This window comes from Pipistrellus kuhlii, unplaced genomic scaffold (genome assembly GCF_014108245.1).
Source record: "Pipistrellus kuhlii isolate mPipKuh1 unplaced genomic scaffold, mPipKuh1.p scaffold_m20_p_2, whole genome shotgun sequence".
Taxonomy (NCBI): domain Eukaryota; kingdom Metazoa; phylum Chordata; class Mammalia; order Chiroptera; family Vespertilionidae; genus Pipistrellus; species Pipistrellus kuhlii.
This window is the reverse complement of record NW_023425515.1, coordinates 177,374,347-177,656,846: the sequence shown is the minus strand read 5'-3', so window position 1 is coordinate 177,656,846 and position 282,500 is coordinate 177,374,347. Positions and strand designations below refer to the sequence as shown.

General features: G+C 47.4%; 7 protein-coding genes, 2 non-coding genes and 1 pseudogene across 15 annotated transcripts; 6 read left to right on the top strand and 4 right to left on the bottom strand.

Annotated features, from left to right (window-relative positions):
* Window positions 1–11,517: 11,517 nt before the first annotated feature.
* LOC118725187 lies at window positions 11,518–11,621 on the bottom strand. The gene has a single exon (XR_004989914.1). It is a non-coding gene; the product is annotated as a small nucleolar RNA U13 (small nucleolar RNA).
* Window positions 11,622–69,353: 57,732 nt separating this feature from the next.
* On the bottom strand, window positions 69,354–109,017 carry NKAIN1 (sodium/potassium transporting ATPase interacting 1). 2 transcript variants are annotated; one of them, XM_036446761.2, is made up of 8 exons: window positions 108,559–109,017; window positions 98,062–98,233; window positions 76,556–76,693; window positions 74,884–74,964; window positions 72,386–72,583; window positions 71,926–71,986; window positions 71,410–71,491; window positions 69,354–71,258 (listed from the first exon to the last, which is right to left on the bottom strand). In XM_036446761.2, exons 2-8 carry the CDS (start codon window positions 98,209–98,211, stop codon window positions 71,249–71,251), a joined length of 720 nt encoding a protein of 239 aa, XP_036302654.1. In that variant the 5' UTR covers window positions 98,212–98,233; window positions 108,559–109,017; the 3' UTR covers window positions 69,354–71,248. The 2 variants fall into 2 exon arrangements, with proteins under 2 accessions (XP_036302654.1, XP_036302653.1); XM_036446760.2 differs by lacking the exon at window positions 98,062–98,233 and having other exon boundaries at window positions 108,559–108,759.
* On the top strand, window positions 98,434–101,649 carry LOC118724832 (annotated as a pseudogene).
* Window positions 109,018–123,632: 14,615 nt separating the features above from the next.
* Window positions 123,633–146,808, bottom strand: SNRNP40 (small nuclear ribonucleoprotein U5 subunit 40). 3 transcript variants are annotated; one of them, XM_036445254.1, is made up of 11 exons: window positions 146,607–146,745; window positions 145,644–145,863; window positions 143,852–143,981; window positions 142,117–142,210; window positions 140,508–140,673; window positions 134,937–135,059; window positions 132,347–132,467; window positions 130,296–130,378; window positions 129,026–129,087; window positions 124,695–124,798; window positions 123,633–124,108 (listed from the first exon to the last, which is right to left on the bottom strand). In XM_036445254.1, exons 3-11 carry the CDS (start codon window positions 143,943–143,945, stop codon window positions 124,059–124,061), a joined length of 897 nt encoding a protein of 298 aa, XP_036301147.1. In that variant the 5' UTR covers window positions 143,946–143,981; window positions 145,644–145,863; window positions 146,607–146,745; the 3' UTR covers window positions 123,633–124,058. The 3 variants fall into 3 exon arrangements, with proteins under 3 accessions (XP_036301147.1, XP_036301145.1, XP_036301146.1); XM_036445252.2 differs by lacking the exon at window positions 145,644–145,863 and having other exon boundaries at window positions 146,607–146,807; XM_036445253.2 differs by lacking the exons at window positions 124,695–124,798; window positions 145,644–145,863 and having other exon boundaries at window positions 146,607–146,808.
* Window positions 146,809–146,943: 135 nt separating this feature from the next.
* On the top strand, window positions 146,944–188,928 carry ZCCHC17 (zinc finger CCHC-type containing 17). Of its 4 annotated transcripts, none has more exons than XM_036445256.2 (8): window positions 146,944–147,043; window positions 153,721–153,841; window positions 161,316–161,373; window positions 166,020–166,120; window positions 167,340–167,431; window positions 171,561–171,661; window positions 173,697–173,839; window positions 188,031–188,928. In XM_036445256.2, exons 2-8 carry the CDS (start codon window positions 153,776–153,778, stop codon window positions 188,190–188,192), a joined length of 723 nt encoding a protein of 240 aa, XP_036301149.1. In that variant the 5' UTR covers window positions 146,944–147,043; window positions 153,721–153,775; the 3' UTR covers window positions 188,193–188,928. The 4 variants fall into 4 exon arrangements, with proteins under 4 accessions (XP_036301149.1, XP_036301151.2, XP_036301150.1 ...); XM_036445257.2 differs by lacking the exon at window positions 146,944–147,043 and adding an exon at window positions 153,508–153,526; XM_036445258.2 differs by lacking the exon at window positions 153,721–153,841 and having other exon boundaries at window positions 147,021–147,043.
* Window positions 188,929–189,585: 657 nt separating this feature from the next.
* On the bottom strand, window positions 189,586–196,447 carry FABP3 (fatty acid binding protein 3). Its single transcript, XM_036445261.2, has 4 exons — window positions 196,270–196,447; window positions 193,010–193,182; window positions 191,143–191,244; window positions 189,586–189,897 (listed from the first exon to the last, which is right to left on the bottom strand). Exons 1-4 carry the CDS (start codon window positions 196,340–196,342, stop codon window positions 189,844–189,846), a joined length of 402 nt encoding a protein of 133 aa, XP_036301154.1. The 5' UTR covers window positions 196,343–196,447; the 3' UTR covers window positions 189,586–189,843.
* Window positions 196,448–210,666: 14,219 nt separating this feature from the next.
* On the top strand, window positions 210,667–210,739 carry TRNAV-CAC. Its single transcript has one exon. It is a non-coding gene; the product is annotated as a tRNA-Val (tRNA).
* A 14,835-nt stretch (window positions 210,740–225,574) lies between these two features.
* On the top strand, window positions 225,575–245,874 carry SERINC2 (serine incorporator 2). The gene is made up of 10 exons (XM_036445248.2): window positions 225,575–225,736; window positions 235,563–235,724; window positions 237,001–237,191; window positions 237,610–237,689; window positions 238,102–238,239; window positions 239,153–239,322; window positions 240,908–240,998; window positions 241,312–241,453; window positions 244,235–244,441; window positions 245,314–245,874. Exons 1-10 carry the CDS (start codon window positions 225,698–225,700, stop codon window positions 245,447–245,449), a joined length of 1,356 nt encoding a protein of 451 aa, XP_036301141.1. The 5' UTR covers window positions 225,575–225,697; the 3' UTR covers window positions 245,450–245,874.
* A 5,499-nt stretch (window positions 245,875–251,373) lies between these two features.
* On the top strand, window positions 251,374–253,060 carry LOC118723181 (cyclin-dependent kinases regulatory subunit 2-like). Its single transcript, XM_036445262.2, has one exon. The coding sequence runs from the start codon at window positions 252,536–252,538 to the stop codon at window positions 252,773–252,775; it is 240 nt and encodes a 79-aa protein (XP_036301155.1). The 5' UTR covers window positions 251,374–252,535; the 3' UTR covers window positions 252,776–253,060.
* Window positions 253,061–263,771: 10,711 nt separating this feature from the next.
* On the top strand, window positions 263,772–275,213 carry LOC118723172 (antizyme inhibitor 2-like). Its single transcript, XM_036445246.1, is given in 13 exon segments — window positions 263,772–263,938; window positions 264,142–264,222; window positions 264,856–265,039; window positions 265,452–265,625; window positions 266,344–266,516; window positions 267,435–267,471; window positions 267,473–267,570; window positions 268,517–268,682; window positions 269,273–269,420; window positions 272,026–272,126; window positions 272,935–273,152; window positions 273,609–273,671; window positions 274,852–275,213. Coding segments are annotated over 12 exon segments (1,557 nt in total). The 5' UTR covers window positions 263,772–263,786; the 3' UTR covers window positions 273,634–273,671; window positions 274,852–275,213.
* Window positions 275,214–282,500: the final 7,287 nt, after the last annotated feature.

Here is a 282,500-nt window from a genome sequence, read left to right as displayed (position 1 = left end):
CTCCGGGGAAGCGGCAAAAGGAGGTCCCGGAGGCACGCACACTGCGCGCAGAGAAGGGCCGGCCGGCTGTGCCGCGGGATTGCCCTGACGGGAAGGAGACAGGGGCTCCAGACTGCTCTGAACGCCACCTCCAATCCCACTACCAACTGAACTGAACCCCAATACCGGACTCATTGGGGGAGAGCATAAACAGTTTGGCAGCAGGCGAAAATCGAGGGCACCTTTCTCTCAGAGGCGCTCGCAACAAATACTGAAGGACCCTGAGTCTCAGGAGTCGCATAGGGCGGGGCTGACGGAAGCCAAGGCTGTAGGCTCCACCCTGAAACCCTGCCCCATCAAGAAAGCTGCCTGCGAAAATGCCTAAACCAAATAGATCATAAACGAAAGAAATGGAGGACAAAAAGCGACTAGATATAGAGTTCAAAACCACACTTATAAGGTTGTTCAAGAATCTCCTAGAAAAGGCCAATAAAATAAACAAGACCTATGAGGATATGAAAAGGGATCAACTAGAAATAATAAGGGATCAACAAGAAATAAAGAATACATTGTCTGAAATAAAAAATATTTTATGGAGTCCTAAAAACAGAATGGAAGATCACAAGAATCAAGTCAAAGATTTGGAACATAAAGAGCCAGAAGACACTCCTCCGCAGACGCAAGAAGGCCAGAGAATCCAGAAAGTTGAAGATAATGTAAGAAACCTCTGGGACAACTTCAAGCGAACCAACATCAGAATTATGGGGGTCCCAGAAGATGAGAGAGAGCAAGATATCGAAAACATACTGAAAGAAATAGTGACAGAAAACTTCCCCCACCTGGTGAAAGAATTAGACTTACAAGTCCAGGAAGCGCACAGAACTCCAAACAAAAGGAATCCAAAGAGGACCACACCAAGACAAATCATAATTAAGATTCCAAGAGCAAAAGACAAAGAGAGAATATTAAAAGAAGCAAGAGCAAAGAAGGTATTGTAGTTACCTATAAAGGAGCACCTATACGATTGTCAGCTGATTTCTCAACAGAAACCATGCAGGCCAGACGGGAATGGCAAGAAATATTCAAGGTGATGAATAGCAAGAACCTATAGCCAAAAATACTCTACCCAGCAAAGCTATCACTCAGAATCGAAGGTCAGATAAAGAGCTTCACTAATAAAAAAAAGCTAATGGAGTTCATCACCACCAAACCAGAATTATATGAATTGCTGAAGGGGGTTCTTTCAGAAGAGAAAGTAAATAAAGATAAAAATTATGAACAACAAATACGTAACTATCAACAAGTAAATCTAAAAACCAAGGAAACTAAAAAAAAAAAAAAATCTGAGGAACAATATTAACTGTTGAATATAATAGAATCAGAGGTATGGAAGGGGAGTGAACTGTTTATTCGTGGGGAAAAGGGGAGAGGGGGATGTGGGAAGAGACTGAACATAAACTGTGCACCTATGGATGAGGACAATGGGGGGTGGGGAAAGGGCAGAGGGTGGGGTGAGAAGGGGGGGGAAAGGAACATTTGTAATAATATGAACAATAAAAATTTATTTTAAAAAAAATTTAGAAACATGTCACAATGACAACAAAATCTTATTGTATTTAAGAACTAACCAAGAATATGCAGATATCTACTGAGAAAACTTTAAGACCAGGGTATTAGAGATAAAAGATAATCTGTTTTTGGATATAGATGTTAATCTGAAAAATGAAAAAAACATGCCTCAGAGGAAATAACTCAAAATTTATATAGGTGACAACTCTCCCCAATGGTCTACAAATTAATTGCAACCTCAATAATAATTCCAAATTAGAGTTCCACAGAGAAAGGTCTACCTTGAGAAGACTGAGTAAAGAAAGGACACTAGCCTTGTCTGTTATTAAGACACAATCTGACCCTAACCAGTTTGGTTCTGTGGATGGAGCGTCGGCCTGCGGACTGAAGGGTCCCCGCTTTAATTCCGGTCAAGGGCATGTACCTTGGTTGCGGACACATCTCCAGTGGGGGGTGTGCAAGAGGTAGCTGATTGATGTTTCTCTCTCATCGATGTTTCTCTCTCATAGATGTTTCTAACTCTCTATCCATCTCCCTTCCTCTCTGTAAAAAATCAATAAAATATATATATTTTAAAAAGACACTCTGAAACCATAGGAATGACATGTATTGTAGCATGGTTCAAGAACAAACAGATAGCCCAATGAAATAAAATAGAAAGCTTATGCCCTAGCTGGCTTGGCGCAATGGATGGAGTGTCAGCCTGAGAACTGAAGGGTCCCAGGTTTGATTTCGGTCAAGGACACATGCCCAGGTTGTGGGCTCGATCCCCAGTGGGGGACTTGCAGGAGGCAGCTGATCCATGATTCTCTCTCATCATGGATGTTTCTATCTCTCTCTCCCTTTTCCTTCCTCTCTGAAATCAATAAAATATATATATATAAAAAATAGAAAGCTTAGAGGAAAATCCATGCATATAGGAGAATTTAAAATACAGGAAAGGTGGCACCGCAATCAGTGTGGAATGAATGACTTATTTAGTAGGTGGCTCACAGTAACATGCTAATGACTTGATACTGCAGGCAAAAGAAGACCCAAATGGCGTAAAGACCTAAATGTGAAGGGCAAAGTCTCAAGTCAACAGGGAAATATATATGTGACTTAGGAATGAGTATTTCTTTTTAAAAATATATGTGTATATATATATTATGGATTTCAGAGAGGAAGGGAAAGGGAGAGAGATGGAAACATCAATGAGAAAGAATCATTGATAAACTATCTCTTGCCACCTCACACTGGGGATTGAATCCAGGCATGTGGATTTGAATCCATTGTATGTGGATATGCTCAACCATTGAGCCACGCCAGCAGGGCTAAGTATTTCTTAAGTGAAACTTTAAAAACATAAACTGTTTTGCCCTAACTGGTTTGTCTCAGTGGATAGAGCGGCAGCATGCAGACTCAAGGGTCCCAGGTTCGATTCCAGTCAAGGGCATGTACCTTGGTTGCGGGCACATCCCCAGTAGGGGGTGTGCAGGAGGCAGCTAATCAATGTTTTTCTCTCATCAATGTTTCTAACTCTCTCTCCCTCTCCTTTCCTCTCCGTAAAAAATCAATCAAAAGTATTTTTTAAAATAATAAAAACAAACTATTTTAATCACATTAAAATGAAGGAATTCTATTCAAAGCATGATTCAATAGACAAAGTTAAAAGACAGAAGACTGGCATGGCCCTGTAGCTAAGTTGGTTGGAGTGTCTTCCAATTGGCCAAGGTTTTGGGTTTGATCTCTGGTCAAGGCACAAGTAAGATTCAACCAACGAATGTATAAATAAGTGGAACAACAAATAGATCTCTCTCTCTCTCTCTCTCTCTCTCTCTCTCTCTCTCTCTCTCTTGTTCTCTCTTTTTCTCTCTCATCAATAAAAGATAAAAAAATAAAAAGACAGAAGACAGTGGAAGAAGATATTTACAATGACTGGAAATGACTAGAACTGATAATGACTCAAAAAACAAAGGATTCCTGCCAATCAACATTGGCAACAGATATATAAGCAGGCAATTTACAGAAAAGGAAAAGCAAAAAGCAAACAAGCATATGAAGAGATGCTCAAGCATATTAGTCATCTGAAAAAAATGCAAATTAGAACCATGGTGAGATACCACTTCATACTATTATAGTAGCAAAAAGTAAAAAGCCAAATAATTTGAATGTTGTCAAGGAGAGAGGCATATAGGATCCCTCAGGCCCTAAGCCATTTTAAGGATCAACGTATCTAAATTTGATAAGATTAAGGATAAGCCCATCCTATGATACAGCAATTCAACCTCCTATCTTAGATTCCAAAGAAATGTTTACAAGGGTCCATACTTCATAGGAGGATGCTAATCATGGCTTTGTTTGTGGCTACAGAGACCATTAGCCAGCAGGTGTCCAACACTTGGGGAGTGAAAAGATGAAATTGGGTGAATGCACTCAGCAGAGTACTGTGCTTCAGTACACAAGGCACCATGAATGAATATTTATTTATTCTTAATTTAGTTTATTCTTTATTTAATTTATTGGGGTTATCTATACTAATAAAAAGGTAATATGCTAATTAGACTGGATGTCCTTTTGGACAAAGCCACAGTGGTGGGGGCTGAAGCAGAGGTGGCTAGGGGCGACCAAGCCAGCAGGGGAGAGCAGTTAGGGGCAATCAGGCCCCCAGGCAGGTGAGCGGTTAGGAGGCAGTGGTCCCAGATTGCCAGGAGTCCTGGGTTGGAGAAGTTGCAGGCCAGGCTGAGGGGACCCGCCCCCCTACTATTGGTCATAAAATTACATAGGTTAAAAATATTCAATTGTGGCCTAGCCAGCACGGCTCAGTGATTGAGCATTGACCTATAAACCAGGAAGTCACAGTTTGATTCCCCATTAGGGTACATGCCTGGGTTATGGGCTCAGTCCAACCTGTAGGAGGCAGCCAATCAATCATTCCTTCTCATCATTGATGTATCTCTCTCTCTCTTCCTTTCTCTTCTTCTCTGAATCAATAAAAATATATATTTTTAAATAACACTCTGGCTATTGTGTCAGAAATAGACTGAGTGGGGCAAGGATAGAAGCATAGACACCTCCTTGGTGGCTGTTTACAGTAAACCTGAAAAAGTGAAAATGGGGGCTCAGACAGAAGTATCAGGAGGCGTCTATGAAGGTGGTAAGAAGAGGCTGGATTCTGGATTTTTTTTTAAGTATATTTTTATTGATTTCAGAGAGGAAAAAAGAAATAGAAATATCAATGATGAGAAAGAATTATTGATTGGCTGTCTCCTGCAGGCCCTGATAAAGCCAGAAACCCGGAGTGGTAATCGAACCACAACCTCCTGCTTAATAGATCATTGCTCAACCACTGAGCCACATTAACCCGGCTGGATTCTGGGCTATTTTTTAAAGGTGGAGCTAATAAGATTTACTGAATAAAAGAATGGGGTGGGTAGGAGCCAGTGAAAGAAAAGGGAGGAATGAAAGAAGATAACAGACCGAGTTGTTGCTCGTGGTAATAAGATATGTCTCTTTGGGTTAGGCAATAAAGAGTCAATAGCTGAAGCCGGTTTGGCTCAGTGGTAGAGCGTTGGTCTGCGGACTGAAAGGTCCCAGGTTCGATTCCAGTCAAGGGCATGTACATTGGCTGAGGGCACATCCCCGGTGTGGGGTGTGCAAGAGGCAGCTGGTCGATGTTTCTCTCTCATCGACGCTTCTAACTCTCTCTCCCTCTCCCTTCCTCTATGTAAAAAATCAATAAAATATATTTAAAAAATAAAAATAAAAAAATAAAGAGTCAATAAAAAGTAAGAAATCACATGTCTTATCTGTAGAGAATTTTTAAGTCATAATAAAAAGGATTAATGCTGCTCTGCTGTTTATTATTATTTGCAGTAGCAATTTTTAATATTATCTAAAAAGATATTATCCCTTCCCACTGCCTGTTCCACCAGCCAACCCCAACCTTGGTTTACAACTTAGAGGACTTGAGGATTTGGAGGCCCGAGTACTGGAAAGTTGTCCTCATTTTTCTTTAAAAATACTTTTTATTGATTTTTTTACAGAGAGGAAGAGAGAGGGATAGAGAGTTAGAAACATCGATGAGAAAGCATCATTGATCAGCTGCCTCCTGCACACCACCCACCAGGGATGTGTCCACAACCAAGGTACATGCCCTTGACCGGAATCGAACCTGGGACCTTCCAGTCCTCAGGCCGACGCTCTATCCACTGAGCCGAACAGGTTTCGGCAGTTGTCCTCATGTTATTGCAGAAGGCTATAGATGAGGAAGTGGGGGGATGGCGAGGGGAGAGATTAGGAGTTCAGTTTCAATTTTAAATTTGAGATGTTGACTCATCATTCTAGCAGATTCATGCATATAGGTGACTAGACAGAGAAGTTAAATCTGGAGCTCAAGGAAGAGGTCTGGGCTAGAAATATAAATTTGGAAGTTGCTTGCATGCAAGTGATATTTAAATGATGCGATTGGATGAGATTAAGAAGGTAGTAAACACAGACAGAGAAGAAAGTAGAACAAACTTAAGCCTCAGAGCATTCCTACAGGAAGAGGTCTGAGAGAAGGGAAGGACCCACAAGATGGCAGGTGGACGATGAGGGATCTGGAAACCAAGAGAAGAAAGTGTATCAAGGAGGAGGCGGGGGCATGGGTGACACACGAACAATGCAAAGTAGCCATGAAATTTAACCACGTTGAGGTCATCGGTGACCTTCACCAGAGCAGTTTCAGTGGAATGCCAGGGACAAAAATCAGATTAGGGGAGGGTTAAAACAGAGTGAGAGGAGAGAAGTTAGAGGTAGTGGACGGACACAACTCTTTGGAGGAGACTGGCTTCGAGGAAGCTGTGACTGGCGGAAAGTTTGTCTTAAGAGGGGAGAAGTAGCCGGATGTGAGCCGGGGAGAATGACCCAGGAGTGAGCACAGGTTGGTGATGCAGGAGGGAGAGGAAGAACCCTGGAGTGATGTCCTTGGCAATGTCATGGCTCAGGAAATGTCTAACGATCCAATACGATCCATTGAACATCACACCCAGGACTTTCGCTGGAACTGCTGAGGGAGTCTGTGTTCTTCCTATGCGCTTTGCTAGGCTGTGAGGAAGAGCCTTCCAGAGAAGAACAGGAAAATGAAGCCAAGGTATGGCGACCTGAGGCTCTGAGGCCGTGGTTCTAGCCATACCCCAAAGCCAGTCTTCCGGAGCCAAGAAATTCTTTCTGCTCTGTTTGTGCTTACGTCAGTTCTCTTTAGTTTTCTATAATTTAGAACTGAAAGAATTTTAGACTATATAGCCTGGATTTTTCATGTTGCTGTTGTTCATGTTTTTAATCTTGGATTCTCTTTTCTTTTCTTCTTTTTTTTGTTTAATATATTTTATTGATTTTTTACAGAGAGGAAGGGAGAGGGATAGAGAGTTAGAAACATCAATCAGCTGCCTCCTGCACATTCCCTACTGGGTATGTGCCCACAACCAAGGCACATGCCCTTGACTGGAATCGAACCTGGGACCCCTGAGTCTGCAGGCCGACGCTCCATCCACTGAGCCAAACCGGTTAGGGCGGATTCTCTTTTTCTTTATCAGTTTTCTTTATCAGTTTTCGGTGATTCTATTTATGCAGCTATAACTTATATGCTAATTATGCTCAAATTTAAATGGTTAGTACAGATGTCTCTCATAGTCACCAAATGCTTATTAGACTCTTCCACATGGATATCCCAAAGATAATGAAAATCCACTTTGCATGGGCCTTTAGTTATCATCTCAGTCCTCCTCCCCAAACCGACTGTGTATCCCCATGTCTGTAAGTGGCATCAAAATTTATCCAGTTGCCAAGAAAAAGTGTACTAGACTTCTCTCTGACTCATCCCATCAGTCCAGAAACCTCAGGTCATTGAACCTCCTTTACCCACATTCTTTCCTCCAACCCACTATTGCGTTTGTGGCAGGTATTAAATGAGCTAACCTATGTAAAGTATTTAGAACGTGGTCCGAAATATTGTAAATCCACCTGCCTGAGTCTTCCTTTCGGCCCAGAGACCAGAGACTATCCTTGGTCCATCTTCAAACCTCCAGTGTCTAGCACCTGGTATGCTTATTGAATGAATGAATGAATGAATGACAAGACAGTATAGGGAGAAAGACTAGAAAAGCAATCCAACAGGTTGTCATTATACCTTTGGATTATGGTCTTGAGGAAAGTAGAAGAAAAGCAACTTCAAAGCTTTTAGAGAGAACAGATAAACCAAGAGGGTGCTGCCATTTCAAAAACCTCAGGCAGGCCTAACCGGTTTGGCTCAATGGATAGAGCATCGGCTGAAAGGTCCCAGGTTCGATTCCGGACAAGGGCATGTACCTTGGTTGTGGGCACATCCCCATTAGGAAGTGTGCAGGAGGCAGCTGATTGATGTTTCTCTCTCATCGATGTTTTTAGCTCTCTATCCCTCTCCCTTCCTCTCTGTAAAAAATCAATAAAACATATTTAAAAACAAAACCTCAGGCAGGAGGAGTAAGCTTGAGTGAAGACCAGGTTGCTTAAAGGGCCCAGTTCTTCAAGTCAAGAAAATGAGAGTAGAGAGGCTCTGTCTGAAGCCCTCTTCTCATCTCTTCCTCAATCTCTCCTGGCAGTAATTGTCATTGGATTGGGGTAAAATAGTGCCTATTATCTGGGCTTGGTGTCCTCTCCCCGGGCATTAATCACCATCTCCATCTGATCACCTGCATAGCAGAGCTTCTGTTTGTTGTAGTGAAGGTTGAACACTATATAACACCACCCTATCTATAAGGGGATGTCATTCAAATAGTAGATATCTTTGCTATTTTAAAAAATATATTTTTTAAATTAATTTCAGAGAGGAAAGGAGAGGGGGAAAGAGATAGAAACATCAATGATGAGAATCATTGATCAGCTGCCTCCTGCACATCCCGCCCTGGGGATCCAGCACAACCCGGGCATGTGCCCTGAGCAGGAATCCAATCCTTACCCCTTGGTTCATAGGTCAATGCTCAACCACTGAGCCACACCAGCCAGGCAATATCTTTGCTATTTAAACAATTTTACAATGTTTTGTTATAATTTTCCTGATTCTATAGTTATTTGTATTGCAACAATGTTTAAGTTTATATATATATATATATTTTTTAAACATATTTTATCGATTTTTTACAGAGAGGAAGGGAAAGAGCTAGAGAGCCAGAAACATCGATGAGAGAGAAACATCGACCAGCCGCCTCTTGCACACCCCCCACCGGGGATGTGCCCGCAACCAATGCACATGCCCTTGACCGGAATCGAACCTGGGACCCTTCAGTCCGCAGACCGACGCTCCACCGCTGAGCCAAACCGGCTTCCGCTGTATAAGTATATATTAAAGCAGCGTTTTTCAACCGCTGTTCCGCGCAGATGTTGCCTGGTGTGCCGTAGGTGCAGACAAGACAAGAATTTTATAATTTTTCACTATTTTGTTTACTTAATATTTCATAATAAAGTAATTATAAAATACTTTCTTTGTGTTTATTTGATTCCTATTCAAGAGAATTACTTTATATATAGTCAATATAGGCACAGAGTTAAATTTTTTAACATTTTCTAATGGTGGTGTGCCTCGTGATTTTTTTCATGAAACAAGTGTGCCTTTGCCCAAAAAAGGTTGAAAAACACTGTATTAAAGTATCTTTTTCTAAGCTCTGGACAGGTAGCTCAGTTGTTTAGAGCATCATCCCTATATGTCAAGGTTGTGGGTTCAATCTCCAGTCAGGCACATATAAAAATTAACCAATGAATGCATAAATAAGTGGAACAACAAACCTCTCTTTCTCTTCCTCTATCTCTAAAAATCAACAAATGAAATAAATAAAAGAATCAATAAACAAAATTTAAAATAATAATAAGAATGTCTTTTTCTAACAAAGTCAATCTACATCATTTCACTTTAACAATAATAAAAAAATCTTGTCACTCTAATATTGTCCAAGATAATTTAAATACACAAAAGGAAAAAAAAGGAAAAAACGTAAACAACAGCTGCTTTTTTTTTTTATTACACTATTGATCAGTAATAATTAAAGGAAAAAAACAAACAAAAACAAGAATCCCATTGGTATTATTGGCCTGGCCAAATGTGACATATTTTAACTTACAATTCACACCATCTGCCGTTTCTGTACAATGAGGTTATTGTTGAGTTTCTAATTAAATTTACTAGTACGTCCATTATGACATAAATTACTGTGTAATAGCCAGCGAGAATCTCCCATTAAAAATCTACAAAAGGCTCCCTCTCCCTCTCAGGGGCATGCTCCCGCCTTTCCCGTCAGCCACGCCTTCTTCTCCACCTGGGTTGCCTTTGCCTTTCTCTCTCCCACGCTCCAAGGACCCTTCTTTTGCTTCTGTAACTTGTTTTCTGAGCTACGCAGCTGAGCTGGCTCACTTCTACTACCTCTGTAACTTTCTAAATAAACTGTCTCTTATAATTAAAAAAAAAATCCACAACGAATTATACAGATATAACTTAAAGATTATTATATAATGATCTGCTAATTATATTATATTATAGCAATTGTTTATGCTCTATCCACTGAGCCAAACTGGTTTCGGCTACTTTAATCTATCTTAAAGGAGATTTTGCCTCATTGTAATGTCTAGACAAAAAAAAAAAAAAAAAATCAAATCAACTCAACACTAGAATGAGAATGAAAGCAAAGATTGGCAGCATTTACTGCATATTTCTTACAAACATAAAAAAAAAGTGACATGTACACCAACCACACTGAAATCTAATTCCAAAAATATATCCATGTGAAAATGAGAAAAAATGCTGGGTGCTCTTTTGAACATCTGATACTTATGATTTAGTTTTTGGTGAGGGACTAGCTAAGCTCATCCAAGAAAGTTAATGAGTATGATAATGGAAAATGTTTTTTATTTGGCAGGAATCCTAGCAAAATTTGATACCATTATTTTAGAACATTTATGCAACATATAAATACTGACCCCAAATAATATTACACATTGTTTAGGGAATAAAAGACAACATTAAATAATTGAAATTATAGATACAATGAATAAGATCCTGTTAAGTAAGAAAGGTTAGACATTACTGAGTTATTTTAAATACAACGCCAGGAGTAAGCTATGTTGAAGACATAGCAATTCTTTTAGATTTGTTGATTTCCAAAATGCAAATATATCTATATGTGAACATCTTGGGGCAATTTGTTTAGCAGATGACTCGACTAGGGAAGGATTTTACATTCTCAGTAGACTACTTACAGAAACTAAATCTAGACAAAAATAACCCAAGGGGCCAGAAATATGACAACGCAACAAAAATGCCTGGGAAACTATAATGAGTTGTAACAAAAGATCTTTGAAAAATAATTCTGGGGAAATCTTTCTTCTTTGTTTTTTGTATTCTTTCAACTTGATAGTGAACTTCATTGTAAAAAGGTTTTTTTAGATCAGTGAATTTAAAATATGGTCCAGGAACTATAGAACAAAATTTCAGTCAATTTTATCGTTGTTGTTAATCCTCACCACAGGATATTTTCCCCATTAATTTTGAGAGAGAGTGGAAGGAAGGAGGAGAGACACAGAGAGAGAAACATCCATGTGAGAGAGACACTTTGATTGGTTACCTGCTGCACCCGCCCTAACAGGGGAGGGAATCAAGCCTGCAACCACGCTGCATGCCCTTGACCAGAATTGAATCCATAACCCTCAGTCCAAGGACTGACACTCTAACCACTGAGAAAACTATCCAGGGCTTGAGCATATATTTTTAAATACAAATTTTCAAATGAGAAAGTCAAGTGGATGAAATGTCACTAAAAACCCAAAAGGCAGAGGCAAGGCCCTTTTCAGGAACTCTTAATTATATTAATAAAAAAACCTGATTCTACAATGCCAACTACACAGGCAAATTTCAGCTTTTATTTTTATTTATTTATTTATTTATTTATTTTTTATTTATTTATTTTTTTTTATTTTTTTTTTTCACGTCAGACGGGTCATGTGCCAAAGGCGTAACAAGGTTAATGGGCGGCACACCTCACACAGCCGCGTGAACACCCAATCATCACGCTTATGAACTCCGAAAGGATCAACAAATTTCAGCTTTTAAATGTATTTGCTCATTGCTGAAACCGGTTTGGCTCAGTGGTAGAGCATCGGTCTGCGGACTGAAACAGGTCCCGGGTTCGATTCCGGTCAAGGGCATGTACCTTGGTTGCAGGCACATCCCCGGTAGGGGGTGTGCAAGAGGCAGCTGGTCGATGTTTCTCTCTCATCGAAGTTTCTAGCTCTCTATCTCTCTCCCTTCCTCTCTGTAAAATATCAATAAAATATATTTTTAATAAATAAATAAATAAATAAATGTATTTGCTCATCATTAATATGAAATGGTATTTAGGTAAGATCTTGTAAGTAAATCATATAGGAACCAAATTTAATATATGTAATGCCCTTGAAGACAGTGACAACCTAAAGGTGTCCTTTGTTTTAAAAAGGAAGCAAGATTTATGAAAAATAGGTTATTGATGCCTAATGACATTTCAACATTGCTGCTATTGCTCATGAAGACAATTCTAAAAAAAAGGAGGAAGAATCATTCTTTTGTGATTTCTAAAACCCCAAACTAAATTTCAAAATTACTTTATTTTGCTATCCTAGACCCACTAATAACATCTTTAAAAGATTTATGATATTGAAAGAATATGGCCTTTTTAAAGTGTTCTAATCCAGATAATAAATCTAATTTGAAGAATTATAAAAAATATGGTATACTACAATTCTGTAAAAATTTATGATTGAGCCCTAGCTGGTTTGGCCCAGTGGATAGAGCGTTAGCCTGTGGACTGAAGGGTCCCAGGTTCCATTCCAGTCAAGGGCACATGTCTAGGTCGCAGGCTCTACCCCAGGAGGGGGCATGCAGGAGGCCACGGATCAATGATTCTCTCTCATCATTGATTTTCTATTTCTCTCTCCCTCTACCTTGTCTCTGAAATAAATAAAAACATATTTTAAAAAATTTATGACAAATTTGAGATGAGATGTTGCTGGCATGCAAATGGTATTAAAATCATGCGATTGGATGAGATTTGGAAGAGTTAACATAAATAGAGAAGAAAATAGAACAAACTTAATTAAGCCTTGGAGCATTCCTATATAGAAGGAAGTGATTTTGATGGGACATTAATGTATTAAGACTCTCAAATCTTGGCTGAATGAGACTTCAGGTGGTGCATACAATGCAATATATAGATGATGTATCGTAGAAATTGTATACTTGAAACCTATATAATCTTAACTCCAATAAATTTAATTAAAAAAAAAAGACTCCCAAATCTTGTGATTTTTCTAAAATCAAATAGTGAGTATGAGTCCCACACTGCTCTCTCCCCTGAGAATTTTAATCTTGAGTGAATATGCATAGTAATGCTGAACCGATTGCTATGGGTGTCGGCTTATAGAGTAGGGCTTCAGGTGTGAGCTCAGGAGTCATACCGCTGATTATAGATTTGAATTTCAGCTCCACCACTCACTAAACTGTGTGACTTTGGGCAAGTCACCTAACTGGGCCTGGGTGCCTTCACTTGTGCAATGGGTGTCAGAATGACAGGTCACACTTACTAAGGCCTCATTACTTGAGGATTAAATAGGCTCATTCCTGTGAAGGGCTCAGAGCAAAGCTTGGCCCAGGGAGGGATCCCATAAAGAAAGCTGTCCTTAGTCCTAGAGAGCTAGCACACAAATTCCTGTGGCCATGACCCCTCTTCCTCTCCCCTCGGCCTGGTTATTTGTCCTTCAGCTCTCTTTAAGAGAGACTTTTGCTCAGCTGGTGTGACTCAGTGATTGAACATCGACCTGTGCACGAATTTTGTGTACCAGACCTCTAGAGTGTGTGTGTGTGTGTGTGTGTGTGTGTGTGTGTGTATAAAATGATTTTTAGAAAGAGAAAAGGAGAGAGAGAGAAACCCTAATCCTAATCACTGACCAGGGATTGGATCTACAACCTGGGTATGTGCCTGGACAGGGAATTGAACCCACCACCTTTCGGTGTACAGGACTACACTCCAATCAACTGAGCTACACAGGCCAGGGCATTGTCTTTACTTTTCCCTCCTCCCCAGCAAGCTGACAGCTTTTGGAAGGCCCTGGACTGTGGCTCCGCACCTCAGAGGCCCCAGAACCTGGCAGGGTGGGACCAGTTCATGTCTTTTTTTAAAAAATATATATATTTTATTGATTTTTTACAGAGAGGAAGGGAGAGAGAGAGAGAGAGCTAGAAACATTGATGAGAGAGAAACATCGACCAGCTGCCTCCTGCACACCCCCCACCGAGGATGTGCCCGCAACCAACGTACATGCCCCTGACTGGAATCGAACCTGGGACCTTTCAGTCCACAGACCGACGCTCTACCACTGAGCCAAACCGGTTTTGGCAGGGACCAGTTCATGTCTAACAAGTGGGAGAATAAGTGCATTTTAAAGGAACGGAAAGAAAAGGGGGTCTTTCCACTGAGTCAAGGAGCCCAGATGAAATCTGGTCAACTTCTTGTTCCCTTTAGCAGAGCCACAAACTGACACTGGTCATGGCTCAGTCCTGAGCTCCAGCCACTGGGGTGAACCCTCCCAGACTTGACATTAACTCCAAGGCTCTCTCGACCCGGAGGGAGGGAGGGAGGGAGGGAGGGAGGGAGGGGTAGAAAGGGGAGCTTTTTTACACAAGTGCGCAGTGACAATGACAGGTGGGCTGTCTACCCAGCCCGAGGGGTAAATAAACAGCACAGGTGCCCTGTAAGCGAAGGAGAAGAAGCAGGCTGTTCACAACAAGGCTGGCTGGCTCCTGGCGTGCTGAGTAGCTACATTTTCATTCTGTTTTTTTCCAGTTCATGCTGTTTAGAGCATGCATTACCTTTTGAAGCAAAAGCAAAACCTGAATAAAATATCGCTTTCAGAGACCGGTTTGGCTCAGTGGTAGAGCGTCGGTCTGTGGACTGAAAGGTCCCGGGTTCGATTCTGGACAAGGGCATGTACCTTGGTTGTGGGCACATCCCCAGTAGAGGGTGTGCAAAAGGCAGCTGATCAATGTTTCTCTCTCATCAATGTTTCTAACTCTCTATCCCTCTCTCTTCCTCTCTGTAAAAAATCAATAAAATCAGCCGAGACCGGTTTGGCTCAATGGATAGAGTGTCGGCTTGGGAACTGAAGGGACCCGGGTTCGATTCCGGTCAAGGGGGGTGTGCAAGAGGCAGCTGATCGATGACTCTCTCTCATCAATGTTTCTAGCTCTCTATCTCTCTCCCTTCCTCTCTGTACAAAATCAATAAAATATATTTTTAAAAAAATCAATAAAATCAATAGTAAAATAAATAAATAAAACACATAAAAAAAACCACATTGCTTTCAAAGCCGTCTTTTTTATTTTTTGATCCTCGCTGGAGGATATATTTTCACTAGAGGCCTGGTGCACAGATTTGTGCACTGGCAGGGGTGGGGTGGGGCGTTCCCTCAGCCCAGCCTGTGCCCTCTCTCAGTCCGGATGCCTTGGGGGATGTCTACCTGAAGTGGAGGTGGGAGAAGCTCCTGCTGTCAACGCTGTGCTCATCAGCCATGAGCCTGGCTTCTGGCTGAGTGGCGCTCCTTCTGTGAGAGTGCACTGACCTCCTGTGTTGAGCATCTGCCCCTTGGTGGTCAGTGGGTGTCATAGCGACTGGTCATTCTACCATTGGGTCAATTTGCATGTTAGGGTTTTATTATTTAGGATTGAATTTTTACAGAAAGCGAAAGAGAGAAAGATGAGACATGGATCAATTGCTTCCCCAAAGTCCATCCACCAGGGATCAACCAGAAACCTGAGTATGTGCCCTGACTGGGAATTGAACCCTTAACCCAACCAACCGAGTCACACCAAAAAGAACTGTGGCTGATTATTCTTTATTTTCAATGGAGTAGATGCCAGACTCCTTCCCCCAGATTCTGCACACATACAAACCCCAAACCCCAGGAATTAAATCATTATCATTATCATTATACAAAATTACAAGGAAGAAGAAGAGGTGGTGGGGGAGGAGCCAGGTCCTGGAAAGGTCCGGGTGTGAAAAGGCCTTTGGGTAAAAACAGGAGCAGATCCAGTTTAACCAGATGGCCCGCAGCCTCTTACCTCACTGCAGGCCTTACCCCCAGGCTCCAGAGCTCCCGCACACCTGGTGAGGGGGTGGGCAGAGGAGGCGTGGAGGAGTGAGGGGGTGGGGCAGCACGTGTAGGGGCAGCACAAAGAATGTCTTGGACTTTGCCACATTCCCTCTGCGACGGCACTTAAAAAGAAGAAAAAGAAATGAATTTCCATCTGCTCTTTTGCTATAAGCATCTAATAACATGTTTCTGAGGCAAAAACAATGACAACATTTTAAAAACACGATTTTCAAAGCAGTTTTTCGAAAGGAGCTCTCCTTCGCTTCTTTGCCTCTGGGCCAGGCCATCCTGCAGGGCCGGTTGGTGGGTGGAGAGGCTGGCCAGGCCCTGACCTGCGGGGTCCCGGCCATGCCCGCCTCCCCTTGCTGCCATCTTAGCAGAAAGAGCCGCATGCAGATCCTCAGGCCCAGATGGGAATGAGTCCCCCACAAAAACGCACGACCCCGAGACCCTCCTAGGTCTTGCACAAGTGAATTTTACAACCGGCACAAAAACTCTGAGGATGTTGGAGTGTGGAGGATCCACTTCCGGTTTTCCTAAGACTGTCTTCTGCTTAATTAAGGAAACCACTGAGGTGCTCACAGCTGAAGAAACGCAGGAAGGACCAGGAAGGGAACTTCTCCCAGCTCCACCTCCCAGGTTGCCCCAGCATCCAAGCCAAGGGTGGACTCCCAAAATAGGGCTGGGGGTTGGGAGTGGGAGGGCAGGGGGGGAGGTGTCAGGCTTTGAGCGCTCAGGCTCTGGAGCCAGGCCAATGGACCTGGGCTTGGGTCCCTGGGGCCTACCTTCGTTTCCTCGTTTATAAAACTGAGCCAGGGCGGTTGTGTGGGGCCCACCTGCGTGTGGTGCTCCCGCGGCCGGCCGTCCTGGCCAGTTTTTCAATAAATCCTTTTTTAAATAATAATAATAATAAATAATAAAAATAAATAAAACTGATCCAGGCACTGCCCTACAGGCCTGATGCATATTAGTTCATTTCATCCTGCCCACCACCCTAGGAGGGAGTTGCTATGATTATCATTTTACAGAGAAAAAGGTTAAGGAAGTTACTCAAGTCACACAGCTAAGTGCATGGCAGAGTGAGAGTCTCTGGTCCGGTAGCTCAGTTGGTTAGAGCATTGTCCTGATGGGCCAAGGTTGTGGGTTTGATCCCAGGTGAGGGTACATACAAGAAACATACCAGAAGCAATCAATGAATGCATAAGTAAGTGGAATAGCAAGTGGATGCATCTCTCCCTCTCTTTTTCTCTCTTGCCCTCTCCCACTAAGTCAATCAATCAATCAATCAATCAAATCGCAGAGTTGGGATTTGAACTCAAGCAGTTTGCTGCCACTAAGTTCTAGGGCCCCTCACTGCACAAACATGGTAAAGTCCTTCCTAATGAGCTTTAAAAAAAAGTAAAAAAAAAAATAATAATGGAGCCAGCCAGTATTATTAAAAAAATGATAGCGGCTTAGTAGTTGAGCATCAATCTATGAACCACTAGGTCACAGTTCCATGTGAGCCTGATCCCCAGTTTGGGGCATGCAGGAGGCAGCAGATGAGTGATTCTCTCTCATCATTGATGTTTCTATCTCTCTCTCCCTGTCCCTTTCTCTTTAAAACCAATAAAAATATTTTTTTAAAATAATAACAGTGGATTTAAAAGTAAGAAGAAGAATAGAAAAAACAAAGGAGAGAATGGAGAAGAGAAAAATCAAACAAAAAACAGAAAGCAGACCTTGGTGATATAGGCAGCTGCTAAAATTTCCTCTTTAGTGCTTTTATTTTAAAACTAGAGGCCTGGTGCATGAAAATTCATGCACTCAGGCGGGTCCCTCAGCCCTGGCCTGCACTCTCTCGCAGTCCAGGACCTTTCAGGAGATGTCCATCTGCTGGCCTAGGCCCACTCCCCAGGGGATCAGGCCTAATCTGTCAGTTAGACATTCCTCTGGCAGCCTGGAGCCCTCAGGGGATGTCCAACTGACAGCTTAGGCCTGCTCCCTGGGGTGGAGTGGACCTAAGCTGCAGTTTGACATCCTTAGCACTGCTGAAGAGGTGGGAGAGACTCCCGCCACCACCGCTGGGCTCACAGCCTTCAGCCCAACTATGGCAGAGCAGAGCTCCCCCTATGGGAGAGCACTGACCACCAGGGGGCAACTCCTGCATTGAGCGTATGCCCCTGGTGGTCAGTGCGTATCATAGCAACCAGTTGTTTCCCAGTTAGGGTCAATTTGCATATTACCCTTTTATTATATAGGATAACATTTATGCTTTTTAAATTCTTTTTTAAAGTTATAATTCTAATATGTGCTCATAAATATTTCAAACAAAATTTTAAAAACTCACCATTGCCTGGCACCTGTGGCTCAATGATGGAGCAACAATGTATGAACCAGGAGGTCATGGTTTGATTCCCAGTCAGGGCACATGCCCAGGGTGTGGGCTCTATCCCCAGGGAAGGGCATCCATGATTCTCTCTCATCATGGATGTTTCGCCTCTCTCTTCCTCTCCTTCCTCTCTCTCTAAAATCAATAAAAGATATATTAAAAATAAAGTCACCATCATTATAAAAAAAAACAGTATGGAGATTCCTCAAAAAAATTAAAAAAATAGTACTTCCAGATGATCCAGCAATCCCACTTCTGGGTACTTATCCAGAGGAAATGAAAACAAGACCTCAGAGATATTTGCACTCCCATGTTCTATGGAGCATCATTCTCAATAGCCAAGATATGGAAACAGCCCAAGTGACCGCTGACAGATGAATGGATGTTCTTCAGCTATGAGTAAGAAGGAATTCTGCCATTTGTGACAATATGGATGACTCTGGAGGACATTATGCTATATGCTAAATGAAATAAGCCAGACAGAGAAAGACAAATATTATAGCAGGATCTCACTTCTAGGGGGAGATTTTAATTGAATTAAGTTTAGAGGTCTAATGTATTGGCATAATGACTGACTATACTTAATAATAATACTGTATTGATCACTAAAATACGCTAAGAGCCCTGGAATGTTTGCTCAGTGGTTAGAGCATCAGCTCAAGGACCAAGGGGTTGAAGGTTCACCTCTCAGTCAAGGGCGAGTACCTGGGTTGCAGATTCCCTGCCCTGGTTGGGGGTGTGCAGGGAGGCAACCTATCAATGTGTCTCTCTCACATGGATGTTTTTCTCTCTCTCCCCCTTCTTCCCTCCCTTCCACTCTCTCTAAAAATCAATGGGGAAAAAATATATCCTTGGGTGAGTGTATATATATATATATATATATATATATATATATATGTTAAGGGAATAGATTTCAGGTACACGCATCACACACAAAAAGAGTGGTAACTACATGAGGAGATTATGTTAACTGGCTTGACTATAATAATTACTTCACAATGAATATGTATATCAAATCATCATATTGTACAAAAATACATAATTTTTATTTAAACATATATAGATAAGTGTATTCTTTCATTGGATTTTTCATCACTTTGCACAGCAGGGGTTCTAAATATCTTTTTATGTTCCTCAGCCATTTCTTTTGTATGTGTGTTTTAGTTTTTCATTTATTAGTCACACGCTTTCTGGAACAGACTGTTTCTTAAACAAACTAAATATAAAACATCCATTCAAAACACTTTTGAAATCCAAATAATTTTTTTTTTTTTTTGGTAAATAATGATTTACAAATGAAGTCATTCCTTTCCCCTTAACATTTTGACAGGTTATTAATTAATTTTTTATTGTTTAAAGTATTACATATAGTATTACATATGTCTCCTTTTCCCCCTATTAACTACCCCACTCCTCAGCCATTTCTCTTGTGAATTGCCTATTTATTTTATTATTTAAAAAATATTTTTATTGACTTTTTACAGAGAGGAAGAGAGAGGGATAGAGAGTCAGAAACATCGATGAGAGAGAATCATCGATCAGCTGCCTCTTGCACATGCCCTACTGGGGTTGTGCCTGCAACCAAGGTACATGCCCTTGACTGGAATCAAACCTGGGACCTTTCAGTCTGAAGGACGACGCTTTATCCACTGAGCAAAACCAGTTTCGGCTATTTCTTTATTTTTTATTGTCATTTGTTTTTAGGTGAGCTGTCCTTATACTGTGTATATCACATGTATTTTATAAATAGTTACTCCCAATATGTCATTTTTTAAAAAACAGATATATTTTTATTGATTTTAGTGAGGAAGGGAGAGGAGAGGAGAGAGAGAGAGAGAGAGAAACATCAATGATGAGAGAGACTCATTGATTGGTTGCCTTCTGCATGCCCCCTTACCGAGGATCGAGCCCACAAACCAGGCATGTGCCCTTGACCAGAACCAAACTCGGGACCCTTCAGTCTGTAGGCCAATGCTCTATGCACTGAGCCAGACCAGCTAGGGCCCAATATGTCATTTTTAAAACTTAGTTTTGGACGCTTGCAATATATACGTTTAATTTTCCCCCCTCATTACACGAGTCAATCTTGTACATCATGGCTCTGGTTTGGTGTTTGTTAGGAACACTTTCCTGAGCCCACATTAGAAACGTGTTCAGGTGTTTTCTTCCTGAATTTTGGTGACTTTAGGTTTAACATTTAAATCTGTAAGGGAGCTCCACTCTGCCTGGGCCACAGTCCAGCCTCTCTGAGAGTTGTTCCTCCCAAGCACAGTGACTCGCTGGGGCTTAAATATTATGGCCTGACTTTCCTGCTAGAGAGGTTGTCACACAGTGAGCCATCCTCAAACAAAGAGCTCTTTTCCTTCTAATCCTGCAAAAAAATCAGCTCGATGTGGGAAACTACCTTCCCCGTCTGCCCTCCGGCAAGCCCCACTAATCCACAAAATCTGCTCTTTGTTCTGGGTATCTGCTTCCCTCTGGGTCTCCATCACCTTCACCTGACAATTAGAGGCTCGCACTCCCCTACTGGCCCTGCCACCTGCACACGGCACTTCATCCCCCTCACCCAGTGAGTCACACTGGAACTTCTGCAGGGCTCACAGCCCAGGTACTCATTCCATAGCTAGAGCCTGCCAGACAGGAGGTGCTCCCTACATGTTTGTTGACTAAATACAGTATATGAACAAACAAGTAAATTGAGTGCTTACTCTATGCACTCTTAGACTATTCATCTCTACATACTTTCCTACCTACAAAGTAATTTATTATAAAATACTAGAGGCCCAGTGCTCGAAATCACGCGAGACCCAGGCCTGCCGTGCTGCTGGGACCCCAGACCCATCACCGGGAGCCACAAGCCCCACCACGCCCTGTGAGCTGTGAATCCCCACCCTGCTGCTGCAAGCAGCTCGTGGGCTGGGGGGTAGGGACCCTGAGGTGCTCCATGCACCTCCTAGTGACCAGTTGTTTTGTCGTTCCAGCCACTGGCCTTTCATAATATAGATTCTCAATGATAGGAGTCTATAAAACGTACCTGTCCCCCATAATCCTGTCCCTATGGTAACCACTGAGAACAGCTTGACATACACATATTATTTTGGCCCTAGCTGGTTTGGCTCAGTGGGTAGAGTGTCAGCCTGAGGACCGGTCAAGGGCACGTACCTCGGTTACAGGCTCCTCCCCGACGTGGGCCCTGATCAGGGCACATGCAGGAGGTAACCAATCCATGTTTCTCTCACATGGATATTTCTCCCTGTCTTTCCTTTCCTCTTCCATTCTCTCTAAAAAATCTATGGAAACATATCCTCGGTAAGGATTTAAAAAGCAAACAAATACTATTTTCCATTCTTCCAACAGCTGTTAAGATAGGTATTGTTATCCTATTTTTCAGTTAAGGGAAGTAAGACCCAGAAAGGTGCAGCCGCTTGATCAGGGTCATAGAGCTGGTAAGTGGTTGAGTCAGGATTGACAGGAGTAGTCTTCGCTCCTGTCACTAAGACTTACTGTTACACCCACAGATGAGTACGTGAAAGGTCCTGAAGTCTTTTTGTGGAATTAAATGGGAGCAGCCAGCAATGCCCGAACTGAGAGGAATATTGGAAATAGGAGGATCCCCTGATGGTGTCTCTTGGTTCTCCAAGGCTCTAACATTCGGGGATTTGATGCATAACCCAGGATCACACGTGGTGTTCCATACAGGGTCAGGCCCTGGATAACGTGTTCACCCGCAGAGGAGGTCACAGACCTGGACGGAGCCTGAAGGACATTGTGATGGGGGATGCACCCTAGACAAAGTTCAGGAGACTGGAGCCCTAATCCTGGCTGTGCCATATACCTGCTGTGTGAATTTGGGCAAATCACCTCAGCTCTCTGAGTGTTCACTTTGGGTTTGTAGAATAGAGAGATGATAAAACCTGCTCTCACCGAGTCACCGCAGTCATGGGGAGGTAATGGGCATGAAACTGGAAGTGTTGGGGGACCTCTTGCTCCCTAAGTCTCTTGTGCTTTCCTCTCGCTTTGTACTTAGTACTCCGCATTGGAAATACCTTTTTACGAGTCTGGCATCACTGAGCAGAGAAAGGGAAGAAATCATACAATACATATAAGTGTATATATGGTAAGTGCCAAGTCCTCCTTGTGCATTAGGCTTGTTGGACAACACGGAGTTAAGCTTACAAACTCCAGAAACAACTGCCTGGGTTCAAATTTCTAGCTCCACCAATTCAAATTGTGGGAATTGGGGCAACTTACTTAACCTTCCTAGGATTCAGTTTCCTCATCTAAAGCAAGGATAAGGACAGCACACACTTCATCCTATTTATAATAAGATTAATTGAGCCATTTATGACACTTAATGGGTTTGGGACAGGGGTCAGCCAATTTCATCCCACAGGCCAAATCTGGCCTGCTGTGGATTTTTATGCAGCTCATTAGCTGAAAACAGTGTTCACATTTATAATCCCATTAAAAAACTGAGTGGAAATTTCCTTTCTCTTACGTTATATAAGTACCTACACGATAGCTTCCATTTTGGCTCTTTGCCTATAAATCTTAAAATCTTTACTGTCTGGCCCTTCACAGAAAAAGTTTGCCAACCCCAGGTTTCGTATAATTTCTTACCCCTAGGAAGAGCCCAGGGACTGTTAACTATTTATTGAAATGGTACGAGATATGTATTTTTGTCTGTATTTTTAAAGATGGTAAGATTAAAGTTGAGAGACGGTTAGTGACCATGGTCACACTTATAATTCTGGCAGCATTGATCAGGAATGAGTCTGTGAGGGTGCCAGGGCCCACCTACACAGATGAGTCCTCGGTCCTCACCAGTCCACCGCTCAGGTGCCTGGTCCGGGAGAGGCCTAGAGGAATCCTGCCCTCAGCACAGGAGGTGAGGCACCAGTTCCCTTCACTGTGGATCGCTCCATGGAATCCTCCATCTGAGGTTTTCAGCAGCCCAGCCTCATCCACCCAGCATACCTTCATAAAACAAGTGTTTATGGAGACGCTCTGGGCTTCACTGTTTCCCTGCTCAGTCTGAGGGTGGGACCGCCAGGCAGCGGATGGGCTCCTGCCCAGGGCCTCACTGCTGCAGCTCAGAAAGCCTTGCCAGAGGATGAGTGGGGGAGGAGGCCCAGAACGGCTGCAAGGACAAGAGACATGGCTGAGTGCTGACCCCGGATCAGAGGGAGCCCATGAAGGAAGGCTCCCTCGGTGAACTGGGCATCGTAAATTTGTATGGATTAAAAGCTCAGGGTTTGGAATCCCCGCTCCAGCCACTATTTATGTGGCCTTGAGCCAGCCACTTCCTCTTCCTGTCTAGAGAGGCAGAAGTGACCTTAACAACCACCCAGGCACAGGCCTTCATTTTGCAGTTAAGAAACTGCTATGGGCTAAATTGTGTCCTCCTAAAATTCATATGTTGAAAATATAACCCCCAGTACCTCAGAATGTGACCTTCTTTACAGAGGTAATCATAAAATGAGATCATTAGGAAAATTTGGAGACAGGTGTGCAAATAGGAGAGCACCATAGGAAATGAAGAAAAGATTGGGGTGTGGACTCCATAAGCCAAGTATCATTAAAGATGGCCTGCAAACCACCAGGAGCCAGGGAGGAGGCACAGACAAACTCCTTCCTAGTAGCCCTAAGAAGGAACCAACCCTATTTGACACCGTAATCTCAGACTTCTGGTTTCCAAAACTCTTAGATGATGCATTTGTGTTATTTAAAACAACTGCTTTGTGGTATTTTGTTATGGCAGCGCTAGCAAACAGTTACAAAAATTGAGTCCAGGAGACCTGAATTCTTGCCCCAATTAGATTTAGCTTTGTAACAACCCTTAATCTTGTCTTTAAAAAAATTATAAGAGAGAAAGCAGGATATCGGCATAAACACCTAAACTGCTGCCTCACACAACAATTTCAAAACTACAACTAAAAGACAAAACGGACACCATCCAGAACCACAGGAAGGCTGGCTGAGTGGAAATTCTAGAACTAGAAGGAAAGAGAAAAGCACACTGTGACCCAGAGGAACTGCAGAAAGCAGAGGTATGGAGGCGGGTGCGCTCCAGGAGAGTTGGCAACTGAGTGGCTAGCTTTCTCAATCGGGAAGGAGACAAAAGCTCCTGACGGCTCTGAACTCCAGTTCTGGGTGATAATCTGGAGACCCAGACCCATTTGGAGAGAAACGGGACTGTCTGGCAGTGGGCAAAACTCAAGGGCAGCTTTCTCTCAGAGATGCTTGCAGCGATTACCGTGGGACACTGAAACCAAGGGGCTTCTTAGGGCAGGGCTGACAGGAAGCCATTGCTGTTTGCTTTGCCCTGGGACTTCGCCCCATCCAAGCTGAACACAGAGGCTTTTGCAAGTCTTGTCTCATAAGGGTGTCCCCAGCACGGAAGTTCTCCCAGTGTAGACACAGCTGATTCTCACAGCCAATTGGCCTGGGGGTCAATTCCTCCCAGTGATACCAACAACAATCAATGCTTAACTACAACAAGACTGTGCACACATCCCACAAAGGGGTGCACCAAGAGTGTCCACCTCAGGTAACTGGGGAGGCTGAGCCACTGGGCTCTATAGGACACCTAGCACACAAAGCCACTCTATCAACTCAGGGAAGCAGCCAAAATGCGGAGTCAAAGAAACAGGTCACAAATGAAAAAAATGGGGGAAAGCAAACTACTGAATATAGAGTTCCAAAACCACGATTATAAGGTTTTGCAAGAATTTTCTAGAAAAGGCCAATCAATTTAGTGAGTCACTCGAGGATATGAAAAAGGACCAACTAGAAATTAAGCATACACTGACTGAAATAAAAAACATTATGTAGAGATCCAACAGCAGCCTAGAGGACAGCAAGAATCAAGTCAAAGATCTGAAATATGAAGAAGCAAAAAACACCCAACTGGAAAAGCAAAAAGAATCCAAAAATATGAAGATAGTGTAAGAAGCCTCTGGGACAACTTCAAGTGTACCAACATCCGAATTATGGGAGTGCCAGAAAAAGAGAGCGAGCAAGATACTGAAAACCTATTTGAAGAAATAATGACAGAAAACTTCCCCCACCTGGTGAAAGAAATAGACTGATAGCCCCGAGGGGTCATGGTTCCTATTCAAACCAGAACCTGTTTCAAAAGCACAGAAAACCCCAAACAAAAGGAATCCAGAGAGGACCACACCAAGACACATCATGAGTAAAATGCCAAGAGCAAAAGACAAAGAGAGAATATTAAAAGCAGCAAGAGAAAAATAGGGAGCACCTATATGATTGTCAGCTGATTTCTCAACAGAAACTATGCAGGCAGGAAGGGAGTGGCAAGAAATATTCAAAGTGATGAATAGCAAGAACTCTAAAGCTATCATTGAGAATTGAAGGTCAGATAAAGAGCTTCACAGATAAGAAAAAGCTAAAGGAGTTCATCACCCCCAAACCAGTGTCATATGAAATGCTAAAATGTATTCTTTAAGAAGAGGAGAAAGAAGAAAAAGGTAAAGATAAAAATTATGAATAACAAATACATGTCTATCAACAAGTGAGTCTAAAACTCAAGTGAATAAAAAATCTGATGAACAGAATAATCTGGTGAATATAATAGAATCAGGGACATAGAAAGGGAATGACTGACAGTTCTGGGAGGGAAAGGGATGTGTGGGGTGTGGGAAGAGACTGGATAAAAAAACACAGTAATTGGAGAACCTCCAGATAGGAGCAACTCCAGGCTTGTGAACTCTGCTGTTTCACGAGACCCCATCTTCAGAAGGGCCCCAGGCTTGGTTCAGTGCTCTGCTGTTGCCCCTTTGAAATTCTTAATAATTTCGTCTTTGAACTTGTGTTTTGTATAAGAAATCTGAGAGGATGATGGAGCCTGTGCATGAGCAGAGTAGATAAGCACCATGTGACGGCCATTCCTTGCTACCCTCATTTGCAAATACATACAGTATTCAGGAGACTGTGAGCACAGAATTCTAGTGGACTCACTGCAAGAGAAAGAAAGTGAGCCACATCTACGCCTGGGTAAGTGTGAGCTCTGATAGTCCCTAGGGGTCATGGTTCCTATTCAATCCAGAACCTGTTTCAAAAGCAGGAAGAGGACAGTGGCATTCTCAGAGTCTGGGGAACCTGCTCCCATCACTTCTTACTCATGTTACTTTCCTGTATTAACCGAACACTGGTCTGAGATAGGGCAACTCAAAATTCACCTCATTCCTTATTCATCCGTAATTATTTCATATGGTGAATTATTAGCAGCGGTGGTTATTAAGATTAACATTATTATATGTAGTAGTAACTCTTGTTTTATTTCTTTCGTTATTCATCAGTAAACCATGCTGATAGAATGTGTGCATAACAGAAGTGAAATAAAAGCAGCTGAGTCTGGTACAGCATTACCATTGTTCTGGTGAACATGTATGGTTGTATGTATGTTTGGCCAAGCTATGGAACACAAATTGTGTAAATTGGGTGATTCTGCCCAAGAGTTAAATGCTCTTATAGTTGGATTTGAAACCAGAATTTTATTTAGAATATATAACATTAAGAACAAAGTTATTATGTTTGAAAGGACTGAGAAAACTTCAGAGCCAAGAATGTAAGACAAAGTGAGAGAGGTGTAGGGAGCTGGCCGGTAAAGTGTCTTTTTTCCTTTTTTTTTTTAATATTTTTATTGATTTTTTACAGATAGGAAGAGAGAGGGATAAAGAGTTAGAAACATCGAAAAGAGAGAATCATAGAAACATTGAAAAGAGAGAATCATCGATTAGCTGCCTCTTGTACACTCCCTACTGCGGATGTGTCCGCAACTAAGGTTCATGCCCTTGACCGGAATTGAACCTGGGACCTTTTAGTCTGAAGGCCGATGCTCTATCCACTGAGCCAAACCGGTTTCGGCGGGTAAAGTGTCTTAATAGTCCTGGCTGTTAAGTAGCTCGGTGGCTTAAAGAGTCATTCTGAGTCACCAAGATTTCAGGTTCGATCCCTGGTCAGAACACATACAAGAATCAACCAATGAATGCATAAATAAGTGGAATGACAGATCGATGTGTTTAACAAACAAACAAACAAATAAAAATTGTATTGTCCTCCAAATGAACTAAGGAATCTTAACTTTGATTTTTTTCCTTGTTTAAAGTGTTACATGTCTCCTTCCCTCCTACTCCCCGATTAATCTCCCTCCAGCCACTCCCACCCCTGAGGACAAGCCCCCACCACCCCGGTGTCTGGTCCATTGGTCATGCTAATATGCATGCATACAAGTACTTTGGTTGATCTCTAACCGCCCTCCCCCGCCTCCCCACCAATGCTTTCTCCCCGAGGTTGGATGGTTTGCTCAGTGCCACCTTGTCTCAGGATCCATTTTTGTTCATCATTTTATGTTGATTATTATATCCCACAAATGCGTGAGATCATGTGGTATTTATCTTTCTCCTACTGGCTTATATCGCTTAGCATAATGCTCTCCAGTCCCCTCCATGCTGTTGCAATATGGTAAAAGTTCCTTCTTTTTATAGCAGTGTGGTAGTCCATTGTGTGGATGTACCACATTTTTTTAACCCACTCATCTGTTGATGGGCACTTAGGCTGTTTCCAAAAATTAGCCATTGTAAATTGCACTGCTATGAACATAGGGGAGCATATATCCTTTCTGATGGGTGTTTCTGGTTTCTTAAGATAAAGTTCTAGAAGTGGGATTATTGGGTCAAATGGGAGTTCCGTTTTTAACTTTTTTTTTTTAAATATATTTTATTGATTTTACACAGAGAGGAATTGAGAGGAACAGAGAGTTAGAAACGTCAATGAGAGAGAAATATCGACCAGCTGCCTCCTGCACACCCGCCACTGGGGATGTGCCCGCAACCAAGGTACATGCCCTTGACCGGAATTGAACCCGGGACCCTTCAGTCCGCAGGCCGACGCTCTATCCACTGAGCCAAACCGGTCCCGGCCCGTTTTTAACTTTTTAAGGAAACACCATACTGTCTTCCACAGTGGCTGCACCTGTCTGCATTCCCACCACAGTGCATGAAGGTTCCATTTTCCCCACATCCTCAATAGCACTGGTCCTTTGTTGATTTGTTGATGATAGTCATTCTGACAGGTGTGAGATGGTATCACATTTTTTTAATTTGCATCTACTTTGAGCATGTTTTCATGCTTCTTGGCCCTTAACTTTGATTTTTATCAAACAAAAAGTCATGAAAATATTTAAGGTTTTCAGAGCTGCATTTCAAAAGGTTCCATTTTGCTGCATAGACACCCTCACCTATAAAATGGAAAAGCAATGCCCTAGCTGGCATGGCTTATTTGATTGGGCATTGTCAGTGCACCAAGGAGTTGCCAGTTAAGTTCCTGGTGGTGGTGCATGTGGTAGGCAGCCAAATAGTGTTTCTCTCTCACTCTATGTTTCTCTCTCTCCCTTCCTATCTGTCTAGAATCTATGAAGAATGTATCATCGGGTGAGGATTAAAAATTACATATCAGCATTAAAAAAAGGGGTGGCCGAAACGGTTTGGCTCAGTGGATAGAGCGCGGCCTGCGGACTGAAGGTCCCAGGTTCGATTCCGGTCAAGGGCATGTATCTTGGTTGTGGGCACATCCCCAGTAGGGGGTGTGCAGGAGGCAGCTGATTGATGATTTTCTCTCATCGATGTTTCTTCTTTTTCTTTTTCTTTTTTTTAAAATATATTTTATTGATTTTTTACAGAGAGGAAGAGAGAGAGAGATAGAGAGCTAGAAACGGAAGAGAAAGAATCTATTTTCCCCCACAGAATTCTCAGATGATCCTGACGGGGAAATGAGAATGCGATAAAGGGCTGGAGTCAGAGACGGGCTGTGAACGCAGGTTCCATGTCCCTCCCAGACGCCTTTCCATCACACAGAAGGGCAGGCTCTGGTGGGAGCGCTCCTCTCTGAAGCAATTAAGCCAACTCCGCGGAGACAGTGAGCACAGGGAGGGCGGAAGCTCCTGCCCAACACAAATCCCTCCTCGAGCTCGGCTGGCACTAGGACAGCCCTCCCTCTCCAGACTGAAAACCCCCAGCGAGTCCTCACAAGTCCCCGAGGGCCTTTGCGATGCCTCCTTCTTAGCCATGCACACCCAGCCAGGCTCGCCACATCAAAGCAGAGGACCAAGATATACAAGCAGGAAAAAAGGCCTTGGAGGTAAAAAAAGATAATTTAATGGGCCCAGTTGGTGTCCTCAGAGAAATCTGAAGTTATTGCAATCCATTAAACAACACTAGCATGCTTGTTGAAGTGAACGGAGAAAGACTTATTGGCATTCATAATGATTGCTTGTGGTTTTTTTAAACTGCATTTGGAGAATTTTAATAAAAGGTGATAAAATTTCCCAGAATGTAGGAGACAGGCAGAGACCTGACCCAAAAATAACTATGCAATTTGAATCCCCAATCATCAAAAAGAGATCGGAAAGTGGTTAAAGTTCTATTATTATTACTATTATGAAATATGTTTTTATTGATATTTTTGAGAGAAAGGAAGAGAGAAAGGGTGGGGGGGAGAGACATCGATGGAAAGAGAAACATCTATCAGCTGCTTTCTGCATGCCCCATACCAGAGATTGAGCCCGAAGCCTGACCAGTAATCAAACTAGTGACCTATTGGTACGTAGGATGATGCTTAGCCCACTGAGCACACCAGTCAAGGCAAAGCTTTATTAATTTTTTAAAAGTATGAGATCAGATGTTTCATGAGGAACAGAATATTTAAGTGACATACACACACACACACACACACACACACACACGAACACACCCCGTATTTTCCAGCATATAAGACGACCCCTTAATTTTACAGTTAAAACATAGGTTTAGGCCTATATTCGCTGTATAAGACTATCCCCCACTTCCAAGGCAACACCAGTTCTTTTTTAAATAGACCGCCTCTCTGACTCTGGCCAATCTGAGCAGGCTTTTTACTAGAACACAGTGTCATCTTATATGCCAGAAAATACGGTATATATAATGTCCCAAAAATATTTATTACAAATGGGAAAAATGGTCACCCTGGCCAGTTGCTCAGTGGTTAAAGCCTCAGTCTGAGGATCAAGGGTCTTGGGTTTGGTTCCTGGCCAAGCCATGTACTTTGGTTATTGGTTTAATCCTGATCCTTGTCTAGGCGCATGCTGGAGGCATCCAATTGATGTGTCTTTCACACATCGATGTTTTTCTCTCTTTCTTCCCCTCCTCCTAACTCTCTACTCTCTTTAAAAATATCAATGGAAAAAATGTCCTCAGCCAAGTAGGATGTGGCTCAGTGGTTGAGCATCAACCTTGGGGTTTGCTGAAACCGGTTTGGCTCAGTGGTAGAGTGTCGGTCTGCAGACTGAAAGGTCCCAGGTTCGATTCCGGTCAGGAGCATGTATGTTGGTTGTGGGCACATCCCCATTAGGGGGTGTGCAAGAGGCAGCTGGTCGATGTTTCTCTCTCATTGATGTTTCTAGCTCTCTATGTCTCTCTCTTCCTCTCTGTAAAAAAATCAATAAAATATATTTTAAAACAAAAACAAACAAACAAACAAAACCTTAGGGTTTGATTCCTGGTCAAAGCATATGCCTGGGTGGTGGGCACAATCCCCAGTGAGGGGATGTGCAGGAAATAGCCAATCAATGATTCTCATCATTGATGTTTCTCTCTCCCCCTCTCTCTTCCTCTCTGAAATCAATTAAAAAATATATATTTTTAAAATGTCTTCAAGCGACGATTTTAAAAAATAATTTTTAAAATGCTAACTTTGCAGTGAAGAAACTAGGAGGACTCCAACTTAACTGAATAGTCAAAGTTAACTCACCATGATTGGGATAGCTGACAGTTTATTAGGTATAGTACTAAGTATTGAGAAGGACACACCTCACTTCTGTGATGCTCCTGCTAAAAATGCCCAATCTGAGCTCAACCATGAGGAAACATTAGGCAAGTTCATCTGAGGGACATTCACCGTATTTCCCCGAAAATAAGACATCCTCCGAAAATAAGACCTACTTACAGATTTCCTTCTGAGTGAAATATAGGCATCCCCCCAAAAATAAGGCCCCCCCTCCTAGGCTAAACATGAGAGATTTGGTACACTGATTCTGAAAGAAATGGAGTCACAAGAAATTCACCAGGAAATTCAGGAATTGGATTGTTATGATGATGTTCCAGAAGATGATGACATGATTGTCATTGAATAAATGAGTAAATTCTTGAGACTGTAGGATTCACAGTTTGTCTGGTTTGTGTTGACAACTACCGTACTACCGTACTGTATACAGGTAATAAATTTCCTTTATTTTCATTTAACAATAAATGTGTACCGTATTCTTCTTCATGGAAAAATAAGACATCCCCTGAAAATAAGACCTAGCGCATCTTTGGGAGCAAAAATTAATATAAAACACTGTCTTATTTTCGGGGGAACAGGGTACAAGATAACAGCCTGGACTCTTCCAAAATGCCAAGGTTGGAAAAACAAATTAAGGCTGAGGGACTATTCCAGATTAAAGGAGGGTTTTAAAAGGACAATTAAACGCAGTTTATGATGTTGAGTTAGATCCTGGGCTGGGGGGTAGAGGAGGGGAAGAGGGGCGGGCAAAAGATACTTTTAAGTGGCATCACTACAATAATTACTGATAATTGGATATGGGTTGTATATAGGTAATAATAATACCCTAATATTAAAGTTCCTGATTTTTATCATTGTTTTTCAGTTATAAAGGAGAGTGTCTTTGTTTTAATTTGAAGAAAGACTTAGAGAGAGAGAAAGGGAGAACTATAATTATGTAAGGCAAAATGTAAACAATAATTGTATGTGAAATACCTTTTACTGTACTGTTCTTAATTTTTTTTCTGTAAGTCTAAGATTATATCAAAATAATTTTCAGCCCTAACCGGTTTGCTCAGTGGTTAGAGTGTTGGCCTGCAAACTGAAAGGTCCCAGGTTCAATTTCAGTCAAGGGCATGTACCTTGGTTGCAGGTACATCCCCAATAGGAGGGTTTGCAGGAGGCAGCTGATCAATGTTTCTCTCTCATTGATGTTTCTAACTCTCTATCCCTCTCTCTTCTTCTCTGTAAAAAAAAAAAAATCAATAAAATATATATAAAAAATAATTTTCAAAAGCTCTGATGGTGTGGGTCAGTGGTTGAGTGTAGATCTATGAACCAGTTGATCACTTCCTCCTCCCAGACACCTTTGTTCATTTAGCTTCTGAGACACCATACTCTTAATTATTCTACTTCTCTGGCTTCTCTTCCTTAGCACTCTTTGACAAAGCCTCCCTCCTTTTCTAACCTCTAAATGTTGGAGCTCCCCATGACACAGTCCTTGGACCTCTTCTTAGCTACCGTCTCTTCTTACATGATTTCATCCAGTTTCATGAGTTTAAATTCCAATTCCTATGCTGACAACCACAGATTTATATCACCAGCTCTGACCTCTTCCCTGACCTCCAGACAAGGAATTCCATTATTGGGCAAACTTTTTCACTTGGCAGTTCAAACAGGCATCTCAAACTTAACCTAATCAAAATGATACCTTGATTTTTCTTTGCTAAGCCTGCTCCTCTCCCAATTTTCTCCATCTCATCAGTGACAGCTCCATTCATCTAGTTGTTCAGGTAAAAAATATTGCATTCATCTTGATTCCTCTCCTCCTGTGTCTCTATTCTCCAATCCATCAGAATGCTATCAGCTCTGTCTTCAAAATGTATTTCTAACCCAGCTAGTATAGCTCAGTGGTTAAGCATTAACCCATGAACCAAGAAGTCACTGGTTCGATTCCCCATCAGGGTACATGCTAGGGTGGTGGACTCTATCCCTGGTGGGGAGGTATGCAGGAAGCAGCCTATCAAAAATGTTTCTCTCTCATCAATGTTTCTTTCTATCCTTCTCACTTCCTCTCTCCCTGAAGATCAATAAAAACATATTTATTATTTTTTAAAAATATATATTTTATTGGAGAGAAACCAAGATGGCGGCATAGGGTAGACACCCGAATGCAGCCTACCACAACAAATTTGAATTTAGAACTGAAAAACAGGGGAGGCATTGCCCTGAAGCGCCAGACGGCTAGCTGAGAGGAGGCTCTGCCATCTGGGAAGGAGAGAGAAGGCACGCTGAACCTCAGGAACTGTGAAGGTACGGAGAACTGTGTGCGCGAAAAGGCGCTGGCTTAATCCCGGTGCGGAGAGGAGGTGCCGGACTGAGATTGCTGCTGGTTTACTCCCTGCACACAGAGAGGGCGGGCCGGGCTGAGTTCGCTACTGGCTTACTCCTGGCGCGGAGAGGGCAAACAGCTAACGCGGCTGGCTTTCTTGTTCTAGAGGAAAACAGAATCACCCTATTGCTCTGATAAATGGCCCCAGACAGGGAGAGGCCAGACTGACAGGCAGCGGCCAGAGATCTCTTGGAGGTGTGTGAAGCCAGAGGCCATTACTGCAGGACTTGGGGAGGAGCCAAAGGGAAAACAAAGTTTGTCTGCACCAACCCGAGACTCCGCCCTACCTGTGGCTGAGCACAGAAGCTCTCCCAGAGGCTGGCTTTCTCTAAGGAGGGACTTGCAGGAATCCAAAGCTTGTCTGCGCCTTTACCAAAGAGGTTTGCACGCCTGCAACCAATCTTCCAAAACTCTCCAAGAGCAGGACTTTTCTAAGGTGAGACTGACAGGGAACCAAAGATTGTCTGCGCCACCCCGAGACCCCGCCCTATTCAAGCAGAGTACGGAAACCCTCCTAGCTGAGACACTGCTGATCCTCACAGCCAATTGGCTTGGAGATCAACGCTTCCCAGTGATACCAACAATAAGCAAGGCTTAACAACAAGACTGCACTCACAGCCCACAAAGGGCTACACCAAGACTGTCCACCACAGGTAACTGGGAAGGCTGTGCTACTGGGCTCTACCAGAACACCTAGCACACAAAGCTATTCCATCAAATCAGGGAAACAACTAAAATGCAGACAAGAAGAAGAACACAAAGGAAGGAGATGGAGGAAAAGAAAAGATTGGACATTGAGTTCAAAACTACAGTTATAAGGTTATTCAACAATATCCTAAAAAAGGCCGATAAAATAAATGAGACCTATGAGGATATAAAAAGGGAGCAACTAGAAATAATAAGGGATCAACAAGAAATGAAGAAAACATTGTCTGAAATAAAAAATATTATACAAAGTCCTAAAAACAGACTGGAAGATCGCAAGAATCAAGACAAAGATTTAGAACACAAAGAGCCAGAGGACACTCCTCTGCAGAAGGGAGAAGATAAGAGAATCCAGAAAGTTGAAGATAGTGTAAGAAACCTCTGGGACAATTTCAAGCGAACCAACATCAGAATTACGGGGATTCCAGAAGAAAGAGAGAGCAAGATACCGAAAGAGTACTAGAAGAAATAGTGACAGAAAACTTCCCCCACCTGGGGAAAGAAATAGACTTACAAGTCCAGGAAGCCCGCAGAACCCCAAACAAAAGGAATCCAAGGAGGACCACACCAAGACATATCATAATTAAAATTCCAAGAGCAAAAGACAAAGAGAGAATATTAAAAGCAGCAAGAGAAAAGCAGGTAGTGACCTATAAAGGAGCACCCATAAGATTGTCAGCTGATTTCTCAACAGAAACCATGCAGGCCAGACGGGAATGGCAAGAAATATTCAAGGTGATGAATAGCAAGAACCTACAGCCAAAAATAATCTACCCAGCAAAGCTATCACTCAGAATCAAAGGACAGATAAAGAGCTTCACAAATAAAAAAAAGCTAAAAGAGTTCATCACCGCCAAACCAGAATTATATAAATTGCTGAAGGAGGTTATTTAGGAAGAGGAAGAAGATAAAGATAAAAATTATGATCAACAAATATGTAGCTATCAACAAGTGAATCTAAAAACCAAGGGAATTAAAAAATCTGATGAACAATATTAACTGGTGAATATAATAGAATCAGAGGTATGGAAGGGGAGTGGACTGACGATTCTCAGGGAAAAGGGGAGTGGGGGTGCGGGAAGAGACTGAACAAAAACTGTGCACCTATGGATGAGGACAATGGGGGATGGGGAAAGGACAGAGGGTGGGGTGGGAACCTGGTGAAGGGGAGCAATTGAGGGGGGGGAAGAGGATCACATTTATAATAATCTGAACAATAAAGATTTATTTAAAAAAATAAAAAATATCAATAAAACTTTATTGATATACAAAAAAAGAAATCAATAAAATATATTTTAAAAAATCATATATAAAATTATGTTTTCATTTTGAAGTTCTCACATGATTCCTAATTTACCAACACACTTTGCCTAATGGTTTTAACTTTGTGCTATAAATGCTCAAATATATTCATATCTTAAGTGTTAATTAACATTCACTCTCACCTATTTGCTTTCTACAACAATTCTTAAAATTGTAGCATTCATTGACAAATTCTTTCAAGTTTTTAAAATTTTTCAAATACTTTCCTTTAGCCCTCTAAAATAAAAATGAACTTGCCAGAAAAAAAAAAAAAAAAAATATATATATATATATATATATATATATATATATATATATATTTTATTGATTTTTTACAGAGAGAAAGGGAGAGAGATAGAGAGCCAGAAACATCAATGAGAGAGAAACATCGACCAGCTGCCTCCTGCACACCCCCTACCGGGGATGTGCCCGCAACCAAGGTACATGCCCTTGACCGGAATCTAACCCGGGACCTTTCAGTCCGCAGACCAACGCTCTACCGCTGAGCCAAACCAGTTTTGGCAATAAAAACATATTTAAAATATATCTCTAAAAAATATCCTATCTAATAAAATAGAAATATGCAGATTGACTATATCTGCTACACCCACAAGCCACACCCATCATCAAATCAGGATTGAGTAGGCAAATTAACACACCCTAGATGGTGGTTAATTTGCATATCCAGACACAGAGTTAAGACTGAAGACAGTAGAGAAGGAAGCCAAGCTCTGCAGAAGGGAGCAAAGCTGCGGAGAAGCAAGCAAGCAAGCAAGCAAGCAGGGCGGAGGAGAAGGGAGGAAAGCAGGTGGGGCAGCAGAGATCACTGCAGGAATCTTCCTGCAAAGGGCCTCTAGTATATTTTTATATCTCTCTACTTTGGATACTTCTTACACCCCCATAGCCACCACATCAATGCAAGCCACCATCATCTTTCTCCTGGATTATTTTTTTGGCTCCAAGTGTTTCCACCTTTGCCCTGCCCCATAGTCTATTCTCCACTCAGCACTCAGAGCAATACTTTAAAAACTTGTCATTTTTCGCCGAAACCAGTTTAGCTCAATGGATAGAACGTCGGCTTGGGGACTGAAGGGACCTGGGTTCGATTCCGGTCAAGGGCGTGTGCCTTGGTTGCGGGCATATCCCCAGTGGGGGGGGTGCAAGAGGCAGCTGATCGATGGCTCTCTCTCATCGATGTTTCTAACTCTCTATCTCTCTCCCTTCCTCTCTGTACAAAATCAATAAAATATATATTTTTTAAAATAAATAAAATAAATAAAAACTTGTCATTTTTCTACTTAACTCTTTTTAAAAATATAGGTACATGCCCTTGACCAGAATCGAACCTGCGACCCTTCAGTCTGCAGGCAGACGCTCTATCCACTGAGCCAAACTGTTTCGGCTCTACTTAACTCTTTATCCCCATAACACGACAAGCTCACGTTGGGACCTTTACCTCTGCCAAGAATGTCCTTCAGGTGATTCGCACGATCAAATCATTTCTCAGTGTCAACTGATCACAGGGGCCTTTCGCAAGCAATGAATCTAAAATAGCACTTTTGGCCCAGCTGGTGTTGTTCAGTGGTTTGAGCATTGACCTATAAACCAGGAAGTCACAGTTCGATTCCCAGTCAGGGAACATGCCTGGGTTGTGGAACATCCAGGAGGGGGTTTGCAGGGGGCAGCCATTTGATGATTCTCTCATCATTGATGTTTCTATCTCTCTCTCCTTTCTCTCTGAAATCAGTAGATATATCTTAAAATAGCCTTTCTAGTTACTCTCTACCCCTCAGCTTGCTTTATTTTTCTTATAGAAGTTATTGTCCCTCGATATATTTTGTATTTATTTCTTGTGATTATCTCCTCACTGGAACGTACTGGTAAGCTCTAAAAAGTCAAGGATTTTTCTATCTTTTGTTTATTAATGTGTTCCTACCACCATTAGTAGTCCTTGGCCTATAGGAGTTGTTCAATAAATATCTGTTGAATTAATGAATGCTGAATGATGTTTTTGTTTATTTAGGAAAACCCAATAACTCTAGTAGAAGAAGAAGAAAAAAAAAACCCACATCAAACTTCCTGTAGTAGGTTGAACAGTAGCTCCTGAAAAAGATATGTCCGCCTCTTGGGACCTGGGAATTTGAGCTTATTTGGGCAAAGAGTCTTTGCAAATGTAATTAAGTTAAAGATATTGAGATAAGATTGTCCTGGATTATCTGGATAGGCCCTAAATCCAATGACAAATGTCCTTATAAGAGACACATAGAGCAGAGATGGCCAGAGAAGAGGAAAAGGCCATGTGAAGATACAGACAGAGATTGGAGTGATGCGGCCACAAACCAAGGAACACCTGGAGCCACCAGAAGCTGGAGGAGGCAGGATGGACCACCCCCGACAGCAGTGGTTCTCAACCTCTCTAATGCCTCGACCCTTTCATACGGTTCCTCATGTTGTGTGAACCCAACCATAAAATTATTTTTGCTGCTACTTCATAACTGTAATTTTGCTACTGTTATGAATCGCAATGTAAATATCTGTGTTTTCCGATGGTCTTAGGCTCTACAGCAACAGTTCAGTGGAGTGACCCTGCCACTGGAGTTTGGACTTCTAGCCTCCAGAACTCTGGGAGAGAAAATTTGTTTTAAGCCACCAGGTTAGTCATGGCTACCAGACTAACAAGAGAACTTGGTAAGGAGATGGCTACAAGATAAATAGGACAACATCAATTGTTTTTCTTTGTACTCTCAAGAAGTAATTAGAAAAGATCATTTAAGAGAGCCTGTATTTTCTAATTTTTCTGAATTAACTTCCAATCTCAGCGGAAAAAGAGAGAGAGGAGTTCAGAAGAACAACAGCTAACTACTAGGGATTTCAGGAAGGGAACAGACCTCTGGAGAGAGTCTAATAACTCTGACCCTCGGAGGGAAGGGATCGGGATCCTAATCTGATCATTCCCAGAATGCAAATTTCCTCACCTCCTCCAGTCTCCATCCGGGTTCCAATTTAGAGAGGCAGCCCATGACAGGCCACCAAGAGCACAATCACACACTCACACACACACTCACACACACACACACTCACTCACACTCACACACACACACACACACTCACTCACACTCACACACACACACACACTCACACACACACACTCACACACACACACACTCACACATACACACACTCACACACACACACACTCACTCACACTCACACACACACACACACACACACACACTAACACCCACACATACACACACACACACACACACACACTCACACACACACACACTCACACACACACACACACACACACTCACACACACAGCAGGCAAACCAGCCCTACATTTCCATAACTAATACGTGTCACTCCAGGAACCCTTCCCTGGACAGCTCTGCCCCTAAATGACTTTCTGTGTCCGTCTAGGCTGGGAAGCAATCAGCCGTTTAAAAATAGCAGCTTCTCTAGCCAAACCAAAAATTAGGCTCTGTCTCACCAGGCAGCTTTCTACATTATTAACAGCGAAGAGACCATTAAAACCTGCCTGGGCCTGCCCCACAGCCTGGAAGCATCAGAAAGCCCCAGCTAGAGGCGCTCTCAGGACCCTAACCTGATACGCTTCAGCTTGCCTCTCTGCTTATTTATGGCGACTGAGCAATGAGCTCATTGCTCAAGGTCGCTCATCCAGGGGACTGCCAAACTCAGGTAACACCCTCATCTCCCAGGCCTTTTTCATTCGGCTGTTTAAGCGGGTTTATCTGACTGCATGGCTCTGTGTAGAGAAGAGGGGCTCAGCATGACGGAAGTCACCAGGGGGTGCTGGTCATTGTCCAACCACCAGGTACTGCGTGAACAGGCAGCTCTGGTTTGTGGTGTTCGTTGATTTCCTCGGTGTGAACACTCTCCCTGTGACTGATTTCTAGTTCATTTCCAACTCAACAGCAACCTGAAAACAGTGTGCAGTCAGGAGCAGAGGTGAGCAGACTCTACCACCCAGGGTAAACTTGGGCCCTTCTAAGGACATGCTACCAGGGTTCTGACACCTTGTAGGCCAACTCTTGCCTCTGTCACACCTTGGCATTTAAAAAAGTGTCACTGGTAGGGAATTATATTGAGGCAACATGAGCAGAATGGGACAGACACTTGGGAGATTTATAGTCTGGGTTCTCAGTAGCAATCCCACCATTTACGACCCAAATTACCTATTCAACTGCTTCACCAATCTGGGCCTCAGTGATCTCATCTGTAAAATGGGGATATTGATACCTGACGAGGTGACTGTGAGAAATAAGATAATGTCCATGTACTTGCCAATCAGTTGATATGACTTTCTTCCCTACATTACCATGAGCAATTGCTTATGATTTGTGTGCAAAAATCAAACTCGCCTATGATTTATTAATGGGGAAGTACTGATTGAGTGTGATGGAGGCAGGGAGATTGACAGGGAAGGGAAAGAGGGACATTTCAAAGATGATGTAAATATTTTTTACCGTGAGATGGTTACGCGAGTATGCCTTTGTCAAAACTCATCTTGCCCTAGCTGATTTGGCTCAGTGGATAGAGCATCAGCCTGTGGTTCACGGGTTCGATTCCAGTCAAGGGCATATAACTGGGTTGTAGGCTCGATCCCCAGTGAGGGGCATGCAGGAAGCAGCCAATCCAATCAATGATTCTCATCATTTCTATCTCTTCCTCTCTCTTCCTCTCTGAAATCAATAAAAATATATTTTAAAAAACAACAAACTCATCTAAGTGGAATGCCCTCAAAGGTCCCGGATCTTTTTAAAAAAATATATTTTTATTGATTTCAGAGAGGAAGTGAGAGGGAGAGACAGAAACATCAATGATGAGAGAGCCATTGATTGGCTGCCTCCTGCACGCCCCACACTGAGGATTGAGCCCACAACCCAGGCATGTGCCCTGACTGGGAATCGAGCTGTGACCTCCTGGTTCACAGGTCGACCTCAACCAGCAGGGCCCACATCTATCTCTTGCTTCAGCTGCTGACCACCCTCTAATGTCTTTTCCAGTCACCACTTTTGGAACCACTTTAGCCATCCTCAGCTTCCGAGACCAGCCAACACCATTTATGGTTGTTTCTTAAAAACAAACAAACAAACAAACAAACACTTAACTTCTTATTGCCAAGCAACCAGGGGAGGTGGAGGCTGCCGTCAACCGCCTGGCCAGCCTGCATCTGCGGGCCCCCACACCTACCTCTCTCTGGGCTTCTCTATCAACCGGGAAAATGTGGCTCCGGAGGGCGTGACCGCTTCTTCTGGGAGTTGGCAGAGAAGTGCGAGGGCACTGAGCAGCTTAAAGATGGAAAACCAGAGCGGTGGCCGCATCTCCAGGACGAGCTGAAGCCTCCCTAGACGAGTGGGCACAACTCAGGACCCGAGGCAGCCGCCCTGGCCTTGGAGAGGAGCCTGGCCCAGGCCCGGGGAGCAGCCGCCCTGGGCTCTGCCGCAGGCTCCCATCCCAGCACCTTCCCGGAGAACCACTTCCGGGCGAGGAGGTGAAACCCATGGTGAAGGTGGGCGACACCTGACTCCCCTCCGCAGGCTGGCCGGCCCCCAGCTGGGCTGGGCGAGCGTCTCTTCTGGAAGCTTCCCCCTCAAGCACCACGAGGAGCCTTTGGAGCCCAGAGGCCCTTGAGGGGCTCCTCTGCTTCCCCTGGCGCCTGGCTTAAGCCTGAGCCTCTTCCTGAAACCACTAGCCATTCTTTTAATATATTTTATTGATTTTTCACAGAGAGGAAGAGAGAGGGATAGAGAGCTAGAAACATCGATCAGCTGCCTCCTGCACACCCCCCACTGGGGATGTGCCCGCAACCAAGGTACATGCCCTTGACCGGAATCGAACCCGGGACCCTTGAGTCCGCAGACCAACGCTCTATCCACTGAGCCAAACCCGTCAGGGCACCATTAGACATTCTTTTCACCACCATGAAGCCCGCTCCCGTGCATGGGACCAAGCGAAACAATAAAACTTTTTGCAGGAAAAAACCAAAAAAAAACCAAACCCACAAAAACTCATATAACTTAGAGCTGTGGATGCCTCTATTAAAAATGAAAAAAAAAAAAAAAAAGTGGTGGAAGGAGCATGATAATATATTACAAGCGACTTTGAAAAGCGTACACATTAAAAAGCGTACTCGTGGATACGAGGCTAAGAGAAAGAGTTAGATGAGCAGGCTCAGCAGGCCAGGCTAAAACCCCCCTCTGGCCTTGCCTGGAGGTGGCCTGAGCCCTCTCTCTAACATGGAAGTGTCCAGGCAGCTGCTGATCACAGCGACCACGGGGGGCCTGAGCTTGGGCAAGGGAGCTATGTTGTCCGGCATCATCACACACAGGGAGCTATGTTGTCGAACATCTTCCCAGCAGGCAGTGCTCCAAGACCCCCTGCCGAGGGAACCAGACAGGGAAGTCAGAGTTCAGTCAGGCTTTCATTGCACCAGGGATACTGAAACCAGGCCACGTGACTCGGCTGGAATAGCTCACCCTGTAGAGCTGGCTGTTGGACCACGTTTATCCAGCGGACATGGTAATCAACCCAAGCATGCCTTTGAAGTCTATTCAGCAATGCCTTCCTGCTTCCTGGATTCCTGCCGCCAGTGCCCTGTGCGCTGTGCTGAATCTGGCCCTCTCCAGCCCATTGGCGTCTGTGATCCGACTCAAACTGTTGCCAAGATACCAAAGGCGTATGAAGCCTAAAGGAAACCTGTCCTGCATATTAACAGAAGAAGAAGCAAAAAAGAATGTTCAGAAAGGCCTCTCAAACAGAAACCTGTAAGATCTGGTTTCTTTTATATCCTTTCCTACCCCCCAAAATGTGCCATGTACTAACGAGGAGAGAAAAGGCAGCAGTTGCTTCAACATGGAATATGAGTCATTAGTAAGATGAGCAGAACTTCCCTTTCCTGTCATACTTGGCATAAGACCTTAGCAGATATACATTCTTGTATGCTGTGTTTCCATTCCATTTCTATGACTTTTAATCTGAATTCCAAAAGATGGGCAACAGAGTTCAATATTAAGATTTAGCTTTTGAGCCCTAGCTGGTTTGGCTCAGTGGATAGAGTCATGTAGGCCTGTGGACGAAAGGAACCCATGTTCAGTTATGGTCAAGGGCATGTACCTTGGTTGCAGGCCCCTCCCAAGCACAGGCCCTGGTTGGGGCTTCTGTAGGAGGCAACCTGGTTGGGGCTCCTGTAGGTTGCCTCCAATCGATGTGTTTCGCTCACATTGATGTTTCTCTTGTCTTTCCCTCTTTTCTACTCTCCCTAAAAAATATAAATTAAATAAAAAATAAAGATTTAGCTTTTAAAAGACGCCAATGCGGTTTTCACTTAGTTGTCTCCTGTGGGTGAGCAAATCTACAATGATAAAAGCTTAATATGCTAATTAGACTGGACAGCCGAATGACTTTCCGGATGTCATTCTGGACAAAGCTGCAGTGGTGGGGGGCTGAGGCAGAAGTGGTTAGGGGTGATCAGGTAGGCAGGCGAGCAGTTAGGGGCAATCAGGCAGGCAGATGAGCGGTTAGGAGTCAGTGGTACGGGATTGTGAAAGGGATGTCCAACTGATGGTTTAGGCCCAATTCCACCAAACCAGCAGTCAGACATCCCCCTGAAGGGTCCCAGATTGCAAATTCGGGCAGGCCCAGGCTGAGGGACAATCCCCTCTGTGCATGAATTTTGTGTACCAGGCCTCTAGTAATATAGAAATGTCTAACCATCTAATTATACTGAATTTAAAAAATGTTTTACAATAAAGAATAAAAGAGTAATTGAATGTTATCTCTTTTTATTTATAAGAATAATGTGTTTATAGTGTCTCCCTATTTTTCTGGGAAAGTAATTTGAAAATCACATAACATTAATTTGTGAAAAGTATCTTAACAGGACTTTGGGACAGACTGATGCCAGAATAACACATTTCTTACTCCAGTACACAATTTGTGGTGTTCTATGTAAACAAAATGCAACTCTGAATAAAAACAACTTGCCTGGCAGATTGGTTTCTTCAGAATAAAAATTAATTACTGCCTCTAAAATAAGAAACTTATAAACAAGTTGGCCACATAGACTGATTTAGTTTTGTGGATGAACACACTTTCAGTTTATCTGCTTCAAAAATAACCCAGCTAAAATTTTCTTTATTTTTAAATCATTTTTTTACTGATGAGAGAGAGAAAGAGAGAGAGAGAGAGAGAGAGAGAGAGAGAGAGAGAGAGAGAGAGAACGATTTGTTGTTCCACTTATTTATGCTTTCATTGGTTGCTTTTTGTATGTGCCCTGACCAGGGAGCAAACCTACAACAGAGTCCATTTCTTTTGTCTTTCAAGATTTAACATCACAACCAGACTGTGTGTGTGTGTGTGTGTGTGTGTGTGTGTATGTTTGGGTGTGTGTGTGACTATGGAAAGCTTGTTTTTCTCTTTGGAACCTTGTAACTTTATCTTTTTGTCCCTATTGTTCTGAAATTTCCTGCTATGTAACTTGGCATGGGCCAACTTTCATTTAATTTTCTGGGGACTTAGTGGACCTCACTAAGATAATAAAAGTTCTTCAGAGTTTTTTGTTGTTTTTTGTTTTGTTTTGTTTTTCTCTTGAGGATTTCCTTTCCTGTTTTCTCTGTTCTTCTTGCAATTCCTGAAACTCAGGTCCTAGACAGGCCCTCTAGTTTTCTGATAATTTCTCTCCTGTTTTCCATCTCTTTGTCATTCTGCTCTACTTTCCGTGATGTTCCCATTACTTTATATCCAACTCTTCTGTTCCAAGTTCTATTATTGTAACTTTAACTTCACGAGCTGCCTCATAGGTGTGTAAAACACCATTTGACACAGGAAAACGATCTGAACTTCCAAAAGCATCCCCATGTCAAAGCCAAGGACAAAGGTCTTTTTATGAGATTGGTTTTCACAGTATCGGGTCCAGCTCAAGGAGCTGCTTTTCAATTTCACATAATTAATGGCTAAAACCAAGGCCCTTCCTGGGTAGCTCAGATGGTTACAGCATCATCCCGATACACCAACGTTGTGGGTTCAATTCCCAATCAGGGTACATACAAGAAGCAACCAATGAATACATAAATAACTGAGTGGGACAACAAGTTGCTGTCTATCTCTCTCAAATCCATAAGAAAAACACAAACAACCAACACACCTTTGTGCAATTGCCCAAGTGTTGATATTACTGGCTTGGTACATGGAGCTATTCAACACTGCATTTTGGACCAAAAGAAATACCATGTTTGGAAGCAGTGGAAATGGGAAGGGTGCCAACTTAGACTAACGCTGTACCATTGGTAGAAATGTCAGGTGATTTAACTTTAATCTAGAAAATTTATATACAACTAGAGGCCTGATGCACGCAATTCATGGAAGACTAGGCCTTCCTTCCCCTGGCTGCCAGCACCAGCTTCCCTCTGGCACCCGGGACCCGGGCTTGCTTCCCTCAGCCCCAGCTTTGTCTAGAAGGAAGTCCGGAATGACATCTGTTCTAATTAGCATATTACCCTTTTATTATTATAGATAAAGCTTTTATTGTAGAGCGGTGACCTTACAGCCCTGAGTATTGGTCGGAATCCCCAAAGAGAAACGTCTTCAACAACAACAGAAGTTCCAAGACAATCTACTAGGGGTGCAATATTTAAAGTGTTAGCGAATACTTTGAAACACAAGAGGCATTTTGGAAACGTGTAAGTCTGAGGATGAGGGCCCAGACAGGAAGGTGTGTAGCTTTACGTCAAGAGTTCCTTCTAGAGCCAAAATTGGTTTGGCTCAGTGGATAGAGCCAAACCAATTTTGTCAGTCTGCGGACTGAAAGGTCCCAGGTTCGATTCCGGTCAAGGGCATGTACTTTGCTTGCAGGCACATCCCCTATAGGGGGTGTGCAGGAGGTGGCTGATCGATGTCTCTCTCTCATCAATGTTTCTAACTCTCTATCTCTCTCCCTTCCTCTCTGTAAAAAATCAATTATATATATATATATATATATATATATATATATATATATATATATATATTTTTTTTTTTTTTTTTTTTTTTTTTTTAAAGAATTCCTTCTAGAGCCAAAACTGGTTTGGCTCAATGGATAGAGCGTTGGTCTGTGTACTGAAAGGTCCCAGGTTAGATTCCGGTTAAGGGCATGTACATTGGTTGCGGGCACATCCCTGGTGGGAGGTGTGCAGGAGGAAGCTGGTCGATGTTTCTCTCTCATCGATGTTTCTAGCTCTCTATACCTCTCCCTTCCTCTCTGTAAAAAATTCAATGAAATAAATATTTTTTTTTAAAGTAAAAGAAAGAATTCCTTCTAGGAAACTGAAGAGTCAGGAAATACTTGTCTTATTTGTACAAAAAGCTTCCCCATGAAAGCATGTAGATGTTTGCCTGTCGGTCTGAATTCCACATAAGTGAGGTTATCAAAAATGATGACTCTAAGTGCTACAAGCTGGGACAGCCTCTTCTGTTTAAGATAAGAATACCACATCTGATATTTCGCATTAAAGTACATGGGCTCCCTAGGGACAAGTTTATGGTTAAATAAATAAGGCTTATCTATAATTCTTACTCTCCTGACTTGTTGAAGGTTATTCTTGTCTTTTAGGAAGGTTTTATTCATTTTACATTTTTTTATTTCTTGATGCATTTTTGAGAGGAAGGGAGAGAGCAAGTGAGAGACTTATTCCCCTTATTTGTACATTCATTGGTTGATTCTTGTATGCGCCCTGACCTGGAATCAAACCCACAATCTTGCTGTGTAGCTCTACCCCCTGAGCTACCTAGCCAGGGCTATCTATACCTGGCGGGCTTTAGAATCCCCTCAATCACCTTTCTTCTCATTTTGGTGATAAGGAACACTTATTTAAGCAGGAGTACACTCTGTCATTCATATTTAACTAGAAATAAAAAGTGATTCTCCCCCCAAAAAAACTCTTTTAAACCAGAGAAACATTTTTCCCCTCCCTAGTGGGAAACCACTTGGAAGTCCCATATATTAAAGAGAAAAAGTGGAGTTGCTTGGATTGGGGTGGGAATGAGGTGCTCTCCACATGGGTTGTGTTCTATTTCTGAGTCCATTAAAGTTTCACTTGACTCTATTTGTCTCAATTAAATGGCAGCAATAACGTGCTTTCTCTCAGCCTGGCCTTGTGCTACTTCCTGAGAAGGCAGCTGTGGACAGCAAAGCCCCTGCCTTCAGGGAGTTCACGGTCCAGCGGCAGAGACAGACATGCATAGAGAGAATTATGAGGTTTCAGGACACTGGGATGAGAGCGGGAGAGGGGACCAGCAGGGACCGTCTTTCCGTCGCTCCCAATAGACACCATTCAGACTGGCTTCAGCGGAAAGCGGAGGAGTGAGAGCGCTGCTAGAGGAAAAGGGCATGTGATGAGCTCCCAGGGCAAGACATGCAGCCAGGAGGCCTGGACCCCGAGACCAGCAAAGCCACCCCTCTGTCCTTCGGCAGTGAGGTGGGCCCGCCTTCTCTGCTAGTCACTCTTGGAGTCATTCTTTTTTATATATTTTATTGATTTCAGAGAGGAAGGGACAGAGAGAGAGATAGAAACATCAATGACGAGAGAGAATCATTGATCGGCTCCTCCTGCACACCTTATGGAGCCAGCAACCCAGGCATGTGCCCTGAGGGGAATCAACCTCCTGATTCATAGATCAACGCTCAACCTCAGAACCGGCCAGGCTGGAGCCATCCTTTTTATAAAGTTTTATTAATTTCAGGGAGGAAGAGAGAGGGGAGAGATAGACACATCAACGATGAAAGAGAATCATTGATTGGCTGCCTCCTGCACGCCCCGCACTGGGGATCGAGCCTGCAGCCTGAGCACGTGCCCCTGACCAGAATCAAACACAGGATCTTTCAGTCCTCCGGTCAACACTCTATCCACTGAGCCAAACCAGCTGGGGCGTGAGTCATTCCTTTTTTTAATCAGCAATTCATACACTTTATTTATTTATTATTTATTTATTTAACCCTCACCCAAGGGTATTTTTCTATTGATTTTTAGAGAGAGGGAAAGGCGGAGAAATATCAATGTGAGAGAGCCACATCGATTGGTTGCCTTTTGCACGGGCCAGGAAGGAGCCTGCAACTGAGGTTTATACCTTTGACTGGAATCGAGCCCAGAACTCTCTGGTCCGCAGGCTGACGCTCTCCACTGAGCCGAATCAGCTAAGGCTGGAGTCTTTCTTGACTCTTGTCTTCTACACCTATTTGCAATCTGTTAGTAAGTTCTATTGTTTTTATCTTCAAAATATAACCTGTCCAGTGTGGCTCAGTGGTTGAGCATCAACCTTTAAACCAGGAAGTCATGGTTAGATTTCAGGTCAGGGCACATGCCCAGGTTGCAAGCTGGATCCCCAGTGTGGAGCATGTGGGAGGCAGTCCATCAATGATTCTCTTTCATCATTAATGTTTTTATCTCTCTTTCTCTCTTCCTCTCTGAAACCACTATATATATCCAGAATCTGACTCTTACCAACTCCACCATCACTCATGGCCTTCTTTTTTATTCTTTTTTTATTAAATCTTTATTGTTCAAATTATTACAGTTGTTCCTCTTTCTTTCCCCATAAGTCCCCTCCATCCAGTTCCCACTCAGCCCTCTGCCCTTACCCACCCTCCCGTCCTCATCCACAGATGTATGATTTTTATCCAGTCTTTTCCCACATCCCCCAAACCCCTTTCCCCCCAAGGATTGTCAGTCTACTCCCTTTCTATGTCCCTGATTCTATTATATTTACCAGATTATTCTGTTCGTCAGATTTTTTTATTCACTTGAGTTTTAGATTCACTTGTTGATATGTATTTGTTGTTCATATTTTTTATCTTTACCTTTTTCTTTTTCTTCCTCTTCTTAAAGAATACCTTTCAGTATTTCATATAATTCTGGTTTGGCAGTGATGAAATCCTTTAGTTTTATCTTATCTGTGAAGTTCTTTATCTGACCTTCAATTCTCAATGATAGCTTTGCTGGGTAGAATAATCTTGGTTGCAGGTTCTTGCTATTCATCACTTTGAATATTTCTTGCCACTCCCTTCTGGCCTGCATAGTTTCTGTTGAGAAATCAGCTGACAATAGGATGGGTGCTCCCTTGTAGATAACTTTTTCTCTTGCTGCTTTTAGTATTCTCTTGTTGTCTTTGCTCTTGGCATTTTAATTATAATGTCCTCTTTAGATTCTTTTTGTTTGGGGTTCTCTGCACTTCCTGGACTTGTAAGTCTATTTCTTTCACCAGGTGGGGGAAGTTTTCTGTCATTATTTCTTCAAATAGGTTTTCAGTATCTTGCTCTCTCTTTTCTCTGGCACCCTCATAATTCAGATGTTGGTACACTTGAAGTTGTCCCAGAGGCTCCTTACACTCTCTTCATATTTTTGGATTCTTTTTTCTTTTTGCTTTTCCAGTTGGGTGTTTTTTGCTTCTTCATATTTCAAATCTTTGACTTGATTATTGCAATCCTTTAGTCTGCTGTTGGCTCTCAATATATTATTCTTTATTTCGGTCAGTGTATGCTTAATTTCTAGTTGGTCCTTTTTCGTATCCTTGAGGGTTTCACTAAATTTATTGGCCTTTTCTAAAAAAGTTCTTGAAAAACCTTATACCCATGGTTTTGAACTCTATATCCAGTCATTTGCTTTTCTCCATTTCTTTCTTTTGTGACCTGTTTCTTTGTCTCCGCATTTTGGCTGCTTCCCTGTGTTGATAGAGTGGCTTTGTGTGCTAGGTAGTAGGGTCCAGTGGCTCAGCCTTCCCAGTTATCTGAGGTGGACACTCTTGAAGTACCCCTTTGTGGGCTGTGTGTACAGTCTTGTTGTAGTTAAGCCTTGATTGTTGTTGGTATCACTGGGAGAAATTGACTTCCAGGCCAATTGGCTGTGAGGATCAGCTATGTCTACGATGGGAGAACTTCTGTGCTGAAGACACCCTTAAGAGGCAAGACTTGCTTCAGTGGGACTTTGATGCTCACTGAGTCTGCCCCCTGAGTTTGTCCTTTATAGATCTGAGGAGTTGTAATCTGGATGGTCCTACTCTGACCCTGGATACACTGGCTCTTGGATCTCCAAGGAGGTGCTAATTTAGCCTCTGCCTGAGGCCACCCAGTAGGAGCTAAGGAGAGATCTGCAGATTCCTCTTCTTTGTTTGGGGTTTGGAGGTGCCCAGATGAGGCCCAGCTGTGAAGCAATGCAAGCTTCTTTGGGGCCTTGGGCATTCTTTTGGATGTTCTGGGTCTCACTAACTCAGCTGCAGTTTGTTAGGTAAGTTTAGATTTCAAAGGACCAGGCCATTCATACGCAAATGCCTCTGCACACAGCTTGGATGGGGTGGAGTCTCAGGGCAGAGCAAACAGCAATGGCTTCCCGTCAGTCTGGCCCTAAGAGGCCTCCGGGTCTCAGTATCCTGTGGTAATCGCTGTAAGCACCCTCACGTTCCGCCCGCTGCCAAACAGTCTAGTTTCTCCTCCTATGAGTCTGGGTCCCCAGAGTCTCGCCCAAAACTGGAGTTCAGAGCAGTTAGGAGCTTGTGTCTCTCTGCGGCTTGAACAGGACAGCTGTCTACTCATATGCCAGTCCTCTCTGTGCACGCTATCTCTGCCTTTACTTCCTCAGCTCCTCTGATTCTCAGTGTGCTTTTCTCTTCCCTTCTAGTTGTAGAATTTCCACTCAGCCAGCCTTCCTGAGGTTCTGGATGATGTCCGTTTTGTCTTTTAGTTGTAGTTTTGAAGTGGTTGTGCGAGGCAGCAAGTTCAGGTGTTTACCTATGCCGCCATCTTGGTTTCTTCCATTTATTGAGCCTCTTCTTTGCTCAAACAGTGCTAGTTACTAGGGATGTGGATGAACAAAACAGAAGATAAACTTTTCTTGTGGAGCTTGCAATCCAGTAGGAGAGAGAAACACAAAATGATAGTCACGTGGGTACTTAATCTATTAATTAGAAGCATAGTTACACAAGATGAATTTGTTATTTACAAGTGTCCCAAATACAGTGTGCTCTAAAGAAATATGACATGGCCGAAACCAATTTGGTTCAGTGGATGGAGCATTGGTCTACGGACTGAGGGGTCCCAGGTTCAATTCTGGTCAAGGGCATGTACCTTGGTTGCGGGCACATCCCCAGTTGGGGTTGTGCAGGAGGTGGCTGGTCGATGTTTCTCTCTCATTGATGTTTCTGGCTCTTTGTCCCTCTCCCTTCCTCTCTGTAAAAAATTAATAAAAAAAAAATATTTTTTTTTTTTAAAAAAGGAAGAAGTATGGCATGGACATCACTCTGCCTGGGGCCTCAAAAGGGCTTTTCTGCTGGGACTTCAGAGGCAAGTAGGAGTTAGCTAGGCAAAGAGAGGGAGGGGTGGGGGGTGGGGAGAATATTCTGCAAGAAGAAATGAGTTATGTAAAGACCCTGAGACAATTAAGAGTATGGTACATTCAAGTGACTAAGGGAGTCCAGTGTGGCTGGAGTGGGCTGTGCAAGAGATGAATGTGAGATGAGACAGAGGTGAGGGTGGGGCCAAGTCAGGCTATGCCTGAAGCTGTGGTAAGGGACTTGGATTTTATTTGAATTTTTTAAAGTGGAAGCATTTCTGCAAGGGCCCTAAGCAGGGGAGCAGCGTGATGTCATAGGCAGCTTAGGAAGGTCACCCTGGAGGCAGGTCTAGATGTGCTGACATGGAAAAACATTCAAGACAGAAGCTTAAAGAAAAAAGGCAGGTTGCCAAGTGAAACACAGAGCTATCTCAGTTATGAAAAAACAAGCAAAAAAAACCCATAAGTCTGAGTGAGAACATAGTTGGAGGTCTGAAAGGACACCATGTAGCCGGGACCGGTTTGGCTCAATGGATAGAGCGTCGGCTTGGGGACTGAAGGGACCCGGGTTCGATTCCGGTCAAGGGCATGTACCTTGGTTGCGGGCATATCCCCAGTAGGGGGTGTGCAAGAGGCAGCTGATCGATGACTCTCTCTCATCGATGTTTCTAACTCTCTATCTCCCTCCCTTCCTCTCTGTATAAAATCAATAAAAAAAAAAAAATATATTAAAAAAAAAAAAAAAGAAAGGACACCATGTAATTAATGGCATAGTTTGTCCTCTTAGGGAGCAGAGGACTTGAGATTGGTGAATTTAAACATGGCTTTGTGCTCAGTTTTTTGTGTTTTTTTGTTTTGTTTTGTTTTGTTTTAAATTTATAGCGATGGAAAGTGAATGTATTGCCTAATTAAACAAATGACCAAAAAATCAATAGCCCTGGCCAGTTTGGCTCAGTGGTTGGAGCATCAGCTGGGAGACTGAAGGGTCTCGGATTCAATTCCTGGTCAAGGGCACGTACCTTGATAGCAGGTTTGAGCCCTGGCCCCAGATGAGGCACCAGCAGGAAGCAACCAATCAATGTGTCTCTCTCATATCTATGTTTCTCTCTCTCTCCCATCCCCCCTCCCTTGCACTTTCTCTTTAAATCAATGGAAAATAATACAGTCAGGTGAGAATAAAAACAAAAACAAACAAACAAACAAGTCCTGTTTCAATAAAAGTAAATACCCATAGACACAGACAACAATGTGGTGATGGCCAGAGGGAAGTGGGGGTGGGGGAGACTGGGTAAAATGGGGACATCTGTAAGTGTCAACAATAAAAAATCAAAATCAAAATCAAAATCAGGTAAACAAATAGGTTGGTCTTTCCAGAAGCAGACCTCAAGATGAAGCCTCACGTACAGGTGATTTATTACGAAGGCTCGCAGGAGGCACGGGGAAGGGCGTGGGGGAAGGACAGGAAAGGGCAAACAAGAATGTGATTTCAGATAGGATCCTGAGAGGGAGCAGCAACTGCCTGAATTCCGGAGTGGAAATACTGAGCTGTCTGATGTCTGAGGCCAGAGAGCTGGGCTTCCATTCCATTCTGACCAGTCACTGGCGAAAGCGTGCCCACAGGGAGGGGGTGGGGTGGGGTGTGGGCAAGAGCTGGAACTTAAGTTCCAGGTTCTTTCAGCTCTCCGGAGGGCAGAGCAGGGCTGGGCCATTGCTAAGCTAAATCACAGAAACAGAGAAGCGCACACAGAAATGCCCTGGGGGTCGAAGAGAATCTGGATTGAGCAACAACGAAGTCCATTATGACATTTTAAAAAATGTGTTCTGTACAATGTGCTATAAAGTATGACCTGGGATATCACCGAGCACACCTGGGCAGGTCCGTCTCTCTCACATCAATGATTCTCTCTGCCGCAACCCCTCCCTTCCATCCTTTCTACAGGTCAAGGGAGGGAATATCCTCGGGTGAGGATTAACAACACAAACGAACACAAAATTTTAGTAAGTAATACCTGCACGTGGTCGAAGAAAATACTTAGGACAAAACTGTGTAGTCTGTCCCTGCATATTTTTGCTTGGCCTTAGAACTGTTTCCAGAGATTTTCTGGGCACATACAAGCATGACTACCTTCTTTTAAAAAAGGAGAAATGAAACAAATAGCAGCATCTTATTTCTCGCTTTTCTTATGTCACATCTTGGAGATGGTACCATGGCGGTACATTTAGACATGCTCATTATTTTCAGTGATGTTGAAGAGACCTTATTGGGGGACCTTTAGATTTTATACCTACTCTTGTCTACAGCACATGAACAAAACTTCAATGCATATTCTTTGCATATGTCTTGTGTGTATATGTGGAAGTCAGATTTGTAGAACTGTCTTTTTTATTTATTAATTAAGGTATTACATATTATTTATTACAATAAATAAAATACATTTAATTTATTGATTGATTTTTTCTTTCTTTTTTTCTTAATATATTTTATTGATTTTTTACAGAGAGGAAGGGAGAGGGATAGAAAGCCAGAAATATTGATGAGAGAGAAATATCGATCAGCTGTCTCCTGCACGTACCCCACTGGGGATGTGCCCGCAACCAAGGTACATGCCATTGACCAGAATCAAACCCGGGACCTTTCAGTTCATAGGCCGACACTCTATTCACTGAGCCAAACTGGTTTTGGCTGATTTTTTTTCTTTATTGATTAAGGTGTGTGCTTATCGCCCCATTGCCCCCCCCCACCCCCTCCTCCTTGTGGAACTGTTTGATCCAAGGTTATATGCAGTTAAATTTTTAAAAAATAGATATTAGCAAATTGTCTTCCATAGGCCTGATACTGAATTAGACTCCTCCCAAAAATCCTGAAGATTTTGACAATTTATTTAACTCAGTTAAGGGCACCTTCCACAGAAGTCTTCAGTTGGTGCATTTATCTTTCTGGGCATTGGAACAAAAAGCAGATTATGGTCCTGGCCCATGTCGCTCAATGGTTAAGGCGTGGGCCTACGCACTGGAGGGTCTCGGATCCCATTCCCAAACAAGGGCATGTACCTGGGCTGCAGGTCCCACCCCTGACCAGGTTGGGGCACACACTGCATCTTAGGGAGGCAACCAATTGATGTGTCTCTCCCACATTTCTCTCTCTCTGTCATTTCCCCTTTCTTCCTCCCTTCCACTATCTTTAAAAATCAATGGAAAAAAATACCTTTGGGTGAGGATTAACACAAAAAAAACTTATTTTTAAAAAAGCAGATTATAGCCGAGGCCGGTTTGGCTCAGTGGATAGAGCGTTGGCCCGAGGACTGAAAGGTCCCAGGTTCAATTCCAGTCAAGGGCATGTACCTTGGTTGTGGGCACACCCTCTGTAGGAGGTGTGCAGGAGGCAGCTGATCGATGTTTCTCTCTCATCGATGTTTCTGACTCTATCCCTCTCCTTTCTTCTCTATAAGAAATGAATAAAAAAATTTTTTTTAAAAAAAAGCAGATTATAGTTTATGAAAAGAAAAAAAAAACACAATTTTAGGAATATTTACTGGGCTTTTATCAGCATTGGAGAGGAGCTTACCACAGCTGTGAATACCTAGGTGGTCCTTCTCCCTCTGGGCTTATATTCTAGGAGAAAAATTATAGTAAAAGAGAAAATGAACACACTAGCCACTCATAAGAGCTGATACTTTCTAGGGAGAAAAATTGAGTGGCCTGGGCCATTTCTTTATTGAATAATCTTTTGTATCTTTAGAATTGTGTACTTCTACCAGAAGTAATCATTTTTTGAAAAATGTTGATTCATTATTTTAAAAGTAATGCCATATGGAGATGCACTACACCCATTAGACTGGCTAACATAAAAAGATTGGCAGTGCCCAAAGCTCAGGAGGCTGTGGCACTGCTGGAATTCTCAGACATAGCTGGGGAGAACGTAAAATGGCATGACCGCTTCAGAGAGCTCTTTGGCAGTTTATTTTCTTTCCTTTTTTTTATTTTTATTTTTAAATATCTTTTATAAGAAGGGAGAGGGAGAGAGAGATAGAAACATCAATGATAAGAGATAATCACTGATCAACTGTCTCCTGCATGCCCCCTACTGGGGATGGAGCCCCGCACCCTGTGGATATGCCTCTGGCTGGAATCAAACCTGGGATCCCAATGCTCTATCCACTGAGCCGAACTGGCTAGAGTTTGGCAGTTTATTATAAAACTAAAGGCCTGGTGCACAGATTCATGCACCAGTGGGGTCTCTCGGTGTGGCCTCCCGGGATCGGGCTGAACCTGCAGTCCTACATCCCCCAAGGTATGCAGTAGTGCACGAAGCGGAAGGCCTGGCTCCCGCTCATCCGGTCCCCGCTGCACCTGCCCCCGGGGCCACTCAGTAAGCTCGCTGCTAGTCCGCTGTGGTTTCCCGTGCCTGTCCTAGGTGATACCAGCGCACCCATGACTGAGAAGCTCACACCCAGCCAGTCCCGGTCCCAGTCCGATAGGGGAGGGGTGTGCAGGGGGAGTGTCCGTGGAATAGCCTCGTGCTGTTGCAGCTGTGCTGGCCAGCCATGAGCCCGGCGGTTGGTGCCCATTGGTCAGCTGAGCGGCGCTCCTGCTGTGGGAGGGCACTGACCACCAGGGGGCAGCTCCTGCATTGAGTGTCTTCCCCCTAGTGGTCAGTGCACATCATAGCGACCGGTCGAACAGTTGCTTAGGCTTTTATATATAGAGAGAGAGATTAAACAAAGAACTACCCTATGGCCCAGCAATCCCACTCCTTTACCCAAGAGAAATAAAAACTCATGTCCACAAAATAATTTGTGTGAGGATGTTCATAACTTAATACTAGCCCCACTGAAAACAACCCAAATGTCCATCAGCAAAAAAATGGATAAACATGCTACGGTATCCTATATAATAAAAGGCTAATGTGCAAATAGACTGAGCAGTGGAATGAACAGTCACTATGACATGCACTGACCACCAGTGGGCAGAAGCGCAATACAGGGCCTGCCCCCTGGTGGCCAGTGTGCTCCACAGGCAGAAGCCAGGATTGTGGGGTGTGGGCCTAAGTCAGCAGTCGGACATCCCCAAGAGGGCACCGGCCGGGCTGAGGGCCTCTAGTAATTGAAAGGGCAGGGCAGGGCGAGGATGAGCTCCCAACTCCGCCCCGTAGGGCGGAGTTATCCCTAGCCCTCAAAACGCCTGGACCTGGAGAAATTCGCTCTCTTCCGCCATGCTGCCGGCATGAGTGGGAGGAGCCCATTGCTAGCATGGTGAAGGCTCTTTTGTTTATTGCATCGGACTCGGCTCCCTGGTGGTCCTTGGGGATCACGAAGTCTGGGCATAACAGTAATTATATAATGAAATACTACTCAATTATTGATTGATTGATTAAGGTATCACATATTTGTCCTCAAGCCCCCATTCCACTCCCCCACCCATCCCCACTCATGCCCCAACCCCCCTTATTGTCCTTGACCACTGGTTAGGCTCATATGTGTGCACATAAGTCCTTTGGTTGATCTCTACCTTTTATCCCCATCCTTCTTGTGAGGTTCAACAGTCTGACCCATGGCTCCTTATCTCTGTTCTTGTTCATCTGTCTATGTTGTTCACCATTTCCCCTAGACTACTCAATTTTTTAAATTGCTAATACACACAACAATGTGGATGAATCGCAAGACGCTTATGCTGAATGAAAGAAGCCAGACTTAAAAAATGAAAGTAGCCAAAACCGGTTTGGCTGAGTGGAGAGAGCAGCAGGAACTCCGTGAACTTTCTGTGCCCCTGGAAATGTTCTAAGTCTGGTAGAGGTGTGAGTTACAGGGGTGTTTTCGTCTGTCAAAACTCATGGAACTGCACGTTCAAGTTCTGTCTATGCATTTCGTTGAATGAAAATTATACCTTAAGTTTTTTAAAAAGGAGTATTTGAACAGGGAGAAGGACTGCATACTATGTAAATGTGCGACAGGATACCTCCACGGGGCGGGACGTGGGTGTGCAGAGAGAGCAGGAGGTGAGGGCTCGGTCTTTATGGGATGGTGGAGGAGGGCGCACTAACGTTCACACCCTGCAGCTTTTATTTGTGTTTTTGCATCTAGTGTCACAATCTCAGCATGTTGGCTCCCATTTTACAGGTGAGGAAACGGAGATTCAGGGAGGTCAGAGGGCTTGCTTAAGACCAAGGACTAGGACGTGGCAGGAGCCAGGTTAGAGGGCTGCATAGTTAGTGTAGGTTTCCTGACCCAGAACCTGAAACCAGCCCGCAGCCTCCTCAGGGTGGGAGGGCTGGAGCACAGGAATGTTCGGAACAAAGACGGGCCGGGCTGGAAAGTCGCACCTCCCGCCCCCCAGACGCCAGCCTCCGGCCTCCGGAGAGAGGGGGCGGGGGAGGCGCCGAGGTCTGGCTCCACGGGGCTGACTCAGCGGCTCCCGGGTGGCCGGCGGGTCGGCTCCAGAACAAAGAGTCCGCGGGGCTGGGGGGCGGGTCCGATGGGGCGGGGCTCAGGCCGTGATGGGGCGGGGCGAAGGGCGGGCCGATCCCCAGGACACAGTGGGTCCCCCCCCCTCCCCATACCCAAAGCCGGGGAGAGAACGGGAAGGGGTGGGGTGAAGGCGGGCCTGAGTTCCTGAAGAGAAGGGCGGGAGCGGCGGGTTCGAGAGGAATTCTATTGGGGAAACAGAGAGGCTGGAGGGGCCGAGCTGGGGAACGAGGCGGGGAGTGAGCGGGCGGGGTGCAGGGGACGGGGCACAGGGTTCGGGGTGCAGGGGGCGGGGCGCAGGGGGCGGGGTGCAGGGGGCGGGACGCAAGGGAGGGGCACAGAGGGAGGGGCGCAGTGCAGGGGGCGGGGCGCAGGGGGGTGCAGGGGGAGGGAGAGGTGCAGGGGGAGGAGTGCAGCGGGCGGGGCGTGAGATGGGGTCGCAGAGTTTGCAGTGAGCAGCTCGCTCCGCAGCCCCGCGTGCCGGCTCGGGCAGCCCTGGAGCCAGGCTTTCCCCTGCCTGGTCACTGTCCTGTTCTGTGAAATAGTAAGGTGACCAGATGTCCCGCTTTTGGCGGGACAGTCCCGATTTTTAACAATTTGTCTTGGATCGCAGGGTCATTGGAGAGGGGGTTGAGAGAATGGAAACGAAGAGGAAGTCTCGTCGTGCCCTTCTGCCTTTTGTACTTGCTGGGAAGAACTGTCTTCATACACACATTTCCGTTTAATCCACAAAACAACCCACAGAGAGAGGTCATACTGTCATCCCCATGTTACAGCTGAGGACACTGAGGCCTAGGAGCCTTTTATAGAATGTTCTATTAACAAGTTGGTACCTGTCAGAAACTTAAATCTGAAAACTTAAATCTGAAACCAGGGGTCCGGCTGTGCTCAGTCGTGTTGTGGATGCTACGGAGGCACCAGGCATGGGAATGGACTCTCCCCCAGACTTGCCATCCACTAAGCACTGCCAAGAGACCTCCTCCCCACCCCCACCCCCACCCCAAATGGAGCAAAACGCCCCAGCTGAGCCCTGCCTGAAATCCTGATGCACAAAAGTGTGAGATGTATTAAAATGCTTTCACCTACTGAGTTCCCTATTGCAGCAATAGAAAACCGAAACAGAGGGAACAAGTCCCTGGGGAGCCAGACTCAGGGTGCTGGCTGGGCAGCCACGGGGACTCCGGAGGGCAGGCGAGGGAGCGGTACTCTGGTGGGAAAGGAAAACCGTGAGAGCCTTATTGCACCCTGCAGGGCTGTGGCTGGAGGGACAGGCTGCCCACCTCTCCCTGGCTGGCCACCTCACAGAGAAGATGGTGACTTACCTCACTCGGCTGGCCTGGGACGGAAAGGGCACACAAAATGGAGCTCAGTGACTCATGGCTCTTTAAAATCCCCATGCAGGCTGAAACCGGTTTGGCTCAATGGGTAGAGCGTCAGCTTGGGGACTGAAGGATCCTGGGTTCGATTCTGGTCAAGGGCATGTACCTTGATTGCGGGCATATCCCCAGTAGGGGATGTGCAAGAGGCAGCTGATGGATGATTCTCTCTCATCGATGTTTCTAACTCTTTATCTCTCTCCCTTCCTTTCTGTACAAAATTAATAAAATATATTAAAAATAAAATAAAAATAAAAATAAAATCTTCGTGCAGCTCTGGCGGCTTTGGCTCAGTGGATAGAGTGTTGGCCTGTGGACTGAAGGGTCCCAGATCCAGATTCGATTCCCATAAAGGGCACATACCCAGGTTGTGGGCTCAATCCCCAATGGGGAGCATGAATGAGGCAGCTGATCAATGATTCTCTCTCATCATTGATGTTTCTACCTTTCTCTTCCTCTCTCTTCCTCTCTGAAATCAATAAAAATGTATTTAAAAAAATCCCTGTGCAACACACACACCTGGATAGTGGGTCTGCATGTTAAACAGGTAAAACTGAGGCTTAGAGAGAGAAAGTGATTTGCCCTTGAGGCAAACAAAGCTCCAGCTATGGAGGTGTGGCCTGGCCAAGTCAGAGGGTTCAGAGGCATGTCATGGTGGTGGTGACCCCCTGGGGCTGAGTGCCCTGGGGGAGGGACTTAGATGCTCCCTGCCTGGAGGAGGGCTTGTATACCTGTCCCAGGAAGAAGAGGATGGGGAGAAATGGGGAGTCCAGGTCCCCTAAAACCCAGGGAATTAGCCAATGTTCTTGCTATGCCCATGAAGGGCATGGCATGCTGCAAGACCTGGGGAAAGAAGCTAAAGAAGCAGAATCTGCAGCCAGGACCCTCCCTGGGCATAAGGCCAGGATACCAAGAAGGTGGACACAGACGCATACAGGGGTGTCCACCTGAGAGAGTTAGGAAGTCAGTGTTCTTGGAAGGTGATATCATTGTTTGAAACTCAGTTTCCCTGTCTATGAAACAGTGACAGTACCCGTGAATGAGCCAGCGGCTGATGGGAAACTCCTAGCCCAGTGCCTAGCACCATAGCCACAGTACTTGTGGTGCTGGTATTGAGGGCTCGAGAGTCCCTGCTCTCTCCATAAATCACCCAAAGTTTGTGGTTCTTTTGTGTGTGTGTTAATCCTTGCCCAAAGATAGTTTTCCATTGATTTTTTGAGCGTGGGAGAGGGAGAGACAGAGAGAAACATCGATGTGAGAGGGACACCTCAATTGGTTGCCTCTTGCACACACTCCAACCAGGGCCAGAAACGGTGCAACCAAGGTACATATCCTTGACCAGAGTGGAACCTGGGACCCTTCAGTCTGCGGGTTGACACTGTATCCACTGAGCCAAACTGGCTAGGGCTGTTTGTGATTCTTAATCTGATATTTGGGAGTTTCCGATGGCAGAATGAGGTCCTTGTGCTGCTGTGATATTTCTGAAAGCCAGAGGGCCGTCCCCTGTGTAAGCGGGGAGAGGTTGCACAAGCTGACAGAAAAATCTCTGTTCTGGGCCGGGATCGCCAGCTCTCCAGAAGGTCACGTGGCGAGTCCTGCCCCACGCAGCTGGGACAGCTGTCTTGGCAAATAGGAAACAAATTAATAATTAATCAGTGCTCTGCTTTCTGAGATGGAACCCGGGTGAGGGTGGTAATCTTAAAAGCGGTGAGCCACAGGTCTGGTTTGATTCCTCTTCACCCCAATGCCGTTGGATGGGCAGTGAACACGAAGGCCCCAGTTTGGAGCCACCAGATCACAGTGTTGGAAGTGACCATGGTTTGGTGAGACCAGGGCTAGGGGCTGTCATTCCTGTATTTCTCCATAAAGGAGCTAACATCCATTGGGGCCTCCTATGTGTCAGGCACTTCACAGGGATTCCCATTAATGATCACAATAACACCTTGAAATGCTGTGCCATTTTACAGGTGAGAGATGCTTTACCCTCATCCAATTTGATGACTTCACTTACTTAGCTGCCTCTGTGTAGAACAGTGATTCTCACTGGGGGTGATGTTGCTCCTCAGGGACATTTGGCAATGCCTGGAGACATTTTATTTTTTAATATTTGTATGGATTTCAGAGAGGAAGCGAGAGGGAGGGAGAGATGATAGAAACATCAGTGATGAGAGAGCATCATTGATTGGCTGCCTCCTGCACACCTCTTACTGTGAACTGAGCCCACAACCCAGGCATATGCCCTTGATCGGAATCTAACCTGGGACCCTTCAGTCTGCAGGCTGCCGCTCTATCCACTGAGCCAAACCAGCCAGGGCTGGAGACATTTCCGGTTGTCACTTCTGGAGGTGGGGCACATCTTGTGGGTAGAGCCCGGGGATGCTGCTACAAACAGGACAGCCCCCCACACACAAAGAATTATCCAATGCAAAACGGAATGATGCTGTTGGAGAAACTCTGTTCCAGAAAGCTCCATGCTTGCCCTCTGGGCCACTCCAAGAGGCCTGCCCTGAGGCCCCTCCTGGGAGAGGTGCTCCTCCTGGTGGCCCCTCCAGCCACCATCTGTCCTAACAGGTTACGGATCACTGATGTGCTGCTGCACCAGAGCCGTTTGGGCAAAGGGCATTGGATTGATACTCAGTGCCTGTTGGTTTGAAACACAAGGCCATGCCCATCTTTCTATGGACGCCTTGCTTTCATTAGGCTGGTGGCTCCTTCAGGTCTGGAGCGTGTGTGACACAACCCACAGCTCTGTTCTTGCCAGAGAGGTGGTGTGTGCAGTGTCACTTATGCAAGTGGACAATCTGATAATCCACCCATATTGCTTAGCACAGGGCCTGGCAGGTGGCAGCATCCTGAGAAAGTTGGTCATCACTATTATTAGGTGCTGCAAGCAGCAATGCAGTTTCCATGAAACAATAGCGAGGTTCCTTCTAAACACGAAACCCCGCAAACATGGTAGTCTCTGTCATACTTCCATGCTCTTGAGCAAGCTGCTTTCTGTTGTTGTTTTCATTACTTTTTTTTTCTTGCTTAGAATGCTGTTCTCTCTGCACATGTCTCCTGACACACTCCTCTTTATTCTTCAAGTCTCAGTTCAAGTGCCCCCTCCTCTCTGAAGCCTCCCTTGTTTTTCCTCTTCTCTTCTGCATCCACCATGATTCTCCACCTCATCCTGAGACCACACTACCATTAGAGTATCTATTCTATCATTAAAAACGTTTGTGTTAGCCCTAGCTGGTTTGCTCAGTGGAGAGAGCATGCAGACTAAAGAGTCCTGGGTTCGATTCTGGTCAAAAGCACATGTCTGGGCCTCAGGTTCAATCCCCGTGGGGGGGGGGGGGGGAGGTTGCAGGAAGAGCCGATAAATAATCCTCTATCATCATCAATGTTTCTCTCTCTCCTTCCCTTCCTTTCTAAAATCTATAAAAAATATGTCAAGAAAAAAAGTTTGTATTAAATTTCTTCCTATGCAGTCTGAGTCCTTCTCCCATCCTCTCCTCCCTGCCTCCCTGGGTCAGATCCGTCTTTGCAGCCCAGCACCAGAACACTGACACGTGGAAGCAGCAATAAACTTCCATGGAATGAGGCTGGTCTGATTATGTGAAGCCCTCCAGCAGGCTTCTTCCACAGATCTTTACCAAGGCACTGCCCTCCGCCAATGAGAGCATCAGGTCTGCTTTATCCGGTGCTCAGGTTTCGAGCCTTTGAATCCAGAAGGTCATAAGGAAGAGTGGGGGGAAGGAAACTGACATTTCTTCTGAAAACCTGTTTGATTTCTTTAAAATAACATGAGTAGCTGGAACCAGTTTGGCTCAGTGGACAGAGCGTTGGTCTGCGGACTGAGGAGTCCCAGGTTCGATTCCGGTCAGGGGCATGTACATTGGTTGCGGGCACATCCCCGGTAGGGGGTGTGCAAGAGGCAGCTGGTCGATGTTTCTCTCACATCGATGTTTCTAGCTCTCTATCCCTCTCCCTTCAGCTCTGTAAAATATCAATAAAATATATATTTTTAAAAAATAAAATAAATGAGTATTGCCCTGGTGTGGCTCAGCAGTTGAGCGTCAACCCAGAAACCAAGAGGTCCTTGGTTCAATTCCCAGTCACGGCATATGCTGGGGTTGCAAACTTGATTCCCCAGTAGGGGCGTGTAGGAGGCAGCTGATTGATGATGTTCCTCTCTCATCGATGTTTTTTTCTTTCTTTCTTTTTAAAAAAAATATATTTTATTGATTTTTTACAGAGAGGAGGAGAAAGGGATAGAAAGCTAGAAATGTCGATGAGAGAGAAACATCGACCAGCTGCCTCTTGCACACCCCCTACCAGGGATGTGCCCGCAACCAATGTACATGCCCTTGACGGGAATTGAATCTGGGACATTTCAGTCCGCAGACCGATGCTCTGTCACTGAGCCAAACCAGTTTCGGCTCTCTCATTGATGTTTCTATCTCTCTCTCCCTCATCCTCTCTCTCTTTCTCTAAAAATCAATTAAAAAATGCATTTTAAAAAATAAATAACATGCCGGGACCGGTTTGGCTCAGTGGATAGAGCGTCAGCCTGCGGACCAAAAGGTCCCGGGTTTGATTCCGGTCAAGGGCATGTACCTTGGTTGTGGGCACATCCCCAGTAGGGGGTGTGCAAGAGGCAGCTGATCGATGATTCTCTCTCATCGATGTTTCTAACTCTCTATCCCTCTCTCTTCCTCTCTGTGAAAAATCAATAAAATACTGCTGAGACCGGTTTGGCTCAATGGATAGAGCGTCGGCTTGGGGACTGAAGGGTCCCCGGTTCGATTCCGGTCAAGGGCATGTACCTTGGTTGCGGGCATATCCCCAGTAGGGGGTGTGCAAGAGGCAGCTGGTCGATGACTCTCTCTCATCGATGTTTCTAACTCTCTGTCTCTCTCTCTTCCTCTCTGTACAAAATCAATAAAATATATTTTAAAAAATCAATAAAATATATTTAAAAAATAATAAAAATAAATAAATGAGTATTAGAGTAATACTCTAATAACAACAATCAGAGTCCCTACAGGGGTTTTAAAGTGTGTCCACAAATTCTTTGACAATCCTCCCTTTCATAGTGAGAGATGAAGTGCTAACCCTTTCAGCGTGGATTGGACTGAGTGACTCACTCCTAACCAACAGGTGGTGGAAGTGAGGTGTGTGGCTTCTGAGACTCGGTCTTTCTAGTCTTCCTCTCCCTCCCTCTCTCCCATCACTTGGTCTGGGGCAGGCTGGCTACCATGTTACGAATCTAGCCAAGCACCCCAGCGGGAAGATCTATGCATAGAGGACCCCAGGCTTCCTTTCGGCAGCCATTTGCTGGCGCAATGGTGGAAGTGGCATCTCCAGCCCAGCCAAGCCTCTGTCTGTCTGCAGCCCGGGCAAGCTCCTGGGGGACCCTGGCCAGCACCACCCAGCTGAGCTGTTCCCAAATGTCTGCCCCACAGAAACGGATACGATATTTGCTGATTTTGTTTCAGAGGCTAAGTTTTATGGTCGTTTGTTATGTGGCAAGAAAATGAATAGAGAGTTGCCCAAGTCCTCCAGCCGTGGTTCTGTCTTGGCTGGGCACAGGCGTTTCCAGGAGGCGGTGTGCCCAGTGGCTGGAGGACGAGCCCGGGGTCAGAGTGGCTGGGCTGAAACACGACTGCTGCTCACCAGCCGTGCGGCTCTGGATAAATGACAACCTCCCAGCGTTAGTGGCTCCCGCGGTTGTCATCCCAGCTTTGCGGGCAGCTCCACCCTTCTACGCTCTCAGGCCAAAAAGCTTGGGGGCAGGGGGGGGGTTGGGGGGGAGTGTTTGCTTTGGTTCTTTTCTTTCACTCACATCCCACATCCAATCTACCAGAAAGCCCCATCGGCCCTACCCATAAGATAGATCGGAGTCTTGCTATTCCTCACCACCTCCACTGCTGCCACCCTGCCTGAACCATTGGCATCTCTCATCTGGATTTCTTGGTGGCATCTGGCCTGGTCTCTCTCCTTCCGTCAGCTTGGATTTCCTACAGTCTGTTCTCCACACAGTATCCAAAGGGGTTTTCCCCGGCACCGGGTCACATTCCTCCTTTTAGTCTTTCAGAGGAAAAGCTAAAGCCCTTATGAAGTCCTTTAAGGACAATAGAGTCTGACGTGCCTCCCGCTCCTCACCTCTAACCTTCTCTCTTACCTCTCTGCCCTCTCCACACGGGCACGCGCCCACCTCAGGGCCGGTGCACTTGCTGCTCCATGTGCTTCCTACCTAACCTTTAGGTCTTTTACCAAAAATTCTTCCCCAGGAGCCCTTCCTGACCTGGAGTCCAAGTGAAAACTGGAATAAATTCTTATCCGACACTCCCTTCCCTGCCCTGTTTTGCTCGCTGACACTGAGCTTGACATATCAGAGGTTTTGCTGGTTTATTTGTTTCCTCCCAATAGCTCTCCTCCTGAGAGTAGGGATTACCTTCTGTCTTGTTCATTGTTGTATCCCAATTCTTGGGGCATAGTAGGTGCTTCATAAATATTTGAAGGATTAATTCAGGTGCTTGGGTCCCAATGAATTAGAACCTGGTATGTGCATGTGGCCCAGGAATCTGTATTTCAAAGAGATACCCCCAAGTACATTAGGGTTGAGAGGCCTTTTCTCAAAATGTCAGTCGGAAAGAAGTCATCATGCAAAGTTCAGCCCTCAAGGCACCAAGGCCAGAGGTGGGAGGAGTTGACCAGGTCCCAGGTGGCAGGGGCAGAGGAAGCAGAATTAGGGACTGGACAAGCAGCACTGGGCACTCTGCAGCTCGGTCTGCACGGGCCTGCACAATCGGATTCCAGGGCCTGCAGAGAGGGGGAGTGTGAGTCACTGGAAGCCGGGCTTAGGGCCGGGCGTGGCCCCAGCTCAGGTGGTCTGAGGCCAATTGGAGCTGCACTCACCTCCCAGTGACCGAGGAGAAAGGCAGAGCATGGTCCTGCCTTTGCCCAAACTAAGTTATGGTGAAGTTATGTCCATGTTTAAGTTCAAGAGTTGATCTCAGCCGAAACCAGCTTGGTTCAGTGGAGAGAGCATTGGCCTGTGGACTGAAGGGTCCCAGGTTCGATTCTGGTCAAGGGCATGTGTCTTGGTTGCGGGCACATCCCCAGCAGGGGGTGTGCCGGAGGCAGCTGGTCGATGTTTCTCTCTCATTGATGTTTCTAACTCTCTATCCCTCTCCTTTCCTCTCTGTAAAAAATCAATATATTTTTTTAAAAAGTTGACCACAGCCTTTAAAATGCCTAACCGTTAGGCCCTAACCTAGGGGTGTCGAACTCAATCAGAGAAGGGGCCAAAATCTAAAATCCAGCCTAAATCGCAGGCAGAATGGTTTACTGAACAGTCATAAACTGTCATTGTGATGGAAACGCAGCGGAGTGCAGTGATGACAGCGCGGTGCGGGCCACATTGCAAGGCCTGGTGGGACGGACGGATTTGGCCCGCGGGCCTTGTGTTTGACACATGTGCGGCCTAACCCATTAAAAAAATTATAACAACTAAAAGTGGGCTTCGGGGCAATAACTGAAATTTAACTCTGATCTGAAGGAGCTGACAGGCTTACTTTGGTGAGGCCTCCATGACACTGGCTTCAAGGAAGAATAAAAAATGTTTGCAAGCCTCTTTCCCAGGGCTGAGGATTTCCCAGACCTGCATCACCTGGGGACATTTGTAAAGACAAAAGCAAACAAACCAGGTTCCTATTGCTGCTCAGATGTTGGGTTGTGTCTTGGATCTGGCTCAGAAATTTGGATTTAAAGGGACTCATATATGCAAGAGTGAGGAACATTGCCTGGGCCAGTAGCCTGGACGATAATGAATCATGCAAAGCAGAGGCCTTGGCATCAGGCCCTCTCTCACTTCTAAGCTGTTTGAAAAACTCCAAGACCCAATTTCAACACATTGAAAAAAACACTAGCATGCCTATAAATCTCAGTAGACTATTGTGCTTGTCAAATCCACCTTTGAGAGTTTATGTTCAGTTGCTTCACGGAAAGCCTTGGGCACTCTGATGACTGAGCAGTTGTTGAAGATGGTCCGTCTTATCTGGATTATTCTAACCGGCAGAGGTTGCTGGGAGATGGCCCCAGGAGCTGGGGAGTTTCACTGGGTTTGGTGGGAAGATCAGTTTGGTGGTTTCCAGAGTCATAGTTTGTTTTTTAATTGATTTTTTACAGAGAGGAAGGGAGAGGGATAGAGAGCTAGAAACATCGATGAGAGAGAAACATTGACCAGCTGCCTCCTGCACACCCCCTACCAGGGATGTGCCTGCAACCAAAGTACATGCCCTTGACCGGAATCGAACCTGGAACCTTTCAGTCCGAAGGCTGACACTCTATCCACTGAGCCAAACCGGTTAGGGCCAGAATCATACTTTTTAAAAAATATATAATTTTATTGATTTTAGAGAGGAAGGGAGAGATAGAAAATCATTGATCGGCTGCCTCTTGCACGCCCCCTACTGCGGATCCAGCCCAAAACCTGGCCATGTGCCCTTAACTGGAATTGACCCCTGTGAGATTCTCCCGTCCCCAGACTGGTGGGTGGAATTATGACATTACTGGCATCTGCCACAGAGACAACCCCAAGACATTGAACCACCAATCAGCGCGTGCCGAAGTGCCCTGGAGCCCACCCCTTCCTGTTCCGCCCTGGGTCTAACCCCTTTCCTGATCCTCCCCTCAAAAAGACTCCCCAGACCAGCCACGTGTTGCTTCTCTACATCGCCATCTATGGAGGCAGCCCGCTGGGTCCTTTCTCCCCTCCCCACTCTTTCAATTCTGATTTCTCTACCTCCCTGAGTCCCGCTCACTACTGGGGAATAAATTTTACTTTAATATATCTTGGTGGTCAATTTCCTGCGCCTCAAACCTTACAACCCCGAGGCCCTTCAGTCCACAGGCGGACACTGTCCACTGAGATGAACCAGCAGGGGCCAGAGTGATACATTTGGACCCGGGTATGCCTGACTTCTGCATTTGATGCTCTTCATTGCTGTGCTACCCTCCAAGGTTAGAGTTCATGGTCACACACATATGCCCCATGAAACACACAGAACTGAGACACCCTAGGCCTCTTCCCAAAAGAACACTGCTTCCTGCTCTCCTCCTCCAACCCGCCCCTCTCCAGCCCCACTGTTCTCTCTGCAGGACAGCTCTAATTGGTGGCTTTCTTCAAAATCCTGCAGAAGCCACCATGCCTGATGCCCCTGGTTTGGCATTCAGGGCTATAACCTGGATACAACTTCCCTGTGGAAGGCAGGATAATGGCTCCTAAAGCTGTCCGCATTCTAATCCCTGGAGCCTGTGAATGTGGGCATGACAAAGGGGAGTTTTGCAGCCTTGGCCAGGTGGCTTGGTTGGTTGGACTGTTGTCCTGATACACCAAGGCTGCAGGTTCAATCCCCAGTCAGAGCACAAACAGGAATCAACCAATGAACCCATAAATGGGTGGAGTGGCAGATTGATACTACTCCCCCCCAAAAAAATCAATCAAAATCTTTATTTTTTTAAAAGAAGGACTTTAGCAGATGTGATTAAGTGCTTTGAGAAGGGGATATTTTCCTGGACTATGTGAGTGGGCCCAAACCGATCAAGACTTTAAAAGTGGAGAGCTTTGCCCAGCCCCCAGCCGGTGTAGCTCAATGGTTGAGTGGCAACCTAATGAACCAGGAGGTCACAGTTCCATTCCCGGTCAGGGCACATGCCTGGGTTGTAGGCTCAATCCCCAGTGCGGGGTGTGCAGGAGGCAGCCAATCAATGTTTCTCTCTCTCTCTGTGAAATCAATAAAAATATATGTCAAAAAATAAAAATGGCCGAAACTGGTTTGGCTCAATGGATAGAGCGTCGGCTTGGGGACTGAAGGGTCCCGGGTTCGATTTCGGTCAGGGGCATGCGCCTTGGTTGCGGGCATGTCCCCATTGGGGGGTGTGCAAGAGGCAGCTGATCGATGACTCTCTCTCATCGATGTTTCTAACTCTCTATCTCTCTCCCTTCCTCTCTGTACAAAATCAATAGAATATATTTTAAAAAATAAATGAATAATAAATAAATAAATAAATAAAAATGGCCGAAACAGGTTTGGCTCAGTGGTAGAGCATCGGTCTGCGGACTGAAAGGTCCCGGGTTCGATTCTAGTAAATTAACACCTTTAACACACTCACTCACAAACAGAAGCAAAGGATGATTAAAGAAATTATAAAGAACATGAGCTCGCATTGCCATGTGGTCGGTGATGGGATATACGTTTAAAATTGCATGACAACTTTCTAGTCATCCCTTCTTGTGCATGATTCTTTGGGTTTAAACATCCAGCTTCCTTGCATTTCCATTGTTTATGAACATTTCACTATGGAAAAGTTCCGTCACCCAGAAAAGTTGAAAGAATTGTTCAGTAGCCAAAACCAGTTTGGCTCAGTGGATAAAGCATCGGCCTGCAGACTGAAAGGTCCCGGGTTTGATTCCGGTCAAGGGCATGTACCTTGGTTGCGGGCACATCCCCAGTAGGGTCGTGCAAGAGGCAGTTGATCGACAACTCTCATTGATGTTTCTAATTCTATCTCTCTCCTTTCCTCTGTAAAAAAATCAGTTAAAAAATATATATAAAAGATTAAAACACACACACACACACACACACACACACACACACAAAACAAAACAAATAGGAAGCTTTCCAAAGGACTGGGAAGCCCTAGAAACCCCCTCAGTCCCACCTCTGAATCTTATGGACCAGGAAAGAGGGAGAACAGCCTGCCCAAAGCTACACAGCCAGTGAGAGGCCCAGGCCAGGGCCCCAGGAATGACAGTGACAAGGACATTGATTCCAGCCCCTGCCCACCCTCATGCAGGGGCCCTGCTGACTCACAAGGCCGGAGGGAGGACAGGAGGATAGAGAAGAAAACACCATCTTTAATCAACCCGCCTGCGCAGAGACCAGGGGAACGCTCCCTGCCTTGCAAGGTCCCAGTGAGAACTCGGTCCCCTTGCAAAAACTGTCTTATAAAAACAAAAGGCTTCAAAGCACCAGTGGCTAAACCCCTTGAGTAGAAAGGGGGTTGGGGGAGTGGAGGCGAGATGACAATTGGCTGGGGGGAAGGAGGGCAGGGAGGAGAAAGAAGAGAGGGCTGGAAGCAGGAGTTAGCCAAGTGGTGGGGCAGCAGTCAGGCCTGAAGGGAACTGCCCCATCTTGAGCTGTACCCACCGGCTAATAGGCTGACCATTTGGGACCTCGGTGCCTGTGGTGACCAGGGAAACTCCTGGGGCTGGTTCCTTGGCACAGAGCTGCACTCGGAGTGGGGTTTTAGCTCAGGCTGTGTCGGCTTTAGACAGTAGGAAATACTAGAGAGTGAAGAGCACAGAACAAAGTGGTCACCACAGACGGGCTCAGGTGTGCAAACGGTCTGCACTTCCCTCCAGCTCCCTGAGGCCTCCCGTCCCTCCTTCCCCAGGGCCACTCCAACTTCACAGGCTGGAGCTGAGGCCTGACCCTCCTGCCCTTGGACTCACCCGCCAGGGCCCAGGAGGCAGGGTGCTCTGGGATGCCTGTGGAGGGAGGTGGGGAGAAGGAGCTCTCATCTCTACTTGCTCTCAAGTTAGTGTGCTGGGCCTCCTGACCCCCACACCAGCCCTCTCTACCTCTTCTCCAGGGCATTGGAGTAGTCATAAATGCTAGGGATCTGTGAGCGTGGTGACCTGGCAGAGCTGAGCTGCCCTTTTCCGCTCTTAAGTCACAGGTCTTCCAACTGCTCAGGTGGAGTTGCTGAGCGCGGAGGGGACCACAGGTGCAGCAGCTTTAGGGATCTGGAAAGGGGGCTGACAGTTGACTGGGAATCCCCTTTCCTGGAGAGAGCTTGGAAGGTTTGCCAACGGTGGACAGAAGCCAAGTCTAGGAAGGCCTCCCGGTGGGTCAGGCTGGATTCAGGGCCCTGGGCTCCCTATGTCCAGTTCCCGACGAGAGAACGGGTATATTGCTTTAAGAGAGGCGTTGGCAAGTGGTGGCGGTGATGTGGAAATACGGTGTGGATCTCATCGGGTTCTAGAGTGTCTAAGTTGGAAAGGGGTTTGAAAATGACATCTGGAGACCAGGCACTGGGTTTTGGAGGTTGAAACTACAGAAAGTACACTGTGTTCAAAAGCCTAGCGGTGTGGCCTCAAAGCAAATCACTCTACCCCCTCTGGGCCTCAGTTTCCTTATCTGCAAAATGGGGATTATAACCCCCGCCTAACCCAGGGAACTCAAGAATCCATCGAGAGAGAAGGCTAGAAAGAGCTCCATCTGCTAAGGGGTTATTTTAATTATCTGAGGTGGGGAAACTGAGGGCCAGAGAGGGCCAGGGCTTTGCCAGCTGCCACACAGAGAGTCGGTGATGGAGCTGCGATTAGAACCCAGGACTCCTGCTCCGAGCTCGCGGAGTGAAATGAGTGTGGTGAGATGGGGTGAGTGTCCATCCTGCCTCTGCTCTCTGGACAGTGAACAGGATGCTGAATGAAGGTTGAAAGAGAGAGGCTGGAAAAAGGGAGGGAGGCCCCAGCGCCCGCCAAGGCTGAGATTTAAAAAAAATACAAACCCCGAGATTCCCCTCCCTCACCCCGCCCCGCCCCGCCCCATCCCTGAAGTCCATCCAGGCTGCACAGGGCCAAGTCCAAGTCCGCTGCAGGCCAGATCCGCTGCAGTCAGCCCGCCAGACACCAGGGGGCGCGCCTGCCTTCTGGGCCCCGAGCTCGCGGCAGTGGCTGTCCGTTTAGCACAAAGCACTCGGCACCGGGGTGGGCGTGGGGCTGAAGCTAGCCCGATCTGCAGGAAACAAAGGCAGGTTAGGAAAGTGGATCCCGGATGATGGGGGAACAGAGAGATCCGTCCGTCTGCTCTTCCCACCCCTCCTCTCCTTTTTACCGACTCTAACGCCCGGGGCCCCCGTCCCACCCTGCTCGGCGCCATGACCCACGTGTACAGAGGCTGCAGCTGTAAATGCGACGTCTTCTGGGGCGCCTGGTATCCGTAGGAGTCAAAGCCACCGATGAAGTCAACTGCGGAAGGGAAGGTGGCACTTAGTTAGAAATGGGCGGGGGGCGGGGCATTCTGAAGGGAGAAGGTTCTTGGGGGCAGGGCTTGAGCCACTTGGGGGGAGGAGACGGGGTTGGGGGAAAAACGCTGGGAATGGGAGGTGCCAGATAGGGACCAGCCTTGTGGAACCCCTCCCAGGGGCAGGGCCTGACAGGGGCGGGGAAGGCGGGGGTCCTGGAGCCCTGGACTGGGTACCTGGACATCTGGACCTCAGTCCAGAATGGTCCGACTACCGTATATAAACGTCACCCACCCCTGTCTCCTCTCCTCCCCACTCAGAGAGGGGCCGCCCCGGGCTCCCTCCCACCGAGGCGGTGCGGGCCCCTGTCCAGGGTGCTGAAGCCCGGGGTGCCCCGCGGCCAGGCTTTTCCGCTTCCTGAGGGCGCCACACACTTACAGCTGTCTTCTTCCTCCAGGAACACTTTGCTCACGTAGCAGGCGAACACAAAGCCGAACAGCTGGGGGAGGAAGAGGATGAGGAGGAGGGAAACCCTCCCCCCACCCTCTGCCTGGCCCTGCCTATCCACACTGGAGGGGCAGGGCATGCTGATATGAAGGCAAACCCATAACAACTTCCAAGTTAATGACTGGGCCTTCAAGTCAAACCTTCCTGGTTCCAGTCTCTGTCCTGGGAGTGTGACTTTGGACAAGTAATTATTTGAGCCTCAATTTCCCCAGTTGGATCTGGACAATATCTTATTGGCTTGTTAAGAGGAAAGACAATTATGTGGGGTGGGGAAATCCTCCCCAGGCAAGCTGGAAGACCTAGACTCAACCCTTCTTAAGTAGGGCTATGCAAAGGGGTTTTCAGACTCCACTCCTGGGAGTGCTGTGAGGTGGAGGACAGGAGGACTCACAGCCAGGAAGATCTGCAGGGCGCTGCTGAGGGCTTCGATGTAGGGATAGTCGAGCAGGCAGCCAGTGACAGAGATGACATGGTGGTCTTCCAGGGCCAGGCGGGAGTTCAGGACAGGTGTCACCAGGCAGCCTGGCCCGTTCTCCATCCACCAGGAGCGGTGCAGGGATGTGTTGAAGGTCATGATGAAGTCCCGGTCCTGGGGGTAGAGGGGCCTAGGATACTGAGCTGGGGTGGGAGCATCCTCCCCACGGCCCAGGAGACTATATATAAAGCCTCTTTCACACGTGGACCGTTAGAGCAGCCTCCTCCCATCACTTGCATTGTGGAGGGCATGGATGGGGGTGAGGGGGTGTGAAGAGTATGTATCTGCAGATCCACATTTGGCCAGTAGGTGGCACGTGATGACCATGCAAGCCTCCCCATCCCATCAGCAATAGAAGGGGTTGGTACTGAGCTACAGAACCCCAGGATTACAGGGCTGGAAAGAACATTAACAGTGACCAGATACAAGTTTCCAGCTATTGGTGAAATCTTCAATACAGGCCCTTTCATGACCCATTCAGCCTCTCCACGCCTGCTCCCCATGTGTGACCCTGGGCAAACCTTTTCCCTCGGGCGAAGCGGCTGACCTAGGCCAGAAGTTGTTATCTATGAGGTGCACCCCCGTGTCCATTAATCCATTCACTCACACAGGCCACTAACAGTCAGTCACTGCATGCTGACCAGGTGCAAAGACTCAGCAATCAAAGGAAGTCAGGGTTGCTCTATCTGAATTTACTAAATAAGGAACTGAAATTCAGAGAGAGGAAGACACTTGCCCAAGGTCAGACAGCTAGAAAACATTGGAGCTGGATTTGAATCTAGTAGGTAGTCAAACTACAAAGCCAAATGCTCTCATTCATGTAATGCTGCCTTCTTAATATCTAAGAATGAAAGCTGTGCCTTGGCCAGTTTGGCTCAGTGGTTGGGGTGTGGGCCTGTGGACCGAAGGGCATGCACATACTTCCATTGCAGTTTCCTTAGCTCTCACAGGGGCACGTGCAGGAGGCAACCCACTCTCATGTTGATGTTTCTCTCTCTCTCTCCTTCCTTCCCTTCCACTCTCTCTAGATATTAATGAAAAAAAAAAGAATCCTTGGGTTAGAGTTAAAAAATGAAGAAAGAAAAAAAAAAAAATGGAGCCGAAACCGGTTTGGCTCAGTGGTCTAGTTTTGGCCTGCGAACTGAAAGGTCCCAGGTTTGATTCTGGTCAAGGGCATGTACATTGGTTGCGGGCACATCCCCAGTGGGAGGTGTGTAAGAGGCAGCTGGTTGATGTTTCTCTCATTGATGTTTCTAGCTCTCTATCTTTCTCCCTTTCTCTCTGTAAAATATCAATAAAATATAATAAAAATAAATAAATAAAAACGTTTTTTTAAAAAATGGAAGTTATACCCTCTGGGTTTACTCTTCTCAAAGCTAATTATTCCTACTTTCTTTTTTTTTTCTTAAATGACTGGTTTTTAATACTTTTTAAAAAAATATATATTTTATTGATTTTGTACAGAGAGGAAGGGAGAGGGATAGAGAGCCATCGATCAGCTGCCTCTTGCACACCCCCTACTGGAGATATGCCCGCAACCAAGGTACATGCCCTTGACCGGAATCGAACCCGGGACCCTTCAGTCCCCAAGCCGACGCTCTATCCATTGAGCCAAACCAGTCTCGAGCTCAAAGCTAAATATTCCTACTTTCTTCAGTATTTTTCCATGGGACATGGTCTGTTCAATTTTTCCCAAACAAACTCTAGTCAATCTCTTTTTCTTTTAATATTTTTTTTCACTTTCATTTAAATTTTATTTTTTAATATATTTTATTGATTTTCTTACAGAGAGGAAGTGAGAGGGATAGAGAGCTAGGAACATCGATGAGAGAGAATCATCAATCAGCTGCCTTTTGCACATCCCCCACCGGGGATGTGCGTGCAACGAAGGCACACACCCTTGACCAGAATCGAACCTGGGACCTTTCAGTCCACAGGTCGATGCTCTATCCACTGAGCCAAACCGGTTTCGGCTCAATCTCTTTTTTCTTCTGAAAAATATTGATCACCACTGAACTCAAATCTTTGTGGTCTAAACAGTACAAAATGCATGGGATTTTCACCTCCCTTGCACTGAGGATGTGTGAGGCCTAAGAGTAGATCTGCTGGCCACCATATACTTTTAGTTTCTACAAAGCTTGTTATCAGCCATGACCCCAGCCCATCTTCACACAGACTCATCTCCATTCTTATCTGCTCCGTCATCATTTGTGTCTGAGAGGGCAGAGGGGGCCAGAAACAAAAATGTGGGGTGGGAGATGGGAATAGATTACTTGGGTGTTCGGAGGGAAGTTTCTTCAAGAGATAATCCCTCCCCCCAAATAAATTCACCAAAGAGAGCATGCCCCAGCCCTCTATCACTGGAGGGGAGAGGTCAGGCTGTGTGCTCTGGCACTGCCAGGCCTGAGGCTTACCTGGGACAGCTGTCCAACCTCCAGGTAGAAGCAGATGATAAACGCATTCCAGCCAACCCAAAGCACCAGCCAGGCTGCATACTGGGGAAAGCAGAGGTGGGGTCAGGGTGGGGCCTGGGGGAGTGGGCTGGGGGTACGTCCATGGACACAGAGTTAATGGACTGAGAAGACTTTTGCAGGGGAAGTTACGAATACCTTGCTTCTAGAGCACCGAGAATCGTTAACAAATCATTTTTATACCAAACCAGTCTTTGTAACGGCCCTGCAGGGAAGGCATTGTCCTCGCTTCAAAGATAACTAATTTAAGGCCTAGAGAGAGTCTCCCCCCCACCCCCCCTAAGATCACACAGCTAGAAAGAGGCAGGGCTGGAACTCAAACCCAAGTCCTAGGGTAACTAATGCTATCCACTAATGCCATGCCACCGCACATGGCCAAGAGCTGGAGCGGGGCTGGCTATTTGCACCCAAACCCTATGCCGACAATTCCTGTGGCTGCCACCAGCAGGCGCAGCATTTTATACTGGTGCCTGGGCATCCTGAGAACTGGAGAGAAGGGTTCTCACGTCTCACTCAGATGAGAGAAAACCCTGGAAGGGCCATGTTCTTCTCCTGGTCTCTGGGAGGCGGGGACAAGCCCCAGAATGAGGGCTAGAGGGCGCTGGGGGTAGCAGGACACTGGGTGTCACTGTTATTGCAGGTGCCAAGCATTTCTGCAGTGAATCTGCTGAAAAGCCTTTTCCCTCAAGAGAGGTAAGTGGTGAATGGGTCACAGAAGAAGAGCAGGGGACACAGGAACTGAAAACCGGAGTTAGACAGAGACCAGCCAGGACCAGCCAGGATTTAGAATAGGGGTGTCGAACTCAATCAGAGAAGGGGCCAAAATCTAAAATCCAGCCTAAATCACGGGCCGAATGGTTTACTGAACAGTCATAAACTGTCATTGTGATGGAAACGCAGTGGAGTGCAGTGATGACAGCGCGGTGCGGGCCACATTGCAAGGCCTGGCGGGACGGATTTGGCCCGCGGGCCTTGTGTTTGACACATGTGATTCAGAAAAAGGAGCCAGGGACACAACCCACTCTGGGGATGGGCCCAGGGCCACTCTCAGCAGTATTCTCGATGAGCACCGAGGGACGAGGGACAAACGCCAAGCTTTCCCGAAGCAACCCAAGGAACCAGGCTCGACAAGGCTCCTTCCTCACACGGGCTTCCAGAGGCGGCCTGGTGAGGTGGCAGGAGCATCCGCTCTGGATCTGAGGCTCTAGTCCTGGCTCTGCCTCCCACTGGCTGTGTGACCTTAGGAAGTGTTGTCACCTTTCTGAGACTCACAGAAAATGGAGCTGGTGCGACACACCTCCCAGAGCTGTGTAAAGATCCAATAAAGCAAGGGACTCCTTCGCAGAGAGCCAAACACAAGGTAGGCACTCCTCAAATGATGTATCATGTTCATAGTTGGATTTTTTCCCCTAGGAAATTATTTAGGAAAAATGCCAATCTTGTCTCTGCTGAATGAAGAAGCATTGGGATTTGGGCATTCACACCAACAGGGCAGGGGTCTGCGTGCCTGTGGTGGTGGTGGTGGTGGGTGGGGGGACAGTTTTGGTTGGAGAAGTGGGGGCGATGGAAGGGGGTGAGGAGAAGGGGGTGGCTTAGGAGGAGTCATGAGCCATACCAGAATGAGGTACCGGGAGCGGTATTGCACCGTGCCAAAGATGCCCAGGATGACCGCCATGATGTGCAGGAAGTTGGCCAGGATAGGAGCCCATTGGTAGCCCAGGAAGTCAAAGATCTGCCGCTCCAGTGCAGCCACCTGTGGGGAAGAGCAGACTGAGGCCGTGTGCGTGACATAAAAGGGAAGGACGGGGACTCCTTGACCTTGTGGATGAGGTGACATCAGTTATGGTGGTGATGAGGAACCATGGCGGATGGTGCAGAAATCCCAGAGCCATCCCAGCCCTGCAGTACCAAAGGGGTGCTGGGAGGTGGGACAAGTCTGTGGGGGTGGAGGACTGAGCCCTGAGCATGACTTTGGGGTGGGCTGAAGGGAGACGGGAGCCAGAGTTTAAACAGCTACCTCCCTGTCAAGAAGTCCTCCCATTTGCTCCCTCCTTATATGGGGCTCTCAGTCAGTAGAGTCAGGATCCAGACTCCTCCCCCGGCCCTGGCCCTTGGAGGCCTCAGGGATGCCTCTGGGTCTGAGTCATCTCTCCCCAGGCCCCCTCTCTGTGGCCTAGGCAGTGTTTCCCAAAGTGTGGTACTCGTACCCCCAGGGGTACGGGAAGAGTTTGGTGGGGATATGCACTGCATCGTGCTTAGCTGCGCCTAATTCTACATTCTCATGAGTATGAGGGGTACCCAGCATTACGAAAATTATAGAAGGGGTACACATATGTCAAAAGTTTGGGAAACACTGGCCTAGGGGATCCATGGGCCACAGAGAAAGAGATTTTGCTTTCTCCCCTTCCCTGAGGGAGCTGCAGTAGATTGCAAAACTGGCCTCAGATTCTCCTCCCTTTTTCCCTTTTCTTTGGCAGGGCCCGCCCACACTAGCTCTGCACTTGGTCATGTGACTTGCTTTGCCCAATGGGAGTTAAGCAAATGTGAAGCAAGTGAAGGCTTGAAAAATGCTTGTGCACTGGAGCTTGCTCCCTGGCTACACTTGTAACACAGAGAACACCTTGTGGAAGAGCCCATGCTGACCTGCTGAATGACAGGCACCCCAGCTGCCAGCCAGCCAGCCAGCCATCAGAGTGAGGCCACACCAGCTCATTCAGATGCTGGCCAACCCACCGGCTGACCACAGCCACACAGCCCAGATCAGAACAATCCCCCAGCTGACCCTCAGAATCATGCGCTGAATAAAATGGTTCTTTTTTTAAACGACTACATCTCGGGGTGATTTGTTACACAGCAAAAGCTAGCTGATGCAGGACACAATCAACACTCCCTTCCCAGCAGCCCCTCGTTCAGTCTTTCAGCTGATAAAATCAGGAATAAAGGTGCCACGTATTGACTGACCAATATTCCTTCTTCTGGTTTTGGAAGCTGCCGCCCAGACACTCAGTTCGTGTGGCCGGGTGGGGCTGATTCCACTTCTAACTCCCACAGCGGGCTTGTGACCTATGCCTAACCAAGTAATCCACAGTGATCTCTTCAGGGGGGAGGGGGCACTCACTGTGTGCCTTCTCCCGAGAGTCACCAAAGCTAAGGAACAGAGAGTGAGGAAGGACGATGAACAGGCAGGAACAGTGTCCCTGGTGACATCATTTTAGGTCTGGGGATCCAGACAGGCCTGAAACTAACCGTCCCTCCTTGTACCTGTGATTTCTGTCACTTGCAGCCAAGAGTCCTAAGACAGAAGGAAGGGAGATTGGAGGGTCTGGCTTGGCAGGGAGAGGGAAGATTCTGCTAAAGTGAAAAGATCCCAGGAGCTCTTTTCCTGGCGGGGAGGAGGAGAAGGTGGACCTGATGCCACCACACAGATGGCAGGGCTGGGCAGAGACCCAGCAAGCTGCAGGCTCACCCCTGGCACCCACCCACCCACCTGGCACCCGCCTGCCTCTTGTTGGTGACGCCCCTCCCAGGGCTCTGCAGATGGTAAAGAGCGTTCCAAGTTCATCTCTCCCTTGATACTCCTTGGCAGAAAGGCAGAAGGGAGGCCACTGTGTCGTTTTTGGAGAAAGAGGCGAGGCTCAGAGAGAGGAAGTGACTTGCCTAAGGTCACACAACTGGTTGTGGCAGAGCCAGGCAACGGTTCTGCCTCTCTCCGCCCTTCCTGGCCCCTCCCGAGTCCAGGGCAGCTCACCCTCCCTTGCACTCAGACCCCTAAATAGCAAAGAACCTCAGGCTATAGCTGATCCCTTTTCATACTCCACTTGTCCCAGCTTGCCTACTCAAGCTTCAGCATCTACCTGCTCCTGTTTCAGCTTCCAGCCCCTTTATTCTTTTTTTTAAATATATTTTATTGATTTTTTATAGAGAAGAAGGGAGAGGGATAGAGAGCTAGAAACATTGATGAGAGAGAAACACCCATCAGCTGCCTCCTGCACACCCGCCACTGGGGATGTGCCCGTAACCAAGGTACATGCCCTTGACCGGAACTGAACCCGGGACTCTTGAGTCCAAAGAACGACGCTCTATCCACTGAGCCAAACCGGTTTCGGCGCTTCCAGCCTTTTTAGAAACCAGCTACCCACTGGATGGCTCATCGTGAACTTAACACGCCCAAACCTGGCCTGTTTCCAGTGATGTGGGGCCCCATGACGTGTCCACCTGCAGGAGCTAGAAAGCTGAACTTTAGGTCTCCCTTCCCTCCCTCCCCTCCATGCCGGCCTGTCCAGGTCTGGCTCTCTGACCTGCTGAATCTCTTACACGGCAGGTCACCTCTCTCCCTCCAGGGTCTGCTCTCACCTGGCCTTTGCAATGCCGCCCCCCTTTCCTTCCTCCCCCGCCACGCCCCACTTCTAACCCACCCCTTTCCTGAGTGAAACCTCCGAGAGGCTCCCCTGCTGCCCCCCCCCCCCCGCCCTTAGCTCCCCACCCCCACCCTAATTATTTATTTATCGGGTAGCTGCCAGCTGAGGGGATGCAGTTGCCATGGGAACCTTCAGCCCCAGTCAGGGCTGCTTCTGTTCTCAGTAGGATGCTCTGGTCTGTCTAGACGCCAACCCCAGGAGTTTAACACCAGGTGGGGGGTGGGAGTTGGGGGCAAGGAATGAATAATGGAGATGGGCTCAACCCACCCCCAGGAAGCTGGCTAGGGGGAGAGGGCAGGGAGGGGGTTGGGCTTAGGGCCAAAACCCACCAGAAGTCTCTTGTACCCAAGCCCTCGCCAGCCAATTCTGCAAGTCAACTACTTTCCTGGCCCAAATCCCAGGCATGTCGCCCTGGGGCTCAGACACAGAAGTCAGGCTGTCTGAGGAATGATGAGGGAGAGGCCCCTGAAGTGTTCCGAGGATGGCTTGGTCCAGCCAGATACTCTCTCTTTTATTGACTTGGGTTCACGGAGGGCCAAGCTGAGAAGAGTTCCCCATTTGGGATCAGGCAGAGCCGAGATCCACCCCCAGCTCAGTGCTGGTGTGACCCTGGGCGAGTCACTCACCCTCTCTGAGCCCAGGAAAGTGACCCACGGATTCAGGCAGCGCGCTTTACGGAAAGCTCTCAGCTCAGGGCTGGCACACAGTTGGTGTATATGGCAGCAGCCCTCTCTGCATCCCCAAACTCAAGCCCCCCCTTTTCCCAGTGGATTTCTGAGGCAGCTGACGAAATTAAACCCGACTCAGCCCCTCATCCGTGAAATGAGGGAGTGGGATTGAAACCACGGACAGCAGAGCTGGGAGGACCCCTGGAGATCTGCCGGTCCAGCCCCCTCATTAGGGAGGTGAGCAAACTGACAGCAGAAAGGGACAGAAAGGGACTGGACCTGTCGAGGGGGAGGGTCTTCTCCCTCTCCCTGAGCTCTGCCCCATCTCCTGGGGCCATTTGGGGTCAATGCCATCTGAGCATGAGCTGAAATACACACCCAACGAGAGACAGAAAGGAGTACAGTCATGGAGACCAGGCAGTCTTTGCCAGGACAAGACAGACGGGCTTGGCAGGGACGCAATTCATTGTACAAATGTTTCTTGAGCACCTACTATGTGCCAGGCCCTGGGCAGGGTTTGTGGACAAGTTGGTGTGGCTCCTGCTTCCGAGAGTGCAAGTCTAGAGACAGCTGTCACCGAGCCCTGGGAGCTGATGATGGGGCTTCTCTGCCAGGATTCCCATCTACCCTGGGGCTCCTTCCTGTCCCCCAACACACACACACACACACATACATACACACACACACACACACACACACACCCTGGGGCTCCTTCCTGTCCCCCAACACACACACACACACACACACACACACACACACACCCTGGGGCTCCTTCCTGTCCCCCAACACACACACACACACACACACACACACGATTGTTTTCCAGGGCTCCCGCAGCCCTTCTGCTTCTCTCGGTCCCAGCCTGGAACCTGCTGGAAAATGGCCAAGGCAATAACCGTTAAGTGAAATAAAACAAGCTGCAGAACAATATGATTCCATTTGTGTAAAAAAAAAAAAAAGAAAGAAAAGAGAGAGAGACACACGAAATGTGTGCGACTGTAAATGCACAGTCAAGAGCCATGGAAACACAATAGATGATCATGAGAAGTTCTCTCCAGGGAGTGGGAGTGGGGCGATGGGGAGACTTTTACTTTTAAACATACACGCTTCTGTATTTCTGAAGTTCTTTTTGACAACAGTTCTATTTTTTTTGGGGGGGGAAATGTTTTTAAATGTTGATTCACCGCTCAGCCCCTGTAAAAACAGGGCCAGAGCGGCTCAGCGGATCTGAGGTCTCCTCCTCTTATGTGAATGTGTGCGGGCCCTGGGAGGTCTCCTCCTCTGATGTGAATGTGTGCGGGGCCCTGGGAGGTCTCTTCCTCTGATGTGAATGTGTGCGGGGCCCTGAGAGGTCTCCTGGGCCTCAGGGTTCTCCGGTGCCACGGGGGCCGCTGCCTGCCTGCCTGCCTGCGGGGGACCGGCCTTGGGGTCCTGTGGCCTCTGCTGAGATCCCAAAGGCCCTTTCCCCCAGGAGCTGGTTCTGCTGGCCCTGGTACAGCCTGGCCCCACGTTCTGCCTGAGCCATCACAGCCCTGCTTTCCCCGCCCCACCAGACTGGGACCCATCACTGCCCTCTTCTACGGTAGGTTCGGCCAGCCAAGAGTTCCTCTGCCTTCTCCCCTCAGCCCTAGTGGAGCTGCCTCTGTATGAAGGTTCCCTTTTCACAGAGCGGTCACCTGAAATCACTCAGACAGGAAGTGGCAGAGCCACGATCTGAGTCTTTGTCTCTGTACACACTGCTCTTCCCACCCAGCAGCCATCTCTCCAGAGTCAGGGGCTTAGGAAGGGGGCAGAGCAGAGGTGGGGCAGAGCCTGCTTGGGTCAAGGGCCTCTCCTAAGTCTCCCGGGGGCAGTGATGTAAGTTCACAATTATTACCTCCCATTAGTACCATCTGTTCGTTCATTCATTCTACAAACAGTTCTCAAGTGTCTTTTGTGTGCTAAGTTCAGAGAAGTCCCAGTGAACAGAGACAGCCCCACTCCTGTCCTCAGGGCTGACAGTCCTGCCTCAGGGCGGACACCAGGACGCAGGCCCCAGCCCACACAGCAGGGAAGCACAGAGGGGCAAGAAGAGGGAAAATTCTTTTTCACTATTAAACAAAACAAAATTTCTTCTCTCCATGGGTCTTAGAATTGTAGAATCATGTATTGAGCACCTGCTGTATATAACCCCTTGTACGCACATCACATCTCTTAGTCCTACCCCCGTGGACGGACCAGGCCCAGAGCAGTGCAGGGCCTGCCCAAGGAAGCACTGAGGCTCCAACCATCAGTGTGGGCCACACCCTCGCTCTTCCCTACCGCATGGCTCCCTGAGCCTGTGCGCATGAAGTGGTATTTGGGAATTCCACCCTTTACAGTCCTGCTCCCTCTTCCTCAGGACAGCTCCCCATTCCCTCGAGCCCCCACATCGCCATCTGTCTTCCTCACACCCTCCCGCCAGGGCCCAACCCTCTGCCTCAGTGGAGCCCCGGGAGCAGGGAGCAGCTGGCCATCACCTTCCAGGTAATTAGCCCTGGGAGACCCGCTTGGAGCTGTTAGGGAGGCCAGGACTGTCTCCGAGGGCTGATCTAACCAGCCCTGGTTCTGTCAGAAGGTAGCCACTGGGGCTTGGCCTCAGTTTCCATGGCAACCCCACTCCAGTGACTGCTGACCCATCCCCAGCGAGGGGCGCTCCTCAGGCCCCTTCTGGGCAGATCTATCCCAATGCACCTCAGAATTGGCAGCTCCATTAGAAAGAGGGGATTGGTAGTGGTCTCATTAGCATACATCTACATTAATTTGCATAAACCCTAGGCCTAGCAGCCCAGGGTGATACCAAGGTCAGTCTAAAAAGAATCAAAGCGTCCCTCCATCTCCTAGGGCTTATCTCATGTGCCATCTGGTCCAGACCCACAGGCAGCACAGTGGGCGGTGGTGTGGGCAGGGCAGGACAGGGCCAGTGACTCTCTGTGACTCAGTCTCCCCCTCTGTAGAATGGGGACAGGGTGCCTACTTCACCTAGGTGTCGAGAGGACTGAGGGATCTTCTCCACCATTCCCAAGCCCAGGCCCTGCCCTGGCCCCAATCACCCCCAGTCTCCACTCCTGGAGCTCCTTGCTTTCTGCCTGCGGCAGACCCAGCCTCTTACAGGCCCAGAAGCCAGCAGGAGCCCAGCAGAGCCTGCACCTTGGATCTGGGGCTACTGTGCCACCCTCCTCCTACCAGGCCCTTCCCCCCACTAATTTCTGGGCTCTGGCAGAAAGTGGATTGGAAGCTGGCTCTGGAGGGTGCAGTGAAGGCTTGGGAAGAAAGCGCCCTCCAAAAGGAACATTCCAGAAGGGGATGGAGGAGAAGGCAATCCAGGCAGAGAAAACCAGCAAAGCCAGGCTCTCCCAGGAGAGGCCGGCCACAGACAAATGGACATTTGTATAAATACAAAGATGATGAATCAGATCCCCCCATTAAATACCATGAATGACATCATATAATTAAGCCAAAAATCTCACGGCAGAAAGCACCTAGATGGAGCAGGCACTTAGGCAGAGAGAATTAATAAGGAGACACTGAAAGTTTCACGAGTGGCTATAAGGATGGAGCTGGGGTGGGAAAAAGCATGAGGTAGACAAAAACAGTTGGGTGTTAACATCTGCCCAGCAGATAAAATCTCAGGCTCACACCTAACTGGTTTGGCTCAATGGACTGAAGGGTCCCAGGTTCGATCCCAGTCAAGGGCATGTACCTTGGCCATGGGCACATCCCCAGTAGGAGATGTGCAGGAGGCAGCTGATCCATGTTTCTCTCTCATTGATGTTTCTAACTATCTTTCTCCCTTATTCTCTGTAAAAAATCAATAATATATATATATATATATATATATATATATATATATATATATATATTTTTTTTTTTTTTTTTAATTTTTTTTAAATCCTAGGCTCTGGGAGTCAGGTAGACTGGGGATGGATTCCCAGCACTCACTTACAAGCTTTGGGATCTGGGAGAGTCAGTTTCCTCACCTATAAAATGGGAATATTATTACAAACACCTAAGGGGTGTGAGGATTCAGCGAGGCAGCGACAGTAAAGGGCTTTGCTTATAGTAAGAGCTCAGTAAATTACCCTTCCTTGAACAAGTCACATTCCCTTCTGGGTTTTAATTTCTTACTGGCAACAATGGGACAATAATGCCCTGTCTTCACAGAGAAATTAGAGATCACATAAGATCATAACCATGAAAGCCATTTATATGCTCTAATGTGCTTTTTAAACTATAAAGTGCGATGCCCACATTATTAGGATAATTACGAAGTCCTTGGCTTCGTAGTAAGGTCAGATTCTTGCTGCTTGTTCCCTGAGACACTGTGCACTGTGGTGGTTAAAAGTATGGCCTCGGAGTCAGACCATCTGGGCTCGCATGCTGCCTTCCACGCATTCGCTGTGTACCCTTCAGCAAGTCACTCACCCTCTCTGTGCTTTAACTTCTTCACCGATAGAATGGGGGTAACGATAACGGTACCTACCTCATACGGTAGTTGTGAAGCCTAAATGAGGGGATACGTGTAAAACGCCCGGAGTACCGCCTGGCCTGAAGCCATGGGGAAAGAGCCATGTCAGCTGTGATGAGGCTCCCCACAGGGAAGATCCGGGCCCCAGACCTCTCAGAGGACTCACGTTCTGGAGAAGAGACCACAGCTGTCCTGGTGTGCAGGCCTCTTTGAGCCCAGGCAGGGCTCCCTCCACCTGGCCTCTTGGTCCGCCCTTCCTCTCCTTATTCACCTGTCAAGCATTCATGGCACCCCCACTAGTCCCCCGTGCTGGGGGCACAGACCATGAAGTGTCTAGGGAACAAGGTCTTCCCTTTGGGGACTGGCACTGAGCCTGTCTGTACAGGCTGCCTTATGTCCACTTCATTCATTCCTCTAAACTCTTCCCCCGCCCCACCCCTTAGTCCTCACTGAGGATACGGCTTTGTTTTGTTTGTTTTTTAGAGAGAGAGAGGAGGGAGAGAGAGAGAAACATTGATGTGAGAGAGAGCAACATGGATCTGTTGCCTCCTGTATGTGCCCGGACTGGGAATCAAACTCACAGCCTTGGGTGCACGGGAGGACACTCCAACCAACTGAGCCACCCAGCCAGGGCCATTCCTTTCAGCGTTTGAGAGGTGTCATCCATGTGTGGAAACAGAGCCCACGGAGCAAAGAAATGGACTCCAGGTCACAGAGCAGGGCCGTGGCAGGGGCAGGATCCAAACGCAGACCTGTGGGCTCCGAAGCCTGCCCACCACCACCCCGCCTTCCCCATGAGCTCTTCGGCTTCACAAATGGCTGCTGGGCCCCCGCAGTGCCCCCACCCACCGAGGCCTGACTCCCTTCTGCTGAAACTGGCGGCCCTCCCAACGCATCTGCTGGTGACACTGATGATGCTGAGCTGTGTTCTGTCCAGACCCATCATGGACCAGCCACGGGACCTCCAGCCAGCATCTGACACGCCCTAAGCCCATTTCCTCCACGCTAACAAGGAAGAGATTAAAACCCGCCTTTCAGAGTGGACCTTAAAGGATGCAAACCATGGCACTTGGCTCAGGCGGGGCGCCTGACAAATGCCATCCTTTCATCAGGTCTGAGTGCAATCCTCCCGGGGCCCCGTGCCCCTCTCCGCCCCGGGCCTCCGGAGGCTTGTGCTCTGACCTCGCTCGGCCTCCAATGAGCTTTCTCGTTCCCGCTGCCTTCCTTTGGGGAAAGTTCCTTTCATTTTTCTCTGAGGCCTTTCTTCCTTGCTAATGAGACAAAACAGAGACCTCCCTGCAGCCCTTCTGCCGTCTCCTCCAGCAGGAGGCCTGCCCGCCTCACAGCTCCGTGGGAACCTCTATGTCGGGGCTCAGTTGGCTGGGCCCCAGGGCTCCCTCAGGAAGCGCCCTCGAAGCTGACCTGGGCTCCCGCATGGCAGGCCAGCTCTGATAGTGGCCACCGCTTCTCGCCTGCAGCAGAGGCACGCCAACAGACACCAGACGAGATGCTGCCGCACCAAACACGCCTGCCTTCCCGTGCCTCCTCCCGCCTCTGGCTTTTCTGACCGGGCTCTGGGGTGGGTCTGGGACAGCCTGTCTCAGAATTACGTTGCTAAGACATTGGGCAAATCACATGACCCCTTCAGGGCCTCCATGTCCTCATCTATAAAATGGGAATTGTAATCCCTACCCTCTGGCTTCTTGGGCTAAGGGTGGATCCAACAGGATAAATGAGATCAAGGAGCCATCAAACTCTCCCCTCACAGGGGAGTCCCCCAGGGCTCCCACGTCCTGTTCCAACTGGGTCAAGAGTAGCACACTTGCCTGACTGGTGTGGCTCAGTGGTTGGGCGTCCACCTATGAACCAGGAGGTCATGGTTCAATTCCTGGTCAGGGCACATGCCCAGGGTGTGGCCTCACTCCCCAGTAGGGGGCGTGCAGGAGTCAGCCAATTGATGACCTCTCATCATTGATGTTTCTATCTTCCTCTCTCTGAAATCATTTTTAAAAATATATTTTTTATTTTTTTTTTTTTTTTTTTTTTTTTTTTTTTTTTACAGAGAGGAAAGGAGAGGGATAGAGAGTTAGAAACATCGATGAGAGAGAAACATTGATCAGCGGCCTCCTGCACACCTCCTACTGGGGATGTGCCCTTGACTGGAATCGAATCTGGGACCCTTCAGTGCGCAGGCTGATGCTCTATTCACTGAGCCAAACAGGTTCGGCTGAAACCAATTTTTTAAAAACATATTTTTTAAAAATAGCAGCACAGTAATATTCACGCTCCACCTCCTTCCCACCTAAGCATCTCCAACAGCTGCAAGAGAGGACTCTTCTGTGAATCTGTTTTATCTTAAAAGAATATGCATCCAGCTGAAACCGGTTTGGCTCAGTGGTAGAGCGTTGGTCTGTGGACTGAAAGGTCCCAGGTTCGATTCCAGTCAAGGGCATGTACATTGGTTGCGGGCACATCCCCAGTAGGGGGTGTATAGGAGGCAGCTGGTCGATGTTGCTCTCTCTTCGATGTTTCTGGCTCTCTATCTCTCTCCCTTCCTCTCTATAAAAAAATCAATAAAATATATTTTAAAAAAAAAGAATATGCATCCAGCATTCTCTTCTAAACAGAGCCTCCTCTTTATTTTTTTAAAAATATATATTTTATTGATTTTCTACAGAGAGGAAGAGAGGGGGATAGAGAGCTAGAAACATCGATGAGAGAGAAACATCGACCAGCTGCCTCCTGCACGCCTCCCACTGGGGATGTGCCTGCAACCAATGCACATGCCCTTGACCGGAACTGAACCTGGGACCTTTCAGTCCGCAGACCGGTGCTCTATCCACTGAGCCAAACCGGTTCCAGCAACAGAGCCTCCTCTTTAGTTCACTTCCCCGGAAATCAGGATAGAATCACGGCTCTGCACGGACGCACGGTATCTGTATCCTGCGGCTTAATGTCCTCCTCGTCCCAGCCTGGCAGGTACAGGGACTGCGACCTGAGATGCCATCAGACTGGGTATAAATCCTGTCTCCGCCACTTACAGGCCACTCGCCTCGTAAGCCGCTCGGCATGGCCGAGGCTGTTTTCTCCTCTGAAATGGGGATAATTTATACCAGAACGGAAGTCTGTGGGTGAAGGCCAGGGGAAGGCGGAGAGGGTGGGTGAGGAGGAAGGATCCGAGCCTGAGGTCAGGGCCATGGACAGCTGGAGTCGCTGCAGGAGGAGCTGTGAGAGGACTGGCTCTCTCCGCCTTCATTAGGCCTTCATTCTCACCTCATTTACTGACTGTCAGTCACAATACCAGACGCTGAAGATACAGTGGCGAGCAAAAAACACACACAGCCCCTTCCTTTCAGGATAAAAACACTCAACAAAATTGGAACAAAAGGGAACTTTTTCCATCGGTTAAGGGCGTGTATGAAAACCCACAGCAAACATCATGCTTAAAGGTGGGAGTCTGAAAGCGTTCCCCCTCAGTTCAGGCACAAGGCAAGAATGTCCGCTCTCCTCACTTCTATTCACCATTGCACTGGAGATTCTGGCTAGCCCATTAGGCAAGAAAAAGAAATCACTCCAAGGCACCTGGATTGGAATGGAAGAAACAGCCCTAGCTGGTTTGGCTCAGTGGATAGAGTGTCAGCCCGCAGGCTGAAGAGTCCCGGGTTCGATTCTGGCCAAAACATGTCCGGGTTGTGGCTCGATCCTTAGTGGGGGAGCGTGCAGGAGGCAGCCAATCAATGATTCTTTCTCATCACTGATATTTCTTTCTTTCTCTCTCTTCCTTCCTCTTTGTTTTTGTTTTTTTAAAAATATATTTTATTGATTTTTTACAGAGAGGGAGAGAGAGAGGGATAGAGAGTTAGAAGTATCGATGAGAAAGAATCGTCGATCAGCTGCCTCCAGCACACCCCCTCACTGGGGATGTGCCCGCAACCAAGGTACATGCCCTTGACCAGAATCGAACTCGGGACCTTTCAGTCCGCAGACCGACACTCTATTCACTGAGCCAAACCGGTCTCGGCTTCCTTCCTCTTTGAAATCAATTTAAAAACAAAAGCAAAACTTAGGGCTACTAAGTTAGATCAGCAATGTTGCAAGATCCAATATCAATATACAAAAATCAGTTGTATTTCTATACACTAGCAATGAACAATCCAAAATTGAATTAAGAAAATTCCATTTACAATAGCAGCAAAAAGAATAAAGCACTTAGGATAAATTTAACCAACTAAGAAGGTGAAAGATTCATACACTGAAAGCTATAAAATACTGTTAAAAATTTAAATAAATAAATAGGAATCCAGTGTCCATGGGTTGGAAAACTTAATGTTGGTAAGATGGCAATATACTCAAATTGATCTCATAGATTCAGTACAATCTCTGTTGAAATTCCAACTACCTTTCTCTCCTCCCCCCCAAGAAATGGATAAGTTGGTCCTAAAATTCGTATAGAAATGCAAGAGACCCATAAGAGCCAAAATAGTCCCGATACATGGCCAACAAGGATGAATCTTGAACACATTATGCTCAGTGAAAGCAGCTAGTCACAAAGGATCACACACCGTATAATTCCATCTATATAAAATGTCAGGAACAGGCAACTCCAGAGTCAGAAAGAAGATTAGTGGTAGCCAAGGGCTGGCCGGAGGGAAAATGGGGAGTGACTGCTAGTGCAGTGTTTTTCAACCTTTTTTGGGCAAAGGCACACTTGTTTCATGAAAAAAATCACGAGGCACACCACCATTAGAAAATGTTAAAAAATTTAACTCTGTGCCTATATTGACTATATATAAAGTAATTCTCTTGAATAGGAATCAAATAAACACAAAGAAAGTATTTTATAATTACTTTATTATGAAATATTAAGTAAACAAAATAGTGAAAAATTATAAAATTCTTGTCTTGTCTGCACCTACGGCACACCAGGCAAAACGCTGTGCTAGTGGATGAGGTTGTGGTGTTTTTTTGAGAGATGAGAATGTTGTGAAGTCAGATAGTGGTGAATGTTGCACACACCGGTACTCTGTGAACATACTAGAAATCACTGGCTTTTACACTTTGAAATGGTAAATTTAATGGTATGTGAATCACACCTCAATAAAGGAGAAGAAAGGAGGAGGAGGAGGAGGAGGAGGAGGAGGAGGAGGAGGAGGAGGAGGAGGAGAAAACCCAGACACAGCTCTTGTCCTCATGGAGCTTATATTCAGTGGGGAGTGGGGGGAGAGAAACTCAAACACCCGTGTGTCCCCACACACACACACACACACACACACACACACACACACAGCCCTCTGAAGGAGGGGTACCCAGAATGAGAGCTATGATGGAAGTAGTCGAGGAAGACTTTCTGGAGGATGTGATCTGAAGGAAGAGGGGTTGACAAGGAAAGAAGGCGGAGGAGGGAGGTTCCTGTGGAAGGAGGGAGTTTGGTGAGAAGGACCCAGAAAAGATCCCTGTGGCTCGGACAGAGGAGATGAGAGGGAGCAGGGCAACAGAGGGAAGGCTGGAAGGGCTTCTGTGTGCCAGGGCCAGAGGCCAGAGGGGCAGGGCCAGCGGCTGAGGGGCACCAAGCCCTCTGAGCACCTCGGGTCAAACATCGCTGGAGGTATCAGGTCAAGTGCTCCCTGCCAACATCTGGAGAAGAGTTGGAGGACATTTCTCTGGGCTAAGCCTCTCCCTTTGTTTGTTTGTTTGTTAATCCTCACCTGAGGATATTTTTCCCATTGATTTTTTTTTTTTTTAGAGAGAGTGGAAGGAAGGGAGGGAAGGGGGGGGAGAGACAGACAGACAGACATTGATATGAGAGAGATACGTTGATTGGTTGACTTCTACATAGGCCCCCACTAGGACCAGGGATTGAACCCACAATCCTTTGGGGCTCAGGTGGGTGCTCTAACCACTCAGCAACGCCAGCCACGACTGGACTGAGCCCCTCTGGATGTGACCTGATAGAGAGGAAAACATCCACTTCCCTGACTTTTTAGCGATACCTCCTGTACTGAAACTCCAGGGAAGGAAATACTGATGAAAACCAGCCTCACTGCTATGGCAACAGCAACCCCTTCTGACTTCCTGCCAGACTGAAGGCAAGAGGGGAAGTCTGCCTAGCAACAGTGGTGGGCTGCAGGAGCCCCCCTCCCCGCCAGGGGCTTCCGGATTCCCCTTCTATTACCGTCCCAGCCTTGGCTCCCATCCCAGCCTCCCGCTTCTCCTCCCAGCAGAGAACCACAGCAGCTACCGGTATCCAAACAGGCCTTCCCAGCTCCGTCTGTGATTGTGTCACCACCGAAATGTGGGATTATCGCCCCACTGGACAGATAAAGACACTGAGGTTCACAGAGGGGAAGGGGGCGCTGCCAGCCTGGTACCCTGCCCTTCGCTCTCCAGGATGGAAAAGGTCTGTGCATCTGGGCAGGTCTCCCGCTCTGATCCGTTTGTGGCAAAAGGAATAAACGAATGGAAGGAGTGCCATCCCTCCATCCTGTCCCCTCCTTCTTTTCCTGGTAATCCACCAGTTCTGGGGCATGGAGGCGCTCTGCTCTGGTCTAGCCCAAAGGAGGGGAAAGGGAGGGGTCACTGGAGGCCTGAGAGCCAGAGAAGTAAAAGGGTGGAAGTGCCCTGGCTGGTTTGGCTCAGAGGATAGAGCGTTGGCCTGCGGACCGAAGGATCCTGGGTTCAGTTCTGGTCGGGGGCGCAGGCCTGGATTGCAGGCTTAATTCCCATGAGGGGGTGTGCGGGAGGCAGCCGATCAATGGTTCTCTCTCATCGTTGATGTTTCTATCGTTCTCCTCCTGTCCTCACTGAAATGAATAAAAATATATTAAAAAGGAGGAGGAGGAGGAGGAGGAGGAGGAGGAGGAGGAGGAGGAGGAGGAGGAGGCTTCTCTTCTCACCTCCCAGCCCAGCCCCAGGCTGGCTGAGGCTGAAGGGAGGGCAGAGGAGCTGGGAAGAGGGAGTGGAGCTGCCGCCTGTTTCCGGGCCCTGGGCCAGAGCCTGATGCGGGGAGAGGTGTGCCGTGGAAGAAAGAGTGGAGGGCGGCCCTCCTTACCCTCATCCTGTCCCCTGCCGGCCTGGGCTTCCCAGGGAAAGAAAGAAACGGCTTGTAAGTGCCTACTATGTGCAGTTGCTGAGCGCAGCACTTTTCAGGTGGCGTCTCATCTTATCCCCAGAAAGACACTAAGATAATAGCTAACGCTTATTACATCCAAGTATCTCTCGCATGCTTAGCAGGCTTTGATTCATCTAATCCTCACAGAAAGCATGCCAGGCAGAGACCGATCATGCTGGCTTCCCACATGGGAAACTGAAGCGTGAGGAGGAGAACTGCCCCCGGTCCCACGGATGGCAGCGTGTGAACCAGGGCTTCTGGCTTTGCCAGCGGCCATGAGGAGCAGACGCACAGTCCTCCTGGGGGAGTGGCGTCCCCATCTCCCAGAGAGGGCGAGGGAGGCCCTTTCTTGAGGCCGCCAGGTGTCAGAGATGGGTTGGAGCCCCATCTCCGGGGGACGTATGTGGCATGCTGGCTTACTGAGTGGCACCTCCTGGACTGATGGGCCCCTTTGGCACAGAGACCACGGGGAGCGGCCCCAGCTGCAGACAGGACGGAGCAGGGGAGCATTTCTGTTCAGGGCATTTTTGTCCGGAATCACACACCCAACTGTGTGTGATCCATTCCAGCGACGGCATCAGCCCGCTTCCTAGAACAGTCCATGGAGGACCCTGATACCAGGCATCGGAAAGGACCCAGCATGCCCCACTGCCTCCCTGGGCCTCTGTGGACCTGTCTGTTCAAACAAAGGGTTGGGAGGATGTTCTCTGGGATCTTCCCAACTCCCAAAGCCCAGGATCCTCTGCCCGGGAGCTTCCCACTCAGCACAGCCATGCCTCCCACAGGCACCGCCCTCCGGGAGCCGGACGGGGATTCCTGCGAGCCGTAATTACAGCAGCTACCGCGTCCTAAGCCTTGGCCAAGTGCCAGATGCTGCGCGGAGTGCTTTTCACGGATTCTCTCGTGGAGTTTGCTCAGCAGCCTTAAGAGTCATTTTACAGGTGCAAAACCTCAGCTCAGAGGGACTGAGCGACTTGGCTGTGCTCACACTCCTGAGCAGCAGAAACAGGATGTCTCCGGGTCACCTGGTGCAGGCCTGGATTAACCATGCCCCCTCCCCCGCTCCTACCCTCATCCTGTCCCATCAGGCCTCAGGGGGCCCACCAGCCCAGCCTGTCACGGCTGACAACCACGGCATGATGCCCAGGACGGGCCCCAGAAAGCCTCTCACTTTGCTGGGGGAATCCCGTGTCCCTGGTGGCCTATCTTGGGGATGACAGCTAGCAGCAGCTTGCGGACAGCAGCCTACTCAGATGGCACCTGGGGCCGCTGGGAGCAGACAGGCAGTGACAGGCTGGAGCAGCTGGAATTGCCCGGAGCAAATCAGACACCTGCACCCCCACACCAAGCCCAGACCCTTCTCTCTAACAGTGGGGGTCTTCAGGACCGAGGCCTGAGTGTCTAAGTAAGTTAGAAACCAAGCTAACACACTCTTAAATAAGGAATGGACAGCCAGGCTGTGAATTTCAATTTCTCTGCCTCCTTAAAGCTCTAAAAGACAGCAGCATCCTCTGGCTCCAGCCGGCACTCCCACCTCTGCCTTCCTTCTGGGCCGCACACACAGGTCCGGACACACGTGTAGGCAACATCCACACCTGCCCTTCTTCCCAACACAGTCGGCTTCTGTCCCTGGGTCTGGGGGTGCACACACCAGCCACACGGGCTTGGGGCTGATTGGACAGGGGGCCTGGGGTCTGTCAGAGTAAACTGGTCACTCTCACTGGAGACACGTTCCCAAAGCAGAGTCTCAGGCTCCGGAGGCAGCACGGAGGGGAGGAAGGGGAAATAGAAAGAGAGCTTGAGATTTGGGATTTGGCATTGGAACTCTGGCTCTGCCACATGCCTGCTGTGACTGTGGCCCAGGGAATTCCCCTCTGAGGTCCTATTTGCTCATCTGTGAAGCAGGGATGGCAGTTCCTGCCTGGGAAGGCTGCAGGGGGGAGTCAATGCGATAAGATCCACGCAAGGGTTCCTGCTTTGTTTGCAGACTGTTCGACTCCACGCTGACCAGCGTCTCTGAGAAGCCCTCTCTGTACCTCCAGACCCTTCAGCATCTTCTCCTGGACAGCAATGGCCAAACCCAGCTCGACCTGAGAGCACCTGAGCCCACAGCGGCAGGGGCTGTGCCTCCCACACCGCGGAACCCCAGCGCCTAGTACAGCGCCTGGCCCAGAGTAAGCAGCAATGGCTATCGGATTGGCTGAGTACACGAAGCTTTGTGTCTGCTCACCAGGCTTTCTGTCTGCTCCTGGGGTTCATCCAAGTCTATCACACATTCACCGAGGGCCTTCTGAGGGCCAAGCCCCAAGGTCCAGATGCTCAGTCACCGCACCAAGCCTCACAGAGCTCAATCTGGGGAGAGGGTCCACGTGGAAACGGGAACAGATGCCAACCGTGTGGTGCCTGCAGTAATGGAGGTGTCTGATTTGCTCCCCCCAAATGAAGGGCTGAGGGGCTGCCTCCTTGGTGACAGCAAGGGCTCCTGTATCCATGGTGACCCTCTCTCAAGAGGCCTGAGACTCTCGTGTGCCAGGCCTTCCCCTTCTCTGCCAGGGCTGGTTTTGGGGCCAGTGACTCCTTCCTGTCTGGTGGCAGAGCTTCCCCCACCCCGCCGCTCTCTTCAGCTGCACAGAGTGAGAAAAGAGAGGAACAAGAGGATTCAGCGTGTGACCTGCCCCCAGGAGACGGACACAAGAGCCCACACTGAACAGCCCACCAGGGAAACTCAGAACCACTCCGGTCCACACGGAAGCTCAAAAGAGAGCAAGCTGAGCTCTCAGACCTGGCAGAGCACAAAGCATGAAGGTTCTCGAGTCCAAAAGGCCTGGCTTTGAGTCCAGCACCAGCCCTGTGTCATCCTGGGCAGGCTTTGTCGCTTCCTGAGCCTTGGCTTCCTCACCTGGACATCAGAGATCATCTTAGAATCTACTCCTGGGGTTCACATCTGACATGAGACACAGCCCGCGACACCTCCCTGCGTCTCTGTCTCCCTCTCTCTCAGGCCCCTGGTGACCTCTCTGCTGGTGGGACGTCTGGCGGGGAGAGCCGTGGATGTGGGGTCAGACACATCCCAGGAACACGAACTGCTGGTACTGTCATCATTACTCCTCCTCCCCAGGCCGTGAATGGAGCCTGTCTGATTTCGTCTGCCCCGGCCCCCGAGGCAACTTACATTACCTAGCGCAGTCTTCCTTCACTACAGCCTGACTCGGGGGTGTTTTCTAGAAAGCAAGAGCCGCGAGCTTCTCTGTTTTCCTGCAATGCCCAGCGCAGGCTTCCTGCCAAGGAGCACCTGGGCAGCTCAGATGGGAAGGACTTGGAAATCATCCACTCTCTCTCAGTCTGCAAGGAGAAACCCTCCTTCCTGGCCTCCTCAAGCGCCCAAACGGCTCCGGGGGTGAGGTCCCTCATCCCTGCGGAAGGTGGACGGACGGTGCCCAGGACTCCGGGAGGCTGAGCTCCATGGAGTGAGCAGAAGCTGAGCAGGCAGCTGCTGGAGTTGGAGCTGGAGGGAACTCCCGGGGCCACCCCCAAGCCCTAGCAGCCCCCCCTGCCCTCCCGCTGAACGCTGATAATAGGAGTGGTTCTAATTATGCTCTAATTGCTTTCTTCCAGGCAGTTTCTCTGGAGCCAAGGAGTTCAGAGTTCATGAATAAATGAAGAGGGAGAAAGCGGGGAGGGGTGTTTATTGATCCACAAATCTCGACGGCCAGTGTCTGCCCCACAAATGCTTAGGCAGGGAGCTGTGTGCAGTTCTGCATACATACATTGAAACAACACAGCCCTTAGCTGGTTTGGCTCAATGGTAGAGCTTTGTTGGCCTAGGGACTGAAGGGTCCCAGGTTCGATTCCAGCCAAGGGCACATGCCTGGTTGCGGGCTCGATCCCCAGTAGAGGGCGTGCAGGAGACAGCCAATCAATGATTCTCTCACATCATTGATGTTTCTCTCTCTCCCTCTCCCTTCCTCTCTAATATCAATTATATATACAACATACACACCACAGCCCCCCAAGCCCTCTCCGAAGGACTGCTGGGAGTTAAAACGAAGGTTACAAGAATATCCTAAACTGGCTTTGGGTCCCAGCTCCAACTCTGCCACTGAATTGCACTGTGGTCTCGGGCAAATCCTAGTTTTCCGGGGTGTAGAGAGTGGGGGCGAAGGTAATGTCTGACAGCCCCTCTCAGAAAACCCGGATTTCAGGATGTCCATGGGAATCACCCAGCTCGACAGAACCCTGAGCAGGGCCGGGTAGGCACTGTCACCCTCTCCCTCAGGTTGCCCTTTCGCCCAGATGCCTCCTTCTCTAAGAACCGGCCAGGCAGCGGGGGGCTCCAGGGAAGCGGCGGGGGGAACACCTACACCTCCGTGCAGGCAGGACGCCTGGTGGGGAAGAGCAGGGGCTCTGGATGTTGATCTCTGCCCACCCGCTGTGAGGCCCTGGCCAAGGCCCTGAAGCTTCTTGAGCCTCAGTTGCTTCATCTGTTAAATGGGAATGACAGGCTATAAAGGTTATAAAGGTTCGCCCAGGTCACATAATGGCCTTAGCCAAGTGCCTGGCATATAGGAAGCATTTGGCAAGTGGTAGATAGATGTGATCGCTAATACTGTCAACAGTATTAGCTGCCAGGTTCAGAGTGGTGACTTCTTTACAGATGAAGAAACAAAGCATGGGTCAGGCAGCTTACCCAAATCACTAGGAAGTGGTAGGATTTGAACTCAAGTCCATCTGACCCCAAACCCTCTGTAGCCCAGTCTTATTTCTCCACTGTGTCTATCCCATCCCCAGGAGCTGGCACATAGTAGGTGTTTATAATAGCATGCCGAGTGACAGAAAAATGTAGGGGAAAAATTAGTTTAACAGGCTCTATTTCTAATGACCAAGGTAAGGGTGGGTTTATGGAGTTAGAATGAGGCCAACATTTCCTTCAAGGTCAAAGCAAAGTGCTGGGTCTGCTTCCTCAGTTGCTGGGGCCCGGGCAAGTGGGATATGGGGATCCTTGGTATGTGCTTGTAGAAGGAAATCTTTTTTTTTTCTTTTTAAAATATGTATTTCTTTATTGACTTCAGAGAGGAAGAGAGAGGGATAGAGAGATAGAAACATCACTGATGAAAAAGAATCATTGACTGGCTGCCTCCTGCACGCCCCCTACTGGGGATTGAGCCCACAACCTGGGCATGTGCCCTTGGCCAGAAATCGAACCTGGGACCCCCTTCAATCCACAGGCCAACGCTCTATCCACTGAGTCAAACCGGCTAGGGCTAGAAGGAAATATTTTTTTTAATTGATTTTACACAGAGAGGAATTGAGAGGGACAGAGAGCTAGAAACATCGATGATGAGAAAGAAACATCTACCAGCTGCCTCTTGCACACCCTCCACCGGGGATGTGCCCGCAACCAAGGTACATGCCCTTGACTGGAATCGAACCCGGGACCTTTCAGTCCGCAGGCCGACGCTCTATCCACTGAGCCAAACTGGTCCCGGCTTTTTTTTTTTTTTAATATATATTTTATTGATATTTTACAGAGAGGAAGGGAGAGAGATAGAGAGCTAGAAACATCGATGGTGAGAAAGAAACATCTACCAGCTGCCTCTTGCACCCCCCCCCACTGGGGATGTGCCCGCAACCAATGTACATGCCCCTGACCGGAATCGAACCCGGGACCTTTCAGTCCACAGACTGACGCTCTACCGCTGAGCCAAACCGGTTTCGGCAAGAAGGAAATTTTTTTACCCCTTCCCGACTTCCACTAAGAAGCCAAAGTCAGAAATCCCGGCTTTGGCATTCGCCAGAACCTGCTCTGCCACTGCCTTGCTGGGTGACTTTTGGCAAGTGACTTCGGTTCTCTGAGCCTCCGAGCCCTCACCTAGGACGTGGGGGTAGCAGCGGCCCACCTCGGGGGCTGCTGCGGAGGAGATACGCGATGACATGCGCAAGGCTGAATGTTAGGTTAGGAGGGGGGCCTGCAGTCCGATGGCCAGGCTTGCACCCCAGCACTGGCACTGCCTGCAGCCTCGGGTTCTGCTCCTGTAAAACTGTCACTAAATACGGGTGAAACCGTTACAACAGCAGGCAGTGTGCGTAAGTGCTCCATCAATCTCTATTAGGCTATGCCGTGTGCGGAGCCCGGGTTCATCTCACACCTGGGGAAACAGAGCCCCAGAGAGGTGTGAGGACTGGTCCAAGCCCCCAGAGCCAGCCCACGGCAGACCCAGGCCTCTGTAGGAACCTGCTGTAGGCAGGGCCCCGTCCAAACCTCAGCTTGCACGGATGACCACAAAAAGACCTTCTACACACCGGGGCCATCCTACTCAAGGCTTGAAGACTCTAGGAGGCGGGGGGTGCGGTGGAAACTCCCCTCTCCTGTCCTCCCTGGGGGCTCCAAGGCTGGCTTAAACCAGCAGGGTGTGTAGAGGGCAGGAAGGAGGACTGACCCACCTTCCTGGCCCACCTGGCTGGCCCCTCCGCTCCTGGGCTGGCTGCAGAGGCCTCAGAAACAATCCAGGGACCCGGACCGGAACACCATTTGTCAGCCCTGCATGGTGGTGACGGGCTCATCTCCATGGCAACAGTACAGTGTGAAGGCATCCTGGCATCATTAGGGAGCGCGCTGAGTAGTATAAACAGAGGCTGCAGTAGATTACACGCCTATTATGAGCAGTCTCGGGCTCTGAGCACTGGTAATTATGCCTAATTGTGCATTTAATTGTGTAATTGAAAACCCACATCTCTGGTTCCGGCTGGGGCTGCAGAACTTACCCCCCCTCTAAAAAGAGGAGGCTTAAGAATCATCCCTACCCTGAAAACCCCATGGCGGTCTCCCCTTCTAGGGAAAGTGGTACCCAGAATAGTCTCAGGGGAAAAGTGCATACAGACTCCCATGTCCCCCGTTTCCTGGGCCAGGTTCTGAGATTTGGGTTGGGAGGGGGTGGAGCATGCTTAAGGAAGGCAAAGGCAGATGGGAAGAGAGAAAGAAAAAAAATGCTCACAATTTTAATTATTCGTACTAGCTACCATTCTGTACTACTGCCATTGTCCTCTCAGACCCAGAACACATCTGGTGGCTCCAGGGGACCTGGGTCATCACTAGCTCCATTATGCATCCAAGTGGTCATCCAACTTACATATAAATTCCTAATCCCTGCCAGGGACAGGGAACTCACCACCCGATTGTCCGTCTACAATACTCTTTCCCCCATCCCCAGGGTCGCAGAGTGGAGAAAAGGAGGCTCAGAGAGAGGCAGGGCTAGCTCAAAGTTGCACAGCAAGCGAGTACGAGAACTGTGGGATTCTTGCCCTAACCGGTTTGGCTCAGTGGATAGAGCATTGGCCTGCGGATTAAAAGGTCCCAGTTTCGATTCCAGCCAAAGGCATGTACCTTGGTTGCAGGTACATCCCCAGCAGGGGATGTAGCAGGGGATGTGCAGGAGATAGCTAATTGATGTTTCTCTCTGATCGATGTTTCTAACTCACTCTCTCTCTTCCTCTCTGTAAAAAATCAATAAAATATATTTAAAAAAAAAAAAGAATTGTGGGATTCTGGCTTGTAGCTGAAAGCATTTTAAAAAAAAGATATGTTTTTATTGATTTCACAGAGAGGAAGGGATAGGGAGAGAGATAGATAGAAACATTAATGATGAGAGAGAATCATCGATCAGCTGCCTCCTGCACGCCCCCTATTGGAGATGGAGCTTGAAGCCCAGACATGTGCCCCTTCCGGGAAGAGAACTGTGACCTCCTGGTTCATGGGTTGACGTTCAACCACTGACCCACACCGGCAGGGCTGAGGGCACACTTTGTTCGTACCCGAAGGTGAATCAGCACGTAGGACTGTGCCCAGCACTTTGTGGGGTCTTCAGAAATAGTTGCTGAATGCAACTCCGGGCAGGGCTAAGGAGTGGCAATTCTTATTCTCTGACCCAACAGATACTTAGTTTTTTTGGAGTTCAGGAAGTTCACCAGTGGTGACCAGGGATTGGTGATGGGTCAGGTCCTCTTGCTCTGAACCTATGTGGTCTGAGACTTCATTTCACAACCAAACATACCATGTGGGCATTGGGGATGGGGACAGTATAAACCCTCGTTCCAACAGAAAGAGGAAAGATGATGTCACCTGAGTCCCTGACAATCTGACACCAGGTGTGAAGCCTGGAGCAGGCCATCAAAGGCAGGCATCTCCTCCTGTCTCCAGGGCCTGATACCCACTCTCCCACCCTCCGCCACTCCTGTCAGTCATGCTGCCTGCAGCAAGGTGGGCCGCTGTGGCAGCAGCTCTGATCTCCATCTGGGAAAGGCCGGACTCATGGAGGACGCAGAGCTGGAGTCCAACCTTCTCCCTCGACAGAAGGGGACACAGAGGGTCAACCTTTCTGACTCCCTCTGAGCGAGGGCCGGACTCTGTGCCCCCCCCCCTCCCTGCAGTATCTCGGCCACCCTTATGACAGTCCCCACATTACAGAAGAGAAAACCAAGGGACAGTCAAGGCCACGGCTACAAGATTCAGCAGAACCTCTGCTCCAACCTGGTCCTTCTACTGGTTGAAAGGGGATAGGTCCCACCTCCTTCCCCTCAGTATTGATTCACAGAGTCTGCTTTCTCATTTCCAGGGCACTTAACAGTGTGAACCCTTTGTGAGCTCCTACTCAGCATATCTTACCCCAGAGGAGCCTCTGTCAACTCTCTGGGGCGGGTTATTACTATCCTGCCTGGCAGGTGGCTCAGCTGGTTAGAGCGTTGTCCTGTTATGTCAAGGTTGCGGGTTTGATCTCCGGTCAGGACACATGCAAGAAGCAACCAATGAATGCACACACAAGTGGAACAGCAAATCAATGTTTCTCTCTCTTTCTCAAATCAATAACAGTTAAACAAGATGATTACTATCCTGATTTAGAGAAATGCAGGAGGAAGCTCAGAGAGGTTAAGTGTCTTACCCAAGGTCACCCAGCTACAAAGAAGTAGGGGTAAAATTCAAACCCCAGCCTGACCCCAAAGCCCAAGCTCTTCCCAACCTCCCTGACCCAGGGCTCTCCAGCTGTTTGAGAGGCAGGGGTCAGGAGGCCAGGAAAACCCATTAAACCTGCAACCTCAGATGCAGCCCTTCTGCCACCCTAGTGTTTGCTGGCAGAAGTATGTCTCAGGGAGCCTTGGTTTGCTACCTGAGACTCTTCCTGTCTCCGAATCATCATCCCTCTCCCTTTCCTCACCAAGGAGGGAGGCCAAGGGCCCTGGGACTGGGATTCCCAGGACCAAAGCCAGCTCCACTTCCTGTGGCCTGGAACTAGCTTTGAGAAAACACATCTCTAGTCTAAGCCTGCTCTGCCTGCACCCACCCCTCCCTGAAGGAGATGTCAATGATCAGAGCTCGGTTCAGATTTTACAACCGTCTTCACATCCTTTCCCCTGATCACTCATCTGAAGCCCAGACTGCATCTTGTTTCCCTGGCAACAAGTCACTTCTTTCTTTTGAGCCTCAGTATGCCAATCAGTGAACGGGTATAAAAACACTATCTACCTGCTCTTCCCTGGCGCTGCCTACGGAGGCGGCAGCCATCTCCTACTCGGCACCACGGCTGCCCTCAGACCCCTCGTAAAACCCAAGATTGTCAAAAGGAGGACCAAGAAGTTCATCCGGCACCAGTCAGACCGATATGTCAAAATGAAGCGGAACTGGCAGAAACCCAGAGGCATTGACAATAGGGTGCGGAGAAGGTTCTAGGGCCAGATCTTGATGCCCAACATTGGTTATGGGAGCAACAAGAAAACAAAACACATGCTGCCCAGTGGCTTTCAGAAGTTTCTGGTCCATAACTTCAAGGAGCTTGAAGTGCTGCTGATGTGCAATAAGTCTTACTGTGCTGAGATTGCTCCTCCAAGAACATCTCCTCCAAGAACCACAAAGCCATGTGGAAAGAGCGGCCCAGATGGCCATCAGAGTTACCAATCCCAATGCCAGGCTGCGCAGCAAAGAAAATGAATAGACAGATTGTGTACACATTGTATTTGTGTTAATAAAATCATAAAATTCTGAAAAGAAAAAAAAAAAAAACACAAAAAAAAACAACAGTATCTACCTGCCGAAACTGGTTTGGCCCAGTAGATAGAGCGTCAGCCTGCGGACTAAAAGGTTCGAGGACGTCACAAAGCAAGGGTTCGATTCCGGTCAAGGGCATGTACCTTGGTTGTGGGCACATCTCCAGTAGGGGGTGTGCAGGAGGCAGCTGATCAATGTTTCTCTCTCATCCATGTTTCTTTTTTTTCTTTCTTTTTTAACATATTTTATTGATTTTTTTCAGGGAGGAAGGGAGAGAGATAGAGAGCTAGAAACGTCGATGAGAGAGAAACATCGACCAGCTGCCTCTTGCACACCCCCTACCGGGAATGTGCCCGCAACCAACATACATGCCCTTGACCGGAATCAAACCCGGGACCTTTCAGTCCCCAAGCCGACGCTCTATCCACTGAGCCAAACTGGTTTCGGCTCTCTCATCCATGTTTCTAACTCTCTATCCCTCTCTCTTCCTCTCTGTAAAAAAAAAAAAAAATCAATAAAAAATATATTTTAAAATCTTTATTAAAAAATAATATCTACCTTATACAGTTCTTATGAAGGCTGATAAGTGTTCAATACCGGTCAATTCTTCCCTGGGTAACTTTTTCTCAACCTCCATCATAGTATCCTGAAACCCAACACTAGCATTGGGATGAATAGAAATAGGGACAGGGATGGGGTTTGTGGAGCATTTGAATAAGCAGCTCAGAATATCGTGTATCTAGTAATGCATGCATCGAGGAAGGATTTAGATTTCCCCATCGCCTTCCACATCCAGCGTCCCACAGGCTTACAGGGGGAGCAATGGGCATGCAAGGTACAGGCTAGGAGTCCCAGGTCTGGGTTTGAATCCTCATTCTGTCTCTACTGTACATGTGGCCATGAATTAGCTAGAGAGTAACAAGAGACAGGTATACCAGCAGACACCAAACAAAAAGGTGGTTATTATTGTTACTGTTATTTCTGCTGAACAATACACTTTCCAGATAAGGAAACTAAGACTTGAAGCGTTTATGGGCATGACTCCGACCACTACATCTCTAATGCAGGCAGAGAGGGGACAGAAGTGAGGTGTCCAAGCCTCAGGCAAATAAGAGCTGGCCACCGGGACCACGTCCCCTCGGCAGGGCACTGTGCCATTCGGGCACTGTCTCATGGAATGCCCCAAACTGCCACGGGGTAGGAGCTGTTGTTCTGACTGCTTTATAGGAGCGAGGCTGAGGCTCAGAGAGGGTAAGAGGGGCTTTCTGGACGTCACAAAGCAAGGCAGCAATGACTGGCCCACTGGGGATGTACCCACAACCAAGGTACATGCCCTTGACCAGAATCGAACCTGGGACCCTTCGTCCGCAGACCAACGCTCTATCCCCTTAGCCAAACCGGATAGGGCTCTGTGCCAGATTTTAGAGTGGCTGCCATTTATGGGGGGGCTTATCTGAAATAATCACCCACACACCCTGCAAAGGAGCAAACCAGGGCCATCCTCAGTCCCACTGAGGTCCCCCCTTCTCCATTTCACCCTGCTCTGCCAACATCATAGGGTCTTGGGAACTGTTTGTCCTCAGTCCGTTCACCTGCAAAAGGAAGCTGATCCCCCGCCCCCCGCTGTCCGAAGGGGTCCATGGCCGGCACAGTTTCATGCTCCTGACTCCCAGGCGTGGCTCACGGACCTGAAGCACCTGGAGCAGAGCCAGGCGCTCCCCGGGAAGCCACGAGCTTGCCGTGGCAGCTGCTTCAGGGCGCAGGAGCCATCTCCCTCCAGTCTTCCCCATCACTCTGCTAATAGCCACATCAATCAGGTTGACCACGTTTCACACCATTACTCGCAGCTCAGCAGGAAGCTACGTATTTCCCCGTCACCCACCACCTTCCAGAAAGCAGAGTGCGTTCCAGAAGGGAAGAGAATGAAGCTGCTGTGCTTTGTTTTGTTGTTTTTTTTCTGAGTACCTATTATGCAGATGGCACTGGTTAAGCCCTTTTGACGACTCTGAGAGGTAGGGACAAGTCTCTTTGGCAGGAAGAGAACGCTCCAGAGGAGTGAATGCATGTGTCCAAGGTCACACGAGCTGAGACAAGAGCAACCGCAGCAGTGACGGATTGCCGAGCATTCGCAGGCTCACGCTGCCCTCATGCGCACGATCCTATTGAAATACTCTCGTTTCCACTCTGCAGGTGAGCAAGCGGAGGCTTGAAGCCGGGAACAGACGTGTCTGAGGGTGCACACTGCTCACATGTGAACTGCAGAGAGCACAGGGCCGAGAGGGTGGCTCTCTGCTCAGGCAGAAGGGTGCTCCATCCTGGTTCTGTCACTGACTCGCGGGCACACCTCCTCGCCTCTCTGAGCCTCAACCTCCTCCTCTGAGAAAGGGGACACGCACATCTCTCCCATCATGTGGAATAACAGGAGGGAGGATAAAAACAGTAAAATAGCTAACTTTTATCAGTCGTTTAACATGCGCCAGGCATTTTGCCAAGCACTTACATATGTAAGCTCATTTGGTTAAATGAGGTAATGCCTATAAAGTGCTTAGCACAGGATTCCAGAAATGGGAGCAATAATGGCGATGATGAAGAAATTGATGATGACTCCCTTGGGCAAATCCCCTCGGTTCATCCTCTTAACGGGAAGAATAGCGGCCTGTAGGGTTTCAGGAAGGAGGTGGAAAGAAAGGCTGGGTCTGGCTGGGGGCAGGAAAAGGAAGATACATAAAAATCAGGGAGTAAATAGCATTGATAATGTCAAGATGATACATCAAGTAGGAGCTAGGAAGCCAAGGGACCCAAGATATTCTACAGATGCCCGGCTGGCATGGCTCAGGGGTTGAGCATCGAACTACAAACCGGGAGATCATGGTTCGATTCCCGGTCAGGGCACATGCCCAGGTTGCGGGCTCGATCCCTAGTAGGGGGTGTGCAGGAGGCAGCCGATCAACGATTCTCTCATCATTGATGTTTTGCTCTCTCTCTCCTCTCCCTTCCTCTCTGAAATCAATAAAAATATGTTTTAAAAATAGATATTCTACAGAATGGAACGAGATTGTGATGCATCAAAACCTCCAGGCCAGCCCAGACCTCATCCCAGAGTCCCCGATGGGCAGAACTGGCAGGACCCTAAAGACAGACACTAATGGTTCTTCCCATTTTACACATGGAAAAACCAAGGCTTGCAGTGGGGAAAAAACTTGGCCACGCTCACAGGACGTCAGTGACGGAGTTGGGCTTGAATCCAGGCCTCCTGCCTCTCAGCTCAGGGACCCATACCTGTTGCTTTCCACAAAGCAGGGGTCGGCAAACTGTGGCTCGCGAGCCACACGCGGCTCTTGGGCCCCTTGAGTGTGGCTCTTCCACAAAATACCAAGGCCTGGGCGAGTCTATTCTGAAGAAATGGCATGATATTCTTTTTTAAGTTTAAGTTAAAAATATTTGGCTCTCAAAAGAAATTTGAATTGTTGTACTGTTGATGTTTGGCTCTGTTGACTAGTGAGTTTGCCGACCACTGCCACAAAGAAAGAGTGCAGGGGGCACCTGGATGCGTGGGCCACAACGCCTGCAGAACATTCCAAGGTACAGACAACATGAAGATAATAACAATGAAAAACTAAGGTTCATTCTGTGCTTGGCACAGTGCTAAATTCATTATGAGCACCTAATCCTTGCCACAACCCTACTTAACAGATGAAAAAACTGTGGCTCAGTAAGGGTAAGCAACTTACCTAAGGTCACAGCAAGAAAGAGACAGTTGGGGCTCAAAACCAGGTCTGACCTATCACACTCCCTGGCCTTGTCTCTTTACTGTGCACCTGAATGGTAGAGCCCCTATCTGCTTCTCCTACAGTTTTCAGCTGAGAAACAATCATCCTCTTCCTTCTCTGGCCCTTTCCACTGGATGAGCACACAGACTCCCTTCTCCCTAGGATAATGCCAGGCGGGTGAATTCCAGCATCTGGGAGCACTTTACAGAAGCTGCCAGGGAGCAGAGGCTCCTGGGGTGACAACTGAAGGGACCCACTCTGCAATCAGCTCAGACGGAGCAACAGAGCCAAGAGACCAATTTCCAAGTCCCTCTTCCGAGCTCCTCCCCACACCATCTCCTGTAACCCTCACAAGCTGCCAGAGCTGCCAGCCAAGACACAGGAGACTCAGCATCCCTGCCAGGTCATGTGTAACTCCAGATCCGCTTGAGCTGGTGAACCCTCTACATGGAAGAGCGGGACTTAGGCCGAGACCGGTTTGGCTCAGTGGATAGAGCGTCGGCTTGGGGACTGAAGGGTCCCGGGTTCGATTCCAGTCAAGGGCATGTACCTTGGTTGCGGGCATATCCCCAGTAGGGGGTGTGCAAGAGGCAGCTGATCAATGACTCTCTCTCATCGATGTTTCTAACTATCTCTCTCTCTTCCTCTCTGTGGAAAATCAATAAAATTAAAAAAAAAAAAAACAAAAAAAAAGAGCGGGACTTAGCTCATGAGAGCTAGAGGCAGCTGAGTGGGAGGCAGGGCGATTACCTTCATTCACCACATCATCTCTCTAGAGAGAGTAGTAAGCACTTCCCAAGGGACCCCTGACTTAATCAGGCCCAGAACTAATTACTACTATTTTATAAGTAAGAAGGCAACAGAGGATGCTGGTCAGCTGCCTGGCTGCACAGCCTGGATCCTACCTACACAACTTGGGCAAGTTACTTTACAGGGTCATTCTGAGGATTCAATGAGTTAATGGGTGGAAAAGTGCTTGCAATCACCTCGTAAGTGCTCCCTAAAGCTAACTATTGTTATTTTTAAAAAATAATTTATCATTGCAACCCTCATCTTTTATTTTGTATATACTTATTTTTGTTAAACCTCACCTGAGGATATTTTTCCCATTGATCTTTTGGAGAGAGTGGAAGAGAGAGGGGAAAACAGAGAGAAACATCCACCTATTGGTTATCTCCTGCATGGGCCCCACCTGGGGCCCGGGCCTGGGAGGAGGCTGCCACCAAGGTGTGTGCCCTCGACCGGAATCGAACCTGGGACCCTTTGGTCCGCAGGCGGACACTCTATCCGCTGAGCCAAACTGGCCAGGGCAAAGCTAACTGTTGTTATTATCATCAACAAAATGAGCCTGGGACAAACTCTTAATTAGTACTTATCTTTGGGGTGTGGAACTGGACATACAAGGAAAACTTACCTTTCTCTTCTGCTCTGTTTGATGATTTGTTGATTCATTCATTCTTACAACATGTGTGCATTACTTTGCTAATAAAAAAGCTCTAGTTTAAAATGCAAACACGAACGAGTACAGAAAAAGGAACCTTCTGAAAAGTTTTAGCACTTGTTGGCATTTTGTGTGCCTCACAGCAGATAAAGAAGGGTGTTTGTGCTGTGCGCCAGGAGTGGCCAAAACAACGGATTCACTCATTTGTTTTACGAATATTAATGGAGTGCCACGCACTGTTCCAGCTGCTGGGGATTTAGCAGGGAACAAGGCCGATCACGCCTGCCCTTCTGGAGTTTCCATTCCTCCTGTTCTTACTTAATCTCCTCTGCAACCCTCAAGGATGAGCAACTTACAGATCTGCAGACCAAGGCGGCCAGTGAGGGGAAGTCACTTGCCTGCGTGCCACCGCTGGGAGCAGAGCTACCACTGCCCAAGAGGGCAGGGCTGTGGATGGCAAGTTTGGGGCTGGTGTCCCCAAGGGGGGGAGGTCTGCCCATCCAGATGCAAAGCTTCACTGTGTTACTGCACACACCTGTGGTGGAGGGGCCGTGGAGCAGGCGAAAGTGGAGACCAGTCACTGAGGCAGGCACAACTCTCAGGCTTGTTTCGTCCATGGAGGTTCCCATGCGTCTCTACCCGGAGGAGCAGCGCAGCTTTAAAAATCCCCTGTTGTGGGGCCTCAGCTCTGGGGCGGAGAGGACCCCGGCCTCTCCTTAAGCACCTCCCCAATCCACCTGCCAGAGCCTGGAAGGAAGGGCAGTCGGTCCCCTTCCGCTCCTGAACTCACTCCACTAGCCTCCCCGGAGACAAGAACCTGGGTTCCCTAAGCTGGGGTCGGGCACAGCGTCCTCAGATGCTCCCATCCTCCCAGGGCACCCCTGAATGCCCAACTCGGTCCGTGCCAGCCCTGAGAGAGGACCGCTCTGCCTGCCCTCACCCCTGAAGCTCTGGTGGAGCGGATGACGGATGGAACACCCATGCCACGGTGTCCACAGGCAAAGCAGGGAGGGCGGCTCAGCGCCTGGTGAGTCAGACTGGCCAGCACCTGGCACCTCCGTGTGGCCCTTTCCAGGGGGTGGCTCCACTCCCAGGCCTGCTCAGTCCGGGGGTGAGGGGGGTGTGAGTGGGGGGCAGAAACAGCACAAAGGAGAGAAGGGTTCTTGGCGTCTAAGATCCCAACTGGATCCTAACACACACACAGATGGACATGGACCAGATCCAGAGATCTAGAGAGATGCCCAAGAGGAGCCCAGAGACACACACGCACAGGAGCGGAGACTGTGAGAAACGCTCCCGGGGCGGAGACCAGAGGCAGCAGCCCGGAGGGAAGGGAGACCCACGCAAACAAACGAGTGATCTAGGCAAACACACGGCAGGGGTAACCACGGATCCACACACCAGCCCCGGCCACATCCCCAGCCCCGGCCGGCTTGGGGGCTCCAGTCCCACAGCGCACCCCGCAACAGGAGGCCGGGCGCGCGGAGCCCGGGGCGCCGGGCGCACTCCCGGCCCGGGGCGCGCCGGCAAGAAGCGCACACAAAGAGACAGCGCGGCCAGCAGGGGCTGGCTCCGCCCGTCCGCTCCGTGACTCCGGGCCACCCCCCGCCCGGGCACTCTCCCCGGACACGCACCCAGGGACCCGCACCCACCCGCGCGCCCGGGACCCCGCCCGCCGCGCCCACCCCGCTCACCAGCTGCAGGCAGCAGAAGGCGACGAGCGTGCAGCGCCCGCTGCACTTGCCCATGGCTCCGGGGCCGCGCAGGCCGCCCGCCGCGGCGCCCGTCTGCTCGGCGGCTCGCTCCCTCCGCCCCGGGCGGTCTCCGCGCTCCTCCCGCTGGGCGCCCCGGGCGGCGGGGCCGGGCGCTCAGGGCCGGGGACGCGAGCGCCGGGTCCTCGGCGCCGGGGCGGGCCGCCCGCGCTCTGGGTCCATGGTCGGTCCGTCCGCCGCGCCTTCTTTGTCTGCCCGGCCGGGCGCCCGGCGCACCCCTGCCCCGGGGCGGCCGGCGGGGAGCGCGGGGCGGGGAGCGGGGAGCGCACACACCGGCGCGGCGCGGAGAGCTCTGCCAGCGGGGGCAGCCGCCCGGCGCTCCGCGGCCACGGCTCCCGGCCCCACCACGTGGCTCCGCCGCCGCCGCCGAGAGGGAGGGGGGAGGAGGGGAGGGAGGGGAGGTGGGGCGGGGCGGCCGCGGGAGGCAGAGGCGGTGGGAAGGGTAGGGGAGCGGGGAGTTGGGGGAGAGAGGCGGGGAGTGCGGTGGGGAAAGCGCAGGCCTGGGGGCTGACAGCCCCGGGTCAGACCCGGACTTCACGGCCTGCTCCCTCTCTCTGTGACCTTGGGCACATCACGTCGCCTCTCCGGGTCTCAGTTTTCTTAAACAAAGTAGGACTAAGGATGTCGCTTCAGTGTTGCCATGAAGAGGAAAGGTGTTTGTGTGAACAAAGCACTGAGCCCTGTGCCTGGCCTCCTGAGGGCGCTGGGCACCCCTCTCTGTCCAGCCTGTCTGTAGGGTCTTGGTTGGGGTTCAAACTTTGTCCCTCCATTTTCCACTCCAGTTCCCAGATCTGCTGAATGCCTGGTCACATTCCCTTCCCTCTTTTCTTCTCCTGGCATTTATTGGGCCCTGACTGCATACACAGACACACACACACACACACACACACACACACACACGGATCCAGAAATGAACCCTGCTGTTCCGGAACCCACTGGTCGAGCCTCCCACTCAGGCTCCCAGGGGCAGGCCTGCCTGGCCAGCCCTTGGCCCAGGCTGCAGAGGGGAAGGGCGACGGGAAGGGCTTGCCCTGGAAGACTGCCTTCTCCAAGACGTCCCCCCAAAACTTTCAACTCTTTTTTTTTTTTAATATATTTTATTGATTTTTTTACAGAGAGGAAGAGAGAGGGACAGAGAGTCAGAAACATCGATGAGAGAGAATCATCAATCAGCTGCCTCTTGCACACTCCCCACCGGGGATGTGCCGGCAACCAAGGTACATGCCCTTGACCAGAATCGAACCCGGGGACCCTTCAGTCCCCAGGCCGACGCTCTATCCACTCAGCCAAACCTGTCCCGGCGAAAAACTCTCAACTCTTAAACACATCCTAAATCCATTAAACCATCCCTGCCCCACAGCTAAGTTAAAAAAAAAAAAAAAAATTCTCAAGAAGCATCGATCAAATGCTCAAACCTCAGAGGAAAGGTAGGAGAGAGTGGGGGTAAGGGAGAGAGATCATCCAAAGGACTTGTATGCGTATGTATAAGCATAACCAATGGACACAGACAACAGGGGGTGAGGGCATGATTGGACGGGTGGGGGGGGGGATAGGGAGATAAGGACACTAATATAGTACCTTAATCAATAAGGGGAAAAAATTCAAAAAAATCCTCACCTGAGGATATATTTACATTTTTAATTTTAGAGCTAGAGGGAGAGAGAAACATCCATCAGTTGCCTATTTGTGCACCCCAATCCACCTGCAACCTAGGTATGTCCCCTGACCAGGCATCGAACCCATGACCTTTTGGAGTATGGAAGGGCACTCCAACTGACTGACAGTCCATGTGGCCAGGGCCACACTGACTTCTCGTGGTCTCTTGATGATTAGCATCACTCAGATGGGAATCCCTCATCCCCCCTCCAGGCTTCTCTATTCCGTTTGGCCTGTGAACTGTGCCTTCCAGCCAGCATCTGTGAAACACCTACTCTGTGCCAGGCTCTCCCCTGGAGAGAAGGGGGTGCACCAGCCTCTGCACTCACAGAGAGAACATCTGGAGAGGAAAAGTCATTAAAACAAGAGGCCCTGGCAGAACATTTCTGATTCTTGCCCTTCCTCTCCAGCCCTCTTGACTCAGAAGGCAGTATGGCAGAGATTAAGACCATGGTTTGGACCCCAACAGCCCGGGCTCCAGGCCCAGCACTGCCACTTGTAAGCTGCTTACATAGTGAGCACTCAAATGCATGCTTATCTACTCCCGGGACTGGCTGCATGCTTTGTGGGGTCCAGTGCAAAACGCCAATGCAAGGCTCCTTGTGAAGGAATTAAGAATGATGACACAGCAGAGCAGGAAAACAAGCACAGGGGGGCCTTGCATGACTCAAGCCAGCCCTGTTCTCCCTGAACTATCGAAACGGTCTCTTCACTAGTCACCCGCCGTCTACTCACTCCTTCGCTGTGCCACCCGGCATGTTAAAGTACTCGGGAAACTCAGAGAATTGCAACAACACGTGCTGAGGTTTTCACTTGGTATAACGAGCTGAGATAATAGTGGGGAACTTTTCTCAGCCGTGCTCGTGCTCGGGGGAGTAACAGCTGGGTCCAGCCAGGCTCCGTGACTAGACAGCCTCCCAGGAGTCTGTGAAGTCCCTGAAATAATATGCAAAGCCTTGCAGGAGCAGATGTGCTTTTTTTCCCTGGGAACAGGGTCCACAGCTTTCATCAGATTCTCCAAAGAGTTTGTTTCCCACAAAAGAATAACAAATCAGCTCACAAAGGATCAGCCGAGGTGTGACAGTTCTCTACCAGGTCCTCTTCAGGGTCTCTTCCAGAGAGAGCGTCTGCCAGTTGCTTCTGTGCTAGCAATGCAGTTCAATAATAATAACAACAATAACAGCTACCATTTCTCGGGAGGGGGGGTCTCTCTAAGCCAGGCACTTGACATAGAGTGTCTCACTGAATCTTTATAGACCCCACCTGGGCTGTGACCGGCCCTTGCAAAGTTTTTGGCTCTCTCCTGCCTGTGGTACCTGTTCCAACGCCTGGCTAACTCAGTCTCTTTTTATTTATTTATTTTTATTTTTATTGATTTCATAGAGGAAGGGAGAGAGGTACAAACATCAATGATGAGAGACAATCATTGATCTGCTGCCCCCTGCACAGCCTCTACTGGGGACAGAGCCCACAACATGGCCATGTGCCCTGACCGGGAATCGAACCGTGACCTCCTGGTTCATAGGTCAACACTCAACCACTGAGCTACATCAGCCAGGCTAGCTGACTCACTCATAGGCCTGCCCAGTGGGAACAGGGATGGCCTGAGTGATTCAGCAGAACTAGCCTTGGTCTCTGGGTCATTCTCACCTATTACAAGTCTTACCCTGATGAACCCGCACACACCGTGCCCTCTCTCACTTCTGGGCTTTGCATTATGTTCTTTCTGTCTAGACCGCATCTCCCATCCAGATTCTTGCCTGAAGAATTTCTATTTAAATTTCCAATCTCAACTTCCTCCTGGAGGCCTTCCTTCACACTGTGATCCGGGGGAAGGGCCCTTCCTTTGGGCTCCTAGAGAGTCTGTGACACCTTTATCCCAGCTTTTACGGAGACTTCCTGTACTTGCCTAGTTTTGCTTTTTTCCCCCCGATAGACTGTGAGCTGTACGAGGACAGTGACTGTTATAAATTATCTCCATATCCCATAGGGCTCTGATGATATCAGCAGTCAGCAAATATGTGGAGAATGGATGATCTTCCCAGCCTCAGGCCCTGGTGTAACTTGTGTCCTCTTTACCACCGGAGAGTCCTGGGCTCTAAGGGGGCGGGCGATCTAAGTATAGGAACAGATGGACCGGTCTTAGGCAAGAAGTTGGAGGGGCTGAAACCAGTTTGGCCCAGTGGATAGAGCATCGGCCTGCGACTGAAAGGTCTCCGGTTCAATTCTGGTCAAGAACATGTACCTTGGTTGCGGGCACATCCCCAGTGGGGTGTGTGTGTGTGTGTGTGTGTGTGTGTGTCAAGAGGCAGCTGATCGATAATTCTCTCTCTCATCGATGTTTCTAACTCTCTATCCCTCTCTCTTCTTCTCTGAAAAAAAAATCAATAAAATATATTAAAAGAAGAAGAAGAAGAAGAAGAAGAAGAAGAAGAAGAAGAAGAAGAAGAAGAAGAAGAAGAGGAAGAAGAAGAAGAAGAAGAAGTTGGAGGGGGTTTGGAGCTGGGATGACGTCAGGAGGTGCTTGGAGTAGGCAACACGGAGGATGACTAACCCCTCAGCTACGGAAGGTTTGTGGGGAAAAGGAAGAATTCGGTAATACAGGACAGAGATGAGTCGGAACACAAATCAGCCCCGCAGAGGCCCAGTAGGAGCTGCTGAAGTGCTGAGGTTCCTGGGGAGGTACAAGTGCCATCCTCGGCTTAAACCAGGGTTTCATCTTAGTCCCTCCGGGGGTTAAAACGCCAAAGCATCTGAGGAAGTTCACTCATCAGATAGCCAAAATGTCAAACCTGTATCTCCTTCTTCCAAGTAAGAGGACTGAACGTGCTCACTAAGTATAGTTTCTGGGGGTGTTTTCTGATGCCAACGAGTTCTCCAACACCAGCTGGTTGTCCGACAATTTAATTCAGTTCTGGCACTTACTGGAGGTAGCGAAGGGCCGCAGCGTCAGGGTTCAGTGCCGCAGACTGCCTCCGCTTCACGTGCCGATCTCTGGCCACTCCTGCTTCTGATCAGCCAGACAGAAACCGAGGGTTCCCACCACACCTCCTCAGGTTCCATAACTTGCTTGTAAACAGTTCACAGAACTCAGGAAGTTAATTTACTTTCCTTCACTGTTTATTATAAAAGCTACAAATGGGCCAGCTGGCGTGGCTTAGAGGCTGAGCGTTGATCTATGAACCAGGAGGTCATGTTTAATTCCCAGTCAGGCCATATGCCCTAGTTGCAGGCTCCATCCCTTGTGTGGGGTACGCAGGAGACAGCTGATCAACTATCTCTCTCAGTATTGATGTTTCTCTCTCCCACTCCCTTCCTCTCTGAAATCAATAAAAATATCTATGCAAGCCGAAACCGGTTTGGCTTAGTGGATAGAGCGTCAGCCTGCGGACTGAAGAATCCCGGGTTCGATTCCAGTCAAGGGCATGTACCTGAGTTTCGGGCACGTCCCCGGTGAGGGGCATGCAGGAGGCAGCTGATCAATGACTCTCTCTCATCAATGTTTCTAACTCTCTATCTCTCCCTTCCTCTCTGTAAAAAATCAATAAAATATATTTTAAAAAATATATATCTATGCAAATAAAAGGGTAATATGCAAAAAAAGGGGGGTAATATGCTAATTAGACTGGACATCCTTCCAGGCAAAGCTAGGTGGCAGGGGCCAAGGCAGAGGCAATTAGGGGCTATCAGGCCAGCAGGGAAGCAGTTAGGGGGTGATCAAGACAGCAGGGTGGCAGTTAGGGGTCAATCAAGGTAGCCAGGAGGCAGTTAGGAGGCAGCCAGGCTGACAGGGGCGCAGTTAGGGGGTGACCAGGCCAGCAAAGGGACAGTTAGGGGGCGATCAGGCTGGCAAACAGAGGCAGTTATGGGTGATGAGGCAGGCAGGCAGGTGACCAGTTAGGAGCAAGTGGTCCCACAGAGATCATGCCTAAACTGGCAGCTGGACATCCCCTGAGGTGTCCTGGATTAGAGACAAAGCAGGCCGGGCTAAGGGACTCCCCCAGCGCATGCATGAATTTCGTGCACCAGGCCCCTCTAATAAATATATATAAAAAAGCTACAAATGAACGGCCAGACAAAGAGGTACACAGGGCAATGTCTGGAAGGGCTCTGGGTGCTTCTGTCCCTGTGGAGTTGGGTGTGTCCCCTCCTAGCAGGCTCACCAGCCAGACGCTGCTCTGGCTCTCACTGTTCAGGAGTTTTCACAGAGCCCAGTCTCCAGGCTGACAGTTTCCACTATCTAATCACTTGGCCTTCCCGGCGATCAGCACATCCTGAGTCTGTCTTAGGGGTCCCCTCACAGCAACCCTCTGAGGAAGGTATTATCAAGGGACCCCTGAGTGACAAGAGGCACTCCTATCACTGTGGACACTCCCAGAGTTTTAGGAACTCTGGGCCAGGAATGGAGAGAAAGACCAAATATATTTCTGTATTATGTCACACATATTCTGGTTTCTCCCCGGATGGTATAAATTTTTGCCTTTTATATTATGTCATAATCACAAACACCTATGAAGCATTCTATACTAGGCACTGTTATGAGCGATTTCTTTTTCTTTTTTTTAAAATATATTTTATTGATTTTTTTACAGAGAGGAAGAGAGAGGGATAGAGAGTTAGAAACATCGATGAGAGAGACATCGACCAGCTGCTTCCTGCACCCCCAATGGGGATGTGCCCGCAACCAAGGTACATGCCCTTGACCGGAATCGAACCCGGGACCTTTCAGTCTGCAGGCGGACACTCTATCCACTGAGCCAAACTGGTTTTGGCTGTTCTGAGCGATTTCAACACATTGATTCATTAAACCTCACAGCAACCCTCTGAGGAAGATATTATCCCCATCCCCATTTTCCAGATGAGGAAACTGAGGCTCGGAGAGGTTAGCTCACTTGTCCATGGTCACACCACAAGGAAGTGGCAGGATCAGGATTTGAACCTGGCAAAATGACATTTCTTTACAACTCCTATTCCATTCTTTACAGAGTTCAAACTTCTTTGTCTTAGAATCAGACCCCTTTCTTCAAAAGAAATAATAATTTCTAAAACTGAAAATAGCAGAATGCTCAGGTTGTGAGGGGAGGGACTGGCGCCCTGCTGTCAGTCTGCACTCACCTGTGAAGCCCCCCACATCAGCGCAGCAATCCAAGGTCTCTCAGGAGCAAGTGGAAACACCACTGGCCTCCATGATCTTCAAGCCCCCTGTTTTGGAGAGGGGAGAGACAAAGAGAGGGGAGAGACAAAGAGAGGGGAGAGACAAAGAGAGGGGAGAGACCAAGAGAGGGGAGGCGGAGGGCAGAGAGGTTCGGGGTTTCTGTAAAGTCACACAGCTGGATCCCAAGTTCTCCAGGGCAGTTCCAGGACTGTGCCTGGCACTGAGGTAGGAGCTTTGCAAGCAAAGATAAGTTCCCCTGAGGATCCTTGGGATAAAGACCTGGGTTTAGCACACTGGCCACCAGTGTGACATTGTGTGTGTGTGTGTCCCCCCCCCTGCCCCCCGCTTATATTCTTAAATACAGCAGTTTCACGCATTTGTCTATCCTCTCACCCCTGATGGCATCTGAGTTTGTGACTCTTGAGTCTGTGGGAGAGGAAGACGAAACAAACAGACAGTTACAAGCACTACGAGAGCATGGCATAGCATCTGTGAGGCACAGAACCGGGATGGATAGCTTTGCCTGCGAACAGGTAGTGATGGAAAACTTTAGGGAAAAGATGATGCCTGAAATACAATTGCCAGTCAGAAAAAGAAGTGCAGACACAAAAAGCACCTAACCGAAAGGTGCACTTCAGGGACTAGGCCCCCTTTAGTGTAACTTCTGCACATACTTTCCCTTCTTCCTATTGTCGCCAACGCCCCTCTCCAATCAACCATCTTTAAAATCTCAGTTCCAGAGCAAATCTTAAAAGGAAAAACAAATCTCTGATAAGAGCAGAGGGTGGAGAAATAAAGGAAGACAGGACAGGGTGTATATGAATGGGCAGAGTCCAGATCAGAACAGCTTTTTTTTTTTTTTTTTTTTAAATTGTTTTCAGAGAGGAAGGGAGAGGGAGAGAGAGAGACAGAAACATCAATGATGAAAGAAAATCATTGATCTGCCACCTTCTGCCCACCCCCTTCTGGAGATCGAGCCCAAAACCCAGGCATGTGCCTCGACCGGGAATCCAACTATGACTTCCTGGTTCATAGGTCAATACTCAAGCCATGAACCACCCCAGCCGGGCAGATCAGAACAGCTTTGATGGCAATAAAGCTTGTAGAACGTTAACTCCCCTTCTCTGGGCCTGTGGGGTCCAGAATCCCTAGCACAGAACCTTCTGACACCAAGAGAAGTCTCCCTTTGCACTAGCTCTTGGAAGGCTGTATGGACTTTCAAATAAGGCCAGCTGAGCGGGGGACATTGAGAGGCAAGCAGTCCTCTTCGATTGGCCCCACAGTCCGTTGGGCCTTTATTGGGCAGCACTGGGCTTGGCCAAGGCCAGCTGGGGAAAGGAAGGCAGCTCAGGTCCCTCCAGCAGGTTCCAAATGCTCTCATAGGATTCTCAACTCCCTGCTGGCCCCTGGCCCCTTATCATTTTCTGTAAGTCCTCACCCAGGCACCCTCACAGCCAAACAATTCATCAAATCCCCAAACCACCACCTGAGAGTCTGGAAAAGGCCACAGAGGCCCTCTAATTGCGTGGCTCCCAAATGTTAGTGTACAGACCTGCATCTGCATCAGGGCCCCACACCAGCCCAACTCAAGCAAATCTCTAGAGGTGGGACCTGATCATGGGGATTTAAAAAATATACTCCTCAGGGGTCCTGACGAGCAGCTCCAGCCCTCATTCAACACAGCAGAGGCATTCCTGTCAGGGGTCACCCAGCTCTGCCTGCACACCGGAGCGGAGGAACGCGGGCCACTCTGTGTGGACGGCTCTGATTCCGTAGCTTTCTTCGCCGAGTATAAATCTGCCTTCTTCCACTTTGTCTCGGCTCTGCATTTTGAGGTCCCCCGCCCCCCCCCGCCCCTCCAGCAGGATGAGTGCTTTCTCTTTTCCAATGTAGCCTTTAAAAATATCTATATATTGCCGAAACCGGTTTGGCTCACTGGATAGAGCGTCGGCCTGCGGACTGAAAGGTCCCAGGTTTGATTCCGGTCAAGGGCATGTATATTGGCTGTAGGCACATCCCCGGTAGGGGGTGTGCAGGAGGCAGCTGGTCGATGTTTCTCTCTCATCGATGTTCCTGGCTCTCTATCCCTCTACCTTCCTCTCTGTGAAAAATCAATAAAATATATTTTTTTAAAATAAATAAATAAATACATATATTTTTTTATTGATTTTACAGAGGAAGGGATAGAGAGAGATGGAAGCATCAATGATGAGAGAGAATCATTGATCAGCTGCCTCCTGCACACCCCCCACTGGGGACTGAGCCCACAACCCAGGCATGTGCCCTTGACTCTATCCATTGAGTCAAACCAGCTAGGGTCCAATGTAGCTTTTTGATGTTCAAAGACAGTGATCTCATTGATCTTCCCTCGTTCCCACAACTGTTCCCCACAATGACCTTCTCAGTGAGGACCTGGAACCAAAGTGTCCTCAGGTGTGGTCCTCCGACCACAGCCAAGAAAGTCTGCTGGCGCCCTTTCCATAGGAGAAAACCCATGGCTGCCAGCCTGGCTTCAAGACACTTTGTACTCAGGCTCCTTCTAACTTTTCAGGGTTCCTACTCACCTGTCGCTTCCAACATGCTATCACCACTGCACGCTGTGTCAGTTTTGAATACACTAGATTTAAAAAAAAATTAAATTAACTTATTATCTGTGTATATATCTTACCATTTCGAATACACCAGATTTGATCTGTGCGCATCCATGCTTCTCATCCATATTTTTCCACTCTAAGACTGTACGTATCCCCCTCTCAGTCCCCCTTCTCCCAATATCTAACCTTCCTGTGGGATTCACTTTAAGTGTCATTTCCTTAGTAAAAGTTTCTCTTATTGCTCCTTAGGCACTGCCTCCTTCTTTGTAGGGATCTCTGACAGTTTGTATTGGATTGTATTTGGATTGCTTGCTTATTTGTTACTAAAACATGTACATGACAAGACACAAAGCACAAATAAATGTGGCAACGTTTTTCTGGAGTTTCATTCTACTTGGTGCTCAGTGATTTAAAGCATGTATTAATGTAAAACAAGCGCAACTATCGATATTTTTATGAAGCAGCACACAAAACTCATACATTTAAATAGTCTATTTCACTGGAAAAAAAGGGAGGGGGACTGCTTCAGATTAAGAGACACTGGAGAGATAGAATAGCCAAATGCATGACTTGGTTGATTCCAGATTGAAAGCTATGAGGACATTTAAAAAATATATTTTATTGGATTTTTTTACAGAGAGGAAGGAAGAGAGAGAAACATTGATCAGCTGCCTCCTGCACACCCCCCATTGGGGATGTGCCCACAACCAAGGTACATGCCCTTGACAGGAATCGAACCTGGGAGCTTTCAGTCTGCAGGCCGATACTCTATCCACTGAGCCAAACCGGTTTCGACTACGAGGACATTTTTGATACTGAGGAAATTGTAATATGACTGTTAGATGGTACAATGGAGTCGCTGTTAATTTGCTAGGTGTGGTAATAGTATTGTGGTTATAAAAGTGAATGTCCTTAGGAGATACCTGTTAGAGTGAGTATTTAGGAATATTTGGGAATAAAGAATTATGTCACCGTCTTCAACAGCCATTGAAAATGATATATAGGTATGCATGTGAGACAAGAGATTGTTAAATCGAGGTGGAACATATAGATACTCCTCGACTTTCGATGGGGCGATAGCCCGTTGTAAGTGGAAAGTATCATAAGTAAAAAATGCATTTAGTAACTACACTGTGGAACATCAGTCGTTTCCCCTTGTGATCCCGGGGCTGTCTGGGGGCTGTGGCTCGCTGCCACTGCCCAGCATCACAAGGCAGCATCATACTGCATATCGCTAGCCCAGGAAAAGATCAGAACTCAAAATTCGAAGCATAGTTTCTACTGAATGCATATTGCTTTTGTACCATTGTAAAGTGGAAAGTGTCAGGGAATGTTTGAAAATTTTCAAAATAAAATGTCTGGGGGAGGGGGGTTTAAATTATACATTTTACAAATTCATGCTAAAATTTCAAAAATAATCTCAGGAGTCCCTTTTTCTGCTCCAGCTCATTCTCTCTGGCCATTAAGAACATTTCATGGAGAAGATTGAGAAGCCCTAATTTTTGTTTTTCTCCCACCATTGTGCCCCAGGAGCCCCCAAAGAGGCTAGGACTGTCATTTCTGTATTCTCAGAACTAGGCATGGCCTGCCACCGAGGGATGAATAAATGCTCCCTGAATAGGCAAAACCACTAACTTACATGCATGTGACCTTGGGAAACTGTATGTACACGCAGGCTCCCCTTCTGTAAAAGGAGGTTGGACTCGACGACCTAACGTCCTTTCTAGCCCTAGCTCCATGGATGCTATACTCGGGGCATGAAAGGCAGGTCAGCGGCCTTTTCTACATAAAACCCATCTCACCAAGCAGAGATGATCACAGTGAATTGGTCTTTGCTCTCTGGCCAAGCTCCTACCTTTCAGCTGAGCCAGGGGCTTTGGGAGAAGTATTCTTAAAAATCCACAGCACATGTGATAGAGCAGTGCTTTTCCTGAGAGCCAGAGGGTGGCAGGGCAAGTCAACTGAGCTTTAGACTGCCCTCTTGGCTGTAGTCATAGCATTGGCTAACACCAGTGTCTTCAACCTTGATTGCACATTGCAATCACTTAAGGAAGCTTTAAAATATACTGATTTTCACCCCAGGGACTCTGATTTAATTGGCTTGGGGAAATGATCTAAGCATCTGGGTTTTTAAAGGCTACCTAGGTGATTCTATGTGCATTCTAAGGCCAACATCATGATGATGGGGTGAGAGCTCTAGTTGGATTTACATCTTGGCTTTGCCATTTCCAAGTTGCCTGGGGTATTACTTCTCTTTGAACTTGTTGACCCGTATGTGACAATCAAGTGAGATAATGCATAAAACATGGAGCCAGAAAGAACAGCTAACTAGTTAAGGACAACTATTTTAAAAAACACTTTTTTTTTTTATTGATTTCAGAGAGGGAAAGAGGGAGAGAGATAGAAACATCAATGATGAGAATCATTGATCGGCTGCCTCTTGCACGTCCCCACTAGGGATTGAGCTCACAACTTGGGCATGTGTCCTGACCGGGAATGGAACAGTGACCTCCTGGTTCATAGGTCGACACTCAACCCCCAACCCATGCTGGCTGGGCAAGGACAACTATTAATGAGTAAACACGAGACGAAACCAGTTTGGCTCAGTGGTAGAACGTCGGTCTGCGGACTGAAAGGTCCTGGGTTCGATTTTGGTCAAGGGCATGTTGCGGGCACATACCTGGTAGGGGGTGTACAAGAGGCAGCTGGTCTATGTTTCTCTCTCATCAACGTTTCTAGCTCTCTCTCTCTCTCCCTTCCTCTCTGTAAAAATCCATAAGATATATTTTTAAAAAATGAGTAGACATCAGAAGCCTCTGTGGCTCTCCTAGGAAAGATGAACATTTTTTGAGTTTGAAGAGCAGTGCTTCTCAAACTTGCATCAAAATCACCTGGAGGACTTGTAAAAGATGGCTGAATACCTCCTTTCCTCAAAGTGTCTGATTCAGCAAGTCTCAGTCTCAGGCGGGGCTCTGAAATTTGCGTTTCTAGCAAGTTCCCAGGTGATGCTGATGCTGCCAGTCCAGAAACCACACCCGGAGAATCACTGTGCTTGAACAGGGTTTCTCAGCACCACGAATGGCATTTTGGAGCACCCAATTCTTTGAGCACCTTTGGCCTCTCCCATAGATGTGCTCTCCAGTGGTGACAATCAAACATGTCTCCAGGTACTGACAGGTGTCCTTGGAAGGCAACATTGCCCAGATCAGCCCTACTGCTCTAGAGGACACAGGTTAAAGACAAATCTAAGAATGTAGGTGGGTTTCAGAGGCAGGTGAGAAAAAGAAGTTGAAGCCTAGAAGAAAGGAGGAGAGTTTGGGATAGCTCAGGGATTCATGCAGAGGGGGGGCACCCACTCAGAGCTTTCTTGGAGAAAGATCATTATGGGTCTGGGGTACGGAGATAGTTGACCAAGTGTGCAGGCTCAAAACTCAAATTTGGCTTCATTTGGTCCCACAGGAACAGAGGCTGTTAAGTCTGGCCCCTCCTTCCATCCTGGGACACAGCAGCCAAGCCCTAAAATCCCTAGGAAGGAGCAATTCTGTCCTAACTCAGATGGCCTGACAGTTTTTCCCTCAGGCCTAACTGCCTGCAGCCCCGAATTGCCCAGGGCTCTCACACCGCAGGTTCCCATCCACACACCTTGAGAATTAACAAGCAGCGGACGCCTGGTCTATCTGCGAGAACAAATAACTTTGCAGTTTCACTGTGAAGAAGGAACTCTGACAAGAGCCCTGACTTGTCCAAATCCACCTCCCTGACAGTTCAGTCTACAAAACTCAACCATCCAATGAGGGGGTGGGGGGTGGGGCGGAAATCTGGCTCTTTCAAGTGCCAACAGTATTAAGTGTTAAGAGACGGTGGAAGTCAAAGGGAAATTAACTGAAAACCAGAGATGCCATTACTCATTCGGGAGCAATCTCTCTCCCAAAGCGAGAATACAATTTGCACCCTCTGGGGATGTTTTATACTCAAATCTTTATTCCCCAGGCGAGGGCCTCTATTTTCCTCAAATTCTAAGTGGTGCTGCTACTTTCTACTAATAGCCTCTCCCCAGCCCTTTGGAGGCACTTGGCAGGAGAGAAGGGGCTAAGGTTAGAGGAAAGCCCTGCAGTCTCCAGGCCCTCGTTCTACCCAATCACTGCCAACTTCTCAAGGGATTATTAGGCTTTTAAAAGTGCAATGTCAAGGTTCAAGCCCCGGTTTACCCCAAGCCAAGAAAGAAGGGTGAGCAGAGGGCACTGAACTAATTATGAGGTATGTGGACTTTAAAAGGGATTAGGGAGTAGCCTGTGACAGTGGAGGCGCTGTGAAGAGCAGTTTGCAAAGCATCTTCGGCCAAACCTCTCCTGGTTAAGGGCATAACCATACATGTAATTATTGCTCAGGCCCGAAATGAGTCATCATTCCCTTTGAAGATCCCACTATAACTTGTACCCTAAAGGGTCCAAGCAGTCTGGCAGTTAAATCTTCAGGCCCAATGTTTCTAACGTTCCTGGGAAACAGTGTTCTGTGGAATATCCTTTAGAAAACCTCAACCTATAGGATCAGGTTCATGAAGCACAAGCTTCCCAGGATTTGGTTATCACCTGCTGTTCTCCCCCAATAACAATGCTGAAGTTCAACGCATATGTTCTTTGTCCATCTGGCAAAAGCCCCACTCATTTGTTAAGTCCAATCTAAGCATAATCACATAATGTGGAAAACTCTCTTAACGCTCCCAGGTACAATAAATTGCTGTTTCCAGTGGTCTTTATTAAAATTTTATCCCCAGTGTATTAAAAGTGATGGAATTGATAGCTTTACCATCCTCCTGGCTCCTTCATTAATGAGTTAAATATTGGACGTGTGCTCACTTAAAACCATTCCTTCTCTAAGTTAAGATACACAGATGATTCAGGTTGGTGAGCTTAAGTATAAAACCAAACATGTTAGAACAGGTTGGAGGCATGAAGACCTTTATGAAATATGAGATTCAGTTGAAACTGGTTTGGCTCAGTGGATAGAGTGTCGGCCTGCAGACTGAAAGGTCCCAGGTTCGATTCCTGTCAAGGGCATGTACATTGGTTGTGGGCACATCCCCAGTAGGGGGTGTGCAGGAGGCAGCTGGTCGATGTTTCTCTCTCATCAATGTTTCTAGCTCTCTATCCCTCTCTCTTCCTCTCTGTGAAAAAATCAATAAGATATATATTTTAAAAAATATGAGATTCCGAAAACATACACTTCACTTTCTCATGTTAGATGGAATCCATGAGCACTGGTTCGTGCGCTCGACAATCATAAATGATCTAGGAAGACAGTAACCTGTCTTGGGGGTAGGAGACAACTATTGGCATTTCTTAAAGAAATTGATGCTATGTTCTCAATAGGAGAGCAGTATTTGTTACTGATATTCTGTCATTTTCATGGGAATGAGTAAACAAACAAAAAAACCCCACAAAAAAACAAAAACACACATAAAAGAAGCCGTCCTAGTAAACGGCTTCTTGAAAGTTTAACTGGAATGTGTCACCTGTCCACATCATGTCCTGCTCAGATTTACAGTGGTCAAGTATCAAAGAAAAGATAGCAATAAATCCAATCTACACGGCTCTTGTAAAAAGGCATCTATTTGGCTTTTTAATACAAAATGACTCAGAGAAACAGAAATAAAATTTACAAGCCAGTTATTAAAACAAATCCACAATAAGCAAATTTCAGTCACATTCCCTGTCTTCAATCTGGATGAGAAAACAGGAAACTACAAACCAACCAATGTCTGTCCCTTTGAAGAAAAAAAAAAAGGAGAAGAAAAACCAAACAATCCCTGAAGTCTGGCAGGTGGTTTTGAGAGGCCTCTGTAAGCTTGCTTTAATCATCCATCCTGGTGAAATGAGGTGCATGTGGTTGTTGGAATACAGCCACCTCCTACTGGTTTCTTGATCTTCATCTGAAGGGAGGATGCTGGCTTGGGCATCTCTTGATGCCACTGATGCAGTCGGAGGTCAAGCAGCCTTGACGTCTTCCATTCCTGATCTTCACTGGATCTCCCCCATATACAGTCTCTTGTCACTGGATGCTGAGAGAACTGAGGTGAGAGAATAGAGAATAACTGGAAATAATGAAGGCTCAAGGAGACTTGGTGCTCAAGGGCTCTTATTTCAAGAGCCAATTTTAGTATAAAAGAGCCATTGGATTTAGCTTAAACAACCCTCCTCCTAAAGAGCATTGACAGCCTGGCTTTTCCACCCACATCCTCTCGAAATCACGAGGGTGGGCTGTGCTATGGGAAGTACATTACCAGGCTCGGTATCTCAATGTCTCTTTTTCAGTGAACCCTAAGAAAAAGACTTCAGTTATTCTAGAAAAGAAAAATCACTGTTGGTGCTTCCATTGTGTAAAAGAGCTTAGCCCTAGAGAAAGTTACATTTTCTCCTTTAAATTCAAGGCCCATTATTTACAAAACGATGGGCCGGCCAATAAAATGTGGGTTAAGTTATAAAACCAAACACTGCTCTTACCCTCACCACTTTAAACAACGGTGACTACCACTGATACCCATGCTTGCATGGACATTCACAGAAAACAGACATCCAACTTTGCCTCTGTATTCTTGGGGATCCTTTTGGGAGATTCCCAAAGTTTCCTTTTCCCCAGAGTCAGGACAGACTTACTGATGGGCTCGTCGGGGTGGAAAGCCACTTCATTGATGGAGCCAGCATGGCCCGGCAGCTTATACAAAATCCTCCTGCTTGTGGTATCCCACACATACACAAACCTGCAAGGCACCACAAAGAACAAAGCTAAGGCCTTTCAGGGCTGAGGGTAGGTAGAAGCATGGCTTTTTAAGGAAAATGGAAGCAACTATTTATTAACCCCATGTTTATTGAATTGTATTCTGACTTTTAGAAACCAGGAATACAGATTGTGATAATTAGGCATGGATCTGTCCTTGAGAAACTGACTGGAGAAATAGGAAGAGCCAAAAATATAGGCATTACTTTCCTAAACATAAGCTTAGGAAACTGGAAAGAACATGGAGGAGAAAGACAGGTTTTCCTATAGACCCCATAAAGAAATCTTCCTCAAAAAGCACCCATATAATTAGGCTGTCATTAACATCACACGCACCCAGAAATGTCTTAAAGGTAACCCAATGCATGGTAGGCTGGGAGCCTAAGTTGCAGAGGCACCTGAACTTCTAGTATTGAAACCACATAGCCAGAGAAGGAACAGGAAATTTGTGCTACATAAACATAACCCAAATATACACTTGACCCAAATCTTGCACTGAATTCATGAGCAGAAAGGATACTAGCATGGGAAGGGGCCAACAGAAAACAGCAAGTATGACCTTGTTTAACAGGTAAGAAAACTACGGTACAGCGACTTTTCCAAGTTGACACTGTTCATCAGTATCAGAAGTAAAATCAGAACTCTTAATATATTCCAGTAGTCTTCTTTTGCTTAACCCCCTCAAACACCTTGTCTCCCACATCCCCCAATAAAGAAGTTCCTTTGATCCTCAACCTTGCTTGGGTCGTTTTAAACTGAAGGTGAAATAAAGAGATATTATCTTCATATTACCATGCAAAAAGAACCTGCTGGTACATTCAAAGGGCTCCTGGTTTCAACCAGGTTATACAAAGTTACACATTTGTTTTGTTCGGTCAACACTTAAAAGGGAACACTCACCAGTGCTTGATTATAAAATGCCTAGTTCTGATGTGACAGTACTAGTAAACACTTCTAGTCTAAAATGCAAATAAACAAGGAGAGCTTTGGAATTATACTGTTTAGTTCTCAAAAGCTAGGCTCCATGGGAACTGAACAAAAGCTCCAAGCAAGATGGAAAAGAAGCAGGAACCCTATCTGCCTACAGACTCCTTGGCTCTGATGCTCATGCTCTCCCTACTGTTTTTTTTCCTGCCAAGCACAAGTCACTGTCCTCATGAATCCAGCTGAGGACGATGTGCCAAGGTGAAAAAGTGTATGAGCTCTGGAGTCAGAAAGACTTAGGTTCAAGTCTCAGTGCAACTATTTAATAGCTAAATAACTTTAGAAAATTATTTATGTAACTTCTCTGAGCTTCTCTTCCCTTAGTTGTATGGAGATAATATTGTTCCCATAGCTTAGTTGAGAGAGTAAGATACGGTAATGTATGCGAAATGCCTGGCACACAAAATTAATGATAGCTACTGCTACGACAAACGCAATTATTATTAATTATCAAAATACAATAATATGAAATCAAGAGGTTAAATAAATCGCTCAGAGTGGAAAGACTGGCTGGTCTTCCCATAGTCTGTGATGGGACTTTTGAAGGGATTCAAGTCTGAACATGAGGAGGCAGGTGATTTGCAAATAGAGAGGGGAAGTCTGCCAAATCCAGGCCAAGCTGAAAAGCAGTTTTCTGAGAAGAGTCACATTTCCCAGGCACTTAAAGGCCAGCAGAACCCAGATCTCCAAAGGTCTACTTCAAGGCCTCACTCCCCATGGCTGCCAATTAGACGCTAAATTTAGAGGGTTCCATGTCCTCCGTTACTCTGGCATGGCAACGTTCGGCAGGAACCAGGCTCTTTATGTAACAGAGCTGCTTGCTGCCTTTGGGCTAATTGGCGAGGAGGCCTGTGAAATCTGCCAGCCCCAGCAGGTAGACAAGCAGACTCTCCCCAGACCAGAGCCATGCTTCCACACGGAAGGTTTAAAGGAACAGTGGGGAGAGAGAGAGAGAGAGGACATTGAAAAGTCAGGGCCAATGAATGTCAGAAACAAACTGCTGGGAAGAAAAGCTTAGGCAAATGTCATTTAAAAGCGTAAGTACAGAGGAAAGATACAAAATTCTGTGCTGAAAATAATGTAAAAAAACTTAGAATGGCTCTTACTCTGTCAGAATGCAAGATACCTTATGTTGTAGATCTGTTTAAGATCTTCTTTAGTAACCTGACAACTGAAAATCTCCTAAATTCTTTCAAGGTAGTTCTGTAAACCACCAGGAGCCCTTTACTCCCCAGAAAATAGCCAAATACTGGTATGTTCATTTTTCCTGGCATTAAACTTGCCAAAAAAAAAAAAAAAAAAAAAAAAAGGAAACTCTGGAATCTTCAGGTACGTTCACAAATATAAAGGTGTGGGACAGACCAAAATGATGTTTTTCTATGGCTGTGCCCGGGCCACAAACAGAAGACCCTGGAACACGTGGAAAGCCCAATCTAGCTAGCCCAGGAAAGGCTTCATGTTTATAGGATGGTGCCTGTTTCAGCAGGGAAATCTCTAGAGAGAAAGATGGGAGGGAAACCCAGAGTTTGTCACCAGAGGGCTTCCTCAATCTTTGCCATTCTACATCTGTGGCCAACAGCCTGGGCCCCCGGACATCCCTATTCAACCTCTGTCATCCTTCCGAGCATAGGTCACCACATGCAGGGTGAAATTTGACTGCCAATCTTAGGCTAGGAATTCATTCATATAATATTACTAAGTGCTTAGAATAGGTCAAACACTGCCCTGGGTTCAGATATGACTAAGATTCATTCTCTGACCTCTAGGAGCAAATAATGTTCTGGGGTGCCCTACTTACTGTAAGATGTAATAAATGCTAATAAAGGTTAGGTGTACAGAGTGTGACAACAGCACAAAACAAAGAGGAATCCGTTATGCCCAAGAGGTAAAGGAGAGAGAGGACCATGAAAAGTTGATAGGCATAACAGAGAGAGGTGATTACTAGTTATAGGAGTTTGAATAATGGAGAAGAGGTGATATGAGAGAGAAACTGGAGGCACAAGGGATGTAGAAAAAGGAAAGCTCCATGTGAGCGAAGCACTGTGGTGATGGTGGGCGAAGAGAATACACAGTATGTATTTAAATAAACTGAAGCATCTGATGAAAGAAACTGATGAAAGAAATAGATTCTGATGAAGAACCTGATGAAAGAAACTGAAGTCAGATTATGAGTCTGAATTTTATTATGATGGCACTAAAGGCCTGGTGCATGAAAATTCATGACTGGGCCAGGACCGGTTTGGCTCAGTGGATAGAGCGTCGGCATGCAGACTGAAGGGTCCCAGGTTCGATTCTGGTCAAGGGCATGTACCTTGGTTGCGGGCACATCCCCAGTGGGGGGTGTGCAAGAGGCAGCTGGTCGATGTTTCTCTCTCATTGACATTTCTAACTCTCTGTCCCTCTCAATTCCTCTGTGTAAAATCAATAAAATATATATATATAAAAAAAGAAAATTCATGACTGGGAGGGGTATGTGTCCCCTCAGCCCGGCTTGCAGTCTTGGGGGATGTCCACCTGACGGCTTAGGCCCACTCCCTGGGGGATTGGGCTTAAGCTGGCAGTCAGACATCCCATTGGCAGCCTGGGAGCCCTCGGGGGATGTCCGACTGATGGCTTAGGCCACTGTCAGACATCCTTAGCACTGCCAAAGAGGCAGGAGAGGCTCCTAACACTGCCAATCAGCACAGCTTGTGGCTGAGCAGAGCTTCCCCTGTGGGAGTGCACTGACCACCAGGGGGCAGCTCCTGCATTGAGCATCTGCCCCTTGGTGGTCAGTGCACATCATGGTGAACGGTCGTTCCACCATTAGGGTCAATTTACATATTACCTTTTTATGATATAAGATAAATGCAACAGAATCAAAGAAATTGTTTATCCTTCAGGTCTAAAATGTATCCAAAGAGGGCAGAAATGATGCGCTAGCCCGACATGATCTTTAAACTTTACACAGTATACAAGGCTATACTCCTATGTCTACTCTAGCTCAGTATCCAAACTAAATGTATTAAACATGAGAAGATACCAACATCATTCTTTTATATGTTTTTAATAATTTTAGAGAGAGAAGAAGAGAGAGGGAGAGAAAGAGAGAAACATCAACATGGATTAGCTGCCTCCTGCACACCCCACACTGGGGATCGATCCTACAACCTGGGCATGTGCCCTGACCAGGAATCAGCCACCTCTTGGTGCACGGGCTGATGCTTAACCACTGAGCCACACTTACCTGTCAGCTGAGCCAGCTGCTATCTTGCTTCCATCAGGTGACCAAGAACATCTCAGAAGATTCTGAAATAATGAATAAGCAGGAATCCAATGAATAATGTACCAAGCCCCTCTTTGTTAGACTACAGAATAACCAGGAGAGTTTAACATTTCTTGAGTTTTAATTATTCTCCCAAGAAAGGTGATAGCAATTATTTTTTACTGGAGGCCCAATGCGAGGGGGCGCCCGCCGGGGGCTGGGATCGAGCACTGGCCACTGCGCTGTGTCTGCTGGGGTGGGGGCAGGCGCTCGTGTCTCCACTCTGGCCCGGCCCTGCCCCTGCCTCCCCGCGGCCACTCGGGCTGAGGCCAGCGCGCAGTTCCCTTCCAAGCGGTTGTGATACAGCCTCCTCCTGAGTGGTCATGACGCCTATCTAATTAGCATATTCCCTGTTTATATATATAGATTCTGTGGCCCAAGACAGCATACTTTATCATTTCACACCATATAAAAACCAACTTTAGAAAATGCTTAATTTATAGTAAATCAGACTGGACCTGGCAACAAAAATTTTGTTCTACCTACAAATGGAGGCTTCCCTTTGCTCCATTTACCTTGATCCTCATTAAAAACTTTATCTTGAAGGAAAAGAAAACCAAATCCAACAAAAAATAAAATTTCACTTACAAAAAACAATCTTAATGGGATCTCAAAAGAGTCTCTATTATCAAATTATCTTGGGGAAAAGCTGCTTTTAAGAGCTGACCTGGGCTTTGTGAGTTTAGAAGACATTTCTCTCTCTCAGAACTTGGGCCACGGTGCTTACTGGAGAGACGTACTCTCAGAGCTCTGAACAGCTGGTCACTGGGAGGTGATGTTTGGGTAATAACCATAGGAGCCTGGGTCCCATTTGGAATACAAACCTAAGAGGGTTAAAGTTACCAAGGAATTAAAAGGATGTGAGTATCTTATTGAAGTTGGAAATCCTAAATTGGAGCGTTGGTGCCATCACCATTTATCTATGCGATTGCCTTCTACTAATTTTTTTTTTCTAGCAAGGACAGTTTTGATGAAGAACAGTGTTACTGGAATGCAGCCCCTTAGTAGAGCTATTGATCTCTAGCCTCAGCACCATCTCTCTCTTTTAAAATTTAAATTGAGATAAAACTGACATAACATTGTATTAGTGTACAACATAATGATTTGATGTATGTAGATACTGCACCATAGCACAATCTTCAAAGTTTCTTTGAATCAAAAGGACAGAACTCCTTTGCTATGCTGAACTCACCTTTTCGAAGTTGTGGACATTTCCTTGAAATATCTTTACACATCTCTCTTTGGGAGCAAATGGCCGGACATCCCAGACCCGCACTGCAAATTCAAATAAACCGAGCAAAACAGTTATCAGCTAGAGGCCCCCTGAGGACCCAGCTGAAATCGACAGATGCTATTTCCTGGGGGAAGGAGGTCAATATGGTACAATGATACCTGGTAAGGCTCTCTCCTTTTGCTAGGAGGAATAAAATGCATTCAAGTCCCATTAACTGGGTCTATGGGCACAGAGATGAGGGGGCAGGAAGGAGAAATGTCAAACACACTGCTGGGGATTTGCAACAGAGAATACTTTGGTGTGACAATGATTTCAACAGAACATTTTGCAAATGTTCTGCCAACCCAAAGAGTCAGTTAGCAAAGCTTTGATATGACAATCTAACCATCATTGACTACTGTGACATTCAATCTATAAAAATCAAACTTAGGACTAACCTTTTATAAATTTTCTCAGAGGGGCACCTGGCAGTCTAAACTTGAACAAGGTAAAATATATATCAAAAGAGCACTGTACCAAGAATCAGAAAGCGAACTTTTGATTCTGTTTTTAGCTATATTATATATATGGGTGGTATCAGATAAATAGTGAGGTTCTTTGTGTTTTGGTCTCCTCTGTAAAAAGGTATAGCAAGGGTATTTTAATGATTAAATATGATGATATACGTGAAAGGGTTCTAAAAGATTGGAGGCAATAAACAAAAATAAAGAATTTGTAATTTTATTATATAGCCATAACAAGAAATTCCTCTTCTTCTTAATTTAATAACCATTTAGGGAATTTCATCTTTCCTTACTGTAAACGACGTTAGATTTAATCAATGGTAAATCCATTGACATCAGAATGTATGTATAAATACCCCAGTGAGCAGTGTGAAAAAAATAATTCTTCAAGTCAGAGAGGCATAAAAAGGCAAAGCTGTGCATAAAAGTTTGCTACAGAGCTGACAAACAGTCAGAAGGTAAAGAATGTTCATGCATTCCACAAATATTTATTGAGCACGCATTGAGTGCTAGGCACTGTTTTCATTACAAAATGTCAGTGAAAACACCACCTCCCAACAAGCCTATGAACTTGTGTACCTAAGGGGTATTTCCAAAAATATTAAGCATATAATCCAACAAGCCACCATCCTTTTCTGCTATATTCATTCTCCTACTCAACAACTCAAAAACAAGCAAAGATAAGAGTGTGTGCAAATTCAGAATGTTGAGTTGTTTTAATGAGGGTTTCTTGTCACAACAATGCGTTGGAGTGGGGAAGGAAGACATACCGGCAGAAAGAGCACAATTGAGGTCTTTCAATCATCCAAGTGGGAGCTCTCTGAAAATGCCTGAGAACTGCCTTGGATGAATCTCCAGACTCACCTTTTTAAAAAATCAAATCAAGAGTTTCTCGTATCTTGCTTGAACCCATACAGCATAGCAGGGCTAAAACGGGCCTTAAAAGTAAAGTTCATTCTTCTTCTTTATCAGTGTAGAAACTGATGCCAAGAGAAGTGTTATGTGCAAAGTTGCTCAGGGAATAGGTGGCAGATCTGGGACTAGAATCCTTTTTCTATTACGTGTTCTCCCAATTGCTCTGGTGAAAGCCTGTGAGCCATCCTGACTCTATTCTTGGACCTTTATTTATCCTAGCACACATTTTAAAAAAAAGTTTTTATTGATTTCAGAGAGGAAGAGGGAGAGATAAACACATTAATGAATGTGCATATCTCCTTTGTCTTGACCTTAAGTAAAACTTTGTTTTTTTCTGTATAAAATAAACACACTATAAAAAAAATAACAAACATTAATGATGAGAGAGAATCATATATTAGCTGCTTCTTACATGCCCCACACTGGGGATGGAGCCACAATCCCGGCCTGTGCTCTGACTGGGAACTGAACCTGGTTCATAGTCAACGCTCAACCACTAAATCAGGCAGGCCCTCTGGGCCCAGCACACATTTCTAACACCCAATGTCCACTTTCTTTAGGCATTTGGAGTGCTGTCCTTTCCAAAGTTACCTGTATTGTCCATTGCATTGGACAGAAGGTAAGAGCCTTCAGAACTTAAACTCAGGCCAGTCACTGAATCTGCATGGCCTCTCATGGTGTAGGTCAGCTTGTTTTGACGCAGGTCCCAGACCTACAAAACAAGAAGGTGCTCTTAGAAATCAAGTTGTGAATAGCAAAGAAATACGTAGAATTACTAAAGAGTCAACTGCCCAGAGAAATTGGTATCCCTTCTTAAACTGGCTCCAGAGCAAGAATTACTTTATCACAAAATAGAGGATTTCTATCAGAGAGAAAAAACTCATCTTTCTAAAAAGGGAGCCAAGTTACTATATTTGACTAGATAGATACAAACAAATAAATGTCAAATATTAGGTAAACTAACAACCTATGAACCAGGCTCAATCCCCAGTGTAGGGCATGCAGGACGCAGCTGATCAATGATTCTCTCTTCATCAGTGTTTCTATCTTTCCCTCTCCTTTCTTTCTTTCTTTCTTTCTTTTTTTTTAAAAATATATTTTATTGATTTTTGTACAGAAAGGAAGGGAGAGAGATAAGAGAGTTAGAAACATCAATGGGAGAGAGTCAACGATCAGCTGCCTCTTGCACACCCCCTACTGGGGATATGCCCGCAACCAAGGTACATGCCCTTGACCGGAATCGAACCTGGGGCCCTTCAGTCCCCAAGCCGATGCTCTATCCATTGAGCCAAACCGGTCCCGGCTCCCTCTCCTTTCTTCTCTATCAATAAAACATATTTTTAAAAATGCTTAAACTATGATTCTTAGCAATTAAAAATAAACTATAACTATATAAAAACAAGTAAACATGTTATATAAAAAAGACATGAATGCATATAAAATGTATAAAATAAGGTAATATGCAAGATACAGACTTAAAATTTTTCACTTAATGTCATATATTACATATATGCACACACATATAATTATAAGAAAGCATATTTCTTAGAAGAATGTCTGTGTAGGAAATCTAAGAGAAACATTTCAGCTGGGAGAAACTTAATGTCAAGTAGAAAAAAATATTTGGTTTATTAAGTACGGCTCGTCAACACATTCTGGTCAAGGGCATCTACCTCGGAATCAGGTTCGGCCCCTAGCCCTGGCCCTGGCGCGTGCAGAGGGCAATGAATGGATGTCTCTCTCTCACATCAATGTTTCTGTCTGTCTCTCCCTTCCCTTCCACTGTCTCTAAACACCAATGAGAAATATCCAGGTGAGGATTAAGAAAAACAAAACAATATAAAACAAAAAAACGCTTAGCATATATATGCCTAATATACAGAAGGCCCTCAATAACTGATAGGTATCATCAAGCTACTCCTAAAAATCACTCTGAAGACCAAATGTAAAAATGTGAGCAATTAAGCAAATATAAAGAATACAAACCAATATTTATATTTACATAGACTATAATGATGTGAAAACATATAAAAGAAAATAGAAATGGTCTGGAATGTCAATACAAAAGGAATAGCAATTTTGTTAATGTTGTTGGTATTGTACAAAATTTCCTCCAAATTTGATTTAATGTTGCCATGTAGTTTTTCTAAGTTAAAAAAAAAAAAAAATCTGCTGTCCCTTTTGGCAACTAAGGCATGTGCCTCATCTAGAAATGAGTTTGGTGTTGTCAAAGTAATATCAAGGCAGACAATTCCACTTCCCCATCAATAGTTCATTCATGTGTGGAATCCAACACATTTTATATACAATCATTTTTTTGTCAAGATGTGTGTTGGCTCAATAATGAAGAAAACTTAAAATGGCTGACACTTTTTTATTCAGAGAAGGCACTGCTGAAATCTTTAGTTTATTAACAACCAAGAAAGAATGCAATTCACCATCCCTTACAGCACTTGAGTGCTATTTCCAGACTTTCCCCTGTAGAGCCTGCACATGGTATTTGTATAGGCCAAAATGTATTGGAATTTGACATAGAAAGAACAAATGGGGCACTAATTTCAGGAGAAAAAATTATATATATATATTTTTATTTTAGAGAGAGAAAGGAGAGGGAGAGAGAGATAGAAACATCAATGATGAGAGAGACTCACTGATCAGCTGCCTTCTGCACAATCCCCACCACAACCTGGGCATATGCCCTTATCAGGAACTGAACTGTGATCTCCTGGTTCATGGGTTGACATTCAATCACTGAGCCACACCGACCAGGCTTAAGCAAAATGTTTTATATCTCATTAGTGGAAAGTACTTGATTAAAAAAAGTCACAATCTCTGCTCTCAAGGAAGCACTTGGGCAAGGTATGAAAGATGAGGTACTTTTTTACTTCAACAAAGGAAAGTAGTATTCCTAGGCAAAAATAATGTGTGAAAACAGAGACAATTAAATGAATTAATAACATAAAGCTCTAAGAACAGTGCCTGACACAAAGGAAGCACTACATAAGTGTTAGATGCATTTATACGAGCAACCCTTGACTTAGGAAATCAATAAAGATAGGATAGAAGAAAAGAAGATCTAAATTTCCATGTTCCTTCTCATTGTTAATAAGTTTAAGCTCTACAATCTCAGAAGTTTGAAGATTCTCCTCTGTAAAGACAGTGAAAGGGACACCAAACATACCTTGATATCATTGTCTATCCCACCAGAAATAATCTGATCGCTTGTGTCATTGAAGGTCACAGCCAACACCTGGTAGGTATTCTGAAATGTCTGGATGGCTGCTTTCTTCCGGATGTCCCAAAGCTGAAGAAGAAAACAGAGGAGTCTACAGTAACAGCACTTCAAGAAGTAATTGCATCATACACCCTTTAGCCCAAGGACTTTGTAGAGGTGAATCCACCTCTAATAGGGGCCGGTTCAGAAACTCCTTTGGGTATCCTAGGAACACGGTGAGAAGTGACCACAATTTTGCCAGCGTATCTGAAGGTTGGTGAAACAAATCACTTTGGTTATATTTTCAGAGTCCTTTGTTAAAATTTAAATAACCACAGTTTATCAATATGTCCTTAGAGTGGAAAACCTCTACCTGCTTAGTTCATATGTCTTTAGTACAGCAAGGATATAATCAGACCAGTGTGTTCAAATGGTTATGTCCTACCTTATTAGTAGGCTACTCACATAAAAAAATATGTACATTGCCCTCGCTGGTTTGGCTCAGTGGATAGAGCGTCAGCCTACGGACTGAAGGGTCCCAGGTTCCATTCCAGTCAAGGGCATGTACCTTGGTTGCGGGTACATCTCAGTAGGGGGTATGCAGAAGGCAGCTGATTGATGTTTCTCTCTCATCGATGTTTCTAACTTTCTATCTCTCTCCCTTTCTCTCTGTAAAAAAATCAATAAAATATACTTAAAAAAATATGTACATAGACAGCAAAAACTGCAGAGTAGAAAATTTTAAGACTGTCCCTCCACAAAAGCAGAGAATTATCTAGTAAAAAAAACCTAGCAGAATAAACTTTATCAGAATTCTAGAAACTAATAAAAAATTAATAGCAACCAGGCAAACATTTAATGAAGTAAACATAAACCCTGGGTCTTAGGAAGAGTTTTGTGGTGTTTTAACTTACCCTTGTTTCATCCCATAACTCAACAATACCTTTGAAGACAACAGTCCATATTCCCAGTATAGGTTCCCAGGATAGGAAGAACAAAATGGACCTTATTCTTAAAAAAACATGGTTGTTTTTACCTATCTGGTGGCACCCTGAAGGATGAGCTCTAAGAGTTTTCCTTTATTTGCCTAACTTGGAACTCTCCCAAGGCAGAGGTATTTATCCAAAACACTTACATGCAAATAATGCGCTAGGCTCTGCTTGCTGAAGCAAGGACCAACAGTTTGGGCAAACAAAAGACAGCCAAACACTGGGGACTGAGAGTGGGAGAATGAGACAACCTGGAGCACAGGAGAGGCTTTGAAAAGCACTAACACATTCCCGGGACTCTAAAGGTCATTTGCATGCCCGCGGCTGCGCACATGTTCAGAAAATAACCGAGAAGCCCCCACACTCTCACCTGCAGGCTCTGTACAAGCAGGAAATGAAGGCTAATGCCGAGTTGGAACTGCCTGGCTGAGAGGTGAAGGCAGGCCCCAACACATACACATAGTCAATCTGCAAAGACCAGGAGAGTTCCCCAAACCCCTCAATTAAGAAAATCTTTGCCCAGCCATTAGCAAACCACTACCAGGGGTCCTCAAACTTTTTAAAGTGGGGGCCAGATCACGGTCCCTCAGAGAGCTGGAGGGCCGGACTATATGAACTACTAATTCCTACTGTAACACCTCGGCTGCGCTCACTGCCCAAAAAACCTGGCGGGCCGGATCAGACTCCTCTGCGGGCCGCATGTGGCCCGCGGGCTGTAGTTTGAAGACCCCTGCTACTAAGCTAATGAAATAGAGACTTCGGTGGCTACATGCAACTTTATTAAATTACACCAGAAAATTCACCAAATAAATAGCTACAACAAGCAGCAATAACAACAAACTCTGAGGAGAATCTATTTCCAGAGTTGCCATCTCAATTATAAAAACCCCGTGGTCACGACACCAATAGCCATCACGGTGTCACGACCAAATGCCAAAAGGCACCTGCTGAACGTCATATGATGTCATCATGGGAACAAGTAAGTGTTGCTCTGCTCAATTCTCATCTTCCAACGAAAGTTCATTTTTTAAAAAATATATATATATTTTATTGATTTTTTACAGAGAGGAAGAGAGAGGGATAGAGAGCTAGAAACATCGATGAGAGAAAAACATTGATCAGCTGCCTCTTGCACACCCCCTAGGTGTGCCTGCAACCAAGGTACATGTCCTTGAGCGAAATCGAACCCGGGACCTTTCAGTCCACAGACCGACGCTCTATCCACTGAGCCAAACTGGTTTCGGCTGAAAGTCCATTTAAGTGCTCCTGAGAAGGAGAGATTAGGGCAGGAAACTATTCTTATCTCCATCCACAACTGTCTTCAAGGTGGACGGAGCTGAGTGTGTGCAAGGCTCATGCGGGTGTGTGGGGACTTGACGCTGGGTCCCTCGACATGCCTGGTCTCGTGGGATTCTGTGCGGTGGGCCTCTAGTATATATTCAACTGTCTAGTTTTCAACAAGGAAATTATGAGGCAAAGAAGCAGTAAAAAGTGTAGCCCACACAGATGAAAGAAATTAATAGTTTTTTCACAAGTGGTGCTGGGACAACTGGATAACCAGCTGAAGCTAGACCCTTACTTCACACCACATGTAAAATTTAACTTGACATGAATCAAAGACCTAAATGTAAAAGCTAAAACTATAAAATTCTTAGAAGAGAACAAAAGGGTAAATCTTCATGACTATGGATATGGCAATAAATTAGATAGGGCACCAAAAGCACAAGTGACAAAAGAATAGATAAATTAGACTTCATAAAAACATAAAACTGTTGTACATTAAAGAAAGAGTGTCATGAAAATGAAATAACTGCCAACGGGAGAAAATACTTGCAAATCACATATCTGAGAAAGGTCTAGTATCCAGACAAAGAACTATTATAACTCAACGACAAAAATACAACAAGCCCAATTAATAAATGGGCAAGGACTTGAATAAATATTTCTCTTCAGGTCCAGCTAGTGTGGCTCAGTGGTTGAATGTCAACCTTAGAACCAGGAGGTCATGATTCAACTCCCAGTCAGGACACATGCCCGGGTTGTGGGCTCAATCCTCAGAGGGTATGCAGGAGGCAGCCAATCAATGATTCTCTCTCATCAGTGATATTTCTAACTCTCCCTCTATCTTCCTCTCTAAAATATATAAAAATATATTTTTAAAAATTCTCTTCAGAAAATATAACAAGAGCCAATAACCACATGAAAAGATCTCAACATCATAAACAAAAAAATAACTGGGTACCAGTTTACACTCATTAAGACGTAACGATATTAATAACAATAACAAACCCACACAGAAAATAACAAGTATTGGTGAGGATGTAAAAAAATTGGGGGTTCTTACATTGAAAAAAATCTCATACATTGCTGATGAGAATGTAAAATGATGTGGCCGCTATGGAAAACTTTAGATGTCCCTCAGAAGTTAAACATAGAATTACCATTATGTCCCAGCAATCGGACTCCTAGATATATGGCCAAGGAAAATGAAAATAGGTGTTCAAACACTTGCCCATGAATGTTTGTAGCAGCATTATTCATAAACATTTTTTTAAAAGATGGATAATTTCATGCACCGGGCCTCTAGTTACTAATAAAGTTCAATTTGATAATTTGATTAAGATGTTCTTTGACACGCTTTCTTGCATAAGATGTTCCAGGCTCATCTAGTGCGTTCCCTGCCCAGTCCTAAAGGGAGCCCTGGTTCCTTTTAGTGGAAAATGATACTTTCAAGGCCAATACCTGAGCAGTAGGTGTGCTCATTGCTGCTGGGGTGTTATTATTTCTAACCCCTCTCAGTGGTCAGTTAGGAAACATATGTATACATAGGTATACACACACACATCTACATTCAATTTTTCTATATCTGTTTGTATACTGAATGTCATGAATTCACACTGATACTTCCAATTTGATACCAATCACACACAATGCATTTTAGTTTTCTCTACTTCAGTATTGGAATTCCTCTCTCTGACAGTGAGTAGTCTGTTTTCTATTATACTTATTTGATGAAGCTTCCTGTATAACCAACCTCCCATATCCTCTTCCACCCTTCCCCTGAATAGATACCCTTTTTCCTGAATGGTGATTCCCATTCTTGGCTAACTTTATGTGGACCCCTTCCTCATCCCATTTGGATCATCCCTCTGTGTGAACGAACACCCTCTTCATTCTGCTTAGGTTTTATACCCCTCTCTAGGCTGCCCTTCCCAAGGGATGCCATCTTCATCCTGCTCCGCCTCAAACACATCCCCTGTGTGGGTACCCTCAGCTAAGGTTCTGACACTAGATTGCCACCAACGTGTAGATGATCCTTTTACCTCACTCTCCATGCTGGGCAGTGCCTCCTTCCTCATTCTCCAATTCCCCAGGCTGCCTACCCTGTCCTGTGCGGATGCCTTCCTCACATCACGTGGGCTCTGATATGCTACTCTGGACCACTACACATACTCTTTTTATTAAAGCCCTTACCCGATGACACACTTTTATCGATTTTAGAGAGAGGAAGGGAGAGGTAGAGAGATATCAATATGAGAGTGAGCACATTGATTCCACACTGGGGAATGAACCCACAACCTGGTATGTGACCTGGCTGGGAATTGAACCTGCGGCCTTTGGGTGTATGGGACAATGCTAATCTGAAAAAAAGCTATATATTATATAATTCAAACTATATGACATTCTGGGAAAGGCAAAATTATGGAATTAGTAAAATGATCAATGGTTGCCAGGGCTTGGAAGGGATGAATAGGCAGAGCAAAGAGGATTTTTAGGGCAGTGAAAATACTCTGTATAATACCATAGTGATGAATTCATGTCATTATACATTTGTCCAAACCCAATGAATGTACAGCACTAAAAGTGAACCCTCATGTAAACCATGGACTTTGGGTAATTATGATGTGTCAGTGTAGGTTCATCAATCATAACAGATGTGCCACTCTGGCGGGGGAGGATGTGCATATGTGGGACAGTGGATATATAGGAAATCTCTATATCTTGCCCTCGATTTTGCTGTGAAGCTACAACTGCTTTAAAAATAGTCTTAATTAAAAAAAAAAAAAAAAAAAATCTCACTTCAGACCTACTGAACCAGAATCTGGTTGTTTTTTATTTTTAACAGATTCTTTGAGTGATTCTGACATGCACACAGGTTGGAAATCATTGGACTAAATGACCTTTAAGATCCCATCCTGTGTTACTAAACTAGTATGTACTGACCTTCCTATATACTAATTTCACAATAGCCTTATAAAACATGTATACTACCATCACCATTGTAAAGATTGAGAAACCGAGGATAAGAAAAGCTGCCTAAGACCACACAATTAAGTAAACAGCTGAGCCAAGAATCTAATTCAGGTGGTCCATTTTAATCCAAGTCACAATGGTTTGATTTGGTTCCGTTAGATATGTAAAGCGTGTTTTGGGAAATGACTGCTAAAACAAAGTTGTGGCGAGGAGGGTACAACACAGAGAGGTAGGCAAGATAAGGTTCACATTATGTCACCTCAGAAACTGCAACACTCAGAGAGACATCACCCACCTTAACTGTACCGTCATCACTGCCAGTGCAGACAAGCTGGGGGCCCCTCCTGGCCGGATAACAGGAATTCACAAAGGAAGTATGTCCCTTCAGCCTTTTAACTCTCTCACCTGTTTCACTATCCCACACTGCCACAGTTTTATCTGTGGATGCTGAGAAGAGCATACTAGAAGGTAAGAAGAAGAACAAACAAACAAAAATAAGTGAATACAAATACCAGCGAGCTCTCTTCCCCACTTATCAAAATGTGCCCAACCCTTTAAGATCATTGACATGTCCTCTGACAGTCCAGCACGTGATGCTGGAATGCCTGCCTCGTCCTATCTACCAAAATCCTATTGGTGCTGTAGATACGTTACATATAAAATAGTTTACCCTAGTAGAAAAAAATTTCCTTCTATCATTCCCCATGATAGAATAAACATTTAATGCAGCAGTTTTCTCAATCTTTTTCTTCTTTGTGATATTTAAGACTTTATACATAAGATATTCTCCTACTTGGAAATATGTAATCACTCCTTGCTGCAGAGGAGAAACTAGCAATTCTTAACCCAATGGCTATGCAACTACAAACTTTTCCCTAAAAATCAAAGTTTTTATTTTGTCTCTGAGGACAATTTTTAAAAAAAATATATATTTTATTGATTTTTTACAGAGAGGAGAGAGGGATAGAGTTAGAAACATCGATGAGAGAGAAACATCGATCAGCTGCCTCCTGCACACTTCCTACTGGGGATGTGCCCGCAACCAAGGTACATGCCCTTAACTGGAATCGAACCTGGGACCCTTCAGTCCACAGGCCAACACTATCCACTGAGCCAAACCAGTTTCGGCTCTGAGGACAATTTTTAAGTTATAATTATTTTATAAGGCTTTCTTTACTCAAATATTAATAAGAAAATGTATACAAGGCTATGTACCAGATCATTCAGGGAACACTAGGTTTTACATACCAGAGGTTTAAAACAAGGAATATTTACTGAAATATCCAATGGGATTAATATCTCTTATAAACGCATTTCTATATTACTTACAATGATTCTAAAATTATGCAGTCATTAAAGTGTTTATGATAAATAGTATGTTAGGTGAATAATGTTAAGGGAAAAAAACAGCAGAGAAGATCGTAAATGTAGCTCTAACATATAAGTAAGAACCAAACAGTTTTGAGTAGGAAAAAGGCTTGAGAAAAATATTGTAAAATATCATAATACTAAGTTATTCTCTTTGGACTGGCAGGAATATGGGCTAATTTTTCCTTGTTCTGTTTTTTTGTTCTTAGTTTCTTAAAATAATATTTTATTACTTTCATAATAAAAATAGCTAATTTATACATATAAAATTATTTTGTTTTATGTCTTAAGAAAGAAAACAAATTTATCTGAGATGTTGATATATTAGATGATAGAGATGATATACTTTATAATACCTACAAGGAACAATAAACACCTTATTTGGAGTGACAGTGATAGACTAAAGCAATTGCCCAAATATAGCAGTTTTTGATAGCATAGTCTACTGAGAGAGAAAACTCAAGGATCAAAGTGAAAGGATGCCAAGGAGAATTAGTTTAAGTAACAGCTGCCATTCCACTATGCAGAATACTCACCTGCCATCTGTGTTATAATGCAGTTCCATCACTGCTCCACTGTGTCCCTTCAATGTTGCATAGTTATCACAGTCACCATAGACATTCCACAACACTGTTAGGGAGACAGGAGTTCTGTGAGCATTGCTAGGCAAAAGGAAATTTATTACTGACCATGGATGTGGGACCTATGAATTTATCAGAACAATAGTGCTTAGAACACTATTGGTTCTACCAGTTGGTCCAACTTTCCTGACACTGTAACAAAAATAGTGCAATATTTTCACATCTTATAAGGTAAAAAAGTTAGCGGGTACAATTTTTTAATCTTAAATTTCCTATAATATTAAAAAAGCTGACACTCACTATTGCTCATCTCCTATTAATTTAATATAATATAACTGTAAAATGGCAGCACTTATGGAAAACTGAGGAAGCACAAATGACTTGAAGGTCACATGGCAATGATTTTATCTGACATTTACTTAATCCACATGTAGTAAGTACCTATAACATGTCAGGTACTGGGATAAAACAAGGTAAATGAATAGACACAGTTGCTATCCTCAGTGAGCTTGCCCTAGTGAGGAGTAAAATTTAATAAGAATTATTAAGGAACACCTCTATACATGAGGCTTCTGTTACCTTCTTTTTCACTTTTTCTCTTGACTCCCCCAAAGTGATTTTCTCTACCTATTTCTCAAAAAATGGATTTTCCTCACTAGGAGTTGAGAATCTGGTAGCAGATCCTGATAATGTACAGATAGATTATCCAAGTGAGTTGCCACTTTAAGAGTCCCCCTTCCTTCTCATTTGCTAAGTTTCTGAGAGTGAACCAAGAGAAGGGTCTCTAGCCTTTGGGGGAAAGAAATGGTCTTTTTCTCTTTATTACTCCCACTAGAGGCCCAGTGCACGAAATCCATGCACTGTGTGTGTGTGTGTGTGTGTGTGTGTGTGTGTGTGCGCGCGCGCCCCTCAGCCCAGCCTGCACCTTCTCCAATCTGAGACCAGTTGGGGGATGTCTGACTGCTGGTTGGGATCGGGTCTAAACCAGCAGTTGGACATCCCTCTCACAATCCAGGACTGCTGGCTCCCAATTTCTTGCCTGACTGCCAGCCAGATCACCTCCTAATCACTCCCTTGCCAGCCTGATTGATACCTAACTGCTCCCTGCCGGCTCGGTCCTCCCCAAGTGCTCTCCCCTGTAGGCCTGGTTGCCCCTAACTGCCCTGCCGGCCTGGTTGCCCCTAACTGCCCTCCCCTGCTGTCCTGGTTTCTCCCAACTACCTTCCCCTGTAGGCCTGGTCCCCCCAGCTGATCTCCCTCTCTGCTGGCCTGGTCAACCCCAACTCACCTCCCCTTCTGGCCTGATCGCCCACAACTACCTTCCCCTGCCAGTCAACTTAGACCACATGGGGGTGGCCATTTTGTGGGAGGGTGTACAGGTCAATTTGCATGTTTTTCTTTTATTAGTGTAGATAGGATTAATCATTAACCCTAGAATTCTTATCTTGCTAAATCAGCTTAAGATTTGCCCCCATGAGGAAGATATTCTCAAACTAGGGCAACTCACTTTCCAACCAGTAACATAATTCCTTCCGTATTTACCACTTGGACTCTGAGTTCTACAATCAAGATCATTTAGCATTTTCACGACGATGTAGTTATGTGACCAGATCAGACTGATACCTTCTGTGGCACCAAAGATTTAAAAAAATAATCACTACTTATTCCAGATTCAAACACTATGCCTTACATATCAGTCGGTCGAATCCTGCAGATGCCAAGGTGGATCCATTGGGGTGAAACTTGCAGCAGTACACTTCGCCTTCATGTCCTGAGAGAAGCATGATTGGGGCTTGAAGGGAGGAACACCTTGGAGGCCCCTAAACAAAGAAGAGAAATACAGGCTAGTCATTGCATACTGGCAAAGGAAGCTGCAAATTAGGGAGTGGATGTAGGGAAAAGAGAAGGGAAACAATGACCGGTGGATTTCTCCTGATCTAGAGAACTGCACCTCTTCTCACAACTTATGCCTCCAATTGGATACTTTCCTGCTGAAGTTGCCAGTGTCTGCCTGCTTTACCAACTTTCCTATCCCCCATCCTGCTCCTGTCTCATAGCCAACTAATTGCTCACACGTTAAACTCATTTCTAACTCGGGATCTTTACACTTGTTGCCCTGACAGGAGTCTGCTTCCCCTAGATCAGTGTTTCCCAAAGTGTGGTGTGCGTACCCCCAGGGGTACATGTTGCACCAGTTTGGTGGGGATATGCACTGCACCGTGCTTAGCTGCGCCTAATTCTATGTTCTCATTAGTACGAGGGGTACTCAGTGTTACGAAAATTATAGAAAGGGTACACATATGTCAAAAGTTTGGGAAACACTGCTAGATTTTCCTGTTTGGCTCTTTTCAAATGTTTCCTGTTTAGAATCGAACTCAAGCAGCACTCAACCTCCCCTCTGTGTTTCACTAACTCTACTGTATCCCCTCATTGCACTTATCATTACCTGAAATTCCCTCCTTGTGTATTGGTTTACATATTTGCCTTTTTCCTCACTAGAAAAGCTCTGTGAATGCAGGGATCCTGCCCGTGTCATTCAACACTCTTTTCCCAATCTCTAGCTCATTTAATGGATGAGTGAATGATTGAACTGAGCAACAGTTTAGGGTACAGTTTATTGGGAATGGCCTTTTGATTATGATTTTTTTTAAAAAATTAGTATTTTTAATTGATTTTTTTACAGAGAGGAAGGGAGAGGGATAGAGAGCCAGGAACATCGATGAGAGAGAAACATCGACCAGCTGCCTCCTGCACAACTCCCACCGTGGATGTGCCTGCAACCAAGGTACATGCCCTTGACCGGAATTGAACCTGGGACCCTTCAGTCCGCAGACCGATGCTCTATCAACTGAGCCAAAATGGTTTCGGCTTGATTATGATCTCAAAATTAAGTCTAGGCATGTGCAATATGCTGGGACCTGGGCTGATATTCATATTTGCGAGGTAGATGAACAAGTACATTATTAACAATCCCCAAATTTCTTCAGTAGTTTCCAGCTTATTCATTTATTTTAAGAAATACTATGTGCCAGGCACTGGGAAAATAAATGGAGTTTGCTTTCAAGTGAGAAGCAGGAAGAGAAAGAGGGACAGAGAGAACGCAAGTAAAATATATAGATGGTTTTAGGTGCTTTGAAGAAAAACACAGCAATGTGGGTTAGTAAGCACTGGGCATTGCAATTTAAAGGGGACCAGAAAAGCCCTCCCTAAAAAAGTGGTATTTAAGGAAAGATTTGGAGGATATGAGTATATAAACCAGATGCACATTTGGAAGAGTACTCCAGTAGAGGAAACAGCAGATGCAAACACTTTTAGGCAGGAGCACGGAAACCAGTGTGACTGGAGCAAGTGTGAGCCATGGAAAATTGGTAGATCAGAGAGGTAAAGCGGCAAAAAGGGCCAAAGGTTGTAAGGATTTTGGTTTTACAGTGAGTGAAGTGGAAAGCCACCAAAGTTTTCAGCAAAGGGTAATGGAACCTGACATTCAGAAGGCTTCCTCTGGCTGCTGGTTTGAGAACAAAATGACCACCCAGGAGCAGAAACAGGAATACCAGTTAGGACCTTACTGCAATAATGCCAGGTGAGAAAGTAATAGCTTAGATCAGGAACTAGTGATGGAGGTGGCACAAGTGGTAGCCGTTTGGAGATCTATTTTGAAATGGTGCCAGCCGGATTTGAGGACACAAGCTTCTTTATCTGAGGCTAACAGAAGGAGAGGTATGATCACTACCTCTATCTTACAAGAAATTAAAAAAAAAAAGAAAAAAAAGAATTGGGTCTGGGTTTAAGATGTTTCCATCACTACTAGATAAGAGTTTGCCTTCCCATCTACAAAGTGGAATAACAGTTCCTAACTCTTAGGCTGTTACCAAGATTAATGGAGTCTTCATTTAAAATGAAATAACAACACAAGGGCTCAATGAATATTAACTATTCTTGGGTTGTTGTTAATAGTGTAGAGAAATACAGGGAAAAACAACTTGCCCAGAGTGAGCAAGATTATTAATTTCATTCCTTTCCTCATTCATTCATTCATTCATTCACTCACTCACTCACTCATTCAATCCTTCTCCATCCTCCCACTCTTGCAACTTTTCTGAATGTTTACTCTACGCTGAATCCCTGCAAGGTTTAGGATACGAAAACCTCGATCTTGATTGTGAGGTCAAAATAAGGATCCTTAACTTTCATTCTAACCCATCCTCATAGGGAGATCGAGACGCTGAAAACGGATGTCAAATAGGGAGACGTATGGAGTCTCCGGAGGGTGTCGGCCGCTTTTACAGTGTTTTTCTGCCTTAACTCCAGGTAGAGGTTTTCGTGCAGCCCCACAGTAGGCGGTAAGAGGCCCCACAGTAGGCGGAAAGGGCCGCTGCGGGACCACCCGGTGCAGCTCTTAGAGGAAGATGAGCTGAAGGCCGCAGGCCGCCGACTCCTTCACTCACCGCTTGCAGCAAGGCCCCCGGCGCCGCCTGCTGCTGTCCCGCTCCGGGGCCCGACCCCGCAGCTCCCAACAGCAACTCATGCCGCGGCCTCTTGACTGGAACCAGCGGCAACTCTGGACCCTTGCGCTTCTGTTGCTCAATCATGGCGGTGGCCGCTCTCCTCCGACACCCTGAGCCCCCGCGCGACTGGTTCCGACTTAGTCCTTCCCTAGCACATCCGGCTTGGAGAGGCCAATCGGCTTCCAGTACTCTCAGCGCCCACAGATGGGCTCCTCCTATTGGTCACATCTCTCTGACGTCACGGAATCGTGATTCTAGGATTGGTGGATGGGGCTGAGGCCCCGCCTCCGCACGCTGTGTCTTGTGGGTGGGAGCGCGCCGGCCGTGTTGGGGCGATTCGCGCAATGCAGCGTCGCGGAGAGCGGAGCGGACGCCGAGTGAGTGTGAGGGAGGTCGGGGGGCGGGCGGCCGCGGAGTCTGGAGGCGGTGCCTCGGTTGTGCGGGGTGAGCCTGGCCCTTCTCCGCCGAAGTTTTAGTTGCTAGCGGCAGAGGCGGGCCCGCACGTCCCAGCGCGGGTGTGCGGGAGCCGGGTTCCCTTTCTAGGCGGGAGCGGAGCTTTAGGGTCTCCTCAGCGGCTGCCTGAGGCCCTCGACGGCCGCCTTCAGCGAGCGCCTGCCGTGGCCGCCCCTGTGCCAGGCGCCCTCAGGGAAGAAGGCCTGTCTCCCAGCCTCCGCTGAGGGTCCCCGCTGAGGAGGCGGCTCGTGTCTGCCAGCCTTTTCCCAGGGCCTGCTCTGAGCTCCTGTGAGGGACGGAGGGGAAGAAAATGCCCGACGCCTGCCGGTCCAACTGATACTGATTGTGCAAAACATCGAGGTTACGTTGTGAGCCAGACGGGACCCCTGACCTCTCAGGGCTGTGAGGCTGGGGGGGAAAACGAATGGAAAGGGGTCTCACTGAGAAATGTGGAGTGCGTGCGACCTGGGGGAGGCACCTGAAACAAGCAGGGAAGCTTCTCTAAGGAAAAGCCGCCTGAGGGAGAATTCGAATGAGGTGGGTGAGGAGAGGAAGGCAGACTGTTCCTGGTAGAGAACAGCACGTGAGACCATGGGAGGAGGATGGCCGAAAAGCACAGAGGCCCGTGTGGCCAGGAGGAAGGGCGTGAAGGGGAGGTGAGGGGGAGTGTGGTACAAGATGAAGCTGTAGGCGGGGAGAGGTCAGATCTTGCAGGACTTTGTAGCTTTTACCGAAAGACTGCTGAGGTTTTTGTTGTTGGTGGTTTATTTTTTTATTATTTTTAAAATTAATATGTATATATTTTATTCATTTTTCACAGAGAGGAAGGTAGAGAGACAGAGTTAGAAATATCGACGAGAGAGAAACATCGATCAGCTGCTTCCTGCACCCTCCTTCCCCCCACTGGGGATTCCTGCACCCCCACTCCCACCCCCCACTGGGGATGTCCGCGCAACCAAGGCACATGCCCTTGACGGGAATCGAACCTGGGGCCCCTCGCCCTGAGGTCACTGCTATTCCGACGGGGGCACCCTGTCTCCAGGGGCATGGACCTGCTGGGGGCTGTTAAAAGGCCAGGAAGGCGTCCGCAGGCGGACGCTCTATCCACTGTACCACCCCGGTCAGGACAGTGGTGGTTTATTTTTTATGGGGAGTGGGTAGTGTGGTGGGGGATTGGGCTCGATCAGTCAGAGGCTGGATAGTGAATAGATGGAGGACAGATATACTGTTGGGAGGGAGGACTGAGGAGTTGGTGGAAATGCAGAGTTGGACAGGTTCTAAAGGTGAAGACAGGAGAGGTAAAATCAGTAGGACTCGCTAATGGATTGGATTCAGAGAGTGAAAAAAGAGGACTTCGAAGTAACTCCTAGTTTTCTGGCTTATGGCAACTGGGTAGGTATTTTGTTTTTGTTTTTTGGACAAGGGAAGGAAGAAATCATTCTTGACATCCAGGAGGCAGTTTGAAACAAGGGTTTGGAACTCAGAAAAGATATTTTTTTGGAAATATAAATCTGAGAGTAATTTGTATTTGGTGGTAATCGAGTCATAGATGTGAGTAAGATCATCTACGTCAGAACCTTTAGTAGTCGAGTTAATACTGCTAGGCACTAGAAATTTGAAGGGTATGCTAATGTGCAAGAATACTCAAAAAATTTCATAATTAAAAAAGAAGAAAAATGTTTGTAAATAGGATTTGAATCTCATCAGCATCATTTATAAGTTTGTGATTTTGAGCAAGTTACTTAGCCTCTGTGTGTTTTAGTGTCTTCATCTGTAAAATGAAGTTTTTTTTTGAATGAGTGAACAGAGCCTTACTATGTGCTGAACAGATCAGAAGATGGGAGACTTTCAAATGACAACTAGTGGTCCAACTTCCCGCCTTCCCATCCAATATCTAGAATTACTGTCTTAGAAAGATGCTACTTCTTTTTTGAATTCTAGTAATGAATCTGTTGAGAAAACAGGTCAAAAGCAGGAAAGAGAAAAATAGTAAAAAGCAAAGAAAAACACAAAAAGTGAACTCAAAATATGAAAGCTGAAAGCTTTATGGAGAGCATTTAGCCCATTACTCCTATTTAACTGAAAACAAACTAGCAGAGATTAAGTGATTTGATAGCTGGTACTAGACCTCAAGGCCAGTACTTACTCTACTATCTACAGTCAGTAATCCTGAAGGTCCCTTCCAACTCCTCTAATAATAATTGCTAATACTTGAGTACTTCCTATTGCCATGTATTAACCTAAAATATTTACTTGTCTAAACCAATTTTATTCCCTATTTTGACCACCCTAGGAGATAGTAACCTTTCTGTGCGTGGGATGGCGCCCAACCAATTGAACTACCCGGGCCGGGGATGTGAATTCTACAGGGCATTGTAGACTAGTGGTTGAGAATGCAGGCTCTGTAGTCATTATTCTGTCTCTGCTCATATCTTAGAATTTTAATTTATCAACTTATCTCTTCTCAATTCATATACATAGGTTAAAGATGAGTCATTCTCTGCAGTTTTCTTCCTCACCCAAGATAGGTTTTGACCTCACTCTGGGCCACCATTCCCCTGCTATACCACCTATTCACACATTATTCTTTCTTTGCTTTGGGAACAGAGTGCCCAGTAACCGGCTTCCTATTGATTTCCTACGTATTATTGTTGTTTAAAATAGTCACGTAAAATGAAGTACCTAAGGGAGATTTTCTAGTTCTAGAACTATTGCAAAGTAACTACAAATGGTGTATCTCAATCCTTGTCAATTTACTTGCTCTTTTAAGTCTACAGATGTGATCCTATTTGACTGGACTATATTTATTTCAGTTTTATAAACCTTTTTTTTTTTTTAAGCAGAACCCTCTCCCCTCCTGCCCCCGCCAATTGAAATCTTACATAGAAGCTTAATAGGTAAGCTAGATCAAAGCAGAATGCACTGTTAAGTTAGTTCCTCTTGCCCTAGCTGGTTTTGCTCAGTGGATAGCGCATCAGTCTACAGTAGGGGTGTCGAACTCAATCAGAGAAGGGGCCAAAATCTAAAATCCAGCCTAAATCGCGGGCCGAATGGTTTACTGAACAGTCATAAACTGTCATTGTGATGGAAACGCAGCGGAGTGCAGTGATGACAGCGCGGTGCGGGCCACATTGCAAGGCCTGGCGGGAAGGATTTGGCCCGCGGGCCTTGTGTTTGACACATGTGGTCTACAGACTGAAGGGTCCCAGGTTTGACTCCAGCCAAGAGCACATGCCTGAGTTGTGGACTCAATCCCCAGTGGGAGGGGTGCAGGAGACAGCCCATCTATGATTCTCTCTCATCATTGATGTTTCTATCTCTCCATCTCCCTTCCTCTATGAAATCTATGAAATTGATTTAAAAATATTTTAAACAAATAGATCTTCCTTCTGTAACTTCTACTCCTTTCTACCATGACCCACCTAAGGCTGGGAGGGCAAGTGGGAATCAGCAGTAATTTTTGAGGAGGGGCTTCTAGCTTTCCAAATGCTGTGAGTGGGACTTCTCTCAATTCTGTGTTTTTTTTGTGTGTGTGTGTGTGTGTTTTTTAGGGGGAGGGGGCTCCTGCTCCTTACATCTTTGATATAGAGGCTATCTTCCTAGAGTCCTACTTTAGCCTTCTGGACATGTATGATCCCTAGATATTTCAGAATTGACTTTTTAAAAGTAAATTTGACCCAACTGGTGTGCTCAGTGGTTGAGCATCGACCCATGAACCAAGAGATCACTAATTCTATTCCTGGTCAGGGCACATGTCCAGGTTGCAGGCTTGATCCCCAGTAGGGGGCATGCAGGAGGTTGCCAACCAATGATGTTTCTATCTCTCTATCCTTCTCCCCTCCTCTCTAAAATAAACTTGAAATACCTAAGGAGCTTCTGAATAAACCACCATAGAACCCTAAACCATAGAACCCTACGTATCTACAGAACATAATAAAAAAAAATTTAAATACCATTTAAAAAAATGGCAACCTTCTACTCTCCCGAATTGTAAACCTATATTTTTACATTTCAGACTTTCCCTAAAAACTGCTGCTAGTTTTCTAAAAGAATTGCATAGGATTTCTCAAGCTATTGTTCTAGAGAAGGATCAAACAGGAGAATTTTAAACTTGGCTGTTCATATTCTTATCACAGCAGAAATCAGCAAGAAACAACTTAAGATTGTTTCCAGCAAAAACTGGTTTGGCTCAGTGGACAGAGTGTCAGCCTGCAGACTGAAAGGTCCCAGGTTTGATTCCGGTCAAGGACATGTACCTTGGTAGTGGGCACATCCCAAGTGCGGGGTATGCGAGAGGCAGCTGATTGATGTTTCTAACTCTCTATCCCTCTCTCTTCCTCTCTGTAAAAAATCAATAAAATATATTTAAAAAAAAAAAGATTGTTTCCACTTCTATTGCTCTTTTCACAACCTTTCTATAGGGAGGAACAGGTGAGACTAAGATATTTGAGCCTAATTTAGATGTCCTACCTACTGATGCCTCTGCAGGCGTCTTTAAACTACGGCCCGCGGGCCACATGCGGCCCGCAGAGGAGTCTGATCCGGCCCACCAGGTTTTTTGGGCAGTGAGCGCAGCCGAGGTGTTACAGTAGGAATTAGTAGTTCATATAGTCCGGCCCTCCAGCTCTCTGAGGGACCGTGATCTGGCCCCCACTTTAAAAAGTTTGAGGACGCCTGCTCTATGGATTCTTTACCTCATTAATGCTTTAGTAGTTGGAGGGATAATTAAGGTTTTTTGATAGAGCCATTGACCCCAGGTTAATTTCTGTTCTAGGATGTAATATGAGGGATACTGGGCAGAGGGAAGGGAAGGACTAGAGTTGAGACTACATAGCTAGGAAGTGAAAGAAAGGATCCAACGAGGCTACGATACTTGGATTTAACCTGTTTATCAGCCACTTCTTAAGAACTGACAAATCTGCCTGCATTCTCTCTATGTGCTATTAATAAAGCAATAGCCCTGGCCTGTGGTTCTCAGTGGTTAGAGCATTGTCCTGTGCACTAAAGAGTTGTGAGTTTGATTCCCAACCCCAATCAGCGCTTGTGTGGGAGGCAACCAATCATGTTTCTCTTGTTTTGATCTCTCTCTCTCTCTCTCTCTCTCTCTCTCTCTCTCTCTCTCTCTCTCTCTCTGTCTCTTTTCTCTTTTCTCTTTTCTCTTTTCTCTTTTCTCTTTTCCTTTCTCCAACTCCATCTCTCCCTCCTCCCTTCTTCCCTTCTCTCTCCCTTTCACTTTCTAACTAAAGATCAATGGAAAAAATATCCTCAAGTGAGGATTAAAAACAAACAAATACATAAAGTATGTGTATATGTATATAAGAATTGCTAAAATATATTAAAACTAGAGGCATGAATTGGTGCACAGGTGGGCGTCACTCAACCTGGCCAGTGATCTGGGCCGGTTGGAGTTGGGGGAGTCCGTAGGAGGTTGGCTGTGGGAGTGCACTGACCACCAGGGGGCAGCTCCTGCATTAAGTGTCTGTCCCCTGGTTGTCAGTGTGCATCACAGTGACCAGTTGTTTGGTCTAGGTTTTTATATCTATACTAGAGGCCCAGTGCACTCGGAGGGCGGGTCCTCAGCTGGGCCTGTGCCCTCTCAGTCTGGCTAAGCCAGTAGTCAGACATCCCCCGAGGGGTCCTTAGTGCTGTGCCACTATGCTCACCAGCTATGAACCTGGCTTCTGGCTGAGCAGTTCTCCCCTTGTGGAAGCACACTGACAACCAGGGGGCAGTTCTTGCATTAGCGCCTGGCCCCTTGTGGTTAGTATGTGTCATAGCAACCGGTCGTTCTGCCATTCAGTCGATTTGCATATTAGCCTTTTATTATGTAAGATATCTATATATCTACTATACTATTGGCTGCCTCCTACATGTCCCCTATTTGGGAATCGAACTGGCAACCTGGGCATGTGCCTTGTGTTGGAACCCTGATCTCCTGGTTCATAGGTCAAAGCTAAACCACTGAACCACACTGGTTGGGCATACTGTGTGAACTTCTAAAAGGAGCTTGTGTGTTTTAAATTTATCAGGAAAAAAAAAAAATTTATCAGGAAAAAGTAAGCATATTGGTTAAAAGTGTGGATTCAGGTGTCAGCCAGAATTTGTCTCTACCATTTCTTGGCATAGGCGTAGTGATTGGACCTCCAGAAGCGTTGGTTTTCTCATCTATATACTATGATAATAATAGAATTTATATCTTGAGACTTTTGAGGGTTAAATGAGATATTGGATGTCCAATCTTGATCATAGTGCCTGGTCATAGTAAGTGCTTGATAAATGTTAGTTCTTATTACTATTACTGTTTCCAATCCATTTACCTCCCATCCTCCAAAACCTTTCATTGGCAAAAGAATACCAACTATAGCAATTAAAAAACAAGAAACAAAATAGCAGACTAATGGCCTTGGGTAAGTATCACAATGAAAAGAAATAAGATCAAGGTTTCTAAAACTCCCCACAATTAGAGTAGACAAAAGATTTGGATAAAAGTACATGGTGTTAAATCTATGTTATTACTCTGAGAATAGCTGTGGATTGTCTGTACTTTTCTTCTTTAATGCAGATGTCTCAAATTATTGCCTGTCTTATTTCTTTGTGACAGTATCCTTGAATTAGCTTTAGCAGAAGAGATATGGAGGAGCCATAGAACATTAAGGATGAATTCAGGAAGACCCGAGACCATGGAGAACTTGCCTGCTCTCTACACTATTTTCCAAGGAGAGGTATATTATTTGGGCTTTGAAAATGTACCATTTATGTTAAGTATAGGTTGAAGGTGAAAAGTAGCTGGGTTTGGAGATCCTGTTATTTGAGAATATCTTGAGCATTACAGTTTAAATGGGAATGGCTAGTGGAGCATCTGGCCATCACCTGTACCCCTTCTAAACTCCAGACTTCTAGCTGCATACTTGGCATCTTCATTTGGAAATCTCATAGCATCTCTGACTTATGTTTTATATATTTTAATTCGCTTTATTGATTTTTAGAGAGAGAGGTGAGAAAGTGATAGAAACATCGATAGGATGAGAGAGAAACATCAATGACTTGGTGTCTCCTCATGCCCCCTACTGGAGATCAAGCCTGAAACCTGGGCAGGTGCCCTGACCTGGAATTGAACCAGTAACTTCCCTCTTGTTTCCTGGGTCAGTGCTCAACCAATGAGCCACATCAGCTGGCCTGGTTTATGTTTTAAATAGAATTTTTAATTTCCTCACAAAATCTATTCTAGTCTTTCCCATATCAGCAGATGGAACCACTGCCTATTCATCTACCCACACTTGATATCTGGACATTATCTTTGATTTTTCCTCTTAATTTGATTTTGATGTTTTTTTCCCGCTCTAGTCCATTAATCCTATAATTTCTTCCTCTCAGATATATCCGTGGTCTTTGTACTTCTTTATTGTGGCAACCCATTAGTTTAAGCTCTCCATCTCTTCCCTGCCTCTTATTGGGATCTTTACTTCTATTGTAGCCTTTTTCCAATCTGTTCTTTACATCATAGCCAGAATAGCATTTTAAAAACAGATTGGACCATGCTGCTTTCTCACAGCTTTTCTAGGTTTCTCATTACACTGAATACATTCAAGCTTGTTTTTGAGACCCTTATATGACTTAACTTCTATCTAATCTGACAGTGTTGTTTTATCTACTTGTCTCCTAGCCACCCTGTCACTATTACAGCTCTGAATATTACAAGTTTGCTTCTAACTCCACTTTCCCCACCAATTTCTCTTTATTTTTTAAGTCTTAGACTTAATGTCATTTCCTTAGAAATCTTTTTCCACTATGAGTACACAGATTCATCCTGCATTTATTTGTGTACTTGTTTAATGTTTGTCTTTCTCACATGATGCTAAGCTTTATGAGGGCAGAGCCCTGTCTGTTTTGTTCAGTGTTGTCTATTTTAATCCCAGGTTGTATTTGTTTTCAGAGTAGAGGCCTTTGGACGGGACAAAGCCTGGATTCCTGTCCTGGTTCTTTTATTTACTACTAGAGGCCCGGTTTACAAAATCTGTGTACTCGGGGGTGGGGGGTAAGATGGGGAATGGGGTGGGGGAGGTGTAGCTGGGGAATCCCTCAGCTCGGCCTGCACCCTAAGCCGGCAGTTAGACATCCTTAATGCTATCACAGAGGCGGGAGAGGCTCCCTCCACTGCTGCTGTGCTTGCCAGCCATGAGTCTGGCTTCTGGTCACTGAACACGGGGTAGCTCCTGCATTGAGCATCTGCCCCCCCTCGTGGTCTGTACGCAACATAGTGACTGGTCGTGCCACTGTTTGGTCGATTTGCATATTAGCCTTTTATTACATGGGATAGAATAGGATGTTATCCTTGAGACCATCACTTGATCACTTGAATCTCAGCTTTCTTATTTATTAAATTGAGAGAACAACTTCCATGGAATTGCCATGACTGTTAAACTGTCATCTAAAACACAATACCTAAGACATGGCAGGAATTCATTAACATTTTCTCCCTTCTTTTGCAGCAAAAATAAAGGGAAAATTGTTTACAGTGTCTTATGAGTGCCTATAGTATTTTATTTTATTTTATTTTTAATTCTTTATTTTTTAATATGTTTTCTTGATTTTTTTATTTTTTTTTATTTTTATAGAGAAGAAGGGAGAGGGATAGAGAGTTAGAAACATCAATCAGCTGCTTCCTGCACATCCCCAATTGGGGATGTACCCACAATCAAAAGTACATGCCTTGACTGGAATCGAACCTGGGACCCTTCAGTCTGCAGGCCGACGCTCTATCCACTGAGCCAAATCAGTTAGGGCAATATAGTATTTTAAATATATAATTTTTATGGCATTTATTCTTGCTTTATGGGTTGATAAAAGTTTTAGCTCCTCATAATGTTAGGTCTTTGAAGATACACTTTGTTACTTTCAGTTGATTATAGATAATTGTGGCTCTTGATTTTTGTTAAGTTTATCCCAACCTGTAATATAACAGTCAAGATATAAAGGCTGATAAATTTTTAAAAATAGCAAACACCTTCACTGTTAGAGCCTTTGATGTTTAAGAACCATAGTACCACCAAAACCGGTTTGGCTCAGTGGATAGAGCGTCGGCCCGCGGACTGAAAGGTCCCAGGTTCGGTTCTGGTCAAGGGCATGTACTTGGTTGCATGCACATCCCCAGTAGGGGGTATGCAAGAGGCAGCTGATTGATGATTCTCTCTCATTGATGTTTCTGACTATCTCTCTCTCTTCCTCTCTATAAAAAATCAATAAAATATATTTTTAAAAAAAGTTAAGTAGCCTTCAAATGGTTAATAAATGGCAAAGCTGGGGTTCTAAAGTTCTCTCTCTGAGTCTGCATTCTGCTACTCTGCAGTTGGGATTGTTCTACTGTATATAAGTGCATGGAGGAACTGAAAGACTCACAAGAGAACTCTTGACTGAATTGAGGTATAAGAGGTAGGTAAATGGTAAATGTGGTTGTTCCACGGTCATTTGTTTGTACCTTTATTATGGTATTAAATATAGTCTGTGTTGTATTATTTTTACTTTTACATGTGTGACTCCTTCACTGGATTGTGAATTAGTGGAGAGCAGAGGCCATGGCTGTCTCATGTATCTTGGCAACTTTTTCAAATTCATTTTAAAATAGGCTAGGCATTCCTTTTTTTAAAGTTGTTTTTATTTTAAAGTACCCTGCATGGCCTCCTTCATATAGGTTCTTAGTAAATGTTTGATTTAAACTGATCCCAAATCTCTTAGGTCCTACAGTTGAAGAAACTGGTGGAGGAGCCCATTTCCCAGAAGTTCTCTTCAGTGGGCTGAGCAGGACTGAAGGGCCCAGTGACAAAGTAGCTGAGAAGCCAGCATTCATCCTTTTTCTTTCCATTAAGTGTGGTAGGGAATACAAGCATAGCAGTGGGAATTGGGTTTGGCTTAGCCTAGCCATAGTTAAAGAAATACTGAAGGGGGCTCCCTCTGCAGTTTGCATGAACACACCTTACGTTCTCCTCTTCCCTCAAGACCTGCTCGCTCTCTTACCAATGGCTCTTCTTTTGCCTCTAACTTGTTCCTGAGCCCACACAGCCAAGCTGGCTCACTTTTTTTTTTTTTTTTTTTTTTTTACCTCAGTGACTTTCTAAATAAACTTCCCTTGTATTTGAAAAACAAAAATGCTGAGGGAGATTGGTGTTGGTAAGGTGGACTAGAAGTTAAAATACTTGTGTTCTGTACCTGGTCATACTACTTTCTAATTTTGTGAGTTTGCACAAGTAACTTAACGTCTTTGAGCTTCAAATTTCTCGTTTACGTTACAGAGAGAAATAGTTTCAAGACCATTACAACCTCTAATCTGAAGATGGTAAATTCATTTTATCCAAGTCCTGAGTTTAGTTGAGATAATTACTGAATCCCCCTGCCCTCCCCCAACACACATACACACACACACGCACGCACGCACGCATGCTATTTGATTAATTATTCTGGGGACACCAGAGCAAACTGTGGTCATTTACAGCAGGTGCCATTCTGTTAATTTCAACTCTGCATCCTAGGGGAGACAGTGATGGAAACACCTGCTGCTGGAAATAGGCCTTTTCCTAACTGAACAGTTGAGTGCATCAGTTCTGGAGCACATTAACCTTTCCTTTGGGAGAGGCCAAATTAAGGTCTATTATAATATTTCTTCAGAAGATCATAATGTGACACTGGAGCTTCAGGACTGAAAAGTGAGATTGTCTTAATTAACAACAAGGTGATTTGGGTTCCAACTTCCAGATGCTACTTTTGTTTGTTGGAATGTTGTGCCCTTTAATAATGTTACCCAGTATGAGACATCTTAGCTCTTTTTCTAGAACTTTGGAACAAGTGCCTTTGGTTGGTTCAGAAAGAAGGGGGTTGCTTATATTGTAATTAAAATTTCAGCCATTTGGCTCAATGGATAGAGCATTGGCCTGTGGACTTAGGGTCCCAGGTTTGATTCTGGTCAAGGGCATATACCTTGGTTGTGGGCACATACCCAGTGAGGAGTGTGCAAGAGGCAGCTGATTGATATTTCTAACTATCCCTTTCCCTTCCTCCCTGTAAAATATCAATAAAATATATTTAAAAATAAAATAAATTTTCTGCCGAAGCCGGTTTGGCTCAGTGGTAGAGCATCGGTCTGCAGACTGAAAGGTCCCGGGTTCGATTCCGGTCAAGGGCATGTACGTTGGCTGCGGTAGGGGATGTGCAGGAGGCGGCTGGTCGATGTTTCTCTCTCATCGACGTTTCTGGCTCTCTCTTTCCCTTCCTCTCTGTAAAAAATCAATAAAATATATTTAAAAATAAAATAAAATTTCAAGTCGCCTTTTTTATCCACATGATCCTGTTTTATAGAGGACCATGTGAACTTAGGTAAGCACTTCATGTCTCTAATCCTCACTTTTCTCATTTGAAAAACGAAGGGGTTGAACAAGCTAATCTCGATAAGATCCTTCCTCCAGTTCCTCCTTGTTTTGATTTTAAATGCTAGTACCTGCCTGATTATACTGGTTTTTTGTGTGTGTGTGTGGTTTTTTTTTTTGCGGGACTATCTGGTCTCTACCCTAGCATAGCATGTTCATCAGTGTAAAACTTTTGGTTTTTAAGCCATTCTTTTATTTTTAAAAAATGTTTTTGCTGATTTTAGAGAGAGAAACATTGATGAAAGAGAAACATTGATTGACTGCCTCCTGCACACCCCCTACTAGGAATCGGCTCCACAACCTAGGGATGCATCCTGACTGGAGATGTCCTGGTGCATGGGACAGTCCTCAACCAACTGAGCCACACCAGCCACGGCTTAACTCATTCTTAATGCTCTATCTTAGAGAGTTGGTTCAAGTGCTTTGTCTCAATATCCCCATTAACAAATGAGGAGAATGAAAATTTTAACCTAGTGTTATCCTAACATTGAAGTGGGTAGTAATGCTGTTTGGTAAAGTAGGAGGCACAGGTCCAGGAGTCAAGGGACCTCGGATCTGTACCTATCTTGTATCTAAATTAGTTTTATGCCTTTCTGTGCTTTAGTGTCTTGGACTGTCAATTCTTAAAAAGCTAAAATTTATTAAATGTACATTGGGTGCCAGATACCAGTGCTCGGTGCTTTGTGTACATCAGTTGTTACCTGCAGCAGCAAAGTGAGTACAAGGGGAACTTAGACCCCAAAATGCAAGTTGTGCTCAGATCCCACAGGTGAGAAGTGGGAGAACTGGAATTAAAGGACACATCTTTCACTCCAAAGCCTGTGCTCTTTCTACACCTGTGCTATTTCACCTTGTCTGCAACATGGGAATCTCCCCTTTATGCTTCCTAAGATTGTTGCCAGGAACAGATAAGATATCACCTGTCACATTGCTTTTGGCTGCTAGGATTTTATAGTTAAAGAGTACGCAGAAGCAGTTTTAGTGTAGTTAAAACTTTAGTTTTAGTTCAGATCCCAGTAATGTCATTTACTAGATTGGAATATTGGTCAGATAACAGTCTCTCCACGCATCAGTTTTGTCATCTATCAGATGAGGATTATAACAGTATAAACATAATCTGCTGTCATGAGGATTCTGTAAAGCACTTTAGATAGTGTTTTACTTGTATTGTGAGTGTCCTATATAATAAAAGAGTAATATGCAAATTGACCCTAACAGCGGATGACTGGTTGCTGTGATGCATATTGGTCACCAGGGGGCAGACACTCAATGCAGGCTCTACCCCTGGTAGTCAGTGCACACCCACAGGGGGAACTCTGTTTAGCCACAAGCTGGGCTGATGGCTGCGAGCGCAGGGGCAGTGGTGGGAGCCTCTCCCACCTCCTTGGCAGCACTAAGGATGTCTGACTGCCTAAGCTGCAGTCAAACATCTCCTGGGGGTTCTTGGGCTGCCAAAGGGATATCTGACTGCCAGCTTAGGCCCAATCCCCGGGGAAGCAGGCCTAAGCCGGCAGGTGGACATCCCCCCAGGGGCCCTGCACTGCGAGAGGGCGCAGGCTAGGCTGAGGGATGCCTCCTAAGTGCTTTGGGCCTCTAGTTAATTATATATTAGCGAATAGCAGTACAGCAGATGTTGTCTTATTCCTTCCCCTTATAGTTGTGAAAGAGTGAACAACTAATAAAAGTCACTGAAAAAAGTAAAGTTTATATGTATAAGATTGTATTGGATATTTTACAAAAGTAATAATGAATTTAAGATAAATATAGTATGTAGTGACAACTTTAATCCCAATCCACAGGTGAGAAGGGTGGGCTAGAAGAAAGAGGGGAGGAGGCCAAACCGGTTTGGCTCCGTGGTAGAGCGTCGGTCTGCAGACTGAAAGGTCCCAGGTTCGATTCCGGTCAAGGGCATGTACGTTGGCTCCTACTGGGGATGTGCAGGAGGCGGCTGGTCGATGTTTCTCTCTCATCGACGTTTCTAGCTCTCTGTCTCTCTCCCTTCCTCTCTGTAAAAAATCAATAAAATATATTTAAAAAAAGAAGAAGAAGAAGAAGAAGAAGAAGAAGAAAGGGGAGGAGAGAGAGGTAGTCTGGAATAATTACTTGGCAAAGGATCTGGGTCGATCATTCTATTACATACTGCACAGTAGTACATAGACTGATCAAACCTCTAACCTCTCCATCTTAGGCCAACTCTGTAGATAAGAATTGAGGACAACTCTTTCTCTCTCTGATTATATCTTTTCTGTTTCAGTTGTCTGTGTATTGGCTTATTCTCTAATTATCTTGATAAAACTCAGACTCTGGTTTGAAGTGAATTAGCCATACACCCATAGACTCTTTGATCTGGTTTGATTTGAAGTAGGAAAAAGGGATGTCCTACATGATTTATCCCATATTGTTAAGAATTCTCTGTATTGGGATTGGAGCTGTCAGTCCCAGCTAGTATAAAGTGTAACTTTATTACCTGATTTCCTGCTGTTTGTTCCTTTTGTTCACATACTTTAGAGATTTTAATTGGTGTGGGATTCGGGCATTCCTGGGTACTGTCATAGCATCTGACAATAGTCCAATGTCACCAATGTTTGAGTTCACACATATTTGTCAATCTAAATTTTTTACAGAATAAAGAGAATGTTTGACAGAGCATCATTGTTAGGCAGTTTTGCAGCAGACAGACAGGCAGTCAATATCAAGTAGAAATTCAGGGAGACTAGGTTAAATGCTATAGAAGAGAGACTCATTTGTGAGACATTGATTCTTTTCTTTTTTGTCTTTATAGGTTGCTATGGTGACAGACTATGGAGCCTTTATCAAAATCCCAGGCTGTCGGAAGCAAGGTGGGAGCCTATAACTTGAAATTTAGCCTTCCCACCGCATTGCCTTTGCTGTCATCCCCACCACATCCTAATTATAATCTCTACATTTTTAGATAGTTTTGTTTTTCTGTACAGATATAAATACAGTCAAGTGATGACAGTTAATTTTTAGCACATCATAAATGTTGTTCTCTGACCTGGAGGGAAGGTTGGGGTACAGCTACTTTGGTTCACTTCTGGAACCAGCTCTTCCTCAAATTTCACCTATGACCCCAGGCAAGTCACAGGTTGAGAACTGCTGCTGTAGAGCCTAAGACCATCGGAAAACACAGATATTTACATTACAATTCATAACAGTAGCAAAATTACAGTTATGAAGTAGCAACGAAAGTAATTTTATGGTCAAAACTAGTGGATAGAGTTTCGGCCTGCGGACTGAAAGGTCCCAGGTTTGATTCCGGTTGGGGGCATGTACCTTGGTTGCAGGCACATCTCCAGTGGGGGGTGTGCAGGAGGCAGCTGATCGATGTTTCTCTCTCGTCGATGTTTCTGACTATCCCTCTCTGTCAATAAAATATATAAAAATCAATAAAATATATTTAAAAAAAGAAAAAAGAATTTTATGGTTGGGGGTCACCACAAAATGCGGAACTATATATATTAAAGGGTCGTGACATTAGAAAGGTTGAGTTTCATATTTTGTAGGAGTTAATTATCAACCATTAAAAAATATCTTTGATACTTGCAGAAAAAGAAAAGAAAGAAAGGTTGAGAACTACTGCTAGGGCATCTGAGTTTCCTCTCCTGACTTTCCAGTTAGGTTGCTCTGCTCATTACATCATTGTAGGGGGAGAAAAAAAACCAACTCCTTGAAATATATCCAATTTAGAGATTATGTAATGGTCTAAAATTAAAAGTGTGGGGTATATAAAACACTTTGAGGACCCAGAGTTATTCAGAGATAGACTATCACCTCTAAAGTCAGCTGAAATAGGTTGGTGAGGCCCAGTGACCATGGTCAGAGAAAGCAGAGCCTTCAATAGGAGCTCCAAACAGAGAGGCCGATACTTGGAGTTATAGGTCATGCTCTCATCTGTGTGAATGCTTGTGAGTGAGAGAGAGATGGAGAGAAAGAGAATAAAGGTTAATAATTTTCCCAAAAAACTTTAGGGAGGGCATTTATTTTAGATATAAATCTTTGAAAACAAAAAAACCTGTAATTCTATACCCTATTTTAACAATTGTGATAGCATTTTTATAGTAGTACTTTGTCATTTTTAAAATCTAGTTTAAGCATTTATAATCACATTATACAATTTTATATTGTATTTCGTTGTTTACATGGAAAATGCTAGTTATAATGCTTGACACATAGTAGGCACTTAATAATATTCACTAAAATTGAGTTATTGACATTTTTATGTAATCTTTGAACATCACTTAAAAATATATTTTTATTGATTTCGGAGAGGGAGAAAGATAGAAACATAAATAATGAGAGAAACATCGATCAGCTGCCTCCTGCACACTCCCCACTGGGTATGTGCCCACAACCAAGGCACATGCCCTTGACCAGAATCAAACCTGGGACCCTTCAGTCCCCAGGCCGACTCTCTATCCACTGAGCCAAACCGGCTAGGGCTTGAACATCATTTTTAATGGGCCATCAAGTGGCTCTCTATACTATAGTTCATTTTCCATTATCCTACTGTTGGATATTAAGTTATTTCTAATTTTTCTCTATTTTTTAAAATACATTGCATAATTTGATGTAGATTGCTTTCCCAGATGCATATAGCCTTTTCTGTGTATAAGATTATTAGGATAGAGTCCCAGAAGTGATTATGTGCCAAATTAATTATTAGTCAGGGACAGATTAGTAATTAATCAAGGAACAGAATACAATTGAGAAACATTTTGTTAATTTTGCTGGGGAGTACAGGATTAATCTGGCTTCCACCAGGGCTGTATCAAGTTGCTCAGTTTACACATGCAGGGCTTTGTCTCTTTGCTTCCCTTTGGCTGACTCTTGCCACCTGGTGGTAAAAATGGGCATTGATAATTTTTTGTGGTTTATAATCCTCATAAGAGTCTTAAGAAATATTATTTGATTTGGATGATTTAACTATTGTCTTGTGTTTGACCCTGAAACAATGAATTGCAATGGCTGAGGATGTGAAGTACCCTTTTTTTTTTTTTTAATTTTAGAAGAGAGAGAGGGAAACGTTAATTTGTTATTCTACTTATGCATTCATTGATTGATTTTTTAAAAATATATATTTAATTGATATTTTACAGAGAGGAAGGGAGAGAGATAGAGAGCTAGAAACGTCTATGAGAGAGAAATGTCAACCAGCTGCCTTCTGCACATCCCCTACCGGGGATGTGCCCGCAACCAGGGTACATGCCCTTGACCGAAATTGAACCCGGGACCTTTCAGTCCGCAGACCGACGCTCTACCACTGAGCCAAACCGGTTTCGGCTGATTCTTTTTAAAAATATATATATTTTATTGATTTCTTACAGAGAGGAAGAGAAAGGGATAGTTAGAAACATCGATGAGAGAGAAACATCAATCAACTGCCTCTTGCACACCCCCTACTGGGGATGTGCCCACAACCAAGGTACATGCCCTTGACCGGAATCGAACCCAGGACCTTTCACTCTGCAGGCCGACCGATTTTGGCCATTGATTGATTCTTGAACGTGCCCTGACCAGGGATCAAACATGCAACCTTGGCATATTGGGATGATGCTGTAACCAACTGAGATACTCAGCTGGGGCATAAACTACCTTGATTGTCTAAGCCTGTGTTGTTGTGCCCGCAATAGAGGGTTAGGTCAGCTCTAATCAAATTACATGGACTGACCAGATTACTTTAGAATGTAATAAATATGTTTTCTCAGGAAAGTACGTTGGCAGTCAGGTAAAGGATATCTGTTGTAAATGTTTTATTAAGTATCAGTAAGTTACTTAATAACTAGAGGCCCAGTGCACAAAATTTATGCATAGGTAGGGTCCCTAGGCTTGGCTGGTGATCAGGGCCAATTGGATCCTTTTGTGCTGCCCTCTGGTGATCAGCACACATCATAGCGAGTGGTCAGACTCCCAGTAGGATAAACTCCTGAGGAGACAATTTACATATTAGCCTTTTATTATATAGGATTATTGCAGAATTTAATTATTTTTAAATTAACTTTATTAAATGTTTTATCACTCTTGATAGCCATTGCTAGATGATTTCTAAAAATTTATACTAATCCTAGCAATATTTTTATTTTAATATATTCTCATTAATTTTGGGTACTGTTATTTTCTAAATATTTTGCTAATTTATACTCGAAGGAACCGCTGAGCTAAAGCCAGCCCAATATTTTGCTAATTTAATAGATTAAAATTTGTACTTTGTATTTCCTTTTTTCACTTTACATTTATGACAGTTATCTTTTATAACTGTAATTTATTTTTTTTATTTTATTTTTTTAAATGTATTTTATTGACTTTTTACAGAGAGGAAGGGAGAGAGAGAGAGCCAGAAGCATTGATGAGAGAGAAACATCAATCAGCTGCCTCCTGCACATCCCTCCTGTACATGCCCTTGACCAGAATTGAACCCGGGACCCTTCAGTCTGCAGGCCGACTATCCACTGAGCCAAACCAGTTTCGGCTATAATTGTAATTTAAATAGCTGCTTACTCTTGCTTTTGATAGATTTACCATACCTTACCAAGCTATTTGTCAATTATTGGACATTTAGGTTATTTAAAAAATTTTTTTTTAACCTTTGTAGGTAACAATACTGCAAGTATTTTTTTTTTTTTTTCTGCAAGTATTTTTATATGCCCATAGGTTTTTGCCTCTATGAAGTTTTTCTTTTGGAAAAATTTTAATGATGATATTTTTGCATCAAAGGTATAAACATTTTTATGCCCTTTGTTTTAAAGAATTTTATCAACTAGTATTTTTAAATATATATATTTTATTGATTTTTTACAGAGAGGAGGAGAGAGGGATAGAGAGCTAGAAACGTCGATGAGAGAGAAACATCGACTAGCTGCCTCTTACACACCCCCTACCGGGTATGTGCCCTCAACCAATGCACATGCCCTTGACCGGAATCGAACCTGGGACCTTTCAGTCCGCAGGCCAACGCTCTACCACCGAGCCAAACCAGTTTCCACTCAACTAGTATTTTTATTGTATAGTTATTGTATCATATCTTACTAACATTGAACACTATTTTAAAGAATATTTGTGCCGAAACCGGTTTGGCTCAGTGGTAGAGTGTCAGTCTGCGGGCTGAAAGGTCCCAGGTTCGATTCCTGTCAAGGGCATGTACATTGGTTGCGGGCATATCCCCGGTGTGGGGTGTGCAGGAGGTGGCTGGTCGATGTTTCTCTCTCAACGTTTCTGGCTCTCTGTCTCCCTCCCTTCCTCTCTGTAAAAAATCAATAAAATATATTTTTAAAAAGAATATTTGTTAGTTGATTAGATATAAAAAGTGATCTTGAATAGTTTTAATTTGCAATTTTAAATTAATGATTTTTTTTTTTAGTGAATTCCCAACTTTTATCTTCTTGTTAACTTGTTATTTAGAGTATAAACACCAGATGTAGAGCATCACACCAGACGTACCTTGTGCTTTATTTCTTTTTCTTGTGCCCAGGTCTGGTCCATCGAACTCATATGTCATCCTGTCGTGTGGATAAGCCTTCTGAGATAGTAGATGTTGGAGACAAAGTATGGGTGAAGCTTATTGGCCGAGAGGTAAAGTTCTGTGCTAATTTCATTTGGTTAAAAGGATTAGGAAAAGCCAGGATTTTCTTGGTATTTTAATGTGGTGTGTATATGTTGTTAATTGTGGCTGAGAATTTTATTTTGAATCCTGCCCCATAATCTGTCCTGAATATAAACCTTCTGGTTCTTCTCTCAAACTGAGAAGGAATGATGTAAACTACAATAAGTGTAGTACAAAAGACATAGAGTTTACAGTCACTTTTCCTAATACCTGGCACCATGCAACATGAGGAAAGTGAGAAAGCTCTGGAGGACCCTGTTACAGCTCACTCGAGGGTATGTGGGCTATGGGTCATCCATTCATATGTAATTTTATAATTTTTATTTTTAACCTTTGTAGATAATGATACTGCAAGTATTTTTATCTGCCCATAGGTTTATGGGAAGACCACAGGAGAAATATGAGCATATACTGAAGTCTGCTCTGCTATCAGGGGAGACAGCCTGAAAGAGATACTATTCAACAGTATTCGAGTGCTTTATATGCATTAGGTCAGAAGGACACAGAGTGAACTAGACATAGATGACCCCAGCTGTTATAGAGCTTATATAGAATATAACTGGAGGAGAGAAAGGAAAAGTAAACAAAATAATTAAAAATTATTGTAAGTGCTATAATGGGTTCAAACAATATCAGAGGTAGGTTTAGATAAAGTTGTCAGGAATGGGCTTTTTGAGGAGATGGCGTATGAACTGGGAAGGAAGTAGTCATGAAAAGCTGGGATAAATATATTCTTGGTAAAGAATAGCTGGTCAAGTGGCTAACAATTGTCCTCATGTATATAGAGGATCTAGGCCAAGTCCAAAGGAGATCTAGCCTATTGGAATGTTCTGAAACCCATTCGGTGCTCGTGGATCTCTGCATCGATCACTATGCTGAGTTTACCTGGAAGAAACAGCTTTTATTTTCTGCTGGGTCACTGACAGAACTTGGATTTGGGGACAACCATTTTTGTCTTTCCCCCTAAGAGGGGCAAAAAGAGATGAAAACCATTTCCTAAAATTCTCCTACCACAGAGCCTGCCTATTATGCTGGTTAGCACCACCAGTGCTTGTAGCACAGGACCTTGGCTATTAGAGGAGTACTGTTTGTTATGACGACAAGAATTTCTATTTTTAGATAATTCTAGATCAGTGGTCTAAATGACGTACTTTGACCCTTTAGTGACTTGGTTTTCATCTTTTTCAGATGAAAAATGATAGGATAAAAGTATCTCTCTCCATGAAAGTTGTCAACCAAGGGACTGGGAAGGACCTCGACCCCAACAACGTTATCATTGAGTAGGTAAAAGGTTTGGGAATGCTAATTGAGAGATTCTTCTCTCTCTCAAACCGTGGAGTGCTGTAGTGAATCAGGCTGAGGGGAAAGCCTGCCATTATTAGGCTGTGTATTGATGAGCTCTGTAACCTCTGTGTCCTTGGATTTCAGAGGTACTAGTATAGTGTTATGTATAACACTGTGACACGCAAAGCTCTCAGCACCGAAGTGCTCCCTTGTGGGTTTCGTTTCTTTTCCTTTACTCTTTTTCTGCTTCTGCCCTTTAGCCAGTCAGCAAGCAAGTATTCATGAAGTACTGTTATTTGCCACTCTCCTAGCACTGGGACAAAAAAAGGAAGAGACCCATTGGGAGCGGAGGGTAATCTAGGAGCAACTCCAATAGGGTTTAGCTGCCTGTGTCTTGGGATGCACTGTATTCTGAACACTACATCTTACTTTCATTGGCACTTCTTCTTTTTTTTCTTTTTTAAAATATATTTTTACTGCTTTCAGAGAGGGAGATAGAAACATCACTGAAGAGAGAAAATCATTGATCAGCTGCCTCCTGCACGCACGCGCCCCCCCACAACACACACACTGGGGATTGAGACCACAACCTGGGCATGTGCCCTTGACCGGAATTGAACCCGGGATCCTTCAGTCCACAGGCCGATGCTATATACACTGAGCCAAAGCAGCTAGGGCTCATTGGCTCTTCTGACCTTTAATTTGGCAGTGGAAGATTTTCTATTTATGTAGGATAATGTCTGGTGATACAGGGAATTTATCATCTGTACCTCTTTTTTTTTTTTTTAATATATATATTTTATTAATTTTTTTTTTTTAACAGAGAAGGGAGAGAGATAGAGAGTTAGAAACATCAAGGAGAGAGAAACATTGATCAGCTGCCTCCCGCACAACCCCCACTGGGGTTGTGCCTGCAACCAAGGTACATGCCCTTGACCAGAATCGAACATGGAACCTGATGCTCTATCCACTGAGCCATACTGGTTTTGGCGTATCTGTATTTCTTGAATATATGCCAGTGATTTCTAACCAGGGGCTCCTAGGTCCTTTTTGGTTATTGTTTTTTTATTTTCTATTTTTCCCCCTAGATCCTTAAAACCTCTTCAAAATGAGTATTAGGGATTTATGAACTGTTTCCAGTGTTTCAGAAAACCAACCAAAATCATACATTTATCCTCACGTTAACCACGACATTATGTTGTTGCTTTTGATGATAAAGTTTCATATTTAACTCATACTAATCAGGTGCTCTCACTGATAGTTATGATATCAATTTTTAGAAAAAAAAAATGTTGCATGAGTGATATCTTGATGGTGAAAAGTTTGAGTACGTTTATTGTACTCAGTGAAATCACTTTGGATATGAAGGTATTTTATCTAAAAGGAAGGGAAGTGATATTTATTGAATACATACCGTATTTTTCGGACCATAAGACGCACTTTTTTCCCCCCAGAAGTGGGGGGAAAAAGTCCCTGCGTCTTATGGTCCAAATATAGCCTACACATATACTTTTAAAAAAAAAGTTTTTTTTACTTGCCCGGCTCTGTGTGGTCTCTGTGTGCTTGCCCGGCTCTAAAATGGTTCTAAATGCTGCTGTTTACTTTACAGGGTAGATTACATGTGTTTATGACTGTGATGTTGGGTTTTAATGCACATAAAATATTTTAGGACACTATTTGTTTCAGAATCTTTTTTTCTTCATTTCCCTTCTCTAAAAACTGGTGTGTCTTATGGTCCGGAGCGTCTTATGGTCCGAAAAATACGGTACTATGTGCCAGGTATTGTGCAAGGCAGTTTATGTACATTAGTGCATCTGATTCTCATAACAACCTGCAAAGTAGAATTTTCTCCATTTTACTTTATATCTCTAGTATCTAACATGATGCTTGTAATAACTTGCCTAGGGTTTTATAGAAAATCATAGTGGGTTAGGATTTTTAATCTCAGTCTCCCTGACATTAAAGCTAATCCCCTTTATACTATATGATGCTTCTAGCAGTTTCATGCAATTTACAGAATTTTTCATATATCTGTAATTTAGTCTCTAAATATTGACAAGTTTGTAGGGCTGATTATTGACAAAACACTTTTCATTTATAGTAGGAATTTTTTATAACTCTGCTCAGAAATGTTATCTAATTCTGGCATTTATCAATTGCATTATAATAAACTGCTTCTGCTCCAAATAATTTTATGCTGTGCAGCCTCATTAAAAACCAGTAAAATTTCCCAAAGCCACCCTTGCAAGGTTAAAATATGAAAATAAGTAAGATAAAAGAGCTACCTCTCTTTCTCAAAACAAGAATAGGGAAGGGAGCCGAAACCGGTTTGGCTCAGTGTTAGAGCATCTGTCTGCAAATGGAAAGGTCCCAGGTTCGATTCCGGTCAGGGGCATGTACATTGGTTGCGGGCACATCTCGGGTAGGGGGTGTGCAAGAGGCAGCTGGTCGATGTTTCTCGCTCATCGATGTTTCTAACTCTCTATCTCTCTCCCTTCCTCTCTGTTAAAAAAAAAATCAATAAAATATTTAAAAAAATAGGGAAGGGGAAAGGCTCCTTGGGTATACACTGGATGTGTTTCCATGTTATACCGTTTCTAGTAATAACCAAGTGGAAGCAGTACTTTGTTAAAACTATTTGTAGAGCTGCATCCAGGAAAGAAGCATGGCATGGTGACATGATGACAGGTTTTAGAGTAGACCTGAATCAGAAAGAGTTCTAATTCTGCCCCAGAGGAGTATGACTGTGAGCAATTCCCTAGCCTCCCTGAACTATAACTTCTTCACTATAAAGTGACACCTACCTGTCAGAAATGATAGAATGATTTAAATAAAATCTTGTTTGTAAAGAGCCTAGCTTATTGTTTAGTCTATCATAGAAACTTAATTTATAATAACTAATTGTGGTTACTGTTTTAAAATGTCTCTTTGTTTTTCTTCTAACATCTGAAATTATCATATCTTTTAAAAGAATAGATGGGAAAATGGGCTACATCTTAATTTTCTTATCTCCCATTGTATCTGATGTATAGCAGTCATTTAGTTAGTGTATTCATTTATTCCTTCATTCAACAAGTGTTTTGGGTTCATATTCTGTTTGAGGTAGAATGGCAATACCAAGATTTCTGCCCAAGGACCTTACTGCCTAGTGTAATGAAATAATTATGCAAATAACTTTAATAAGTGCTAAAAGAGTGGTTGAAAGAAAGGATTCTAGTCCTGGCTCAGGGTCGCTCCATAGGATTAGGTTGGAGCATCGTCCCGTACACCCAAAAGTCACAGGTTCTATTCCCAGTCAGGGCCCATATCTTTCAACCTCTGGTTGGTGCATGGAAGGCAACCCGTGTTTCTCCCTCTCTCTCCCTCATTCCCTTCCTTCCCCTCTCTCTCAAATATCAATGAGCATGCCCTTGGGTGAGGATTAAAAGAAAGAAACAAACAAAGAAACAAAGGATTCTAGGAATTATCTTGAAGAGAAAGAGTTGATTTAAGGCTCTGGTGATGGAGAAGTGGCATTTGAGCTAGTTCTTGAGGAATGAATAAGATTTTGTCAGGCTGCAGGAGAAGGAATGGCATTCGAGGCAGTAGAAATGGTTTGAGGAGCCTGGCCCATTGTGTTTCAGTGGTTGAGCATCAACTCATGAATCAAGAGATGTCCATCTAGAGAAAGTAAAGTAGTCTGGGTGGCTAGAGCATATTGTACAAGTAAAAATGAGGCTGGAAAAATAGGTTAGATAGTAAAAGGACTTGAATGCCAAAGTAAGGAATTTGGACTTGTTTTTTCAGGAAGCCTTTAAAGGTCTTTTATATCCAGGCGTGATCTTGTAAGCATTGTAGGGGACTTAGCAAGATGCATAATTATCTCTTTATCCTCTGTGCATTGATGAGATGAAGTCTAGTTTCATTCATAATTATTAATTTAGAGCCTTGTCCTGAGTGGGAAAAAAAAAATGTCTATTTCACCCCATTGCTTTTAGTGCCCATCTTCTTATGCCCAGCACTTTTCCTTCTTTCTCCCTTCTATCTGACAAAAGCAAAACAAAAACCAACATACAGCATTACCTTGTAGTATCTCTGGCCACATTCTTAAGCGGGCCCCCAGTCACAGTATCCTTTTCATTACAGGCAAGAAGAGAGGCGGAGGCGGTCCTTCCAGGATTACACTGGGCAGAAAATCACCCTTGAGGCTGTCCTGAACACTACCTGTAAGAAGTGTGGCTGTAAAGGTAAGGTGAAGCCTCTGCCATTTCAGTCTGTCTCTCCTTGTGGGCAGACCCTGTATTGGATGAGTAAGTAGCCTAGTGAGTTTAGTTCACCCTGTTTTTAAGCCAACTGATGGCTTGACCTGTTCATGCTATTATTTCTACCAGACTTACATCAGAGTTTATGGCTTGCTACTTTTTCTGTATCCTTTTCTGAATGCTAGCCCTGCTGCTGGCTCTGGTGGTGACCCTATTATACTATCACCACCTCTTCTCACCTCTCTGCAGCTAATGCCCTACCTGGGCAAGGTCCCAGGTACTCTGCCAGGAAGGTAAGAGTGTTGGATTATGATTAACACTCTAATAAATTTTATCTCCAAAGTATCATTATTGTTCTGCTGCAATAATTAAGCAACTTAGAAATATATTCCTTAAGGATTCAAGTTAAACCCTTTCTTGCTCATCTCTTTTAACTTCAGAGTTCTGAATGCAGTATCCTTTTAGTAATAAAGAACACTCTCTAGTCATTTCCTTTTAGCTCTGCTTCCTCAGGTTTCCTCTAGTCTTACTCAAATATTAAAGAGCTCTTTCAGCCCGACTTCCTTGTTGGAGCAGTAATGAGAAGGATTGCCAACTTCTCATTTCAGAGTGGCCTCAATTTGTCACCATGCTCCCGAGCTTTCCATCTACCTAGCCTTGCTAATTTTTCTATTTGCGCCCTGGTTGAGGTTTTGGGGTTTAAGCCCCTATTTATCATTAATGCAGAGGGAAGAAGGAAAAATGAAATGGAGAGAAAGAATACCTCCTCAGAGGAATTGTGGGAGCATTTCAAATATTTGGAAAACTGTGCTGTATTCTTTTTTTTTCTTCTTTTTTTTAAAATATATTTTATTGATTTTTTACAGAGAGGAAGAGAGAGGGATAGAGAGTTAGAAAATAAATAGAGAGATAGAGAAGCATTGATCAGCTGCCTCTTGCACACCCCCTACTGGGGATGTACCCGCAACCAAGGTACATGCCCTTGACCGGAATCAAACCTGGGACTTTCAGTCTACAGGCCAACGCTCTACCACTGAGCCAAACCGGTTTCGGCTTATGCTGTATTCTTTCAGGCACCACCCAGCTTCAGGATTCTGAGTTACAAAGTAGTTTACATGTTGCTTTTGATGGTTTTATCCAATTCTCTGTGCCCCTGAGAAAGGGTCTACAGTAAGCTCAGGCAAAACCAGCTCTGTGGCATCTTTTAAAGGGGCCCTTGATAGCACTGTAGGCTCAGGGAAGTTGGGGTCTTCTTACCTTCAACTTGTGTCCACCAGGTATGACATGAGGCAGAGAAGAATTATGAGAGATGGAATTTGGCCAGTCGGCAAAGGCTGGGCCAAAGGTGGTTGGCTTTGGTGCAGCAGAAAGAGTACAGGGCAGGGGGGCACAGGTCCCTAGGTAAGTTTTACTTCTGCTGCTATCTGTGTGACCTTGCACTACTTTTCTACTCTGGGCCTTCATATTCTCTGCAAATGCAGTCTTGGATTTGATTATTTCTAAGGCCCTTGCTAGACCTGACAGTCTGTGCATGTCAAGTGCCTAGGTGACAGTGCCTGTCTCTCTGTGTGTTAGCTTGGATGCTGTCCTCCTGCCAGCTGTCTGAGAGCTATCTTTCATCAGGACCTTGGTCTGCCACTTGGCTCACTCTGCTAAACATTCTGCTCTCTGGAACAGCCTTTTGCTGTCAGGAATAAGTTCCAAATAGATCTTTAAAAATGACTAAGCTTCATTGCTAATAGAGGGCAGTACCAGCCTGCATCCTCTGTATCTTCTGCCGTTTCCAAAGCAGCAGTAGTGTTTCCCACAGCTTCAGGACCAGCTGCAAGTCAGGCTCAGGTTGAGAAAACAATGTCATCTTGAGGTGACAGAAAATCTGTCCCAAATCCAATAGCTGCTCCGAATGAACTTGGTAATACCTCCTGAACCAGCTAGCCCTTCCAAGAGTCTCTGGGGAAGCTTCACCTGCTGAGAAGAACGATTACTTTTTCCTCCCAACTTTTCTACTTCTCTTCTGCAGGCCACTTTGCAAAGGATTGTTTCATGCAACCAGGTGGGACCAAATACTCTCTGATACCTGATGAGGATGAGGAGAAGGTAGAGGCAAAGGCAGCAGATTTTGATAAGGCTGACCCTACAAAGAATTCTAGGAAAAGAAAGAAGGTGAGTGCCATGGTGCTTTTATTTTATTTATCATGTTTTTTGTTTTAGAATGAAAATGTACTTTGCACAGAAATGTAAGAAAAGCTGAAAAATATGAAGAACATTAGGATCTCCTGTTATCTTTCTACCCAGGGAAACTCTTAAAGTATAGGTAATATTTAATACACACACATATATATACACAAAATTATAGTTATCTAGACATAATTTATACCCTACTTTTATTATACTTACTAAAAGCATTTTCTGGCGTCCTTATGTGTTCTTCAAAAACTTAATTTAAGAGCCACTGTGTGATGTTTTATTTGATAACTAGAGGACTGATGCATGAAATTTGTGCAAGGGTGGGTGGGCCCTTGCAGCCCCAGCTTCATCTGAAAGGTCATCCAGACAGTTGTTCTGCTGTTTGGTCTAATTAGCTTATTAGCTCTTTATTATATAGGATTTTTCTATTGTTGGATATTTTTATTATTTCCAACCTAAATTTTTGGCCACAAATCTTATTGTTTTCTTTGGTTGCATTCTTTTTTTTTTTTTTTTTTTTTTTTTAAATATATTTTATTGATTTTGTACAGAGAGAAAGGGAGAGAGATAGAGAGTTAGAAATATCGATGAGAGTCATTGATCAGCTGCCTCTTGCACATCCCCCACTGGGGATATGCCCGCAACCAAGGTACATGCCTTTGACCGGAATCGAACCCGGGACCTTTCAGTCCCCAAGCTGATGCTCTATCCACTGAGCCAAACCGGTTTCGGCTGGTTGCATTCTTAAAAAGATTACTGAATTAGGGCTTTAAGGCTCTTAATACATTTTGTCAAATTATTATTCCAGAAAGTGGTGGATGAGCATGTCTGTCTCAGTGAATTAAGTCTCTTATCTATGTAGTACTTACAGCAGAAGAATTCATAGAACAGATTGTGGTGCACAAAAACTGCATTTGTAATTTGTCACATGATACACAGAGGAAATGAAAAACTATACAACGGTTTGGTCAAGAGATAGTGGTTCTCATGCTGTGTAGTATTTTTCTAATTGTGGCCAGTTATTATGTTTGGGAGTTTTGTTTTGTTTTGTTTAAAGCTTTAGCAAACTTTTGTTGTGGCCACCTTGTTTCAGACATTGCAAACTGAGGAATATAAAAACTGTGATCAAGTCCTTGCTCTTAGTGAGCATTATCTTACAAATTAAGTATTATCTTCACCCTGGTGGCATGGCTCAGTGGTCAAAGATGTCAAGTGGGTAGTCGAGTATCTAAATCTAAGGTTCCAGAGAAAAAGTGAAGGATAGAATTACAGATTTGGATTTTTTTTAAAAGATACAAACACTTAATTTGGGAGTTATTTGCATAAAATTGTATGCAAAACCACAGGACAGGAAGAGATTGCGTAGGGAGAGGGTAGCCAGAGAAATTTTAAAATTTCCTACCCAAAGCTGCTCCTTTTACATTCTGCTCTATCTCAGTGAATAGATTACCATTCACCCAGTTGCTTAAGCCAAAATCTTCAGCCTTTGGGTATGTTTGTTTTTTAATTATGGTAAAATACAGATAACATAAATTTTATCATCTTAACCATTTTGAAAGTGTACATTCTTTGACATGAAGTAAATTCATACTGTTGTGCAATCAGTACTGCCATTTATTTCCAGAACTCTTTTCATCTTGCAAAACTGAAAGTATATGCACATTAAACAATAATTTCTCATTTTCTCCTGCCCCAACCCCTGGAAAGCACTATTCTGCTTCTGTCTCTATGATTTAGACTTCTCTAGAAACCTCACTGAGTGGAATCATACAGTCTTTGTCTTTTTGTGACTGTCTTGTTTGACTTAGTATAATGTCCTCAGGGTGTAGATTGTGTCAGAATCTTTTTAACATTTCATGTATGTATATACCATATTTTACTTATTCATTTATTCATTGTTGACACTTGGGTTGCTTCCACAGCTTATATAAGAGGCAACTAATTGATGTGTTTCTCTCACATTGATGTTTCTGTCTTTCCCTCTTTCTTCCACTCTCCCTAAAAAATCAATGGAAAAATATCCTCTGGCGAGGATCAACAACAGGAACAAAAAATCTTTAGTGATTTTTCCATTATACTTAAAATCCAGAATACCTCCTGTGAAAACAAACTGTCTAACCCTATTCGTTTTCAGCTACAACCTTTAGCAGGTAGTAACTTATATGTAGCTAAAACATTGTTTTGTCTTTTTTATGTGTTTTATTACTTTTTATTATATATTTTTTATTGATTTCAGAGAAGAAGGGAGAGGGAGAGAGTGATAGGAATATTAATGATGAGAATCATTGATTAGCTGCCTCCTGCATGCCCCAAAAAGAGATTGAGCCTGCAACCCAGGCATGTGCCCTTGACTGGAATCGAACCCGGGACCCTTCAGCCCATAGGCCGACGCTCTGTCCACTGAGTCATACCAGCTAGGGCTATGTGTTTATTTTTATAGTTCTCTTTTATGTACGGCAAGGGATGTAAGATTTATATTTACAGTTGTGGTATAAAGTTTCCCTTTTCAAGAAAAAAAAATTTTTTTTTTCTATTCACTGGTGGGGTCCCCAGGTCTGGCCTTTGTGCTCTTGCAATCTGGGTCCCCTCAGGGAATGTTGAACTTCTAGTTTTGGCCCAGTCCCTTCAGGCCAGGATCACTGGTGTACTTCAAGAAACATTTTTTAAAGTAAAAGGAAAAATAATAAAATTTTAAGTAAATAAATAGCAAGTTATAAACACATGGAAGAAAAATTGTGGCAATATTATAGCAATAACTAATACTTGGAAAACATTGATTTAGGGCAGTGGCAGTATTATTTTAGTTTTGATAATATTCTATGAATCAAAGAAATAGAAATTAGCAAAAGTCCCTGCTTCTAGTGCCTTCCAGAAGCCTTCTGCAAACCTTTAGCATTGCCAGATTTAGCCTTGTTCCTTCACAGAGACAACTCTGGATCCACCCAGCCTGCAGTATTGCTTTATTTTGAACATAGGACTTGTCTTTACATACCTTTATTTCTTGAAGTTTCTGAAGCATCCTTGTAGATCTGAGGACTTGATTTAAAAAGGAAAAAGGGAAGTTTCAACTACATAATTTTATTATTCTATACTAGAGGCCTGATGCATGAAATTCATGCAAAAGTAAGCCTTCTGCCGAAACCAGTTTGGCTCAGTGGATAGAGCGTCGGCCTGCAGACTGAAAGGTCCAGGGTTCGATTCTGGTCAAGGGCACGTACCTTGGTTGCGGGCATGTCCTCAGTAGGGGGTGTGCAGGAGGCAGCTGATCGATGATTCTCTCTCATCGATGTTTCTAGCTCTCTATCCCTCTCTCTTCCGCTCTGTAAAAAATCAATAAAATATATTTTTAAAAAAAGAAAAAGAAAAAGTAAGCTTTCCTTTCCCCGGCTGATCTGATGGCACCAGCTTCCCTCCAGCACCTGGAACCCTGGCTTTTTTTTTTTTAATGCATGTATTGAATGTATAACCTTGTCTAAAAATCTAGTATGCATTGGTTTAGTTCTATTGTATATACTGATTTGGTACCGTGACAATTTTTATTCCAGTGTCTGAAAACTGTAAGTGATTTTTGTTGGACATAATTAGGACAAGAGGAAACTGTTTTTCAAATGGAAATGGGATATGAAGTGGTTGGCAAAATTGGAATAGAGGTTTTTATAATGAAGCCCTGAAAATTTTTCCAAGAAACTGTGGTCTGGGCTTTGCTGGCCTTTTTTACTTGTCATGTGCCAACATGACTCTTTCTGAATCAGTGCTATATTTTGAGCAAGCATGTGCCTCGAGTCTCAGGCTGTCCACTGATTAAAGTGAAGTTTAGCTATGTTTGATCTAGAATATAATTTTATTCTTTTGATGTGGTTACTGTAATTACTTTCTGCTGAATTATATATAGGAAAACAGAAAGAGGAATGCCATCTCTTGGCTGCAATACTGGCTCTGGCCTGTTATCCAGGACAACTTCTGGTGCCCATCTAAGAGAGAGATTGCCAGTCCTGGGTCCATTTTGCTTGAGCACTGGGTCATCCAGTACAATCTGAGTTCCTTTAAGACTCTTCACAATCTGTCCAATTTCCCACTATCCTCTCTCATAGTCCCTTCCCTTACATTGTATTCTAAGCTGATTTATTAAAAGAGCATATGCTGCCCTGGCTGATGTGGCCCAGTTAATTGAGCACTGTCCCATGCACCAAAAAGGTCATTGGTTCGATTTTCGGTTGGGACACTTGCCTGCATTGAGGACTTGATCCCCAATGATGTTTCTCTTTCACATCGATGTTTCTCTTTCTCCTCCCTTCTCTCTCTAAAGTCAATAAAGAAAAAACTTATTAAAAGAGCATCTACTGTGTGCCGAGCTCTCTTTTGATCACTGCAAGTACAATAGTGAATGAAAGAGGTAAAATTCCTGTTTTCATGCACCTACATTCTGATAGGGTCACAGACAATAAATTGCTAAACCAAATACAAAATAGTACTAATATGTCAAGTAGTGATAGGTTTTATGGAGAAAAATTAATTTGGTTATCAGAGACAGGGAGTACTAAAATGGGGATAGGTGGGATAGGTGACTTGACATTTAGATAGGGTGGTAAGGGCAGGCTTTTTTCATAAAGCATCATTTGAGTGAATATTTGAAGAAAGTGAGGAAGCAAGCTACTCATAAGTGGAGACAGAGGTAAGTACAATAGCCTGATGTTGGCATGTTTTAGTAATAGTAAAGAGGCTGGTGTAGCTGGAGTGAAGTGAATGAGAAGAGAGGAAGTTAGAGGAAGCAGAGGGCTATCTAGAAGAATATGAAGACTTCACCTTTCATGTCGAGTAAGATGAATGTCATTAGAGATTTTGACTAAATGAATGATATGTTCTAACTTACCTTTTAAGAGAATTATTTTGGCTGCTGTGTGTAAATTACTGCACTTGCTTTCTAGTCAGAAAGCAAGAGTGGGAGCAATTAATGGCCATAGTTAATAACCCAGGTGAGGTGATGGTGGCTTCGACTAGAATGAGGGTGGGGTGGTGAAAAGGGAATTGAAGTGTGCTCAGTTTTGAAGGTAGAGCTGAGAGAACTTGTTGAGTAATTGGTTATGAGTTAGAAAAGAGAACAGTTAAAGATGACTAACTGGAAGATTTGAGTTAAGAGGAGACCAAATGAAGAATGGGAGTGGGGTTTAGTTTGAGTTGCTATATGAATATGGGAAAGAAAGCTGGGAGTTGCCCTAACCATTTTGCTCAGTGAATAAGAGCATCAGCCTTCAGACTCGGGTCCTAGGTTCGATTCTGGTCCAGGGCATATACCTTGGTTGCAGGTACATCCCTAGTATGGGGTGTGCAGGAGGCAGCTGATTGATGTTTCTCATTGATGTTTCTGACTCTCTCTCCATCTCCCTCTCCCTTCCTCTTTATAAAAAATCAATAAAATATATATAAAAAGCTGGGAGGAGGCAAGACATTTGAGTTGGGATGCCTATCAGATATACACATGGATGTGTAGAGTAGGCAGTTGATGTATATAGTTCAGAGTTAAAGGAGAGGCTCAGGTAAGAGATACAAATTTAGAGAGAATATAGTCAATAGTGTAACAATTTTGTATGATGAAGGTAACTGGACTTATTGTGGGTTTCACTTTGTAATGTATGTAAATATTGAATCACTACATTGTATATATGCAACTAATATTTTAAGTCAATTATATTTTATTTTTTAAAAAGAGACATATAGATGGTATTTAAATTCATATATGAGATCACCCGGAGAATAAACATAGGGAAGAGAAGGGGTTTGAGGACTTGAGACCTAGAGTGCTCTAACTTTTCTAGATATTATGGAGATGAGGATTAACCAGCAAAGATTGAAAAGGGAAGTTGGCGGAAAAATAAGAGAATGTGGTAGATGAAATGAGGAAGTGTTTATAAGGAAAATGGACTCTGTTGAATGTAACTGATCAAGTAAATGAGACCCAAAAATTGGCCATGGATTTGGCAAGAGCTTTTTCAGTAAAATAGTGGGGTAACAACCTGCTTAAAGTAGTTCAGAGGGCTTTTGTTTGTTTGTTTATTGTTGAGAATGAGCCAGTGAAGAAGAAAAATTGATGCAAAAGAGAGAGGACGATCCCTGGACCAATGTGGAGTAGGAGAGAAGGGATGGGATCCAGTGCGTAGTTAATAAGCTACACAGGATACTTGGTCACTCTTATAAGATCCTTCAAGCATTTGCCTCACTCTGTCTTCCCTTTGTCTGGAAGGCCCTTGCTTCCCTTCCTCTTATCAACACTACCACCATGCCACCTGCCAAAACCAATCTTACAAGAACACAATATATATATATCCTTCATGAAGCCATCCTGAGATTCATCAGGCATGATTGATTTCTCTCCTTTGTGTGTCCATGGCATGTTTTTTGTACTTTTTTTTACATCACTTCTATAGACTGCCTAGTATCTTAATTAGTCTTTCTCCTTAATTAGATAATTTGTTCCTTGAAGGTTCCTGGTTCCTAATTTCTGATGCATTCAACTATTACAAAAGACTAATCAGTAGCTATTTCTGGCTCATAGAAGGTACTCAGTAAATATTTGATGAATAAATGTACTATATGATTGTAAGAAGTTATTTCCCTTGTTTGATGAGGTTGGCTTAGGTTTGGAGGAATGGTGCCAGGCTCCACTCAATGAGTGTGTTTACTTTGCATCTACTATTAGTGCAAATAGTACTCTGTCTGAATTCTATTAAAAAATTGTGTGTTCTCATCACCAACACTGTATCAATGAGTCTTTAAAGAACTTTGTAGATAGTAAAGTTCAGTAAAAATTTGAGAGTTGATGCCGAAACCGGTCTGGGTCAATGGATAGAGCATCGGCTTGGGGACTGAACGGTCACGGGTTCGATTCCGGTCAAGGGCATGTACCTTGGTTGCGGGCATATCCCCAGTAGGGGGTGTGCAAGAAGCAGCTGATCGATGACTCTCTCTCATCGATGTTTCTAACTATCTCTCTCTCTTCCTCTCTGTACAAAATCAATAAAATATATTTTAAAACAAAATTTGTGAGTTGATTAATGAAACTTTTCTTCTGGTCTTTACCTTTTCCAATATATGATAAACTGGTGCCTTAGAGGCAACTTCTAGCCAGGAATCACCCTCTTTCCCAGCGATTTTCAGCCCTTTTCACCTCATGGGACACTTAAACTAATTACTAAAATTCTGCAGCACACCAAAAAATATAGCTGGTTTTTTTTGTTTGTTTGTTTGTTTTTGTGGGTTTTTTTTGCCAGACTGACAAAAGTGTAGGTATAATTTTGATTATTTATATTGAGTAGTTATTGTTGTATTTGCTGTTGTCATTTTTTTATTTGAAAATTTAAGGGAAAAGGGTCAGTGCCTCTGGCTAAGTAGCCAGGTATTGCGTGTTTTAAAAATTCTTGCAGCACATCAGTTAGAAATTGTTATTCATTTTTTTGTTTGTTTGTTTTTAATAAATTTTTATTGTTCATATTATTACAAATGTTCCTTTCCCCCCCCAACCCCCCACCATTGCTCTCCTCCACCAGGTTCCCACCCCACCCTCTGCCCTTTCCCCACTCCCATTGTCCTCATCCATAGGTGTACAGTTTATGTTCAGTCTCTTCCCACATCCCCCTCTCCCCTTTTCCCCAAGAATCGTCAGTTCACTGCCCTTCCATACCTCTGATTCTATTATATTCAACAGTTAATATTGTTCCTCAGATTTTTTTTTTAATTTCCTTGGTTTTTTGATTCACTTGTTGATAGTTACGTATTTGTTGTTCATAATTTTTATCTTTATTTACTTTCTCTTCTGAAAGAACCCCCTTCAGCAATTCATATAATTCTGGTTTGGTGGTGATGAACTCCTTTAGCTTTTTTTTTTATTAGTGAAGCTCTTTATCTGACCTTCGATTCTGAGTGATAGCTTTGCTGGATAGATTATCTTTGGCTGTAGGTTCTTACTATTCATCACCTTGAATATTTCTTGCCATTCCCGTCTGGCCTGCATGGTTTCTGTTGAGAAATCAGCTGACAATCGTATAGGTGCTCCTTTATAGGTAACTACCTGCTTTGCTCTTGCTGCTTTTAATATTCTCTTTGTCTTTTGCTCTTGGAATTTTAATTATGATTTGTCTTGGTGTGGTCCTCTTTGGATTCCTTTTGTTTGGAGTTCTGTGCGCTTCCTGGACTTGTAAGTCTAATTCTTTCACCAGGTGGGGGAAGTTTTCTGTCACTATTTCTTTTAGTATGTTTTCGTTATCTTGCTCTCTCTCATCTTCTGGGACCCCCATAATTCTGATGTTGGTTCGCTTGAAGTTGTCCCAGAGGTTTCTTACATTATCTTCAACTTTCTGAATTCTCTGGCCTTCTTGCGTCTGCGGAGGAGTGTCTTCTGGCTCTTTATGTTCCAAATCTTTGACTTGATTCTTGCGATCTTCCATTCTGTTTTTAGGACTCCATAAAATATTTTTTATTTCAGACAATGTATTCTTTATTTCTTGTTGATCCCTTATCATTTCTTGTTGATCCCTTATTAATTCTAGTTGATCTCTTTTCATATCCTCATAGGTCTTATCGATCTTTTCTAGGAAATTCTTGAAAAACCTTATAAGCGTAGATTTGAACTCTATATCCAGTTGCTTTTTGTCCTCCATTTCTTTCGTTTGTGATCTATTTCATTGTCGCATTTCACAGCTACAGATGGGGCGGAGTTTCATGGTGGAGCCTACAGCCTTAGCTTCGGTCAGCCCCGCCCTATGCGGCTCCTGGGTCTCAGGGTCCTTCAGTACTCGTTGCAAGCGCCTCTGAGAGAAAGGTGCCCTCGATTTTCGCCTGCTACCAAACAGTCTAGGCTCTCCCCCAATGAGCCCGGTATTGGGGTTCAGTTCAGTTGGAAGTGGAGTTGGAGGTGGCGTTCAGAGCAGTCTGGAGCCCCAGTCTCCTTCTTGCCAGGGCAATTTCGCAGCACAGCCAACTGTCCCTTCTCTGCACACAATTTGCCTCCGGGACCTCCTTTCGCCGCTCCCCCGGGATTCCGCCTTACAGCCCAGCTCCCTCTGTTTGAGCCCGAGTCCCCGGGGTCTGGCCTAGAACTGGGGTTCAGAGCAGTTGGAACTGGGGCCCAACACAGTCGGAGCTTTTATCTCCTTCCTGCTAGGGAACGCCAGCCAGGCACTCAGCCTCCCTCCTCTCCGGCTCTGTCCTCTCCGCGCGCGCCACGTGTCTCTGTACCTTAGGCTTTTACAGCTCCTCCGTGCTTCCTTCTGGTTTTCTCCTTGCCTCTCGTTGTAGAATTTCCAGTCAGTCGACTTTCCTGTAGTTCTGGGTAATGTCCATTTTATATTTTAGTTGTATTTTATTGAAATTGTGTGTGGCTGCGGCTAGGTGTTTACCTGGGCAGCCATCTTGGATTCTCTCCCAAGCAGAAATTGCTATTCTTATCTAATTTCCCAAAAGTTTACCCAGAGAATCAATTTTAGAATCAAATTATCTCTTCAGAGTCAATCATTTCTCAAGAATAATTCTTAAGAATAAATAATAATAAAGTGCTTGCTTGTTTGATTTCTTTCCAAATCAGTGTTTTTTAGTTGGGAAATACTAAGTTAGTTATTGCCTATAATCTAGACAGGGCTCAAAAGAACATCCATATTGGGACCTCCAACCTGAGTCAAATACAGTTTCTACCACTTGGGCAAGTTACTTTAACTCAGTCAACATCTCTGAGGTTATAAGTCTTGCCAAAATATATAAGGATAATTGTGCCCACTTAATCGATTTGCTGTGATGGTTAGATAAAGAATGTGTGGAAAGTGCCTAGCTCAGCATCTAGAAAAGTAAGTATTCAGTAAATGTTAGCTGTGTTATTCCCATTTCAGTTTTTGCTTTGGTTTTTCTCTTACACATGGTTGCTGCTATACTGTTTAAGAACAGTAGAGAAAATGGATGGGCTAGCTGATGTGGCACGGGATATGTGATTTTCCTAGAGAGCAGTTTTGAGCAGTGGCTTCTTTCCCATGTCCCTCCTGGCCTGTTTGCCAAGGGCTCACATCCCTGGGTCATTTCTTTACCCTTTATCTTCTCCACTTCCCCCATGAATGCAGTTGAGGAACCAAAAGTTAGTTTCACTTTTGGTGTCCATCTTCTACCCTAACTCCCAACTTTCCTTTTGGACTACAACTTCTAAAGTGATTGTTCTTCTCTAGCTCAAGGTTAGACACACAATGAAAACGATGTAATCTGCTAGAGTACTAGATTTTCTTTGCTTGGGTTGCAAAAGACGTTTTGCATCAAGATTGAGGTTTGTTATTACTCCTTGCTAAGTAGTGTACATGTCCTAGCATGCCAAGGTTCTCAAATGATTTGTTTTTCTCTTTGTTTCTTCTGAGCCTGCATCTTTGAAAGAGATTAAAGTGGAAATAATGCCAAACTCTGAGTAAGAAAGTACCACATTCTCATCACTATAGTGTGGATCAACTCATTGTACTTCTCTGCTTTGCAGTTTTCTCATTTCTAAAATGGGACTAATAATTCCTGAACTTTTACCTTACCATATTGTTGTTATAAAATAAGGGATGCAGTGGCCTGAAAGGTCTCAGGTTCGATTCTGGTCAAGGGCATGTACCTTGGTTGCGGGCACATCCCCAGTGGGAGGTGTGCAGGAGGCAGCTGATCAATGTTTCTCTCCCATCGATGTTTCTAACTCTCTATCCCTCTCCCTTCCTCTCTGTAAAAAATCAATAAAACATATTTTTTAAATAAAGATAAGGGATGCAGCCCAACCTGTGTTGCTCAATGGTAGTGTATTGACCCATGCACTGAGAGGTCGCCAGATCAATTCCTGGTCAGGGCATATGCCCAGGTTGTGGGCTCAGTTCCCCATGAGCATGCAGGAAGCAGCCCATCTGTTTCTCTCTAACTCTCCCTTCCTCTCTCTGAAATAAATAAAAAACATTTATTTATTTATTTACTTATTTATTTTTATTGATTTCAGAGAGGAAGAGAGAGGAGAGAGAGATAGAAACATCAATGATGAGAGAGAATCATTGATCGGGTGCCTCCTGCAGGTCCCCTACTGGGGATCGAGCCTGCAACACAGGCATGTGCCCTTGAGCGGAATTGAACCCAGGACCTTTTAGTCCGCAGGCCAACGCTCTATCCAATGAGCCAAACCAACTAGGACAAAAAAATATATATATTTTTTAAAGGGTAAGGGTTGTAGTTGGTTGGAGCATTGTCCTGTACACCAGAAAGGTTTTGAGCTCTGTTTCCGGTCGGCGCGTCTGATGGATGTAATCTCTCATATCTTCTCACTCTTTCTTTTTCTTTTTCTCTCTCTCCCATCCTCCTTCCCTTCCTCTCTTTTTAGAATCCTCAGGTGGCGATTAAAAAAAAAAATCCCTGGCTGGTGTGGCTCAGTGGTTGAGCATTGACCTTTGAACCAGGAAGTCACGGTTCAATCCCTGGTCAGGGCACATGCCCTGATTGCCGGCTCGATCCCCAGTATGGGGCGTGCAGGAGATAGCCAATCACTGATTCTCTCTCATCATTGATATCTCTCTCTCTCTCTCTCTCTCTCTCTCTCTCCCCCTCTTCCTCCCTCCCTCCCTCCCTCTCCCTCTCTCTTCTTCTCTGAAATCAATGAAAATATATTTTAAAAAAAGATAGAGGATGCAGAGAGTTTGATAAACTAGTGCTACTGGATGTAAGGAAGTATTATTACTCTCCTTCCTCATTTATTTTTCCAGGTTGGGCCAGGCTTTGGGGGAATGGGTGCCAGATTCTGCATTTGCTTCTTTACTTCCCCAGGGCCCTGCCTTACCTAAGGGGCAGAGCCTGGGGAGACTCCTAAGCCCATATAGTCTGTGATGGGCTTCTATGATCTTGCCACCCAGGAAGGTGCAGTACCATAAGCCAAACCTTTGGTTTGCCAACTCTCAGCTCCTCACAGCCATGGTTCCTATAGCTTTGGTCATGTGGGCCTAGGAAGCTTCCCTTCTCTCTACTCTAGGGGTGTCGAACTCAATCAGAGAAGGGGCCAAAATCTAAAATCCAGCCTGAATCGCGGGCCGAATGGTTTACTGAACAGTCATAAACTGTCATTGTGATGGAAACATAGCGGAGTGCAGTGATGACAGCGCGGTGCGGGCCACATTGCAAGGCCTGGCGGGACGGATTTGGCCCGCGGGCCTTGTGTTTGACACATGTGCTCTACTCTATTGGAGACTCCAAAAAATTTTTTTGTTTAATCTCTCAAATCTTGGGTTTTTCTGCCATAGATACAGAGCCAGACTGTCAGAACATTCTGGGAGTTCTCTGAAATGAGAGAATACAATACTTCTAGCTACCCCTGAGTGTCTACCATGTATCAGGCACTATAGTTAGAATTTGTCTTGTTTAATACTAATAGCATCCTTTGAAGTAGATATTTATCACTTGCAATTTACTAAAAAGAAAACTAAGGTTCAAAAAAATCTCTTATTTCAAGTCACATAGCTAGTAAGTGATCATCATACCACAAGGCCTCCAGCACTATATAGGAAGAGGGACTATATAGGCTACAGAGGAAAATTCAGATTTCCAGTCCTGTGATTTACATGCAGATTCCCAACCCTGCTTGTGGGATCTGGGGCAAGTGGCTTTCAACTTCTCCAGCCACAGATACTATCTCATTAAATCTTAACCACAGCCATGTGACCTCTTTCTCTCTTGCTTTTTTTTTTTTTTCCTTTTCTATTCTTATCTGTTTACATTTGAGGAAACTTGGTAAAGGTAAAATAATGTGCCCAAGGTTACAGAATAGAATAGTAAGTGTCAAAGCCAGAGCTCAAGTCTGTGTCTAATACCTGGTTTGGTGTGTTCTTTCTCTCTCTCTCTCTCTCTCTCTCTCTCTCTCTCTCTCTCTCTCTCTCTCTCTCTCTCTCTCACACACACACACACACACACACACACACACACACACACACACACATATACACTTCCCACTGCCAGCTCCTAAGATGTGGTGCATCACTCAGGCAAACTCACAGCTTTCAGGATGCTGGTTAAAAGCCTATAGGAGCCGAAACCGGTTTGGCTCAGTGGATAGAGCGTCGGCCTGTGGACTGAAAGGTCCCGGGTTCGATTCCGGTCAAGGGCATGTACCTTGGTTGCGGGTACATCCCCAGTAGGGGCTGTGCAAGAGGCAGCTGATCGATGATCCTCTCTCATCGATGTTTCTAACTCTATCCCTCTCCCTTCCACTCTGTAAAAAATCAATAAAATTAAAAATAAATAAATAAATAAAAAGCCTATTTGAGCAGAGCTTCGTGCTCTTCCACTCTGTTTCCTTATTTTCCCATAATCTCTCCTTCTTAGAAACCTTACTAAGGCAATATAAACATTTACAATTCAAGAAGGTTTATGCAAAGCTTAAAAACTGCCCAAGGCACCCACAAAAGTCTGGGAATCTGCCTCCCATATTTTCTGAGTTTGCACTGTTACTCTGGCAGCAGGGTGTAGTGGGTAGTTTTGAGGAAGTTCTTCCTTAAATTTTTATCAATAAAATCTTGTAAGATTATTATAAAGGTTAGAGATGATAAATATTCAAGGACAGCAGGTAGAGCCTTAATAATTGATGGCAGTTATTTACCCTGGCAGCAGGAGCTAATAGAAACCAGACTGGGAGTCAGGAGTCCTAAATCTATTACTCTCTTATCCTGTGACCTTGGGCATGTGAGGCACTGTCTCTAGGCAGACTAGGTGATCTCTAAGGACTCCTTTCAGCTTTAATATCTGTGCTTTTATAAATGAAAGTAATAATGCTTGTTTTTAAAAAAAATCAAATTGGACAGAATTATTTGAAGTAAAAAGTGAATGACAAAATACATTCCCAAGGTAATACTTGTCCACTGTTTTCTGTGTATTTTAAATATATATAGGTACATGTAAATATGTGTACACATTGTATGGGATGTATGTGAAACACACTGGAATCTAGAATACATACTATAATAGGACTTGATCCTTTTACTTGCTTTGGGCATTTTTTCTTGTTAATACTTGAAGATATAATTTATTCTTTTTAATTAATGTTTTGCATATTAAGTGGTCCTCTAGTGATCACATGTCATGATTTTTAAAAGCAAATGTACCAGTACATACACCATGTTGAATTTTTAAATTTTCTTTTTAGGAAAAGAAGAAAAAGAAACATAGAGACAAGAAGTCATCTGACTCTGACAGTTCAGACTCTGAGAGTGATACAGGGAAGAGAGCACGGCACACATCAAAGGACAGCAAGGCGTCCAAGAAGAAAAAGAAGAAGAAGAAGCACAAGAAGAAGCACAAGGAGTGAGAGTGCAGAGCAGAGGGGGTGGCTGAGAGAAGAGGGACCCAGGAGTCTTGTCCCCTTGCAGCCCTGGCTCCTACACTCAGTAGTGAGAATATGGCCTCCCACCCCATGACTCTCCCACTGGGAGATGGCTTCCTCTCATGCTGCAGGAAGCCAGATGTCAAAGGCATCTGCCTGAATGAGTTGTTTCCTTGTCACTCCTGGTCCATTTGCAAGTGACCCCTGCAGCTCACCCATCCATTCACCCAGTTTCCTTCATTCAGCAGGAGATCCTTTTACCCTCTCCAGCTGCCACTGCCAGAGCTTGATTCCTATAGAGGAGTCCAGGCTAGAGCCAGTTACTGCTGTGGAAGGGAGTCGGGCTGTAGTTGGAGAACAGTGCCTGGCCCCTCCCTGTTGCTTCCCCCTGGGCTGGTTGGTGGGTGATTTCTGCTGTATCCAACACGGGCAGATGGATGGAGACGGGCATTCTGAGGGAGAACATAAGAAGTGGTGCTCACTCTTTCCATTCCCCCTAACACGATTCTGCTATGCTAGAAGTGACAGCCCATGTTCCGCAGCCAGAAACCATTGTAGTGACTGAGCTTGTGCGTGACATTCTGCCAGACCACCAAACCAGACAGCTCAAGCTAAGTTCATGGTTTTACTTTGTGTTTAATACTATGAGTGAGTGGATTCCACTTCAGGTTCCTGCTTCAATGCCTGGCACTAAATGAAAGTGTGTTTGGTTTTAAACTTACTGAAAATTTTTATTGCTATTATACCTCTTCCCAGGTAACTTACAGACTTAGAAGTCACTGAATCTACAAGTTGACAGAAAAACATTTAATATGTAACCTTAGACTGTGGAGAAAGGTCTGCTGAGGTTCAGAGCCAGGTGTACTAGCAGGTCACGGCCTTCTTATCACTAATAAGCCCTCTGAGCTGATCAGAGAACAGGTGAAATTTTACAACTGGGAGTAATGTTCTGTGCATTGGTGGGAGCTCAGCAGTCATCTTGGCCAATGGGCATTTCTTCCCACCACAATGGCACAAACCTGGATCCGTTGTCCTGAGCCTGAATTCTGGAAAAAGAGACTACAGCATTGCATAGTGAAGGGCAACTGGCCAGACCCAAGGGCATTCAGTGCAGGTGGGCCCAAGGTGACAGTCCAGTAGCCAAGCTTGGGGAAGCCCTGCCACTGATTAGTCCAGGTTGGACTAGCTCATTTGGCCATGAAGAGGAAGTAAATTAGGCAAGGTGTAGATATAGCTGCTATATTTTATATGTGTAAGGCGGTCAGCTACTGCCGTCCCCGAGACTGTCCACTTCAGTGTCATCCAGTGCTGCTTCCTGAGTGACCTTCAGGCCGGTGTTTCTGCCCACTCTCAGACACAGGGAAACAGGCTCATGGAGTCATGTCACCAAAGGCAAAAGGCAATGGTGGCCTTGGCTCTGCTTTATTGACCTGAGAGCACTCTTTGGATGCATTTAAAAAAAACAAACACAATGGGAGCTGGAACTGTATCCAGGATGGTGCACCTGACCCCAGAAGTACCCCCCCCCCCCCCAGGTGGATTTATACAAAATGCCAGAGGAAAAGACGAGGCAATCTGGTGCTGAGTCCAGGGCTAGCCAGTTGGCAGAGGAGCAGTCAGTGAAGCAGTGGGCAGGTCATGCCTCTTTCTCATAAGTGCGCGTACACACTACATTGCCGTGGGTGAGCGTCTGGAAGGAAAGAGAGAGTCCGATTGGGGCAGGGGTGAGGGAATAAACATATTGGAAGTACTCCATTCTGGTGGGGAAGCCCTCTGCCTTCATCCTAATAATCATTTATTGACTGCCTACTATATGCCAAGCACTTGACATATTTTTTCTAATACTTACACCAGGTTTTAAGTTACGCATGTAATCTCTCTTTTAGAGATTTGGGAAAATGAGTTTTGAGAGAAGTAATTTGGTCAAGATCCATAGTGTTTCTTTTTCCCTTGCACCATTCTTCTCCCTTCATCCTTAATGCCTAAGATGGCGCCTAGCATGTTGTGTCTATACAACAGGTGAACACAAATATCCAGAGATTCATAGGGAAGGACTGTGCTAGGCCACCAACTTACTTTCCTTCCCTAACTTGGGTAATCCCAGGGCCAGAGTCCTAAACCATCACCATCCAGCCTGGCATCGTGGAGCCAGGCCCATGGTCTCACCATAGCTGATTGCCCAGAGTGTATTTGGTCCTGTATATTGCATCTCTGCCAGAGGCAGGCACCTCATTCTTAACTCTGCAAGGATCTGCTCTGTGTGAGTACAGGAGTGCTCTGACCCACGCAGATCTGCCATGAAGGGCAGAGTGAAACCTGGCCCTATGGAATTAGGAGATGGAGACCAAGGTTGACTGCTGTCTCTGCCCCCAGGTCTGAGGGTGTTCATTCAAGTCTACATTCTCCAAGTGAGGCCCCCAGGTTTGTCCCTGAACAGACAGGTCACCAGCCTGTTATTGCTCAAAGGCTTTACATGTGGCAGCACAGTCCTAGGGAGGAGAGGGAATGCTGTGATAGAAGGTGAGAGCTCTGCTTTCTACTCTGGGGAGAGGCAGCAACACAGGAAACTTAAGGCTGTGGAGCATCTGCTGTCTCCCTCCCATATCAGTGACGCTTTGTACTCTGCGTCCATTGTCTTACTCAGACTTCCCAGCAGCCCTCCAGGGTTAGTGTTGCTATTGTTGCAGTTGAACTCAAAGGTGGTTTGTTCAAAGTCATACAACCTGTAAGTTGAAGATTTGAACCTAGGCCTGAGATGTGAGTCCAAAGCACTACACAAAAAATTCCCACCCAATATCACCCCGACATGTTCTCCACCCTCCACTGTCCCAGCTTCCAGTGCTGCCATGGGGAGACCTTGGCTTTTTACGACATGCCTGGCTGAAGGGGCAGCAGTGGTAACCACTGGGAAAGGCTCCAAAGTTTTCCGTCTTACCAGGACGAGTTTTCCATCCACGAGCTCCCGCACAAGTTTTGTTTCTTGCCCGTCCCATTTCTGCACATGGACGAGTTTGCCTCCGTCCATCGTCACGGTGGACTGTGGAAACGGTAGAGGCCAGAGCTGTAATCTGAGTCAGGATTGAGGGACAGCATGGGGTCTGGTCACTGGGTCACAGAGGACTCAGCCTCTGGCCCAAACTAATGTTGGTGGTAGGCCCAGAGCTCAGGCAGCCCACCTCCAGCTTAGCCCTGCAGGATATCCAGCTCACCTCCAGTACTGCCTGGCTGGGAAGGGGCCTTTGGGTACTGGACGAGTAGAAAGGCAGGTAGTGTGGCGGACAGCTAGGCTCTGAAAAGTGCCACCAGTGTTCAGATGGGCATTTATCCTGTATTCTAGGTGATGCCACAGCCCGGTGCTCCTAAGATAAGGGTCTTGCACCAACCTATATCCCTGGGAAAGACTGGCGAGGAGAGTCCAGACACTCCAGCCTAGTGATCACATATAATGTCTAAAAGACCCTTGGGGTTGGGGGGGTATTAGAAAATTGGGCTCCTGCTCTGTATTCCCACCCCTCTTCTTAGTCCACATCATGTGATCCCTTCAGCTGACAACTGGGCAGCAACTGCCAGGGCCTGGGACTGGGTGCCCTTGGAGTATTCCACAGCCCTGGCCAAATGCCCACTTGGTCTTCCGGGTATTACCAGCCTGCATCAGCTGGTTCTCACTTGGCAGCTCTCCCATTCTCTAGGAAAAAAAAATTTTGGGGGGGGGGTGGTCTAGGCCAGGCTAAGGGACCCCGACTGAGTAGAGTTCAGTAGAAGAATCTGAGAAGGTGTGTTCATATGTTTGGGGCTGGGAGAGCTAGGTGGGGGCTGCTGATACAGCGTTATTTCTAATTCCCTGAGTTTTTGCCCATTCAGCAAATTATTTTTAGCCAGGCCTCCCAGGGAACTACTGTTGCCTTTAGTTGGGGTTCTTGGCCCTCCAGGTAGGCTAGTTCAAGGAAGTATAGGCATGTGGTAGGGGCAGCCACTTCCCAGATAGGCTGCATCTTTGGGCAGCATCCCCTGCAATTCTGGGCTGAGCTCCAGCTTCCTCCACAGGGAAGAGACCAGATCCCTCCCGGTGGCAGCTGTGAGGAAGGGAAATGGCTGAGGGCTAAATGATGAGTCTGTAGAGGTCAAAGACCCTTAATCCTCTTTCCCAGGCCTAGCCCAGGGGAGGCCTGAGGGAAGCTGCCAAGAAAGAGCCACTGGCGGGTGACAGCCCTGAGGACGTGGACTAAGTAAGGCTTGGTTAGAAGATACTACAGATACATCCAGGACAATGCCCTGTCCAGATCATGGCTTCTGCCTGTGGACTGGCAGCATTGGAAATACTTCTTCAGGGTCATTGGCCAAGCCCTGGAGGAGGAAGCATCTGAGTGGATCTCACTCCTTGTCCCCAGCTTCCTCCCTTGCTGGAGGCCAGGATGACCTGCTAACTCAGTAGAGGGCCCTGACTTCTGGGCATCATTCCTGAAGCACTTGAGGTAACATCCATGGCCACAACACTCCCCAATCTGGGAAGAGGAAAAGAGTTATTGCATGTCGTTCACAAGGTCACGCAGCTGGAGCAGGAGCAGACACTGAGGTCAGACTGGCTCTGCTGCTCACCCCCAGAGGCAGCTGGTAGATGCTTCCCCAAAATGGAGGAAAACAGAACAGGACTAATGCATTCAGCACTGGAACATTCCAGTAGAGGCTTTAAGGCTGTTGTCTATTTCAATTCCCCACTACAATAATAGCCTCCAAGACTATCAGCTTATTCCCCTTCAGGGTCTCGATGTCTTGCGTTTCCCATGCCCCCTTCCTTGACTCACCTTGACCTTCCTGTCATCTGCCGTTGTCTCGTCAAACTCCACTCCCAGCTTGAAGCTGATCTCCGAGTTCTTGAAGGTGCTGTGTGTTTTTATGGTGATCGTGTCCCCATTTATTTCGATGATTGTGGTAGGCTTGGTCATATTGGCCACCTGCCTGGTAGCAAAACCCACACCTAAGGGCAGAGGGAAGGCTATAAGTGTAAGCTGGAGGAGAGGCCGGGTGTAAGGGACTCAATGAACAACTCAGGCTGGATGTGGGAAAGGGAAGGAGAGGATGAGGACCTTCCAAGACTTTGTATGGTCTTTTTAAAAAATTATTCAGTCTCATGTGGTGAAGAGACACTGTTGATCCCATTAGACAGATGAGAACTTAAGGGACAGGCATTACACAGCAACTTGGTGGCAGAGCTGAGATTAGAATAACTTATTGAGTGCTTTCTATGTTAAAAACTGTATGTGTTGCCTCATTCAATCCTCCCAGTCTTCCTGAAGGGTTGATATATTATCTCCACTTCTCCAGATGCAAAAACAGAGAAGCCCAGGGTCACAAATCTGAACTGTTTGACTGCAGAGCTCACTTACCTGCTCAGCTAAAGTGCCTCAGGCTGGAGCATAGGGCTCCCTGGTAGGACATCTGAGCATTTACAGTACAATAACCCATGGAGGACATGGGGTAAGTTCCTAGCTGCCAACAAGCTCTATGTAGCCAGGCACATTTGGGGACTTTAAAAGACAGATCACCCACCCCCTCCTGACCTAAGTATAGATTTCAAGCCACATGCTAAGGAAGAAATGGGGTCTTTTCCTCCCAAAGCTTTGGGATAAGAGTGTTCCATCTTTGGAAGTTTCTACCTTGAGATGCACTAGTGCTTTTGTCCCCCATATATGGCAACAAGACATTTTCAAAGTCTCTTATGCCAGATGTAGGAAGTAGGCAGAAGGGTTTGTTGGTCATTGTACAGATTTAGGAAAGGCCTAAAGTGGTAGTGCAGTCAGGACTTGGATCTAGGTCTCCTGGCTCCTGGTCTAAGGCCCGATGGAGACTCGCCCCCTTCTGACCTAAGTATAGCTTCCCTGGGTGCTGGCAAAATCCTAAGTGTCCTGCAAGAGAGTGGAACAAAGAGCCCTTAGGCAAAGTCTAAGGTGTGATCATGTGATCTGTCTTTTAAAGTCCCCAAATGTGCCTGGTTACATAGAGCTTGTTGGCAGCTAGGAACTTATCCCATGCCCACCATGGGTTATTGCACTGTAAATGCTCATAACAGCCCTGAGAGGTGTTTTATTGTTTATTTGACTGGACCCAGATTTGATCTAGGCCCCAAAACTGTTTGCTATTCCTGGGCCATTCTGCCTCCTGTGATGTGTATCTGATCACTGGTACTACCTTTGCCCCCTGAGAACCCTTAGTCTAAAACAATGGGCATAGGCTACCTCTGGAGCTACTTGCAGTTGGCCCACCCAGCCTGGCCGGTGAGGGACTTTGGCCTTACCCCCCGCTGTCAGAGTGAGTCAGGCCAGTTCCACTGGGCAGCAGAGCTGGGCCTTATCACTGCACAGGGAGCTGTTTGCCTAGGACCTACCTGGAGGAGCGGAGTGTTTGAGGAAGGAATCTCTGGAGAGGGAAGGAGGAACTAAACCCGGAGAAACTGAGAATGACACCTGGCTGACAATTTGGGAGGCTTGGAAAGAGGTGGGCTCTGCTTAGAAATGAAGCTGAAGCTATTTACTGAGCGCTCAAGAGGGGCTTTTCTCCCCCGTGGGTCTCAGCCTTCCTTCCAGTATAACAAGAAAAGTAGACGGGTGGACTGTCAGCCCCTAGCCCAAGCTGGGGCAAAATAAGGGAGCTATGGTGGGAAGGATGTTGCCGCCCACTTCAGGGACCAGGTCTTCAGTTGGCATCTGCTGTGGGAGACGGAACAAACCCTGGGCATTCCAACTTCCCCAACAGCTCAGGAGTCAGTAGCCATAGTCCGGAACAGGTAGGCCTCAAGAGCCAATATTTGTAATCCCTATTTCAGGAAAAGGTTAGGAACAGAGAGGAGAGGTGCCTGGAGGGGGTCTTTTCCCCTTTGGGTATCAGCTGAAATCCAGCCCGCCTTCCCAGGGAGGAAGGCATGGAACATAGCGTGACCAGGATCAACATTCCGGTTTTCCTAACCCCAGCCTGGAGATAGATCTTCTAGGCTAACCTCATAGCTGGGGATTTCAGGATGGGCTGAGGTCAATCATTAGATAAGCATTTCCAGCCACTCCCGCGCCCGCGGGCCCGTATGGGAACTGATCAGGGTTGCAGATCAATAAATCTAGGTTTTCTGCTTTGCAGTGGAATTTTTATGACAGTTTCTACTTTCTCTGGGTCTCAGTTTCCCTATCTGTTGAACTAAGCAAGGTATGAGAATCTCCAAGGATCTCACTTGCAAGATTCTTTGAGTTTTTACTCTTCTGCATCCCAACACCACGCCTGCCTAGAGCAAAGACCACTCCCTTCATGTACCCCTCCTGCCCTGTGGTTAACAGGTCTTGGCCTTGCTGCACCCTGGGAGTCCAATGGCTTTCTCCCCTGGGCCCCTCCCCACTGAGCGGCTAGGCCTTGGGTTGTTACTGATGCTGGGGCCACTAGCCCCATCTCACCACTAGGCTCAGACCCTGATTAAATCAAAATCAGCCTGGTTACACACCACTGCAGGCAAGGTCAGAGACCGGCTGGTGAAAGGGCATCCTCCTAACCCAACATGGAGAAGCAGGGGCTGTTGCTAACTGGGTTCCTCGCTCACCTTCTCATATACCATTGCTGGGGTTATCCACTCTTCCGTCTCCCTCCTCCCGGGAATCTCCTGCTTCTGCAGGCCACAGTACACTCGCTGCCCGCACCATTCCCTTCCTGTGTTCACAGTTTCCAATTCCTAAACCGCCCGTGCTCCTGTTCTTTCCTTCCCCTAGCCAGCCTCCCACCTTTTTTATCCATACCCCTCTTCCCGAAAATACACCCCTCTTCCCGAAAAGCCCCTCTCAACCCCCGATTCACAGGCTCATCCGCTTCCTTGAGCCTCCCCACCTGGGAATCCGCCAGGTTCAGACCCTGAAAGCCCCCTCCCAACAGGCCTAGCCCAGGTTGCCGCCTTTTCCGGGCCCCTTTCCCCATCCAACCTTGGCCAGGAGGGATGCAGCAGGCTCGCAGGGTACCAGCCAGGGCGGGAGCGCTGCGCCGGACGGGCACACGGCCAGACCCTCCCCAGCCCAGCATCCCGAACCCCGCTCACCGATGGACTTCATGTAGTCATCGAAATTCTTGCTGTCCACCAGCTTCCAGGTGCCTGCGAAGGCGTCCGCCATGGTGAGGCTGGGCTAGGCTGGTAACGGAGAATCGGCAAAGAAGGAATGGAAGGACTGCGGGACCCCGGCTCCCAGCCCGCGCTGCCGCTTTAAATAACCCCCGTGTCACGTGACGAGGCGTGGCCCACCCCCACCCCCATCCCAGCTCCCGAAATAGGAGGCCCGGGCTGGCGCTCACCCTCCGGGGGCTGGCCGCCCCTCCCCCAGCGCGCCGGGGCGAAGTGGGCAGCCGGCGGTGCCAGGCGAGCCTGCGTCAGCGCCGCTGCCGGCCTCCGATCCCTGCCCGGAGCTGCGGGCTGACGGACCGGCTTCCTCCCGGGGCCCCCACGTCCTTGGAATCCGAGAAGGAAGCCTGGGGGCGCGGTGCCGGCGGGCGGGGGCGCGTGCCCCAACCGACACTCACCCCCTCCCCTCCCCGGCGTGGAGCTCGGGCCGAGATGAGAGATGGCAGGAGAAAGGAAACCCGCCCCTGGGCTGATGCCCACGTTGGGAAAGCTCTGGCTGGCTCTTCTCGGCGCGGGCATCTCGGTCCTCGCTTTTTCCAGGTGCGGAGACGGAGGGGACCTGCCAAGGTCGCAGGAAACCAAGGTGAATGAGAGCCCCCGTGCAAGCAAGCCTGGTCTAGCCGGCTCCCGAATCCGCCTCTCCGACCACTCCCCATGCCTGGCGGCGGGGAGAGTGACCAGGGCACCGTCAGGGGCTACGCTGCCCCTGTGCCCTCCGACTGCTCCGGCGAAAGCGTGACCCCGCCGCCATGCCCGCCCCACACGTGCTCGCCCCGCCCGGAGGAATGTCCGCCGTGCGCGCGCCTTTCCGCCCAGCAGTCCAACTCCCCACACTCCCCGCCAACGCCCCAGGTCTCTGTGACCTCTGCGCACAGCCCTGGGCATTTGCTGCTGTCCTTCCCCCTCATCCTCCTTCAAACATTCTGCCCCTCACCTGCTGCCCTTTCTCTAATCTTTGTCCACCTCCTGTAAGGAGACGGCTGCATGGTGAACACTCCACAGTCCATAAGGCACCGTTAATAATAATAATCTGCCCGGCTGGCGGAGCTCAGTGGTTGAGCATCTATCTACCTAAGAACCAGGAGGTCCCAGTTTGTTCCTGATCAGGGCACATGCCTGGATTGTGGCTCACTCCCCAGGAGGGCGTGTGCAGAATGATTCTCTCATGGATGTTTCTATCTCCCTTTCTCTCTGAAATCAATAAAAATATACTTTAAAAAATAATAAGACCCGCGTTGTATTGACGTGTGCCGCATGCTGAGGGCATGAAGTACATTCATGTTTCATTGAACTTTTAAAGCAGTCCATGATATAGGTATTGTTATTATCCCTGTTTTACTGATGAGCAAACCAGAGCTTAGAGGAGCCATTCATTTCAGTTATTAAAGCACCTATTTTGTGCCAGGCCCTGGGCTAGGCTCTGGAGAGTCAACCATGAATAAGACACACATAACTCACCTTTGGGTGGGCAGACGCAGAACTATCGTGGTGGCTTTAACGGAAGGCCTGGCCTGATCTAGTGGCTCAGGGGAGACTACTTCCCAGAGGAAGTGGGGATAAGCAAATCCCTGCCAGGAAGCTCTGCATTTGTTAGGGGCAGAAATAGAATATGGGGGACCAGCTATAATGATAAGAAATGTTAATCCTGCTTGGTAACTGTGATTGTTCTCTTCTGATTAGAGAAAGCATAATCTCACCCTGCTGAGAGCTCTACTCCCTGGAACATGGGTGCTAACATCGGAATACAGTCCATCCTCCTGTCCTGAAAACTGCCTATCATTATGGAAAGATTTACAACCTCCTGGCTGGAACAATCTAGTCCCAGAGGCACCCACTCTTTACAGCCCCAGTCCCTGTTACCCGTAATCTGGTCTCTGGTTCCTCCCTGTGCGACCCCCTCCCCCCGCCCGCCTCCAGCCCACATGACTTGTAACCTGTAATGATTACCCCATGCCTGCGTTCCCATACCTGTGATTCCTACTGTAATCTTTGTCCTTTTACCCGATATAAGCAGCTGGCTTATGGGGAGAGGCAGAGCACATTTTTGCAAATGGCCTGCTGCTCTCCCAGAGTCAGCAGTATTGGAATAAATGTTCATACATGTATGATTCAAGTAGTGACAGGCAGCCCAGACCCCTTGGTGGTCCCGTTACACATTGGTGCCCAACCGAACAGCCAGCAGAGGACACCCAGGGGGACATGCAGGACTGAAGGCCCAGTAGCCCCGGGCCCCCGGCAGCTCTGCCACACATTTCCAGTGTGGCCGACGCCCCTTGCTGGGCCTCTGTTTCTCCGTGTGGAAGCGGAGAACATCTGCCCCTATCTCTGTTCCCCCGACTCTCTGGGAAGGAGGCCAGGGAGGAAGAGCCCTCTTTCCCCCCAAGGTCTCGGTTCTTTTGGACAGATCCGCTTGCCAGAAGGCTGAGGGGCCTATTTCTGCCAAAGCTGCAGGGACAGGCCTCAGGGCTGGGCATGGAGCCTGGTGACCTCACTGCTGGAGCAGGTGCCCGGGGAGGACGGGAGTGGGAGGATTTCTGACTCAAGGTCACAGCCTTTAGACACAGGGCCTTCTCTCTCAAGGACTGAGTGGCTGGAGACCCAGGGGCCGGAGCTGTCTCCCTGCAGGGTCTTTTCGATGCAGTGCTGGAGAGCTGGGGTGGCAGATAGATTGCATTGGGGTCCAGCTATGTAGCTGTTCACTTAGGCTCCATTGGATCTTGAAAATGGAGGTAATGACAGTATTTACCCCATAGAGATGTTGGGGGATCAAATGAGAAAATGCATTTAAAATGCTGAGCATGCCAAAACCAGTTTGGCTCAGTGGATAGACTGTCACCTGCGGACTGAAGGGTCCCAGGTTCGGTTCCAATCAAGGGCATGTATCTTGGCTGCGGTCACATCCCCAGTGGAGGGTGTGCAAGAGGCAGCTGATTGATGTCTCTCTCTCATTGATGTTTCTAACTCTCTATCCCTCTTTGTAAAAAAAATCAATAAAAAATATTTTTTAATGAGAGAGAGAGAAATAAAAATAAAATACTGAGCCTGGTAGACTTAATAAATTATGTTCACTCCTGCTGCTGTTGTTGTTGTTGTTATTATTATTATTATATCCATGGACAGTACAGGAGTCCTAAGATCTGGTCACAGCGCTGCCCTTTGCCTGCTTGCCCACCCATGGCAGGTAGCGTTGCTTCTCTATCCTCACTTTTCTTTCTTCTGAGACAGCATTAGAAACTGCTGCGTTGTGAGGAAGGGGTGATAGAGCTATTTAGGACGGGTTGAGGGGGATACTGCCAGAAAGTCCTTGGGGACCGTGTTGAATAGCATGGTGCTTTGAGGAACTCTAGACACACCTGAGACCCACTAGTCTCGCTGCCCTGCCCCCATCTCCCATCATGCTCAGACCTGAGTCACCAAAGTTGACTCCTAATCCGCACCCTATCTCCTGTCTGCCTGGTTCTCAGATTTCTTTCCAAGTGTGCACAGCTTTCTCTTCATTCCTCTGATTACTGCATCCTCCTTACCCTGCCACGCTCACTACCATTTTGGAGAGAGGGGCAAGGGGAGGAAACGTGAGTCCCACCCCTCTTTCTTGCTCTTGGAAGGTCCAGTGTGGATATAACATCTGGCAAGCAGCAGGACCAATCGCTGCCAAGAGCAGCATCTCCCCAGCCCTAGCCCTATGGTGATATCACTGTTCTCTGTTTCCCTGGCAACCACGGGCTGGGAAGATAGAAAAGGAGATGAGTAACCAGGAGAGAGCCAATGAGATGGGCCGGCAGCACCGGGTGATCCATGGGGCCACAGGGAGGGGGGAGAGGGAGGCCTACTCAGCATCTTCAGCTGCTCCCTCCGCTGGGGGATTTACTGTTGGCACAGGGAGAGATGCCAGAAGTAGATGCCAAAGAAGCTGTAGCTGGAGGCTCCACTGACCCAGGGACATGGAGACTCCCTTTGCCCCTGTAGGGCCTACACCTATGAATGCTGTCCGCCCCCACTGCACCCCTCCCCACGTTCCTGAAACTGGGAATTGTTCTTTTTGGCTGGTAAGGGTGGCGGGGCCCTGTGTGTCTGCCTGCCTCGGATCCCTCAGGCTTCTCCATACCCTCTAAAATCCTCCCTCTGGTGTGTGGTGTTGTCAGAAGCATTATAGCTGGAGACCCAAGCGAGTCCCTCTCCCCTTCTTTTTTTAAACATCCAAACCTGGAGAGAATTTGTATAAAATTTATTTGAGCTCAATAGGAGATGTGCCTGGAAGCAAGGTTTCAAGAGACTGGGATAAAAGCTTCCAAGACTACGTTTGCAGTTTCTTTTGTGCCTTTGAAATTAAGGAGGGAGCATAAGGAAGATGACGTGCAGGTAGGAGAAAGCCAGGTGGGATTACAAATTGGTTAAGACTGTGTGCTTTCTTGAGAGTTGTCATGCTTTAGAAGTAGGGGACTGAGACTGTGGTCATGCGCTAGAGCTGTGGTCGCCAACCCTTCGGACCTCACGGTCCACCCATGGTTGATGGGGTTGGGATTAGAACGAGGGTCCAAAGGGGGCATTTCAAAGAGGCCTTCACCTACATGCATTGCAGCTGTGCGCAGGGCTTGCTTAGGGCAAAGATAAGCCTCTTACTAAAGGTATAGGCTTGGGACACGGTGACCCACATGACCTGCCCAGTTTGGAATTTATGATCAGATCACCTTGGGAGGTGACTTTTCAGAGAACCGCTTTTCTGCCCACACCTCCTGCAGCCCCCGCGGGCGGAATGGAGTGTTCCGTCTGCCACTAGGAACCCGCTTCCTTGTTCCTCAGGAGTTCTGGATACTGTGGGTCTGAGAGAACAAAAGATGGCAAGGAGCGAGGTGTGCTCGGCACCAGCTTGCTTCCCAGAAGCTGTGGCCTGAGGCGGAACGCTCCCGGAAAGAGAAACAATGGCTCTCCCTACCGGGAAGAGGGGGTGCGGCTCAGCGTGGAGGGGCTGTTGTCACCTCTGCCTTCGGAAACCAGCTGTCCTACCTGTGGCTTCCAGAATAAAGCCCGTATTCTTTGTCCTTGTCCGATCTCTCATTGGTCTGGTTCAGTGGTCCGCAAACTCATTAGTCAACAGAGCCAAATATCAACAGGACAACGATTGAAATTTCTTCTGAGAGCCAAATTTAAAAAATATATATTTTATTGATTTTTTTACAGAGAGGAAGGGAGAGGGATAAGAGAGTTAGAAACACTGATGAGAAACATTGATCAGCTGCCTCCTGCACACCCCCTACTGGGGATGTGCCTGCAACCAATATACATGCCCTTGACAGGAATCGAACCTGGGACCTTTCAGTCCGCAGGCCGACACTCTATCCACTGAGCCAAACCAGTTTTGGCGAGAGCCAAATTTTAAAAACTTAAACTTCTAATGCCACTTCTTCAAAATAGATTCGCCCAGGCCATGGTATTTTGTGGAAGAGCCACACTCAAGGGGCCAAAGAGCCGCATGTGGCTTGAGAGCCGCAGTTTGCCGACCACGGGTCTAGTTTATCACTGAAATCCTGCTCCAGGCATGAATGAATGTTGAAAGAATGAATGGATGAACGGATGAATGAATGAGGAATCCAGCCATCTCTCTAGCTCAGGGCCTCTGGAGTGAGACCCATGTGGGTGCCAATCCTGCCTCTGTTACTCACACACCAGCTGTGTCTTCGGGCATCACAGTCTCCTCAGGTCTCAATTTCTTTAGCTGTAAAGCACCCAGCTGACCACCATTTGTCCACCAACCAGATCTGAAATGTCATGGCTGACATGTACACATAGGAACTGTTTGACATTGAAATTGGGACTCAAAAAGAACTGTTAGTCCAGAAAGGAACTCACTACAGACTGATTCACTTGCCTCTCAGCATAACCATTAGGGCTTGTCTCAGTTTCGGTTCTCACAAGGGTATTTCTTGGATCACATGATCTCACACATCTAGATGAAATAATGAACAACACAAACTGACAAACAAAAACAGACCCAGAGAAAGAGAAGCAGCGATCAGACTCTCAATCCTCAGAGGGATGTGTGCATGCATATGGGCCCCTAGCCAGTGGCCAACAGGGCGGTTGGGGGCATATATGGGGAGGGGTTTGGGATGGGAATGGGGGGGATGAGGACAATTATGTGATACCTTAATCAATAAACTTTAAAAAAAATGCAAAGGGGGGAGAAAAAAAAAGCACCCAGCTGGCTGCCCAAGGACTCTGGGAAGATAAGGCAGTATAAGCCTGGGAGTGATGCACAAAGATTGATTGTTTCTCTTCTCAGCCTCCCTCTCTGGCTGCTCATGGCCTCAGCACAGCACCGCCATCCCATGCCCCATGGCCCTCTGGCTCTGACCCCTGCCCACCTCTCTAACGCCTCGCCCTGCAGTCACGCCACCCTTCTAGTACCTTGAAGGGGTGCCGTGTTTCTCACTTGCTGTGTGCCTAACATAGTCTTCCTCCCTCGCCTCTACTCCTCCCGTTAACTCCTCGTCACTCTTTAGCTTTCAGCTTAGTAACTGTCCCTTCCTTCGGGAAGCCCCTCCTTCCTTATCATAGCACTCATCCTGCTTTCCTGGGCTCCTTTTGTTCCAGAGTCTCTTTCCTGTGACACCAGGTCCCGGTCCACGTGCCCTGTGCTGTGTCCACAGGGCCTGGTACAGGGGCTGGCACGGATCTGTGGAGAGGCAGTCTCTCCAGAGCAAAGAGAGCAGTGTTCTCTCTGATTGAGAATTCTGCTGCTGTTCTCAGCTTTCCTCCTGCCAAAGGATCCCGTCTCGCGTCCTCTTTTTCACTCCATCCCCGTGGGCCCCGGGACTGGGCCATTTCCGTTGTGTAGTGAGGCCCCAAGCAGTCCTGTCACCAGAAAGGGGACCGGCCCCACCGGTCTGCCTCAGGCTGGGCCGGTAGCGTGTGTGTTCTTAACTTCGTGCAAGAAAGATTTCACAGCGTGAGTCGGGGTGATTTTGATAGTACGCTTATTCCAGCCGGGACAGTGAAACAAGGGCGGGCTTAGGACAGAAGCAGCAACAGGAGGGAAGGTAGGCAGGGCTGCTGTCCGCTCACTGAGAGTCAGAGAAGAAGGGGCCTTGGGGACAGGTGCTGGGGGTTAAAGGTTAACCCGGGACGAGCTGCCACTGCCCATTGCCCCCCTGGTTGCAAATCTCTTGGGATGCCTTAGAGCACATGTGTCAAACACAAGGCCCGAGGGCCAAATCCGTCCCGCCAGGCCTTGCAATGTGGCCCGCACCGCGCTGTCATCACTGCACTCCGCTGCGTTTCCATCACAATGACAGTTTATGACTGTTCAGTAAACCATTCGGCCCGCTATTTAGGCTGGATTTTGGATTTTGGCCCCTTCTCTGATTGAGTTCGACACCCCTACCTTAGAGTTTCGGATACACGCATGTGGGGGACGAAGAGGGAGAGAGGAGAAGAGCAGAGGGGAACGGAAATGACGCCGTCTCTTCCTTTCCGTGTTCCGGAGAGCCGTAGCTGGATTCTTCGTTTTGAGGGTTTTTTACATCTGGGAGTTTAAGAGACTTCTAAGGGTCATGGTGTCCACTGTTTGGCCAGGGCAGGAGGCCAATGGTTATTGCAGCTGGTCTTGGCTTTGCCTGTCTAGTTCTGCTGCTTTTTGGGCCTGGAGCTGAAAGACCTGTGAGACGTAGACGTTATTTCTGGGGAGGAAAGGTCGGGGAAGGGCCCCCCGACCACAAGATCAGTGATAAGCAGGGGGGGAGGAGGGGAAGAGAAAAGGCCACACTGGGGGCGAGGTTTGGCCCTCACTAGGCACCTGGGGCTCTCTGCCCTCGTGACTTCTGTCTCTGTCTGTACATTGTTCGGTTAGTTTGTAGTTGGCTACCTATCTGTTTCCCCATTCCACTTGCCCTCACTAGGCACCTGGGGCTCTCTGCCCTCGTGACTTCTGTCTCTGTCTGTACATTGTTCGGTTAGTAGGCCGTTGGCTACCTATCTGTTTCCCCATTCCACTTGCCAAGGAATTTTTCTAGTTTCTTATGATCTTAGCCTCAGTCCCAGGCGAGAACTGCCTTTCTGGGCGCCTGATGCTCACTGGTAGCTCTCAGAATGTGAAGGTGATCTGGGTGTCCCCTTCCTCCCTGTCCATCTGCGAAGAGGAGGACCTTCCCGCTCGAGGAGAGGACCACGCTGTGGTCAAGGGCATAGGAGTCGTGTGCTCCCCTCCCGCTGCTAGAACCTCCCAGTGAGTTCTCAGTGGCAGCTCTCTTTGGGGACAGGCCTGTTTCCAGGAAGTAATCAAACCATATCCCAGACATGGGGCCGCCCCTGGCTCCTTCCCCAACGACTGCTCTATCAAAGGAAATGCTGCCTGTGTGAGAATACAGATACTATGAGGTTAAGTATAATTAGCTCCCATGGTGCAGTGTCACGCCCCAGAGTGCACTTCATTCAGGAGCAGCCTGCTCGAGATCCTGGAAAGATTCAGGCATCTCCAGGAGGCCAGCTGAGGCTGGTTGGTGACCACTGTGTAGGGAGAGTTGGCAAGCCACGGCAGGGGGCCTGGCAGGGAGTAAACTTGGCCTCAGGAGTCCGGGGCCAGGTGTGTTCCAGGAAGCAGGCACAGGGCCAAAGCTGTTTGCGTGGCTGGAGCTGTCTTAGGGGCTGGGAGCTGTGAGGAGAAGCCTCCCTGGGCTCTGCAGTAACAGACACACGAAGAAGGAGGCATCTGCAGGGAGGACGGGGCAGGCTGAGGGCGCCACCAGGACTGGAGCCTCTGATGAGAGATTTCTCCCTTTAGGGGTGGGAGGTGGGAAGACCAAGGCTAAGGCCAAGGACAGAATCAGGCCCTGACTGATTTGGCTCAGTGGATAGAGTGTCAGCCTGCGGACTAAAGGGTCCCAGGTTTAATTCTGGTCAAGGGCATGTGCCTGGGTTGTGGGCACATCCCAGGTGTGGGGTGTGCAGGAAGCAGCTGATTGATGTTTCTCTCCCATAGATGTTTCTGACTCTGGCCCCTCTCCCTTCCTCTCTGTAAAAAAAAAAAAAAAAAAATCAATTATATATATAATTTATTTTTTTAAATTTTTTTATATTAAAAAAATATATATATATATTTTTAATTAAAAAACAAAAAGGACGGGATCAGCCTCCTGAAGGGATGATGGGTAAAGGTGTCCTCCCTGCAGTGGAATCATCAGGGCAGCATCAGGACCCAAGGGCTGGCTCTCCATCTGGCTCTCTGGCCCCCTCTCCCCGGGATGAGTTAGTGGCAAGGACGAGGAGGAGGGGGAGAGGCCCGGGCAGGGCAGTTGAAACACCAGCTGTGTGAACTTGGCCTGTCAGCCTCTCTGTATGCTTGTTTCCTCCTCGTGTGCAGGGGGTAGTGATGTCCACCTCTTAGGGTTGTCGGAAGGGACAAAGGGGGGTTGCAGGTGTTGGGAAGGTTTTTATGCTGCAAAGTGTAGTACAGAAATCTGCTACAGACGCCGATGTGGCACTTACCAGCTCTCTGTCTGTAACTCCTATCACCCTGATAACAGCAGTGAGGTAAGTCCTGGCGTCCTGGCCCCCAATGTGTAGATGAGAGCCAGGGCCGAGAGCAGGAAGACTGGCCCTAGGTATTGTATGGCTTAGCCCTGTTTCACATCGCCTCTGCCTGGGACAGTCTTCGCCTTGACCCTCGACCTTGACCCAGTCTCTTCCTTTCCGTGTTCCCATCTCCACGGCAGGGGGTCAGGCCAGATGGACTCTAGTCCGTCACCATTTGGTGGTTCAGGGAGACCATGTCCAAATGGGGAAGAGGGTGCAGTGGGGCCAGAGTGGGAAGGGAATAAACTTTTCCAATGCCCCTGCCCCGCCTCGGCGGGTAGACGGCAGCCTCCCCTTTGCCCTATAAGCTGTGTGGCCAACGGAGCAGGTGACATTCAGCCTGAAATACTCGCTGGTCACTGAGGTCACTGGGGTTTGAGTGCCAGGGCCGCCCGCCAACAGGCAGGCCGGGCCCATCTGCCTTGGCGAGCAGACCCCAGAGGGCAGCAGGGTCACAGCCTCTCAGTCTCTGCCCGCCCATCCTGGGCTCCCACCTCCCTCACTCAGGGTCAGTTTATCCGGGCAGCAAGCCTGGACTAGGGCCCGGGATAAGGCTATTTCTAGATGTCCTCCCTGTCTCCTTGGCCTGGACCTCCAGCCAGCTCAGGAGACATGCACGCACAGGCACACACACACACACACACACACACACTCTCCTTCTATCGCTCACTGAGCTTGACTGCTACTGGCCTGGTACCTGGCAGGGTACCTGACAACCAACAGATGACCCAGACTTGGTGACCCAGAGGCGGATGCAGCTACGGACCATGACAACACAGAGAGGCCATCACTCTCCCAGAGGGCTGTACACAGACCATGGGAGATCAGCGGGAGCCGCTCAGTCTGCAGGAGAGCCAGGAGAGACCTCCCATGGAAGCTACCTCTATGGGCTGGGTCTTGAAGGATACTTAGGAGTCTGCCAGGTGTGGGGCGAGGACTTGGGAAGGCAGAGGAAGGAAGAGTGGTTAAGGAAGGAGGGATTTTCCCGATGATTGGTCTGGGGTGAGGGCCGAGGATAAAAGTGGCAGGTGATGAGACTGGGAAGATAGTTTCAGATCAGACAGGAAAAGACCTTGCGCGTCTTCTGCAGTAGTGTGGAGTCACCGAGGGCTCAGGGCAGGCATTACGGTCTCACCCGAACTGTGGGAAGAGTTCCCTGGCCGGACTGGAGACTGGTGAGGAGGCTGTGCCCGCTGTCCCAGTCGGCTCACAGGTGCCCGGAGCGATCAGGAAGCGGAACGGGGCGGGGCACACCTGTCCTCATGAAAGCCGTGGCCTGGCAGCTGCACACATCTCTCTCTTGGCCAGAAACCAGGCCCATGGCCACGTCCCGCTGCAAGTGAGATGGGGAAACATGGCCATTGTTCTGGACTGCCCGTGAGTCTAGCACAGTGGTTCTCAACCTTCCTAATGCCGCTACCCTTTCATACAGTTCCTCATGTTGTGGTGACCCCCAACCATAACATTATTTTCGTTGCTACTTCCTAACTGTGATTTTGCTACTGTTATGAATCGTAATGTAAATACTTGTGTTTTCCGATGGTCTTAGGCGACCCTGCTAGCGGTTCTCAACCTGTGGGTCTCAATAGAAGGAGGAAATGGAAGAACATGTCAGGTCGATCAGATAATTGATTCAATACTCCCTCTGCTAGACCACTTCACAACACATTCCCTTTCGCTCAGACCACAGTCCACTTGCTTAGATCACAATCCACTTGCTTAGACCACAGTCCATTTGCTCAGACCACTGTCCTTCCCTTCTGGACCTTCCCAGGATCTGCACCCGCCCAGAGAATTCTCCGCCCAGAAAAAGCCTGCCTGGAGTCCTTTAAATTTCTGACTCCCCACCCCTGGGTGCTGGCGCCATTTTGGGGTAATCTAATGACTTTATAGTTCCTTACCACTTTGGGCCTCACGGGTCCCTCCTTCGGCGGCCCGGACAGAATACAGTGGTTAAAACCTGTCTCTGAAGTCAGATTTCTTGAGTCTGAGTCCTGCCCTCAGACTTACCAGCTGCCCTCGGACTTACCCTCCCTGGGCCTCAGTGGCCTCACCTGAGGGTTCAGTGAGCTAAACCACCAAGTCTTAGGGTACAGCTGGCACAGGTGAGGCCCAGGGCTGCCTTTGGTTTCTGAGAGAAGGGGGTGTCCTGGGGACATTTGCTGAGGAGCCCCTATGAGGGCTGGTGTATGGCTAGGGCAGCCAGGACTATTGAGCCCTCATTCCTTACAACAACGCAAAGGATGCTGGGAACAGGATATGGGGGCCTAGGAAGAGTGGCCGGTTTTGGAGAGAATTCAAGAATAAGTGACCCAAGAAAAGATACCCCTGGGCCCAGCAGTTTCAGAGGTGGCCCAGCCTGTAGCCCCTTCTCACAGGGCAGCGGGTCTCCCGGACCAGGGGGGAGGAGGTTAGTTTTGAGTCAAGAGCACTTGAAGCCAGGCGCAGATTGGCTGGTGTGTGACTGCAGGTCTCCAGCCACCACCGCCCGTCTCTGAACCCGGGCTGGGGTTTATTTATCCAGCCTTCCGCCACGGGACTACAAAGAATACTAGTAGATGTGAGTCCAGGTTCTGGATTTGGGTTGCACTGCGGGGCTGAGCGCCAGGAAGGGATGGGTCACCGCAGGTGACAGCGCGCCCCCTCCTGGGAAGAGAGAGCATCGCAGTTCTGTCCAGCTAAGCCACTTGCCTGGCCCCATAGAGTTTTAGAGAGAGTGGAGAGTGGAGGGGAGAGAGAGAGAGAGAGAGAGAGAGAGAGAGAGAGAGAGAGAGAGGGAGAGGGAGAGAGAGAGAGATGTGTGTCTCTCTCACACCAATTGGTTGCCTCTCGCACGCACTCTGACCAGTACCCTTGACTAGAATTCAACCAGGGCCAAACCGGCTAAGGCTAGGGATCTCTCTGTCTCTCTCTCTCTCTCTCTCTCTCTCTCTCTCTCTAAATAGATTTTTATTGATTTCAGAGTGAGAGGGAGATAGAAACATCAACGGTGAGAGGTCGGTTGCCTCCTGCACACCGCACACTGGGGATCAGGTCTGCAACCTGAGCATGTGCTCTGACCGGGATTCGAATGCTGACCGCCGGGTTCATTGGACAATTCTCAACTACTGAGCAACACCGGCCGGTCATTTCTCTCTCTTAAAAAAATAAAATTATATATATATATATATATATATATATATATATATATATATATATATATATATATAATTCTGAGAGGAAGGGAGAGGAAGAGATAGAAACATCAATGCTGAGAGAAAGTCACTGATCAGCTGCCTCTTGCACATCCCACACTGGGTCTCAAGACCACATCATGTGCCCTGACCAGGAATTAAACCATGACAGACACTCAACCACTGAGCCACGCCAGCCAGGCTCCAGGCACTATCTTTTCCTTCATCTGGCCTTTCCCCAGGCTCTGAAACAGGGTGAGATAAGAGAGCTAATGTGGGAAGGAGAGGAGGAGAACTGGGGGGGGGGGGGGGGGGGAGTAGTGTGTGTGTGTGGGGGAGTGAGGGAGGGAAAAAGTGAGGGCGGGGAAGATGTGTGTCTAAGCAACTCTGGCAAAGGGCACTGCAATTGCCCTTCTATTCCTGGGACTGGTACCATCCATTGCCCATGAAGACACCGTGGTCCCACCGAGGGTCTCAGATTCCAGCTGTTCAGCAGAACTCGAAGCAGGAGGACGAGGAGAGGAGAAATGAGGGGGACGGTGAGATTTGGAGTCAGGAGGCTCCTGGCGCCACCTGGTTATGTGATCTGAGTCTCAGTGTCCTCCTCATCTGTGCAGCGAGGGGTGAACACAATGATATCCCCAAATTCCCATTTGTCATGGAGGAAAGGGGGGAGGGAGGGGAGCCTGTGCTTTGTCTGCTCAGAGGCAGTGATGGTGGACGCAGCAGGCGGGGAGGCGGGAGGTGGGGGAGGGTGCTGGGGAGGGCGGGGTTGGCAGGAAGGTTTAGTTTGAGCCTGGGCTCTACCACCCAGTTGGGGTGTGTTGTTCCTTCTCAGGACCACACTTTCCCATCTGTCTAAGGCAGGGGTCTGCAACCTTTAAGACATAAAGAGCCACTTGGACCCGTTTCCGAAGGAAAAAAACAACCCGGGAGCCGCAAAACCATTGCGACATTTAAAACAAATATAACACTACATATATTGTTTCTTACCTTAATGCTATATACCGGATCGTGCAGTTAGCTGTCAATCTGAAGAAAAAAAGGACTTTTTCACTTAACAATGTAAAATATATTTTTGCAAATTAATAGCTAATTAAAATATTTAATTTACCTGGTTAATGAGATTTTTGCTCCTGAACCTCAGTGCACAGTGTCAGCACATCAGGGCTGTAAGACGTTACCTTCATTTTCACACGGGCTTGCAAGTTGTCGGAGCCGCGGTAAAGCTTCAAAAGAGCCGCGTGCGGCTCTGGAGCCGCAGGTTGCCGACACCTGGTCTAAGGGGACAAGACGCTTCCAGATCCAAGAGTCAGTGACTGTGCTTGGAACCAGAGCCTGGACTAGGCACCTGGCGCCGGCTCAGGGCTGAGGGGGAAGCTGTTAGGGAGGGTACAAGCCCTGGAGGGAACTGAGGGGTCAAAACATCCAACTTTTTGGGTTTACAGACTAAAAAGTAAACCCAAAAAGTTGGATGTTTTGGGAAACTGAGACCCCAGAGGAGCACCGGGGCACAGAGACGTCGGTGCACCGCGCTGGAAGGGGAGGAGCAGAAATCTCCCCAACCTCCTGCCACCGCGTTTCCGTAGTGTAGTGGTTATCACGTTCGCCTCACACGCGAAAGGTCCCCGGTTCGAAACCGGGCGGAAACAACATTTTTCTCATGAAATCAATTACTTAAAAACCCATTTTACTGAATTAAAAAATTTTCACGACCTCCGGGGCGGGACGGGAGAGTGGATTGGGGGGGGGGGGGGGGGGAGGGAGAGAAAGAGGAGCAATTGACTGTCCAATATCTCAGAATGGGTTGCGGACAGAGCCAGGATCAGAACCCAGGCTCCGGACCCCCCGTTTCAGCTTCTCCTCAGAGAAAGCCGCGATGGGAGGCGCAGGGATCAGCCTGGTCGGGGAAGGAGGAGGCTAACCCACCACTAATCCCTAGGGGACAGGCGGGGGACCCCTGTGGAGACGGGGTGCACCGCGGGAGCCCAGCCAGCGTAGGGCCTCTTTCCTCGCCTCCCTCTGCCGTCCTGCACTGAGGACGTTGTCATCGGCGGGAATGGAGGGAACCTGCCCTCCCCGTGAGTCCTGGGCGTCCAGCCGGCCTCCTGCTGACCTCTCCGACCGTCCTATATCCGGGGCCGCTGCCCAGCTCCTGCCCGCGGGCCTCCCAGGGCGGCCCCTGCGCACTGGGTGTGGCCCCGCCCCTCCAGCCCCCGGCTGTGACTGATTGGTCCAGGAACGCCCACCTGAGCCGAAAGGGCCAATCAGATCCTTGTCTGGGGGCCGGCGCTAAGGCACGGTGAACCTGTTGACTGTAAAGCGGCCGCCTTCACCGTTCGCTGCTGTTTGTGCAAAGGAAGAAGCAGGGAGCGTTCCCCCGGGAGGAGAAGAATGAAGTAGCGACGAAATGGTGTGTGGGGAGGGACAGGGGAGCCGTGCGTGCTCCCGGGGAGGGCCACGATGGCTCTTCCTCCCACCATGTATCCTTGGGACGAGCCCTGAATTTGCTTCAATTGGCCTGAGACATTGCTGCTTCTCGCGGCCCAGGGCCTCCTGTAAGGCGCGTACGCTGAAACACGTCCAAGGAGAGAGCTGCAAAGCCCCGGAGCGTGTGGGTGTCATTGTCGTTGTTGGGAGCGACATATCCCAAAGCACAGAGCTGCATCCCCGTGGCCATATGGTCGTCTGTCACTCGGCCTGAACATACTTCGCATAGTGGAGAGTGTTTCGAAAAGAAAAAAATTTGCTTTGGAAAGGACTTGATTAAACTTAGATTTGTCCGTTGGTGTGCTGACAGATGTTTGACAACTGGGTCTTCAGAAACCCAAAAGCATACGTTATACTAGATGTGCGTATGTTTATTATAAATTTTACCGACAAGAGGATGTGTAGCACACAATTTACAAATAACAGCACAATGTATGACTTCTTGACTGTAAATCCCATATAACCACTTGGTTCTCACAGGTCACTTTTGTGAATTTTTGCCCGATTCTTGTATCTGAAGTTAACTTACAGTTGTAATTCAACCAAAGTTTGAAATGGAGTCACATTCCAGCCTACTAACTTTTCCCCAAAAACATTTATTGTCATTAAATCTGATCCATAATGTCACACAATTTCTCACTCTCCTATAAATACTGGTACATCTATTAAACTAAAAGCTCAGTTTCAGCATTTGAGTTTAGTCTGCACTAAGACCATTTTGTCCATCGCCTTCTTTTTAGTCTAGAAAGTCAACAAAACAACAAATCAAGTTCTGAACACAGATTTGGGGAGATATGTGCAGAAGCACCGCCTATGTCCAAGCCTCACTGTACAGACACAATAGATGTAGATGAACCCAAAGGAATAGGAAATAGTAAAATGTAGTAAAATCTCTAGGAGATGAGTTTTGAGTATTGTCTTTATTTTAATATAATTCATTTAATTGTAAATTTATGCAATTTAATTTTATAAAATTGTCACCCGAGGATAGATTTTTTATTTTATTTTATTTAAAAATATATTTTATTGATTTTTTTACAGAGAAGAAGAGAGAGGGATAGAGAGTTAGACACGTCGATGAGAGAGAATCATCGATCAGCTGCCTCCTGCACACCCCCAATCAAAGTACATGTCCTTGACCAGAATCAAACCTGGGACCCTTCAGTCCGCAGCCCGACGCTCTATCCATTGAGTCAAACTGGTTTCGGCAAAGATAGATTTTTAAATATGTATATTTTATTGATTTTTTTACAGAGAGGAAAGGAGAGAGATAGAGAGCTAGAAACATTGATCAGCTGCCTCCTGCACACTGGGGATGTGCCCGCAACCAAGGCACATGCCCCTGACCAGAAATAAACCTGGGACCCTCAGTCCGCAGGCTGACGCTCTATCCACTGAGCCAAATCGGTTTTGGCCTGAGGATAGATTTTTGTTGACTCAAGGGAGAGAAATAGAAATATCAATCAGTTGCCCCCTGTACACCCCTGACTGGGGATTGAACCTGCAACCTCGGTATTTGCTTTTACTGGGAATCAAAACTGCCCACCTTTTGGTTTATAGGATGACACTCCAACCACTGAGCCACCTGGCCAGGGCTATGCAATTTAATTTAATAATGAGATTATTCAAACACTTGTGTGTAAAATTTCTGAACTTTTAGTAATTAGCTTTTGTGAGCTGGCGTGAGCTAGCTTTGGTGCACGCTGGGCCTGAAAGCATCCATGGGACATTGTCAACAAGAGTCCCCACAGCCAGAGAGACTATGGTGAAGCCATTTGCTCTGGGAGAATTTGAGCTGGTTTGTGCCTGGGAGCAGAGGAAAGAACCAGAAGAATGACTCATCCATATGGCTAGGGGGGCATGACCATATTTATTTGTCTACATCAATTCATCCAGTGAGATTGTTGCTTAGTATTGTTAGGTGCTCAGGAGACATCCTGACCCTTGGCCTCACTCTGCGCCTGAGCCTCACCTCACTCACCACGGTTAGTAGCTGCCTGTTCTCACTCCAGGCACCCAGAGCGGCAGCCCTACTTGTTTGCTAGATTTTTCTATCCACATTACAACTTGCTTGCCCTCTTTTCCAGAGAGAGGTAGAATTTTCACTAAGATCATTATTTTTGTCTAACTCAATGTGACAGAGAAAAATTGTTAAATTTTAAAAAATGCAGTGCCACCCGGCCAGTGTGGCTCAGTGATTGAGCATCGACCTGTGAACCAGGAAGTCACGGTTCAATTCCCGGTCAGGGCATGTGCCCAGGTTGTGGGCTCCATCTCCAGTGGGGGGCAGGGGTGGTGGTGCAGGAGACAGCCGATCAATGATTCTCTCTCATATCATCTCAGAGAGAGGAAGGGAGAGGGAAAGAGGGATAGAAACATTGATGATGAGAGAGGGGCAGGGACTTGCCTAAGCTCACACAGCTCAGGAATAGGTTGAAAACCAAGCTTCATGCCTCCAAGGTCAGGACTCATCCTGTCAACTCCCTTACCAGAGACAGGGAAACAGGCCTGGGGAGAGGGAGATGAGCACAGACTCAGCAAGTGAGGGGTCTGAGAACTCTGGCAAACTCACATCTGTCTCCTCAGGACCCTCCCCTTCCTATTGGGGCCCGAAAATGAGAAGCAATGACTCTGTCAAATTCTCGTGGGTGTGATCTCAGTGCACTCAGGGTCAGGGTCAATTCTGTGGGTCCTCCTTCTCAGAGATGATGGAGGCATGCACCACTTTGTCCACCAGAGGGCACAGCAGAGCCCACATAGGAGCGTGGTCAGCTCACGGAGCCTCCAGCCTTGGTTTATCTGTACTTGGGCCAGACAGACAAAACCCAGAGGCTGGGAAGGGAGGGACCTGTCCAGGTCACTCTGAGAGCCAGAGCCAGAGCTGGCACTTGACCCATGCTTCCAGGCACCAGGCAGGTAGGTGCAGTCCCGAGGTGGCTGAATGCGGCCCGAGAGCGTGGCTTCTCCATCGTGTCAGGATCTACAGCCCTCAGTGAAGGCCCTAGTGGGTTAGGCTGTGCTGAGCCACACCCCTGTCCAGCATGGCATCTCACCTCTCCCGGGGACACCCACCAGTGCGGAGCCACCCTGGCCTCACCCCACTCTGTCCAGGGGCCGCCTCGCCTGCTGCCCCTGTCACCAGCGCAGGGTCTTTGTGGTTCAGGAGACATTTCTGCACTCTCTGCTGACCGCTTTGTTTGTGTGGAGAAGTGGGTGGGACTGGGGTTGGACGAGGTGGGCTCAGTAAGCTACTCAGCCTCAGACCAGGCTCACGCAGTGAGCAAAAGCACCGTACGCTCTGCAGGCCACGGCTCATGGGGGTAACAGATAGAACTTCCTTCTTCTTCAGCCGGCATTGGCCATCTCTCTCTGCTTCTGGGTTATACTGGAGGACACGTCATTCTGCTGGGTTGGGGGTCACGCTCCACCCCTCTTCCCCCTCCAGCCTGGGGAGGTCTTTTTTTTTTTTTTTTTAATATATATATTTTATTGATTTTTTACAAAGAGGAAGGGAGAGGGATAGAGAGTTAGAAACATCAATGAGAGAAACACCGATTCAGCTGTCTCCTGCACACCTCCTACTGGGGATGTGCCCACAATCAAGGTACATGCCCTTGACCGGAATTGAACCTGGGACCTTTCAGTTCGCAGGACGATGCTCTATCCACTGAGCCAAACTAGTTAGGGCGCTGGGGAGGTCTTTAATCTGCTTACAGACCACCTGCTTGTATTGGGAGGGGGACAGAAGGAGAGGCACACACAGGTCAGTTAGATCCACACGTATTTCTGGAATGCCTTGTGTCCCAAGCACGGTTCCAGGCCTGAGGCTGCCGCTATAAGCAGGCAGACACAGCCTCTGTGTCTCTCAGGGGAGCTGGAAGGGGCAGATGGGGGTGGTCATGATGGCTGCCATTTATGGAGCTCTACTCTGTGCCAGGTCCTATGTCATTTCATTCACACCTGGCAACAACGTAATGACATGCCGCTATCACCCCATTTTATAGGCGGGGAAATAGAGGCACAGAGAGGGTCAGGGACTTGCCCAAGCTGGTAGATAATAGGGGCTGCGGAGAGTCTGAACATTAAACAGGGTCACGGGTTGAGAAGCGCTGGCTCCGCGTCCGGCTGAGGACACAGCGTTTCCTGGAGGAGGAGGTGGTGTGGGGTGAGGAGCGGCCATGCCTAGATCTGGGGAGGAGCACTGCAGGCAGAGGGCAGCAAATGCAGAGGCGCTGAGACAAGAACGGACTCTGTTTACCAAGGACTAAAAAGAATGCTGCTGCGGGGAGGAGCGTGGGAATGAAGCGGGGGAGTGGTAGGAGGTGAGGGAGGGAGTAGAGGCACCAGATGGGCAATACAGAACTCCGGCCTAGTCCTAGCTGGTTTGGCTCAGTGGATACAGCGTCGGTCTGTGGACTGAGGGGTCCCGGGTTCAGTTCCGGCCAGGGGCACATCCCCAGCAGGGGGGCGTGTAGGAGGCGGTCAATCGATGATTCTCTCTCATTATTGATGTTTTATCTTTCCCTCTCCTTTCCTCTCTAAAAATCAATAAAATATATTTTAAAAACACACACACACAAAATTGGTCGCTGTGGCTCAGTTGGTTGGGTGCCATCCCAAGCACTGAAAGGTTGTGGGTTTGATCCCTGATTGCTATCAGGGCACATGCCCAGGTTTGGGGGCTCATCCCTAATGGGGGGGGGGCGGGTGCAAGGGGTAGTGGATCAATGTTTCATTCTCATGTGGATGTTTTCTCTCTCTCTCTCCCTTCTCAAGAAATCAAGTAAAAATCTTTTTTAAACCTTCCCCAAAACAAAACAAAGAAACTCGAGGAGGGCTTTCAGTCACCCCAAGAGGGCCTCTTCCCTTGAGCCGGGCAGGGCCAAGCCATATTCCCATAAACCCAGGAGGTCATTATCTCTCTGTCGCTGCCGGGAGCTGGGGCGCCCGCTGCTGCAGCCTCTTCTAACCTCTCCTTGGCCCTGGGCCCGTGATGACCATTGAGCTTGCTGGTGGTGGAGGGGGCAATGGAGGGCTGGAGGGGAGGACCGGAAGTGCTGACCCTGAGTCAGAGGCCCTGAGGTCTGGCCCAGGGGTGGCAAAGGCACTTTGATTGGTGTCATTAAGGTCACTGACCTTGGTGGCCTGGCCCCGGAGCCAAGCTGTCCCATTGGCTTCCCTTAACTTCCTGGCCTGACCTCTCTGACCTCGGCCTTGACCGGGGAGAGGCCCCTCTGCGGGTACTAATAAAGCTTTTCCCCTGACTCCCCGCACCTCCTCCTTCCTGAGGCCAGGCATTGCCCCTATGCCTCCCTTCCCCCACACCTTAGGGTAGGGGTGTCGAACTCAATCAGAGAAGGGGCCAAAATCTAAAATCCAGCCTAAATCGCGGGCCGAATGGTTTACTGAACAGTCATAAACTGTCATTGTGATGGAAACGCAGCGGAGTGCAGTGATGACAGCGCGGTGCGGGCCACATTGCAAGGCCTGGCGGGACGGATTTGGCCCTCGGGCCTTGTGTTTGACACATGTGCCTTAGGGGTTCAGCCGAGGTCAGCGCAGCCACGTTCCCCAGGGCCTCCCGGTTCTGCCCATAAGGAATGGCACAGATGGGTGTCTTTGCCCACGTCGCTCCCTCTGCTTGGGCTGTCCTGTCAACTTCTGTTGATATTGGAAATTCCTCCTACCACTGTGCGTATAAAAACGTCTGAAAGGATATAAACAAAGTGGAATTATAATTGGTTTTATTTTCTTCATTATTAATGTGCCATCTGAACTTTCTCTGTTGTTGTTAAGCCCGAGGATATTTTTACATTGGTTTAAATTTCAGAAAGAAAGGGAGAGGGAGAGAGAGCTTGAAACATCAATGATGAGAGATAGTCATTGATTGGCTGCCTCCTGCAGGCCCCTTACCGGGGATCGAGCATGCAACCCGGGCATATGACCTTGACCGGAATTGAACTCCGGACCCTTCAGTCTACAGGCCGATGCTCTATCTACTGAGGCAAATCAGCTGGGCTTTACACTGATTTTTTAGAGAGAGTGAAAGGGAAGGAAGGAGGGTGGAGATAGGGAGATAGATAGATAGATAGATAGATAGATAGATAAAGAAATGTTTATGTAAGAGAGACACATTGATTGGTTGTCTTCTGCACCCACCCGGACCAGGCCAGGGATCGAACCTGCAATCCAGGGATGTGCTGTTGGCCGAGAATTGAACCCGAGATCCTTCGGTTTGGGAAATGACACTCCAACCACTGAGTCACACTGGGCAGGGCCCTTGTTGTGAGTGTGTATGTTTGCTTTTAATAACTCCCCGTTCCCCATTCTCCCTGGCCCTGAAACCCCTTCTACTTCCTGTCTCCATGGGTTTTTCTCTAGGAACCTCATCTAAGTGAATCCTGCCGTGTTTGTCCTTCTGTGCTGGCTTATTTCACTGAGCATAATGTCTTTGAGGTGCATCCGTGCTGTAGCATGTGCCAGGATCTCCTTCCTTTTTAAGAACGGATAATACCCGTTGTGGCTGCACACTAGGTGGGTTTTGAGCGTCCTTCAGCTCCAGCATTGTAGGATTCTCAAGGCCAGCGTCTCTGTCCTCTTGGGCTGATTGCTGCCTGGTGAGGTGCAGCCCTAGCCGCCAGCAGACTCTCCCTTCTGTTTGTGTCACGTGAACCCAGCAGCGCTGGGAATGAAAGACTTTGGCTCAACACCTGTCGCCTTCTCTCTGGGGCCTCAGCGGCCAAGCCAGGGCCGGGGGCGGGCCAGGTGAGGAGCTAATGATGGCCTGTGGGGCTTGGCTGCAGAGGCCTCTTCTGATTACAGGAAGCCCTGTGCTTCCCTCCCCAGGGCCCCGCCTGGCCCGGAAGCAGCCTCCACACACCCAGCTGCTCCAGAGCAGCAGCGGAGATCCAGGAACTGAGGAATCTGGGGTAGCAGCTGCCAAAAGCATTGGCTTTGGGGTCTGAAACCACAGATCCGGGTCATGGCGAAGCCAGCAGGCTCCCGTGTGGCTCTTCTGTGGGGTTAATTACTCATAACAGCCACTGTTCCTGGAAGTTTTAATCTATGTATCATGTGTCAAGCATTGGGCACGAATTCTCTCCTTTAACCTCACACAGCCTTATGAGGTTAGTATCATCACGCCCATTTTATAGGGGTGTAAACTGAGGCTTGGAGGGCCTTGCCTGGGGCCATGCAGCCAGACCGGGGCCTGCTTCTGGGCTGCAGCCTGTACTTACCCGCTGGTCTGCGAGTGGGTGGGAGTCTCTGTGGGGAGCTTCTTGGTGGAGGGCAGGTGAGGGGGGCTGAGTGGACAGGGATGACCTGCCTCTTTCACAGCAACTCTTGTCATTTCACAGATGGAGAAACTGAGGCCCTGAGAGTGGCAGGGAGATGACCAGGGTCTCTCTGACAGGGTCCAGGGCAGAGCTGGAATTAGAAGTCAAGTCCTGAAGAAACCGGTTTGGCTCAGTGGATAGATTGTCGGTCTGCGGACTGAAAGGTCCCAGGTTCGATTCCGGTCAAGGGCATGTACACTGGTTGTGGGCACATCCCCAGTAGGGGGTGTGCGGGAGGTGGCTGGTTGATGTTTCTAGCTTTCTATCCCTCTCCCTCTCTGTAAAAAATAAATAAAATATATATATATATATTAAAAAAAAAAAGTCAGGTCCTACCTCCCAGCCACGTGCTGTTTCTGGTGCCCACATGGCCTCCTGGACCCCATGTGTGACCCAGACAGGCAGGAGGGTAGTCTGGGCCTCCCCTGCTGGCCGGGACGCCCTCCTGCAGCCACTGAAGGGAGGGCGTGCAGAGGCGGCAGGCAGTGGGGACAGAGGACAGAACCCGGGCTGGACCTCAGTTCTAACTCTGCTGCAGACTCTGTGGCTTGGGCAGCTCCATTCTCTCTAGGCCTCAGTTTCCCCACCTGTACCACGTGGGTCCGCAGGCACTGGGCAGGGAAGAGGAAATGGCCAGACAGGTGGTAATGCATGTACGGGGAGGAAGGGAGGAGCCGCAGGGCTGCAGGGGGCTGTGGGCACCCTGCCCTCGCCTTCCCCTCTTCCAGGAAACACCTCCGTTTCAGCCGCCCACACTCCTGCTGCTGACCGAGGGACGCCGCTTGGCCTGAGCGTGTCCAAGCCTCGGATAACAGAGTTCTTGCTCCCAAGGCTGCCCTGGGGCTAGTGGCTGCCCTTTCTCAGTCCGAGACACCCTCTCGTTCCCAGAATGGTGCTGGCCACACGGGGCTGGGAGAGGCGGAGCTCCTGGGTGGGCTCACACCTGGGTGCCCAGCCCCACCCACGTGTGCACACATCCCTACATGTACACATGTGTGCATCCACTCCCGTACCCAAGGCATTCTGTCTTTTCAGGCTGCCAGTAGTTAAAAATGAAGAAATGTCACAGTGGTGGTATTTTTACATGTTTTTATTAAAAAAAAAAATTAACACCTTTAACGCACACTCACAAACAGAAGCAAAGGATGATTACAGAAATTATAAAGAACGAGCTCGCAGTGCCGTGTGGTCGGTGGTGGGATATACGTTTAAAATGGCATGACAGCCTTCTAGTCGTCCCTTCTTGTGCATCATTCTTTGGGTTTAAACATCCAGCTTCCTTGCATTTCCATTGTTTGTGACCATTTCACTACGGAAAAGTTCCGTCACCCAGAAAAGTTGAAAGAATTGTACAGTAGCCAAAACTGGTTTGGCTCAGTGGATAAAGTGTCGGCCTGCGGGCTGAAAGGTCCCGGGTTCGATTCTGGTCAAGGGCATGTACCTTGGCTTCGGGCACATCCCCAGAAGGGGGTGTGCAAGAGGCAGCTGATCGATGTCTTTCTCTCATCGATGTTTCTAACTCTCTATCCCTCTCTCACTTCCTCTCTGTGAAAAATCAATAAAATATATTAAAAAAAAAAAGAATTGTACAGTGAACACCCACATCTTCACTGCCTGGAATCTACAATGAACGTTAAATCTACAATATTTGCGTTATTACATATCCATCCCTCTATCGGTCCTTCTTTCCTTTTATCCATCAATCAATCCAGATCTATCCACCCATCTATTCATCAATCTATCCCTCCATTCAACCATCTCATTAAAAAAAAATATATTTTTATTTATTTCAGAGAGGAAGGGAGAGGGAGAGATAGACACATCAATGATGGAGAGAGAGAATGATTAATCGGTTGCCTCCTGCATGCCCCTCCACGCCCCCCACTGGGGATCAAGCCTGCAACCTGGGCATGTGCCCTGACCAGGAATTGAATCTTATCATCCTGGTTCATAGGTTGAGGCTCAACCACTGAGCCACGCAGACCTCCATCTTGTTTTTTTATACATTTTTTAGGCTTATGAATGTATAAGGCCTGGGCCAAATGACACTCTCTTCTCTCAACCTTCTCCCCTACAGTAACAAGACCCCCCACCCCCCACATACACACGTACATGCAAAAACCCATATGCACACACAATGACTCACCCATTTACACATCTCCATTCCACACACATATCCACATATGCAAACACCACACCTAATCACTCGGCACACATGTGTAGAGTTACACACACACACACACACACACACACACACACACAGTGCACACATGTGCACTCACAGCAGACCCTTGATGCCTGTGAGGAAAGCACCCAAAGTCCTCTTAGAATTCTCAGACCTGTGACCCCCGTGGAGCCCGTGCCAGGCCCTGACTTACTCTGCACCCCCCATTTCTGGCCAAGCGTCAGGGGCTCCCCTGCAACTCCCTACCCCACCTGCCCCACCTTTAAAAAAAAAGTCCACCACAGTCTCCTCACCTCCCGGCACATCCCACCAAGACAACCTCCCACAGAGATTCCGTGCAGAGTGTCAACCGCGTGTGGCCAGGAAGCCACCAAACTGCCGCTCAGGAGGGCACAGACTGCGTTGGCCTCGTTCCCACCACATCCCCAGCACCTGGCTCACAGGGGCCTCGCTGAGTGTTGATTGTAACAGGAACAAAGCAGCACAACAGTGCATGTACCAGGCATCCTCAGGACACCTGTCACACATGCTTACATCCATTGCGCACCCATGCACCCACAGGCATCAGCTGTGTGTTCGCACACGTGGGAACACGCAGTGTTTGCACACACCTGTCTACCTGTCTCCTTCTCTGGAGATGAAGTGAATTCCAGGACCCAGGTCCTTTCCCAAAGCCTTGGTCGCCTAAGACCACGGTGAGCTCCTCTGCTGCAGTGTGAGGTCCAGGGGTGGCCCCATGACCATGTGCCCAGGGCTCCAGGCGAGCCTGGGCAGCAGGGGTTCAGAGCACCAGAGTCTGACAGCACCTGTGTCCATCCCCGCTCTGCACGCAGCCACTGTGCACCCTCCACAGGTGATGTATGTGTGAGTTACTCCACTGCATGGAGCCTCAGTTCTCTTCCCCATTCCATGGGGAGAATAGTTCCCACCTTAGAAGCACTTACAGGAGATGCTCTCAGCAGAATGCCTGCAGGTTGTGAGCACGTAACAACGGTTGCTGTGGGTATTCTTTGCCCTGAACTCCCATGCACCCTTTGGGAGGGCGGGCAGACTTGGTGGGGACTGTGTATGGAGAGAGCCAGTGGGAGTGGATGGTGCTCTGGGGACGCCTCTCCCAGGTGCTCCCCCAATCCCAAGCCCTCATTATCCCACATGCATATTCATAAGGGATAATCTCAGCCCTGCTCTGTAAATGCCTCAGAAGCGGGAAGTGGAGGCCAGTGCAGAGAGTGAGGCCCTGGGACAGGCGGCTCGAAGCCAGAGTGCATCTGAGTCCCCATGGACGGGAGGATGGTGAGAAGGGATGGGGCAATATGAGTTATTGGGGGTCACTTGGGGACTTGAGCAGGGGCTTGTGCCTATATTTCAGATTTGGAAACTGAGGCTCAATGAGAGCAGCTTGGAGCGACTGGCTGGAGAAGCCAGGGCTGCTTCCGTTGGGTGCCAGAGAGCTGAGCGTCTGTCCGGGCTGGGGGACAGGCACAGGGGGTGCACTGAGGGACCACTGCCTGTTTCTCGCGTGGACACCGTCAGCATGGCAGTGCGCGGCTGCTGTGGTGGCCCCGAGCCTCAGCCTCCGTGAGGCTCAGAGAGGTTGAGTGGCTTCTCAGGAACACACAGCACTGACCGTGCTCTTGCCTTTGGCGGCGTGAGAGACAGTGATGCTGGCCTCATGCAGGAGGGTCAAGGCTGGGAGCCAGGCTGGTCAGGACATAGAGAAACGAAGCTTCTTTCTCTGCCTCCCCGTTTCATCTCCTCGAAAGTCCCCTTAGAGATACCGGCAGCCACAACGATTGTCTCCCTTTTACAGATGAGAAGTATGAGGCTGCCTGAGGATGAGGCACCAGGACAAGACTACACAGTGAGTATCTGCAGGGAGGGCTGGCCCCTCCACGCAGGGTGATGCAGGGTGAGGGGACGGGAGAGCCCACGTCACCTCGGTCTGGGCAGGGTGACCCAGGACAATGGCAGCCCATCGCCCTTTTGTTGTTGTTGTTCTTCTTCTTCTTTAAATTATGTTTATTTATTTATTTATTTATTTATTTATTTTTAAATGTATTTTATTGATTTTTACAGAGAGGAAGGGAGAGGGATAGAGACTTAGAAACATCGATGAGAGAGAATCATCGATCAGCTGCCTCCTGCACACCCCCTACTGGGATGTGCCCGCAACCAAGGTACATGCCCTTGACCGGAACCGAACCTGGGACCTTTCAGTCCGAGGGCCGACACTCTATTCACTGAGCCAAACCAATTTGGGCGGAGCTTTCTTCTTTACACTTGCAGTCCAGCTACCCCTCTCTCCTCTCAGATACCTGCCCATCTCTCTGAATGCTTTCTCAATGCTCACAGCGGCTCTGTGAGGTTAAGCAGAATAACCAGCCCCCTTTCAGGGGCGGGATGGAGGGATAGAGAGGCGCAGGGGCCCCCAGCAGAGTGTGTGAGAGGCTGTGAGGGGCAAGAGTCCCTGGCGTTGCTCTGCTGGATCTTTCTGCTGGACCAGCTCACGGGGGCGGGAGCGGGGCAAGGGCTGAGGCATGGAAATTCGGCCCTCGGGGCACAAGTGTCAAAAGGAGCTGACTCGGTGCAAGGCCGTGGCATTCTGGGGGCCGAAGGCTGCTGGGTGGAAGGGGACCGTGTACAGGCTGTTTTGGGGTCAGTCAGTCACAGAGGAACGAGGAAACTGGGCTTGTGTTAAACGTTCAGACAGCCATTCATCCAGAAGGCATTTACTGCCGTCCTGTCACAGGTGAATCAGACAGGCCCCGGGCAGCTCAGCGTCTCCTAAGGACCCCGGACTAGGGCCGGATGGAACGTATGACTGGACCAAAAAAAAAGGTGGACTGGGTATTGCCACCCCCACTTTCCAAGCCAGGCAGCGAGGTGTCAGGGCCAGGCCCTGGGTTTGAGGTCAAGGCCAGGCCAGGTGGTCTTCCAGCTCTGCCCTCCGAGCCGTGTGACCTGGAGCCACAGTAACAACCACCCCGTGTCCCGGGCCATGTTTGCCTAGCGCTCAGTCTGCACGGAGGCACGCCGCTGGCCTTCTCTGAGGCTCAGTGACCTCTCTCTGTAAATGGGGGTGAGGTGAGGGATGAATCTGCTTCCAGGGTTATCTGGGGCTTGAATGGGACCATGTAGGCCAAAGAGCTTCCAGCTCTGTGGTAACTCGCGTTGTTGGTGAGGCCAGCACAGAGGCTCCCGTGGTAGAAACTCAGGGAGGTTGGATCATTCATTCCTCACGGACCAGTAGAGGTTGGGGGGGGGGAGGGGTGTGTTCTCTTCACAGAGAAGATAAGGATGTGAAAGAGGCTTCAGAGGGTGGGTATTGGGGTCAGGAGGGAGAGAACGTTCACAGAGAAGGACATGGCGTGGGCGCCAGCATGGAGGAGGGAAAGTACAGGGAATGTTGGTGGGGCCCTGGCACTGTGACTGGCGAAGCCTGGCATGTGAATCACCCAGGGATGCAGTCGGGCGGGATCACTAGCCCTGGGGCCATCTGTGCAGGGTCTAGATTTCCTTTTCTAACAGGATCCTGTCTAGGGTTGAGTGAGGAGAGGTGAATTCAGAGCCGATTTCTGCGTCCCTTCCACCTACCCCTTTGGGACTGGACCATCTGCCAGGAATGTGACCCCCCTCCCCCCTCTGACCTCTTTAGCTGGGGGCCAGGGTCTGGGTATCTTTCGGAGGGCTGAGCCGCTCAACAGGTGGCTCTGGGGGCATGCTGGCGGGTGGCGACAAGGACTCAGTAGAGACTGAGGGCCGGGTGGCTAGGGCGAAGGCAGTTGACAGGGTGCAAGCCCAGGGTCTTAGATGAATCAGGGAGCTCCCATCTGTCAAGCATCTAACAGCTGAGGTAGGTACTCTAACGTCACAGATGGAGGAAGTGAGGCTCCCACAGGTGACGTGACTTGTCTGTTTCTCTCCAGTGTTTCCCAAACTTCTCGCATGATGAGAATCACCTGCTGGAGTTGTTAAAATACAGATTCCTGAATCCCAACTAAGAAGTGATAGGGCCGGACGGAACATCTGATTGAATCCCAACTAAGAAGTGCTATCAGGAATCTGTAGTTTAACAACTTCACCAGGTGATTCTCATCATGAGAGAAGTTTGGGAAACACTGCATCCGATCACTCACCCTTCCACACCTATGTATTGGGCTGAGAGGCTCTGCGAATCAGGGGTGAGCCCCTCTTGGCCTCTGACCCCTGCAGGAGGCCAGGCCAGCGCCTTCTCCAAGGCGCTCTGCAGGAGGCCAGGGCTCAAGGGTTTAAACCCAGGCCTCAGTATCTCTAAACTCGCACTTGGGACCAGGACACGAGCGAAGTCGGGTCGGTGGCCCGGCCCGCGCTGCCGCGGGAGGCACCGCCCCACCACCTTTCCCCGGGTTCCGCCGGGCGCACCTGCCCAGGTGAGTCCCTCCCTGGAGGGAGGCGGGCGCGCACCGGAGCGCCTTCCCGGCCGCCCTGCCAGGTGGGGCGGGGCGGGGCGGGGCCATCGGGCCCGGGGCGGGGCCAGGCCGGGCACCCGGAGCCGGACCGGATCCCGCGCCCCTCCGGCCCCTCCGCACCCTCGGGCCCCGCGCCCCGCCACCGCCGCCATGGGCGCCTGCCTGGGCGCCTGCTCGCTGCTCAGCTGCGTGAGTCCCCCCGGCGCCCGCCGCGCGCCCGCCACTTTGTGCTGTTTTCTTCCCGCAGTTTCTTCCTCTCCTTCCTCCGAACTTGTCTCTCTGGGTCCGCACCCGCCTCTGCGCCCGGGCCCCTCTGGCCCTCGGTTTCCCTACCCGCTCCCACCCCAGCCCTGGCCCCGGGCGACCGGGACAGCTGCGCCCGGGCCTCGGGTTACCGCGGGGGAGGGGAGGGTGGGGCGCCGGGCGGGGGAGGGGCGCGCTCTCCGCGGCGCCTCCCGGGACCGGGGAGACTGAGGCTGGGGCTGGGAGACTGAGGCTCGGGGCCTGGGTGGGCCTGGGGGTGGGGGTGGCGGCCCCTCCGCGCCGGACTTGGACTTGGGGGACGTCCTCCAGGCGCGCGTTTGGGGGTCTGCCTCCCGGACGCTCGGACTCTTTGTGCGCCCTGCCCGGCCCCTGGCCCCCTCTGCCCCGGGTCCTCTCTGTCCCGGGTCCTCGGTCTCTCCCGCAGTCTGTCTGCCCCTGCCCGCCGCTCTCCGTTTGTTCATTAGTGTTTATCTGCTATTCGTCTCCGTCCGTGCGTTGGTCCGACTGTCTTTGTCCGTCGGTGGCTTCTCCATCTGTCATTGTCTACAGTTCGGAGTCGGTCCGCCTGTCCGTCCGCCTGCCCGATGCGCCCTGGTCTCTGAGCATTCAGTCCGGCTCAGGCCAACTCCTGGCCCTTCTCCAAGGCGTCCAGAGCCTCCCCGCTGGGCCCCAGAGCGGGACGGGGAGCGGGCAGGAAGCCCCTGCCTGCCTTCCCCAAATCCCGGCTGAGTCCGCGAGGGCTGCCTCCCCGGGCCCAGCTCTGGGCGAGAAGACCCAAGAACTGAGGGAGGTTAGGGTGTGTGTGTGGGGAGGGCGGGAGGGGGGGGGGGAAGAGGAGGGGAGGAGGACCTGGTCGCCTGGGCTCAGGGACCTGGGGGCCAGCCCGCCTCATTTTTGGGGCTGCAGCCAGCAAAAGGGAGGAGCTTCAGCCAGACCCCAGCCGAGAGGCCCCTGCTCTTTTCCCTTCTCCTAGCTCCCTCCTCTTTTCCTGTTCCCCTCATTAAATCCGAGGTTCATTCAGGCGTTCCCCTCCCCCTCTGCCCGACACAAAGAGGAGCAGAGAGGAATAGGGGGGTCGAGGGGGTCTGGTGGCTGCTGAATTTCAGGACTCGCTTTCCTTTGTCCCTGGTGTGTGTGTGTGTGTGTGTGTGTGTGTGTTCGTGCGTGCATGTGTGTGTGTTAAGATGGGGGTGTAGGGGCAGGAGCTGGAGGATGTAGAGATTTACTTTATGGCAATTTTTTTTTTTTTTTTTAGAATGATAGCTGTAGAGTGGGTCCCTGGACAGTCTCTTGTCCTCTCTGGGCCTCCGTTTCCCCATCTGTGAAGTGCGTGCCTGTGCACACACAGGAGGAGGAATCCAGAGCTGCTCCCTGACATCCCTCCCCTCTGATGAAATCAAGGTTTGGGCCGGGTCTCTGGCCAGGAAGAGTTTGCTTCCTGATGGGGGAGGGAGAGTTTCCTAGGAGCTGACCAGGTTTCCATCTGGCTGGGGGTAGGGGATGTGGAGGGGAGACCTGCCAGTCTCCTGTGCCTTTCTCTCCTACGGGCCAGGCCCTTGGAAAGATTAAAACGTGCCCCGCCCAATCCTGGCATTTCGAGCGAGCTCAGAATGGGAGCTCCGGTTACTATCTTCTGGGAAAGGTGGGTGGAGATTTCCTCTGGAGCCCAGTGCTGGTCCTGAGTCATGGAATTCTACTGCTGAGACCAGAGGCACCTGACAGGCTCCTCTGGGGGCCCGCTGACTTGCCTGAGGTTACACAGCGAAAGGATGGGGAGGATTAAAGTCTGATTTGTCATCCAGACTTCTCCTGTCCTAGCTGCCTGAGCGACAGGGCTGCCAGGTAGAACAGAGAGCTTCACTTAGTGACCATCACAAACCTGCAAGGAGCCTCCTTTCTGTGACTCCTACGGGGGTTCTGACCTCTGACATTGGCTGCACACCTACTGCGTGCCAGGCACTGTGCTGTGCTCCTCGCTCATTTTACTTCCCCCTCAGCCCTGTGACATACCGTGTTTCCCCGAAAATAAGACATCCTCCGAAAATAAGACCTAGCGCATGGAAAGATAAGATATCCCCTGAAAATAAGACCTAGTGCAACTTTGGGAGAAAAAAATTAATATAAAACACTGTCTTATTTTTGGGGAAACAGGGTAGTTATCCTGTTTTACAAATAAAGATGCCAACAGCAGCTACCATTACCACATCTTATCCTAGGCCCAGCACTCACTGCCCAGAGCTGTCCGGTGGTGGCACTGTAGTGAGCACTTGATTTATTTTATTTTATTTAAAAAATATATTTTATTGATTTTTTTTTACAGAGCTGAAGAAAGAGGGATAGAGAGCTAGAAACATTGATGAGAGAGAATCATCGATCAGCTGCCTCTTGCACACCTCCTATCCCCACAACCAAGGTACATGCCCTGGGACCTTTCAGTCCGCAGGCCGACACTCTATCCACTGAGCCAAACCAGTTTCAGCAGAGCATTTGATATATATCCTTTCGTTTTTTCATTCTTTCAATCTTTTCCGTCTTTTATTGATTTTAGAGAGAAGGAAGGAGAGATAGAAACATTCTGTGTCAGGATAGGTTGCCTCCCCTACCTGCCCTGCCCAGGGATCAAATCTGCAACCTAGCTATGTGCCCTGACTGGGAATGGAGCCGAGACCCTTGTGGTGTGTGGGATGACCCTCCAACCAACGGAGCCCCACCAGCCAGGGCTGGTCCACATCCTTCCATGTAATGCTCACAGTGATCCCTGAGGCTGTTCATATCATTCTCACTTCACAGATGGGGAAACTGGGTCAGAGAGGGAAGATGAATCCAGAGAACTGATACCCAGGAAAAGGCAGGTTCTAGAATTCTCATTGTGTTCTTCAGCCAATATTTATTCCTTCTCACAATACCACTCATTGATCAACATCATTAGGGTTATATTTGTGAGATATCCATTTCAATATCTATCCTGATTTTCCCCCCCCTCTTTTTTTCTAAAATATATTTTGATTTTTTTTTACAACGAGAAAGGGAGAGGGATAGAGAGTTAGAAACACTGATGAGAGAGAATCATCGATCAGCTGCCTCTTGCACACCCCCTACTGGGGATGTGGCTGCAACCAAGATACATGCCCTTGACCGGAATTGAACCCGGGACCCTTCAGTCTGCAGGGCGATGCTCTATCCACTGAGCCAAACCAGTTTGGACTATCTTGATTCTTAAGGCAAATTACCAGCTCGCTGAAGACAAAAAGGATTAAAATAGTGAAGTTTACGCTGTGTCTGTTGTGCCACACGTATTACTGTGCAGTTGGTTACCCCTGGAACCAGCAACAACCTGTTTCAATGGAGATTTGCTCCTCCGGAGTGACCTCGGGGGGTTTTCAGGCATCCTTAGCGGGAACGGGTTGGTGGGGAAGACTTCTCTACCCTCCATCGTGAGGTGAGGCATTGCAGCTGCCCATCACGGTTCTCTCGGCTGGAGCTGAGCCCTGGCCTGCAGGAGTGAGATGGGCCCACAGAGGGTGGGAATCAGGCAAGCCAGTGCACGATGGATGGATGGTGAGCAAATATGTGTTTAGGGAGCGCCTTCTCTGTGCGAGGGCGTGTGAAAGGCCTTGGGGTCAGACTGGTTGGACTGAGATCCTGGTTTGGCCCCTTCTCAGCTACTGGACTGTGGGCAGTCACTTCCTCTCTCCCCTTGTTGGTGAAGTGGGAGGACAATGGTACCTGCCTCTAGGCACTTTGGGAGTATTACATTGGCTGAGATAAACAGGCAACGTCTTTAGCATGAAGCTCGCTTGTTGTAGCGGCCACTCTGTAAACACCCCAGGGTGGTAACTTGCTTTAGACCACATTCAAGGAAGTCGTGAGGCCGGTAGAACCCGGGGCTGCCTGACCATAGGGCCTGGGCTCTGAGCCTCTTGCCCATCCTGCCCAGGAGCCCATTGTATGAATGAAGAACTGAGTCCCATGGAGGGGGAAAGAGACTGGTCTAAGGTCATGCTGCAAGTTGGTGGCAGAGCTCTCTATTCTCAGCACTTGGGGGGGGTGTAGGGGGTGAGGGGTGGGGGTGGGATGAGAGGGGTGGGGAGGGGAGTAATTGTACTTGAGTAGCTTGGGGCTGACCTCTTCTCCCTATGTTCTGTCTAGTTCTAGGCTGGCTCATTCACATCTCTAAAGTTTATTTAATTATGATAAAATTAAGATGATGTACATTTTACTATTTAATAGTGTTTTAGTCTTCAAGGAACTTGTCATTTATTTTAAGAAACATGGTAAGGCCCTAACGGTTTGGCTCAGTAGATAGAGTGTCGGCCTGCAGATTCAAGGGTCCCAGGTTCTACCCAGGTCAAGGGCATGTACCTTGGTTGTGGGCACATCCCCAGTAGGAGGTGTGCAGGAGGGAGCTGATTGATGTTTCTCTCTCACCTATGTTTCTAACTCTCTCTCTCCCTTCCTCTCTAAAAAAATCAATAAAAAATATATTTTTAAAAAGAAACACGGCATTAAAATGGGCATTTGTTAAATACAACCCTGACGAATCAGTGAGTGGTACTGTCAGGAGTAAATATTATTGGCTAACGCACACAATGAATTCCAGAGTCTGACTTTTCCTTGGTCTCAGTTCTCTGCATTATTGTTCCCTGACTCTCCCTGTCTGTTCCCAGAGACACTGCACTCCACTCCCTTGATCTGCCTTCCATTCTGGGGCCAAGTGACAGCTCTAAAGTGCAAACCTGGCCCCAGCCAGCTTGGCTCAGTGGATATCGAGTTGACCCGTGGACAAAGGGTCCTGGGTTCGATTCCCAAGGCCAAGTGCATCTATCTGGATTGCAGGCTCAATCCCTGGCCCTGGTTGGGTCACAGGCAGGAGGCAACCAATCCATGTCTCTCTCTGTTTCTTTCCCTCTCTTCCGCTATTTCTAAAAATCAAAGGAAAAATATCCTCAGGTGAAGATTAACAATATTACAAACCCCAAAACTAAAAAGCAAATCTGATGATGATCTATTCTTTAGCAATGGTTCCCCTTCGCCTGCAGGTTACAGCTCAGACTCCTGGGCATGGCCTGCGGGGCCTGGCCATCACTTCTACACCATGTTATTGCCCAGCTACCCCGAAAACACAGTGTTCCTCTTAGCTTTGCACATGTTATGCTCTGTATAGGAATACCCTCTCCTCCCTCACTTGGCTAGCTTACTACTGTTCCTTGACACCTCTCGGTCCCCTCCTTTTTAAAAAAACTTTTTATTTATAGGATATATACATAAGGTGAAATGTACTGTTTGTGCCATTTTAAGTGTACAGTTCAGTGACATTGAGTACCTTTCACGTTGTGCAAGCATCACCACCATCCATCTCCAGAACTTTCTCATCTTCACCCGAACTGAAACTCCTGACCCTTTAAACAGTAATTCCTCTCCCCTACCCCCCAGTTCCCGGTAAGCACCATCCTACTTCCTGTCCCTGTGCATTTGCCTTCTCTAGGTACCTCCTATGAGTGGGATCCTGTGTGTTTATATTTTTGTGATCGGCTTACTTGACGTAGCTCAATGTCCTTAAGGTTCGTCCGTGTTGAAACATGTATGAGAATGCGATTCCTTTCTAAGGCTGACTAATGTTCCACTGTGTGTGTCAACAGTCGACGGCCTGCTTCCGCCTTTTGCTGTTGTGAGCAATGCTGCTGGGCACATGGGTGTGTGTACAGGTATCTGTCCGAGTCCCTGCTCTCAGCTCTTCGAATAACACCCAGAAGTGGGGGGCCAGTTTGTTTTAAACGAAACAGCTTTATTTATTTATTTAAAAATATATTTTATTGATTTTTTTACAGAGAGGAAGGGAGAGGGATAGAGAGCTAGAAACATCGATGAGAGAGAAACATCAGCCAGCTGCCTCCTGCACACCTCCCACCAGGGATGTGCCTACAACCAAGGTACATGCCCTTGACTGGAATTGAACCTGGGACCTGTCAGTCCGCAGACCGATGCTCTATCCACTGAGCCAAACCGGTTTTGGCTAAACAAAACAGCTTTAAACTGTGCCCCATGCCCTCAGCTACCTACTCTCCCCAGCCAGTGCCCCAGGAACGGTTCTAAGAACCTACGTCCCTGGCTCTAGCGACAGCCAGGAGCATGCGAAGGATCGGCGTCAGCCTCTCCCGCCGTGCCGAACCACGGACAGCTCCGGGCTGTCCAGCTGGCCGGGGAGGCAGGGGGCTCCTTGCCAGGGAAGAGGATAGCCAGCGGCCTCCCTGCGGATTCTGCATCAGAGGCTGGATTGGTCGAATGCCAGGCAGCCTCCAAGGGGAAGACGCCAAGACCCAGGGCTCCGTGTTCTCCTCTCAGAGACCCTGGCTGGTGCTCAGGCCTGTGTCCCAGCGCTTTCCTGTTGCCGCCTTTGCCCTGGGCGCGCGTGGTGGGGGCGGGAGCTGTAATCTCCGTGGGGGAAGTTTTATAGTCGCCTGGGCCTCTCCCATTGCATCATAACCCTTAGCCCGGGCTGCTCTGCCGCCTGGTGACTTTCATCTCTCCTGTCCCCATGACGTCCCTGCGGTAAATGGGCCACCACTGGCCCCTGGGCAGTGAGGTCACTTGCAATTTCTCTAGCTTCTAATAACCCCATAAAGTCTAAAGCTTTGTGCCTATTTTAGGCCCCGCCCCCTTAATGAACAATTTTTATTTTTAAATAATAAAACCAACCTCATTGAGGTATAATTTAATTATATTTAGTTACGTGGACCCATTTGAGTAGGACCTCCCCGTCTGCTCCCTTGAGCAGAGACAGCCCTCTGAGGGAGTGCCATGACGCATTGCTGAGCATTTATTTTCAATTTCCCCCTGTTATTTTCCTGGCGTGAATGAGTGTCCCCCCCCCCCCGCCCCGTGGACTTCCGAGTGTGCGGAGGTGTGCGCGTCTGCCCTTCCTCCCGAGGCTGGCACTCCTGTAGGGAGAGGTTCTTGTAGGAGAGATGCCCACAGGTGGCGGGCTGTCAGAGAGCATGAATGTTTCAAGGCTGGATGGGGGGCAAAGTGGGGGGGGGGAGCAGTTGGCTTGAGTTTTTCTCTCCCAGACCTGGTCTCTCTGGCCACTGGCTGGCTCAGGGAATCCTGAGGTGTCAGATGTCATGTACCCCTGGGTTTTGATCTCCAAAAAGCAGAGTGAATTGAAAGGCCAGGCTCCCCGACTGCGTTGGGGTGCCTTTTCTTACATCTCAAATGTTTTTAAAAAATATATATTTTATTGATTTTTCACAGAGAGAAAAAGAGAGTGATAGAGTCAGAAACATTGATGAGAGAGAAACATCAACCAGCTGCCTCTTGCAGACCCCTACTGGGGGTGTGCCCACAACCACGGTACATGTCCTTGACTGGAATTGAACCTGGGACCTTTCAGTCCGCAGGCCGACTCTCTATCCACTGAGCCAAACCGGCTTTGGCAAGAGCATGTATTCTTGACCAAAACTGAACCCGGGACCCAGGAGTCCACAGACTGACACTCTTTCCACTGAGCCAGACCAGCCAGGGCATGTTTTTAACTTCTCTGAGCTCAGTTTCCTCATCTGTAAACGGGAACTAATAGTCAGCTTGGTCTGATGACCAGAATGCTCTTGTGGTTGGTTTACAAAACATTTTTCTGGCACTTGCTTGCCACCTGAAACCCCAAAGGTGGCCATGGAGAGGAGCCCGGGGTTGGGGTGGGGGCTGCGGGATACAACTCCAAGCTGCGGGTGAGTGAACTGTCACGCTTTGGACATGAGGGAGCATCCACCCCGCAGGCATTTCATTTAGCATTCACGTCCTGGCTTTGCAGGTGGGAGTTGGGTGGGAAGGAGCAGCTCCAGTCAGGGGCGGGGGATCGAGGGGGGAAGGGGAAGGCAGAGACCCTTCAAGCAGAGTGTGCCTTATGCCCAGGACCAGTCCAGAGAGCAGGGTGCCAGGTCGCAGAGGAGCAAGGCCCCCTTTTAGCCTGTTCCCCACAAAACCGGTCATTCAGCATCAGGCTGTCCCGGTCCCTCCTGGCTTCCAACCCTGAGTGGATGCCCACTGCTGCCCAGGCCCTGCCATCCTCGTTGGCCTCACCACTCATGGCTCGCTGCCTGACACGAAGCTTTGGGTACAGGTCCTTCTTTTTGTCCCTCCGTTGCCCAGCTCCCGCCTGCCCCAGAGCCACCAGGGCCCTGTTCCCTGGAGCGGCCTTTCTTCTCCTTTGTCAGCTCTCAGCTAAATGGTCACTTCTTCAGGGAGAAGACGCGCCACCCCCACCAAACTAGGCCCCATCTGTCACTGAGGGCAGCATGCACATTTTCTTCTTTTTAAAATTATTTAAAAAAAATATTTTATTGCTGAAACTGGTTTGGCTCAGTGGATAGAGTGTCAGCCTGCAGACTGAAAGGTCCCAGGTTCGATTCCGGTCAAGGACATGTACATTGATTGTGGGCATATTCCCAGTAGGGGGTGTGCAGGAGGCAGCTGATCGATGTTTCTCTCTCATCAATGTTTCTAGCTCTCTATCCCTCTCCCTTCCTCTCTCTATATTTTATTGTTTTTTTTTATAGAGAGAAAGGAAGAGGGATAGAGAGCTAGAAACATCATCCAGCTGCCTCCTGCACACTTCCTATTGGTTGATGTGCTCACAACCAAGGTACATGCCCTTGATCGGAATTGAACCTGGGATCCTTCAGTCCGAAGGCTGATGCTCTATCCACTGAGCCAAACCGGTCAGGGCACATGTTCTTCTTAGCACGCCCCACCACGGTGTGATGATCTGTTGGTCATTGGACGCTCCACCGAGGCGGGACTCTGCCTTTCTGGCCTCGGAAGTACCTGGCTGAGGAGCTGGGCTGTTGGGGGGAAGATAAACTTTCACAAAGGCTCGACAGGCAGACCCAGCTCCCGGGGGGCTGAGGCTCTTTGGGGCACCGCCTGTGAATGGCGTGGCACTCCCAGCCCCTAAATGATTCCCGTCAGCCCCAGAGTAGGAAATCCCAGCTGCTCACGGGCTTCATTCCATGCATTCAGCAGGTGTTTACCACGTGCCTGCGGTTTCCTTGGGTCTTCACATGTGTCTGGTGCTACATTCTTTCCCCAGATGGTCACCGAGCTCCTACCCTGTGCCAGGCCCTGTTCCGCTTTCTGGGAACACCACAGTGAGCAAAACAGACAAACATTCCTGCCGGGGCGGAGCGTACACGCTGGACAGGGGAGGCAGGCAAACATCAGTAAACTCTGAATCTGAGCAGATGATAGTAAGTCCTACGGAGGACACGGAAACCAGGAAAGGAAACTTGTATCGTGAGGAGTAGGTGCCCTTCCGATTCCTGCTGTGTAGAGGAGGACACCGCAGTTCAGAGGGGTTGAATGAGCTGTGTAAGGCCACATAGCTAATGAGGGATGGAACTAGACTTCTGGATTTTTAAACATTTATTTGTTTACTCCTCTGCCTCCCCCTAAGTAAGACACAGTGTGGCACAGCTCTCTCTCTCCGAAGCCGCGGCAGCACCTGAGGTTTGAATCTGGGTTCTCTTCCTTGCTGGCTGTGTGACTGTGTGACCGTGTGACCCGGCCTCTTCCAAGCTTGGTTTCCTCAGCCCCCCTCAGGCTTGGACGTCGCGTGGGATCACACTGGCGCGGGGGTTGCACAGGCGGCGGGCTCGTGCGGATCTGGAGGCATCGGAGGGGCGGTGGTGGGTGCTGCGCGCCCGGCCATAGGGGGAGAGGAGGCGGAGATAAGGGTGCTGTCCTGCCTTCCCCGCAGGCCTCCTGCCTCTGTGGCTCTGCCCCCTGCATCCTGTGTGGCTGCTGCCCCTCCACCCGCAACTCCACCGTCAGCCGCATCATCTTCACGTTCTTCCTCTTCCTGGGGGTGCTGGTGTGCCTCATCATGCTGAGCCCTGGCGTGGAGAGCCAGCTCCACAAGGTGAGCAGCCCGGGGGGTGGGGGTGGGGGAGGAGGTAGCCTGCGAGTGCCCGGGGAGCAGCCTGCAAACCTGCTGCTACGGGACCAGGCTGGGGGTCCCAGCTGACCAAGAAGAGGTGGGCAGGTGTGTCCAGGGCGTTTCTTCAAGTGGGAAGGAGGGTTTGGGCCTCACATGGGGATAACCGGTTCTCGTAAGCCACGGTCTCCTTGGAAAATCACATGAATCATTCCGGCAAGCCCAGTTGGGGGTCCCAACTCTTCCCTACATCCAAGTGTCAGGCCATTGGTGTGACAGGTTAGGATGTACACAGGTATGGATTCCAGGGCAGTGGGAAATGCAGTCTCAGAGTCACCTGAGAAGTGCCAGTCCTGTAGGAGATGGGCCTCTGAGTCTCCGTTTCCAGAAGAATCTCAGGGAATCTGGTGTTGTTACGCCCAGACTTCGTGATCCCCAAGGACCATCAGGGAGCCGAGTCCGATGCAATAAACAAAAGAGCCTCTCCCATGCTAGCATGGGCTCTGTCCCACTCATGCTGACAACATGGCGGAAGAGAGCACGAATTTCACCACGCCCTGGGGTTTTACACCCGTGGTGATGTCACTGCTTTGGCTGACCCTGATTGGTTGGGTGAGGGCTAGGGTCCAGTTACACAAAATGGAGGATAACTCCGCCCTGGCAGGGTGAGGATAAACTCCGGACTCCGGACTCCACTGTGGGGCAGGGCGGAGTCATCCTCACCCTGCCCTGCCCTCTCAGTGTAGGTGGTGGGTGGAAGGCATTTTGGGAAATCCTGCCTTAGACAGCGCATGTGTTCCTCAGGCTGTGGACAGGATGACAGGGAAATAAACAGAGAGTAACAAGACGTAACTGGACCATCTGTGTGTGGGGGTGGGCACACCTAGGACTTCAGCCCCAGATGTGGGTAGCTATGGGGATGGTGCTGGGAGGCTCAGCTCCTGTCCCAGCTCCTCCATGCTGGGAGGGCCTCCTCCCGGCCCCACCCCCAATGGGAGGGCCTCCCTCCTAGCCCTGCCCCTGCTGGGAGGGCCTCCTCCTGGCCCCGCCCCTGCTGGGAGGGCCTCCTCCCGGCCCCACCCCCAATGAGAGAGCCTCCTCCCAGCCCCACCCCTAATGGGAGAGACTCCTCCCAGCCCCGCCCCTGCTGGAAGGGCCTCCTTTTGGCCCCGCCCCTGCTGGGAGGGCTTCCTCAGGGCAGGCCTTGGCAGAATCAGCCCCAGGGAGGGTGGGGCCGTCAATGGCACCTCTGTCTCCGCAGCTGCCTTGGGGGTGTGATGAAGGGACTGGGAGCACTGGCGTCATGCAGAGCCACATCGACTGTGGCTCCCTGCTTGGCCAACGTGCTGTCTACCGCATGTGCTTCGCTACGGCCGCCTTTTTCTTCCTCTTCACCGTGCTCATGATCTACGTGCGCAGCAGCCAGGACCCCCGGGCCGCCTTCCAGAACGGGTGAGTGCCTGGGGGACCCTTGCACCCCGTCGGGTCCCCGCTGCAGTGGTGCCCTGCCCCCGGCCTGTCTCCAGAGATCTCCAGCCCCTACAGCACAGAGGCAGCTCATTTAGGGTTTCCCGTTTCTCAGATGAGGAAATTAAGCTCAGAAAGGGCAGCAACATGCTCAGGCCACACAGCATTTAGTGACGCAGCTGGGGCCAGAACTTGGGTGACCAGCCCCCTCACCCCTACTTGGCCCTTCCCTCTGCCCCTTGGGGCTTTTTCTAGGGCCAGGACAGATTTCCGGTGCCCATCAGACCGGAAGAAAGCCCATGAGAAAGCCCCTCTTCACTTTTTAGGGGTGAGCATCTGGGGGCCAGATCTGTCCCTCTAACCCTGCTCCATTGTCCTGTCTGCCCTAATCCCCATCCTGTAGGTTTTGGTTCTTTAAGTTCCTGATCTTTGTGGGCATCACCGTGGGCGCCTTCTACATCCCCGATGGCTCCTTCTCCGACGGTAAGCGTCTTGGTGGGGAGGGATGGGGGGGTCCCCAGTGGGAGGAGCGCTGGCGGGGCTGCTCTGTGCCCTGGCACACAGACTGCCGCCTGGGGCCTCGGCTCCTGGTCAGGAGACAGCGCCATGGTGCGTGGCCATAGGGCTTTTGGGCAACTCTGGGGACGGGGACGGAGGTACCTGCCTAACCCTCACCCATGTCGGGGCATGGCTAGGGGCTCTCTGAGAGCAGGGGCTTTGCTTTGTCTCAGTGTCCCGGGGCAGGGCTTGGCACCAATGATTGCTGAATGAATACATGTGTGTGATTCCTGTGCCTGCCCCAGGAATCCCAGAGAGCCGGGTGGGTCAGGGGCCCTGGCACCCAGGCTTCTGCCCAGGGCCAGACTGGCTCCCTCACTCTTCTCTCCCCATCCAGTCTGGTTCTACTTCGGTGTCGTGGGCTCCTTCCTCTTCATCCTCATCCAGCTGGTGCTGCTCATCGACTTCGCGCACTCCTGGAACCAGCAGTGGCTGGGCAAGGCCGAGGAGTGCGACTCCCGCGCCTGGTACGCAGGTCAGTGCCAGGGGTCTCCGAAGCTTGATGAATGCCTGGAGGGCGTCGCGAGCAGCCCTGCCTTCCTGCAGGAATCGGTCTGTGCAAGGCAGAGGGAGGGAAGGGTGTGTGTGTGTGTGTGTGTGTGTGTGTGTGTGGGCAGCCGATTCCAGGGCAGCTTCAGCGGATCAGATGGGAGAGGAACTGCGGAGGCCTCGGAGGGTCTAGTTCAGCGGTTCCTGAGGGATGGGCCATGCACAGCCAGCCCTGGTCAAACTTCAGGTACCTCTTGGTCTTTGGTACCCAGTGGCAGAAAGGTCCCAGCTCAACCTTCAGAAAGAAAGGCTCACCGAGGCGCTGGTTGGTGTTCAGGCCTCTCTGAACTTGCTGTCTCTCTGGCAGCCAGAGCAGGCGCCAGCAGATCCCACACATATAGTTCACTCAAAACAAAAAAGTTTTCATTGGTTTCAGAGAGGAAAGGGGAGAGAGAATGAAAGAGAGTAATCGATCGGCTGCCTCCTGCACGCTCCCCACTGGGGACGAGCCTGCAACCTGGCGTGTGCCCTGACCGGGAATGGAACCGTGACCTTCTGGTTCATGGGTTGATGCTCAACCACTGAGCCACACTGGCTGGACCTAGTGCACTTTTTAAACAATCGTTTTGTATTCCTTGTATTTATTTACTATTACTTTAAAAAAAAACCTTTATTGTTGAGAGTGGTCATTGTATTTATTTTAATGATTACTTTACTTATGGATAGTGAATCATTCTAGCTCAGGATGGGGCCACAACTCCCAGAGGCGCTGGGAGTGATGGAAGTTTAGGGGACACTGACGTCAGTCCTTGGCTGACGAAGTGGAGGCTGGCTCCGAAAGGCCCCTGGAGGGAGGGGGGTGCCCGTACCTCCTGACCCCTGCGCGCTGCCCCGCCCAGGCCTCTTCTTCTGCACCTTCCTCTTCTACTCACTGTCCATTGTGGCCGTGGCCCTGCTCTTCGTCTACTACACCGAGCCCGACGCCTGCCACGAGGGCAAGGTCTTCATCAGCCTCAACCTCACGCTCTGCATCTGCGTCTCCATCATCTCCGTCCTGCCCAAGGTCCAGGTGAGCTGGCTGCTCCGCCCGGCCGGAGGCCAGGCCCGCTGGTGTGTGGGACGTCCTTGGCACCCTGGGCAGGGCTGGTGGCCACAGAGCCGTGGGCTGAGTGTGGGCTCCCCAGTCAGCCTCCCTGGGTTCGAGTCTTGGCTCTCACATCTACATTTTAGGTGCCTGTGGGAAGGTGCCTTCACCTCCCTGCCTCTCTCTTCTCAATTATAAAAGGGGGCTAATAATACCTGCCATGTGGAGGATTGAGATCATGTTTGTGAACACATAGAACAGTGCCAGGCACAGAGACATGCATCAGGCATTGGCTATTGTTATCATTATTGGCGCTGGCATTGTTTTTTTATGTGAATTGGGAGAACATCCTCGAGCAATGATCCTTAGACACCTCAAGACTTAGTAGTGCTAGGAGGTGCAATTCCAGTTTCTAATCGCAGACCGTCTGGGACAATGGTCGGCAAACTCGTTAGTCAACAGAGCCAAATATCAACAGTACGGTTGAAATTTCTTTTGAGTGCCACATTTTTTAAAACTTAAACTATATAGGTAGGTACATTGTTATTAACTTAATTGGGGTACTCATAAGCTGGCCTTTGCTAAAACTCAAGGGGCCAAAGAGCCGCATGTGGCTCGCAAGCTGCAGTTTGCCGACCACTGGTCTGGGGTAATGAATGGGGGTTCCCAAGTAATTGTTCTTCAGAAAAAAAGCCTTCTGAGCCCAGTGGTACTTCCCAATGTGGGACCTCAGCCCAGCAGGGGATCCAAAGGAAGCTTAGGTAGCTTTTGGGGGTCGTTAGCAGAAAGTTTGGGAACTTTCTGGTCAGAGTCTGCATTTCCCATTCAGAGAACTGAAGCCCAGGGAGGGTGATGCCTCTGCCCCAGGTCACACAGCAATCGGTATTCACGCAGCAAACACCTCCTGAGCACTCACTGTGTATCACGTGTCCCTCTAGATGTCGGGCATACAGCTGTGAGGAAGAGGAGGAAGGATAATTAAAATAGTGAAGGGTGGGAAAGAATAAGTAACAGACTAGGCAAAGTAAGGTCGTTTTGGATGTGTGCTTTGAGGGGAGTAAGCGGGTAGTGGGTTGAAGGTAGGCAGGGCCAGGGGTGCTGTAGGCAGGATTTTCAGGGCCTTGTTGCATCCTGTTTGAGCCGAGGTCTGAGAGCTAACGAGGGGCTGCCCGTGCAGAGGTCCGGGAAGGAAGATGTCAGGGAGAGGGCACAGGCAGGAGGAGGCCACAGTGGCTGGGGTGTGGTCCGCAGGAAGGAGCAGGGCAGGGGGATCAGGCAGAGGTGAAGGTGGGACCGGCCAGGGAGGGCTTTGATCCAGAGCGTGCAGGGACGCCCCCCTTGCACAGTTCTCAGCGGGGGAGCAAGGGCGTGATCTGTTAGGGGAAAGCATTAGGACTCCCCCTTTGGGTGGGCGAGGTAAGTGGTAGGTGGCTTGGGCGGTGTGGGGAAGGGGAGGGAGGGCCCTAGGGCGGGGAGGGTTTCTGAGGTTCCCTGGTGGAGGGTGAGTGGGTGAGCAGGGTGGGGGTCCCCAGGCCTGGCAGGGCTCATGCTGATGAGCTGCTCTCACCAGGAAGCCCAGCCCAACTCGGGTCTGCTGCAGGCCTCCGTCATCACGCTCTACACCATGTTCATCACCTGGCTGGCGCTGTCCAATGTGCCCGGTGAGTCTGGGCCTGGGTTTGAGGAGGCCTGGGCTTGTTCTTAGACTAGTAAGGCCCTCTGTGGGGTTGGGGGGAGGACTGGGGACTCTTACAGATGACAGGGACATCCCAGCCCAAGCCTAGTGGGAGGGCCCCATCTGTTCCTGGAGCTGTTTGTCGTTCTGTCTGCTAAGTGCCATCTGACGCTGGGACTTGGATGGTGGGTTCCGTGTCTGTCTGTCCATTTGGGTTGGCTCTCTGCCCATCCTCTGGGCTAATGGGCTCCTCAGACCTGGCCTGCACGGGCTGAGGGGGACCCTGCTCCTGTCCCCAGACGAGAAATGCAACCCACACCTGCTGACCTCCCTGGACAACGGGACGATCCTGGCAGGGCCTGAGGGCTACGTGACCCAGTGGTGGGACGCGCCGAGCATCGTGGGCCTCATTGTCTTCATCCTGTGCACCTTGTTCATCAGGTAGGCCGGGGTCTGGGTTCCGGGGAGGGATCATGATTGGGGGGCCCAGAGCCGGAAGAGAGGGGAGGATGTGGGAGCCGGGACGCCAGGCTGGAGGCAGCATGTCCGGCCCTTGCACGATGGGGAAACTGAGTCGCTCAGAGGGCACAGTGTGACTGGCAGCCGAGGCGGGGCTGAACCCCACCTCCTGGCCCCGGGCCCTTTCCTGCACACGGGGCTGCCACGTGCCAGCTCAGTTGGTTGCAGGCAACTGTGAGGTCAGTGAAAGAGCCTGAACTGGGCCAGTGGGTCCGTCTGTCACTCACCTGCTGTGGCCTTGGGGTAAGTGGCTTTCCCTTCCCGAGCTTCCGTTTCCCCCTCGGTAAAAGGGTAACGTTAGCCTCTAAGGCCCAGGGTGGCTGGGACCCCACGTCTCACTGAGAGGGAGCAGCTCCTACCTAAGATCACATGACAACTTGTTCGAAAGGGGCATCTTAGCCAGTGCTTATCGGGGTGAACTCTGGAGCCCGGGCCGCCTGCGTCTGAGCCCGGCACTGGCACTGACTGGCAGTGTGATTTCGGAAGAGTCCCTTAACCTTTCTGTGCCTCAGCTTCCTTGTCTGGAAAATAGAAATAAAAACAGTGCCTACCTCAGTAGATTGTTGTAGGGTTATGGGAGAGTGAGTATGTGGGAGGCACTTAGAAAAGAACTTGGCAAGTAAAAGGCACCAAATAAATGTTTGCTGTTATGACCAGTAACGTGGAAGGTTTGCACAGCTGGTGGCTGTTTGGTACGAGTCACTAGATGGCGAGCTCCAGTGTAGCTGTGTTTACCGGAACCTGGCAGACTCAGCGCTGGTGCTGGGGCCAGCGTTTCTCCATGCGCCACTTCCTCTGCCTGCCCTTTCCTCCCTGGAGGCAGCCTCTGGCCACACCCCGCCAGGCCCCCGGCTAGCACTTTCTGAGGCCGGTTCACAATGCCCTCTTTCAGAGTCATGTTTGGGCAGTTTATAAACATCTCTCGTCTTTGTCACCTCATTTGTTTCCTTTTCTAATCTGGAAAGGCCCCTGTCACGCCCATTTAAAAAAATATTTTTTTATTGATTTCAGAGAGGGAGAAGGAGAGAGAGATAGAAACATCAGTGATGAGAGAGAATCATCGATTGGCTGCCTCCTGCCACATCCCTACTGGGGATTGGGCCCGCAACCCAGGCATGTGCCCCTGACCGGAATCGAACCCAGGACCCTTCAGTCCGCAGGCCATCGCTCTATCCACTGAGCCAAACCAGCCAGGTCCATTTTAGAGGAAACCAAGACTCCGTGTTGGGCAGCCGCTTGTCTGAGGCGGTGAGCACACAGTGGTCGTGGGGCTTGAGCACACGCCCTCCCCAGCCCATCAGGGTAGCTGGCTTCTTCGAGCTTCTCCCACTCAGACCTCCCTGGCCTGCGGGCACTGGGCAGCTCCTCTGAGAACCAGGGGGGCTGTGTTCTTAGCTCTCAAAACACAGGAAGTGCCTGGCCAGCGTGGTTCAGTTGTTAAGCGGTGACATATGAACCAGGAGGTTGGGGTTTGATTCCCAGACAGGGCCCATGCCCGCCCAGGAGGCAGCTGATCAGAGATTCTCTCTCCTCATTGATATTTCTCTCTCTCCCTTCCTCTCTGAAATCAGTAAAGACATACATATATATATATTTTAAAAGCAGTAATGAAAAAGAAAACACACACAGGAAGCAAAGAAGCACCAGCAGCCAGGAAGCAGGGACCATGATGGCTTTCACCCCAGCTCGATCCCACCATGTGGGCGTTTGTGTGCAGTTAGTTGGCAGTGGTTGGGGGGCCAGCTGCAGCTCGGCGAAGGGTGACCTCAGTTTGAGGTGTGGCTGGAACCCAGGTCTCCTTTCGCTTTTCCCCCAAAATACCATTAGATTTTCAAAATTGTCTGTATGTCTCAGGCTAGTATTACTGTTAAAAACGTCAAGACCACATTATAGAAAAGCAATGACCGAAAAATCATTGCTATTATTATTTTTAAAATTATAAACATGAAGAAAGGGGAGGTAATTGGTGAAGCCACTTACCTAACAATTATAAAAGGAAAACAAACTTAATAGCAAGTAAGCATGTTTAATTTTTATTTTTATTATTATTATTATTAATATTTTATTGATTTTTTACATAGAGGAAGGGAGAGGGATAGAGAGCTGGAAACCGATGAGAGAGAACCCTCGACCAGCTGCCTCCTGCACCCTTCCCTCCCCCCCCAAGATGTGCCTGCAACCAATGCACGTGCCCTTGATCGGAATCAAACCAGGGACCCCCAAGTCTGCAGACTAATACTTTATCCACTGAGCCAAACCGGTTTTGGCAGCATGGTTAATTATTAACATTATTAATAAATGTAGGACCTGGCATGATGCTTTGCAGCACTAAATGCTCAGTACATGTTAAAGGAAATGGCAATCGAACCAACAGAATAACAGAGGCAGTTTATGTATTTATGTTGTTCCAGGCACAGTGCGAGGGACTTTACACCATCATTCCATTCCGTCCTCCCAGCAGCACTGTGAGGCGGGTACTGCTGTCCCTGATTTTATAGACAAGGAATCAGAGGCTCAGTGAGGGTGCCTTGCCCAAGTTCACACAGGGGCTGGGGGCCCGAGTTGAGAATCAAAGCGGTTTGTGAACTCCTGGTCCCAGGACCTAAGCGCCAGATCCCGGGCCCTCAAGGCTCTGGGACCATCATGCCTGTTGTTACGACCCCCTGGCACTGCCCACCTGCCCGCCTCCTCCCTCCCCTGCAGCGTGCGCTCCTCGAACCACCAGCAGGTGAACAGCCTGATGCGGACGGAGGAGTGCCCGCCCATCCTGGAGGGCACGGCGCAGCAGCGGGCGGCAGGCCAGGCCTTCGACAACGAGCAGGACGGCGTCACCTACAGCTACTCCTTCTTCCACTTCTGCCTGGTGCTCGCCTCCTTGCACATCATGATGACGCTCACCAACTGGTACAGGTGCGTGCAGGCAGAGCCCGCGGGGCCTGGCCACACGGCTCCCCTCCTTCAGCCCCTCACTGAGCATAAGGAAAACCTGCTCAAGACTTGGGCATGGAGGCATCTCTCCAGGACCCTCCATGGCGCCTGCCCCATCCGCGACCCAGTTTCCCCGCCGGTGCCTCACACTGCTCAGCTCCTGTACCTCCACTGAAAAGCGGAGGTCCCGGGAGGTGGGGCTGGGCCTTGGCGGGCAGATCAGGCTTACAGGTCGGTGTGGTAAATTGGATTGAGGGGTCAGACCTAGGACTCACGGTTGGAGGGTTAGGGTTAGAGGTGGATGTCAGAATCCAAGTCACAGGGTTAGAGTAGGAGTAATGGAGTCAAGAGTTGGGATTGGGGCCATGGAAAGTCACAAATTTGGCCATTTGATTAAAAATGGGGTTAGTGGGCTAGAAAGACAAGTCAAGGAGCGAAGATAAGAGTAACAAGGTCAAGGGCCGGGACTGTGGTCACGGGGCCCAGGGTCAGAATTGAGGTCAGATATCAAAACTGTGGTCATAAAATCAGGGGTCAAGGGTGGGGTTACAGGATTGAGTGTCAGGGTCAAGGTTAGAGGTCAGGACTAAGGTCTGGAGCTCCAGGGGTCAGGTCACTATATTAGTCTAGGACTGAGGTCAAGATTGGAACTGAGGTCAGGATCAGGTCTGTGGTACAAGGTCAGGAGCTGTGTCTAGAGACGTAAGACCATGTGCCAAAAATACCAGAGGCGGGACTAGAGTTACAGAAGAAGAGTCAAAGGTGAAGTCAGGAGTCACAGCTGGACCGTAAGGTCAGGCCAGGGCTGAGTCACAAGCCTGGGCCAGGCTCACTGGCATGCTGGTGTGTTGCAGGCCCGGCGAGACCCGGAAGATGGTCAGCACCTGGACCGCCGTGTGGGTGAAGATCTGTGCTAGCTGGGCCGGGCTGCTGCTCTACCTGTGGACCCTGGTCGCCCCGCTCCTCCTGCCCAACCGGGACTTCAGCTGAGACAGCCCTGCCGCCTGCCCGGCTGACTCTGCCCCGCCTCCAGCACTTGCCCCGAGCTGAGTGCCTTATTGTCAGTGCCTCCAGGGATGAGGGGCTCAGGCTCACATCCGAGCCCCTCAGCTCACACCTCTGCTCCCCCAGACCATGGGACTTCCTCTCCCTTTCCCCTGCCCCCCATCACCCACGCTCCCCTCCTTGGGGGAAGAGGGGCCCTTTGTTCCCAGGCTCCCCAGGAGCAGGACCTGCGGAGGGAGATGCTCAGAGCTGCCCAGAGGGCGGGAGCATGCGCTATGATGGGATGCCCAGCACTGAGGTGTTGGTATTCCTGACCACACCCCCCGGGCGCCCCGTCACCCTCCTCGACTCCGTGCCTTACAGAGTCTCTAAGACTTTGCCCAATAAAGAAGCCAGAGTGTGTGCCTCCCGTGTTCTCTGCCCCCTCGCACTCAGTGCAGTGCCCATCCCCTCTGGGGTCAGGGTGGGGGCTGAGGATAGAAGGTCAGGGCTGAGAGGCCAGACCAAGAAGAGCCAGACCGAGGGGCCTGGGCCATGTTCTCTGGGTCACGGGGAGCCGGGGGATGGGGGCTATAGAGGAAGGAGGGGCTTTGAACAAAGAGACTCTTGGGGTCAGGAAACGGGCCTGGAGCAGTGCCCACATGAGGAGGCGTGGGGAGGCCAGAGTCGGGTGGAGCGGGGGCCGTGGGAGGTGGCTGAGAGGGCTGTCTTCAGGGCCTTGCCAGTGTCTGCCCTGAGGTTCTGCCACCTCTGGCCTGCCTCAAGTTATCACCATCCCCCCTTTTTCCTGCCATAATCTAGACCAGCGGTTGCCAACCGGTGGTCCACAGACCACTGGTGGTCTGTAAGGTCTGAAAGGTTGGCACCCGCTGGTCTAGGCACCTGCTCGGGGCCAGTTGCCGTGGGGAATGAGGAAGAGCATGCTCAGGAGAGGCCAGGATCCTGCTGAACCTCAGAGGCCACGTGGGATGCCCCTAACCCCTGTGTGGTTCAAGGTCAATTGTACTAATAAGCTTGCTATAGGGACGAAAGCTCCTTGCTCCAGGCTGTGTGCACAGGAACCATTCAACAAACATTGGCTCCTGTTATTTTTCTACACAGACACACACACACACACACACACACACACACACACACACACCTGCTGTTGAAAATCCACATACATAGATTTCCAACTGTGGATTAAAAACATACACAGAGAAAGAAATTTATTAAGAGAAAAGAAAGATGGAACCCTTGACTCCAGTCTTCTCTGACCCCCAGTCTAAATAAGTCCCCCATTTCTCTAAGTGAACTCTCTGTCCCCGCATAGCCTTCATTACTGTATTAGAGGCCCAGTGCACGAAATTTGGCACAGGGGCAGGTGGGTGTCCCTCATCCTGGCCTGCACCTTCTCACAATCTGGGACCGCTGGCCTCTAACCACTTGCCTGATTGCCCCTAATCACTCTGCCTGCCTGCCTGATCACCCATAAGCACTCTGCCTGCCTGATCACTCCTAACTGCTTGCTGGGGGGCGGCTGGCTGGGGTGATGGGCCATGGTCATTCTGGTCTCCGGTTGTTCTGCCATTTTGGTTGCTGGGCTATTATTATATAGGATGTGATGATCATATCCATGTGTGTGATTATCACTGTATTGTCTGACTATCCCAAAGAGCCACGAGGGTGAGAACCTCCCCTTATTAACAGTACATCATTTCCCTGGGGCTTAGAACAGAGCTCGATACAAAGAAGGTGCTCCCTAAGGGGTGAGTGGAGAGACGGGCCACCCGAATGAATGTTAGTTGATTCTGGAGCAGCCCCGGGGAAGCCAGGGCTGGAGAGTTTATAGCAGAGGACGAGGGGGAGGAGCCCTGTGCTGGGACCCAGAGGCCCCGGGTTCTCTTACTGAAAGTGCTGGGTCAGAGGAGAATTGCGAGGAATGGCTTTGAAGCTGAGACCTGCAGAATAGGTGGGGCGGAGAGCGTGGGAGAGTGGCGGGGGCAGGGAGCTGCACGGAGAGGCCCTGCAGTGAGAGGACAGGACCTTCATGCCGGGTGTGTGTGTGTGTGTGTGTGTGTGTGTGTGTGTGTGAAGTGGCAGAGGTGGGAAGGCCCGATATGGAACCCAGAGGTCACACAATAGAGACCCCAAGGCTTGTCTGCTTTGGCCCTCACTGTGTTTAACACAAGAACCTCACAAAGACTGTGGTGCCTTGCCATGGAACACACCCTCCATCCACTCCAGTTCCCACGCTCCTCCACTGGCCACTTCAAGGGACTCACCTGGGTCCCCCACAAAGACATCTGAGCTTGCAGCCTGATGTGGGGTCAGGCAGGCTGCGGGCTGAGCACGACGAGGCCTGAGACCTGCCCACTGCCCTCTGAAAGGCCTCAGGGGCTGGGAGCCTGGTCTGCCTCAGCCTCTTTCTGGTCTGTTTCCCAAGGAGGCCCAGGCTGGCGAGGCCTGGCTTGGGGGAGTGGAAGGACCTTGAGGTTGGGGTGGGGGGCAGTGGGGGACAGTAGCCGGGGGTGGTCAGATCCTGAGCCTGGAGTGTGGCGGGCCTGACTCCAATTGCCGACCTCTCTCAGCGTCAGCTTCCTTACCTGTGAAGGGATGATGAGTCCTACAGCCCAGGGTTTGGGATAAGTCTTGTTTGACTTTGAGCAGTTCTGGAAAGCCCACTCATGTACTCATTTGTTCAAGGTGCCAGAGTGCAAGAGTTTAGCCACGTGTACAGTTTATTTTTAAAATCCTCACCCGAGGATATTTTTCCATTGTTTTTTTAGCTAGAGTGGAAGAAAGAGCGAAAGACAAAGAAACATTGATGTGAGAGAAACCCATCCATTGGTTGCCTCCTGCACGGGCCCTGACTGAGGTACATGCCCTTGACAGGAATCGAACCTGGCACCCTTTTGTCTGCAAGCCGACACTCTATCCACTGAGCCAAACCAGGCAGGGCCCAAGTGTATAACTTAGAGGGAACACAGTTCATAAGAGAACCCTCACTTCGGACACCAACCTCAAGTTCAGAGGTTTCCAAAGCCGCCTCACATTCTGTGAGTCACTAGAACTCATGGAGCTCACTGAAAGCTGTTACACCCACAGTTAACAGTTTATTACGGGGAAAGAACAGAGATTTCAGTCAGCCAGGGGAAGATGCACAAGCATCAGAAGCTGTGCCTCCATTGTCCTCTCCCATGAAGAGGGAGTTCAGTCTCTGATACCATGTGACCCAATCCTCTCTCCCCCCCAATTCATGTGGTGGTTTTTCTCCTGTGGCCAGCCCCCACCCTAAATTTCATTGTTCCTACTTGGATTCCTTGCTGGGAGCTGAGGGCAAAGGTCAGACCTCTCTCTGGCAAGGTTAAATTTGACCCCTGCACCAAGCTTTATTGAGATATAATTGATGCATAATGTATAAATTTCAGGTTTGCAATCTGTTGATGTGACACATTTATAAATTGCCAAGTGATTACTACCATAGTTTAGCTACCATCTCCATCCCATCACATGCTTACCATTTTGGTGTGTGGAGAGAACATTTAACATCTCTCTTAGCAACTTTCAAGTATATGACACAATATTATTAGCTATAATCACTATCTTGTACTTTAGGTTTTCAACCTTGTTAATCTTTTTGTTTTGTGCTGTTGATCCTTACCCGAGGATATTTTTCCATTGATTTTTAAAGAGCGTGGAAGGGAGAGGGAGAGATAGAGAAAAACACTGAAGTGAGAGAGACACATTGATTGGTTGCCTCCTGCACACACCCCGACCGGGACCAGAGGACCTGCAACCAAGATACATGCCCTTGACCAAAATCAAACCCAGGACCCTTCAGTCCGCAGGCTGACGCTCTATCCACTGAGCCAAATGGCTAGGGCTCAACCTTCTTAATCTTTTATAACTGGAAGTTTATACCCTTTGACTAAGGTCTCCCCATTCCCCCATCTCCAGCTGCTGGTAACTATTAACTTCTTCCCTGTGTCAAGGTCAGCCTGGAAGGGAGATGTGACTTCTGCACGTTGGAAGATTCTAGGGAAGCCACTTGACCTCTGCCCGGAGGGGTCTGGGGCTGGCAGGCCGAGAGCCTAGGGTAACCAGAGCTAACATTCCTTAGGTGCCAGCACTGGCTCAGCATTTTCCATGCGTTATTGACCTAACCCTCCCACCTTTACACAGGAAGACATTCATGGCTTCATCTTATGGAGAGAACCCCAAAGCAAGGAGAGGTTGGTAGCTCACCTAAGGCACACAGTAGTAAGGAGTTGAGCCTAGGATTTGGACACCGGTCTGGATGACACCTAAGTGCACACTCTGCTATCCTGCCTCCTATATTTAAAAGCATGGGCTTGGGCTGAACCCGGTTTGGCTCAGTGGATAGAGCGTTGGCCTGCAGACTAAAAGGTCCCGGGTTCGATTCCGGTCAAGGGCAGGTACCTTGGTTGCAGGCACATCCCCAGTAGGGGGTGTGCAAGAGGCAGCTGATGGATGATTCTCTCTCATTGATGTTTCTAACTCTCTATCCCTCTCTCTTCCTCTTTGTAAAAAATCAATAAAAATATATTAAAAATAAATAAAAGCATGGGTTTGGGTTCAAATATAGTGGGTTCAAATTCTGGGCTCGGCCATTTATGGGCTGTGAGGCCTTGGCCAGGCCAGGGTCCTTACTGAGTCTCAATTTCCTTATTGACAACAGTTAGGATGTCTCCTCAGCGCCCTATCCCTCCTGTTAGGCTCCGGACTCTGTTGAGGTTATGTACCCGACTCCCCCACATGGCACGGCATTCCTGGAGGGGAGGACTCATAGCTGTGTGTTCACCCACCTCCCCCTGCCACACCGCCTGGCACAGAGCAGGCGTCTGTCAATGATTGCCGCTATGAAGAACGTGGGAGCAGGCAGAGGGCGGCTGCCTAGCGTGGGCGGATCCCTCGTGTACAACCCGCCCTGGGAGCCTGGTTACATATCAAGTGGAAAACATGGACCTTACCCCTAGGGGGCCTGGCTGGGCTTAGACCAATGTCTTGCCTTGCAGTGTGTTGCTGAACAGGGGACATAATCCCTCCTGCCTTACTTTTCCCTCTGGGAAGATAAGACTGTTGAACTGGTACAGCTGCTTTCCCCTCTTGGTTGAATGGCTCTGTGAGCTCTGGTCCTGTCCACACAGAGGAAGTGTCTGTTGTTTTTTTTTTTATTTTTTTTTATTAAATTATTATCTTTGTACATATACCATTGTGCCCCCTTCCCATACATGCCCTCCCTCTCCAGAGTTTTGTGTCCATTGGTTGTACTTATATGCATGTATTCAAGTCCTTCGGTTGATCTCTTATGTACCCCAGATCTCCCCAAACTCCCTGCTGTAATAATGGCCTATTAATCCCTCAATTCCCCCCATCACGTGTGTGCACATGTGACCCACAAGCACAAAAGCAGAGACATGCAAACATGTACATAGTGCATATACATATGTGCGGGCACACGTGTGCATACAAACACACACATGCATGCATGTGGTGATGAATTCATCACGTGGTGATGAATATGATGGATTGCCACTCAAGATCCATTCACCCCTCCTCTCTGGGCCTGCCAGCAGGGGTAGAAAGCGGAAACTGTATGTCCCAGACTCCCTTTCAGTTAGAGCTAGAGTTTTGGGTGTGACTTAGGTTCAGCCAATTGAGAAACTTAGTGACCTTTGGAAGGTGTGAGTTTGTGAAGATAAATATTATCTTCAGGATTTTTTTTTTTTCCCTGTGGCCATTAACAGAGTGTGAGCACCGGGTTCGGAAGCGTAAGGGGCGGGGCTGGCGGTGCGTCCGCGGCCCGTGCCCCTGGGTTGTGGCAGGTGTGGCTCTGCGTGGCTGCAGCAGGGCCTCCGGCTCCTCGGGGCTCCCCCCCATCCTTCCCCCCCCCCCCCCCCCCCTCCCGGGCAGTGAGGGTTTCCAGCCAGGGCAGCCTCCTCAGTAGACTCTTCTGTGGTGTGATTTTAGGAGTTATTCCTGAAAGCCCAACCTTAAATTTGTTTCTCTCACATCTCCGGATTACTTACAACACATAACAGGAACGTTCCTTCCTGTTTAAACCCGCTGGAGGCTGTTTTCTGTCCTCTGCACCCAAACCCGTCAGGTTGTAGCTCAGACGTCCTGAGGTCGGAAGGGGCTTGGAGTGTTTGAGGAAAAGCAGCCGGGACGGCCTGAGGGAGGGGGAGAGGTGGAAGACACAGGCAGGTCACACCTTGAATTGTGTGAACACTAATGAAGGGAAACTTCGCTAACATGGAGGCCAGAGGCCAGAAGGGGGCGCTCTCACACAGTGCCACTTCATGCCAATTGCAAGAAGAATTGTCACACTCTGCAATACAATAGAAGAATAGTTAACAACAAAAAAATGATCAATGATAGACCCCAACAGGAAATGATGGACACGGCATCTCCTACAAGAACTTGACAACCCCAGCAACTCGGCCAACGAGAAACCACCACGTCCCTGATATCTGTTTTCTCCAATGGACTTTCTGCAAGAACAGCCCCCTCCCCACTGTCTTCCTTTTCTCCATAAAATAACCTTTTTCTCCTTTGTTCATTGGACTTACCTATGGCTTTTGCTGTCGCTTGCTTGTCCTGAATTGCAATTCTGTTTTGTTCCCAAATAAACCCATGCTTACTGGTAAAACCGCTGACTGTTTTATTTTTGAAAACAGAGGCCACGCTAAAGAACCGGATTTTGTCCTAAGTACAGTGAGAGGCCGTTGGAGGCCCTTCTACAGGGACATGATGGGATTGATTGATGTCTCAGGAAACCAGAATGATGCCAGGGGGAGGGGGAAGGACAGGGCGGCAGCAGAGAGACCACTTGGGAGGGGACCATGGTGAACCAGGCGGGAGATGGCAGGCTAGTGCGCTAACCGTGGAAATGGTGTGATGTGTGAAAGGTTCAGAGTGGGTCTCACACTGATGACATGAGGCCATCATGTATCAAAAGAACTTTTATTTCAAGCGCCTGGGGGCAGGTGGGCTGAGTCTGAAAAAAGGAGTCAGCGTCGACTGAAGGGAGAGGCAGGCTTTTCTTAGCTTTTGCTGGCTGGCAGGATGGCCCACAAGCAGATCTACTACTCAGACAAGTACTTCGACGAGCACTACGAGTACTGGCATGTCATATTACCCAGAGAACTTTCCAAACAAGTCCCCGAAACCCATCTGATGTCAGAAGAGGAATGGAGGAGACTTGGTGTCCAACAGAGTCTTGGCTGGGTTCATTACATCATTCATGAGCCAGAACCACATATTCTTCTCTTTCGACGACCTCTTCCAAAAGATCAACAAAAATGAAGATATTGGGGATCGTTAATTAAATCTTTTTCAAATTTAATGTATATGTGTATATAAGTAGTATTCAGTGAATACTTGAAAATGTACAAATCATTCATCCATACCTGCGCATGAGCTGTATTCTTCACAGCAACAGAGCTCAGTTAAATGCAACTACAAGTAGGTTACTGTAGGGTGTTTTAAGATAAAATTTCTCCTAGTTACTTTTTCTCTTAAATATAAGTGCCTGTTTGACTTTACCTGTTACTTTTGTTTAATAAAGTTTGCATGTTGCATTTAAAAAAAGAAAAGAAATTGCTGCTGGGTTAGACGAGGGGGCGTGGATAAAAGGGCGAATGCTGATGTCATGTATCTCAATGCAGAAGACTTGAGCGGGCTTCAGAGAAGAGAGGTAATCAAATTTTCTATTTGGGGTTGGTGCCAGGCTGAACTGAGGGATAAGTGTAGGAGATTATGCAACAGTCCAGGTGGAGGCAGTGGTGACCTGAACTAGCGTGGTGGTGGAGAAGAGGGTGGATGGACATATCTAGGAGATGAAACCAACAGGGTTTGGTGATGGATTGGAAATGGGTGGGAGCGGACTGGTGAGAGGGGGTGTCAAAAATTTCTCAAAAGCGCCGAAACCGGTTTGGCTAAGTGGTAGAGCGTCGGTCTGCGAACTGAAGGGTCCCGGGTTCGATTCTGGTCAAGGGCATGTATTATACATTGGTTGCGAGCACATCCCAAGTGGGGGGTGTGCGAGAGGCAGCTGGTCGATGTTTCTCTCTCACGGACATTTCTAGCTCTCTATCTCTCTCCCTTCCTCTCTGTAAAAAATCAATAAAAAAGATATTAAAAAAAAATTTCTCAAAAGCCTGTGGTTTTTGAAAGGGTTAAACGCTAGTGTCATTCACTGAGATAAGCTACAGAGAGACCCAGACTTGTAGGGAATGATCACGAGTTTATTTGGAGATTTACTGACATAAAGTACCTAGAAACTGAGCTCGGTTGGGGGCGGGCTAGAAGGGGTCAATGGGGGAAAAAAGGGAGACCTATGTAATACTTTCAACAATAAAGATTAGAAAAACAAATTACACCGCCCCCCCCCCCCCATATCAGTCTGAGTCCCTGCTTTCAATTTTTCTATTTTGTGGCCAGTTTGAATTTGGGGATTATATGTGCTCCATGCAGATCTATGTATGGTTCCCAAGTAGACCAATGCAAAAATGACTCCAAGTGATTCACATGTTACTATCAACCAAATTGTTTTAAAATCACACTTTTTGTATTGTGAGAATTGTCATACAAAGTTCTTCAGAACATGTTTTACCTTGGAATACTAGACCTGGCAGGTCTACACCAAAACTGAAATAAAATGGGAGGACTCTGCCCGGCTGGCATGGCTCAGTGGTTGAGCATAAACCTATGAACCAGGAGGTTGAGGTTCAACTCCTGTCTGGGCACATGCCCAGGTTACAGGCTCGATTCCCAGTAGGGGGCGTGCAGGAGGTGGCCAATCAATGATTATCATCATTGATGTTCCTATCTCTCCCTCTTCCTTCTTCTCTGAAATCAATAAAAATTTATTAAAGAGAGAGAGAGAGAGCGAGAGAGAGAGAGCACCAAAGGTAGAGGTTATAAGAGACCACTAATGTCCTGAAGAAGGAGAGGAGGAGGGTCCTAGGACCCTTTAAAATTGTATTTTTTTCTGAAATTCAAACTGTATAAAAAATGATAATTATAGAGTTTCACATAGACTTTCAAGGTAAAATTTTATGTTATGAATTTACGTATTATATTAATTACTAGTAGCCCTGCACATGAATCTGTGCACCAGTAGCTCGCTAGTAGCTTGCTGCCACCCTCCTGTAGCTCTTCCCCTGCTGCCCCACCCTCCTGTAGCTCCTCCCACGCCCCTCCACCCCTCCCTTATAGCTTGCTGTCCTGCCCCCTCCTGTAGCTCTCCGCTGCCTGCTTGTAGCTCTCTGCCCCACCCACCCACCTGCTTCACGGTGTAATGGCCATTTGCATATTACATCTTTATTCTATATGATAATTATATTAGGGGCCTATTGCATGAATTTGTGTACCTTGAAAGGAACTGTGGGCTGCAAGGCTGTGGTGGGCACAGGGGCATGTCTTGGCCCATCCTCCGTGCCCATGCCCAGCCCCTCCTGCCACAGCCCTGGGTCCCCTTTCTGTCAGCAGCCCTGCTCCTGCTGTCACTCCCACACACTACCGGCACATGCAGAGTGATTGGGGCTGGCACCAGCACTGTGTGCGAGTGTTGGCTGTTGCCCCATTGCCCCTCAGGAGAAGCCCTCAGGGGTGATCAGAGCCGGCAGCCACTGCTCATACACTGGGTGATCAGGATCGGTCCAAGTGCTGGCAGCGGGTGCAAGTGATGGCTCTGGCACCAGAAGCGGGTGAGAGCAGGGCTGTTGCCGGCAGTGGGTGCGGGAGGCGGCTGCCAGCCCTGATCACCCCTCAGGAGCAGGAGGAGGTGGAGAAGCCCTGAGGGTGACCGGGTCTGGCAGCTCCCTGCAGTGGGTGCAAGTACCAAGCATGACTGGGGTGTATGAGAACAAAGAATTTTCAGTAGCCACCTGATGACAGCGACTGACAGGCATCCAGCCTTGGTTTGGTACCCTGGCTCATCTGCTCCACCATCCCACCATGGCTGACACCCACCATGTTTTGTGTGTGCCCACTGGTGGCCAGTGCACATCATAGCAACCGGTTATTCATTTGTTATGCCGTTTGGTCTATTTGCATATTAGGGTTTTATATATATGGATGTTCTATGTTATAATTTAATCACACATTATGGCATGGCATGTTTTTCTTATAATTCTGAAATTGGCTATCTTTTCTACCATCCTTGAGTGATTTGAGCTGGGTTAGATTTTAAATCACTGATCTCATGAATATTGTGAATTTCCAAAGCCTCTAGGAAACTGAAGTTCACCACTAAAGTGATCTATGACAAAGAGATGAATAATGGCATTATTAAAAGAAAATGTAAAAAAGCTTCACCCACCTGGTGGGACTGAGATGGAGAAAGCTAGGTTGGTGTTTGTAGCCCAGGAAAATATAAAAATGAAGGAAACTTCTAGACAAAACTTTAGAAGCACGTCTTGGCGCATAGCTTTCTTTACATAATAATTCTCTTCCTATTTAGTGCATGGAAACCATCTGTGACACCGGGTGCCTGTTCCCCACCTTCTCTGGGGTTCTCCACAGCTCTTCCTGTTCTGAACCGTTCCGCTCCTCCCCACACGAGCTCTGCCATTACCCGTGATCAGACATGGCCTTGAGGGGCTCACTCCTCCCCAAGTGACTTATCTATTTATCTCTCTTTTCCAACCACTCAAAGTTGAGTTCCATGAGAGAGGAGGCTTTGGTTTGTTGATTGCTATATCCTCAGGGCCTACATCATTCCGGGCCGGTGTAAGTGCACAATCTATAATAATAAAAGCATAATGTGCTAATTAGACTATATGATCTTACAGACGAAGCCAGGACTGGGAGGAAGCTTGGGTCCCGGCCAGAGGGAAACTGGTGCCCAGCAGCCAGGGGCAAGTTCAGGCAAACAAGTTCCATTTCTAGTCTAAGATGCCTCTTCACTATTTGTTTGTTTGTTTGTTTATATTTTTAAAAATACAGATTCCCCTCCTTTGGAGAATCTGATTCAGTAGTTCTGAATTGGGGCTCAGGGCTGTATATTTTCTTTCCCAGGAGATTTAAAAAATACATATATATATATTTATTGATTTCAGAGAGGAAGGGTGAGGTGGGGGGCGGAGAGAGAGAGAGAGAGAGAGAGAGAGAGAGAGAGAGAGAGAGAGGCATCATTGATGAGAGAGTCATTGACTGAGTGCCTCCTGCATGCCTCACACTGGGGATTGAGCCCCCAACCGTGCATGTGCTCTGACTGGGAATTGAACCATAACCTCCTGGTTCGTAGGTTGATGTTCAACCCCTGAGCACACCAGCCGGGCATCTCTTTACTTCTTCTTCTTCTTCTTTTTTTTTTTTAATAATATATTTTATTGATTTTGTACAGAGAGGAAGGGAGAGAGATACTTAGAAACATCGATGAGAGAGAGTCATCGACCAGCTGCCTCTTGCACACCCCCCACTGGGGATATGCCCGCAACCAAGGTACATGCCCTTGGCCGGAATCCAATCCCGGACCTTTCAGTCCCCAAGCCGACGCTCTATCCATTGAGCCAAGCCGGTCTCGGCTCTTCACTTTTTGATGCACTGGAAATCCCTGTGGCTGACTCATTAGTGACAACGAGTATGAGATGCTCATCCCTCTCCCACAATTCATTGGCTGAAGACATCTTAAATGTGGATTTTTTTGTTTTTTATTGTCTTTGGTTGCTTTTTTAGAATGCTTTGAGTGTACAGATTTGAGGTTTTGCAGCTTGTTTTTGATTAAGGCATGGCTCATTTTTATTGCTGGAGATAAATGCAGGCTGGGGGACTCAAACCTAAGTTACAAAATGCAGTGCATCTGGGCAGGCCATGGGGATGGGGGAGGAAAGAACATAAAGGCTAAAGTGTCTGCCAGGATTCTCAAGTTTGCTTAGTAACTTCTGGGAAAATAAAAATTCTAGCACCTGCATAAAAAAAAAAAAAAAAAGAGCACCCCTTATAAATGTCCTTCTCTTTGAAATACTAAATGGATGAGACCGAACGGCTTGTAAAAATTCACCTTGAGCCAGCAAAAGAGGCAGAGAGACTCCGAGAAAACACAACTTGCTGTTTTATCTTTATCAGTCACGTAACTCAAAAGTAGCCAAACCCGCTGAAACCGGTTTGGCTCAATGGATAGAGTGTTGGCCTGTGGACTGAAAGGTCCCGGGTTAGATTCCGGTCAGGGGCATGGACCTTGGCTGCAGGCAGATCCCCCGGTAAGGGATGTGCAAGAGGCAGCTGGTCGATGTTTCTCTCTCATCGACGTTTCTAGCTCTCTATCCCTCTTCCTTCCTCTCTGTAAAAAATCAATGAAAAAATATATATTAAAAAAAAAAAAGTAGCCAAACCCACAGTGGGAAGCAGGTCTTTGTCTGTGATTTGTTTCCCTGAACTGAGAGTGTAAATGCCAAGATATATTTTTTTTTAATTTCACGTTCTTTTTTTTATTATCTATGCCAGTAGTTTGCATTAATGACTTGTAGCATATTATCTAGGGAAATGGGTCCATCAATAGCATGCATTCTGACTTCTCATTTTTCTATTTATTTATTTATTTATTTTATTAAATTATTATCTGTGTATATATTTTAACATTGCCCCTCCCATATACCCTCCCTCTCCATAGTTTTGTGTCCATTGATTGTACTTATATGTATGTATACAAGTCCTTCGGTTGATCTCTTATCTCCCCCAGATTTAATCTAAAGAGGTTTGTATTTTAAAAACGAACAACCACAGCCAGAACCGGACTGGAAGGTTCTAGGTTTGATTTCGGTCAAGGGCATGTACCTTGGTTGCGAACACATCCCCGGTGGGGTCTGTGCAGGAGGCAGCTGGTTGATGTTTCTGTCTCATCGATGTTTCTAGCTCTCTATCCCTCTCACTTCCTCTCTGTAAAAAATCAATAAAATATATTAAAAAATAGAATAAAACAAAATAAAATAAAAACTAACAACTCCATATTAAACACCCACAAAGGGGGTTTATAATGGAACAGGTGACCGTTTTCAGGGTGTTATTACCACTCGTCAGCTCTCTCTCCCCCTTTTTCTATCCTTTCCTCCAATCCTGGGCCCTTTGTCTCAGCTCCTTTTGTTACCGGGAAGCTCCGGGGTGGGCTCAGCCTGCCTGTCGCAATGTCCAATAACAAAGGCAGGGCTGAATCATGTAAAGCGATTATAAAGAAGTCCTGCCAACCAGGAAGACAGGGTGCTTACAAGCATCCAAAACCAAAACCTGTCTCACAGCAGGTGCAGGGGACAGGATTATATTGGGGAATGGACTAGGGTGAGGTTGGGAATGGAATGCAATTGCCTTCAATCAGCTGAATTCAACTCTGATTCTTGGTTGTCAGGCGGTGAGATGATGTTTTGGCTCCTGGTGGGGTTGGCCTGACCATGCTTAATGGTTCTTTTTTCTTGCTGGGTACCAAGCACGTCAAACTCATGCCTCGTTTGACGCGCTTGGTGTACACTGTCTGCAGTGGACTCACCTCAGTTACTTTGCTCGGGATCAAAGGCAGCATGCAGGGGCACTGGCCTGATAAGTGAAACCTAGAAAAGAAAAACTTGACTCTCTGTTCCCACATAAGAAACATAACTCTCTGCTCCCGTATGTATGTGTAGGTTAGGATTTCAAAATATGATTATATTTCAGATTAACTCCGGTGCTCTATCTATCAGATTATAAGTCCCCTCCCCCTCCATCACGTTCTCATCTTGCCGCCCCCAAGAAGCAGACCATCTTTAAAAAGTGAAGTGTAGCCCTGAGTGGTTTGGCTCAGTGGATAGAGCGTTGGCCTGTGGACGGAAAGGTCCCAGGTTCGATTCTGGTCAAAGGCATGTACCTTGGTTGCAGGCACATTCTCAGTAGGTGGTGTGCAGGAGTAGGGGGGTGTGTAGAAGGCAGCCAGCCGATCGATGTTTCTCTCTCATCGATGTTTCTAACTCTCTCTCCCTCTCCCTTCTTCTCTGCAAAAAAAATCAATAAAATACTTTTTTTTTTTTTTTTAAAGTGTACATTGTGCTCTGCATCTGAGAACAGGGCTGTGCTGCTTGCATTGTTTGTCTGAGATAAGTGGCTCTAAGTACCTACCTAGTTTGTGTGGCAGCCTGGCACGTCCATGGCATACTCAGCCCCACATTGGGCATCTTATGTGTCGTTTGAGCTCAGCCAGGTTCAGTGAGCCCGAGTCCGGGCGGTGAAAGTTGAGAAAAGACAATGAGAAGAAAGCTGGGTCTCAGAGGGATGCTGTCCTCTCTGATGGAGAGAGAGAGCACCATGGACTAGAAGCCTTGTCTTTATTATTATTTTTTAAAATTTATTTAAAAAATATATTTTATTTATTTTTTACAGAGAAGAAGGGAGAAGGAGAGAGTAGAAACATCGATGAGAGAGAAACATCCATCAGCTGCCTCCTGCACACTCCCTAATGGGGATATGCTCTCAACCAAGGTACATGCTCTTGAGCGGAATCGAACCAGGGACCTTTAGTCTGCAAGCAGACACTCTATCCACTGAGCCAAACTGGTTATGCAAGCCTTGTCTTTATTTTATAGTCAGATTCCAGGAGACAAAATCAGGGCGTGGTCAAGATGTTTACAACCTTCTAATCTAGTGGGTTTCCAATCTACTCAATTACATGCACCTGACCTGCTTTGTTCTGCCCTCCGGCCTGCCTCTGACATCCCCGCTCCCACCCAAGGATGCCGCTGCCATGCCCTGTCCACAGTCCCTGTCACTGCTCCCTCTTCCTCCTGATCAGGGTAGACACAGCTCCCCAGCACCCCCACCCCAAAACTACCGCGATTACCCCAGGGTGCAATCTCCCCAGGCGGAGGACAGAGTTTGGGGCCCACTGCAGCGGGAGGGGGGGTGCATTGGCGAGAACCAAACCTCACAGACCCCATCCTGGCCGGCACACTGCCGGCTCCAAACCTCCCGGCGTCCCTATCCTCCCCAGAGGGCGAGTAGTCCCACTTGTTTATTTTCTCTTTAGTTTCCATTGCCCTAGGAGCAGTATCCATGAAGAAATTGCTTCAGCAAGTGTCTGAGATTTTCTTGCCTGTGGATTCCTCTAGTATTTTTATGGTTTCCCATCTTATGTTTAAGTCCTTTGTTCATTTTGAGTTTCTTCTTGTGTATAGTGTAAGTTTGATGGTCTAGTTTCATTTTTTTGCATATATCTGTCCAATTTTCCCAACACCATTTATTGAAGAGACTGTCTTGACTCCATTGTATGTTCATGTCTTCTTTGTTGAATATTAATTGAGAATAGTGGTTTGGGTCAATTTCTGGGTTATCTAGACCGTTTCTGATTTAGCTGAATGTTTTCTAGCCCAGTGAAGCACTCCAACTTCTTTTTCAGGTAATTGTCAACAACACAGCAGTAAATATCAACATGAAGCAGGTTATTATTGTAGATCACACAGGGAGAACAAAGGGTAAAACGTTTAACTGCATCAGTGTTTGACTATATTCTAGACAGTGAGAAAACCTGAAGTCATTTTCAAGGTCCACAATTTCTTACTTCTTTTTAGTCTGGTCATTTTTAAGCTTTCTAAATCTCTGTTTTCTGGCTAATGAAAAGAAAATAGGATTCCACTGAGTCTCTTATCTACCTACTCCAGGACTTCTGTGAGGGTCAAATGAGAGGAGGCACATGAAAACGCTTCACAGACATTCGGTTAAAGTGTAAAATGTTTGCATCTGGCTATAAAGCAAGTTGTATTTCTGGGTTGAAGAAACTCTAAGGGAGCTACATAGTCACTAGAGAGAAAAAGCTGAGCATTGCTATGTGATGTCATTACCCGGTGCCCACAGTGACCGTTTCTGGGCTGGGTTGGGTTGTGGGCCACATTTTGTGCCATGGGGTCTCAACAGCATTGGCTGTGATTTGGTGGGTTGTCACTCTAGGGTGATGGGGTGGCCTGTGTCCCATTTGGGGGAAGCTGAGTGTTGGTTTGTTTGTGCCAAGTCCGTGGTGCTGTTTCTCTGTAAATGGCCAGTGCACATCACGGCAGATCCTATGTTGAGTGTCTGCCCCCTGGTGGTTAGTGAGTGTCATAGTGACCAGTCAGACAGTTGGACACTTAGCATTATTAGCCTTTTATATAGATTCTATGGTTGATGGACTTCTGGGTTGTGACCAATTAGGGATATTGTAAATAGACTTGCTGTGAACATGTCTTTGGTGGACATATTTTTGTTGGGTATATCTTACTTCCTGGAAGATACTGAGAAGTGGAATTGCTGAGTCATTAGCTTAAGTAAATTCTGCCAAAGAGCTTCTCCAAGTGGTCTTAGCAATGACATTCCCAGCAGAAGGAATGGGAGTTCCAGCTGCTCTACGTCTTCTAAAGCACTTGGCATTGCCAGCCTCTTTCAGCTTAGCCATGCTAGCGAGGATGAGTGTCATCTCATGATGGTTTTATTTTGCTTTTCTCTGATGATTAATGATGTTGAGTATCGTTTCATGTGCTTGTTGGTCCTTTGATATCTTTTGTTTGTGGTGTATGTGTGTGTGTGCACACACATGTGTGAAGTAAGTCTATAGTTTAACCAGCATTGTAACAGAGAGTGCATGAGATAATGCATGCGAATATCATACCTAACATCTTCATAACATTGGTTAAAAACTCATTTAACTTATATTCTTGAGCTTTGATTTTAGTTTTTGTTATTGGCTTCTTTATCTCTTCGGCTGCAAGAGGTGAGGGATTCCTCATAGTTCAGTCATAGATAGTTCCTGGTTCTATGGCCAAGGCCATTGTCAATAAATAATGACTCTGAGTTTATTCTTCTAAATTCTCTCTTACATTTCGATGTCACTCCACCCCCAATACTTGCCTTTCGTGCTATTCGATGTCAGAAAACATTTGATCACTAAAGCCTGATTTTCTAGAAGATCAGATTATTCCAGATGAGAACAGTAATAATTATATTAACTACTATTTTACCAAGACACACATGCTGCCGTAGTCACTTTTATAACCAGCTGATCCTCATGCTGGGAAACGAATCTGATAGAGCCCAGGTCATATCCTCACACATCCCTGCTACAAAGGAGTCTGAGAAGGTCCATTTCTTGCTTGCTCATGGAAGAGGGGAGGGATTGGAGGAAGGGGTGTTCATAGATGGTAGACAGCCCCAAGACAGGACAAAATCCACTGTGGGATCCATATTTTAATTTTTATGGCAAAAAGTTTAAAAATTGCTGGTTTCTTATCATGCTAACATCATTATTATCATGAACTAGTTTAAATGAGTTTTTAACCAATGTTATGAAGATGTTAGGTATGATATTCGCATGCATTATCTCATGTACTCTCTGTGATCCTAGTAAGTAGATGCTATTATTCTTCTTTTCTTACAGATAATGAAACACCTGTGAGGTACTGTGGACAATATCCCCATCTGCAGATGAAACCGAGCTTCCCTTTATAAACTTACAAAGAAGCTAGAAGTCAGTCCTATGTGAACCAGTCTGGGGCAGGTGAGGGTGTGGGTCTCTCTAAAAGTCATGGACTTCACCATGTGGTTTGAGATCACTGAGCAGAAGGCCTTACCCTGCTCATTCTCGCCCCCTCCCATCATTGTACTGCTGGATTTGATGAGTCCCTTGCAGGTTAAGGGATTTGTGCCAGATTTCATGAGTCCATCTTTCTTTTTATATAAAAAAAAATTAAATTAAATTAGATTAAATTAAATTAGAGAATTAAAAAATATTTTTATTTAGTTCAGAGACCAAAGGAGAGGGAGAGGGATAAAAACAACAGGGATGAGAGAAAATCATCTATCAGTTGCCTCTTGCACATCCCCTACTAGGGATTGAGCTGGCAACTCAGACATGTGCTCTTGACCGAAATTGAACCTGGAATCCTACAGCCCGAAGGCTGATGCTCTAATCCATTGAGCAAAACCAGCTAGGGCTGAGTCCCTTCTCCTAATCCAGGCCCTTCCTGTTGCCTCTTCCCGGATTTTTAAGTCCGCAGAGTCTGCAGATGATGGTCAGGTGGGGCCTTGGCACCTGCTGGGAGGGAAAGGCATGGGAGGACTCAAGCAGCAAGATGCCAGGAAGGACTGGCAAAAGAGGAGGCAGGGCAGCAGCAGGTTTCTGTGGCTCTAACTCCCAGAAACTAGAAGAGAAGACTCCGGGTCATCACAGAGGTGGGGTGGAAGCCTGCAGGAGGTATCAGTGACATCACAGGGGTGAGGTGACCTGAAGATGGTGGCCTGATCCTGGGTGTGCCCATATGGAGGAAAGGGCGGTGAGAATGTGGAGGGACATCAAGTGACTCAGAGGGTCTCCCAGCCACATACTTAAATGTGCAGGGAGCGCAGAGAGACAGCAAAGGGTAAGACCAGCTCTTGCTCAGCCTACGACTGGAGTCTGAGGTCAGGTTCCAATCCCAGCTCCATTCCAGCTTTGCTGATCTATCAGAAGACCTCTGAGCCCAGAGTGTTTTCATCTTTGAGGTGGGAAGGTAAGTGACTGGGTTTCCAGAGTCTCTACTCTGATCATATCTGGCTCTCTTCACCCTGAAGGTCTGTTGTATAGGCCACCCACAGGGCTGGGAAGTTTTGGCTGAGTGGGTCGTGGTAGCCATGGTTTGGAGGTGCAGCCTTCACAGGTACTTCACCTGGCCTGAGATCTGAGCTGAGTTCTGCTCTTCTCCAAGGGATTTACGTGAAGCCCAAGACCCCATAGGTCCTGGTCTCCCTGTGCTGGGCCTGAGGAAACAGGAGATGAACGGCACCAGGTGAGTCTGGGGGTGCAGTAGGACCCATGGGTGCAGGCCCAACTGCTGAATCAGAAGATTCAGTCTGCAGGCAGCCCTCACTTCAGTCTTAGGGGTGGGTGGCCAGCAGCCCTCACTTCAGTCTCAGGGGTGGGTGGCCATCAGCAGGTGCAGTGACTGCTTTAGGCAGCCCAGATGCCAGTCCCAGCTCAGCTACTGACCACTTGGTGACCTTGGGCAAGTCCTTTCCTCTCTCTGGGTGACTTGTCCACATGTGTAAAGTGGGATGTTGGGCTAGGTGATCCCCTGTAATCTTTAGCCCTATAATCTAAAGATTGTGGTCTCTGCACTTACCTTTTCTGTGGGTCACATTTCTCATCTGTGAATGGGAACATGTGAGAGAAGGAGCCATGAAGAGGATGCCAACCACCTATGGTAAGGGGTCTTTTGAGCATCTCCCTTGATCCCAAACTAGGTCTCTGAAGCAGGCTGGGCCTGGTCTGTAGTCCATCCTACAGATGGGAAAGTTCACGAGGTCTCCATGGAGCTCTATGTGGCTTCATGGGAGCGCCGAGTACTTACTGGCCTAGGAACTCTGGCTTCAGGGGCCAGCAGGGCGCTAGGAGGAGTGTCCTCAGAGCAAGGCCTTTCCAGAATGCTGGGAGTGTCCCTGGCAGAGAGCTCTGATGGACAGTCGGGGACGAGCACCACCCTCAAGGACTGGAAGGAGAAGGAAGGATGCCCTGGAAGCTCGTTGTTGACGGATCTCATCCCTCTGGGAACTGAGGAATCTGCCATGGAGGTGGTCTTGAAGAAGATCCGGGAGCTCTCTGATTCGGTGAGGGGAGAGGAGGGAGGGGGGGGGCAAGGTTATGGAGTGGGGAGTGGAGAGGGTGGGTCTCAGTCCCTACTTAGGCGGGAACAAAATAAATCTTTCTGTTTGTATTTTATGAGTCAGATCCTAGGTCTTACTGAATAGCTGTGTACCCTGGTGGCATGGAATAGTTCCCCTGTCCCTTTCAAGTCCTCCACCAGCCCCTGGATTTCATCCTGTGCCAAGAGTTCCGGGTGAGGGTTGGAGAGTCCTGGTGCCCATTTGGTCTACAAATCTTGTTGCCTTCTTGCCTTCTTGTTGTTTTCCTCTTTTCCTAACAGGGAGCACAGTAGTACTTACCGCATGGAGACACTGTGAGGATTCAATGAAATGACACAATGCCTAGCCATTCTTGCCTCTCTCTCTCCCTTGACAGGACCAACGGGACCCCTTCATGGTGGCCGACTTGGGTGTGTTGGCCAGCCGCCATCAGGCTTTCTGCCAGGCCCTGCCAAGGGTCTCGCCCTTCTATGCAGTGAAGTGTAACAGCAGCCCCTGGGTGCTGCGTGTCCTGGCTGCCCTGGGCACCGGCTTCGACTGTGCCAGCCAGGTGAGCCTGGGGCACGGCCAGTTACCTCACTCAAAGGCCTGACAGCTCCTAGAAAAAAAGGCTAATTTCCAGGAGTCCAGAATTGGGGACAGCAGCCCATAAACAGTGGCTGATGTATGTGGTGCCCAGTTGTTTGTGAAAGAATAAATGAATGAAGTAGGTGTGGTCCACCCTCTTCTGGTCTAGGTGATGAGGGCAGTCAGCCTGAGCTAAGGAGTGAAGGAAACACACACTTTAATCCACAGACACTGTTCTGTCCTGGCACAGCCATTTCACTTGAGTATCAGTTTCTTGGTCCTTAAAATGGGTTTAGTCCTCACTGGTTTGGCTCAGTGGATAGAGTGTTTGCCTTTGGACTGAAAGGTCCCAGGTTCGATTCCGGTCAAGGGCATGTGTCTTGGTTACCGGCACATCCGCAGTAGGGGGTGTGCAAGAGGTAGCTGATTGATGTTCTCTCTCATTGATGTTTCCAACTCTCTATATCTCTTCGTTTCTCTCTGTAAAAAATAAAAAATATATATATTTTAAAAAAATAAAATGGGTTCAACTATGTATTCCTTAGAGCAGTCTAGAAGCTTAAATAGCACAATATGTGCCCAGCGCTGGGCCAGATGCACAGTAGGGGCTAATAGGGGACAACCCCTCATGCCCTGGGTTCCTGTGCCCAAAAAGCAGGGCAGCAGGGAGGCAGCTCCTTACTGTGGCTTTGCCCCCGCAGGTGGAGCTGGAGCAGGTGCTGGGCCTGGGCGTGGCCCCCTCACGCATCATCTATGCCCACCCCTGCAAGCCCATCTCCCACCTGCAGTATGCTGCCCGCCATGGGGTGCAGCTCCTGACCTTCGACAGTGAGGAGGAGCTGACCAAGGTGGCCCAGCACCACCCTGGGGCCAGGTGAGGCCAACAGGCCTGCAGGCAGGTGGGGCCTCAGGGAGGAGATGAAGGCTGTTCCGTGGTAACTAGGAGAAGCCTTAGCAGCAGCGAACAAGAATGTGGGTCGGGTGTCCCGGTGCCTCCCCGGTGCCGACTCGTGCCAAATAAAGGTTTCCCGTGTCTGCAGAGACGTTGGCAGAGCCTGGCATTAGGAGGTCTGGAGTCAGCAACCTCGTGGAAAAAGCACTCTCATAGGATTCAGGAAGTCCAGGGCTCACATTTCTGACTTACTTGTCACATCTGTGTGTTCCTGAGAAAGTTATTTAACGTCTGTGATCCTATGACAGAAGGTCTGCTGAAGGGATGTTTATAATTTTACTAGAGGCCTGGTGCATGAAATTCATGCAGGCGGGGGTGTCCTTCAGACCAGTCTGCACCCTTTGGAATCTTGGACCCCTCGGAGGACATCCCTCTTCCAATTCCGGACCAACAGCTCCTAACCTCGATTGCCCGTTATTGCCTCTGCCTGCCAGCCTGATCACCCTTAATTGCTTTCTCCTACCGACCTGATCACCCCTAACTGCTCTCCCCTGCTAGCCTAATCACCCCTAATGGCTCAGCCCTGTGGGCCTGATCACCACTAACCACCTCTGTCTTGGCCCCTGACACCGTGGCTTTGTCGCGAAGGTTGTCCAGAAGATGTCTGGTCTAATTAGCATCTTATACTTTTATTACTATTGATCCTTTCCCTGCTTTTTCTTGTCTGGGCAGAAGTATGTAAGTAGTGATGTGTTCCCTCCCTGGACCTCCAGGGATGGACAGTCCAGAGGACTGAGGCAGGGGTAGAGGGAGGGCGAAGGGAATTTGGGTGGGGGCAGAAAAACATCCAGGCCTGGGGTTCATGTGTCTAATGCCTGTCACCCTCACATCCACTCCCAGGCTGGTCCTCCGACTGTGGACCGAGGACAGCAAGAGCCTCATTCCCTCTGAGTGCCAAGTTTGGGGCCAGCCTGGAGCTGTGCGGACACTTGCTCAAGTCTGCCCGAGACCTAGGCCTGGTTGTGGTGGGAGCCAGGTAAGAGCCCGGACTTTCTCTCCTGTGAGGCAGGGCTACTGGTCCCCACTCCTGTCCCTAGCCTCTGACTAACCTGGGGGCCTTGTACCCAGTGGCTCCATGTGGTTCTCAGAAGAGGAGGTGGATGCCAGCTGCTGGGAGGGTGGGGCAAGCAAGGCACTGGCCTTGGGTGCAAAGTTTAATGGGATGCCGAAAACCTTGTACTTGAGATAAATTATGTTTTAATACAGCATTTAAATAATTAATGCAGAATAAATCCATGATGAGAGAATATAAAAATTTTAAATCAAAACAGGACTGGCATTTCTGATTTTCCTTTTGCTCCTGGTTCCAAATACTCTTTACTAATCTTGTCTTTATTTAAAGATTTTGTATTTTATTCATCATGGATATTTTTGCATCAGTGTGTTCGATCTCTTGATGGGATGTATACAGGAGGCAACCAATTGATGTCTCTCTCCCACTCGCTCTTACTCTCTCTCTAATACATGTGTGTATTACATGAAGGTTACTTCTGTTGATTGCTCAGTGCTTTGGTGCCTCTTGAATGTTGCACCTGAGAAGTGCCCTCCCTCACCTCACCCCACCTGCCCCTGATTGGGTCCTCTGCCCTCCCAGGTGGGTGGTTTGTGATTTGGGGTTCAGATCACAGGCATCCCAGGGAGGAGAAGAAGGGGAAGCTTTAGGAGGTATGGCTAAGAGAGGTGAATGCCACACAACCACGAGAGACCCAACTCACGGACTGTCATGTTGTATGTGTCTCTGGGGTTCCCATGTGCACAGTCAAGGCTGTGGTTTCTGTGGGTGCCCATGAGTTCCATGTAGTCACACATGTCTCCGTGTCTGTGTCTGTCTGGCTGTGTGGCTGTTTCCCGATGTGCACCTCCTCCTGCTGATGCTTGTGTTTCCTCATATGTTCCTGCCCTGACACTGCATCTGCGTTCAGCTTCCACGTGGGCTCTTCCTGCCAGGATCCACACAGCTTCACACAGGCCATCGCCGACTGCCGGCGCATGTTCGAGATGGGCCATGGGGTCGGGCATGACATGAGCCTCCTGGACATTGGAGGGGGCTTCCCCGGAGTGGAGGGCTCTGAGCCGGAGTTTGAGGAGGTAAGAGGGAGGAGGAGAGGGCGTCTGGGAGTCCCAGCCTGGGCTCATTGCACAGAGTGTGTATTAGTGCACAGGGAGCTCTTGGCACTCAGGCATGTGGCTGCATGCAGCTGGGCTTTGTGCTGGTTGAGAGGTGTCTGACTCTACATGCGTGGCCTGTGCGCATATGTGTGTATATGTGTATGAGTATATGTGTGTGTGTGTGTGTGTGTGTGTGTGTGTGTGTGTGTGTGAGTGTGTGCATGCAGTTCTGTGCCTTCTTTAGACATGTTGGTTACCACCCTTGGTAAGGCTACCATCAGATAGAGGTGTACTTACTGTGTCCCCCACACCCAGGGGACAGTCCCCCTTTGCTGATCACCTATTGATTTCAATATTTCCGACTCAGACCTTATGGTGCTGCAGCCTGGTCACTAGGCTTGTGCCCTCAGGCACCCCTCCCCTCTGGGCCACAGTTTCACCTGTTTCCTCCCCTGCTCAAGGGGATGCTGACACCTTCCCACAGAGCTGTCAGGGGAATGAAGAGAGAAGATGCAGGGAAAGGCCCCACATAGGAACTGGCCTCACAGGGCTCGGGTCTGTCCCCACAGATGGCGAGAGTGATCAATGCTGCCCTGGCCCAGGACTTCCCCGAGGGAGCCGGCATTGAAGTCATTGCGGAGCCCGGCCGCTTCTATGTGGCATCTGTCTGCGTGGCCGCGGTCAACATCATCGCCAAGAAGGCTGTGCTGCAGCCTGGTGGGTGGGCCCGGACTGGCCTGGAGCACTCTGTCCAGCGGTCCCCAGGCCTCGGGGGCAGGAGGAGCTGAGGGTCTGAGTTCCACCTTGGGCTCCTCATTTGGGGAAAAGATGCTGTGATTTAGCCACAGGGTAGAACCTGTCAGTAACATTATTGTGCTGTTCTCAGACAGCCTGGAGGGAGGCATGGGGGTCTGTTCTCCCTGTGCCTGGAGGGGAAGTCTGAGGGCACAGCCTCCACTCCCTGTGTGCACCTCGCTGTTTCCAAGCCGGCATTTTCTAACAGGCATGTAGTTTTATAACAAAAAGATACAGTCATTAAATACTAATTTTACAGCACATACATGAAGGAAATACTGTTGGTATCATGGCCTGGAGGTTAAGGGTGACATTTGTAGGGTAACTGTAAATGATATGGAGGTCACCATCTCAGGAGGGTTTTTGATTGTTTTTATGTGGGGGATAGATTTAGGTGGGGTTGCTGTCCTCACAAAGGGACTAAGTAGAAACTCAAGTTCATGATGAGCTAGAATAGACTCACCCTCTGGGTTAGTGACCTTTACTCTGAAATTTTATGACCATCATATAACTGTTTCTAAATAATTTTTATTTTATTAAAAAATATTTTTATTGATTTTAGAGAGGACGAGAGAGGGAGAGAGAGAGAGAGAGAGAGACAGAAACATCAATGATGAGGGAGAATCACTGACTGGCTGACTCCTGCACATCCTATACTGGGGATTGAACTTGCAACTTGGGCATGTGCCCTGACCGGGAATCGAACCATGGTCTCCTGGTCATAGGTTCAGGCTCAACAACTGAGCCATACCAGCCGAGCTCTAAGTAATTTTAATCTGTTTTTTTATCCTTTGTACAAATGTCCTTTCAGTCCACAGGCTGATACTCTATCCATTGAGCCAAACTGTTTAGGGCCTCTTGCTTTGTATTAACACAAATTGTCCTAAGGCAAGGTGGAGATATACACATCAAAGGGTAGAGTTAGGTACAGAATCCATTGTCAGATTGGGGAATTACCTCCAGCTGTTCAGGTGTTTGGGCAGGAGGAGGCAATAACATGTAGCTTAAGATGCCCTGAGCTGTCTGGCAGCAAGCAATCATCCTTTTCAGGTTTGGGGAAATGCCTTTATCCATTTCCAACAGGTGATAATATATGTGACTCAGCCTTTGTTGAGTCCCCAAGTTCTACTAACCTTTTGATAAAACCCTTGCAATTATGACATGCTGGAATTGGCTCTGGCAAATTTGGTTTTCCGGGGAGGACTTGAGGAGGCAGGCAAAACTAAGTAGGCAGGTTTGGGGTTGGCTACTTTGAGTAATTTCCATGGCTGTTGTCTGTAAAGACAGCCCCTAATTGCCTGGTCCCTCAGCCCAGGATAGTTAGGGGAGGGTAGTGGTTCACCCTTGTGAGAGCTTAATCAAGCAGGGGGCTGGCAGGTGCACACCCTTTCTGGTTGGTCCATGTGTGCAGGTGTCTTCCTGCCTAGGAAGTAGGCAGCCCTGGGTGGAGTGATGTCTCCAGGGTCAGCAAGGCCCCAGATGCCAGAGCATCAGGATAAAGAAAACAGAAAATATGAGTAACCCAGGTGGCCCTTTGAGGAGGGAAATGGACCTGTTAGCAGTCTGCTAATAGCACCCTTATGGCATCATGTCATAAGAAGGCATTTTGCTCTGAGTTTTGCCTCACACTGTGTCAGGGAACCTGGTCAAGGTGAGGACAGAGGACCTGGGTCCTGATCTGGGGCAAATCCCAGCCCTGCCACATTGTCCTGTGTAACTTCTGGCAAGACTCAGTTTTCTCAACTGTAGTGTTCCATGTCCCTATTCAGAGTGTCATTAGCACAATGGTCGGAAAACTCATTAAATATCAACAGTACAATGATTGAAATTCCTTTAAGAGCCAAATTTTTAAATTTAAACTTCTTCTGGCACCAATTCTTCAAAATAGACTCACCTAGTCCGTGGTATTTTGTGGAAGAGCCACACTCAAGGGGCCAAAGAGCCGCATGTGGCTCATGAGCTGGAGTTTGCCAACCAGGGCGTTAGGAGAATGAAATAATTTGATTTGTGTAGACAGGTTGAAAAAATGTGTGTGCCCTTCCTTATGGCTACTTATGTTATTTATTTATTTATTTATTTATTTATTTATTTATTTATTTATTTTCCACAGAGAGGAAGAGAGAGGGATAGAGAGTTAGAAACGTCGATGAGAGAGAATCATCGACCAGCTGCCTCCTGCACACCCCCTACTTGGGATGTGCCCGCAACCAAGGTACATGCCCTTGACCGGAATCGAACCCGGGACCTTTCAGTCCGCAGGCCGAAGCTCTATCCACTGAGCCAAACCGGTGCCCACCTACTTATGTTATTCTTAGTGGCAGTGGCAGCCCCAGCACTGTGATGGTGTGCAGGTGGGCAGAGGAGGAGTGGGATTCTAGAGAACAGGGCTGGTTCTGGCGGGGGGTCAGGGAAGGGTTATCCAGTGCTGGGCAAAGGATCTGGGCTGGTCCTAAGGGTGCTGAACTTAGTGCTTATGGTCAGTGCTGACACATGACTGAGCACAGTCCTGTCTTTTCCCCTCTTCCAGGAGGCCACCGGAAACTGTTGTACTATCTCAACGACGGCCACTATGGCAACTTTGGAATGATCCTCAGGGAGGGTTTTCCCAGGATGCCAATTGTGGTGAAGGTAAGGAGGCCCAGACCCTGACAGCATTGAGAGAGCACCTCTTCCCTGTGAGGCAGAGTGCAGTCTTAGATTACACATGGCTTTGCAGATTGTCATACCACATGCGTGTACAAGGATGTGCACGTCCGTGTGTGTGCATTTTTGTGTATGAGCATGCTGACTGAACCTGTGCAGGTAGGTGGTGGACAGGTACATGGTCCTGTGTGGGTGTGGAAGTGCATTGGTTTGCCTCTGGATTTCCATGTGATCTCTCTGAATGCACTGTGTGTGTGTGTGTGTGTGTGTGTGTGTGTGTGTGTGGTGTGTTATCAGAAACTTGAATGTTGGGGTGTAGGAGTCCTAAGAAATGGAGAGTCTCCATCTTTCTTCACAAAAAGTAGACTTATCTGGGAAGCTTCCAAGGACCCCGATGCTTGGGGAAGGCCAGACGATTGAAATTAGGCCTCTCATGGGTTGGGACGTGGCATCAATCCTTGGTTAAAACTACCCCCTAATGTGCAACTGAGTTTGACCCCATATTTTTAGTGATTAATGACTTAAATCTCTTGCTTTTAAAGATGGGAAACAGAGGCCCCCTGTATGTCTGTCCTTGAGATTTGGCAGGGCTATAATGTGTCACTTGAGTGATTATAAGCTCCATGAGGGCGGGGTCAGGAGCAGTGCCTGGCACATAGGGACTGGTTGGTGTGGGTGATGGCCTGTGTCCTTGCTGTGCCTGGGGGTGCTCTGCTGGCCGAGGGCATGGGCTGTGAGGGTGGTGGGGGCAGGAGCTCTTCCTCCTCTGATTCCCACCCCCGTGTCCCTGCAGGAGCTCTGCTCAAAGCCGCCCCTCTTCCCCTGCATCCTTTATGGTCCCACGTGTGATGCCTTTGACAAGCTCTTCAATGAGGAAGTGCAGCTGCCTGAGCTGGACGTGGGTGACTGGCTCATCTTCCCCTCCATGGGCGCCTATAGTGCAGTTCTGAGCTCCACCTTCAATGGCTTCCTGCCTGCCTCCATCTGCTACATCGTGGGACCTAAGCTCAGGTATATGAGGAGAGCTCAAGGATCTGAACTTGGCACAGGGAGCTGATGGCTAAGATCTGGGTTCCCAGGTTCAGGAAACATCATACTCCCCCAATAGCCACAGAAAACATCCAAGTGACATACACTGCCTATGGGGTGACCTTTTATACCCATTACCCATATAAGTCCAAGGCAGCCCAGCTGGGCAGCTGTGACAGCTCAGACATTTAACACCTCTGTGTACACAAGTTGACATCTTTAAGGCCCCTGTCACCCTAAAGTCTTGGCCAAGTCCCCACTCTTCTCTGACCATTTGTGGCTGTTCCCTGCTTCCCTCATTCGAAGCCACTTCCCTACCAGCCTCAGGTTCCCTCACAGGCTCTGCCCAAGGGGCTCCTTTTAGTCCAATATAAGGTTCACTCCCCAAGGTGATGGGGGCTTCTAGAACACCCCTTTACTGGTACAATCTTTCCACAGGAGCCTGCTTCAGACAGCGCCTTAAGCTGGGACATGGCAGAATGGAATGGTTCCAGACACTTGGTGCGCCCACCTGGGAAAGCTTGGGGTGGAGGTGGGGGTGGGGTGGGGAAGAGTAACTTGGGAAGCAGAGGTTTGGTTGCCTCTGAAATGATGAGATATCTTTTCAGGTTCAAAACCATTTTCACCCCAATGTTGGCCTGAAACACAGGCAAACGCTTCTGGGCAGAAGACTACCCTTGTGCTTCTTACTCCTGAGCCCTGCAGTAGGGTAGGCTTGAGAAACTAATGTTATTACAACACACGCTCCCTGAAGGGGGCCTGGACTGTGAAGGAACCTGCCTTGGCCAGTACCTTGAATTTCTTTCATCCCTCTTTTAATTAAAAAAAATATATTAAAATTGATTTTTAGAGAGAGAGGAAGGGAAAGAGAGACAAATATCGATGTGAGAGGGGAACATCAATTGGCTATCTTCTACATATCCCTTACTAGGGTCAAATCAGGTCACAACCTAGGATTGTACCCTGACCCAGAATGGAACCAGCAACCTTTCAATGCTTTGTAAAATGCCCAATCAACTGAGCCCCACTGGCCAGGATTCATCCCTCCTTTTATCGAGTTAGTGACCCCTGTGTTCTTCCAGAAATGTTCACATGCACTCCAGGCACCCATTCTACTGCCAAGAACACCGGCTCTGGAGTCAGACCTGTAGCAAATCCAGGCTCCACCACAAACTGGCAGTGTGGTCAGAGCCTCAGTTTCTCCATCGATGCCATGAGAATAATATTAGTTAGTACCCTCCTGGCATGGCTGTTGAGGGGATTAAGTCAGATAATGTAAAGCCTCATTCAGGTCAGTTCATGTCCAGAACTCTGCCTCAGGTTGGCTTTGATCCTGGACCTTTCCTACACAGAGACCACTCCCTGCCCCCTTGGTCTGGGCATCCTCAGGGAGCATGTATTGCATCTAGCCATACAGGCATTTGTCCAGGCATGTGGGTGACTGTCCTGGCACTGGCCTTAAGAAATCCCCAGTTTGACAGGTGGGAGGACAAGGAATGGGAATATCTAATTCCAAAATAAGACAGGTACTACTGTGTGTCTCCCAGGTTTAGAAACTATATTTGGGAAGTTCTGAGCTGAGAAAAGAAAACGAGTCCTACAGCAAGGACACTGGCAGAGGTAGGGCAGTGGATTCCATAGGAAAAGCCACTCACCTCCTGTGTCCTGTATCCTTTTTAAGCTTCACCTGATGTGACTTCTCCGATCCTCAGCTCCTGCAAATGATCCTCGGCATCCACTATAGTCATCCCCACCAATCTCACTGCTGCCTCCACACTCAGCTAAGACCAGGGGTATTCTCCAACATCCTTGTGCTGAAGACATCTCAGCTCCAGACATCAGAGGAGAAAGGATGGGCTGCAGATGCCATCGACGGAAGCCAGAGGGCTCTAGCAGCCTTCAGATCCTGTGTTACTCATTCGTCTACTCCCAGATTCTGAATTTTAAGCTATAAACAACTACACTTATCCCCCCCAGAGGTGTCTGGAAGAGCAAATATGAGTTGGCTTTAGGTAAAAATAAAATTACATTTATATGCAAGAATTGCTGGAGTGTTTTGTGCTCTGCTCTATAGGTGTTGCCCTGTGGCATTTTGGATATCAACTCATCTGCCCATTTATTCATGAATCCATTCATCCATCCATTGATCATTCATCAGTCTTTCCATCCTTTCATCCATTGATCCATCCATCCATCCATCCATCCATTCATCCATCCATCTATCCTCTGACCATCAATTGATCCATTTATCCAACTGTGCTCCCATCCATAAAATGAAATGTGAGGGCCTAGTCTGTGATGGTGTTATTCTAGGCAAGGTTATACATGATGAATAAGATGTGCAGAACCTATCCTCATGGAGCTTACCTTCCATTTTCTTCCATTGGAAAAATCAGAGCAGGAACAAACATATAAATGATAAAATAAAGTGGAAGCAACAAGTATCGTAAAGAAAAAATAAACAGGGCAAAGGGATATGGAAGGATAGGGGATGGTGCATTATTAAAAAAAACCACACATGTTTTCATTGATTTTAGAGAGCAAAGAAAGGAGACAGAGGGAAAGAGAAACACCCATATCTATTATTTGCCTCTAGTATGGGATCGAATCAGAGACCTGGATATTGCCTTGACTGGGAATTGAACATGGGACTCTTTCATGGAAGGAGTGATGTTCCAACCAAGTGAGCAACACCAGCCAGAGTAAGGATAGAGCAATTTTAAATAGAAGGTCAGTGAGGTCTTTGAAGATTTGGCATTTCAGCAGAGACAAAAGGGAGCTGTGTGTGGCTAGCTGGGGGCAAGGTGACCTGTGTGGATGAGTGCTAGGGTCTTTCTCAGCATGTACTAGGGTTGGGAAATCTGGAGAAAAGGCTGTGATGCAAATGAATAAAGAGGCTAGAGAAGAAATATGTATTTGGGAGGCATGGGGGAAAGCCAGGGGAGGCTTACCTTTAGTATCTAAACTCCGCAAAAATTCAGAGTGAAAGCTTTTATTCCCACATTTTCCCATATAGCAAATAGAGATACTTATCAAAGGTAAGGTTTGGTAAACAGTAAAATACAAATGGGTTGGGGAAAATGCGAACAGCTGCCCAGCAGCAGGTATTAACGTGCAGATTTTTAGCCCTGCTAAATCCCCAAGATTCACCAACCTGTTGATGAACTTCTTGCATTTATAGCTTGCTGGAATTAGCCTCCAGTATATCCCCCTTCTTTGGTTTAATAAATTTAACAAGAATGTATGTCATTTGCAGAGCTCGGGTCCTTTTTAGACTTTTAAATTCAATGGAAAGGATAGAGTTCTATCATGTCCTTTTTAATTGCTGCCAGGCATGGAAGGAATCAGTCTGCAGTAAGCTGGTCAACAGTCCTTTGAGTCCCCTTTCCAATGCCCAACAGTTTTTTATAGGTTCCCTTTCCAGTCACTGTTCCTGGTGACATGACAGCTGCAGGAAGCCACCCATTGTCTTCACTATCAGAAAGCTGTAAACAAGGATCCTGGAATGCTGGTGAACCTTGAGCCTCTGGCAAGGGGCAGAACTATGTACCAATTGTTTAGTCCAGACTCTGAGGGAGAGATTAAAGTTATATTAGGATGCAATCATTTTATGTAAATTACTCCAGGACAAAGAATTGCTCAGATACTGCTTTTACTTTATGTTCAGCAAGGCAAGGCTATAAATAGAAAAAGAGGAATGCAAGAATTTCGAAGCTCAGACATCTATTAGATACAGAAAATTTGCAAAACCTACCCTATGATTAATTTAAGAATAGAAGGAAAGCTTTTTAAAGATTTAGTAGACACTGGAGCAGATGTCAGTGTTATCAGCAAAGAATTCTGGCCTCCAAGTTGGTCCATGGTAGAAATTATGGGGTCAGTTAGGGGGGTGGGAGTTCCTGATAACACACAACCTAGTGCTGCCGTGCTATAGTGGCATGATAAGAAAGGACAGACAGTATGGTTTTAGCCCTACATAGTCTTTGGAATTGCAATCAATTTATGGGGCTGGGATGTTTTAGAAAGTTTATAAGCTTGTATTATTAGCAGCAAAGGACAGCAAGTAATAACTCAGATGGGATATCTGACTGGTGAGGGCTTAGGGAAAAATAATCAGGGAATTAAAGAGCCCAACCAAGCCAAAGGAAACCTAGGAAGATGAAGATTAGGATATCAACCATTTTAGGAGTGGTTACTGCTCAGTCTCCTCAGCCCCATGCTGATCCTATACAATGGAATGATGATAGACCTATATGGGTGGATCAGTGGCCATTAACCAAGGAGAAATTAGGTCATATTCGTGAATTAATACAGGAACAAATAGAAGGTGGTCACATAGAGCCTTCCAATAGCCCTTGGAATACGCCCATATGTACTATCCCTAAGAAGGTTCAGGAAAATAGTGATTGTTACATGATCTTAGAGTGGTTAACGCTACTATGTATTGTTTTTTCACCATTCCGTTGGCAGCTCAAGATAAAGATTTGACTTTTCAGTGCCATCTATTAATAACATAGAACTGCCAAAAACAGTTTGGCTCAGTGGATAGAGCGTCCATCTGCAGACAGAAAAGATCCCAGGTTTGATTCTGATCAAGGGCATGTACTTTGGTTGCAGGCACATCCCCAGCAGGAGTGTGCAGGAGGCCGCTGGTATGTTTCTAGCTCTTTATCCCTCTTCCTTCCTCTCTGGGGGGAAAAAAAAAAATAAAAAAAAAATAAATCAATAAAATATATTTAAAAAAAATAACAGAACTCATGAAAATATATCAATGGAAAGTTTTGCCTCAAGGGGTAGCCAATTGCCCCACCTTGCGTCAAAAAATATGTAGCTCAAGCTGTTCACCCTTTAAGGGACAAATACTCTCAATGTTAATTACTCATTACATGAATGACTTGCTCTTAGCAAGTCCACGGGAAGAGCAGACTTTGGCAATGTTTTCCCAAGTAGAAAAGGAGCCCCCTAACTAGGGCTTAAAAATTGCTCCAGAAAAGGTACAGAAAGAGATGCCTTTCAAATATCTGGGAAGCTTAATTGAAAATCAATGCATTAGGCCCCAAAAGGTGGAAATAAGAAAAGATTGCCTTGGGAATGGAACCGGGACCTTGAGGGCCCACAGGCCAAGCTCTATCCACTGAGCCACATCGGCCATGACAAACTTTAGACTCTTCAGGTAAACACACATATTATACTTTGAAAGAGATAAAACTGAACGTAGAATGAAGCGAGCGGCATCTGGGACTGGCTTTCGGGCGGAAACCACAGCCACCTGAGCCGCGGAGGCGCTGGAGCGGGAGGCCCTGTGTGAGGCAGCGGCCCCGCTGTTGTGACTGAAGAAGGAGGCCAGGCTGCAGGGTCGGTCTCCAGGCTCTGGCTTAGCACATCGCGGGCCTCTCACCGAAGGCACAGGGCATGGAGCTCAAGGCGCCGGCCGCGCCCTCCCTAGCAGATGGCAGTGCTGAGCGAGGCACAGAGACGCGCCCACACCCCGTCCAGGGGCGGTTTAAACACCCTCCTCCTCAGGGTCCAGGAGCAGCTGATGCGGCAAAATCTCGCACAAGGGAGAGCAGAATGGAGGAGCGCAACAGCTTCTTCAGGCGCCGGGCCCAGCGGCTGCTTCCTCGCGCCTCCAGGCCCGTGGACGCCCTCGGGGAAGCTCCAGCCCGCGCAGCGCCCGCCCCGACGTGCCCGCGCAGCGCCCGCCCCACGTGCCCGCGCAGCGCCAGGGTAGGTCCTCTGGGAGAGCTGGTGCTCAGCTCGGGGCCAGGTGTGTGCTGGAAGATTCTTTCTTGTGAACAGCTAACTCCTGACTCGTTCAAGTTTGTGTGAAGTGAGCAGGAAATGAAACAGGTAACACGGCCTGTGAGATGACCTGACCCGGATGTGCATACAGGGCCGACCCCTGGACAGGAAGAGGGCAGCCCTTCGCAGGGGCCAGTGCTGAGGGGGACAGCCTCCTGGGGCCTTGTTCCATGGTCCGTGATGGGTGATACAGTGAGTGGGCCCGCCAGCTGTCTGCAGGCTGGCTGCTTCTCACCCACAGAAGCCGATGCCCCCAAACACCTACCAGTGCTGTGATGGTGCAAGGGGCGTCGTGTGCACTGTCTCATCCATCGTCCAACCAACATCCGGGACCGGGACTGGAGAAGCCAGGCTAAAGCGAGCAGAGAAGGGCTACCTCGGAGCTGGCTGCCTCACAGCCCCTAGCGACACAGGAACCGCCTGTCTGAGCGTCATGGCGTTTCCTGAAACAATTCACTGGGCCAGAGGCTGAGCCTGCATGGATCTTGCAGTCTTAGACACTGATTTCTGTTTTGTTGCACCTCCCTTTGCGCTGATGCTTTGGTTTTACAAAGACCCAGCCTGAAAGAGAACTCCAGGCAGCAGCTGGGTGTAGTGGGGACAGTGGCAAGGAAAGGGTCCAATCGAGAGGCTACCTAAAATACCGTTTTCTTCTCTTTCTTAAGAAAGGAAATATTGCCAAAACCGGTTTGGCTCAGTGGATAGAGCGTCAAGCTGCGGACTGGAGGGTCTCGGGTTCGATTCCGGTCAAGGGCATGTACCTTGGTTGCTGGGCACATCCCCAGTAGGGGGTGTGTGGGAGGCAGCTGATTGATGATTCTCTCTCATTGATGTTTCTAACCTCTACCCCTCTCTCTTCCTCTCTGTGAAAGATCAATAAAATGTATTAAAAAAAAGAAGAAAGGAAATATTTTAGGCTAGAATTACTCTCCTCATCAGAGAATGGACAATATCTTTGGTATTTCCTAAATCATGTTTTTTACAACTGGTGCAGGTACAGAGCCTAGCCAGGATTAGCATATGTTTGTGTTTGTTTTAGGGATTGTGGCAGCCATTCCACAGTGTTATCAGACTTAGAGAGAAATACAGTTCTTCCGAACCCTGCTCATAGAGGGAAGCCCCAGTGAGCTGCCCCAGGTGACACCATGTGGCAGAGCCTGGCCCTGCTCAAATTCCCGGTTTTAAACCACTAAGTTTTGGTGCACTTTGATACACAGGTAGAGCAGACAGAGTCAGATGTCTATTAGGAAGAACCAAGATGGAATCCAAGAAAGTTAAACACATGAGACACTGGGTCCACAGAAAAAGGGTGAAAGGTGAGCAAGTGCAGCCTGTGCAGAGGGAAACAGGGTCACTCCGAAGGGGAAGATCAAGCCGGACCTCTTGTAGAGGATGCCGGACCTCTTCAGGGGAACTTTTCACCATGCCTGCACATGGCAGAAGTTCAAAAGTGTCTGTTGAATAAATACATAGGCACCGGGCAGGCGGCTCTCCTGCTCTGCTCATCTCCATTTCATCGGCTGCCAGCGATGTAACAGCTCCGGACCCAGGCCAGGCGGCAGGCCAGCAGGCCCAGCACCTGCGCTGCAGGCACAGCCTGTGGCAGCCTGGCCAGGGTCAGAAGAGATAAATGCAAAGGCTCTGAGTGAAGTGGGTGGGTCCTATTATTGGTCCATGGAGCGAGGGTTCACTGACTTGTGACAGGAAGCAAGCGGGGAATAGGGACAGACACACTGAGCCTCGCCCTGCTGGACCGTGCCCTAATAGAAGGTTCACTAGACAATGCTCTCCTCCCTGAGGAGCTTCACTGGGGCTCTGAGTGAGGAAGAAAAAGGCTCTCCCAGGTGAAAAAGTCTCCAGGCCTCTGCTAATGGACTAAATATGTTCCCTCCCTGCAAGTCATGTTGAAATCTAACCCCCAAGATGTTGGTATTAGGAGGTGGGCCCTTTGGGAGGTGATTAGGTCCGGAGGGCAAGGGCCTCCCAAGTGGGATTAGTGCCCCTATGAGAGAACCCTTGCTCCCCAAACCTCTGAGGACGGTGACAGATGTCGGCTACAAACCAGAAAGAAGCCCTCAGGTCCCTGGATATGTAGGCCCCCTAATCTCAGACTCTCAGCCTCCAAATTTCGAGGAACACACTTCTCTTGTTGATATGCCACCAAGGCCATGGCATTTCTCTTTCTAACAGCCCAGATGGACTAAGACAGCTTGTGATTTGAGGTTTTGGATTAAAATTTGTTTTTCAAACCTTTAAAAAAAATAAAAAGATTGCCTCAAAACTTTAAATATTTTCCAGAAATTATTAGGGTATATTAAATGGTTAAGACCTGCTGAAACCGGTTTGACTCAATGGATAGAGCGTCGGCTTGGGGACTGAAGGGACCCGGGTTCGATTCTGGTTAAGGACATGCACCTTGGTTGCAGGCATATCCCCAGTAAGGCGTGTGCAAGAGGCAGCTGATCGTTGACTGTCTCTCATTGATGTTTCTGGCTCTCTATCTCTCTCCCTTCCTCTCTGTACAAAATCAATAAGATATATTTAAAAAAAAATTAATGGTTAAGACCTTATCGGAAATCTCTACAGGAGAAATGACAAATTTATCTAATATACTTCGGGGTGACTCTAATCTTTCCTCACCCTGAACACTGACACATGAAGCTAGAAAGGAGTTGCTAAGAATTGAGCTGGTGATCTCCTCAGCCCACGTAGCATGGGAACAGCCTGAATTGCCTTTATTGGGACAGATTAACCATACTGCAAATAGTCCCACTGGCGTCATCTTCCAAAATGAAAACTCTCCTGCTATTATTGAATGGGTCTGCCTAGGGCATCAGTCATTAAAACTGCTGTTACATATGTAGAACTTATGGCTTAGTTAATATCTCAGATTAGAAAGCGCTGCAGGCAGCTTAGAGGAGAAGAACCAATATGCATCTATCTTCCCCTCACTGGGAAACAATTAGAATGTTATTTCAAACAGACTTAAATTGGCAAATTATACTAAGTAGATATTCAGGCGTACTTAGTTGTTATCTGTTAAAAGGCAAATTACTACAAATTTTATATTATATTCCCAATATTATACCAAAAAACCCCAAATACTAGGTAGTAATCTATTCGTGGAGCATGAATTGTTTTTACTGATGGATCATTTAATGGGAAAGCCACCTATCATACAATAAATTCAGACTGAGTCAAACTGACCAGTCATACTTCTGTACAAAGAATTGAATTAGAAGCTAGTAAGGCTCCATGGCAGGATTTCCAAGAGCCTTTTAACATTATCTGTGATTCATCTTTCACTGTTGGCCTAGTGAATAGAATTAAAATTACTCTTCCAAAATGACTCAGTGACCAAAGTTTATTTTTACTATTTAAACAAGTTCAGCAGATTGTGCAACAGACACAACATCCTTTTTATATTATTCACATCAGGGCTCACAGTGTATTACCTGACCTGTTCACAAAAGGAAATGCACATGCTGATCAATTGGTTGCTTTATTAAAAGAGGTCTCAGAGTCTCA

Coding starts and splice junctions, on each gene's coding strand:
- NKAIN1 (XM_036446761.2), bottom strand. CDS start 98,211: ATGCCTTCACACTGTACTGTTGCCATGGAGATGAGCCCGTCACCACCA. Junction 74,965..76,555: donor GCTCCCGGTACCTCATTCTG/GTATGGCTCATG, acceptor TGCTTTCCCCAG/TATGCAGCCTGGCTGGTGCT. Junction 71,492..71,925: donor CCTGGAGGAAGAAGACAGCT/GTAAGTGTGTGG, acceptor TCCCTTCCGCAG/TTGACTTCATCGGTGGCTTT.
- SNRNP40 (XM_036445252.2), bottom strand. CDS start 146,750: ATGATTGAGCAACAGAAGCGCAAGGGTCCAGAGTTGCCGCTGGTTCCA. Junction 142,211..143,851: donor AGGATTCGACCGACTGATAT/GTAAGGCATAGT, acceptor TCTCCCTAACAG/TGTTGTGGAATGTCTATGGT. Junction 135,060..140,507: donor GTGATGACGGTACAGTTAAG/GTGGGTGATGTC, acceptor TTTCTTCTTCAG/CTTTGGGACATCCGGAAGAA.
- ZCCHC17 (XM_036445256.2), top strand. CDS start 153,776: ATGAATTCAGGAAGACCCGAGACCATGGAGAACTTGCCTGCTCTCTAC. Junction 153,842..161,315: donor ACACTATTTTCCAAGGAGAG/GTATATTATTTG, acceptor TTGTCTTTATAG/GTTGCTATGGTGACAGACTA. Junction 171,662..173,696: donor TAAGAAGTGTGGCTGTAAAG/GTAAGGTGAAGC, acceptor TCTCTTCTGCAG/GCCACTTTGCAAAGGATTGT.
- FABP3 (XM_036445261.2), bottom strand. CDS start 196,342: ATGGCGGACGCCTTCGCAGGCACCTGGAAGCTGGTGGACAGCAAGAAT. Junction 193,183..196,269: donor TGACTACATGAAGTCCATCG/GTGAGCGGGGTT, acceptor CTCTGCCCTTAG/GTGTGGGTTTTGCTACCAGG. Junction 191,245..193,009: donor CAGATGACAGGAAGGTCAAG/GTGAGTCAAGGA, acceptor CCGTTTCCACAG/TCCACCGTGACGATGGACGG.
- SERINC2 (XM_036445248.2), top strand. CDS start 225,698: ATGGGCGCCTGCCTGGGCGCCTGCTCGCTGCTCAGCTGC. Junction 237,690..238,101: donor CGATGGCTCCTTCTCCGACG/GTAAGCGTCTTG, acceptor CTCCCCATCCAG/TCTGGTTCTACTTCGGTGTC. Junction 239,323..240,907: donor CCGTCCTGCCCAAGGTCCAG/GTGAGCTGGCTG, acceptor TGCTCTCACCAG/GAAGCCCAGCCCAACTCGGG.
- LOC118723181 (XM_036445262.2), top strand. CDS start 252,536: ATGGCCCACAAGCAGATCTACTACTCAGACAAGTACTTCGACGAGCAC.